General features: G+C 44.4%; 7 protein-coding genes and 1 long non-coding RNA gene across 18 annotated transcripts; 5 read left to right on the forward strand and 3 right to left on the reverse strand.

Annotated features, from left to right (window-relative positions):
- Window positions 1–8,206: 8,206 nt before the first annotated feature.
- Window positions 8,207–15,579, reverse strand: ERH (ERH mRNA splicing and mitosis factor). Its single transcript, XM_039553119.1, has 4 exons — window positions 15,473–15,579; window positions 12,373–12,460; window positions 11,199–11,319; window positions 8,207–8,696 (listed from the first exon to the last, which is right to left on the reverse strand). The coding sequence occupies exons 1-4, from the start codon at window positions 15,473–15,475 to the stop codon at window positions 8,594–8,596; spliced, it is 315 nt and encodes a 104-aa protein (XP_039409053.1). The 5' UTR covers window positions 15,476–15,579; the 3' UTR covers window positions 8,207–8,593.
- Window positions 15,580–15,773: 194 nt separating this feature from the next.
- On the forward strand, window positions 15,774–35,420 carry SLC39A9 (solute carrier family 39 member 9). Its single transcript, XM_010390575.4, has 7 exons — window positions 15,774–16,284; window positions 20,036–20,144; window positions 23,219–23,410; window positions 25,849–25,917; window positions 27,141–27,226; window positions 29,117–29,251; window positions 30,963–35,420. The coding sequence occupies exons 1-7, from the start codon at window positions 16,189–16,191 to the stop codon at window positions 31,191–31,193; spliced, it is 918 nt and encodes a 305-aa protein (XP_010388877.1). The 5' UTR covers window positions 15,774–16,188; the 3' UTR covers window positions 31,194–35,420.
- Window positions 35,421–35,505: 85 nt separating this feature from the next.
- On the forward strand, window positions 35,506–74,142 carry PLEKHD1 (pleckstrin homology and coiled-coil domain containing D1). Of its 4 annotated transcripts, XM_020584045.2 has the most exons (14): window positions 35,506–44,887; window positions 45,023–45,378; window positions 52,812–52,905; window positions 53,833–53,922; window positions 54,432–54,508; window positions 59,277–59,368; window positions 61,968–62,020; window positions 64,095–64,189; window positions 65,132–65,225; window positions 66,431–66,609; window positions 67,107–67,239; window positions 69,020–69,164; window positions 71,094–71,243; window positions 71,644–74,142. In XM_020584045.2, exons 2-14 carry the CDS (start codon window positions 45,230–45,232, stop codon window positions 71,802–71,804), a joined length of 1,512 nt encoding a protein of 503 aa, XP_020439634.2. In that variant the 5' UTR covers window positions 35,506–44,887; window positions 45,023–45,229; the 3' UTR covers window positions 71,805–74,142. The 4 variants fall into 4 exon arrangements, with proteins under 4 accessions (XP_020439634.2, XP_039407953.1, XP_020439636.2 ...); XM_039552019.1 differs by having other exon boundaries at window positions 35,506–45,378; XM_020584047.2 differs by lacking the exon at window positions 45,023–45,378.
- Window positions 74,143–90,233: 16,091 nt separating this feature from the next.
- On the reverse strand, window positions 90,234–96,911 carry CCDC177 (coiled-coil domain containing 177). The gene is given in 5 exon segments (XM_039552018.1): window positions 90,234–95,544; window positions 95,547–95,956; window positions 95,959–96,129; window positions 96,132–96,194; window positions 96,843–96,911. Coding segments are annotated over 4 exon segments (1,887 nt in total). The 5' UTR covers window positions 96,187–96,194; window positions 96,843–96,911; the 3' UTR covers window positions 90,234–94,293.
- SUSD6 (sushi domain containing 6) lies at window positions 96,094–189,275 on the forward strand. Of its 6 annotated transcripts, XM_039552022.1 has the most exons (11): window positions 96,094–96,218; window positions 97,975–98,119; window positions 106,895–107,007; window positions 116,866–116,958; window positions 122,804–122,872; window positions 144,323–144,511; window positions 148,998–149,027; window positions 181,530–181,727; window positions 184,099–184,237; window positions 185,359–185,780; window positions 186,787–189,275. In XM_039552022.1, the coding sequence occupies exons 6-11, from the start codon at window positions 144,391–144,393 to the stop codon at window positions 186,810–186,812; spliced, it is 936 nt and encodes a 311-aa protein (XP_039407956.1). In that variant the 5' UTR covers window positions 96,094–96,218; window positions 97,975–98,119; window positions 106,895–107,007; window positions 116,866–116,958; window positions 122,804–122,872; window positions 144,323–144,390; the 3' UTR covers window positions 186,813–189,275. The 6 variants fall into 6 exon arrangements, with proteins under 6 accessions (XP_039407956.1, XP_039407954.1, XP_039407955.1 ...); XM_039552020.1 differs by lacking the exon at window positions 122,804–122,872 and having other exon boundaries at window positions 96,116–96,218; XM_039552021.1 differs by lacking the exons at window positions 106,895–107,007; window positions 122,804–122,872 and having other exon boundaries at window positions 96,116–96,218.
- Window positions 189,276–205,370: 16,095 nt separating this feature from the next.
- SRSF5 (serine and arginine rich splicing factor 5) lies at window positions 205,371–209,895 on the forward strand. 3 transcript variants are annotated; one of them, XM_039552736.1, is made up of 8 exons: window positions 205,371–205,511; window positions 205,942–206,088; window positions 206,277–206,347; window positions 206,544–206,639; window positions 206,984–207,053; window positions 208,354–208,427; window positions 208,740–208,850; window positions 209,006–209,895. In XM_039552736.1, the coding sequence occupies exons 2-8, from the start codon at window positions 205,963–205,965 to the stop codon at window positions 209,250–209,252; spliced, it is 795 nt and encodes a 264-aa protein (XP_039408670.1). In that variant the 5' UTR covers window positions 205,371–205,511; window positions 205,942–205,962; the 3' UTR covers window positions 209,253–209,895. The 3 variants fall into 3 exon arrangements, with proteins under 3 accessions (XP_039408670.1, XP_039408668.1, XP_039408669.1); XM_039552734.1 differs by having other exon boundaries at window positions 205,372–205,511; window positions 209,003–209,895; XM_039552735.1 differs by having other exon boundaries at window positions 205,373–205,511; window positions 205,945–206,088; window positions 209,003–209,895.
- A 3,255-nt stretch (window positions 209,896–213,150) lies between these two features.
- Window positions 213,151–217,363, reverse strand: SLC10A1 (solute carrier family 10 member 1). The gene is given in 8 exon segments (XM_019283729.3): window positions 213,151–213,351; window positions 213,354–213,442; window positions 214,388–214,471; window positions 214,766–214,860; window positions 215,816–216,026; window positions 216,735–216,957; window positions 216,960–217,173; window positions 217,272–217,363. Coding segments are annotated over 7 exon segments (1,059 nt in total). The 5' UTR covers window positions 217,135–217,173; window positions 217,272–217,363; the 3' UTR covers window positions 213,151–213,169.
- On the forward strand, window positions 216,079–225,653 carry LOC120410064. Its single transcript, XR_005602015.1, has 5 exons — window positions 216,079–216,240; window positions 216,758–216,928; window positions 217,258–217,444; window positions 220,622–220,780; window positions 222,029–225,653. It is a non-coding gene; the product is annotated as an uncharacterized LOC120410064 (long non-coding RNA).
- Window positions 225,654–248,273: the final 22,620 nt, after the last annotated feature.

Genomic DNA, 248,273 nt, shown 5'->3' on the forward strand with positions numbered 1-248,273 from the left:
CTAAAGCTGTTCCACTTTGGACTTCTCATGATAGTAAAGCTTGATTTGAACAAAGGGTGTATAATTCTAACCCAGTGGTTGAAGAGCTTTCAGTCTCTAGAGCAAGACCTGAAGCCCGAGATCGCTTCAGGAATTAATTTGCATTTTTATGCAGCAACTATTTAATTTCAAGCTCATAAACAGTGCCTGAAATGCAAGACCTTCCTGTAAATACTCCAGCTGCTACTAGAAAATGATAATTACTTTCCCTCTGGTGCAGGTCATCCTCAGATATTCCATACCAAGGATTTTCAAAGAGCCTCATTATAAGACATTCAGTGTTTTGTCCTCTAATCCCTCTTGCCAGCCCCAGACAAGCCTATACGGCTTGGTTAAATAGAAAAAGCTGTGACTCTTGTCTTTCATTTATTTGCAATGGCTGTGTTTGGAGAAGCTTATCAAATCAAGCAATATGGAGGAACACTTTGTTTCTGGGTTCCCTTAGCACTTACTCATGCAGGTGGTCTAAACACAGCTGAGACTAGAGTGCTTCTGTGTGGGTGTTGAAGCGGATCCTGAATTGTGAAGGCTGAAATGTGCATATCTGAGGTGTATCCAGCTTTGGACAACAACTGAACAGAGACTTTTATAATTCCAAAAATCTAATGATCCAAACGATTCAAATCCCACCTACACCCTTTGGACATGGGTTTCTGGACACCATACATCATCTGGGGTACAGCCTGGAAAACAGCCTGAAATCATCTGACTTCGAGTAGTGTTTTGGCTAGGATGCCACACATCCCTCTTCATGCACACTTCTTAAACTTCTTATTCAAATGTCTCATTTGAATAATGTGTGCTTCATTACCACAGGGGTTCTTATCTTATAATATACTGCAAACAAGGCTGACGGTCTTGAGTGAGGGGAGTTCTCAGGACCCTTTCATGGGTGTGCTGTGCATGGTAATGCTGTCATCTGTGAACTCAGAGCCTCCAGACACCATGTTCATTAGTGAAAAGGATGATAAAATCTCAGAGGGTTTTTTTGGTGTTGCTCAGAGGAGAAGCAACACTGCTGTAGAAATTCCCTCTGAGTTAGTAATACAACCTGATTTAGAGGACTGTGAACATGTGTGAGAAGGGTTATTTGGAGGCTCTCCCTCATACCCCAGGGTCCCCACCAGCTGATCTGTTCAATCACATCTTAATCTGACCATAATCCTAGCAAGCAAGTGAAAGAGAACTAGCAGGAAAGGCCGAGTGCCTGCAGCAGTGATGAGTGACCAGGCAGATCCTGAAAGCTGTAAAAGGTTTTAAGGAGATCAATACTCCCTGTGCACTCATTTCTAATTGGGCTTTATTGCAGGTCTCTGATTCATGTAGTTCATTAAATGGACTCAGATGGAGTTTCTATAACTAAGTTTATACTCCTAGGGCATGGGATCAAAATAACAGCAGCAAGCAATTGCCAAGGCCTCAGAACTCATCTGGAGTAAAGTAATTGCAAGAGTGCTGAAGCATTAGACTTCAAAGAAATGCGGATGTGGCTAAATCAGTATTATTAATTACATTTAAGTTTACAAAAAAAAGTTATCTGCCATGTTAAGGGTTACTTTAAAAACCACCCAGTGCCATGAAGTACATATTTCAACTAATTTTTTGCACCACTTGCGTTCTGGGCAACTATTTTCTGAGTTTCCATGAAGCCCATGAGTAAACAGCTCCTAAACAGTATCAGTTAGAGTTACATTGTCTCCAGTTCTCTCATTCTCAGGACACCATGCCCAAAACATCAAATTTGTGGAAACAACGAGGAAAATATGTGGAAAATACATGGAAAACCCCACTATTTTTCTACCTTAGGTCTGCAAATACCCTTTCATCTTCCCTGCAAAATATCTGTGGGAGATGTTTGCCAAGTAAACAAAAAAGTCCAAGAAAACCCCCCAACAGTAGAGTTCCTCTGTGTATCTGATTAGATACAAGTGCCACAAAGCCCATTAGCCAGTTTCTGTCAATGACCTACACCGAGTGTCTAGGGAAAAGTGCAAGAACAGGGGATGGCACGGTGGTCCTCTCCCAAAACACTCTCAGGGCCCTCAGTTACTTCTGATGCACTGACTCCCTGAGCCAGGGCTGTCATCTGTGCATTTAACAGCCACCATGGATTTCTCTTTATAAGGTTTATCTAAGTAAATAGGAAGAGGGCGTTTCCATTCTCTGAGGATCCTCTGCATTCACTAATTAGCACTACTTCCAGCTAGTGAGGGTGAGTGTCATGTTTTTTTGTTTCGACAAAGGTAGAGCAGGAGGTATCAGTTAAGTGGATGCATGTGTGAGGAGGGAAAAGGGGGAACTGCACCGAAGCGCTCAGCATTAAGCTGCTTAGCTGGCATTGGGCTGGGACCTGCATTTTGCTCTTGGAGCTAAAGGAGAGTCTGGGCTAGACACACAGGTAAATTTTTCCATCTGAATTATGTGTTAAATATGTTGAGGATGGACCTCTATTCTCCCTGCAACTAGGTTGGAGTGATGTCTAACTTCTGAAGACAGTATGCCTGGAGGTAGCAATGAATTTTCTATAGAGATAGTTTAAACAGAGAAATCAGATTTATGAAGCTTAAAATGTGTTATTTGAGGTGTGTTTGGGGGCAGGTGAAGGCTGATAAAAATTCTGCTGGCTGCTATTCTCCCATAAGAGGCATGTGGACTCTAAGCGAGCTGTTTAGGTGTCCTCTACCCAAGGAGAAGGAGGTCTGAGGAGTGAGACAGGGAGTGAAGCCAGCACACTGAGTAGAGATCTGCCTAGGTTATGCAACATGCTACCAAAATGTTTAGTCCATTAATTACAAGATGGAGGGAGGTGCCTATTTTTCCTTGGACTTTTCAGAAGGGAAATACCTCCTGGAGCTATGGCTGACCTGATTTGGGTGCCTCTCTGCCAAGAAACAGAGCAACACAGTTAAATGTAGATCCTACTCTGCTTATTTCAGACAAGCTTTGAGTTCCCTGGAATATCTGAGGTGAGACCTCATTAAGATCAAATACTTGGTTATTCTTGTGTGTTTCTTTCTCAAGCTTTCTAGTTAAAGTTATTCAATTTTGTATGAATAATGAGTGCTTTTTAGAGATGATAGAGGCAAGGAATAGAGGGTGCACTGAGTGATCACTGAACAATTGTGTTGTAAACACGAAAAAACCCCATGCAATTTTAGAGGCCATTAAATGACCATTCCTGGTTAAGACTAAGGCAATATCATTACCCTAGTATGAAAGACTGGTAATCTTCATTGAGAGCTGCAGGTGCAGTTATTTCATTGAACTAGGTTCAAAGACAAACTTAGACATGGAGTCTAAGTCATAGGAAAGCATGCAGAAAACTGCTAGGATTAGCAGCAGATGACTCGGGTTTGTACAAAATTGGTAACAAAACCCTCGCTAATGCTCACCAGGCACATGCAGCATGCAAGTTTTACTTGTGTGTCATTGTAAACTCAGCACAAAGAGTTTGAATAGAACCTATGAACTGGAGCTATGCCCAAACTTCATCCAGATAAACTGTTCCCACAGACGTAGTTAGGATTACTGAAATGAGAAAACTAATTCCTAGAATCTACTGTTTTCCTGTAACAAATCAAGACAGGTTTTACTTTAATCATTTTCAGACATAGTGAGGAAGAAGCATGTATTAATGGGTGATAATAAGAGAGCTGCCTTGTACTGTGCAAAGCTGAGCATCTCCATTCACTGAGTTTCAGTGGCAGATTCATTTCCCTGCTGTTTCCATGAATGGTAGGTTGTATTTGGGCAACACTAAGTAATGTTATAGCAGACAATACACTTGGTGTAGAAAACCTGAGGGAATTGACTAGTATGACAGAGGTGCAAAATAATTTTCTATTTTAACAGATGTACTCTTGCCTATTATCTATAGCTAGTACAAATTATTTATCATTTTACCTTGACACAAATATTGAAGTCAAAACTTTCAGACTTCAAAGACAAGTGGGTACCTAATGTGAGTGGCTTAGATGCTCACTGAGGCCGAGAATCTCTAGCTTCACCCACAGCCCATCTTCTGCTGGAGAACTGCTAACTTAAACTCCCTGCCCCCCTCAGTGTATGATAATGGTAAAACAATTTCTTTCAATGCTCCCCAGGGTCTAGAAAACATCAGTTTCATAGCAATTGAAAAAATGGGAGGTTTTAATTACTTTGCACTTGTAACCCAGCTACCCTTGATGTTTCTGTTTATTAGCTTGTTTGATGGATTGACTTTTCAGCGTAGCAGAGTTCCAGTACAATCAGACCCTTACTCAGTGGGGATTGCAAATGTGTGTAACTGTTTATATACTCTAAAGTCAAGCAGCTGGAGCTTTCCCCTCTTCTCTCTGACAGCAAGTTTTCCTAAGAAGCATCCTTGCTTTCAGTGCATCATGAACCAGCACAAACTGCTTGGCATATGGTAATAAGAGCCCAACCAGCAACTTTGCAACTTAGCCTTTTCTAATGCAAGTGAAAAATCTGGTAGTTCTTTCAACCTTAAAAATACTGTGCGTAGTCACATCTCCTCTTGCTGTTAACAGGTTTGTTAGTTACTAAGGAAGATAACAAGGTGGTCTTGACTACTACTTGTTTTCTCCACTGTACGTTGACGGTGCTGATAAGCACAAGAACAGACTGATCTAGAAACGAGGCTACTTTCCTGCTGTTGTTCCTGCCCGTATGATGCATTCTGATGGATGTCAAGATTTCAGTCCATTTTAAAAGAACGTGATGATCGCAGTAACAGTAGACAAGTATTTTAACCACCTAGCTTATTTCACCCTCAGAGCAGGAATGCAAACTCAGTTTTGCTTTTCACCATTCTCCTTCAGCATACTGACAGAGGCTGCAGAGTGGGATTCCTGTAAGAGTGATCCTGTTATTACTGTGGTGTCAAACACAACTCAAATTCTAATCTTAGTAGGATTACTCCCTGACCCAGTGCATTACTGACTGGCAGGAGCTTGCAATGGTAGATAAATGGGTGCTTTATATGTACAGCCATTTATCTACCGTGCTTGTCCTTGTTCTCAAAATATCAGGTAGTTTTTGGTTTTTTAAGTGACCAGCTGCTCTGCTTGTTCGTGCTGGCTAGCAGTCCTGTTCTCCCCTTCCCCACAATACCCAGTATCTCTTTTGTACATTGTGTGAAGTAGCATTATGCCTTTCAACAGCAGGGAACTGTTGATCAGCTCAGCTGAACTGAGATCAGCTCAGCCATCTCACATAACTTCAGTCTACTATTCACTTAGTGAATAGCCATGCCAGGAAATGAGTTGTACCAGTCTGGTCATACCTCAGCTTGAAGTCCATGGCAGGCAGTCCAGAAACTGTGGGAGGACTTCCCAAGTCTGTGATTAGCAAAGAAGCAGCATGGCTTATGGCTCCACAAGGCAAGCCCAAGTCAGGCAAGCACCTCAGTTGCTCTGCAATCCTGGCAAATAGATGAGGGCTTATACAGCTCCTTGGTCTGAGGCTAGGCTTCCATATGGACTTGCCCTTCAAAAAATTAAGTATTTTCATGCACTTTGAAATACTAGGTCTCTGGATTCCATTCTTAATCCCTGTTTTAAAATACTGCAGCACTCTCCTGCAGAAGCAGCCAAAATAATTTCCTTTATCGTTTACTGCCACGCTGTAGCAGGCATGACCAGCACAGTTACTTGTACCGGTCATTATGTAAGAAGCACCAGACAATTTGCTGCAGGCAAAGCATGCATGGGATGACAGATTATTTTTTGACATGCTGTCTGTAATCATGCCATTTTTTTTATGGCTTTCCTTGCAAAATGCTGCTACTGAACCTCACTTTTGTAGTGGCTGAACTTGGGCAGTTATCAGTATCTTGCTATCAAAGTGCTGATGCTTCTGAGGACAAGTGCAACTGCAGAAGGTACTACATGCCCTGCTGTCATCCATTACTCAGTAGGAGCCAAGAAGCAAAGTGAGGAGTCACTTTTCATGGCCTGCTAGAGCAGACTGCATTGCTAGAGTGCCAGTCTTCTAGCACGCAATAAGTTTCCAAGCGCCCGTAACCCTCTTCACTAAATTTCTGAAGGCAGTGGTTAGTGGGAGACAACTTTCCATATTCTTCTTTCTAGCTTGTTGCACATCAGATACTGTAGAATTCTTTCTTCCTTTCAGTGTATTTGGTGAGCTGCTCAGCTAAGCAACAAATCTGTTGTTTTCTTAATAGTTAATCAAGTAATATGCACTGAAGGACTATGGAAAACAGCAGCTCAAGAACTACACACTAGAGTTTTAACCAGTAGCTTATTTCAGAAAAAAAGACTTGCAGCTGAGTGAAAAGGGGGAAAAAGAGATGATGCCCAAGTCCCTTCTCCTAAAGTGATCTATAGACCACACTTTTCTATCAGCAGAAGGTGAAATCTGGCTCCGGAGGTATGAAATGACCTTTTACTTGCATTTTCCAATTCTGTGAAAACTTCAATTACTGAAATGACCATAGCAGTTTGTATGCTTTAAAAAAAAAAGTGAACTGATGTTGAAGTTAAAGCTTGCAAGCCTTCTGCTTTCTAAAACACTAAAAAACATACCTTCACAAAGTCCCTTTCAAAAGGCAGAAAGGTTAATTACCACCTGCTTTAAAGTACCTTCTTCCTACTTTCTGCTCTAATGTAAGAAATTTGTATTTTATACTTGTTTACTAGTCTGAGTTTGCACAGTTATTATAGTAGAGCCAAAATCAAGGAAGATTTTTTACAATCAGACCAAACTTAAGGTACTTTTGAAGGAAGAGCTGTGCTGTGTTCCAATGCCTGATTACTAGAGATTCAGCATACTCCTTTGTGCTTTTCACAGTAAGGAAAGAGACCACATTGCTGGTTTTCCTTAAATTGAAAACACGTCCACAGAATGAGGTAAATGTTTATTTGGCTTCATTTAAAGACTGCAAAATTGCATCCATGAGAATATTAGAATTTTTACAAAAAAAAAAAAAAATTGAAGTTAACCTCAAACATGTTATTTTAGTATGTGCTATTCAGGAGGATAAACTAGAAAAGCTGTTTCAATAACGTATTGAATTGTATTAAATCTGAATGTTATTATAGGGGCAACTGTGAATTTTCTAAGTATTACTTACTGTGTCAAGCTGGATATAAAATTTACATGCCAAAGTATTTACAGATTTAATTAACCTTAAGGGGATTAATATACTTCTGACCTACTATGTTTTGAAAATCACTATTCATTATAAAGGAGGCATGTTTTGATGTTAGCAGATTGAATTTGTTCTTGGGCACTATAATTCTAGAGCTAGTAGGTCTAATGTCCAACCTCTATTTTTGCTGAGAAAAAGTTTAACACCCTCACCCAGTATCTTTCTAAGAATTTATATCCCTTCAGTAATTTGATTGCAAGTCTTCAGTAGCTATTACTTATCACCTAAGTATTTTCATTAAAGCTTTACGATAGACAGTCACTTTAACCTCAGATTCTTTTCAGCCAGTGCATTTGCTGTGAGGTCCATCAGAAACTATTGATGTGTATTAGGAAGTTAAGTGCACTGCAGAGAATTGCATTCCTCTGTCAATCCCAGAACTGCTCTTGGTTGAGCATATCTGTACAGTCTGTTCCTATAGCAGGCAAACTCTAAAGGCACAGAGTACCAACCAGCCTTTCTTTTATACCTGCTCTACTTTTTGGTCTGATGTGTCCTCCAACCCAAACCTTTTCAGTACAACAAAATTAAAAAATATCAGCATTCAAGACAGATGGGAGCAGATATAACTTAATAGTGTGTGCAAACAGTTAAGTCGTTATTTTTTGTAAAGAGAAAATGAAGTTTGGGGCAGACTCCCATGGGAACAATCTGCTTTGCCTGTTCCTTTCTTGGGGGGAAGTTGTAAGCAGACTAATCCATAGTGCTTGTGATTTGATACATTCAGCCTGCTGTTATCCACCACCAATCCCAGAGCAGACACACGTGAATACAAACGCCTTGTAGAGAGATCAGCTGTAGAGTGCAAGAGGGTTGCTGTGTTTCCCAAAGATGCCCAGGGAAAATAGTATCAAGACTAAGCCAGAATTTGAGCTGCTCTGCAATACAGGAAACAACTGTTGGTTCAGTCCACGTGACCTCTGAAGCCCTATCCCTTGGGTAACAAGAAAAAAGATTTGTATTTTTTGACAGGAACCACAAAATTGAGCACTCAAATTTAGCTAAAGGGTAGTTTTTTATTTCCCATTAAGACATCTCAAGGACATAACTGAATGTTGAAAAACCCACAGAGGGACACATACTGCAAATGTGGTGAAGTACAATGCGAACAGCCCCAGGGGTTCAAATAAGGTAGGACCATTAGCAAAAGGAGGAAAAAAACCCCAAAACTCTGCTGAAGATGTTGTACTTTCTTCTCCATTTACACTGAAAAAAAAGTAAAATCCAACAAAATCCTTGTATCTCTAAAAATACAATCAGTCCTGGCTAAGGAGTTTATCAAGATGGCAACAGGATGACTATAATACAAAACGTTCACTACTACACTCTGTACACACCTGTTGTCCAAACCCTCCCCAAACCCATGCCATGATGGTGCCCCCATTATTTGCTTGCTTGCTGGGCCTGCCTGCGGAGGAGGACGTAGATCTTCTCCTTTATCCAGTCTTTGTTGTATGGTTGGTATGTCTGAGTATCAGCACGGTAACTGCAGAGGAAACACGAAGCAATGTCAGTCTGCTCTGTAATATGTTTACCAGAAGAACTTCACAAACAATTAATTGTCCTCAAGTGTAAGAGGCAGAAAGTTGTGTACAGAAGACAGTATCAGAAGTAGGTGGGAATTGCCACTTATCAAATGGATTATCCTGTTCTCTCAAAAACAGTTGCCCAGCACATCAGCCTGAGCCTGAAACAAAACTAGATGCTCCAAGGACTACTGAGTGACTGGATCACAGTGTGTTCACATTTAAATTCATGCATTTAATTATTTAAGGGAGACAACAAATAGAGAATCTTAGTATTCTAAAGCTCAGAATGCAGAAGAATAGTTCCACCAGGAAACAATCTAATTTATCTTAATGAGTCAAATACTTCTTCAACATTACTTCAAGGATTTATTTAAGCTTTCAAGTGTTCAACTTCTGTCTGGAATTTTTTGAAAATTAATAAAATCAACTTTTTCCAGGAGCAAAGGTAGATGGATGACAAAGGATTCTTGCCAGTTGGCACGGAGGGCAAGCTTACGTCTAACAAGGGCACTTCATAAAAAGCCAACTGAAAACAAGAACGCACAGATGCATTTTCTTTGCTACTCAAGGATAGTTGACAAAAGCAGTTCATTAGCAAGGGCCAGAGAATTCAGTTACTCAGGGCATGATGAATTAAAACAGAATGAGACTGAAAAATGAAAGCAAACTGCATGAAGTTATCTGTGTAGGCTCATGCCCTCCTTTCTCCCTCAGTCATTAAAGCTAATATTTTGTTCATGAAGATGGTACTCTCAGTGAATGCTTCAAGAACTACTAGAATCCTGGTCAGTCTTTAAATCTTGGTATACCTGTTTCTGATCAGATAAGAAGGGTGAGATGGTCAGTGGTAAGAAGCTGAGTAAAAATCCCAAGTTAATTCACTCCAGAACAATTTATAGTTCTTACCTAAGGAAAAAACCATAAGCATGCTGTTTCTTAGAAAAGTCTTATTATTTAAACCCCAGCATGACTGGATCAAGGCCAAAGAGCTTCAGTATATATTCATGCAGCAGCAGTTCTAGTGTACTGTAAGAAATGTTCATTTCAGGAAAAGTTACTGATTTCTACCCTCCATCCCCAAATCCATTCGTACTGCTACACAGCAAAAGCAGATATCAAGTACTTCAGGAATTTCTGTGAACACAAGACATGTCTGATACACCTTATGCTATGTGTGCCATCTGGTGGAAAACTGTAAGCTGAAGTAGAATTTGGCACAACACTGATTTTACAAGCCTAATTAAGAAAGGCACAAAACTATCCTAGAAAACAGCTGCTACTTCCTAAAACAAGTGGCTAGTTTCAGTCTGTTAGATAAACTGTGTTTCTCAAATTTCATCAGTCCAGCACTACAACACCTGAAGATCAAACGCGTTAGAATATGTAGGGACAAGGTAAATCTGCAGAACTGTGAGCTCATTTTATTTGCTCTACTGAAAACTTTGGCAAATGGCATTTGTAGTAAGTCAGCACCAGTAACCAGAATACAAAGGAAAACAATCTGATGCTCAGGTTTTTTAAAATAATTTTGTGTTTTAAACTGGGAAAGTCTGTTCAATGGACAGCTACACAAGTACTTGCAGTGGGATTTTGGCTGCAGGAATGTCTACACCACAGTCTCACTTAAAAATTTTCTGGTATTTTGAAATTCAAAAGCCTAATACTATGTCTTTTGTTACTTGAATATGAGATTTGTATCCTTATTTCTACAGCATTTCTGCAAAGTTGATACCACTGTCATATCAAAACATCACCTTGAAATTTATTGTATGGAAAGTACTAAACCTAACATAAATTTTTTTCTGAACAGTGAAATCTAACACTCAATTGCACCGTGCAGTCAGAATGGGAAGTGCACAAGACCACCATTGCTTGCCCCCAGCTTTGACACACAAATGAGAACTGGAGATGTTTTCACAAGACCAAGTTAACAATTAGCTAGGGCTCTCCAGAGGATTCCTCTGTTCCTTAACCACGTAATCAGCATTTACAGAAACTTTCATCTTGCTATATCTTGATCAAAACAAACGTTTGGCTGCAATGGACTTCTGTAGCCTTCTACCCCACCACTAGTACTGCCTCAGCTGAAAAAAATTCTGTAACCATTCTGCCTCCTGAGGAACTGGACCAACAGCACAAAGGTAAATTTAAAACAGATTCTAGCAGTAATAAAATAGTCAGCTGTATTAAACAGTTGGATTTCAGTATCTGAAATGCTGTGAGCTTATATGTGAACAAAACCCAAGAACTGCTGGTTTCTAAGCCTTCTTTAGAGATACCTTATATTTGTGCAATTAATTGGATTGGGCAACTTGTTATGGCAGCTGCGCTACTGCTGCACTACAGTTACTGCAAAAACCACATAAACTAGCATTATGTTAAACTCACATGAAAGAGTTTAGAGGGAAGACTTCTGACTTTCCTAAGTCACTGAAATGGACTTGTACAACTGAACTTACACAAGACAGCTGAGGTCTGCCAAGTCATCAATGAAGTCAAACAACTGGCTGATATCATATGTAATGGATGGACTGTTGGGATTCATTCTCTTCAGATGCTCTTCATACATTTTACAGACTCCTACAGAGAAACAAGATTAACAACACAATATTAGAAAACTGCTGAAACTTTTTCAGCTCTTGGTCCGCAAATAAAGTTTAGAGACTATCACCATAAAACCAATCAGATTTCCTAGAGTTAAAATTCTTTTGTTCCTAGTGATTTGCATTGAAACATAATACCATAAGAGCAGGTAAGATGCATGGAAAGAAAAGTTTTCATCCTCTAGGGGAAAAAGTTGTAGTTCTGTCAAATATGTAACTTTCCATGCAGTAAGCTCCAATGGAGCTTAATTTTAAGACAGCAATTAGAACACGTATTTCTACTGCACAAACACCTGAGAAACAGAAGAACTCGTAAGAATGATCATTCTTGATCCAAGAGTCAAAGAGGGTACTGAGGTAAGAGTGACAGCACAAGCCTGTATACAGATTTAAAGCACTTTTTAAAATTTAAGCTAGCCTACTAATAATTCAGGTACATTTGAGAAAAATGTAATATTAAAGTGAGCACAGAGATTTACATGGTCTTTATTATACTTTTGTTTGCTTCACAAAACTTCCTGCAAGACTAATGTTAAGTGAACTACAGCTCTAATATTTCAATCTTCTTTTCATGCTCGTTATGTGTATCAATGTCTCACAGGATCTTTACTCTGGCACATGTGCCATGAGACTGCAAATTATGTATCAACTGCATACAATCCTTTATTTAATATATTATTTCCAGTAGCAATCTTTCCTTTACAGTGCTAAGAAAAGATATGAGAGTTAGGTGCTGATCCTGCAATGAAATCTGCATGGGCTCAGAAAGAATATTGTCTACTCTCCCAAACTGGATGTGGTTCCATCTAGTTAAATCAAAACCAGACATTTAATAGAAAAAGGAAGTTTTAGAAACAAATAATAACTAGGTTTTAGTTTGCTAGAACATTAGTAAACTAAAAGTATGAGGGGTTTTGTGAATTACCTTTGAAAAGCATGAAGAATAACTTATTTTCTTACTAAGTTTGTGAATATGTCAAAAATAGAGTTTTAGCAACAGTTTTTAACTACCCTGTCTGCATCCACCCACCTTCCATGCACTCATTCACCGATTCATAATCAGCATATGTTCTGCCTTCTGGCCTCTTGGTAGGCTGGACAAGTAGAATTGTGTGAGACTGGAAAAGAAAACAAACACCAAAAAAATGATTGAATGATTGCACTTTGAATGATTTTTGTCTGAATTAAGTTATTTATATGAAAGAAGAAGTAAAAATAAGTATAATACTAAAATATTAGACTAGCAATCAAGGACACAGACATTTTCCAAATAGCATTTACTATTTATATAAGCTGTGTTAATAAGTTTTGTTTCCAACAAGTCCTATCAATCCTTATGGAACTTTAAAATGTGTAAAATCACCAGTAAAGCAGCTATTGTGTTTAAAAAAATACCACAGAAATAGTTTCTATTTAGACAGACAAGCAAAGCAATAAAGTTGATGTATAAAAGCTGTGGCATTAGTGCATTTACTTATTTTGTTCCAAATGCAAGCTGTTAGTAAAATTTTCAATGCCCCAAATAAAGAGCAAGGAGGGGACCCAACTTAACCACATTGTCAGTCTCACCTTAAAGGTTTTAACAGAAATAGCTATTTTGAGTTACTCATTTACCTTCAAGGGAGCACAAACGATACGATAAATCTGCACTTAACATTCAAGATTATTTCCTGCAAAACAGATGTACTGGTTTTTCACACTTCAATGAGTTTACTTAAACAGTAATTATGGCACAGAAAACTGTTCCAAATGTTGGAGTCCACAAGCTTGTTCTTCTGCAGGGAAGACTTAGATGATTGTACACTCTGTGGCTTCCATTATTTCCATAACATTTTTCACTTGGCTACAGCAAGTAACTTGAGCAAAGAAGCAAGATTTTTGAAGTGTACACAATCTGTGATCTAATTAACAGGTTGCATAGCACAGAAAGTTTGCAAGCATGCTGCAAATGGCCGTTTCCAGTGCTGCTAATTGGATCCAACATTTTCAGTGCTAATATATGAGGTGAGCACACAACATAGAGGCAATGGCAGGGTAAGACATTATTTGGCTTAACCAGCTGCTGACAGAAAAATCCTGACCCATACTTTGGAAATCAGTGAAGACACCAGTTCAGTGCTCATCAAACGCAGTGACAGAAAAGAGAAATGTTAGGATTTACAGGAAAAAAAAACCAAAACAGAACAAATTCTTAACCCACAAGTGACAGTACTCCCATCCTTGGAATACAGTTTTCAGTTTTTAAAATTCTGTTTCAACATGGCAGTAGCAGATTCTGGGAAGTTCAGGAAAATGTTACACAGACAAAAAGAAGGACCAAGACTTTTCCTAATCAGAAGTGGAAAAAAAGGGGAATTCTGAGCTGCACACTGTAACAACAAAAGTCATACAAAGGAGAGTAGATCATTTAAATCCACTTTCATGTATGCCAGAGGATGATAGATTTGAAAGGAATTCCCCAAAGGGGGCTGGTATCTGGCTGTTCCAAAGTGCATTGTACTTGAACAGGCATGTCTTAGCAGGGAGTCCAAATGATTGCCAAACATTATTATAAAATAATTTTTCCAGCACCTCTAATTTTAATTAGCTGATCACTGAGGAGCGCCAAATGAATGTATAAATTCTGAAATTATCCAAATAATCAGATTATAGAAAAATAAGTGAGCCAGACATGTAAGCTTCACAGAACTTCACAGCAGAAATCATTTGGGCTTCTGACTTTAAGCCATTTGTGACTTCAGATACTATATAATATCCATTACCAGATACTGGCCCAGGAAAAATATTAAAATTGGTACCATTGGATCATGTGTATTGTAGAATTAATGCTTTTCAAACATTTCTTTGGGAACTTGACATTATTTTAATTTAAGGGAAAAAAATTGATTTGATAAAATTGCCGCTCCTGTCATACCATGTAGGTACAAAAGAATGACAAGTTCAGAAGCCTGAGGGAAGTCTCTTCCAACTATTATTACCTGCCCTGTGTGCCTAGGTGACACAAAACGAAAACAAGGGAAGATCCATAAACCTTTTGGCATTAGCACCAGGTTACCTGGAAAAGCCCAATACGGACCCTTATTATTATGATGCATAAGTTAGATTTCTTTGCATTTGCCTTAAAAGCACAGTTGTACTGGCTCCTTTTCAGCAGGACACGGAATGAGACACCACATGGTTTACATTATACCAATTTCGAACTTCTAGAGAGCACTTTGGAAATTGCTCCTGTTACTGAAGGCAGAACCCTGTAAAACTGGTTAAAGCAGTGCCAAGAGCTAAACCAGCAAGACTTAAAAGCTAGGCAGCATCTGCCCAAGGAGGCTTCCACCAATTGTAGTCTATTTGACAAGGAAGCGTTAAAAAAAAAAAAAAAAAAAAGCCCCAAAACAATAAAAGTGGAAGCTAAACACGCATTGTAAGGGTAAGACGTGCAGTGATGCAAATACCAGTAGCACACTGCACACACCTAAATGTCTTGCAGTTACCTCTGCCAGGCACTCTGGCCACCAGGCACAGGGCTTGTAGCTGCCCATCATGGCCGAAGCCAACTGCTTTGGAGCAAGTGCCAGGCAGATGTGGAACTTCGCTGCAAACCGACAAGCAGCTGCCCTCCCACCGCAGGGCACCAACTTCCTTCAACAGACCTTAATTTATTAGATGAACGCATGAAACCACGATGATAGGGAGGCCTTTGAGCTTCAGCGTGCCATTCCTACAGCCCACCAACGCAAGCTCCCGCCTTTCCCTCTTCCGAGCAGAGGGGAGGAGCAGGGAAAGCAGCATGGAAAGCGCAAATCAGCCATTTAAGGCAGGCTCGCTCAACGGGCGAGATTCGCGGGAAAGCGCTGCGCTTCCAGCAGCGCCCTGAGAAGGGGCAGAAGGTGCCGGGGAAGGGGGGCGGGAGTCTCCAGCGCGCCGCTCCCCGAGCGCCGCCGCCACCTTTGTGCCCCCGCCCCGTCCAGCCCTGCCCCGCCAAAACGTGCTGCCGCCTTCCCGGGCCCGCACCATCGGCCGCGGCCTTCCCGCCCGCAGTGACCCAGGGGGAAGGGAGGGGAGGGGAAGGGAAGGCTGCCCGTGCGGGCGCGGTGTGCACGGAGCCCGGCGGTCCCGTCCCGTCCCGTTCTCACCATGGCGGCTCGGCTCCTTCAGCACCGCCGGGCAGAAGTGGCGCGCGGCGATCCCCCACAGGCCCCCGCGCCCGCCGGAAGCGCCGCCGCGCCAACGGCCGCCACCATAGAGCCGCCCGCGCCAGAGCGCCGCTCGCGCGCGCGCGCACGCGCCCGCAGGGCCGGCGGCCAGGCTGGCGGGGCGGGGCGCGGCGCGCGGCCATCTTTGCTGAGGGAGCCGCTCTCGGCCCATCGCGGGCCGCCGCCCGCCCGCCATCTTGGAGCCGGGAAGCGCGCGGGGGCGGGGCGGGTCGCGGCCCGTCCCGGAAGGGGAAGCGCTGAGGTGCCACTTGGCCGCCGGGGCAGCGGCTGTGGGTGTGGGGTGGGACCGCTGGTGCCGTAGGGTCCTCTCGGCCTTGTCTGAGGCTGCCCCGCCGTGAGGAGCCGCCCGCTTGCTCGCTGTCTCCAACCCCTCCCTCCCGCGTGTCCTGGCAGCGGCGCGGTGCGGGTGAAAGTTCCCCCGCCTCAGGTGAGGGCCGCTCCTGCCCCCCGGCCGCCCCCGGGCTGGCCGAACACCCCCGGCTGGGGGTCGAGTCGGCCGCTGTCGCCAGGCGAGAGAGATGGCTGAAAGCCTCTCCTGGGAGCTCGGTGTCTGCACGGGTTGAGGCGTGCGGAGGGGCGAGGTGGAAAAGTTGCTGTTGGATTTCGCTTCAAGGGACCGGACAGAAAGCGGCGAAATGGATGACTTCCCCTCCATCTGCCTGCTGTCCCTGGCCATGCTGGTCGCCTGCTATGTGGCAGGGATTATACCCTTGGCGGTTAATTTTTCCGAGGTAAGACACCTCCGCCAAACTGCTCGTTGGTTGCTAACGGAGAAACCAGAGAGATCTCCCAGTAGGAGTTGGTGCCGTCCCTTTGCAATCCGGCAGCGCTGTTAAGGATGAAGCTGTAACTTAAAAAGTTATGAGTGCAGTATTAATTTTCATTTAAAACTGCTGTGTGAAATTATGTTTGTTTCACAGTGTGTACAGAAGCTATTTAAACTTGCCAGATTTGAGTCGAGTCTCTGTTACGAGTGAAGTCTCAGCATGTAGTATAAGGACATGAATAAGCATGGCTGTTCTTAGAAGCTTGTGTAAGAAATTGGTGAAGTCACAGATTATCTCTTATTATGTGCCTGTGGGCTACTCAAATTAAGGCTTTAAAAAAAAATTCCAAGAATATTCTCAGAAAACCTTGGTTCACAGCTTGCACTGTTGAAAATTAAACCTTAGCTTTTTGATTACTGTAGAACTTCAAGTTACTGCCACGTGAAAGTCAATTGGCATTCTTTTGGAAAAATACCTTGGATAACTAAGGTACTGTTAAAGGAGAGGGAGACTTTCCTAGATCGGGTAAGTTTCCAGACAGTACAGGAGTTCCTCATTAATCATATTTGGCTGCATCTAAGAAATGGTTGTTGAGGTGATGACGATTGTCACAGTCTCTGTAAGTTTCCTAATATCCTCTGATACCCGCGGGTTTTTTTCCGGTCTAAATGATGGTTACTGTATGGAGGTATGGTGTAGTGAGAGTTTAGTTGTTCTAAGGTAGTAAGAGCACTCTTATGAGGGGTGCCCATTTCTCTTGGAAGTAGTGCTACTTTTGGGAAGCAGGGCGCCGGAGGAGAAATGTGCCTTTGTCTTCCATCAAGTCAGAGGGCTGCTTGCACTTGTCCTTTGGTCCCATTATTAATAGGAGGCTTTGGGAGCTGTAGACCCTGAGCAGCATAGAAGGAAAGGCTGTTCATTTTAGGAAAAGTACAACTCAACTAAATGAATTTCAACCTAACAGTGTATTTGGGCATCTTCACATGAACATCAGCAGACTTCTGTTTTGCCAGTGCTTCATCTGAAGCTTTGGTGGACCTTGCCTTATGTGTCTTCAGTGTTCTTGCTTCCACTGCCTTGCTCTTCAAAACTCAATTCTGTCCTGAAGCCCACGAAGGGTTTTCTTGCACATTTGCTGAGGGTGCTGCCTCATGTGCTAATATTGTCTCTTTTTAAATTTAATTTTGCATTTAGTTATGTATGTACTTGATAGTCACCTGTTAACTCGTAATTTATATTCAGTCTTGTTTGGAGGTAAGGTTCTTGATCTGTCTTTGTGTTTTCTTTGTATAGTTGAATCAGTGGTCTCTTAAACCTTTCTAGGCTTCCAGCAGCTGCAGGAATACAGGTCTGTTGTGGATCCAAAACTGCCTAAGCAGTAATCACATCTTATTAGCCTTTTGTGTGTGTGGTATTTTACCATCAGTACACAAATGTGCAGTCAAGTTTATTGTGGTATCTTAAGCTCTCAGAAATTCTTGACTCGGTTTTACACTTGATTTAAGTCTTTTATTTAAGATATTTTAAGGGTTTGCATGCAATGCTGGTTTAAAAGAGCGAAATATCTCTGTCCGTGATGCACAAATCCCAGCTAATCCTGGAAGTGTCTAATTAGAAGTTATAATTGTTTCGTTTAAAATTATTGCTTAGGATTCTGCAACAAAGACAATTTCAAACTGAAATGAATGTTTGGACGGTCCATTCTATAGTTTGCAAAAAGTTTTGTGGATGGCCACAGTGAGTAAAAATGCCTCTTCCCGCTGGCTAATGTAATGATTGAGTTGAAAATAAAAGTGAATGCTATGCATAAGAGACCCCAGATACTAGAGAAAAATAAAATTATTCATTAGTGTTAATACATTCCTTCAGATTATTTTTTTTGCCATGGAATTTATTACTTGTGTTCTGATCTCATGCTGTGTTCTATTGTTTCTATTAGATTAGGGTATTTTTGAAAGTATAAAACTCCAGGAAAGGCAGGTATGACTAAACATGGGTGGTAAAAGGTACAAACTGAACAGAGATTTGCCTTAGTTCTGTGTGCAGAGGTACCCTTTCAGCTTAATCCTAATTTACAGGACTCAGTTGGTCTAATTTAGGGCTGGAAACAGCACTGTACCAGTTCTGAGGCTATCTCTTAAAGTGTAGTCTAAATGTAAAAAAACCTAAAAAACCCCCAGGAATTGGAGCAGTTTGAATGTTGTGGTGGTGTAACAGAGGCAGAAACTGAGGCCACTTCCTGCTGAAAGCAGGTGTGAGTTTTTGATAGGTCCGAGTAAGAGTTTCAATGTCAAATATTGAGCAGTGGAACAGTTTGCTAATTTGAGGAATTTGAGATTTTTTCCATGGAATTTTAGCACTTTTTACTGTGTTGCTTTTGTTTTTTAACATGCAAATGTATTTAACAGAAATGGATAAAACTATATTACTTTCGCCTATCTATGTAGGCTGTTGTTACTAAATTTCTGTATTCACTAACTATTTTGTACTGAAGAAGATGTGAAGACTTATCTTGTAATGATAACTTGTTAGTCTGTATTACTTTAATGGACCTTTAAAATTCACAGGTGCCCAACTGAAAGCAAGCTATACTCTGTATTTGCAGTTGTAATAAAGCAGTATTCCTTCTGACAATTTTCTCTGTGTTTGTGTATGTATGCAAAAGATATTATAGTTGCAGATAAAAATAATGGTTTTATCCTTGTAAGATACTATATTTTTGCAAAATTACTTTATGAACAGCAGATGTTGAAAATTTATCTTCTCATGTAGACTGCCACTGTATGACAATTTACTAAGTATAATCATTACATACATTAGTATGCAGTGCATGTTTGTGGCAACTTTACACTTTGCGTTTTCCCCAGTAGCGCTGCAGTTGTTCCCTTATGGTCACATTTGGCTTGCTTTCAGGAAGCTGATTGTGCATGTCCCTAGTGCCTCCTGCTTCTTCTATGCAAGTGTTGCACATTTCGGTGAGACAGAACAATTTGTCATTACCGTGCGTGAAGGAGAATGGATGGCATAATAATGATATGCAACAAGTGGCTTCCTGTTATTCAAATGCTGACCTCTGTCTCTAGGTCCTCGGTAGTTAACATGAGTATTTTGGTGGCACTCAGACTTCATTGAGCATGGAAGATGATGATGGTCCTGCCACAAAATGTTTGCTACACAGTTGTTAGGAGGATCTAAACTCCCATGGTTGCTGCATGTTACGTGATAGGGGTTCTTACAGAAATTATGAGTAATGGCCTTTGCAAACTGTCATATTTTAGACCCCATTATATGTTTATATATTTGGATTTTAGTACATGGCTTTGACTTTAGCCTGTCAGTGTAGTCACAAGGAAGTGAATTGGTGAATTTATTGGTAAAACAGAATGTAATTAGGTTGAGAGGAAGAGATGTCTAAGCTTTTTGCCCCAAACTAGAATATAACTAGGAAGATAACTCTAAGTAATAGCAGCAAGTACTGATAAACAATGTGTGTTTTCTATTTTTGTTACAGAAATTCTTCCAAAAATATTAACAAAACTATTATTCTTTACTATACTATAAAAACATTAAGTTTATGTGTTGTTGGTACGGTTTAATTGCAAATGCTCAATATTTATGTAACAAGTAACCCCCTTCCCCAGCCTCTCTTAATAAGGGAGAGTAAAGAAAGCATTTTCATTCTTAAAGATGATACTTGTTTTGTACTTTCTTGCAGGAGAGATTGAAGTTGGTGACTGTTCTGGGTGCTGGGCTGTTGTGTGGAACTGCCTTGGCTGTCATTGTGCCAGAAGGAGTACATGCACTTTACGAAGACATTTTGGAGGGTAAGAACCAAACCCAGATGGCCTCGTTCAAAATAACTTAGGTCGTGGCATTATGATATACCAAGGCTCCCTTTTACGGTTTTTAGCATGAGACTGGTGGAAGAGCTTCACAGCAGCATGACACAAAGCAGGCATGGAAATGCAAAACTACCGTAGGCATATTGCATGTTGAAGGATGTGATCAGACTGTAGATTGATGACTCTTCCTGACTTATTGAATCATTTGTGTGTCTGGATACTGTACTGTTCATGGAATAACAGCCTTTTATGATAGGTCATGTGTAGTGTTTCTTATTCTGGGGAGAGTGAAATTTTAACTGCTGCTGGAACTTCAAAGGAGGTGTAAGGATGCCTTTGGCAGAGAATAAAATTATGGAGTATTTGCTATTTCTTTTTGTAGTTTAGACAGCTTCTCATTAAAGCAATTGCAGGAGGTGTTTTACAGATCTGTATCCCTGCCCTAATAAGAATTTCCTCTGAAGCTGAAGAACATCTTGGAATTAATATGCTTAGCTGAAAATTATGGTTGTATAGGGCTAATTCACAGAGTAGCAGGCATTTCTTCTTGGGTGATGGTGTACATTACACCTCTAAATCTCTGTGTTCAAGCATCCAGTTCCGGTCTACTGTCACTGTCTTCACCACCTCATCATCTCTAATGAAGAGCTCAAAGTGAGCAGAGATTGTGTCTTGCGGGGATGTTTGTGTGGAGCATGTCTTACCGCCTTAATAGAGCTCAATTTGAGGTTATGACATTGTTTTAAATAGCCAGTGCTCATCACCTCTGTTTGGAGCACACTTTAAATTTTGCTTTTGCTTGGAGACTTGTGCTATTAGATGGCCATTGCATGTATGAGATTTTTCCAGTATTCTCAGAATCAAAAGTTTGAAGGTAAATGGCAATGGCTTGCTGATTGCAGGGGAAAGCACTATAAAGTTGAGGCTGTAAAGAACCTTGCAAACATCTGGTGTAGTGTTGTTGCTGATCTGGGATTGAGAGGTAACTGTAGTCCTTTGCTTTCCTTGTAGTACTGGGTTTCGTGTTTCTAAACTTTTATATTTCATTTTAGTAATACGCTTTAATGTATACTGTTTTAGCTTCCACTAAATTTATGTTGTTCTGCTTAGATTTAGAATAAATGGAAGATAATACATAAAATCATGCTTTATCAAGAAGTGAAAGAAGCTCTGATTATGGTTTTATACTGTACTATAATTTGTGCACTCTGATGTCGGATGTCTCTAATGAGCTGTAGTTGTGGGTTTGCTCTCTATTCAATTTTAATTCTGAGTAGACTAATTTTCTCTTGTAATAGTACAGCTAGCAATGAATACAATTGCTGTGAACATTTGTGGGTTTTAATACTTTTTCACTAAATGGGGCATACTGTTCATGTATGACTCGACAGCTTGTTGTGTAGAGCTGTACGGGCTATAACTTTGTTAGTGTATGGCAGAAAAAGACACTTTCCAGTACTGTAGTAGTAACAGCAGAAGTATTTACCTAGGAAAAAAGAGTTTGTCTGTGAATGGCTTCAGACTTGATGTCTGACTCACAGTATTGTCTAACAACAGTCTATCTGTAAAATTTTTTTTATAATTGCAAAGGGGCAGAATTAATGGGTATTACAGATTTAACTACAAAAAATATTTCTCATATTTTTCTTAGAAAAGTAGGATATTCAAAATCAAACTTAAGACCATGAGAACAGCTTTCTCTTTTTTTTTTTTTTTTTTCCAAGTTCATCTATTTACATAATTAAACGTAGAAAGGTGCAACTAAGGGAAACATTGAGGTATATTAATGTAAGTAGAAAAACAAAAAGAGAGCTTTGTTTTCCCTCTTTCAGGTGTAGCTTAACTGACTGGTTGCTTGCTATCAAGCACTTGAGTGCTTTTCATTGATATGGAAATAATTTACTATTACTTCCGTATTTACCCACAAACTATGGAATAAATAACTTCTAATTTTTGACCTTGTAGGCTGAGAGCAAACAGCATATCATGACTTGGATTATTCTTTGATCATAAACCTGTGTATGAGTGTAGTGAAATCTTGGTTTGGGTACTACCAGCAAATAAAATTCCTTTGCTGACTTCAGTCCTTTGTTTTAGCTGCTGAAACTGTATAACCACTGTCAGAAAGATTGCCCTGAGTTTTACACAGATTTATGGCTTGAAATGATCTGAAGTAAAGTCAGCTTCATAACATAGATGGCAAAAATCTTGTGTGGTCCAAAGTAAAGATATGTTTGAAATCTTTGCTACCAAGCCCATTCTGATGTGCTTTGATTGTAGTAATGGCATTGTGATGTTTTGTACAGTGGGATGAACATAAACTTGTCTCATCCAAGAAGATGTATGAATATTCCAGCAAGATGATGACTTGCTAGAGTAAGTCAAGTTGTTGGTATAAGTTTTTAAAGCTTCTGAAGAGTAGTTGCTGTCCAAAAGACCTTCTCAAAATGAAAAAAGCATGGGCAAGCTTTAATAGCTTGTGTAGGGAAAAGAAACAACCACATATCATTCATCCCTAGGACTTGGACTTTGGGTTTCTGGGATGGTACTGACGGTTGTAGGTCAGTGTGCTTGACTAAGCTATTGTTATAGTCTGTATCAATGGGGTGTATCAATACTAGCTTGTTTGTATCTCAGCATCAGTTAAAGATGGTATTAAATCTATTATTAAATGGAACCTATTTTATCTCCTCATCCTGTATTTTCTCACTTAAATGAAAATAACGAAGTAACTGCTTGACGGTATCTCTGAATATTGACAAAACTGGCAGCTTCAATTAAAAAAGGAATTATACAGCAATTTTTTGTGAATTAATTTGTATTTAAAATGCAGCTTGGCTTATGACATATTAATGCTTTCTTTGCTTTTCCATGCTGAAGATGTATGAGGAGAAACCAGCCAGGCTTTGCTAAGAACACTGTCTATGAAAGACCTTAGACAAGGACTTCTGTATATTGTCCAGGAAAGTGTGAGGGAGGCTTTTGCAGAGGAGGAAAGAAGTGACTATGCCATGTCTAGTCTCCTGTCTCCTAATCTGTTCACTTGCCTTTCACAGGAAAGCATCACCCAGCGAGCGAGAAGCAGCATGTGATTGAGTCTGAGATGGTAGTGAAAATCCCAGCTGTACATGAGCATGGCCACGACCATTCCAGGTTGCATGCCTACATTGGTGTGTCCCTTGTCCTCGGCTTTGTCTTCATGCTGTTGGTGGATCAGATAGGCAGCTCTCATGTACACTCTACAGATGGTAAGTAAAGGTTCACTTCAATTAGACTTGCTAATTAGTCTTAATTAACAAGTTGCAGTTTTTATTTTTGAATGCTACTGGGATTTAATTTGTCCAGTCATGTCCAGAGTTTCAGTAGGTGCTTTAAAAACATAAATGAAGGTTCATGTGAAATGTTTATGCTGGAAATCTATCTCAAAATGGACCATAATTTGAGAGCTTTCCTCAGTAAGATGAAATAACTGTATGAGCACGTATGGTGTGGGAGTGAAGGGTGACTTGACACTTGAGTTATTGTCTGTTTTACAATATCACTCATAGGGGATTTCTTTGGCTCTCTAAAAACCTTCAGGTTAGTCTTATATTTGTTTGTTTTTTCCTACTTGATTGTCATATATGTAGGTAAAATTTGCAAAGAGCAACAAGTTATCATAAGTAAGGTGGCAGAGATTATTAGATGTAAGCTCTGTAACTGCATAGGTGGGCCTCCCATACTAGTCTAGAGCCTCACTTACTTTGAAATACTTTCTGCTTTGTATAAAGATTTGTCAGTTTCTTGCAAGATTCTAAAATTGCCTATGGTTGCCTTTGTTTCCTGCCTGTGACTTCATGCTCAGAGAGTGTAGCTTGACATGCACCAAAGGTGTTCCGTCATTTGAAAAGGTATTTTATTGCCTTTGGCTGCTCATTTTCACCCACACAATGTCCTCTGATGCTGGAATTTGGCCCTGAAAAACGAAGGAATTGATCTGAAAGGAAAAGTAAAACACACACACGAAGGAGGGGGAATATGTTTTGGCTGGATTCTTGTCAGTTCACAGCGCAACTTGTGCGTATGGGGTGGTACAGATGAAAGGCCAGTGCAGGGCCTATGTCAGCTGTGTGCTCCTGAAGAAGTGTAAATGGAGCCACGGCCATGGGTAGCTGATTTTCAGAGCTGTTCTAAAGAAACAATGGCAGTGAGGATGTTAGGGAGATGCAGGTAAGCAAGGATTCTTTTTCTTCCAAAAGAATCCTTGGTTTGTGTAGGTTATGACCCTTTTCTATGTCTCTGGTCATAGCAAATACCAGGAAAAAACTGACTGTGATCTGTGTTAGAGATACACACTGTAAAATAGAATATTAAGTTTTATCTAGCCTGTACACATCACAGGAGATGTAGCAGTGTTTTGTAATGTCTTTTAAAGAGACTGAAGAAGAACACTTTTCTCTTGAACCAATGTCTTGTAGTTAATTATCTACCGAGTGACTAGAAGTTAGTCTAAACTAGAAAAATTCAGTAGGCCAGAGTGAAGGTATGAAGTCAAATGTGACTCTTTGTGTTTAGTAATGGTCAATCCAGAACAATTGTAAAGGAAATGTTTTTTGTGAGTATCTCCTCCCGTTTTTGACATGAGTAAACGATTGCTGTCATGCAAGTGCAGCTTATGCAATTAATTAGTCACATAGGCTTCCCTTCATTCAGAAGATCAAGCTGACCAAAGAGAATGCATTAGTTTTTAGCTAGCTTATTTCCCTGATCTGGCTCATTGGGAAACTACATGGGTGCCTGGGAATGAAGAGACTGGAGGGCGAGGGGACAGGCAGGAGGAAAGGACAGGACTGGAATTTCTGTTTTGGCATCACTGCAGACTTAGTGAAGCAGCTGTGTAGGTGTGGTTGCAGTTGTCTTACAGACCACTGGGATAATTCAGTCATGGCTGTTCAAACTGTCTGGAATTAAACAGTTGAATAATAAGATGTTTCTATACTTGTGTAGGGCTTACCCACCCTGCAGCGATTCTTTGTAACAGTTTCACCACTGATTGTGTAGTGGGGGATATTGATATTGCCCTGTTGTGCTGTGTAATGAGCTAACCTGTAAATGTTCAGGCAATTCTGGTCAAACACTGGATCGCAAGCAGCACTGGCTGCACTTCTCCTTTGTGGTGTATAATGTCAAAGGGAAATCTTTGCAGCTGGTGCTGTGACACATAGACTTTATTGTTTACTAGGAACTGCCAGAGAAACACTGCATCAAAAACTGACCCAGACTGTCACCTGAAGGAAACCACAAACATTGAGCTGTGTGGGGACAAATCATCCTTACTCTTGCAGCAGTTCTGGATTCTTGGGATCCAAAAATAGCTTTTCTTTCTCTTGGTGGCACCAACCTTTAACATTTCATTTTAGGAGGTTAAGAATAGTATCTGCTTCGGCCTATGAGAGAGATCCTGCAAATTGCAAAGAATTGTCTACGAATCTGTCACTTGTTTGTTGGCAGAACTTCAGGTGATTTGAAGGTGTTAAGTGTCAAACTATTTTACAGTAAGTCTAATGCAGAAATACAGAAGCTGGTAGTTTTGAGTACAACTGCCTAAGCAGCTGGGAGAGATATGTACAGTGATACTCACAATTATTTTTTCCAGCATAGTTTATTCATTTGATTTCTATCCTAACTGTTCTCATGACTGTTTCAGATCCAGAAGCTGCAAGATCAGGCAATTCCAAAATCACCACAACACTGGGACTAGTAGTGCATGCTGCAGGTAATGCAGTTAATTGTAATTAATTGTTAGTGCCTGTCAAGTACATGCATTGCTGTGTGGGTCATCTTCAGGTGTGATGGAGACACTTGGGTTTTGCTTTTGAAGGTGGCTTTTTATTAAAAAAAACCAAAAAAACAAACAAACAAAAAAAAAAAACAAAAAACCCCAGGCAAACAAACAAAACAAAAAAAAAAAAAAGGCAAGGAGACCTAAGGATCTTCCCCAGATTTAACTGGGAGCTCAGATGCTTCACAGAGTTTTATTTGGATACAGAATTTTCTCTTTTACTCTTTACTTTACTCTTTTATTTTCCCCATCTGAAAGGTTGTGTGATGCTCACTCTCTGCCTCTTCAATTCCTTTGCTAACTCCTTTAGCTGCTAAATTTGAAAACAGGCTAACGTATTTGATGAGTAGTGTGGAACACCTTTGGATTTGCTTGTTGGTTGATGGTTTTTTTAAAAAAATACTAATTTAAAAGAATGGTACCTTGCAGGGAAAAAAAAGACATTATAAGGTGGAGCACAAAGACTTCACTGAAACACGTTTAGGCTGACTTGCAGACTGATTGTTAGGTGTATGTTACAGTCAAGCCATGTTCACATTGTAGTTCTTCACTATATATGTGTAGTATAAATATGATGCATTTTCATGTCCTGCTGAAGGTTGTTGTCTAGATAAGTCAGAAGATGTTGATCAAAAAGATACTTCTTCACTAACCAAAGTGTTTATATATTAAGGAGTAGTGTAGTATCCATTTTCTATTTCATTTAGACAGTATATTTATTGTAAGTGATAAAAAATATTTCAATAGTATTTATATTTGAAAAATCATTTAAAGGGTAATAATTAAAATTCTTGCAATGCTTAGTATCTAAAACAGGTTTTTTAATTTAGACAGGAAGTCTCTTTTAGTACAGAAGACCAAAACAACCAAACTTGTTCCTTGTTACTTGAAGGAATGTGTCAACACTGAGTTGATTCCTGGTATGGTTTTTGTGGTTTTGGGAAATATGAGACAGCTCCTGTTGAGGGTTGTCTGATACTCTGAAATGTTATGGCTTAACAAACAAAGGCAAGTGAATCCTCCATTGGGTTGCTATTGTTAATGGCAGTTTTCAGTAACAGAGCTTCTTAAATCAACATGTTTTCTACTGTCAGCCTTTGAGGGGATGGGGAAGCTCATGTGGAGGAATAATCCATGAATCTGCACTCCTTTTTCAGCTGATGGTGTTGCATTGGGTGCAGCAGCTTCTACTTCTCAGACTAGTGTCCAGTTGATAGTGTTTGTTGCGATTATGTTGCACAAGGTGAGTTATCATCAAAAAAATCTTAATTGTTCTTCAAAAGACTGTTAACACTCACAGGAATTGCTAAAGATCTACAGTTTCATTAGTGAGGTAATACAGAAGTGTTTAGTGCCATTGAAATGAAGAGGTTAGTACAGTGTCAAGGACCAAAAAGCACAGGTATGAGGTATGATAGTAGAGCACATGATTGTTGCTAAGTCTGAGTGGAGTGCAAATGAGAGAGAATTCGGACTGCCTGCCGCCTCCCTTGGTTGCGGAAGCTGGGAAAAGTCTCCCAAAAATAGGAAGAGAAGAGTAGCTCATGAAGAAGTGTGTCAGCTTCACACTGACTTCTGAAGCTAGTGTGGTAGTGTTTATTTACCAAACAAGAAAACCCTAGATTACTACTGCTGCAAGAGACATATTCAGAGAAGTTCTAAAGGGTGAGGCACAGAACTATATGCTAGTGCATTCAAGGAGGGAAAGCAGTTTTATGCTGATTACAACAATCTCTTGGTTCCGTGATGTTCATCAGAAAATGGGGAGGATATTTGTTGTGAAGGGTTTTAGTGTTTAAAGGGTTAGTCTTTTGAAACCACTGAATATCAGAGTACTAAATTACAACTTCTGGTTACCTCTGTTGTAGTAGCTTCAACGTCACTCATACCATTTCTGTAGGAGAACAAATCTTTTGCTGATGGTGACAAGCAAACAGTGGCTCTTGAAGATGGGGGTGATCTTTGCTTAATACTTGTGTGAATGTACCTATTGGCTATATAGGCTCCAAACATACATGTGCAGATGAAATTTGCCTTATGGTAGCATATGCACAGATTACAGTGGTTAGTTGTAAATTTATCAGAAATCTTGCATAATTACATGTTCAAAATGTTAGGAAATGCATATCTATTATGTCTTTTCTTTGTTCATGCAAGAAATTGTGGTTTACATAACTTTTTTTGAGGGTGGCAATGTCACTGTCATCTCTTAGAGCTTAACTTATGGCTATTGTCAGGTGAAACTTGCTTTTTTTATTCTTAATGTTCAAATTAACTGACTTCTGAAATTGTACAATTTTAGAGGAGGAAAATTTCTCCTATGAATATTTGGTATTAGAAGAGAAAATTATTTCTTCTCTGCTATCTTTTTTCTGTTCTTCTGATCCTGATTGATGCTTTTTTCTTTCTCATCTTTTTTCACTTATGATTTCCTTCTAAGTTTAAAAAAAAAAAGGATTCTCTGTATAAAAATGCTTAATGTATTTTAGTTTTATGTGTTACCTCAGAAATGTCAGGGTGGATTGCTATTGTCTTTTTGCAAGAAAAAATATAGTGAATTCAGTGTGTGAGTAGTAGGACATCTATGCCTTTTGGATAAGAAAGTGGATGCCAGCAGAGGGAAAAGGAAGTATTTGTTTGCTTCCTGGTGAGAAGAGGAATGAACTAATCAAAAGAGCTCTTAAGTCTTTGTTAACATGGAGGCTGACTGTTACCTGTCTTTGGGCAATTGTTTCCCTCCCCATGTTAATTGTAGAATTTTTCTACTGCAGATGAAGAACCTGTCTATCTAATGTGTGATAGTAACAGGACGAAAAGAGAAATGACCTAAGTTGATGGAGTCTTAGGGATTATAGTGATGACTCTAGTCAAAATGAATATTTTGGTATTTATAATGACTACACAAGTACGTGTTTTCTCATAGCCAGAACATGAGTTTCCATTAGGTTCCGTTATTAAGATGGGGCAGTCTGCAGAATGCTCTAGATTTGGGTTAGCTGCAGCATGCTAGTGCCTGCCCTGAATGTCTTCCAGTTCAGTCCATTTCAATGTAGTAAGTCATATTTCAACTTTTTCTCATCTTTCTGGGGGTTTTAGAAGGTATTGTATTAGCAGTGAATATTGTTTTTTGCAGGCACCAGCTGCCTTTGGCCTGGTTTCCTTCCTGATGCACGCTGGGCTAGAACGGAATCGAATCAGAAAACACTTGCTGGTCTTTGCGTTAGCAGCACCTGTTATGTCGATGGTGACATACTTAGGGCTAAGCAAGGTAGGTCCGTGGTTTTGTTCTGCCCAAAATCTAGCTTAGTGGTGAAGTTTGGGGAAAGGACTGTGATATGAGTTGCACATTACATAATTCCAAACTGCTTGAAAAATTCAGCAGAACGAAGATTTAAGAAAAGTTGATGAAAAGGTAGCAATATAAATGCACAAAAGAGACAATAATCCATGTTTTTCCATCAGAGTCAGTGATGTAACTCCTTTATAGAGTTTGGTATAGCTTTTTTTTTTTAGAAGTCTGATTTCTGTGTTTTATCCTTTCTGCTGCTCCCCACTGAGAACAATTTATTCATATACCAGGTTTTAGCTGATGCCTATTTAAGTAAGTAATTTTCAGCATTGTGGCATGCATTCTTCTTTTAATATGCAGGTAGGAAATAATCTCCTCTGGTTTCCCCCACCATCCCAGAAGTGGTCCTTTATATTCAAAGTCTGTGTCAGAAGTTGAGTCCTCAGCTAGAACAGTCTTTTTGCCTTATTCCATAAAGCATCGTTGTGTTTTGGGTCTGTGCAACAAATGGCCTGTGAAATGGAACACTGCACATGAGTTTATCATCTTTGTCCAAATTAAATGTTTCTGCTTCTCATAGCATATCCTGGGATGCTCCTCTGTTTCTGAACTGCGGTGTGTCATGCTGGTGACGTGCTATGGTGGCGTGTTGTAAAGGATATAACATGTGATCTCACAAAACTCAAGGCATGGGAGGAAAGATTAAATAAATCATCTGGGATAATCCTTTACTTTAGCTGGATAGGATTTATATTTGACATTACAGTACAAGAGACAGCAGAAAAAAAGGTTGCGTTTGTAAATAGAAAAGAGAATTCTCTTTGAGCACTCTTTTGAAGTGTTCTCATCAAGGGTTGGGTTTACATTTTGCCCTTCAGAAAGAACAGAGAATTGATAAGGCATCAGGGCTGTCACTGTGGTTTTATAGGTCCAGCTGATGTATCTTTCTCTGGAAAAATGACCTGAGAAATAAACACAAGAACTAAGATTACACCTGAGTTGGAGAGCATTCAGGAAGCATTTGAATCTGATATGTGGGTTTGCATTTCACTGCATTTACTGATGTGCAGCATATCTTAATCCTATTATGGAGGTGAAGGGGTGCTCAGTTTTGATGCAGAAGACACGTTTCTTCATGCAGTTTGCATGGAAATCCTGGAAGAGTTCTGGGTGTTTACGTCTACATACAAATAAAATATTGAATGAGTGATGTTTTGGGACTTGGTTCTGAAGAGCAGTGGAGCAGATATTTAAAGGCTAACATCTTATTTGAACCCCTTGTTTAAAGTCAATCTTGAGCATCCTCCCTAAAATTTGTGGCTTTGCAATATGAAATTTATTTTTTTTTCAAAACCTGTTTGGTATGTTGGCTGTGACATGGTCAAATAAGATGCTTCAGCAGACTGTGACTTTCTTGCTTTTCTGAGGGTTCTTTTGTAAGGGTTTTTTCTTTTGTAAGTCCAAAGTGAAGTGACTAGGAGGAGGGGTGTCTTTCTGCTCCCCCACAACTTTAGAGTGCCAGTTACTACATGGAAGGTGCAAAACACTAAAGTCATGCTAAGCCATTGTCATTGTGAGACAGGGAGAGTTGATAGAAATCCTTCTGTGCTTGGATACTGAGAGAAATTTTTTTTATTACTGATTGAAGAACTTCTGCTTATTCTCACTTTTTTTGCTGTTTGTGTTTCAGAGCAGCAAAGAAGCCCTTTCAGAAGTCAATGCCACTGGAGTTGCTATGCTGTTTTCTGCTGGGACTTTCCTTTATGTTGCCACAGTTCATGTTCTCCCAGAAGTAGGAGGAATTGCTCATAGCCACAAACCTGAATCAACTGGAGGAAAAGGACTCAGTCGTCTGGAGGTGGCAGCCCTAGTATTAGGATGCCTTATTCCTCTAGTTTTGTCCATTGGACACCATCACTAAACGCTCAAATTTCACTGTTCTTCTCCTCTATAAGACATGAGCAGTAAATGTCTGCTGCTCCCTTTATCATTCTTTTACCCATCATTCATCCCATCTACTTTATGGAGTTCAGAGGGAATCTTGATTGCAAAATGAGGAATACTGGGAAAGTTTTTAGTGTAGCAAAATGTACTTTGGCAGCCGGACGCAAATTCTATGTAACTTTCTTTTCTGAAGACACTTGCTATTTTAATTGTTACTTCTGGCCCTATTCTCAGGGAAGATGGAACTTGGAGTTTAAGAAAGGTGAGCAGGGAAGAACATAGCGACTCATCATGAAATTGCAATCACCAAAGTATTCTGCAGTTCAGCTTTTGCAGCTGAGAGCAAAACCCAAGGATGGCTGCGTTGTGAGAGGTTGAAGTCTCACTAATGAAGAAGGGGGTTCTCCCCCATTGGTTCTACATTGTCCTGGCAACGCGATTGGCCCTTGTGATGCTTGTCACTAATTGTATTGCAGAAATGGCCTACACTGGGAACTCTGGATAACACTGCTATTGTCACAGAAGTGTCACTTGATAGGAAAGAAATTATGTAGACAATGTGTAGGATTAGAGTAAGAAATCAGCTGGTTAAGAAAGTGCAAATGAGTTTTGCAGTGTATTCCATTGTTTGACGAAGGATAGAAGCAAGGAGAATAGTGTTTTGATTGTTTATTCAATTGTTAATAAATTCTAAAAAGGCATTGTTTCTTGGGAGATAGTCTTCTGCCAAGTCAGTCAAGTGTTAAGCACCAAAAATGTCAGCAGGAATTACATATTGGCTACTGTGATACACTACTGCTTCTGTTGAGAGAGATACCCATAGTGCTGCTTGAAATAGAGCTGCTCTGGGCTCTGAGGGGTGGAAATCTGATGGAGACAGCTGTTGAGGGACCAGAGAACTTTACTAGCTCATTTTCAAAAATCTGAGCTGCTGAAATCAGTAGGGGGCTGTGTGGGTTTTTCACTAAATAAAGGTATTATGGCTAACAAAACAAGATGTTTAGTTAAATATTAATGCTGCAGATAGAATACAAAGTGTTTCTAAAGCAGTTCTGAACAAAAAAATCCCACAAACCCACAAACAAAAAACCCAACTGGTGGATTCCCAGTGAACCTGTTAGACATTTTGCTTTTGCTTTGGGAATTGTTCATTTTCCTCTTACTGATAAGCATTAGTTTTGGTGAATCTGCTGGACAACTTTCTGCCAATTGCTGATGTCTCTCACTGCAGAAGAGTGGTAAAAGATCCCTCCATTTCCAAGGCACAGCTTTGTCTTATCAGGCACCATTTCCCTTATGCAAAACATGTTATACTCTAATAACTGTAGTGCATTGAAAAGTCGGGAATGCTTGACATGCACAGAATCAGCATAAAATTCTTTCTTTAGGGGAAAACTTTTTAATGCTGTACCCCTTTTAAGCTATACTTTGTCTGCACTTTTGAAGATAACATTGCCAAATATATTTTTCTTTTTTCTTTTTGGTTTTTTTAAAATGAATTTTGAAGTCTTGATATATCTTCTCAACTGAAGTGCTTCTTGTTTCTATTTGAATGAGTGTGACTGTTTTTCATGCCATTTGTTAGTTAAACTGCACAGCCCATTGTGCCTCATAACTTCTTTATGTTTTTGTTATCGTCCTGTTTGTCTGTTAGTTCAGAGGGTAATGGGTATATGGCCTGGCTCTTGGACTAGTGGTGGCTTTGTCTGTTGGCTCTGTAACAATATGGATGTATCCCAGGATTGAACCTAGTATTGATTCCCAGGAGTGCTTGTTCATTTGTGTGTTTTACTATATAAGATCAATGCAAAATTACTAGAAGTCATATTTTCCCATAAGACAGTATTTTCAGATAGAATTAGTGCTTCGGGCCTAAACAAGCATTTTTTAATATGAGACCTTAATATTGTGTTCTGAAAAGCCACTGCAAAATTAGTGATGTGGATGGGATCCTCTTCTGTGTGTTTTTCAATGGTGTTGTGTGTTTGTTTTGGTTTGGGGATTTTTACAGCATACATAATGCAACTGGTAAGTGACTGGTTTAAAAAGTTCAGCAGGACAGGTTCCTAACACATGCAAATGATACACGGGGCTGTTTACTCCAGAGTTCTGTTCTTCCTGATTTCTCCCTAATTACCTTCTTCCTTGATAATCTCACTATTTTACCACGTTTAATCTTTCCACATAACCGTTTCCAAAAGCTGGAGGGTTTGCAAGAGCAGGAGATAGCTTACTGCAGCACTAGGTACTTGCATTTCGTAAAGCAGTAAGTTTTTATTCTTTAAACTTTGTCCTATCACTTGCATGTGCACCCCACCCTGGGAGTTGACATCCTGAGTGCATTCCCCTTCAGCCTCACTTTGTGTATAACAATAGCAATGGTTTATGGAGGTAAGGTCCCATTTCATGGTTTCATGCCTTTTTGTTCCCGGCTGAAGCATGTGGGTAGTACCTTTTTACATGGACCAGTGTGTATTGGTGAGGATGTGGCAGCCAGGCTTTTCACTGCTGACATAACCTCTGGCACATTAATCATAGGTGCCACTGCTGAGAGGTCTCGTCATCTTTCCATTTTCCTGTCCTTCCCATCATGTTTCCAGTTTCTGGGGCAGCCATCAGAAATAGTAATACTCAGTTTAATGATTCATGAAGTATAGAGGCCAAGTTATAGCAGCAGGTGAGGGAATTTGAATTAAAACATTGGCAACTTAAAATTGGCACAAAAATTCTGAAAACATACTTTTCATGTTGGCATTTGGTTGAGTGATGGAAGACTTAGTGATTTTTATTTTTTCTTCTACCCATTTAGAAGTATCAACAGCATTTTGTTTTGGCTGCCTGTTATCTCTGTTGAATTATTATTTTCAATTCTGTAAGTGAAACTGCAGTGACTAAAGAAGCTTTTGGTTATGTTGATATGGAGAATGTAAAATTTTATATTATCAAACCTTTCCAAATTTTTAGTACCAAATGGAGGATTATTTTCTTGAAGCAGAGTATTTTAATGAGTTAAATTAAATGGTCCATTTTATTATAGCCCTTTCTTTCTACCTATCTCCCCATCTGTCACAGTAAATCCAAGCATTGCGTGTAGTCAGGGCCAGCTGGTATCATTTTCTACTTCTCAGGAGACCTTGGTGCAAACAAATTCCTCTTACTCTCTCTGTAATAGCCCTCTCTGCCTGGTTTTTTTTCTGTGAGGTAGGTGGCAGTAGGTGTAGCAGGTAAATGCTTAAACCGAGTGCCAGCCATGTCCCCCTTTCCTTCTGTAGGTCCCTCTAGGAAATCCATAATCTCATCACCTGTTTCTTTTCAGTTAATGGTTTCTTAATTGGCAATAGGAATTGGACTAAAGCTGTCTCTGTTGATCCTGATGTCTTTAGGTACTTTCCCTACTGTTCTAATGCTTTTATTGTTCCTTATATAAAGAAGGGAAGTATTTCTTTTTCAGTACTCAATGGCAGATGCAGAAGCTGCACTGACATTAATTTAAGTAAGGATGGCAGAGCTGTCACACCAAGACAGGATTTTTTTATTGTTGTGGCTTGTCAGATGGCTGAGTGTTAGACACAGAAAACCCACTGTTGACTAAGAACCATTTCCAGGTGGATTATATAGAAGGCTAATCTTACCCGAGAGGCCCAGGAAAACCACCGTGTTTATTCAGGAACTAGTTCAGAGCCTTCAAAGAGCTTTTGACAGTAGCAGATGTGTCCATGTGGTATCAGCTGATTGCAGAAAAGAGAAGGATGATGTGGAATAAATGTTCCTGCTGCTGCCTTCACGTTCTGTGCTGGGACTTGGGGAAAAGAAAAGAGAAGTATACTTGTATTCTTTTGAGGGTGGAAGGAGGAGGAGTGATTGCAGTATGGTGGGAAAATTTATGATGAATATCAGATTCTTTATCACAAATTTCAGACTCCTGTTCACATCAAACTTCTTTTAAAAATATTTTTTTTTCCTTACTGTTCTTATATCTCCTAGCAGCCTTGGCTTTCCAGGGAAAAACATTATGTGGTCATTGCTGTTTACCTGACTCCATGTATGGAACTGTAACTTTAATGTCTTTTTTCCAAACAGTTTGTACACAAAATCATTCCATGAATGGCTGCCTTATAATTTTTCCACTTTAATTGTGAATGGTTAAAATAATATTGCCGTTTTCAATTTGTTTTATTATATTAAATTTTTACTAGGTGCAGTGCTTTGGAGTTGGCTTGTCATTTACTGCATGGGGTTTTGTGACAGCTGTGACAGAAAGAAATGACATTGTTAAATGGGGATGCAAGCGATGCAGACAGTACATTTTATTTTTGTGGGAAGGTGTTTGCTGCTTTTCTTCATGATGTCTGAGCACCTCCTGCAAACCTGGAATGTGAAACTGCATCTTGGGGGGCAGCGTAGCAGGTGGCTTTGGATATGGCTATTAATGTGTTCAGAGGTATTAATGCAGAGATGATGTGACAGCTCTGCTTGAGCGGGGCGTTTTGCAACTTGTGTCTCTCACAGAGTATTTAGGAGTTGGCATTGCCCTGAAGCTGTCTCCTCCTGCACCCCCAGGGAAATCTCTGGAGCTTCCAAAGCTGAGACCTCTTTGGAGGGCAACAAGATGATGGGTTTAAGGTTGCTCCAGGGCACTGTTAAAAGGCCTGAGGACCCTTTGAAGCTACAGGAAATTGTCTTTATTCCATCCAGTGCTCTCAGTCTTATCAGTCCCAAACCCAAAATGCACACACTAAGTCCCTCCATTCTTGGAGTCTTTGTGATGAAGTAGTCTTTCCTATACATGTATGGGCTTCAGTGAAATTTGAATGAAAAGTCAGCTTTAAACCCTAGCCTGTTTTTTGCTCTTGTCTTATGAGGGAAGAGTGCTGGTGAAATATTTCATGCCCCTGTTACGTGGTTTATTGGGTTTTTTTCCCCTCCTATCTTCTTGCTGTTATCAGGCACAGAGTCCCAGCTCAGCTTTCCTTGTGAGTGCCCAGTGATCCTACTGCTTACCTGTTGACAGCTCTTCAGTGTTGCTTTGCCTTCACTGCTGATGCAGTTTTACTGGAAGGCAGCTCACCTTCCTCCTGCAGCCTGTAATCACATGGAAGCCTGTTCAGCCATAGCTCTCCTGTGTTTTCTCTGATGCCATGGTGGTCATTATAACTGAGAAAGGATTGTGCTCTTGCTGTGGAGAAAACCTCCCTTCTCAGGCTCCTGAATTTCTCTGGGTTTAATTTTCCACCAACATAATTTTGAGTGGCAAAGAATAGTAGGATATTAAATTTTAGTAGTGGTCTCTGAAACAGGTGCTCAGGCAGGGGTTAGGAGTAGTGCTTGGACAATTAATTCTGTTTTATCAGAGCTAAAGCTTGCAGGGCAGTCAGGTTTTTTTCCTATAAGACACTTTAAGCCACATTTTTAGGGACTATAGGTTTTAATAAAAGATTTTTTTTTTAAATCCTGTAAATTGCACATTGTGTGCTGTGATTATAGAAGAGGCAGACTTTTAGAAAAAGAAATTCAGTGGATTTATATGGCAAGATGCAACTTTAAAGAATGACCACGCTTTGACTGAAAATGTTACTTTACCAGACTTGGCTGGGACTAGATTTAACATTTTAAAACACATGTAGGGGTCAAATACATAAATGGAGGAGCAAATGTAAAGGTGCTTGTGTCTTGCCAAAGTATCTGCCATTGTGTGTACAATATTAGGGGTTTGTAGAAGAAAGTTATTACCACTGCAGCATTCTTTTGCTACTGTCAGGATTTAGGGAAAGGATGAGAATCAGGGTTGGGATACTTGGAATAACTGGGAAGTTGACTGCCTGTCCCAAGGCAGTCCCTAAGGAAGCAGCTGCATAGGCTTTTCAGATCTTTAGGTAGATCTGTGCGGTTTGGGTTTTGCAAGCCAGTGGTCTGCAATTTTGTCTGACATTGTATGATAGAACTATCAGCTGGAGCAATGCAGGAAGGAATAAAGCAATCTGAGCAGCTTACACATGGACTGGCCTTACTCTAGTAAGGTGTGGGGATGGTACTTGGCAAGTTCCTTAGCATATTGTGGGAAGGCACTGATTGAATGTGGTCAAAAGCACTGATTGCAGAGTGATGGAGGCTGGAAGAGACCTCCAGAGGTCAAATAACACCTTGGCTCAAGCAGGGCCACCTAGAACCAGTTACCCAGGACCATGTGCAGATGGCTTTTGAGTATCCCCAAGGAGGGAGACTGCACAACCTCCCTGGACAACCTGCGCTGGTGCTCAGTAAAGCAGGAAAAAAGTGTTCAGAGGGAGTGCCCTGTATTTCAGTGTGTGCCCATTGCCTCATCCTGTAACTGGGCATCACTGAAAATAGTCTGGCTCCATGCCCTTTGCACCCTTCTCTCAAGTATTTGTATACATTGATGAGATTTCTCTTAGAGCTGCTGAGTTGACATAGTGTATAGATGTTCTCCATACTTTCCAGCTGCCCTGTAAGCAGGACTGGGTTTCAGACCTGCCTTTTCAGAAAAGAGAAAGGGGAATGTTGCTGTTACAGGATGAGTGATGTGTGCATTTGCCAACTTCATGCATCCATTTAAGAGATAGCACTTGATGGAGATGATTCATAAGCAATTCATTTAGAAAAAGGATTTTTGTTTTTCTGCTGCACTTGCTGTCTACAGACTTATCTAAGATCCTGTGAGACAGTGTTTTAGCTCTTTCACTCCAGTGATAAGCAATCCTCTCAGCTGGTTGCTTGCTTTTGATTTTTCTGGTAGCTCATAGGACCTGTGTCATTAAGAGAGAGTGTAATCTCTTTATACTGGCTTAACCACAAGAGAATTTGATTAATGTAAAGTCAGTATGAGAACTGAATCAAATGACAGAGGTGCTGTTAAAGCTGGTACAAGCAGATGTAAAGCACTAAGAAGGGAAAGCCAGTATTCTTCCCAGACAGTCTTGTTTTTTTGCAAGCAAAACTCAGTTTCAGTGGTAAAGCATTATGCAGTGTATTAGCATTCTTTTAGTGTATTTAGTAAATATGTCACCGCAGTAACTGGAGACTTAATTACTGTAGTCTGTGGTAAATCCTTTCGGAGATGTGAGGAAGTGCTTTGGGTATATTTATGTTACAAGAGTTACCACTACAAACTTAAATATTTAGGAGCTGTGGTGTTGCATGCTTCCTGATGATTGCTGTAGAGTGTTCCTTCATTTGTTAAGGAAATAAAAATGTACATCAGCATTTTTATGAGAGACTCGTTAGGGATGAGCACAGCAGCAAGATGATGAGCTGTCGTCTATTGTTCCAGCTGACAAATTAAGCCATTCTTCTACTGATATGTGCAAGCCTTATCCAAATATCCCTGCAGGCAGAATTGCACAACATTCCACCCTCCTTATCACCGCACTTCTCCCTCTCGTCTGTGATGTCGAGAGATTAACGAACGCTTGTGGTGGATGGGGGTTAAGGAAAAATGCCTCATTCAAAAAAACTTGTAGACCTAATAAAAATGAAGCTGTATCATGCTGACTGACACCAAAGCTATATAGTATTTGGAAAATCTAAAAGCAGATTGAAATTATTAGGGGGAAAATGCTGGTTCTGTATCTGTATGCCCAGTATCTGAAGTGGTAATTAACTTATGATATATGATTATAGTTATGTTGGAGTCTGTGGATGTTAATGGGATTCTGCTGTGTGAAGAAACACTTTCAATGAGATTGTCATGGTTATACAGGGGTGAAGAGGCCTGCTGAAAACCCTGCTTATGAGCCTTACTACTACTCTGAATGACTTTTACTGTTGTACTTTTACTCAAGCATTTCTTGTCCTCAGAGGGTGGTGCTATCAGTAGAATGAGTCGAGTTTTAGGACTGCAATGAATTTCCAATGTTCTCTTGTCTCTTTTTGACAAAGAAATTGAGAGGCGACTGATCTTGAACAAAACTTTGTACCCCTGATACCTGCTCTGTGTAGAGATGTCACGTGAAGGTGACAGGGTACAAGTGAATGACTAAGGCAGTGGGTCTGGGAGCTTTTCCATGTTTATCCCTACAATCTAAACTATGGCATTATGAGAGAAGCCTCATCTACAAAAGCTGTGTGGCAGCATGGCTCACAGGAGACTAAAAGGAGATGGCCCTCTTAGCCTGCTGTATGTTGCAGAGAGCAATGTCTTCAATGTCCTTCCTTGCCAGGCAGTTTTTCTTTCATCTGGCTGCTGGCTCTCCTCAACATTGCAGGGTTTAGAGTAGAGCTGTCATGGTCTGCTGCTATGATAGATGGCAGCAGTAGATCTTTGTGCTCTATACTTAGATAACCACTTGAGAATGTGGATAGGAAGGAGGCAAGAGGTGTCTTGTGCCTGCCCTGTGTATGTGCACAGCAGGAGCCCTGACCTTGCTGTGACTGGCTCGATGAGCAAGACCAGGAAGGAGAAACTTGAAGAGGAGGCTGCTCCAACTAGCTAACTAAGGGGCATTGCACAATGTATAGGGAAAGGGTGTGAAGAACACTGGTGGTGTGGTCCCCGCAGTTTTCACTCCTGAATGAAGTCCTAATTGCAGTGTCCTTGCTTTTTAAGGCCTTGCCTTCTGTGATCACAGCAATGGTAGGTGTAAAGGAAGCACTGAATGTGTATGCAAGAGCAATATTGGTCTCTGTGTGCGGGGCATTTTACGAACTTCAAATGAAATAAATATGTGGGTTGGCCAGTTCTGTTTTCCTGGATATGTATTTATTTTAAAAGTTAAGCTTATGAATTCTTTCCCTCTTGTGACCCAAGAGAACAAAGTGGGTAGAAATTGGGGGACCACAATCAATATTGAAACCTTTGCAGTTGAGAAATGCCTTGTGCATAGAAGTCCAGCACCTAACCTGGTTTTAGAAACTTGGAGAATTCAGATATACTGACTGGTGTTGGAACAGCTAAGGAGTGTCTTTCTCCAGAATGGGCAGCCCTGGATCTCATTTGCTTCTTGCTGGAATTTTTTGTCAGATCTGAAGCGTGCTGGTGGTTCTCTGGTTGTTTGCCTGTTTTAATATGTAGAGGTATTACATTTTCCCCCTCCATTATTCTGCCAAAGAAATGCTAACAAATCCTTCTCTTTTGCAGGACATTTTGGCTGCCCATGGTACCCAAACTACTGTCCTGGTATATGTATTCTTGTGATGTTCTGGATTTAGTACCAGTGTTACACGTGAGGAGCACTGGGAAGTCAAGTTACCTGCTTAGATTCATAGAATATCCTGAGTTGGAAGAGACCCACAATGGTCATCAAAGTCCAGCTCCTGGCCCTGCACAGGACAACCTCAGTCAGATAAGGACATTGCCAGGTCTGGAAGCTAAGCCCTGGGATACTGAATGGTGCTTCCATGCCCTCGTTGCAAAGGCAGCACTTTTTCTATGCTCAAAATTAACGGGACTGAGTAAGCAATTGAACTTCCCCCAGAAGAACTGCTCTGAACCTTGTCTCTGATCTCTTTGGTGGATCTCTTGAGTGTCTGGGCACTACGGGGTGCAAAGGGCAAAAAAGTCTTTACAAGGTTTTGAGCTGTCCTTTACATATCCCATGCTACTCACCTGGCAACTGTACCATGGGTAGTCCTCGACTTTGATACTTTCTATGCAGAAAGCTTCCAGCAGCACTGGCCTAAGCCATTGCTGCTCAGCTGTGTCACCTGCTCAAGCCACGTCCTTGGTAACTGCTGTTGCTGTTGTCACATTTGGGATTGAGTAGAATTATGTTCATTTACAAGCAGGTAAGATGTAGCTAAAAGGAGATGCACTTGGAAAGGTAAATAGAAATGGAGGTGGTGTCTGTTCCAAGCAGCAAGTCCACCAGCTCTGAATGCTGTTACAAAACCTTGGGGAAAGGTTTGTTCTTTCCTGTCCCTCTGTTTGGAGGTTCAGCCACTCCTCCTGCTGTGGGAAGTAGCACTCCCATGGCTGCTGCACTCTCCCACATCCTCAGAGATGGGACTGGGATCTGACTGGCTGGGGCTGCTGGAGCAGCGTGGCTTGCAGGCATGCAGCACTGCCCTTCCCCAGGGAGGAAGGGAGTGTGTGGCAGTGGATTCATAGTCTATGGAAAGAAAGAAAACAAGTAGAGCTGTATTTATTCTCTGCTGTTGGACAAGTTGCTGGTTGGAAGCAGCCTATTTAACTACTGAAGCTCCAAACATTTTCTGTTTGTCAGCCATGTGATCACTTTGTATTTAGGCTTGATGGGGGGAAAAACTGGTGCCTCGCAGGAAGCCTGTGGGCTGTCTTCTAGAGGAAGCTTTCAAATGTGGCTGACCACTCTGATGTATTCTGAAAAATGGCTTTTTAGCAGAAATCTTTGTTTAACAAAATACTAGAGTAAATGAGTTTTCTTCCAGAAGAGATCTCTTAGTAGAATTAAAAAAAAAAAAAAAATTATCCCCTTTTCATGCTGAGAAAAACGGTCATTGACTATGGTGTCAGTTCCTGAGAAAACTGCCTCCCAAAAGCCAAGTTATTGGGCTGGCTGATTGCTGTCAAATCCCTTTGCTTCAGTAAACTGATACCTTATTTTCTGTCTTCCTCTAAGTCTCCTGAAGTTGTGCTACATCCACAGCAAATGGTTGGGTTAATATGACTCCTGGGCCATCCACCATGAATCTGAGTGGTTTTGAAGGGCTGGGACTGGTGAAGGGCTTTAGCTGGAAGAGGTCACTGAGACCACGTAATTCTTACCAAGGGATGATGTCAAATGGGGTTATACATCTGTAAGGGTGATGTCAGATGGGGTTGCAAATCTACAGAGGCATTTGACTTTAATGCCATTTGCTGAGCAACTTTTTTTTGAGTTCTGCAGAACAGCTCTGACTTTCCATCTGACACTGAAAATTTAATCATGTGCAAAAGAAACATGCTCTGTCAGTGTATCTCACTAGAGGTGGGTTGATGTTAGTTGTGATGGTAGTTGCTTTTGCTCTATTTGAAATAGCATCTGCACACAACTGTGCACCTAGGAAGCTGGAGCATCACTTTGAGGGGTACATGTGACATTTTCTCTTTGCAAGAATGATGTATCATAAATGAAAGTGGAGCTGGACTTCTCCACATTGTTCAGGTACTTGCTAATACCTCCCATAATTGCTAATGTTTCTCAGGGTTAAAAATGGCTATCAGAACCTATCAGAAGCTGTAAAAGGAAAGGGAATCTATCTTACTGGAAGGTAAGATCTGAATCTCTCCAACTCTGCAGCAGGTCTGATCCATGTCAACTTACTGGCCCCAGCCCAAGAAGCAGTTTGTTCTTTTCTGCATAACACAGTATTGAAAGGCTGCCCAGAGCATGAAGGTATAACTTTTCACTTTAAAAAAAATTTAAAAATACAAGCCTCCTCAGCAGCTGAAGTTAGCCACTATGTGTCTTCTTAAACTGAAAGGGAGCATCTTTGGACTGGAGTGTGGCCTGTGGTGAAGGCACATGGTGTAATTCTTGAGCATGTCCTGTGCAGGGCTAAGAGTCGGAGGTGATCCTTGTAGGTCCCTTCCGACTCAGGATATTCTGTGAAGAAGTGTTATTTCTGTATAGCTTGCGCTGCTGTCTGCTTCAAATGTTTTATTTTTAGTAAAATTTTATTGGCTTGATGTGTAGGAAAAATAAAGACAACTTATTAGCAAAATAATTGCCATACCAGTGCAGCCTTTTGCTCCACAGAAAGGTTTTCTTATTAAAGCTCCAGTGCTTTCTCTCAAGGATGTACAACTGTGTTTCCCCTTCATTAGATTAGTACACACATAAAGGAAATGTTAAAAGAGCCACTTTTACTACAGATTACTGTGTCCTGACACCAGCAGTTAGAAAATTCACCTTGCTGCTCTCTACTGCCCTAGCATTACTGGCCTGTCACTTGACAAAAGCAAGTTGCTCTTTTCCCTGGACTGTTGACTTTAAAGAATTTGCTGTAAATAGTCAGTGCCTTGCTTGTCTTAGAGGCCTGCAGAGGAAAAAAAAAAAATCTCACTTTTTGATGTTCAAAGCCAGAAACCTCTTTACTCCCTTGGTCTGTATAAGGTAAAAATAAGTAAAGAATGAAAAATAAGTAAAGGATGAAAATCTATTTCTCCTCACCTCAGGTCACTGCTGTCAGATCTTTGCATTGTTGGTGCAGTACAATGGCAGGGGCATTAGATCATCTATCTTTACGTGGGAGCTCTGTGGCTTTTCACTGCACATTTATAGAGTAAAGTGAGGCCATAGGGCCCAGAATAATTTTTACCCTTTGTGCAACATAATTTGAGAGAAAATTTTCCCTCTCCTGATTATGAGTAGTATTTCCTTCTTAGTGCTGTGTATGGAATGGTGTCTATAGCATTAATGCTTCTCTTCTGCAGTGCAGTGTTATATTCAAGAGTTAGAGCTCAGGTGAGATGGAGGCAGTATCTGCTGCTCTCTTCTCCACCCTCTGCCTCAATAGCACTCTGAGATGGGACATGTCCCATGTCTGGGACCAAAAAGGTTGGTCAAAACCAGGGTGAGAGAAAGTAACAAATTGTGGAGTTTGCTGACTCCCTCATCTTTTGATCAACTGTGACTTTTATCAGGGACCTGCATCTCTAATTTCTCTAATACTGAATGCAGTCTGTGAACCTGAGGCAGGCTGTCTGCATCTCCTCTCTTTAAGATGCTTTGCAAGTGCCTCTGACTGAATAAAGCTAAGTGAGCCCATGTCCTGTGGTGTGACCTGGCCTATAGCACATCCCAGGTTTCTGATTGGGAATGGGAAAGGACCATGTGTCTGCACTGTGTCTCTTCTGAGCAACTGCATTGGGAAGGGCTGACATGCAGCAATTATGGCATCCAAATGGATTCACATAGGATGGCACAGGTTAAATCGGGAGCAGACACCTCAGCATCTATGGCATACACGCCATACAGCGTGTACGCATCTGTACTGGTTATATGATATCCCAAAACCTCAGATGCTTTAGCAGCTAGGATTTTCCCTAAATTCTAATCCTGGAGGGGAGGGAGGACACAGTAAAGAACAATATAATGCTAATCTGCTTTCCTGTGGGCATTACAAAAGATAGGTTCTTTTGGCGAACGGTGTTCGTATCTGTGCAGGGAGAAAGGGTTTCAAGAGCGGAACAAGGACTTAGGGAACCAGATTAAAAAGCTTGCTGTGGGAGTACTAAGCAGGAGATGAACATGGACTTACCTGAGCTGTGTGATATATTCCTATGTGTCCATGTTGAGGCCAAGAAAGAGCTGGTACCTAAGAGGCAGGGCAGAGGCTGTTCTTGCCACATCTCCAAGATGCAGCAAGGCATGAAGGCAGGCAGAATTTTATGCTCTAACTTTGATCAGCAATGGCCCTTTAAGGCAGAGCAAGGCGTGCAGTATGGACACTGCCCAGTCCAAACCCAGCAGCCACGTGAACTCTCCCCAGGTGGGCAGTGCCAGGCTGGCACAGCAAGGGCCCCCCTCTGCCCCTGCCTGCGATGACAGAGGGAGTCCGATTGAACTTGCTGGCTCCCACTCGCTCTGCCCTAATTTTCCTCAGGACAAATCAGAAGAACCTGTCTCCGAGCGCAAGATTTTGGGAATATGTGTCAGAGATGCCTGTCAGTAAAACATCCGTCTTGCCCTAATTTCTGCATGGAGTGCTGCAATGTCGACTGAAATAACCTTCCAAGCTGGCTCTGGTGCAGAGGTATTTTGGCTTATGTTATTGCTAAGAGCTTTCTTTCTGAGGAGCTCTTTCTGGCTCTCTGTGTTTCTGATGTCTGACTCTCTTCACTCTTCTTTTTCCCTTGGGCTGGGATGTGTGCTGTTTTCAATGCATCAGGAAGTAATACGCAATGAGAAAACTCTCATCATCTGTGCATCAGGGAGAGAATTACTGACTGTGTGCTGAGCAGTCAAGTTATTGATTCAAACCAAAGCCCAGTCTCTCTGTCTGCTGGGCTGGTTACGTCCTGCTGGTTCATTGCATTTAATCGGATTCCCTGAGCTGCCACGCAGAGGGGGAGAGTTAGAACCAGATCCATCTATAATGTTCGCTTCAAAATCCAGTTCTGTATCCCCTTCTCCATCCATGGAACAGACGGATTCAGATGCTCTGGACATCAGCACCAAAGTGCAGCTGTACGGTGTGCTCTGGAAGAGACCCTTTGGGAGGCAGTCGGCCAAATGGTCCAGGAGGTAAGCCCGGTTGCTGAGGGATGCTCGGATGAAATACAAAGCCTAAGGGTTCTGGGATAAGTTAAGAGCCTGAGTGCTTGACTCTTCAAGTGCAGCCAGGCAGAGGCTGGGGTAAAACTTGGGGCATAGCTTCCCTGCTGTTCTGAGTCTGCTTTACACATGTGGCACCCCATTGTGCTCTCTTCTTTATCTGTCCAGACCTTGTGCTATGTGCACTTCAGGGTGGGAATAGAGACTAACTGCCTCCTCTGAATAATTATCTTATGAAAGAGGAAGAGTCAGCTCGTGTGTTTTGCCCCTAAACTGCCTTTGTTCTTTTAGCACTCAAAGCTCTTTGAGTCCTTTGGGTGCCAGAGGCAAGGGCTGAGCTGACTGCATGTGGGTCTGTATGTGTGTGTGGTCTGCAGGGGTCTGTGGACCAGCTCCAGTACTGCTGTGCTGCCTGACAGTGACAGCATGCTTGGAACAGCACATGCAGACTCTTCCCTGGGGAGAAGGTGGCTCTGAATTCTCTCCCATCTGGAGATGTAAGGGAGTTGTAAGCTGCTGTGTGTTGTCTATCAGCAGCCAGGAAGTTTGGAGCTGGAAAGCATTTGCCATAACCTTTAACCAAGGACAGAAGTAAGTTCTATAATACTGAAATGGTGGATCAGTTTAGAGTTGGTGTAGTTTCTTTATGGAAATCACTGGATCTCTGGCACTTACCTTTTGTGGGTAAGTACCTCTTTGCTGTAGTCTGCAGTATAGATACAAACCATTTCTAAATCCAGCTTTCCCAGCTTTGCTCTCTGTAGTAACCATAGTGCTGCCTAGTCTGTGAAGATGGCATAGCCTGACAAAAACATTACTTGGGAAGCAGTTTTGTTTTTGTAGCAGTCTTTGGCCTGTGTGTGGGTTTTATTCCCTCCCCTGCCAAGAACAGCCTATTTTCACCCAGAAAAGAATTTGTGCTGATGCTCCCTACTCAGCTCCCAAATATTGATAAATAAATGAATTACGTCTGGAAACTAATGTGACTGTGTTATGGAAAAGAAGTGGACAGAATAACAGAGGGGAAGGTAATTTGCCATGGAGGAGACTTTCTTAAAAGGCTCTCCCTAATAAAAATTTCTTGCAGGCAAATGGCCCATCTCTGCTCCCTCTGTCATTATTTATTTAGTGCTGTTCTATTCCTAGAAGTCACCCCCATCTTCAGCAAGTGGTAAATATTTTAGTGATAGCAGCTAGGAACAGAAGGGGAGGTGACTGTGGGTCAGGGATGATATGGAAGATTAGTTGCAAGCACAGCAGCTGAGGGTCCTGGGGGACCAGACACAGGTCAATGAGAGTTGAACACAGGGAATCTGTAGGGTTTGGAAGGAAGTGGGTACTGGAGTAAAAAGACTTGAAGAGAGGAGCAATGTGTTGTTGGTTGGTTTGTTTGTTTTATCATGGGATAGACTTGCTTTAAAGTAAAATAACCTTGCATGTTATTATAACAAATCGTTATGGGGAGATGAGCAATTCATTCATTTCCCCTTCTTTCCCCCCAGGCCCAGCAACACATAGCTGGTCAAGTGCATTTTTTTATGAAAAGGAGAAGAGATGTTTCCCACTCCAGATAAATTAAGAAAAAAAATTGACTATTGCTTGATGTCATTTGGGATCTGATCTCTGATAAACGTAGGTTTTGTCCTGAAATCTTGGACAACAGTACTACTCCCAGTCCCAAGGAAAGTCTTTCCAAGATATGGGAGATAAAACAGTGTGTAAGGGGAGGATTGGTCTCATCAGGCCGTGAGCCATGAACATAGGTCTGTGTGGGAGATACATGATATTTACTGGCTTGATCGCATTCACTTGGCTGTAGCAGCAATGTTTCTGGAGAAATTGAGAAGAAAAGCAACTGTTTAAGGGAAGGATGGAATCGGATTAGATAATAGATCAAGGAAAAAGTGTCCAGGCATGGTGTCCAGTACTTTGGTGATGGAAATCCCAGGTTTTGGAATTTCACATTGTCCCAGCAGAGGTTATGCAGGGAGCAGGGAGGGATAGCAGAGCTTTATTTTAGTCGGGGCTAGATCTGATGGCACCTGTGGGGACAGCTGGACTTGACTAGAGGCAGCTGTTTGAAGCATTTTCAGTCCTTCCTTTTGCCCATGCAGTGGTCTACTCTGAAGCCCAAATATTTGTGTGCTGCCTCAGGTACTGTCCAAGAGTGGGCTGGATGCTTCTGGCACTGGACCAGTGTGGCTGTGTTTATCTGCAGGGCTGACATCTGAGCATGCTGCCTTTCAGAGCTTGATTTTTGAAATGCCATTAGCAGCACCCTGATGCCTATCTCTTAAAGAAAAGAAGTTCTATTCCTAATGTGAATTTTCTTTCCTTGTAAAGAAATATCTTTCCAACAGAGAAGCAACTGTCTTCTGAGTTTACTGGTACTTTTGACCAGTCTAAGACTGGGTCACTGCTGGAGCGGCTTTGGAAAATCATATTCTTGGTCCCTGACTTACGATCTTTCTCTTCCTAACAAACTGCACCCCATTCTTCCTTCTAATGAATAATAAGCAATTTAGTCTCTCCTGCTACAAAAGTTTTACTGGTAATGGCATCAGCCTGGCACGGAGGCTGGAGTGAAATGCATAATGTGCATACCTGCCCTGGATATGGCATGAATAGGGTGCAGTAGCTTTCCAGGATGGAAGTGACACCTTCTTTACTATGAATAATCCCAGTCCCATATAGGAGTGTCATGCTCTAAACTGTCTGTTACCATCTATGTCTGAGACTTTGGGGTTCAGTAGGACAGTGCCAGGAGGGGCATTTGCTTGGTGGACAACTGAGTGTCAGAAAAGCAAGGTGGAGCATGAGAAGTTGAAAACAGGAGAGAACAAAGCACAAAATATGCTTATATCTCTCAGTAAATCCATCAGAGATGACAAGCTGGAAGGAGGGAAACAGCACAGTTAAGAGAGAATTTTTTTTCTTGAACTGTCTGTGGCAAAGCATGCACGTAACCTTGTTTACCACAGTGGCTACTGACAGTGGTCACAGGACAGATGGAAAAGATAATTATTTAGGACTGCTTTCTGCTCAGAAACCCCCTGGGAATCACACAGCTGCAGAGCAGTGTGTGTGTGGAGCACAGGGCAGCAGGGGCTGCTGAGACATCGGGGCTGCGAGAGCATGTGCTTCTCTCTCGTCCTTGTATGTAAACGTCCCACTTGCTGCTGGCTGCCAGGAAGCATCCCCCTCTTCCTGCCGGGCACCAGGGCAGGAGGCAGGCAGGGAAGCCTGCCAGGTGAGGAAGAGTGAGGGGCAGGTACTGTGGACTCTGACCTGACATGCTGATAAAGATCATTTGCTCATCAGTTTCCTGAGCTGTCCCCAGGGATAGAGAGCTGGGCTGATCTCATAGCTGGGATTCGCTGCTTGTGCTCCTGGACCGGTGCCCAGAGAATCACCTCTGGAAGAAAGGACCAGGGAGACTGCTGCAGTTTTATAGTGTAACTACTTCATCTGGGCCATTGTCATGTCAAAAACTTGTACAAAGATTAGCTAATTAATTTAATTAGCCCTCTCTGATACAAAGAGAGCACTTTCCCCTCAGAGATCAGGTATCTCAACTTGTCCTGTAGAGCTGTTGTTTCTGCTCTCAGTGACTCAGTGACATCTGAGTCACTCAAATTGTTACTGTTCCTCTGCTATTCCAGTTTAATTACACTGTGGTTTCAGCGGTTTCATAGTGCAGGATCCAGCAGCAGGGATGGGTGACCAGAGCAGCTGACCACATGAATGGCTCTTGTATTACCTGTGCTGCCTGTGGAGTGTGGCTGTGCCAGCCTGTCTCACCTCTCACACCTTTGCTGCTGCTGCTCTCCAAGGTTTTGAACTCTGCTCTATTTTTAAATTGCTTCTTTTTTGCGTTCTTGTTTGTATTCAAAATCTTCCCCTGCCTTTATAACACTCCCTTTTCTTCTGCTGCCACATCTGTGCCTAATTCAGATACATGTTCAGTGTCTCCAGTCCTCCAATCACAGTCCTAACTGGGTGTCTCCCCCCTTTCTCCCTTGGCCATCCTTTCCCTTTCTGCTCTTGCTCACCTTGCTGCTGCTTTACTCTTCAACCTGCTCTTGAGTCTTGTAACTCTCTCCTCTATTCCTTTACTTGATGCCTCTTTTCACTATGCTGTGTCAATTGTCCCTGGGTTGTTGTATGGAGACTTTGTCCTGAAGGTCATTTAAAGTGACAATCTTGGTTGCTCAGGTGTTGCTTTCCAGGTAAGGATAGATGAGGGAACATGATCTGAACATAAATACATTATGCCCACAAGCTAACCAGATTTTTGATGGTTTTCCTTCATTACTTGCAGTGGGATTTTGTTATTATTATTTTTTAAGCTCTTATTTTGTATATTTTCATTCCAAATCCCCATATTTTCTCTCCACATCTGTGAGGTCAGGGATCTAAAAGTTCATTTATCTGTGAGAGACACATCAATTTTCAGAGATTTGTGCTATATTTTGTTCTTATTTTTGCTTTGATTTTGGTTTCCATTGGAGCATAATCTATAATACGAGGATTATCAGCATTGAGCAACAAACAGTACGTAACAAACTAAAGCCTGGCTTTAAAATCACACAGAGTTAAAGATCAATATCTTTACCTGTCTGGAAAATGTTTCTTGAGATCATTCAGACTGAAAAGTGTCAAACAGGTTGAGTAGACTTTCTCCATGTCATGTGTGGTGTTGACTTTTGGCATCTCTAGATTCATACTTGTGCCCACAGTATCTGGTTCCCTCTGACTCACTGGACCAGGCACAGGCCATTGGGCAGGCAGGTTTGTTCTTTTAAGATGTTATTTCTGTATGTATTGTGCAGATAAGGCAACATTTCCCTCTAAAAAAGGAAGTCCTCCTTGAACTAAGCATTAGAGGCATAACGTGAAGATGCAGCTACTCAAAGGAAAACTTTCTTATAGAGCTAATGACCAGAGGTGGGAGGAAAAATTAATCAGGAAGGCACAAGGCTTCTGTTCACAGAAGAAATGTGGACAGGAGGAACCAGGAACAAGCCTTGTCTGCTCTCTGGAGGTCTCTGATACCTGCCTTGGCCCGTGTCAGCTCTGGGCCTGCTGCAGGGGTCATGGCTGCCTTTGCCATTAATGCAAATATCTGAAATATCTGAAAATGCCAGTCCTTGTTTCACCCAAGGGTGAGACATCAATTAATCTACTCCATCAGTAATGCATCCCCCAGAGATGTGCCCAGTGCCTCTGCTAAATGGGCAGGTGTCTTGTAGTTGAGCAATTCAAGTATGGGACAGCCACCATGGGCAGGGTCACCCCTTGCTTTCCCAGCTGAGGGAATGTTAAATGCAGCTCCTCTGGGAGGTGCACAGGAGCAGGAGTCTGGGCTGGAATGGTGGTGGTCCCCTGGGTGGAAGGTGAATAGCAATTGCTCCTACTCTGACGGCTTGCTTGACAGGCTGCACTGTGAATGAGCACCTTTTCAGTCCTCTACCTACTAAATAAGCTCAGCACAGAGGAGTGGTTTTTGCACTGAGTTGTGCTGTTCTGCTTAGAGAGATTTTGTCAGGCTGTGGTCAGGAGCAAGAGGTGAGGTTGGGCAGTCAACCACGATGTCCTCAGGGTATCAAATGTGTCCTGCTGAGGAAACAAAGTGCCTGCTTCTCCCCACCTTTGATTTGAGCATAAACAGGTATAGATGAGAAGATGAGGAGAAGAAAAAAATTGGGGAACAATAACTGCTGCTGGTGGTTGTATGTTCTGAAGACTTCTGGATATAAATATGCACGTGTTCAATGACTGTCACTTTTAAACACTTTGGAGAAGGTACAAAGTAGGTCCAGAGCTTGAGTTTGCTGCAGACTTTCAGAAGTTTAACTTTGTTCTGCATTTTTTTATTGCCCCAAGAGCCCACGGTCTCTGTTTCCATGGCATTTGGCAATTTCATCTGTGTTGCCAGAGCCACGGCAGAAGAGCAAGAGACAGAAGCTGATGGAAGCAGTAAAGCTTTCACCCAAGAAAAATAATTATAATAATTATTATTAATAATTATAGATATAATTTTATTATTCTGGTGATAATTCTCTGCCAGATTCAACATCTTTCTTTAGTTTTTGGAACTAAACTGGCACTGCCTGTGGAGGTCTCCTCTTGTTCCCTCCCAGAAACAAGAAGGTTTCCTGGGAATGTTCTTGTTATTCACAGAAATGCCTTATCCTTTCCAATTTCTTCATGATCTCTTGTCCTTGGGACCACATGAAAGTGATTTACACAGATGTGTTTTGTGAAGTGTAACAAGGCATTTAAAAATAATTTTCACCTTCTTGCTTTTCACTTTCTTCCCAAATCCCTTTCTCATGTCAGAAAATATGTACAAAACAGTACAACACATTTTCTTTGTAATTTACTCTTTTGAAACCTCCCTACTAAAGTTGTCCCCATTTTTCTTTTCAGCTGCTCTTCATAATTTTTGAATGCTGCAGAGATTTAGACCAAATTTAAACTAAGTGAGGTATCTCTCGCCTGCAGAGTGCATGCAACCTCAATTTTTGAAGAGAGGAGGGACTCTCCCAGGAGCATTTCAAAAATCCAAATAAGTTAAAGGTGGCACTCCTTTAATCATTATTTTGAGGACACACTCCAGTAAGTTAGAAGCTCGGCTTAAAGAAGCTGTGATATTTTGTGGCTGCTGCACAATGATCATCAGAGCATACCTGAGGCTAAGTGAGCAGAACAAGGCATATTTTAATGTTACAGATATGAGAAAAAAAAAATTCTATTTCCTTTGTAGTTGTGAAGGTCAGGGAGACTTTGCCAGGTGCTCTGCTTAAAAATATCTCTCAAATTTATTTCTGCTCCTGAGTGCTTTGGTGGCCAGTTTTTTGCCTCAGGAGTCACTTGGGGATGCTAGGCTGCAATTCTGTGTTAGAGTGGAAACACTTCCCTTCTGGCTTATGCTGAGATGGGAGGGAAGAGGGTGGCAGGCAGCAGATTGCCAAATGAGCATTTAGTTGCTCTTAACCCATGCGAGAGACCCTTGAATAAAAGAGCAGCTCTCTCCAACAGGTTGAATTCAACACACGAGCTAGAGAGAGCACACATGTAGAGATGGCAAAAGCCTGTGGTCCTGCCTGGGGCACAGAGCGCTGTCCCTGTGCCCTGTGAGCACACGGTGCCATGGTTTGCCCACAGCTCTGGTGTGTGCGTGCTGGGGTAAGCTGCAAACACAAAGTGCTTGAACTTGGCACTTGCTGTTAAGCACCAGCTCTTGGCTGTGAGCAGAAGTGAGGCACCTCGCCTCAGACTTAGGTGGGAGTAGTAAACTCTTCTGCTCAGAAAGCAGCTTTAGTTAGGTGGAGATTTCCTTGTGCTGTGAACCACAACCTCCATTTCACCAGAATGTATTTCCCTTCTCTGTCTTGAAGGTTCTTCATCATTAAGGAAAGTTTCCTGCTGTACTATGCTGAGAGTGAGAAGAAGAGTTTTGAAAGCAATAAATACTTCAATATCCATCCCAAGGTGAGCAGTGTTTGCTTGCACAAGGAGGGAGTAATTCTGTTTCTAGCTCCCCCTCCCCCTTCCTCCATGGGCCCAGCAAGTGAAGAAGAGATAAGTCCCAGTAAGTCACAAAGATCTCACAGGTCCAGGGAAGCCTCAAAAGAGAAAGAATCGCATTGGTACCTTTCCAGGATATTTAATGATTTAGCAGGCATATGACTTCTATTTTTTTTACCTGATAGTAGATATATTCCCTTGTTTTCATGATCTAATCAACTAATCTTGTGGCTATAAAAATAGTGCTGGCAAAGCCAGTGGTGGGGTTAAGAGCTCCATTTGCCTCTTGTTTCTAACCTGTACTTGCACTCATTAGGAGCTGGTAACCCACATGTCCTCAGTTCTGAGGAGTGGCCTCTGTAGCTCTGCTGCCTGGAGCTCCACAGGGTGACCCTGTGCTCTGAGCCTGCTTTTGTCCTCTGTAGTCACTGGAAGCTGATGTAGCACGTGAGCTTCCAAAGGAGCTGATTTCACCCATCCTGGTTGGGGGCAGCCAGCTGCCTGCGTGCCCCCATGCAGCACATGGGGGTTTTGACTGCTGTCAGTGACTCTAATGAATGCACAGCCTCTGTCATGATACCACACTGAATCAATTGGGAGATCCCTTCCTCCCTGATGAAAGAGTTCCTGTTTCCATGTTCTAGCTAACAGCTTTCCCTCCATGGTGAAGGCAGGACTGCCATCTTTACCCCCTTTCAGATGCTGGCTGGGAGTATCCTGGTGGTGATGAGAGTCCCTCTGCTTTTCAGGAACTGTGTATATTGCCCCTCCTGGGGTAGCCAAGGCAGGGCAGTGGCCCACAAGTGACTGAGGGTGAAAGTTCAGCTCCTGATTAGTTGATAGTTATATTTGATTTTTCTGACTGATTAGAGTGCCCTGGTTTATCTCCAGGGTGTCATACCCTTGGGAGGCTGCATCGTGGAGCCCAAAGAAGAGGCCAACATGCCTTATGCCATAAAGATCTCTCATGAAGACTTCCATGTAAGTATATTTCTTTTCTTCTCAAAAGCTCCAAACCCCACAGAACAGGTTAATGCTGATGAGCAGAGCTGTATTGGCAGTCTTTTCCCTCCCTGCCAAGGTGTGCCTACCCTCCCTGGACAGACTATCCTGAGAGCAAGGGTGACTTAACATCCCAAGTCCCCTCAAGGTTTTGCTGCTGCTTTGACAACCAACAAGGAAACTTGCACTTTCTGACACCAGGTTTTATGATACTAGCAGACCAGTAGACACATTCTTAGGAGCCCTAGAGCTCGTGTTGCCCTATCAGTATTATTTTTACTGTGACTGTTTGCCTTGTGCACACTTCCCAATGTGTGGTAGGCCTAGGTCATATTTGCTCCTGTGTGATCCTACTTCCCGTGTGGAAGACTGTGGTGGGCTCTCTTCCCACCACAGCTGTGTCCAGTTCATGCCATGAGTGCACAGAGGTACATAAGGCACCAGCATCTCTAATCTGGGTTTTTTTCCCCTCCCCTCCCCTCTTCCAGGGTAACATTGTTCTAGCAGCCGAATCAGAGTTTGAGCAGGCTCAGTGGCTGGAGATGCTACAGGAGTCTGGAAAAGTGTAAGCTTCTTTCTATTCCTTACTTGCTTTGTACTGCTCTGTAGATGTGTAAAGGATAAAGAGGAAGAAGCCTGACTAGAAGGGCTATGGGGAGTCAGACAAGCTCCTCAAAAACAGTGAGAGCTTCACTTCCCTTCTGGACCTGTCCTTTCTCTAAACAGGAATGCTCGAAAACTGATGCAAAGCTTCCCACCTTGGTGTGCAGTGTGTGTGCAGTATGGCTCTCTGCTCACCCCCCCAGGCTGTCATCTGCCAAATGCTGATACACTCAGTTCACCTGCCATCCCTCTCTTGTGCCTCAGAGAGGTGGGACCTGAGTCTGAATGGGAGCCCTCCTGGTCCATTTTGTGTGGGAAGCGAGGTTTGCCGGCTTGATAAAAGTGGGGGTCAGACAACTCCTCCATATGAATTTGGGGTGAAGTAAGAGCAGAACAGGCAAGGCACAAAGATAGCGTGCAGCTGCCCAGATGGCTCTATGTCCTGCTACGAGCAGGGACCTCACCAGCACAGTACTGACTAATAACCGTAATTGTGATGCAGTTCTGTGTCTGCAGGGTGTGCATTCCTTCTGCCCAGATCTGAGGGTGCTCAGACCATGCAGCAGCAGGATTTGGCCTCTCAAAACAGTTTAATTGTGAAATGCAGAGGCAGCCTAAATCCCAGGAGAGGCAGTGTTAGCAAAGCATTTCCAGCCCACCTGCAGGGGTGAGAGGGTTGCATTGCTGTGTGCATTCAGCACTGGTTCACACTCTGCTGAGAATGCTGGACAGAGATTTGCAGTTTGTTGGCCTGCAACACTGCAATCCCCAGCACCCAGGAGCCTGACAGTGCAATGAGCAGCTGTCCTGCAAAACCAGAGCAGGCTCTTTCTAAATCTCAGCAGATGCAGGAAGAGATAACACTTAAACAGGGATTTCACTTTCCCAAATGAGATATAGAAACTTCCTGAGTCTGTAGGGCAGAGCCTGCCATTCAGCTATGAGGCTTAAAGCAATGATGCTTTGCTCTGCCCTTCCTGGCTGCATTACAACCTGGGTGGTCTCTTGTCACTGTAGGGACAAAAGCTGTTTAACTTGTAATACCAGTGTGTGCATGTATGTGTACATGCTAAGGCAGTATCTCAGTTAATTGCAATGTTGTGAGGCTCAAAATTTTGGTTTGTAATAAATGGGGAACCCAGTGTTATGGTGGATCATCCCAAGCCAAGCTCTGTGCTGCTGCAGTGTGCTTGGCTTTGGTGCTGGGGGAAGCTGTTACCTCCCTGGTAGTGTATGAACTGCAACACAAGGCTGTCCATTGAAATTTCATGGGAGCAGGAGTCCCATGGGACACAAGACCCAAGGCAGAGGTCTGCCACCCCCTTGGCATGAGCAGCCTTGGCCACTACAGAGGAAAAGTGACAGAGTTAGTTAGCCCTTGAGCAGTTTGGAGATTTTTATTGAATAGCACAGGTCTGCACTTGCGTCCACCAATGTTAAGCTCAACTATTGCCAAGGGCAATAATTTGGGACCAAGTTCATCCTTCAGGTGTGTGTGGGAGGGAAGGAGGAAGGCAGCACAACTCGGGAGAGGTACTCACAAGTAAGCCCTGCACTGCTGCATTTGTCACAGAGCCAGCCTTTTCTCTAGTCCATGCTTCAATATTCCAGCAGTAGCATTTAGAACAGAAGTAGAGAGGGGCTGCTATCATACAGCAGACCACCTGCACCTAGCTGAAAATCTGCCTGAGACACCTTCCCTCCCCTCTCTGCTTCTGTTCCTGCATCAGAGAGTGGTGCAGCTCCAGTGCCAGTCTCATCAATGCTGATGGTAGCCTGCATGTGAGGAAAAGCACAGATTATGTGATTTAACGGGGTCAGGTTGGGAGCTAAACAGCAGTCAGAAAGGCCAGCATGGGCCAATAAATTCATCTGCAGTGAATAGAAAAGCTAAAAGAACACAGTTGAATTATTCTAGGCAACCTGTTATAATCCTTTTGTTCCTAGATGGACATTGTACTGCCAGTGGTACCGCAGCACTTAGTTGTGATCATCCTGCTGTTTTTATCGTTATTTAGAGCTGACCAAAAAAACTACCCCAAAAAACCAAAAACCCACAAACAAATAACCTCAAAAAACCCCAACCAAAAAAAACCCACAAATCCAACAACTACAAAAAAATCCAAACCAAAAAAACCCAGTCCCAGAACAAACTCCATAGACTGAGATATGGAAATAGGCAAAAGAGGAAAAACAAACCTAGGCTGGGAAGTATCCTCTGTCCTTTGTTTCAATTTTGTCCACTGCCTCTTTACATCTGGGGTGGGTCATGTCTATGTGCCTGCACAACTGGTTATTGCCTCCACCATCACAGTCTGCTCGGTGATCCCTTCAGTTCTTCCCTCCTTTCCAAGTTTCCTGCCCTGATAGGGAATTCACTGTGGAGGGGAACTGATGGTCTCCCCACGATTCTAATGTGTTGTGGCTTGGACTTACCACACTTGCCAGATCGTGAAAGCTTTTTGGAAATGCACGAAGGCCTGACTCCCAGACTGCCAGGCTCTCCTTCCACCCAGAAAGGCTTTGCTGCTGGTAGTGGGGGACAGGGGCACACATACACTCTCTCTGTCCACATCAGCCTTCCCTGAACTGGTAAAAAGTAAAGTTGGTGGGCAATGTGGGAGAAAAAAAATAACATGGTACTTATGTCCTGCGGACTATAACATGCAAAGTGTCTCCAAAAATTGGCTGTGGGTGCTCCCAAGAAAGGTAAAATGCAGCCAAAGCTAAAGAGATATTCCCAGTGCTGCAAAAGGACTGGAACAGACAGTGATTGAGATATATATGTGATGGAGGTTCTCTACAGCTTTGGGTTTGGTTTTTTTGTCAGGCAGGGGCTTCCTACTTGTCCCATGAGCCTTCCTGGCCCTGTGCTTTCTGATACTTTAAGCAGTGTAGCTTTTTCTGATGGAAACTCACTTGGCAAGAAATACAGACTAAAGAAAGCTGTTGCTTGCCCCTCAGCTGAAGTCACAGCCTGTACCTCCCTGTAGCTGTGGTTACACTGGCACTGGTGCCAGCAGATGAAGGAATAAACGCTTAAATGCTACACAGTGATATGAGTGCATTTTCTAAGTCACACAGCAGTGGGTGTAGTAACCTTTGAGTAACAGGGAAATGTCTTGTTAGTCTGGGGAAGGAAGGGAGCACTGAGAAGGTGAATCTGTAAACAGACACCTTAGAGGCTCTAGCTGTTTTGAAGCTCTCCATGTAATCATACGATAAACTCTGTCGTTCCCCCCACTCCCATCTTGACCTGTTTGCTGTTGGCTTCTCTGGGATCAGATTCATCCTTTAACAAGGATTGTTAGTGAAAAAACACATTCACACCTACGTGTTCTCACTCAAGATGAAGATGTTTACCTGTGGGCAAAACAGCACCTTTTAAATTAGTGTTTTAGTTTCCTCTCTACTTTAGAAATATCCTCATTAGCTGACAAGAAACACATCTATATGCAAAGAGCTTGGGCTGCTGGAGCTGTGAGCTGCCTGGTCCCTGGGGTGGTGTGTGTTTAATTTATTCGCCTGGCTTTTGTAAGAGACAAAGTACAGGTTGCCTTGAAATAAGAGATTGCCAAATTAACACTTTCCAAAAAGCTACAATTTCAAATGTTTCACAAAGAGGCCCAGTACAGGAAGCTTTGCAGATATTTAATATTAATAAGATCCCTTAGGAGTTAACAAAGATGGCAGAATTTCTGGGCAACAATTGCTGTCCCTGTATGCACATCTATATAAACAGATTGAAATAAATTTTATGTATGTTTTAATGTTATGCATTTTATATGTGTAGATATTTTTTCTAATGAAACATGAATAGAAGTGAGCAGCAAACTCCATTTCTGGTTCTGTTTTTGGTTTGTGTGTCCTTGCCCTTGGTGTTTAATATCTGTATTAAAGCCTATCCTGTCTGTCAACTCAATCAGTAATGGGCATCTGCTCCACAGGCACTTTTTGTAGCTTGGCTTCATAAAGTGTTTAAGAGATGTTGAGATACTCTGGTCCTACAATAACATAAGGTGCTCTTTGAATATGCCTGCTTCCTTTAACATTCCCTACTTGCCAGCATCTTGTCTGGCTTTTATCTCTGGTTCTTCATTGTCGGGAAAAAGCACTTGACTCACAGTGTAGGGCCAGACACCAAGTCCTAGCGGCTTACAGCTTTAGCAGAGGAAGGATTGATTGTTCCAGGATGGATGATGGATACCAGAAAGCCTGAAGGTAGAAGGCCATAAGAAGGATTCAATAAATGGGTGAAGTCTGAAGGGGAAGAGTGACTCTAACAGCAAAATATTGGAAAAGCTGCAGAAGACAATATCACTGACAGTGGGAAGTTATTAGAGTTAAAAGCTGCAATCAGGTTCTAAAGCCTGTCATTTAAAGGCTTCCACTTACATCCTGTTGCAGTTGGAGGCTGTGGATATGCTGGATTGGTCTGGAGAGCCCTTAAAATTAAGCTCAGTGTAGAAATCTCCAAAACACTGAAAGAACCATTTGAATAGCTGTGAGGTGTTGACATACAGTTCATGTATTAAAAAAAAAAAAATTACTGAATGCCAGGGAAATTTCTCTAATTCATTTTTGGAGAAAAAATTTAGGGAATTGCTGTCCCAACTGATAAGAGTCTGCATGTTTGAATTCCTTGGTAGTTTGCTGGGCTGAATCCCCTGTCCTAGCCTGAGGGACCCTTAGCTCTCTTACATTGCCTGCTTTCTGTCTGCTCTCCCTAGGACCTGGAAGAATGCCCAGCTGGGAGAAGCCATGATCGAGAGCCTGGAAGCTCAAGGACTACAGCTGGCCAAGGAGAAACAGGAATATTTAGGTAGGAAACTCTTGCTTTGAAAAGCCATAAAAGCCAAAATAGTAATTTTGCTTTTCCTGGAGTTGTCAGTGTGGTCAAGACAAGCAGCTACAGGTTTTCACTGGATGAAGCTTTTGAGTAGTCAGCAGCTGAAATTCAGGTCTGAAGGGAGTCAAAACATGCAAAAGTTAAGGTGGGATCTGGACATGTGTGTGGAGCGTGAAGGAGGAATGTGCTTTGGCCAACATGCTGCAGTCCTGCATGGCTCATCTGTACAAATATCTGCCACCCCTGAGATGTTTGGATGTGCTGGTTTCAGCTGCTCACAGGGAAACAGACAATACCTTTGTCTCCCAGAATCAGACAGCACTGATACTTCTGAGGCTGGTCACAGCTTTTCATGCATGAGTTTTCTTCACCTAGCTGGTGGGTTTTTTGGTCTTACTCTACTTCAGCTCTGTGTTTACTCACACTGCTCACATTGGAAGTGGGAGCATTTACATGGGTTTGTTTGAGGTATCTAATGGCAGTGGCTAATTTGTCAGTGCTCTCTCTGTAGACAGTGGAGAAAGAACAATTGCTCCAGATGAATGTAAAATAATTTAGGTATGAAGAGAGGTAGGTTATGTTGTCAAATCCCCTATTTAGGAACCAGCCTCTGCATGGCCTGGTATCTTGGACGCTCTGACTGCCTTGGGAGGTCCGGTTATCTCTTCCCCACATTGCCTGTAGCAAGAGCCAAGGGGAGAGTAGCTGTTTTAACCCAGATGCCCTCTAAGAGCATTACCCAGGTCTAATAGACCTTCTGACCTAGGGGCTGCTGGTCAGAAGTGTGGGCCCAGTGACTTGTCTGGAGAGTTACCTTCTTTAAACAATATAGCAGGAATTTGGGTGCTTCAGGTTGGTGATGCCTTGAGCAGGAGCTAATGGTATCTACTCCTAATAATCAAGCCACTGGAGGAGTCTTGAGGAGCTTTTTGCATTTCTGCATCCACACTGATCAGGGCTGATCTCACTATATGGTCTCACATGTAACAGTGATCATAACTCAAGTATGAAGGCATATTCACTCTGTCTATCTGAGCACCATTCACACATGTGAGGTGATGGATGGGCTTGTACATGAGGCAGGCAGGGAGAAGTGTTTCCACACCTGACAAAGGAAAAACAGGGGATCCCGAGAGGAGGACCTGAAGGAACAGAAACAGGAGGAAAATTAGAAACAGGAAAGTTTCATCAAAACATTATTTTGCAACCACCAGCACAAACTAAAGGGCTTAAAAGACTAAAGAGGTCTTTAGTACAATGAAAAAAAAGGTGATGAAGGAATAGAGGAATACACATTCTGTGGCAAACAGGAGATATTTGGAATATAAAATATATTTTTCACTGGATTCTTTGGTCCATGACAAGAACATTCAGAACTGGTCAATTGTCATAGTTGTCTACTTTCTTTTGACAGGATCTGTCTACTTCTATATAAGAACTATCACTTCTGCCTCATTAGCCTTACCTTCAATGATCTGTGTCCATCCTGCAGTCAAGCTTTGAGGTCAGGCACTGTTGCTGGCAGCTGGTCAAGGTTCTCTGGAGGAACACTGCTCTGGGGAATTTCTTGAATCCACACTGATTTACCTTCCACCCAGATGGGATCCAGGTTTCACAGCAGACATGGACTTTACAGAAGCCCATCAAGTCCAGGGCTTGCATTCCTGCTAGCAGTAGTAATCCTGCCAGCAGCAGTAACTTTGTCAGGTTCTCAGGGAAACCAGTAGCATCCCACTTGCCTGACATGAGGAAGATAAAAGTGCTGTGGTGAATCTGCCCCTGCTCCTGTGGCAGCCAGGTGGCAGAGCTGAGAGCTAAACCCGAGGCTTGGCCATGAGGAGCGTTTCTGTCTGGGTTCCTGTAAGCGTGGCTGGAAGCTGCCCAAGGCAGAGCCTCTGAGCTTGGAGCCTAGCACAGCACAGGTGCATCAGGCTGCAGGGTGAGGGCCAGAGCACAGCCTCTGCTGGGCGTGTGTGTCTTCAGTGCACCAGAGCAACTGATGCTGAGGGGAACTGCTCCGTACAGCAGCAGTTTTGTGGCCAAGTTAGGGATTGATTTCTGGGCTTGGCTGGGACACCCCAAGGTGACAATAGGGAGTTGGCAGTGCTGCCCAGAGGGTTAAGGAGGGGATGATGTGCTAGGCAGGTGAGGATGGGACACGGAGCTGCAGGAAAACTGACTGCTGCTACATGTTGTGTGACCCTCTGCACTCACTTGACCTTTCTATGCCTTGTTCCTTATCTGTGAAGCAGAGATAAGAATATTTTCCTGACTCAGCTAGAGGATGGTGAAGGTTGGTTCACTAATGTTCTTTAAGAACATTGAGAGGAAACCTTAGAAGGAGTACAAAGCAATATGGTTGTTTAGTTTATTAAGTTATTTGGCAGGAGGGAAGTTACAGAACGTCCCATTAGTGCCATCTCAGTCTTTGGAACCTCCCAGACAGATACATACAAAGGAATAGGGAATGCTGCATTTTCAATCTTCAAAAAGTCAGCATTTCTTGTTTGTAAATATCCCGAGGATATAAAATGTTTTTCTCTGTGCTTGGACTTCTTTTGTGTGTTTGCAGATAAACTAATGGAAGAAACAGAAGAGCTATGTCTGCAGAGGGAGCAAAAAGAGGTGAGTTCATCACAATCCAATTTCCTTCAACTGCCGTGTGGCAGGGCTGAGAGGTTGGGAGTTGTTGGTTTGAAGGCAAGTTCAGGGAGAGAGGCTTGTGGAGGCACAAGAGTCTCCAGGCAACCTCTGGGCCCTGTGGATGAAGAGAGGAATAAGATCTGTGTCATGAGATGGGTTGTGGAGGTGTATCCCTGCTCCCTTTCCCTGTTACTTTCCATGCAGTGGGTTTGTGATTATGTCTCCAGGGGGACCAGGGAGGAAGATCAATCAAATGAAATTCATACTCACTGGATTGAATAACACAATTGTTACTTGACAGATTCAAGCAGATGGTGGCAATTAAGACCCATCTCCACAGTTAGAAAGCAAGTAAACAGATACTGTTCTAGCATAGGGATACTGTTGTGAGAAACAAGGAGCACAAAAAACCAGTGTGGTTTGTTCTTTGGACACAACAGAGATGGGAAGAATAAGAAATGTTGCACTAGGGAAAAATCAAGAGAGCACTCCCCTAGATGTGACTATTATACCTTAATTTACCTTAGAATAGAATGGTTTGGGTTGGAAGGGACTTTAAAGATCATCTCGTTCCAACCCCCCTGCCATGGGCAGGGAGAGACATCTTCTGCTAGGCCAGGTTGCTTTATCAAGTTTATAATTGTTTTTCAAACTATTCCTAGCTTATAATTCCTTAATATAATAAAAGTAGCACATCCTCATGTTTACACCAAATCTCTACTGATTCTTAGAGCACCATGATAAAGTCACAGCAAGACAGCTGTGCAAGTGGATCATCCCGTTATGCTGTAGGCAAGTCTGCATGGATATAGACCACCATGTTACAACCTCGCAAAGTGCCTCGTGCTCTTCTCCAGCTAATCCAAAATGACTGTTGCTTCTCCTTAGGAAAAGATGGCAATGCTGACCTAGGCTTCTTAGGCCTATTTTTTCTTGCATACATTTCTGGAGAGCTAAAATCCAAAAGTGGCTTGGACACTTGCTTAGGGCTAAGCAACTTCTGCCTTTGCAGAGAGACATCTCCCTCTGGTGGGGTAGCCTGCTGCACAGCCACAGGGAGGGAAATGAGCTTATCTGAAGATCCTGGAACAAATCTCTGCCCTTCCAAAGGCATGCACAGTAACTCCATTGCCCACGAAGAGCAGATGGCACTGGGCTCATTTGAAGGAGTTTGATGTTGTGAAGGACTGAATGTAGAGCTCACTGAACTGTGGTTTCACCCTCTTGGGAGCCTGAAGGCTTCAGAGTAGTATGTTGGGAAAGCAGCTTGAACCATGTACCTGCACTATGGAGCAAGGGTCTTACCATGAATTTATCCAGTGCCAGCACTGTTTTGTGACTGGCATGGGCCTGTTGCAGGAGTTCTGCACAGCAGCTCTGGCTGCAAGGGGACCTGACAGGAGAGGGACCCTTGCTGAATTTTGGTCCTGTCTTTCTCCATCTGCAGTAGGTCTCAGTAGAACTGCTTTCTCTAGACTAGGGGAGGAGACTGTTTCACTGCGTGAAGGACAGCTTGTGGTATTTGGTGCTCTCTCAGCATGGTTTTATCAGCACAAAGATAGTGATGGGCTGATTAAACTGTGCAAAGCTTTAACTGAATGGTTTGTTTTCCTGCCCCAGTGGGGAGTGGGAAGAAAGGCTGAGCTGGCAAATGTACCACACTTCAGGCACAGCAGTTCTGGGGCTGCCGCATTCTGGGGCTGTTTGGCTTTTCTATACCTGCACATGTGGGTGCCTGAAAATGGTACATACAAGTGAGTCCAGCATTCGCAGGGAGTTTTGGACCTTCCATCTATATGTGGCTGAGCTGACCTGTGCTGGGAGCATGTCTGGGACTTCCAGGTGCTTGGTAACCTGGCTGAGACTTCTGGATGTCTGAAAATCCTCAGCCAACCTCAAATCCTTCTAATCGACCCAGACAAAAGTGTGGTGAAATCAGACACCCTGTAGCTCTACAGAGCTTGGGTTAAATGCCATGTTAAAAGTCCCAGGCATTGTTAACAGCCTCTCCTAACTGTGTTGGCTGAGCACATTCCTGTCTTCTCTTTTGGAGCAGGAACTTGAGCGTCTGAACCAGATCCTGGAAGCAGAGAAGCAGCGTTTTGAAGAGGTGGTTCGGGAGCTGCGGCTGGAGCAGGAGGAGATCAGACGGTACAGCAGCAGGGCAGGAAAAGGACACAAACAAACACACCGGGCAAAAGTGCTGCTGTGGTGGTGAAGCAAAACAGTCTGTAAAATCCACCTATTTTGTGCATGTAGGAAGGAGATGGTACATTGACCTAAACAGGAATGGTTGTGGGCTCTTTACCTGCATTTGCTATTGCTTGTGTGACCAATAGAATACAGCTTAGTTTCATTTTGCACTCAGGCCTCCAGCAATTTAATTTCAAAGGGCTGGGACACAAGCAACACCCAGATTAGTTGGGGTAGCATGGCAATGGACAGGTGCAAGATAGGATTTCAGAGAGGCAATTAGCTCAATTGACTGAGCAGCCATGTGCGGTCCAGACACCTGGATCTGAATTTCCACCATCAGCTGAATCACAATGGGTGTATGATATTGCCTCACCAAGACTAGTTTTGTCATTTTAAACGTTAACTATGAAAAATATGAGCAGCAAATGTATTTAGAAAGAGAAGGATCCAAGTGCTTTGCCCTGAGTGTTGAAAGGGCATTTTTTGCTATGGTCCTCGGTTTTTTCCCCCTTTTTTCTCCCTAAATAACATCTCAGAAAAGCCAGTGTGATTTTGCAAACCATTTTTGTTCTCATAGGCTCTGCTTAGATGTGGCTGCCCTGTCTGAGCTCTTTCAGTTGCAACCATGGCTCTGCCCTTGCTGGAGAAGCACAGTAACTGTTGGGGTGGGTTTGATGATCAGGAGGCACAATGAAGTTCCTGGACACCTGTAGTGTGTCCAAGGCAGGATGTGATGCTTCCAGGCAAACTCCTGGCTCTCCAGGACTGGCTGTACCAACTGATGGTTGCAGGTCCTGCACCAGAGACCCACAGCCTGCATGGCCTGGGCGCGGTCTGGGCACGGTCTGTGGGGCGATTGTTCCCCTGCAATAGCTGTCACCCTTTTTGCTTCTTTAGGGAGCTGGAGCTCACAGCCCGCTCCCTTAAAGGAGTGGAGGAAGAAAAGAAAGAGTTGCGAAGCCTGACACAGTCCTTACAGAACACCCTAGAGGTGAGTGACCACTCCTCCCCTCTGAGTGACAGCATTTTGGTCTGAAAGCAATGCTATCCCATGGAATGAATCCAACATCTGCTAATGCCAGAGTTGAAGTGCTGTACAGATGAACAGGCTCATTTGGTAGCTGATATGAACACCAAAATCCCCTGCAGAAAAGGATGAGAAATGACACAGAGCACAGCTGAATCAAAATTTTCTCAGCAGTACCAAGTGATATGGTGGTAGGACAATAACCATAATAAGTTGCAGTTTGGGAAGCTTAGGTGGAACACTAGGGAGAGAATTTTCACCAGATGGGCAGGCAGGCAGTAGGAGAGGCTGAGGAATCTTCATCGTGGACTGTTTTCAGACTGTAGACAGCCACAGCTGCCCATATCCTGCTGTGCTGACAGACTGGCTCTGGACAGCAGGCTGGACAAGAGCCTACTGGACCTCCTGACTGTCTGGTAGAATTTGAAGCAGCAGAGGGGCATTCTTTGTTCACAGAAGGGAGCATGATTCCCGAGGAAATAATGTACTACATGGAAATCTAGGAAACAGTGTCTTGAGGTATTAAAATCTTTCCTTACTGGTGGATTTGTGGAAAGTGTCTTTTCTAAATGTATATTTGTGAAATTTCCACACAGTTGGCATTCTGAAGCTGCAAGGTCATCCTTAATGTTTGTGTCAGATCCTGCAAGTTTGTCCAAAAATCTGTTCCTTTGGGCTCTTCTCATTGCCTGCAGTTATGGGTATGAAGAAAAGAACTGGAAAGCTATGGAAGTACCATTCCTGCCCTAGCTGCACACTGAACACTTCACAGGCAAACAGCATGCTGTGTCCTATTGCCTGCAGTTAGAAGTACCACAGAGGGGGTGCCTCCAGTTCCCACTAAGGAGCAAGCCGAGCAGGGAAGGCAGGGAAGCTGCATCTGTGATGCAGCAGGGAAGCACAAGGTTCCAGTCCCTGAGCTGTGTCCTTACTAGCATAACACATCAAAGGAGCCTGCTGGTTCACCCCTTCGTAGCGAAGGCTATGGTGGAGGCTTGCTCCCCATGAAGCAGGTATGAAATGAAACCCAAATTTTATTATTCCTGTGTTTAACCTGAGTGAGGCATGTGGATGTAAGGACGGAGGGACTCAGTAAGGAAGAGCCAGGCAGGAACAGGAGCAGAAATGTTAGACTTGGCTGATACTCACAATCTCTGTCCTTCTTCAAGGAGCTCTCCCTGGAAAAACAACAAATGCTGGAGATGCTGGAAGAAAATGAGAGCCAGGTCCCGCCTCCAACCAGCCCCAGCAAGGAGCAAAGTCCCATCTGGGGACTGCACTGCAGCCTGCGACAGATTGAAGAGAAGATGCAGCAACTTCTGCAGGAGAAACTCCTGGCAGAGAAAAGGTGAAGTGGGGAAAGAGGGCACTTCTGCTCAGGCTTAGTGGTGCCAAATGACGTGACTGTCTGCTGACTTGCTTTTTGGTTGCCAGCACCAGACAAGTTCGGAAGCTTGTCTGGTTCCTGTGGCAGGAGTTCAGGTTACAAATGCTTCAAAGGAGACAGAGTGAGGCAGGGCAGCTGAACTTGCTCCCAGTTGGGCCTGCTCCTTTGAAACCAGGACCTGGGCATGTGAAGGTGTTCGTGGCCTGTCCATAAGGAGTGTTTGGTGCTCCTGGGCCTCATCTGGGAGCTGAGAATGTTCCATTCAAGAACTGTGCACCTGGCTTTCTCCAGCAATGTCTGTGTTGTTGGAGTGGAGCACACAGCACTGCTGTTAGCATCTCTCTGCTCTGGGCAGTAAGGTAGTTAAACATGCCCCACCACGATACTGATCTCCTTTCCTTCCTGTGAGCTGTGTTGGGGTGGGAATGGTCATCTTTCTTTGCTGTGCCATGCACCAGGATGAAGGAGAATGAGGAGCGGTCCCGAGCACTGGAGGAGGAGCGGGAGTTTTACTCTTCCCAGTCGCAAGCGCTGCAGAACTCACTCTCGGAGCTGACTGCAGAGAAACAGCAGGCAGAGAGAGACCTCAAGGTATCCCCAGCATATGTTGCATATTGATGTCCCTGGGCCCAGAGCACTCCCATTTTCCCTTTCACTTCATTCCCTATCAAGCCAAACTCTTGGTTTTATTTAGTTTTCACATTGTGGTCACAAAGCCTCATTAGCTGTGCTTCATATTGCCAACCGTATCTTGGGTTGCATCCAGAGCAGCGTGGGCAGCAGGGTGAGGGAGGGGATTCTGCCCCTCTGCTCTGCTCTGGTGAGACCCCACCTGCAGTGCTGCATCCAGCTCTGGAGGGACATCGACCTGTTGGAGTGAGCCCAGAGGAGGACCACCAAGGTGCTTGGAGGGCTGGAGCACCTCTCCTGTGAAGACAGGCTGAGAGACTCAGGGCTGTTTGGCCTAGAGAAGAGAAGGCTCTGAGAAGGAAACCTTCTAGCACTTCCAGTGCCTAAAGGTGTCGACGAGAGCTGGAGAGGGAATTTTTACAAGGGCATGTAGTGATAAGGCAGGTGAGATTGGCTTCAAACTGAAAGAGGAGAGGTTTAGATTAGGTATTAGAAAGAAATTCTTTACTGTGAGGGTGGTGAGGCATTGAAACAAGTTGCTCAGAGAAGTTGTGAGTATTCTGTCCCTGGAAGTGTTCAGGACTGGGTTGGATGGAGCTCTGAGCAACCTGGTCTAGTGAAAATTATCCCTGCCCATGGCCGAGGGGTTGGAATGAGATGATCTTTAAGGTCCCTTTCTACCCAAAGCACTATGATATCATGGTAGCACATGAAATTGCCATCTTATATCTATGTAGCACTACTATTTATTTTTGTATTCTGAAGCCTGATTAATCCATTCAGTACAAGTCTTTTATTTGCTACTGTGAAAGCATAATCTATAGATGGAGGGAATAAAAAAAAAGTAAAAGAGGAAAGTAGACACAATAAAGAATAAAGATGATTTCAAAGAAGTGCTAATGTGGACATTGCAGAACTGAGCAGACATCTTCCCTTCTCACTTGTGCTCAGAAAACCAACCTTAAGACTTTTTGATCTTCAGTAACCTCTGCAGGAAGTTGGGTTCAAAAGCGGAGGAATTCAGCTGAGGGACCAGCCCTCCTTCGTAACAGACAATACATTAATCTATGCAAAGGTAACTGGACAAAGTATGATATTTTATTTAAATCGAAATAATGTAAAGGTTATGTTAATAATTGGCTGTTTGACACTCAACCTCCTTATACAAATATTTTGTCCAAAAAAACCTCCTGCGTGATTCTTTTTCCTGCACCTCCAATATTTTCTTATCCTGTAACCTTCTACTTGGCCAAAGTAAAGCTAAGTTGACCTAAGCTGTGTAGTCTTTCTCCTTTGCTAAACTAGTACTGTATTTCTAACTTCTCTTGTATTTTGTTTCTGAAACTAAGCACTGTACACCCATTTGTGGGAATTGACTGCCTTTATCTCAAGTCTGTCTCAGCTGGAATGGTGTCCTTCTGTTCCTGCTCAGCTGCAAGTACTTGCATTAGCACAAATTCATGTGTTAAAATACCATCTCTGATTCCATATGGTTTATATAATGGGAGGAAAACTGTGAAAAATGAAGTCAGAGTAAAGGAGAATTACTAAAATAGTCTGGACTTCAGATGCTGTCTGAAGACATGAGGAACAACTTTTATGTTGCCTTGCAATATTTCTAGGATTTCCATCACTGTTGTCCTTTCATTTTCATCCATGGCAAGTCCCTCACAGACCTTGTGAGTTACCAGGATGATTACTGAGAAACAAGCTGGTTTTCAGTTCTTATTTTCTTCCTCAGGCTGAGGTGAAGGTACGCATGGATCTGGAGAAGAGACTGAGAGAAGCTGAGGAAGCATTGCAGAGCTTGGAGCAAGGCCTAAATTCTCTGGATTGCAACAAGGAGAAAGAGAAGAAGATGAAAGCAGATGTCAGTAATTTGAGAAGTAAGTTAGTCATCCGTCCTCTCTACTGATGAGCAAATTCAAGAGAGGAAATACTTCTACCCATTTTCCCAGACACTAAAAGAAGATTCCAAATTAGCAAAGTTGCACACAGTGTGGTCTCCCAACTTCCTGTGCCTCCACCACACCTCCCCTTTGAGGAGCCATAATGTGCTATGCAGGTAATTGGTGTTTTGCCCTCAAAGGAGGTTGAAATTATTCCAGCCTTCTCTGTTGGGTGGAAGACAAACCTAGAGATGAGCAAATACTTCCCAAAATGTCAAACAGGGAAGGTGAGGCAAACAGCTTCAGGGAAACTGACTACTGACTAGGTCTGAGTTATAAGGAGTCCTCTGATTCCCCTTAAGGCTTTATTTTCTCAGCCTTGATTACAAAAATATTACCAGTTTGAGGCCCATGGTTGCTGTAGCAATGTGCTGATAGGTGAACCAGAAGGTGAAGTTTGGATCTTTAGTCAGAGCTGAATCACAGCATCAGCCCAGCACTGCAGTCCATGGGTCAGGTGTAAGAGTCATGTTCCTCACAGGTTATCCCTGTTTCTTTGCCTTTTTTTGTTTGTTTGTTTGGGTTGAGTCTTTTTGGGTTCTCTTGGGGGACATTAGCCTGGCATTTGGCTTGAGTCAGGCTTAGGAACTGACATTAGCAGCTTCAGTTGAGTGAAGTCTGGCTTGTTTTCCATGCTCAAAATAGTACAGGGAATACAGGGAGAGTACAGGGAGAGTGGTTATGAAGATGCTGTGTCTGTACAGTTAAGGCTTCATTTTCAGTGAAGGCTGGATGTACTGGGCCAATACAGAGAAGTCAAAAAGTCCTGTGGTATTCTGAGTACTCTTAGGTAAATAGGGATAAATACATGTATAAATGGTTTTATATCTATTCACATACTTATAATTTATATATATTTAAATAAAACAAGTATTATTTGGTAGTTTCTACATAGGATTTCTAAACTGAGAAAAACAGGCATCATTCTGAACTTCATCCCACTGGCTCAGAGCCATGGTAAGAAAACAGAGTTAAGTGGATATGCTGAGCTCAGCATTCAAGTAGATTTTCACAGGGCATAAGTGAGTAACTGGTACTGAATGTCTTCTGCTATTTCCAGCCTTGGATTTTGGGGGATGTTTTCTTCAAAAGAGTAAAAATGTACTGATGAGCAGAGTACTAGAGAAAATAAGGGACCAGCAATGTTTCCCTTAACATTAGTCCCAGTACAGATTGCCTCAGTCCTTCCAAGTGGTTCCTGCAGCTCTGCTCTGCCCTTTATAGAAGAGTTTGGGCACATTAGCACATGATGAGCAAGGGACCAGCAACAGGCAGGAGAACAGCAAGACTGGAATGGCAGAATAGATGCTGGTCAGACCACAAGAGGGGAAATGGCCCAGGAAAAGCAGTTTGTGTGGCAGATCAGGGCAGAATAACGTCAGAGTTTGAACATGGGGCTTTTCTTGGAGCCTGTAACATACATAACTATGTGCTAGTATTTGCTATGCTATTAAGAAATCCCTTACGATGTATGGCCTGGACATGTGTGCCTGTGCTGGTGTTGCCAACACCTTCCCTTCCAAGTTAGGCTTGACTGGTTTTAGAAGTCCTTCAAAGAAAGTATGATGAGCAAGGCTTCAGAGTCGAAAAGTTCATCACATTTTGGCAGTTGAATCATGAGCACTTGTGGGAATTACTGATGTGGAATAGATGGCTGCAGTTCCTTCTAAAATTTGAGGATACATTTGTTGGGAACTGGAGGTTTTTGTCACTTAGAAAATGTTCATTCTGATGATATTCTGGAGCTTGTTGTTCATGAAGGTCGTCATTACCTGGCTCAGCCCATCAACGAGTGCAGTCCCTTGTGACTGGTTCATTGCATGGAGTGTCTGTCCCATCACTCTCACGGTGGTGTTCTCTCCCCAGAGTTCTTTGAAGAGTGCATCCGCAACGCTGAGCTGGAGGCCAAGATGCCTGTGATCATGAAGAACTCCGTGTACATCCACAAGGCTGCCACTCGCCGCATAAAGAGCTGCCGCTTCCGCTGCCGGAGAACCAGCGCTTCATGGAACGACAGTAGGTATTGGGCAGCCTTCTGCTTTATATCCTGCAGGAGCAGGTATGTGCAGATGGGGCTGACAGAGCAGTAAAGCCTGCAAATGTTGTTTGTATTTCATGTTCCTTAGTAGCAGAATGGAGCTACAGCACTACTTGGAGCTTCCTTTCTCAGAGAGCAGGCACTGAGCCTGTGTAATTGTTGCCCATTTCTTTATATATGTTGAAAGCTAAACTTCTGTGATGGTCCTGGGCCGTTAAAAAAAACATACTTAAATATGACTTCATCAGAATGCCTAATCACAGACTGAGTTAGGCTCAGTCATGTTGGTCACATGGCTCGTGAACTCTAGTGAGGCTTTATCTTCAGTATGCGTCCCTGATGGAGAGTGCTGACCTTTCTGTGCTGTTCTTGTTTCAGTGAAACAGTCCCAGTCCTTCATCTTCTCGCATGCAGAAGCTGAAAACATTGAGGAGCTGAAAGAAGCAGCCAAAAGACTGAGCCGAGACCAGCGCTTTAGGAAAACTATCTATCAAATCATGAGGTCGCAAAAGGATTCTGCTTCAGGGGACAAAAAGTGACTCTTCTTGGGAGGGGGCTTCTGAGATCAACTTGCCATTCAGCTCCACAAAAGTTACAGCCTTGGGCACTAGGCTCAGAAGGGAGGTTTGGCATTTGGTGGGGAAGGTGGAGGAGAGCTGTGTGTAGGCAATCCCTTCAGTTATTGGCTTTGCTTTAGTTTGAGTGCTCCCTGTACTTGGCAGACCTTCTCTGCTGATCACTCCAGACCCGTTTGCTTCAGCTGCTTACATTAAGCCACATTTTGCCAAGATGCCACAGTCAGTGTTAGAGTGAACCAGAGACCGTAGTTTAGGAAGTGCCTCTTCTTTCCTTGCCTGTCTAGTCTGTCTGCCAAACACCAAGTGCTTCTGAGGAAGCCTTTAGCAGCCTATGTTCCAGCTAGTGTAATCTCCTCAGCTGAACAGAGCTCACCCTGCTCTGCCTGATCCTCTCTAGGAGATGGCTCGCTGCACACCCTCAGTCCTTCAGCACTTTGGAGGGGCACATTTCCTGAAGACTGCACCAGTCCCAGCCTCCCAAGCACAGGTTAAAGTATCAAACACAAGGGCAAACTTTTTGTCTTGATGCTACATCATTTCAAGCCAACAGCAGCAACACAAGGTGAAGACAACAGGAGGATGCTGTGGATTTGGGTCCAAGGAGGATCATGTACAGAGAAGAGCTTATAGGTAACACAGTGGCATAGATGCAAGCTGGAGGGGGGGTTGTGTTGTGTTGACAGAACATTCCGGGGCCACCTTTGCACATTTTTTGCACATCTAGCTGTGTCAGAACAGGGGAATATGTCCTAGGGAAGGTGTTATCTGCTGGCTATTTATTCATCAGCGTGAAGAAGCCTGTGACTCAATTCTGATGCCTTCCTCAACACCTCTGTAAAACAAGTTAGAGGGCAGGAGGGTGAGGACTGTCCAGCAACAAAACCCGCGACCACTTATAGAATTAAACAACGTCAGCAGCAAGCTGTCAGGGCTGTGGAAGTGGAGGAAGTCATCTCTGTATGTGCTGCAGTGAATAGCCTGTCACTGAGGCTTTGTACTGCTCTCTACCAGTCCTCTTAATTGCAATCCAGGCTGTCTTGGTCAAACTGGGACCTCTGTCAAGTCAAAGCTGGATTGGGAGCAGTGCTGTGAACAGCCTGTTAGAGGAGAGCTTTTCACCAGCCTCTGAGCCCTCCCAATTGCTCACCACGTGCTTATCAAATGGGAGAATTTGCCCTGCATGTGGTCATCTTGTGTGGTACAGGAGAGGAGTCACTTTGTTGTGGAACCCCTTGCAGCCTCTCCCACCTATTTAAGTGAGCAGCTGGCTAACAATTACCCATGCACTGCCTGGTGCTTACAGAGCACAGGATAAGCACACTCAGAGTAACGCCCTGTTTTCTCCTGTGTATTAATTGGGAAATAAAGAAATAGACAATACAAAGGTGAATAAAGTTAGCAGCAGAAGTACAGTTAGAGGGTCTTAAAGTGCAGATTTACTGTACCTTTCATGGCATCAGGACTCCTGGGTATTGTGCATGTCCAGTGACACACGGGTAGTTGCTTGCTACTGTCCCATTTGGATTGTGACAGTGTCCACTCACAGCCTTTGGCTTCTGGTCACCTACATAATTCCCTACCACTTTAGTGTTGTTCCTAGGGAGAAGTCTAGGATGAGGCTGGGAAGCAAGCCCTGGCTTACCAGCCAGCACAAGGGATTGGTGCTGGGTGGAGGAGCATCCTGTGACGGTGTGATGCTCCTGGATGGAATCACTCCGGTGTGACCAGAGGAAAAGCTTTGAAAGCACAGACGGTACTTCCCATTTCAATCAGTTACTGACTAATAACCTTCTGCCAGACATTGGGAGGTTTCATCCAATCAGGGGATCCAGTTGTGGAGGGTGATGTTTTTGTGATAACAGGCGATAAGCTAGGAGAAGATTATTTCCATCCTTCCTTAGCATACCTGATCCTTCTGTGGTTTATCTACTTGTGTTTATACACTAGAAAGCTGCAAATGAATTCTTGCTCCTACAAGGCTGAAGGGCTGTGATAAAGCAATACAGAAATGGTTTTTCCCTTTTTGCTGTTCCCAAACAATCTCTAGCTATTTTCCAGTTACAAGGTCTATATTATGTGATGCTGGAATGGATGGAATAAAGGATAGCTAGGGAATGTATCTGTAATTCAGGCAGTTAGGAGAATCACCCTGTGGCCTGCAAATACAGCATTTTTGTTCTATTATCATCACAGCCACAATATCAGACTCTTCAGAAGTATTGTATGCAGGAGGTAGCCACATCAGGTCTTCCTTTACTGTGCATATTGACAGCAATAAATAAAAGTTATGCTGACACAAGAATGAATTCCCGTGTGTTCTTGATACACTGTCACCAAAATGACATTAAATTGTCTCTGCAGGAGTTCAATTGTGACACTCTCATTTACTTCCAGCGCAGTTCCTCCGCTTCACTGAGTTGTGTTACGTGCTAAACATCACCTCTCAGAAGGACTGGCTGTATGTAAAAAGCTGTCAGCCTTGCTACCCACTTCCACTTTTACATTGTGTATAAAATTAAAGCAGAATCTCAAGAAAGCTCCCACTTGCTTACCTGAAGACAGTGAACAACTCTGTGGGTAACCAGCAAGATGTGCTCCGGGCCACCTGTGAGGAGGTGCTTTCCTTCAGTCATTCCCTGCTGCATAGGAATCTACTGCCCTGTAATTTCCCTGGCAGAGTCAGCATGGAGCTATGTCTGTGCACCACAGCATCCTCATTAAGTGACTGTCTCCTTTCAAAGGACACAGAAATTACTGATTTCAATGTTCTCTGTGTATTTTTAACGCAATGCAGTACCAGGAAGATGGCTTAAGGGAGCAACTCACCTCTGTTCAAATAACCTCCACCAGTAATCCTAGATTGTTTTCTCCTGCTGGGAAAACTAGGAACGAGGTAATAACTTCCTCCACGGAGGAGAGTTCTCTAACTTGTTCTCTTGTGTCTGAGGATAGAAGAAAATGTAGGATGGTTTGCACCTTTAAGGTTTCACTTCAGGAGTTGCAGAACAGCTAGACTGGCTCTGAAAAGCCCGTGGCCATTCTTCCACCACCTCCACCTTCTGGGTAATAGCTGGGAACTTCTTTGCCCTCTGAAGACTTTCCCTGTTGTTCCTGTCAGAGACACTGCCAAATGTAAAGCCCGCTGATTCTCCTCTGCATTGTCTTGGCTACTTTCACAATGTGAAGGATGGCTCCTGTTAAAGGTTCAATTAACTGGTTTAAGGGTTAACATCATTCTCCATGCAAGATGCACGGATGTTTCAGTCCCTAGTGAAGAAGCGTGGTTCCTGCTGAAGGACAGGGGTTTCGCAGCTCCCCTGGTGCCCACTGCCCCAAGGCTTTGCTCTTGCACAGAAGTAAATGGCAGAGAAAGGAAGGCAGCCCTAGCCCTGCTGCCCTCAATCTGTGCTGCCTCTAAAGCAGAGGAAGTGGATAAGAAATGGAAATTGCCCTTGGGGTCAGAAGTCAATAATAAAGGGTAAATGGTTGCTGGTGTGTGTTGTGCGTTGCTGTGCATGGCACACAAGTGACACAGGCTGGTAGCAGTTTTCAGCTACAAAGTATGGCTTTTTTTTTTAGCTCCAGATAGTAGGTAGGCTTTCTGCTTAGGACTTAGTGTAATATTAGTGTATCTCTATGGAAATAAAATGAGAGATTTCCATGGGAACAGCCTGTTTTGAATAGTTTTCAGTGCAGTCACTTTTTGTGGTTCTTAGAGGGACAGAAGCTGGCTCATGTTGTATCTAAGGAGGAGTTTGCACCCAGGAAAGTGACCATGCTCTAAAAGTCTTGTCCAAGGCAGGGGCTTTGCCTGGACACTTGGTGCTCCTTGGTGCTGGTGTGCCTCTGAAGGACACATTAATTCTGGCATCTTCTTCCTCATGCACAAGGACAACTCTGCAGTTTTTCACCTAGTCCGTGTACCATTTTTTACCCACCTAGTCTGAGCATGGCTTTGAAAGGGTGAAACGACCAAGCCAGAGGAATTGTGTAGTGAGTCACCTGAGAGCTGGGTCTGAGGTGGCCTGTTGGGGTGATGGTCACTGTGAGTTCAGCCACTGCATATGGTTTGTTGAACAACCTGCAGTGTCTTTCTGTGCATTAACATCCCTTTTTCTGTATTAAGTAACACTTACTTCTTACTGCAAGCTTAACCCCATAGCCAAAACGCAGAAAGATCCAATGGAATACTCACTCAGGTCTGTGAGTCCTTCCTGCTCTGCAGGATACACTGTAGTGCTTGAACCAGCATACAGATTTTGGAGTTTTTTCAGTGTTGGCAGATCTGGCACTTCAGAGGAAGAAAAATGATAAAGGCTGTTTTGTGGGGGTAACAAAGGCACCTTTTGCTAACTCAGAGGTGTTGTAATAAATAGCAAGGTCATGTGCTCTTATTTTGCTGTTTCCTGAAAAGTGCAAACTTTGCATTCCTTAAAATACTAAGTGAACTCTGCTTACCCTTGAGTTCTTCTTGACTGCACCCCTGCCTCAAACCTCTCTGTGGAAACCACCCAAGAGTGGAGGAATATGTCCTCTCCTAGAGCTGCTCTTCTCATTGGTTTCTTCATCATTAATTCTGGGGTGGGAGAAAGCTCCTGTTTTCCTGTTCCTCCACACATCAGTGGCTGCCCACAGGAGATGCAGCCCCTGCCTCTCCGACATGAGGAAAACAGGTTCTGTTTTTTGTTGCGGGGTTTTTTTTCTAAGTTCTGCAAAACAGGAATTAATATTTTTGGCATTTCTGTGTTAATAAGGAGGCTCAAAAACAAGCTGTTTTGGTGGGTGTGAGAAAACTGACTTCCTGCAGTGGAATTAGGCCCTGCTCAAAAGAGGTGTTGGATCTCAGCCTTGATGGCATATGGCTGGAGGCTTGTGTCAGTCACTGCTGAAAGCACGGCCACGACCAGGGCAACAGCATGTTTGGCAGAACTCTGTCTTTGGGACAGTTCACAAAGCATTCAAGGTCCCTGGGTAGCAGAGATGGGCTGTGCTTTTAGGTGCACTAATGTTACCAGCAATAAAAATGACAGAGCAAGAAGGTGGGAATGCTGTGGCTTTTGTAGCAAAGTAGAGGAGCAGGCTTTTAATGCAAAGATTGCCAGAGATTGATGGGATTGTAACTTGCCTGGGAGTAGCCACTGTTTTAATTTCTCCTTTTCTTTCCTGATCCTGCCAAAGGCTCACCACATATGCTTGTTGCAGGTGACGGGAAGGTGAGGAGGCTTCAAGAGGAATGAGATTGAAAGCAGGTGTGACTAAAAGCTGGAGTACTGCCGACCTTCAGTGGGTGTGTTTCAAAAACAAAGTGTGTGGTATGGCAAGCGCATTTCCATGACCTAAAGACAGCTGTTCGATTTCCTGGTAAGCAAAAAGCTTACTGAGTCCGAGCAAGGGGTCCAGCCCCAGGTGCTCAGAGAAAAGGGGTCTGCAGCTAAGGCCTCTTCTCTCTCCCCAGTTTAGATGAGGCATGCCCTGTGCTGCAGGAATATGATCCCTGTGATGCAGGGACATGGCCTACAGTTATTCTTTGTGGGTAGCTGTGTTTATGCAGAGGCTGCTCAGGGGAGCAGAAGTCAATCTTTTGGTGCTGGAAAGGTTTTGGGTATCTAAACACGGACTGGAAGAGATTGGAAATTCCTGCAACTCTCAAGGGATTTGGATGTTCAGAAACTCTTCTAGCCTGGAGCAGCAGCCCTCTAGATCCCTCTCTGATCAAGTGTGTGGTATTTCAGAGAGATGCTGCAATTCATGGAGGGATGTGAGGAATGGCAGTGAAGGCAGAAAATGTTTTTCTTTCTGCTTCTGCTCCTTCTCCTTAATTTCTCTTGCAATGGTTTCCTCCCTTACACAAATACAGATCAAGTGTGGTTCACTGTGGAACTTATTTTAGATTAAAAGAAACCTCTGCCTGCACATTCTATCTTTCCTGCCTGTGTAGGGGGAACGTGGGCTTCAAAACGAGGACAGAAAATTCTCAGCCATTCAGAGGTATCACAGATGGGTAAAATAAGTGTGCTTATCACATATATCAAGCTTGGATAAGGGGGAGTAGCGGGATACACTGTATTTGAAGCTTGAAGCCAGCTTGCAGTACGGGAAAATGAATTTGTTTGAGGAGATGTTTTAGTCCCTTGCCCCGGCTGATGCTGAAGGAGCTAGAAGAGAGTGTGCTCACTAAGTCCACTTTTAGCATATGGCTGGCTCCTGGTGCTGGCACAGAATTAGTTTTGATGGCTGCTCACCACACAGAAAATGCCCCCAGCTGTGACCAACTGCTGCTGAGTTACAGCCTTGTTCAGAAACAGTGGTGGTGGCTGTGGCTCCAGGGAGCACCCTCAGACCTGGATACCCCAAAGGATGTTGTGCATGACACCCTTCCCGACACACTCACAGCGTCTCCACATCATGGGAGACTTTGGCTTCGCCTTGCAAGTGGGCACGGGCTCAGCTTGCAGCTCTGCTGCCACCCAGGAGCAGAGAGCCCCGTGCCCACAGCTGGAGCTGCTGCCGCCGCCTCAGGCCTGTTGGATTCCAGCATACTGGGGCACACCCTGCCCCCAAGCTTTTAGCAGCAGAATGGATGGAAGCAAATTAGTGAGCCGGCCTTAGGAAAGGTTACTGGGAACAGGGGTGGGAGCTATTCCATTCCCTTCCTAAAGGGAGAAGAGCGTCTCCTGACCCCGGCCCCCACAGTGCTCTGCTATAAGCACCTGGTTCAGCTCCGAAGTGCAGAGAGGATTCAGAGCCTAGCTGCCAGGGGAGCTGTGTGTGGGCTCTGCTTCATTCCCAGACCAGGGGAGCAGAGAAGGGCAAGACAGAACAGTTGCTTTCCAGGTGAATGGGAAAGAAAGAACAGGCCTAGTAGGGAAGCAAAGAATAGCTGCTGTGGATAGAACCCTTGCAACAGAATGAAGTGTCCTGAAGACAGGAGGAGACAGACCTGAAATATGCTTCTGGGTCTTGGTTCTGGTGCACTGCTCACACCAGGAGTTTCCATCCTGTCTGTACTTGAAGAGGGTCACAAAGCTAGCAAACAAATACTGCTTTACACTGTGAGTGTATACCCCTTCCTGTCTATCCAGCTCTCCCTAGCTTTGAGCAGGATTGCAAGCTGGCTTTCCCTCACCTTCCCCTCCAGGCTGCTCCCTCAGCCTTCTGTTTATTCCTCTTTGGCTAGCTAGGACTGTCTCCCCAAGGTGGAAGTTAGCTTAGCCCCAGTGTGCTTTGTGGCACCTAGAAACAGTGGGAGGACAGTTCTGCCATGGTGGAGATGGGGGAGCAGCTCTCCTTGGAGTGCAAAGGAGGTGACACACGCCCTCATAGCTGCTCATGCTTTTTTTGTAACACTGCCTTCCTGTCTAGAAATATTATTCATCCTGCTCCGAAGTCCTTCCGACTTGAGCGTTTCATGCAGAAAATGCACAGTGATGGGCAGCGAACACCCCGGGCTCTTAACCAGGCACCTTCTGTCCCTTCTTCACAGCCCACCTCACATGGGGCTGTGGGCCACGTGTGGGTACAGAGCTGGGCAGGGTGGTGCCAGGTGTCCCCTCGCCTCAGACATGCAGCGTGAGCCATTTCAGAGTCTGTGTGCCAGATCCTGTCCCAGTGTGTTTCACAGGGGTGAGAGGCAGGCAGAGGAACCCATCCCCTCCACTGGACCTTCACTCAGAGGAGTTCGACATCTATCCAAAGGAATACTTCATAATCGGGTTTTTCATTTTTATTTTTATTGTTTTCCCTGAAAATAATTTGTCTAAAAGTAATTTCCGATTTTTCCTCACAGGCAGAGAGCAGACCGGAAAGTTTTGCCTTCAGATGAAGCCTGGTGAGCTCTGTGACTGAAGGTGGCCCTGGAGGCTCTCTCTCTCTACTGTAGCTGCACTGCCAGACCCACAGAGAAAGCCATGCATGGGCAAACAGCCCTGGCAAGGACAACAGCCTGTTAATCCTGCATTAGGGACATGTCTGTACCTCCACTCTGCAGCTGCAAGGTCAACTGTGGCCTCAGCTTTTCCAAGTCTTTCAGCAACGTGCTCAAGACAGGCAGCTGAGCATCTTTGCAGCTGCCCTGGATGAGGGTCGGTGGTGGCAGTGTCTGTGATCACAGCTGGGAATGCAGCTCCCAGGCTGGGGAAGGGGGCAGGCAGCCAGTCCCAGAGCAGGGGCTGGTGCACGAGGCTCGATGCTAACGTAGTTTTTCTGAAGCTAAGCACATCGAAAGCCTGATGTGCCCTTTTCCTTGCTGCTGCCTTTCCCTGGATAAACAGCCTCAAATCACAAGGGCCATAAAACTAGTGCATTTCCTAGCTCTAGCATCATGTAAATAAGTCAGGTCAGACAGCTGGTGTGCCAGAAATTTCCTCAACACTTTCCTATCCACATGATTTAACAGACTGAGCTATATCCTAAGAGCCCTGGAAAGACATCCCTCTAACATGCATTGGGGATGTTTTAAGTATCTCTGAATGTCAGTAAAAAGAAAACAAGAAACTGTTTCCTTGGAGGAGATGGTATGTGTGTCCCAGACAGTGGGCTCATGGGGAAAATGGAGGGATGGAGCTGCTGAGTTCTTGCAGCTGCAGTGCAGCAAGGGAGAGGTGGTGTTATAAAGAAAGATTTCCTGGTTTAAGGCTCTGAATTAATTTGAATTGTTTTGCAGAATAATGGGCTTGCGCTTACTACTGCTGTAATGGGATAGCCAGAGAATCAGAAGCTGTGGCTGCTTCTGCAGCAGGAGACATCAATTATGGAAGAAGGAGGCTGTGCTGTATAAGGTCAGAAGACAGTAGGACAGACGGGAGTATATTCATCTTTTTCTCTGCGCCACGGCAGGGTGTTAGTCCCCAAGGTAACATGAAATTAATCCTGTCTCCTTTCTAAGGAGAAATGGTTCAGTATTTGCCATCCCCACAGCCCTGATACCACAGCCTGCCATGTTATGGATGCTAGTTACAGTAGTAAAGCCATGACTTCAGCTCACTTTCTGGAGGCTGTGTGTGGAGAAATGTGAATTGTACAGAAGTGGGATGTCGGTACTCATCTTTAGATGGACAGCTGTGCCAAAGACAAATCAGATTTTACTTTATGGAATCTCCTTTCTCCTTAATCTTCAGAGATTTATTGAAAACAAGCTCTAATCTCTTCTGCTTGCCACAGACAAGTACGTTTCACCTACTTACCACAGGGTGAAATTTAGTGCCATTCTTAATCTATGGTGAAAAAGGCTTGGGGACAGGATCTGCAGCATGTCATCTCTGGCATACACTGGGGATTTCCCCCCCTGCATTAACTGCTGCCTGGACCAACACATTCCTACACACACCCAGCACAGATCCTCCAGGAGGTATTCAGGAGCAGCAGCTGGCTGTGGAGCACCTGGGCTAGCAGGCTTCCATGGCTTGGCTGCGCACTGAGAGCCAGAAGGCAGAGGAGTTCCCAAGGGAAACCTGGCAAACCCAGCTGGCAGTGCCTGAGCAAGGGGAAGCAGAGGAACTGGGGTGCTTGGTGGGAGGGAGCCCATCTCCCACAGCAGGCAGGATCTGATACAACTCATGGGAAGAAGAAGGAAAGCAGTTGCTGTCCCAGGCCCTTAAGACTTACTACTGGAGGGGCTATATTTAATTACATACATTTTCCAAGAACTATTTTTATCTAAATGTATATGGACCATTTTTGGGGGAAGGTGAATTGTTATCCGGGCTAGTTGCTATAATCTTTGGAGGCTGAAGGTTGGTGAATCCTCTGGAAGAGATGGTCCTGTTCTTGGTGGCCATGCTCTCATCTGGAGCATGGTAGAAATGTAGAGAAGTCATGAGTAAAGTCTACTTGTAGGGAGGAGGTGAAACTCAATGAAATGGAAAAACTAGTAAGTAGAGGTGCCAGGCTGGAGCTCCATGGGAGGAGAAAGCAGCTCATGCCATTCCCCAGCTGACCCGGTGAACCTGCGTAGCCATTTCCCTTTCTGGGGGCACTTTGTTGCTTGGTCAGAACAAGCCCTGGGTTGCGTACCCAGCCACATCCTTGTGGAAAGAAGCACACACATGGCAGGTACTTGATTTCCACATGGTTAAAAGGGGTCCTTTCCTTTACATGCTCTAGAAAAGAGATGTGGTTTTTCTGAAGGGGTTGTGCAGCCTTCTGCTATGGACAAAGTAATACTGAGGCTCGGACTGTGCTTTCTGCAGATCCTGGGGCTGCAGGGACAGTGGCCATGGGAGAGACACTGAGAAGGCCCCTGGCAGACTGTAAGGCAGATAGCTCTCAATGCATGTCCCTGTCTCTACTCTTGAGAGTCACTTAATGGAAGGGGACTCTTTTTTTTCCTAGTTAAGAACAATATAGAAGAATACGTAATGTCAGATTTCCCCAAAGGCACAGAGAAATGCAGGTGGGAAAGTGAGGGGAGCCAAGGAGCAGCAGTTGAGTGAAAAATCTAAAGCTTTATTAGTGCTCTGTTTTCCACATAGAGCACTGTGGGGTGTTGTCTCCTTTGCCTGAGATAAGAGATGGGGAAAAAGGACCTTTATTTGCAGCTAGCTCATCCAGGCCCCTTGCAGGGCAGGCAGGTTACTTACTCTGCCTGTGTCTCTGCTTGCCTCAGCTGTTAGGTTGGAGGTGGGTGTATGGCAAGGGCTCTGATGTCTGTGCCCTGCCCCAGGAGGATGAACAGCATGCATACAACCTCTGTGAGCTCTCTGGAGGATCCACCAAAATTAATAGAGACAGACATCTCAGAGGCAATCAGACCCTTCATGTTTTGAGCTAAAGTAATAAGAAACGTTTTTATTTTTGATTTGTAGCTGAAGAAGAGTGAAATTTGCTAACCTGTGTTATTCTTGTGCTTTAAGGTGGGAGCTGTTTCTCTCACATTCCACACCAGTGCTGCAGGAAGCATCTCCTGGTGGGAAGACGGAGAAGAGCAGCGCCTCTGGCTGCAGTGTGGCCCTTGCTGTTCACAGGTAAGGCACACGGACTTGGCAGGGTGTGAATGTTTCACAGACAAATGGTAACAACCGGGGCCTTCAGGGAGCAGCTGGGCTGCAAAAGGCAAGATGTGCTGAGAGAGGTGAGAAGATTTTGTTTGATTGCTTAGCTGCTTTTGAAAGGCTCAACAAGAAAGATTTAGCACTTGTGTAATTTCAATCAGGGTCTTTGGGACCTAGACTCTTGTAGAGATGTGGATTCCTCCTCTGGAATTCCTGTCATATATGTGACCATGAAGGAGTCACCTGGAGAGCTGCAAGCTATTTGTATTACCCAGCTTTGGGTAGAGAGCCTCACCTTGTCAGCCTTTTTCTGTAATCTCAGTTTACACCTTCCCCTTCCATGAAAAGGTGCTGCTCTTGGCAGCCACCAGGCAGGAGACCGTGGCTCATCCTCCCTGGCTCTGTGCAGAGGCTCCTGAGGCACTCAGAGCAATGCTGTGGGAGCTGATGCCCTGTGCTAGTGCCTAGTAACAAGCTCGCTTTGTAACTCTCTGTGTCAGGATTTTTCCTCACTCTTTTATGGTGGCAGCAGACCTGGGCTCTCTAAATCTCAAAGGAAGAACTTTTCCCTCCATTGGTGTGAGTTGCCCTATTGCAGCCCATTGCCGTGCAGTGCCATTGCCTGCCAGCCCTGCAGCTCTGCCCCAACAGGCCAGCTTACACAGGAATAAGACTTCCCACCTTCTGCTGAAACTGATGTGTAGAACCTATGCCATCTGAAACTGCATTTCTAGATACATTATGTTTCTCCCAAGGTCACTTCTCTTCTGGCCCAGTCGTAGTGTTCAGTTAGTTCTTCAGTCTCTTTAGTACATGGTGCCAAAAACATCCAACCATCAGAACCTTTTGCTCGCAGAGGGACAGGTTTGGAATAAGGGGTGTTTAAGAGAGGAGGATGTATGTACCCAAAACTGAATACCATTTTTGCTGTGTTTATCTTCCCCGGACACCAAAAGACATTTTGGGGCAGGTGGGAAGAGTCACGCTGCACTTTCATAGCATCTTAGCAGCATTACTTCCCCAGAAACAGCAATAATGCTGTGGCCTGTGGACTTGCAATGACAGTTCAGCTCCTCATTTTGTTCCAAGCCTTGGCTGCGTTATCTGTCAGGAAGATAATTCCCTGACCTTGTGGTCAGGGGATGAGTGCTTTGCTTAGTGATTAAGCCACTGCAGTAGATAACATGCCGTGTTTAATCCCTTTGGTAGCTGCTCCTGGAGTGGGGGCAGAAGGGGCTGCAAAAATACAGTGGCTTCCAATAGGTCTGGAGACCTCAGAAATGGTGGCAACAATGCAGAAACTGTGGCTGTGTGTGCCCATCCTCCTAAGTTAATTTGGTGGCAGACTGGAAAACAACCAGCCTATCTAGGGCACTATTTTGTCAAGTGATAGAGCCATATGGTGCAAAAACCCCACAGTCGTCTGAGGGCTTAGGCATGTCAGAAATCAGGGAGTCCCTTTGCGTACTGATCCTGTCTGCTAGCTGGCATACATAGAAAGAAGGTTTATAATTATTTTGCCTTCACTCTGTCGATGGGGGAAGGGACTCCTGAATAAACAACTAATCCTGCTGATTTGAACTGGGAAAGAATGAGCTACAACCTTTCCCGCTGCTTCAAAGCTGTGGCTGGGAGATGGCTGTAAAGCATGCAGCTGGCATGCTGGAAAGCCCCACCAGCCTGCCTTATATCCAAGCAAGTGCAGCAAATGCATCAGAGCATGGGTGCATGACCAGGTTTCAGGTTGTACAAACTGAGGGTTGAAGCTCACTCTTCTAGTGGTATTTAGGGTTCTGTCTGCAAGTGAATTCGGGGCGAGCTTTGACTGACAGGGTCTCACCTAGGAGGTTTCATCCCCACAGCCAGACTTCTGTCCCCTGCTTTTTGCTGTAATTCTGTTTCTTGCTCCTGCCAGAGAAGGAGAAGATGGACACATGAGCCCACATCCAGCTTGCCAGCAGTGAGGCACCACCATTCTAGTGGGAAGACCCTTGGGGTTTTTGAGCAATCCTCTCTTCCCAGGCTGTCACTGCATAGTTAAGGATTATGATTCCCCTTTAATCTGGCTTTTCCCTTTCAGAAGGTCCCTGCTCTCTCTGGAAACAGCCCCAGCCTCATTTTACCTCTGGCTGTGGCGCCACCTCTGTTGGACACAGGAATGTGCTAGTTGCCACCATGCGCTTGCCCTTGGGCAATTGACATTAGCAGGCAGGAACTGATCCCGGGTCTGGTGACTAAATCGAAATGGTTGCTTACAAATAAAGGCGGGGATGAATCTGGTCTTTGGGAAACACTGGCAGCCAGCAATCCAGTTCCCTAATGAGAACTGGACTATGGGCATGCTGTGGGTCTCTGGCAAACTCTGGCAGTTCGACATTAAATTTGGTCTTTAAGGAAGAAAAAATGGAACAACTTTAAAAGAAAAAGAAAACAAACAGAACAAAACCAACCAAAAAACCCAACCAAAAAAACCCCAATTCAGCCCCCCCTCCAAAAAAAGCAGAATTAAAACAGTGTGCTTCTTCATCCTGTGGTCTTGAGATACATACCTCTTCTTAGCTCATCCTCCTGATCCTACCACTGACACACGGTAAAATCCTTTCACTGCCAGCCCAGATTCAAATACTAAAAGAAGTGCTCCTCATCACCCTCTGCTTCACAGGAGAACCCTGGTCACGCTTGGCTGCTGCCCTAGAGCCCAAAGGGTGGTGGTTAAGCTCAGGCTCCTTCCTTACATTGTGGGCTGCTGCCTGACAGATGCCTGGGGCAGCACCCATGCAGGCCTGCAGTAGAGGAAGCCACTAGGTTGGGGTGCTCCAGAAGGCATTTCTCTGCTACTGTAATGGAGGAGCCTTCAACAGGTAGGAGACCTAAAAAAATTCACAATTCATCATACATTTGTTTAAGTCCTCTATGTGCTTACCCCAGGCTTCTCTTTTCCATCCTTACTCCCACCATGCATTCAGGACTAGTTTCTTTGCTGTAGTGGTATGAGAGCCATCAAAGTTGGAGATGTCTAGAACAGTTTTTCTACAATTTTCCACTCTGGCCAACCCCAACCCTTGCTGGAAAACGTAATTCCTTTCTTACCTGAGGTTTTAAGTACTTTCCACCATTCTTCATTCCCTGGGGGTATCTAAAATGTGTGAAACTGCTTGGCCATGTAAATCTGTTGCATGAGACATATAAACCATGTCTCCTATGATTTTAAGGATATATGAATAACTCATTTTGTTATTTCTTTCTTCTTCACACATTCTTTCATTTCCTCTGGGGAGAAATTTTCTCCCTTTGCATTTGTGCCTCAAATTTCCCCACAGAAAAAAACCTACGCTAAAATTATTCTCAATACATCTGATACATTGAGTCCCTGGCCAACCTTGCCTGCTTGCAGGATGCCTCCCTGTATCTGAGGACACTGCAGTGCGTTGCCATGGAGAGGACTCAGACAGCATTACTGGGTCAGCAGGTACTGTACAGCATGGGAGTTGATACAGCACCGGCGTCAGAATGCGCGGAAGGGGCCCTGCGGATTCCAGGAGACTCTGCAGAAACTCCCCTGGTAGCTTACAGCAAATTTTCTGTGCATCTGGGGACTCGCAGGCTGTGACTGAATCATGTGGCATCTACATTATAGTACAGTGTCTTTGCAGGGAGGGATCTGCAGTTTCCCAGAGATGGCAGGAGCTGCAGGAAATCTCTTGGAGTAGCACAGTGCAGTCTGATCAGAGATACTTAGAGAGGACAGTAGCTCTGGGTGTGAACATCATTGCCTTCAGGAATCTCTACTTCTACAATTTTTTTGATGGAACTGTAAGTAAAATGCATTGAAATACCCGATTCTGCAAACAGATTGTGCAGGTTCTTTGAAATATTGTAGGAATTGCAGAAAACTTCTGTTACAAGACAGAGTGCCTTCTGCCTGGAAAATATTAGGACTCACAGCACCCAAGAGATGTAAGTTGGAGTGACAGCTACCATGAAAAGTGATATGGAGTTATTTACAGCTAACCTAAGATGTCAGGTGCTCTAGCATTGTATAAAGCCCTGAAGCCCTCAGCTTGCCTAGCATTTTCTGAGAGCAGGCGTGTCACCTCTGGTTTACTGAAACAATCCTCCCTGGCTTTACTTCCTCCTGAGCAGCAGTAGGTAAAACTGATAAGAGAAAAAGCAACATCATGACTTACAGCTGTTACAACATATCTAAAATTCCTGTCATGACAGGTCATGCTGACCTACATGAGCTAGACATGAATTTACTGGCAGGTCATAAGGAGAAGCTTGTGACAGTGGTGATAGGATAGATGAATCTTAGGATGCCAGCCTGTCCCCAGAGCACCTGTGCATGACGTGATGATGACTGCAGAAAGGAAAGCCTCCCTCTTGGGCAAGAAGAGACACTGCTTCCCATGCCAAGCACTGGTGTAAGCAGGGAGGGCAACAGCTAACAACTTCCTCTGGGGCTGTTAATGCTTGCCCCATTCATGGTACTGTCTGGGAAAGCAATGCAAGGGAAGCAAATTAGCAGCAGTGTTGATAACTAAAAATAAAACAGTAGCATCCCTTTGCTATGCCACAACATCACAGTTCTTCTGTAGGTTTTCAATCTACGCCACCCAAAGCCCAGATTCAGACAGTTCCTGTAGTTGCTTGTGTACAGATGTCCCAGTTTAAGGAAGAGCAGGGCAAATTAGTTTTCTTAAAGCCTCTGCAGACAAGTGGAGACTTGGCTGCACCCTGTGGTCAGCTCCCCAGGTACCTAGCTGCAGGCAATGGGAGCAGGAGCCTCAGAATCAAACTAGGAAACAAGGACAGCTTGACAGCTTCAGGTGGGAGCTGAAAATGGTGCAGAGGCTCCTACAATGTCTGGATGAGGGCTGCTGAAATTCCTTGATGAGAACACAGTACCACTCTTCCATCAGGGTTCATTTCAGATGTGGACCCCCCGCATGGCTGTGTAGTGGTCCCTCTACAGTGAAAATAGTGCCTGCTCATGGATCTCACCTTCTCCTTGAAATCTGAAGAAATAGCTGTTGCTGGGAGGTAAACATGAAGCCTGCCTTGTCAGCATGTACAGGAGACAGGTGTGTAAGTAGAAAAGCTTGTGAACAGAGTGGTCCCCTCCTACGGTCTAAGAAATTGCATGCAACGGGGCACTTAAAAAAACTCTCACCTGCTGGCTTCTTTCAGGAGGGAAAGGAAAATGGCTTCCAGCTTTACCTACACATCTGTGTTTTGTACTCCCTTCCTCATTTATTTTCCAGTCTCTTACAAATCTTTAAATAATTGCCAAAAATAGCACAGCTTACTTTGGAGGTGATTAAAAAAGAGACTAAATTATCACATCACCCTCCTACAAACCAAAACATTCCCAGTAGCACCCAACAGACAAAGAGCCAAATCTCTTACTCCCCACTGTTTAGCTTGCTGTCTGACAAGGTACTTCTGTGCCAGCTGCTCTTCCTCTCAGCTGCACTGAGCTGCTTAAGCAGATGCTGCTTTGTAAACATCCAGGAACACAGTGTCCAGCACCAGGGTATTGACAAATTTGTCACCCAGTCTAAAAATATCAACTGATATGTGACCCTCCCATCCCACTGCCTGGGTACTGCTCAGGCAGGAGGAAATTTCCACCAAGCTCTTGAAAGCATAAGCTCTGCCAAGCCACTGTGATTTACATAAATAATGAAAAGTTTAATATATCTAGGCTGTATTCACTCCTGTAATAACTCTGCTGCCCTAGAGAGGAAACTAATGGGATGAACTGGGCCCCAAAACTTTAATGTGCTGAAAGAAAGTGTTACTGTATGCTGTCATGCATAGAGATCTAAGTGATTCTAGCTATCCAGGATGGTATAAGGATGCTCAGTCCATGTTTACTCACTCATTTAGCATTTCCATCTGTAGCTCCTGCCCATTTCTGCCAATGCACCTTCCTCTCACTCTGCCCCTGTCCTGGGCTCCCAGTGCAGCCTTATCTAACCTTCAGGCCCCCCATTTAAAAGTGTTTCAGGGTTTGGGGGCAATGTCCAGAAGTCATGGCTTAAAACCTCTATCCTCAATGAAGTATCAGCTGCAGATCAGGAGTCAGGGGAGCTGCCACAGCAGGGGCTCAGGGAAATATCCCTCCACTGGAACCAGGAGAGGTTAATTAGAGGAGTGCTCGGGGCTTAGGGAGAACATGAGTGAGAGCTCCAGCTAGATCAGGGAGGCCAACATGGCCTGGGGCAAATCACATCAGTTCTTTCTGCTTCAGTTTGCTTGTACTTAGGCTGGGGGCGATAACTAGTTTACCTCACAGCCAGGTCCTGAGATTAGATGCAGGGAGCTGTGTAAAGCACGTAAGAACAAAATAGCACTGGCAGTTCAGTTTTGTAATACAGGATGATTCTTACTGCCAGAGTGGTTTTGTAATGCAGAGGATTCCTTGCTGAATGGCAGAGATGCAGGAGGCAAGGGCAAAGTTACCAGAGAAAGACTTGGGTCCTTTCAGACTAGAATCTTACAAAAACAAGGTAATGTTTCACAGTAAAGATGCATGCTCAAAGAACGGGCTAAGGACAAAGAAGTCAGACCTAGAACTGTATTTTTTTCATGTCTGTCCTAAGATGCATGTGGGATGTGGGGCATATTCCATTATGAAGGCTCTGAAGGCTGGGATCCCCAGAGCGCTGGATGCTCTCTATGGATGAATTTATGAATGGAGAATTTGTTTCCAGGTGTCTTGTGTGCAAGAGCTTTGTAATTTTTCTCTTCTTCCCAGTGTTTTCTCTTCAAAACATCACCTAGTAGTATCTCACCAAAAAGGAGGCAAGAGCTGCTGCCTGCCTAGAAGCCAGAAGCATTATGATTTTCTTACTGAGCCTCCATACTGGCTCTTTACAGTGGGTGCTACTTGCTTGCCAAGAACTGGTGGGGCTGCACTCCCACAAGCAGTTGTATTAGGGCTCCGTCAGCTCACACCATAACATCCCTGAGCTGTGCTGCAAAGCAGCTGTCTCGGGGCTGATTTCCAGAAGGGCTAAGCCAGTGTCTTCCTCTTCTTTGCCTACGACAGCCTTCTTTTACAACTATGAAGGCTAAGTCCAATCCTAACAAACTAAATTCCCTGGGAGCTTGACTCAGCAAAGCATTAGAGCTTACATTTGATTGCTTTGAAGGAAGGCTGTGTGATGTGAGAACAGATCACAGAGCACTTCCCAGAGCACCCCTGCTCTCCTGGATGTAGTGGCTGCTCTACTAAGCATCAGCACAGTCCCAGGCCCACAGAGCAGAACTATGTGTGAAGACACAGTTACCATTCATAATAAACTGCATCTAACTAGCTTTGTATCTCATCCTTACATTTCCCTGCATCTTCTTTAAAACAAAACCCCAACCAAAAAAAGCCCAAACCAAAAAACCATGTTCAAAATGGCATTTCAACTATTACATTTTTGTCTTTGCCAGCAGGAGAAGAACGCCCACAGCTGAACGCAAGTCTTTCTTGGATGCAACAACTGAAGCAATGAGAAGCCATCCTCGGGTAGGATATGATAAGCCTGGCTGACTATGTATTGCAAATTCTGTATTTCCCACATCTCCCTGTCCAGCCTTGGCTTAATAAAGACATGCACATCAAACTAAGTCCCCTCTCAAACCTGTGAGCACTGCATATTCAGCGTTTGTTTAGTGAACAGAATTTCCCTGGTATTGAAGAAATTTTAGCACAGAGTTATCCCAGAGCTCCATAAGCATCCTAAGAGAAAAACAGTAGGTAACCAAGGCGAGAAATCTAATCCTCGCATCCCTCTTATTCATGTGATGAAAGAATTTATATAAACTGGCTTCAAATTTACCTTGTAAAATATTAACTAGTGGTGTTGTAGCTGTTCCTCCTAATAGCTTTTCAACATATCTGCCAAATTCAACCTTGACAGAGAGATTTGTGTTTTAGTGATTAATTTTGTGTGAAGAGGAAGCATGCAGATAAGATTGGTGGCACTCTATCTGGCACTGAAGGGCTCCAGTTTCAGCCTAGCTGCAGTTAAAAACTAGACAATCCACATAAACAAGACAGATTCTGAACATGCAAAATGTGTTCCATTGTGTTCCAAAATTCCTCCAGAGCTCGGCCAAAAGAAACTGCTCCTTAGTCTTCTAAGTGCTTCTCCTCCATGTTGCTTGCTTTGATTTTTAGTTCTCCCTAGCCTGCAGCTCAACAGCAAAAACACCAAATAAGCCCTATCTAAAAGGGCCATACTTTTGATGTGTGACCCAGGGTTTAATTTCTGTTCCTACAGAAATCCAGCAGCAGAATTCCTTCTCAAAAAAACAGAAGCATAAGCAGACCCAAGAAATACCTCTCACCCAAATTGCTGACTTAAATTTTCCATGCTGCAATTTTAAACTCATAAACTCAACTGAATTTCACAGAATTTGGACTTAAACTACAAGAGAAATAAAAAATATCCATACACAGATTAATGTCTTTTGAAAAAAAAAATATTTTTTCTCAGATTGCACATTCAAAACTTCAGCTGTACACTGCACAGTATAGGAACACTAGTTTGCCAGTCCAATTACCATCATGTAGGTTTGTGTTGATTAGGTCAGCTGTAGCCCCAAGCTGTCAAACTCAGTAAGCAGCAAGAGATGGACCCCAGGTGTAATTACAGTCAGTGGCCAAGATGTGTCTCCTGGGCTGCAGAATGTTCTCAGTCTGGGAATGCCCTTGTCAGAGGGAGGTTTGGATGGTCTTCAGGTAGATTGCAGTAGAGCTTATGGGTAAAAATACTGCTCCAGTTAGAGGCTGCCTGCTCATTCACCCAGCACTCTTTGCCTTCTTTCTGCTGTTTCCCAGCTCTCCCCATTTTCCCCTCTGCTAAATGAACCCAGCAGTGAATTTCAACCACAGTGCAATGACACAGGAAGCAAAAGCCCTCATATCCATGCTGGCAGGCTTTCTCTGCAGCCCCAAAGGCTACAAACCAGATCAAACATTGGCTATGCTGGAGTCACCGCAGGTTTTATCCCAACTCTAGTACAGAGAGCAAGGGCAGTTTTGCACTGGTTGGATTTGGGCGACCGGCCATCTCTTTTCTAGGTCTTTGCCGCTACAAGGGCACACATAGATCACTGCGGCATGGACAACATGTGGAGAAGTCTGTGTGTTTTCAAGGACCTTGTCCAGTGTTACAGCAGGATTTGTTTCATTGTTCTAATTGCTGCTTTGAGGACGAGGGTGAGGGGACAGCCCCCTTGCTGGAAACAGTAATGCAGCTGTCCTTTCCACAGCTACCAGATTTTGGTGTTAATTAATGCTTTTCACCAAGGGATGTTTTACTTTGATAACCACTCAAATAAATAAATAAATAAATAAATAAATAAATATTACTTTGTGCTTTGTAAGCAACATTTGTTCAAAGTCTTTGAAGTGCTTTGCCAAGCCAAGTCTTACTAATTCCTGTGAGTCCCAGCAACCCCAAGAGCCGAACTCCGCTTCTGTTTAAATCAATAGGAGCAAGTCCAGCCTCTGGGGACTTGCCTGGCATTACACAGTGAGCCAATGGCTGACAGAGCAAACATTGCTCAGGTGCCCTAATTCCTACTTTCATGCTGCCTGCCCTTAACACCACCAATTGTACCATTACTCAAAGAAGAGCAAGTTCTATAAAAATAAAAAAAATACCTACTTCTTCATTTTCAACACTGTTTGTGTAATGTCTCTAGCCTTGCAGGGCACCAAGGTGTATTTGGTCTATTGTTGCCATTACTGTTCGTTTAACACCTTCTTTAAAGCCTTCTAGGAGGGTTTTGACCTGCTGTTACCTCCTGGGAAATTCTGGTAATTTCTACCAGAAATCTACGCATGCGAGACTGCATGTCTGTGCCATATGTCAACCTTCTTCTGGTTTTCTCTTCTACTGTGTTGTACGTCAGAGACATCTGCAAAGAAACAAGATCCTGTCTGTTCTTGCTGCTTCTCCTCCATGCTCCAGATCTGACTGCTATCACCAGAGCAATCCAATATGGCGTCACGGATGGTGGAACAGAGAGCTGATGCTGCCCAGAGCCAGAAAAAGAAAAGCAAAGTGACTGCTTTGGATGTGTGCTTGCAACTCCAACTCAACAAAGAGTAAATGTGGAAACCTGGAGCAGAACACTGTTGTACTTGAATGCTGTGCACAGGGCACAGGTAGGCTTTTCACATTTCTGGTGTACTTAATTGCAGAAGGACTCAGTTCCCTCTAAACAGTTTTGAGTTAACTCTTATAAAAAAGACATGATCCTCACCTAAGAGAATCTGTAATGTACCTTATTTTGTGCATCTACTCTTTCTTGTGCTCTGTATAAGAATACAACTCTTAGCACCAGTGGACAGAGAAATGCTGCCCTGATCAGTAGACAATGATAAGAGCTGGGTGGATGTCTCATTGTATGCAGCTCAGGAGAACTGTAAGGTTGGAAGGGAACTCTGGAGGATATCTGGTCCAACCTCCTGCTCAAGATAGGGCAAATTGGATAGGGTGGCCGAGGGTCTTCTTGAGTTCTGAGAATTCCTGAGGGTGGTGATTTCCACTCACAAGTGACCTCCCTATTTTCCCCCAAAATCCAGACTCCACAGGTTCCTCCATTTTTTTAACTTAATGAACAAGTAGCTTGTGTGGGTGCTTGTCAGTTTGTGGACTGTCCACTAATTTCTCTCCTTTTCTCCCTCCTCCAAAAGAAAAGAAGGAATTCTACAGATGTTTGTAAGAGAAACTTGGAACGGAGATGGAGTGATGAAGATACCTGGGAGGGGTAAGAGTTACAAACAGCAAAAACAAAATTGTGTTTGTGAGCACTTTCAGACAGCTTCTTCCCAGCTCTGATCATGATGTCTGCTTACATGGCCTTCATCTGCGCTTTCCCTAGCTCGGTACCAGCGGCAGCCAAGGGGCACGCAGTGCATATGGCATTCTGTACTCCAGCCTTCCTCACCTTCAGAATGGGAGTGGAGCAGCTTTGAAAATGCAGTCCCGTAACTTTAACCCATCACTCCAGGCAGAATCAGCTTGGGGGGTTTTAGTTCTTATTCAGCAGGCTCTAGTAGTCAGAAACCTCTGTTTGCATTTCCAGATGGAAAGTGCAGCTGTAGTCATCTCTGGTGTAAACAATCAGTAACTCAGAGGCTTCAAGCAGATTTTGCAGCCCTCTCTGAGAAAATGCATGTGCTTGTGGGTTGGAGGACACAAAAACTTGCTTCCTCTCTATAAAGATGACTGAGGTCAGTCTTTAAAACACACCCAGAACGAAAAATCTATTTAAAACAGTATGTGAAATAGCTGCCACATTTTTGTGCGGTACCCTGCTCCCCCAAAATAAGAAATTAGGGTGGGTGTTGATTTTCATTGTTTTTTAAATGTTCATGCCGAGGAGCTTTCTGTCACATTAAGATGGACAAGCAGTGGTGGATCCTCACTCATCCATGGCAAGATCTTTCATTTCTTACTAAGGTGAGCATGCAGTTCTGCTTCGAAGGCCATCTTGTCAAAGGTACGCACATTTGTCTCCTCCCGCACCTTTTCCCGGACATGGAATGATGCTCGAGCAACAGACCTGGCATTTTCTAAGACAGTCTTCTTCTCCTTGAAGATCTGCTCACTTCTCTCCAGCTTCCTCTCTATAGAGAGGAGAATTTCCCTGCGCCGTAAGTCCTCATACTGTTCCACCTTTTGCTTGTTCATTTTCTGCACTTTTTCCTTTTCCAGACGGCTCAAGACCACTTTGCGAGCTTTTTCTTGAACAGCCTCTTCAGCCACCTGGGCAGCATGCTGGAGCTTTCTCTCTGTCTCTCTAGCCAGTGCTTCCAAGTGCTCCTTCTGCTCTCTTTCCTTCTTCTCTGCTGCCAGTTTAGCTCTCTGGATCTGCATGTCCTCACGCCTGGCCTTTTCCCTCAGCTCCTGGTTTCTCTTCTCCACAAGCTGCTCATAGTTCTCCTGAGCCTTTGTCAAACTCATCTTCAGGGATGCCTTCAGCATTTCCTTCTCTTCTGCCTCTTGCTTGGCCAGTTCCTTGAGCAAGGCCTCGTGCTTCAGCTTCTCTGCTTGGTTGAACAGTCTCTTCTCCTTCTGCAACTGCACCTCCTTCCTCAGCCTCTTCTGTGCAGCTGTGGACAGCTTCTCTTGCAGGAGCTGCTCCTCTCGCTCCTGGTGCTCCTTCTTGACCTCCTCCTTTGCCTTCAGGCTGAGCTCTTGATGGAGCTTTTTCTGCTTGTCCTCCTTGATGGCCCTCTCCAGCTTCTCCCTCCGCAGCCGCTCCTGCTTCTCTGCTTGCTCCCGCCACCTCTCCTCACACACCAGGAGCTGCCTCTGCTTCAGCAGGGCGGCTTCCTCCTGCTCCTGGTTCAGTCTCCCTCGCCGCTTCTCCACCTGGCTCTCCCACATCCGCTGACCCTGCAGGAGAGCCCTCTGCTTCTCCTTCTCCTCCTGCTCCTTCCGCTGCTCAGCCAGGCGCCGCTGGCTGTCCCACTGCAGATGGGCTGCCTGCCGCTGCTCCCGCAGGAGGTTGGCCTCCTGGTGCTTGGCAATCATCAGCGCTGCGATCTTCTTGTCTCTCTCAGGCACCTCTGAGAGGCCCTTCTTCCTCTTCACCTCCCTGACGATCCTCTCGACTCTCTGGGCAGTCTGTGGTGAGTGGCTGAGGTCGCCCAGGCTGAAGCTGCGCCCCATCAGGGCCCCGTTGGCGACGGCTACCCCCCGACCCGGCCGCCCACCTTGCCCCCGCGCTCCCGCAGGCTCTCCCCGCTGTAGGACGACGAAGCGCCCGACTCCGAAGAGGTCTTGCCCCAACTACCCTCGCGGCGCTTCTGCAGCGAGTCCAGGGAGTGGCTCTTGCCCTTGGCACCCCTCGATGCCCTGGCCTTCCCCCCGCCATAGGTCCGGGGCCCGCCCGCAGCTGCGGCCGCAGCCCGGGAGGAGACGCGGGCGGCGGGGGAAGGCGGCAGGCTGCCGAGGGGCGCGAGGATCCGCCTCTTCTCCTCTCGGATAATCCTCTCCCGCTCCTCCCGGCACTGCTGCAGCTTGCGGCGCCGCTCCCGCTCGTAGGCCTCGTAGAGGCCGGCGGCCACCCGCATGGAGCGGCCGGGCGCCTCTCTCAGCAGGTCCCCAGCGCCCGCGGCAGCAGCTCCACGGGCCGCACGGCGCAGCGGGCGCAGGCCTCCAGCGACCGCGGGCTGGTCAGCACGTACCGGCTGCCCTCCGCCGCCGCGCAGTCGAAGTTGTACAGGTCCAGGTGCAGCAGCGGCGACTGCTCTCCAGGACGGGCCGGCTCTCCCCCTGCCCCCCGGGCGCCGGGCAGGGCTGCGGGGGAGGCTCGGCCGGCGGCTCCACCATGGCTCGGCCTGCGGGGCAGAGAGCGGCGGCGGGTGAGCGGGCGGACAGCGGGCGCACAGACCCCTTTGTGTCCCCGGGCAGGGGCGAGGAGCGGCTGGGAAGGGGCGGCGGGGTCTGCACCGGGGGTGCCTGGGCTTGGGCTGTGGTTGTGCAGGAATGGGGCAGGTTGCGGGAGGTGTTGGGCGCGGAGGGACAGTGTCCAGGGCGGGGGTGCCCGGGGCGGGGAGCTGTGTTTGGGCGGTCGGGCACAGGGGCGGGGTGGGGGAGGCTTTAGGACGAGCGGATTGTGCCCTGTGGTGCGTGCGGGGGCGTTCGGGGTGATGGGGGTGCTCGGGGTGACGTGGGGGCGCTCAGAGTCCTCCGGCAGGTTTGGGCAGTGGGCGCAGAATCGTTCGGCAAGGAACGGGGGAGCTGGGGGTGCACGGCGTGTGTCTGGGCCGGGAGGGCAGTCTGGGCTCAGGGTGGCCGGGCTTGAGGATGCTTTAGGTGCGCCGGGCTTGGCGGAGTGGCGGACGAGGGTGTCCGCGCTTGAATGGTGAAAGGGGTGCTCAGGCGTGTCAGGCAGGGCTAGCAGCGGGACCGAGACCTACCCCCGGGACGCCGCCCGCAGCGCAAGACGGAGCCCCCCGCCCGTCCCGGTCCCCCGCGGCACTCACCGGGCGGGCGCGGCCGCAGCCCCGCTCTTTGTCTCGGTGCCGGCGGCCTCGGGGATCAGGCGGGCGGCGGTGGCGGCTCCTCCATGGCACCCCGGGCCCCACGCGGCGCCCTCTCGTGCGGGGCGGCGGCGGCGGGCACGGCGGCCGCCCGCAGGCTGCGGCGCCCCGCGCTGCCCGCTGCAGCCCCGCGCGGGGGGCGGGCGGAGGCGGGCGCGGGGGGAGCCCGCCCCGCAGCCCCGCGGCGGCGCCGGGCCGGGCCGGGGGCAGCGCTGCGGCCGGGCGGGGGAGCCGCCCCCGCCTCCCCGCCGCGAGGGGCCGGGCCGGGCGCTGCTGCGGCGGGCGCGGTGCGGGGCTGGCTCGGGGCTGGCTCGGGTGGCGGGTAAGCGCCCGGCCCGCGAGGAGCGTGTCCCTCCCTGCAGGCACCCCCGCTCCCTGTGTGCGCATCCCTCCATCCGTGCGTCCTGCCCTGCGCCTGCCCCTCCGAGCTCACGTCTTTCCCTGCAGACCTTCCCCAAATGAGCGGCACTTTCACGGTCGTGCCCCCTGTTTTGCACTGTTCCTGCACACAAACAAGCCCATCTGTATTTAACGTTAATGTAGACAAAGATAAAAGGGGTGTAAGAAGGAGCAGGAGATGCTAACCCAGTTGTACAGATGGCAAACTGAACCCCAGGGAGATGAAGGTGCCTTGGGCCGCCTAGGGAATTCACGCCAGAGCTGGAAAGGAATGGTAAAGCTCTCAGATTTCAGTTCAATGCAGTTTCCAACCATGAAACCTTATTCCTTTTGTGCCAGTGTAAGTTACTGCTTGATGCAGAGATGTGTCAGGCAATACAGTACACCTTTTTGAGTACCCACTTTGAATATGGTGCTTGCAGTTACTTTGAAATATCCCTGGTTTCTACAGGGATCCTGGGCTCAACAGCCTCAATGCAGTCGAGAAATGCTTTGCTCTGGAAATACCATTCAGCCAAAAGAGGATCGCTGCTGCTTGTGGAGGTGCAGAGCATCTGTGCCACTTAGTGGAGCAACTCTGATTTTTTCAGGCAGAAGACAGGAGTAGTAAACGCACCATTAGTCACTGTGTTATGAAGTCAATGATTTTCAGCAATTTCTCATTTAACTTCTGCAGGTACAGCTTAATATGCTTTGCTTTAATACGGAAGGATATGATACTCACCAAAGGACTTTCCAGGATGGCCCAGGACAAGGATACAGAGCAACAGAAGGACCCAAAAAGGCCTGGGAGTTCTTAGCAGAAAGCTGAGGAGCTGCAGGTTGGTTGTCATTTCATATTGTACAGGCAAAGACTTTGAATTGTGCTCATCCCGGTGCTGATGAATGCACAGGGTAATGATGCATCCACAGCAAGTGAGCAAACTCCACCAATAAGCCATATTGACTAGTCTGATCTCATTCATTCATCGTCATGATGGTCTGCAGGGGACAGGTACAGAGTTTGTTTATTAGTCACGAGAAAAATCCTCAGGCCAGGGAACAGCTCTCTGCTGTCTGAAGAGCCCAGTCTTCTGGCTGATGGGGCTAACCATTACTACTTGCTGTAGCACTGTAGCTACAAGCCACAGCCGTGTTCCCTCCTCATGGGAAATATTAAGCTGGTAGGTGTATATTCCAGGTAGGGTGTAGGCTCCTCCAAGTTTTTGGCAGGTTGCTATTTCAGCCTTCATTGGGACTGTATTTGAGCCTTGATCTTTTCAGGTTTCCTTGTGGATCTTTGGGAGTCCTGTAAGTGGTCTCTCCCAAATGCAGTTAAAAAGGGATTTATCAGGAGATTTGTAGAAGCAGCTGGATGTGACTTTAGGAGACATTACCACACACTATCCAAACATGGAATCATATCCCTACCTTGTCAAGACTAAAGGAGATTTGGGATAGGGAAGGAGGAGATCACTGGAGGAGTTTAAGTGAATCGCTGCTAGTGAGTCATTTTCCCAGACACAATTATAAAGCCTAATTCTCTGTTGGCTAGATACGTCTAGAAATATGTGTGCTGAGGTGGAGCAATACTATAAGGTTACCTTTAATAAACATTTTCCTGTTTTGCCTCACTACTAATGATAGCAAGAGATGCAGGGCAGTGGAAAACTGGAACTACAGATTGAGTGGGTGGAAATTTTTGTATCACTTTGACAAATTCTTCCATATGCCTTCCATTGCTCATGTATTAAGTACTTTCTTCCCATCCAGCTTTAAAACTGCCCATACCTGAGTTCTTCTCTGCTCTCTTCATGAGAACTATTTCACAACCTACTACAGCTCATTGGTAAAAGCTTTTAAGTTACTTTCAGCTTTGGTTTTCCCTCTCTTTGTTTTGTCTTCTCTAAGTAATTTGCACTCCCTCCTGCTTGGGTGTATGCCTTACAAATGTTTGTAAACTGTTTCTATGTCCCCTCAGAGACACAGAACACATACTGTCATCACAAATCAATCTCCCATAGTTGCACAAGAAGCTGTCACCTGTCTCCTCCCAGTGTGTCAGACTCTCATGGTAGCCACAGCCCTGAACTTAGGAGTGGGCTCCTGCCCAGCACTGAGCTCTGTGCTGCCTGGCAGGGTAGCTGTGTGCTCATTCCTGGTGCTGGAGCGTTGCCTTCCTCCTCCCTAGCTAATTTCTTTGTGTCCCCTTCTCTAATTATCTAGCTCTCCTAAAGCTAGATCAACATAGTTTGACTTTCCAGAACTCTTCCTTCCTCTGTCAAGAGGAATGTTAGTTCGTGAATTATTTCCTCCTTGCTAAATAGCCTTTGTTTTCCAGGTTGAATCCTGTCTTCCTCTAGTTTGCAATTTCTACTCTCTGTCTCAGGCTGTTTATATCATTCTTGGGACGACCCTGACCTATTGTCAGCTCTCAGCCTGTTCCCTCTTGCTTAGACTCTTGCTGGTTTTGCACCAGAGTATTTCTGCACCTTCCTGAGCCCTGCGGATAAGGGGAAAGTGACAGCCTTGGGGAGAGGAGAGTAAGGAGCCCTCTGACACAATTTTTGCTGGTATCTTCCAGGCATATTGCCCTTCTTTTCCTAGTTGCTGCTGGGACACAGGCACCAAGCATCTGCCCAAATATGTCCCTTCCCTGCCCAGATGCAGCTCCTGCCCCTCTCCCAGGATACACCAGACCCTCTCCAGCTTTTTCTGTCAGCTGGATGGTTTAAGCATTATTTTAAAACTTTAATGAGGTACTTAGTCTAATGTCTTACTGATCCCCATCGCCGTGGTATCCCTGGTTCTTTCCCTCTGAACAGCCACTTGTCACATGCCATAATCCTTTGTTTACAGTCCTGCAGCTCATCCATCTGAATGATTTTGCAACCTGCTATGTGATAATGCTGAACATAAAGTCCCATTTGACTTTATACATTGGGCTTGCCTGATAGCCAAGGTCCAAAGCCCAGCATGCGACAATGTCAGTGTAACAACCTGACAAAAGCCAAAGTCCTCCGTGAGATTTCGGTGTTGGTTCCTTTTTTACATTTCACATGCTTTGCCTTTGGTTTTTGTCACTCTGTGCTTCTGCTTTGCCTGCAGTACTGGCACAGCCTGCCTTTCCCTTCCTCCATGGGTGGCAGGATGCTCCTGCTGCCGCAGACTGCCTGCTGGGGAGATGTGGGCAAGGCTTCCCTCCTCTGCAGCCCCCTGCCAGGCTGTTCTGGTGTGGTGAGTGCACAACATCCTGAGAGACTTCAAAGTAACCAGCCAAAGCTGAGGCACTGTTCCCACCGCTCACAGCCCAGAGGCTCTGCCTAATGTTGTCATCTGTGGCTGACCCTCACTGGAGTCTCTAGGCAAATGGAGCTTCTGGCTGGGGCAGATGCACAGAGCAGGGATGCAGAGAAGAGATGGGGTGTGAGGAGGTAGCTGGGAATGGTGACATATGGTGGGGGTGATGCAGAGGGCTACTGCCAGAAGCAAAATGTTTGGCAGCCACTGGGGACAGACTTGCACTGCAAATACTATATCTTTCACTCTAATATAAAGCTGGAGTCTAAGGCCAGTGTGCTGACAGTGAGTTGTTATTCGTGTTTATCTTGCTGGGTAACACCATGGGGTGTGCTGTTTGCTGTCTCACTGAAACCAGTTAGTCCTCAGTAACTAAAAGATTTTGTTGGTCCTTGGCTGAAAGGATCTGCAGAGAGTTGTCTCTCTCTGTATTAAGGACTGGCAGCAGTGTTGCTGCATGGATGCCTTCTTGGAGTCAAGCTGAACAGCTCTCTATTTGGCTTTGTGCAAGTTTGGCACATCTGCAATAGTTTTGTATTTGGGTAAACCTAGTCAGTTACCAGGGCTGTTTGAAAAAAATATGGTAGGCTGGCAGAGAAAATGAGGGGGAAAAACCTTGTCACTGCATATTTCCATGGAAACAATATAGATGTAAGAGTAGATTTTATTTGGGTTTTGGGATATTCTGTTGTCAGTGGTTATATCTGGAGCAATTAGAATGTTGGCATATATTGGCACAAACCAAACCCCAGATGTGGCTGTTGAACCTAAGGCACTCAGTTCTTTTGGTCAGGCCTTGCTTCTTTAGAGAACTTATGGATTGTGGGGGAGTTATGGAGCCTCTGCACACGGTGAATCATGGAGGATTTGGCCCCAAGATCATAGGGCAAACTTAAGATGAGGTAAAAAAATACCTGAAATTAGTATGAGGATGTTTTTGTTATGAGAGGTCTGAGTACACCACTGGAGTGAGCCATGCAGGACTACAAACTACATGTGTATGAGCTAGTATCCATATACAAATAGTGCAGTCACCCAGAATAGTCTCTAATAAGCAAGTGCCATTGAGTGTAAACTCAACAGGAAGGTTACATCCTAATGCTGCATGGTTACATTTTCAAGCTGAAGCCAAAATGCAATTACATCCCATTCATTTACTTGAAAACTGTTGGTTTTGAGCAAATGATCAGTCTTCCATGCTGCTTCAGTTTCCAAGCTGTGCTATTTATTCTAACACAGCCTGGAAATCACAACATGAAGCTACTGAAGAACAGTGGGAAGTATGACATTGCTGGTGATACTCTTCAAGGGAAGTAAAATGCAAAGTGGAATCAAACAGAACAAACTGTCAGATTAAGACTGGAGATTTTAAATTATTTTCATTTAAACTAATCTGAGGTGTGTATTAGCTGAATAGTAAGATTCTTTCTCTTTTTGTATGATTTCTACCTTCAGCACTGCTTGGATTTTATTGGTTAGGTATTTTTAGAACTGCAAAAATCTCACATCACTCCTCCTTTGCCTATCAGAAGCCATCAGAACATAGTATTCTAGGATATAGTATTTAATGTTCCAATTTAAATATGAGCTAGTTTTCCATTCCTAGATTGTACTTGGTCTTGCCTGATGGTACTGTGCCAAGGAGCTGGCAGACAGAAGGAAGAGATTTGCTGTCTGCTTCTGCTCTCATCTGGGAGTGATGCACATCAGGGAGCATGAGAGAGGTCAGGATTTGGAATCTGGACCTTTCTTTGTTTTGTTATCCATACACCCATGCTTATGGAGTGTAAAGGATGTATATGGGGCCTTTGCATTCAGCCTGCATTGGTGTCTAATATGGCCTGGGGAGAAAGGCAGAGATGTTAAACCCATGATGCCTGCTCTTGAATTCAGGAGAACTGGAGGACAAATATTCCACTCATGGAGGCAAAGTGAACACACATGGGCAGGGTTGCATCACTCACCGACATTAGGTCCACAGGAGGTTGCCCAGGCCTGAGTTGCCCCTGCTGTTTTAACACTGTTTAACAATGACCTGAGCCACCAACACTGCCATGACTTTGGCCAAAGCCCCTTATGAATAATTCTGCTTAATTACCGGTGAATGGCTGCAGCTGAAGTCTACTACCCATAATGATAGGATTACATTTAAATTCCTCAAGTTATACCTATAGCTATATGTTTAGACTTTGGAGGGGATAAACTCTATTATTCTTTTACAACATGAGCTGGGATTATGAATTCCTTAGGCATCAGAGAGCATCTGTCCAGAACCGCAGAGGCCATACCAGTTCCAGTGCAGTTCAGAACTCATCATCTGAATCCCATGTCAACAAAACCTCCCCAAGAGGGAAAACTGTTCTACCTGAAGAATGAGTAATTGCAACTGGAGACGGTGCCAAATGGATTTTTCTTTTCTATTGGGCTGATTTCTGGGAATAAAGCCAGCTGGAAGACTGCTAGAAGAAAATCTCCTAGCTCTGATCATATTTGCAATCACTTTTTATACCAGATGTTGCCTCACAAAATATGAAAGTCAGCAGACAGTAGTTTTAGTATGCAGCTTGAAAAGGACTGAGTTTTCTATAAAGAAAAGAAAATGAAGATTTGCTGCTTCCTTGAGGTGTACAGAGTCTGTGTATAGCCAAACAATGCAAAATTGTGTGGAAAGAACAGGTGGGAATCCAAGAAGTTAACGAATGTCCTGTGACAAAAACCTGCTGTGTAATAGAAAGACATCTACAGCTACCCTTAATTTTGAAGAAAAAGTCAAGAGATGCCTGACTTTCTTAATTTAATTTTCAGAGTTGACAGAGGAGAAGCTGAGAGTAAATTTGGCTGCTTTTTGGGAAATCATGGAACATGAAGTTGTTGGAAAGAAGGAAGGGTTGAGAACAATGGGTGTTAGATAGGAACAGGTTCAGTTCTTTGCTTGTCACTTTTTTACTGAGCAAGTGGTGTGAATTGGTATCTATGGTATCTGTACCGCCCTCTTCCATCTGTGAAGAAGAATAATAGCACCTTCCCTAAGCAGTGCATAGCCAATGTGATAATGAAGCCCTGTATTAAATATATTAGATAAACTTGGCAGTGAGAGGGTTTCAAATGTTTGGAAGGTAACTTAAATTGCTTACAGGATTTTATGGTGAAGGAGGTCTTGTCCTTTGTCCTCTTTGAAACAGAATCCCTCAGACAAGCAAGAGTGATCCCCTTTACCTCTTTACTGTAACACATAAGCAATGATGCAGCTACTGTATCATTGAACGTACTAAAGGGATGGATAGTTTCCCATAACAGTTTTGTAGAATTGGTGCTTCCTATGCATGTGTATATAGGTCAGATCCTGCAGTTTCTCTCCTTGAACTAACAGTCTCACTGGACTCAGTGATTTGGGTTTTGTTGTACAATTTTTTTCTTCCAACCCTCATGCTTTCAAGCACAGTGTAGGGATGAGATTCATGAGATGATGCTAGTAGAGGTCCATGGCACTGAAGAACACCACAGTGAGATACCTGTGCAGCATGGCTGCTGTACAGTGGCACTGTGTCCAGGCAAATTGTTCTGCTGGGATTTGAGTGCGATTCTCTGGGACATGGGGTAGGTGCTGATTGTACCCAAATGAAGCAAATGCTAAGAAGGCAAATGTGATCTTCTGGTTTATTGGGCAAAGTGTCTCTGATAGAGGTGAGGAGTACACCACTGGTTTGCAAGCTACTGAGGAGACCCTGTGCAGAACACTGTGGGTTATTCCAGTGTTGGGAAATCCTGCAGGCAAAACTCTGGTAAGATTAAATTGAGACAGCAGGGCTAGTTAGGATGATCAGTGAACCAGTAAGCTAGCCTTAGGACAGGGCACTAAAAGTGCTTCTATCCTGTGGAATGAAATTTGAGGCAAGATGTGGCAGACTTTTAAAAATATGCAAGGGACCAGGCAATTTGCTCCACCAGTGCCTTTCATGTATCCTGCATTTTGCTGTGCTAACCCAGGGGCATGTCACATACACCCTCAGAAATGCAGACTCTGAAGAAACCGCTCCTGTAAAAAACAGGGTGGTTTGGTTGTTGACTTCAACATTAGCAAGACCTACAGGAAACTCCCTTTTCCTTGCTTTGAACATTTAGCCCTTAAGTGAAGTGGAATTAATACCATTTTGCTGTGTGGCTTGAAACTAGCACAACTGGAGCAGAAGTCAATTTGCTGTATTTGAAAGAAAATTAATTAAGGCCTCATTTGTTTCCCTCAGAGAGAAAAGCTCTGGGTAGTTTCCAGGAGATGATTTTTTTTGAGCTTCTCTGGTACAGGCCTATATGTACAGAACAAATGTAGTGCAGCTTCGAGACCCAAATCCCTATAAAATCGAGGTTGTGAGCTGAGTCTTCTGGCTCCCATGACAGCATGAAAGCCCTGGTGACTGCTCCACAACTGCATGTTGCATTTCAAGTCACAGAAAGGAAAAATCTCTTAATGCAGTGCATGTTTGCAGTACTCCAGGAAGGGAAATGTCATGGCAAGGATGGTGCTCATAGCCAGGTTTAGCCTTACCTGTTCTTCATCAGCAGACTGTGAACTCAAGTGCCCTAGCAAGGCAGAAGGGTGGATGGTGTGCCAAGATTTCTCTTTTATTCTTGTTTTTCCCGTGTTGCTTTAATAGTCTTTCGGAGATGAGCTGCTCTATTTACATCTACTCTGAATAATGAATAATGCCTTGCTAAACACAAAAGAGGTGTGTGGGTTCCAGTGTATGATACTGGAAGTGTAACCAAGGGCTAGCAGAATGGGAGATGTGTGCAGAAGGAAGTGGGGAAAAAACAAAAGCAAACAAGAGATGTATAATCTACAGGAGGCTAATGGGCTGTGAGGATTTCAAAAGCACTTAAAAACTGATTTACTCCTGCACAAATCCTACTTCAAACAAGTTGCCCATGAATAGGTCACAGAGGTGTTACCAGCAAGAAGGCAAAGGAAGAAGTGTGTGCGTGGCTGTCATGTATGCCCAAGTGGGAGATGCTGTTTGCTAGAATGAGGCATGGCATGCTGGCAGCTCCAAGAAGCAAAAGGCATCTCTGATGTGATGCCAGCTACTTGCTTTCCCACTGGAATCTGGATGCGAGGGTTGATGGAAACAGAAAAAGGTGAGTAGCGCTCCTGCGTCATAGCGGTAAGAGTGCTCTCTGAGAAAAAAAGGCTTGTGAGAGAGTCCTCTGAAGCCAAAAAGTCTTTGATGACTGAGCTGGGAGCTCAAGGGTGTCTGTAACAGCCTTCCTTAGAGTGAAGCTGTCTTAGTCTTTTGGTTTGCTGGCTGGACAGCAATGTGGAGGAGAGAACAAATGGCATGGAGCAAGTACAGCACTCCCTCTTTGTCTGCAGGGGCACACAGCGCTGGGGAGAAGGAGGTCACATAGAATGGTAACATTACCAGGGCTCATGGCCAAGGATAGATTGTGAGATTGTGTGACAGCCTGAAGTAACATTATCTCTTAGACTATGTTTTTTCTTCACTTCTGATAGTGCTTAGGCTGTCATGAGACCTTTTCCAGCTCAGCACTACCATCAGAAATCATATTTTATCAGTGGCTTCCCTTAGAAGTGAAGTTACCTTGAAATTGGAGTCATGTTAGATAATGTGGCACCTGAACAGACTTCAGTAACTTTTGAAGTTGTATTGGGTTTGCATGGCCAAGCTTTGGTAGTCAGGGGGAGGGGTACAGGGGCAGCTTCTGTGAGAAGTGGCTAGAAGCTTCCTCCATGTCCAGCAGAGCCAATCCCTGGTGGCTCCACAGACGCATGTGCCTCATCAAGGCTGGGCCAGTTAGAAATGGTGGTAATGCCTGTCCTTAAAGGACTGCACCCCATGGAAGAGTGACCTACACTGCAGCAGTTTGAGCGGGACTGTTGCCTGTGGGATGGACTCACGTTGCAGCACTTTGCAGAGAGCTGTTGCTTGTGAGGTGGACTCAGGTTGGTGAAGTTAATGGAGAACTGTCTCGCGTGGGAGGAATCCATAGTGGGACAGGGGAAGGATTCCTCTCCCTGAGCAGCAGGAGAAGCCATGGGTGATGAACTGACCATAACCCCCATTCCCTGTCTTTCTGCACTGCTGGGGGTGGAAGTAGAGCTCAGGAAGGAGGGAGGGGTGGAGGAAAGGTGTTTCGAAGGTTTTATTTTACTTCTTATTATCCTGCTCTGATTTTTTTACTAATAAATTCAATTAATATCTCTAATTCAGCCTGGTTTTGCCCATGATGGTATTTAATGAGTGATTTCTCCTGGGCCTGAACTCATGAACCCTTTGTTGTATTTTCTCTCTCCTGTGCAGCTGCAGAGGGGAGCGATAGAGAGGTTTTGGTGGGTGCCTGGAATCCAGCCAGCATCAACCTACTACAGAAGTCCACCATGGGATGGAAGGAATGGTTAGGTGTGTGCAGGAGGGTAAGAAGTACCATTTGTTTTCACAAGGTTGTGAAGGGCTTTCGGCAGTTTGAATGACAGAATACAAATTTCATGTCTGGGATTAAAAATATGTTTCTTTTATCTGAATAATCCAGTGGCAGGTCTGGATCCAGAGGGCAGCAACTGTCCCTGTGGGGCCTATCAAGGCATGCAGAACAGTGTGCATTTGCATCACTACGAGAGATGTTTTATATTGCTGTAGAACATGTCCTCTCCAGCCCAGCTTCCACTGCCATCCCACTGCTGCAGGTTTGCCAAAGGAACCAGGGCAAGATGTGGTGTGGGGTGTCCCACTGCCCCCATGTATGGGCTGCCCTTTTCCCTAGCCCTGTGCCAGTGAGTCTGACCGAATCCCATCGGTGTCTTTGCCAGAAAGGAGTGTATTGATGGACTAAGACTTCTGTGATAGTAAAACTCCCCCTGTGGAGTAAAAGCAACATCCATAACCATTGGATAAGAAATTGTTTAATTAGATGGGGCTGCACAAAATAAGCATGCTTTGACCTTCCAGTGAAGTTTGGCAGCTTTTATGCTTTAAAATTTCTATTACCAAAAAATTGAAATGTTTTGATGAATTATTTATTTTCATTTCTATTCAAGCAACCTGAAAGCAAACGTCAGGAAAATCGTGCCAAAATACCTGGGTTGAGACCATAAGCTTTGTGCCTTGGGGGGAGGTGCTCTGTTGGTGGCAACTCCCGACCTTCCTTTGTTGACACATGTAATAAAGAGAAAATGTTTCTTCAGAACCTGGAGCCTGAAAAGATTGGAACCAGTCGGTCACAGGCACTGGGCTGGAAGAGGGCTGTAACTGTTTTGTGGGCAGTTGGTGGCATTTACTTCCTCTGAAGCATTGGCAGTTGGCTGTTGCTGGTAACAGGAGGTTGGATCAGACTGGCTGGTGGTCTGATGCAGTGTGGCAAATCCAATGTAAAAGGCATTAGTTAATGTCTGTGTGATACTTTGGACATATAAGATGGTCTGTAAATGCTGATTTCTGTGATTCCATAATAAACAAAAAGCCAAGCGCAGCCACATTAGTGTATCTGAGGCCTCAAAGGAAGAGCATAGTATTTTTTATTACGGCTTGATACAGTTATAAAGAGAAATATGTATGAATGAGAATTATGGAAACAAAGTATAGCAGAGAAATTAAAAGGATCTCTAAATGTTTAAAAAAGTTGAACTGGTTGAAGCCAAAAATGTGATGAATCAGTCCCTAGTGAGAGGTCATTTTAGTGAGAATTTGCCAGGACCTTTCTCTGTGCATTAATGCCATGAGCAGAGGGAGTACCATGGCAGCCTCCTCACAGCTCTGTTATTTCAGAGGTACAAAAGTTTCTGAACTTTTCCGTCAGGTCCAGGACAGTTGCACTAATTGATCAAACCACAGCAAAACACAGGCCAATATTTTAATTCTGTGCCTTCCACCTTTGCATCTGAGATTTCACAAAAAGCAGCTGTGTGAATCAGCAGGTTTGTGTGCAGCTCTAGCTCCCACTCTTCCTTCCTGCCTTTACGCATGTTTTCCGGATGATGATGTAGTTTTTTCCTGCTTTTTGGTGTTGAAGTGCTTACAAGGGGAGTATTTATAGGGAATGTTTTGTGATGTATAATATTCATGTCCTACATCAGATGAAGTGATAAGGCATTGGTAAGCTATAACCTGTTATGGGCTTTTACTATGAATGATCACCATACTATTGCAGAAGAACAGTTAAACTTCCCTTTACCTTTCTAGTAGAACTACATATGGTTCCTTCCCCATATGAGAGGAAGAACAGCTCACTCTCCACAGCAAAACATGAATAATGTAGCAGATCCATAGAAGTTAGGTGTTATTTCAAGCAATAGAAGGGAAAGCAAAGCAAGGAAGCCTCCTTGATTCCCTTGATTGGGAGAGGCTGTAAAAAGCAGATGAAGAGAGAGGAGGTGGCAAAAAGGTGTAAGCATCCCACTACGCCTGTATGCACTAAAACCCTGTGAGCCTGAGTGTGACCTCCTTCCAGCCAGCACTGTGGCTCTGCTGGTGCTGCACAGCAGGACGGACCCCTCTGTGGCTTGTGCTACCACAGGCCTGTCGCCAGCGGAGTGACGAAGGGTCTGCCAGCAGGTGAACTGGTGGGACAGGGCAAGGGCGGGCTGCAGGACTGTGCCTGCCGCAAGAGCATTGGCATGGCTTCTGTGCCACTGTGGCGAGTCCGCAGCAGCGTGCCCATGGCCGAGTCTCCGCTCTCACAGCCGCGGCTAAGGCAAGGGGCACCCTCACCGTGCGCTGCCCCCGCGGCCCCGGCGACAAGGGGCTGGCAGCGCAAGGAAGCGGCCCGGGCTACGCAGCACCGTTCTCCCCTGCTGCTGCAGAGCCGCTTCTGCCCTGGCAGAGAGCGGCAGAAGGCCGGAGAGGGCTTCAGCTCCGCTCACAGCCGCTGTTCCCCGGTGCCCGGCCGGGAGCGAGCGCCACGTGTCCGTGCAGCCCCACGCCGCCCCGCGGAGAGGGGAGAAGGCTCGCAGCATTCCCGCCCGCCTCCAACAGCGACCGTCGCTGGATGCGGGGGCACTTCCCGGCTCCGCTCCGTCCCTCAGCAGCGGCAGCGGGCGGCTGCCGGGCCCCGGAGCGCGCTCCGCCCCCGCGGGGCCGCGCCGCAGCGCCCCCCCTGAGGCCGCGCCCCTTCGGCGCGGCCCCTTTAAGGCCGCCCCGCCCCGCCCCGTCCCGTGAGCTGGGCCCGGCGGCGCGCGGGGCGGGGCGGGCGGGGCCTGGCGCGCGGCGGCGGCCGGGGCGTTGGGCGGGCGAGACGCCGGGGCGGCCGGGGCGCGCGGCCGCCGACCTGCAGCGCCAGCGGCACCGCCGCCCCCAGCCCGCCCGCCGAGCCCGCCCGCCCGCCCGGTGAGCACCGCCGCCGCGGGGGGAGGGCGCGCAGCCGAGGGGCCGCCGGGGCGCGGGGCGGGGGCAGCGGGCTGGTTGCGGCGGGGCGCGGAGCCGGGCCCGCGCCGGGGAGCGTGGAGCGTGTGCTGGGCGGCGGCCCGGGCGGCGGGGCCGGGAGCCGGAAGGTGTCGGCGGCGTTCCCCTGAGGGGAGCCCGGGGAGCACTGCCCGGCTACGGCCCCGCACGGAGCTGGCGGTGCTCGGGGCTGCGGCGAGAGCCCTTCCCCGCCCGGTTGCCCGGCCGCCTCCCTTACATAATGTCACCTGTGGTACCTGCGGCTCCCTCGTGTCACAGCGGCGGGTGGTCGGTGGTGACGGCAGAGCTGGGCTTTCTCTGAGGTCAGCGGTGTTAAAGTGTGTACTGGGGCGTGAGGATTCGCTTGGTGCGGGATGAACCTCTAGGATTTAAAGCCCCTAAAGTAATAGCGGATAAGCGTTCACCGCTGTCTTCTCTTTTTCCTTTCTTTTCGGTGCATAGGGAGACACAGGGTAAGTGGTGTCTGAGATGAGGGTGGTAGTGAACGCGCTGCTGCGGACAATTCAGCGTGAGAAACTTTGTGTCTGTTAGGATTTCATCTTTGCTTTCTTTATGGTGCCTTAACAGTGCCCAGAGGTCAGAGCTTCTCTAGCAGCTGCCTTTACACGTGTGCAGTGCTTAGGCTGAGCCTCTGCGTGTGTGCGTGTAGCAAATCTATGGTAAATCCCCAGTGGAAGACCTGGAACTCAAAAATAGCCACGCTAGGTTTCTCAGAACTGAAAAGCAGTAATTGTTCTAAGTATCCCTAAAATTGGGTAAAGGATGAAAATATACCATAATAAATTGTTCTTTTTTCTAATATACAAATGAAAATAGTATCTCAGGTTTTCATCTTTGTAGTGTTCTTTTAAACAGATGAATGCAAATACAGCAGTTTCAAGTGGGCGTATTCTCAAGGGAGTTATGTTATTGTGGGGAATGGACGTGATCTCAGTGTAGTTACAGTAACACAGATTTTGTTGAGTGGAAGGGAGTAAGAGGAAGTAAATATATAAATTTAAAATATCCTGAAGTAGTCTTTAGAATGGTCAAGAGCTAAACTGAGCTGATGGGCAGAAAGGATCTTGCACTTGTCTGTTTGCGCTTCCTAGTGGCTTTTTGTGCATGTTCCCATAAACGCTATTATGTAATGGTGCTTCTCTTGGCAGGAATCTATTGTCACCGTAATTCCTGAGGTTTCTGGAGCAATGCAGCTTGTTCAGAAGAGTCGTGGTCAGAGCAATGGGAAGAAAAGTCCTTAAGAGGAGGTTTTAACCTCTTTAATTTTTCATGCAGTAGGACTAAGCTCAAGACATCTGGATCTTTTCCAGAGTATCTTTACCATCCTCTGTTTTCAGCTTGTCTTTCTCTTCTCCTAGGCTGCACTGTAGCTGTCGGGCACCAGCTTGCTGCTTACGTCTACATCAGAGCTGGGAAAACATTGACTCTCTCCTTTAATAATATTTGTTATACTTCTCTTTCTAGTGTTTTTTTTTTCTTTTCCCCTCTGAACAGAAACAAAAGTGATAGAGCACTTAACTGTTGCTTAGACAAGAAAAAAAAATTGAGATAATGGAGAAAGGGAATTCTCCCAGTTCTCGTCTCTAGTTTGAACTTGTCTGTATACATCAAAGGGAGGCAAAATGCTTAAGCAGAGAAGGAATTTACATATTAAATGTCAGTGCTCTAAGGATCAGTGCTCTGTGTGGTGTCTATAGTTTATCGTTGATTTCATCCACCTCCTTTTCAGGTGTCTGCCATAAATCTCTTTGCAAGTCTGCCTCCTTTTCTTCTTTTTGTGACATGCTGTTTTTTGGGGTATATTTTGATGCAGAGAGGATAATTCTTTCTATTACTGTAATCTGGTGGCCAGTTGTGGCATTGGCAGCTTTACAGATCATACTTCTGTCTTTGTAAGTTTCATGTTGTTTCTGGTAGTAATTCTGTAAGCCAGACTTTGAGAAAAAACAACTTTTCTTTTTCTTGTTTTGAGTTTCATCTGCCCTCTTACATTGGCTTGTCCTGTTATTTAAATGAATGTTTTATGGACCACTAGAAAATACAGTATCATCTGAAAGTAGAAACGTATGTTTCTTCAAGGGCCACTGGGTGAAGGATGTGCTTGAAAGATCTGCAACCTAATCTAGCTAGATTTTAAAATTGAAGACCAATATAGAGCAGAGTGGCACATGATAAAGGAGTCATAACTTCCTCTTAGACAAGTCATTGTCGAAACTCAGGTGCCCCCATATTTCCTCTTTAAAGGCAGATGACTCTCTGAAGTATGGGTCTGGGAAAGTACTGATCTCGAGGCAGAAATTTCCCAGCCACAAGCGTAGCAGAGACTTTGGCTCTGTCCCCTTCTCTCTCTGCCTGTCATGCAAATTGACCACCTGTAGACTTTGAGGAGGACCCAACGTCCTTGAGTTGTGCAGTGCTCCACGTCTCTGCTGAAACAGTTTCCACGCAGTTATCAGCAGTTTATATTTAGTGCAGCATGTTGAAGGTGGACTGAAATGGCTGCTTGAGCACAGCTGCCTGGGGAGTCAGTAAGTAACTGAAATCACTAAATGTGTGTCCTGCCTGTAGTGTAGTGGTTTTGATGGAATTTGTTTTGTCTTGGGTCATGGTTGTTTTCAGCTACTTTGCTCCTGCCTGGAGAATTGTTACAACTCTCAGTAAGAGCAGCCTGCCATGATCTTAACCTCAGCTGTGCAACATTATAACTCTAGATTTGGGTTTCTGTGACTGTTCCTGTGCGTCACTTCTGCTTTTTATCGGCGTACGTGCTCACACCACAGCCGTCTACTGCTGTAACCTCCCAAATACGCCTCTTGCTTGTTCTGCTTTCGTGAGCAAACAGATGTAAGTTGCTGGCCTCTGTCAGTCCAGAAAGGTTGCATGCTGCACTTGTCTGTGTCAGGCCACTGCTGTTGAATTTTTTTTTCCCTTTTGAAAATTGCATTTCTTTTTGCTTGCCTGAGATACATCCAGAGAAGCCCTTTATCTATGAATAACTGCATGAAAGGTCAGTAGCTTGGAAGCCTTGCTTCAGAGTTTCCCGGACTGTGTCCTGTTGTGCACTCTGCTTGGCACAGGGACTCCCCACAGCTCTCCTGCCCTCTGAGCCACTTGTTGGCTGCTGTAACCAGCTGATCCCAGCTGATCAGGCTTAGCTGGGAGAGAGGCATCTTTAACTGGCAGGGTTGGTCCCACAACCTGCTTGCCTGAAAGACTGGGAGGGAGGGAGGGAGAAGAGCAGCCAGGATTGAATGCTGCTTTAGGAATATGTAAATAGAAACATGAAGGCATTTCCTAGAAGAGGGAAAGGGAAAAATTAACCCATGCATAGCATAGGTATTGTGGTATTAGTTACAGTAGTTTCCTTTTGCCGAAATACAGTAGTCTGTAATTACGTTTATCTAGTTGTCATGAGAAGTGTCATGTCCTTAGAATGCCACCTTACATATTTAATCTATTGTCATTAAGCTATTCTGGATACAAATGGAATGACTTCAGAAGTAACAATTTAACCTCCAGCATAGAGTGTAGTAGTGGGGAATAGCTAGATTACTTCAGTGAAGCACTCTCTGTCTTTTTAAGTCTATCTAATTCATCTGGCTTTGCTGTTCTGTAGTTATATGGACGGTATTTTCCTTGACTCTACTAGAAGTCTTGTTTATGCAGCTGCAAAAATTGATTTTAAGTTTAACCAGTAGAAATGCTTCCTATAAATGTCAGGAACTGAGCTTTTGTATGTACTAGAAAAGGTTTTCATCTGCGATTCGTATGCTGGCTGTTTTGTTACTGAGTAGTGGCAGCTCCTGCTCTCTCACAGGAAGCTTAGTGCTCTCATGTGGCTTACTACTATGATGCAGTCTGCAAAGTGTGTTTTCAGACTAAGCCTAGTGATGCTAATAAGAGACCAGTGAAAGCCTGGCCTGTTGTTTCCTTGCTTATTTATTTATTTAAAACTGATTATATTTGTGTATGGTAATTCAAGACATTTTTGAGGAAGCTCACATTGAAGAGCTGCCCTGCTTGTTTCCCACTGCCTCAGTTGTCCCCCTCAGCTTCTCTCTTTCCCTGTGTTTTGGACAGTGGGGAGGCTCCGAAAGTGGAGCGTACATGGAGAACTTTCTCTGCAGCACAAAGGATTGATGTGTCTCGTGTCACTCTGGTGATTCCCTGAGGGGAAGGGGGAACTGCTATCCTGGCAACCAGCCCACCAGCAGTAAATTGGTTTCCTGATATAAGTGAGTGTTGAGTGGAATGGGTTGGTCATCGCTGCCGCCATAACCTTGTAGACAAGGCAAAGTACAGCTTTTGGAGCTGGTTGAGCAGAGTCACAGGAAATTGGCCACTGGAATCACTTTTATGTGGCAAATGAAACACTGCATCGTATTTGTGCTATAGACTAGAATGGCTTTCATTCTCACAGTGTACACTTGCTATAGGAATAACTTCCTTGTAGGCAATTGAACTTTGCAGGGCTGAAATGTGCACTCTCTTAACCTCGTGCTCAGTAGTGAACCAGTTTCAATACTGTGCCTCTGTACACAGCTCCCTTAGCTTACACTTCAAAAGTGCCAGGACCATTTGGAAAATTTTAAAGCTGTTTATTTTCCTTACAGTTTATAATATTGCTGTGGTTTGCTGCTGTTCCTGTTTTTTCTTTGCATTGATTTAATGGGATTTTGCAATAAAATGAGTGGAAATTGAAAGTATCTCTGATCGAAATCAAGTTTGCTTGTTTGGGAATGAAGATAGAAAAGAATGTTGGTGTATTGGATCTCCTGCAGGATTTTTAGAGGTACATAAGTTTTAAGGGGGAAACCCTGCTGATAGGTTGGTCTTTAAAAAATAACCAAGCAAACCAAAACCAAACAATACCCTTCCCAAACTCCCAGTTTCAGTAAGTGAGCTTGAGGATGATGTTCTTATTCTATATAAAAATGCAGCTCTTTCAGACTATGCTAGACTTGTAACGTGATTTCTAACAGTAGCTGTTAAAGGCTGCTTGCTTTGAAATGAGCTGTAGTTTGTATGTGTAATGTTAAACCTATAGATTAGTGAAATGTTTGAATGTCTTTGACCTGTTTAGGTTGTTTGGATTTTCTTTTCTCTGTAAATAACTTCTTAAAAGTCTTCAAGGATGATATATTAGAGCAGCCCACACTTAACACAGTTTTATTAGGGGGATATGCCAGAATCCCCTGTGGATATTGGAGCCTATTTGTGCTGACCACTCCCAAAAGGCATTTTATTTGTTAGACCTAGTAAGGTGCTCTAATGTTAATTAAAACACTTCCCCACACTCCTCCTTTAAAGGAAAGGATGCATACTGGGTATGTGTTGCTCTCTAATGAGCCAAAAGCCAGCTGATGTGCAGTGAAGACATCAGTAATTTATCATTCTGTGCTGTGTATGGATTCATTCTGCCTGAAAGCTAAGACAGAAACTGCCTCTAAAGCACCCTGTGTAGGTTATCCTTTGGTGTTGGTATGCTAACTGAGCAGAATCTCTTTTGTGCCAAAACACCAGCCTGGAAGGGTGATTGACACGTCTGCTTTTCAAGAGAAGTGTCAAAATTGCAGAGCATTTCTCAGAGGGTATGAAAGCTTCACTTCTCCATCTGCTGCCGCATATGCCACTGGCGAGCCAGTGGCCATATGTGCAATCATCCTGAAAGCTTTAAAGCCAGCTTCTCTCTGAAGGCCCCTCACTCCTTTTCAAAGTCCAAAAAGGGCACGCTGCTTGCTTCAGGAAAGGGAGGGTCCTGTTTTCCCCTTAGGAGACTCGAGTACTATGTCTTTTTAAAGCTAAAGCACTATTGCAAAGAGCTGTGTGATCCTGAAATGCTGTGTACTTGTTCTGCGATGTGCAACAAAAGCGTGCTGGAGACTCATTGCAAGCTTTGCCCTGGTATATAAGTACAAAACCATACAAACTTACTAACAGAGATTAATTAAAAATCATTTCATGTGTATGGGGAGCAAGGTTGTAAGATCAGGGTTTGTCTTTTGGTAAGCATATGAGAGATGTGAAGAGCAGTTTGCTAGGTTTACTTTTCGTTTCATTAGCTGTGAGAACCTTCATCTCAATACTGTTTCTGGTTTCCTGTCTTGCAGGGCTTGCACACTTCTGAGACTTAAAAGGCTGACATTTAAATGTGACAATGAAATGTTTAGCAACAAAGGAGATCTTTAAGCAGGCTAGACAAAAATTCCTTTCAGCTGCATGGCTTTTACTCTCACTCGGATGACCAGTTTTCCCAGTTCTCAGTTTGCTGTTGTACTTTCCAATGGGGAGAAGGTTACCTTAGTAATAACCATATTTTTAAGTATTGGAATTTTTAGTAGTAATGTTGAATAAAAAGGGTGTATATGGTGATGAGACGATAAAACATACCTGTGAATTTTGGCACTGTAGAAATAAATTTCTCCTACTCTTATCTGGGAAGTATGCAGTATTTGCAATCACCAAAAGTGCATGTCTGATGGCTGGACTTGATGCAGTTTTAATATGGGTATGTCAGGTAACTTTTGGGAAGTTTTTGTCCCACTGAAAAAAAAACCCATCAACCAAGCTTGAGTGCTGCTGAAAAATATTTTTTGTAACACTCTGCTATGCTTGAAACTGTTCTCTTCTTATCCTTGAGATTTTTAAATTGAATGTGTGAGGATAGTTTGCATATTCTTTGATTTTGAGTAACTTGTGCAGTGTATCTCAGACTCAGATCTGAATTTTGTGGGTAATGTCTGTACCTGAAGCACAGCTGTGTGCCTGTGTCCTAAAAACATAATAGAGCTACTTCTACCCCTCAAACCTCCTGCTCTTTTATGTGACAGAGTGCCATTCTTAGTATTCACAGGGCTAATACCTACTTTTCTGTGCAGTTCTAGGTGTGTGAATCAACCTATCGTCACTGAATTGTCAGTTTAATCTTGCTAACTTGACAACTGTTGTATGCCAGCCTGTGTCAATACCAGGTAAGATGAAAGCTGATGCTGTTACTGTGTTTTTCCTGAGTTTTTGCTTTTAAAACCTGCATTTTGTCCAAATGCTATGACTCTTCCATGTTCTCCTCCTGCAGTGAGGCAGCGCCTTGTTTAGCATCTCCAGCTTTTGAAACAGGAAGCATTCTAAAATGTTCTTATGTTCTGACTCCTTTGTAGCCGTGCCTTACCGTTTTTCTTGACACCTCTGTTAACCTGGATTTTGTGATGTTCAGATACCACAGGCTGTGTTTTTCTTCCTTGTATTCTTCACTCCCTTACGACTCCCTGGTTTTGCTGTAGAAACTACTGAAGTCCTTCCTGCCTTCCAGAGTTGAGCATGCATGATAAGTCACCTGTACTATCTGACCTTTTCTCTTGAGCAGAAAATAGGTTTTGTTTTGATTTGATTTTTTTTTCCCCTACCTGCTCCCAAATGTTACCTTTGAAAACCTATCACAGAAGGATCTTGCTTGTGTATTGTATATTTGATGCTTTAGTTGTAAAAAGCTACCCAGATATGTCTTTCGGAGAATTAAACATAAAGCTGTTATTTGGACCTCATCCTTTTGTCCCCCTTTAGAGAAAGGGTGTAGATTTCAGGGGGGTGAAGTAGGGAGGAAATCCCTTTAATGCTTTCAACAAGGTTATTATCCAGTGCTCTAGGGGAGTCCTAGTGCAGACAAACTAATGTGAACCTTTGTTCTGATGCTAATCAAGATAGGGATAATTCTTCTGACTACGCCCTCTTCCCCTCAGAATCCTCTGGCATTCCTAAGGCGTTAAGCTCCTTTGCTACCTCACTTTTTGCTATGCCTGTCTGATGTCCTTGTTTTCTGTAACTGCTACCTTGAGTGCAAAGATTCGAGTTTTCAGAGGGCCTCATAAGGAATGCTTACTTAAATATTTTTAGATTTTTTGGGTGCTCCTGGGTGGTACTTGTATGCTTCAGTTTAATAGATATCTTGGTGGCTGTGCGTGTGTTTATTTTTTGTATCACTAAGTAAAAAACCCCAACTCTTTGTTGATGCAAGACACATTGGACTGAATACAGGGGCGTCTTCTGCTACATGTTGGGCCATGTAACTGGAACTTAGAAGGTATTTTTCATTCTGTCTCTTCTTGGCCAAAGTGAGCAAATGCTGTTTCTCAGATGCTTTTAAGGATTCCTTAAGAGACTAACTTCTGATCCCTAGTCCAAAGAGCTTTGTAAGTTTTCTAGTGTGTGCAGCCTAGATAATGTTTTGCTTTATGCCAGTAATCTGCTCTCAGTCTAAACATAATCTGCACAGCATCAGAGATAAGATTGAAGCCTAGGTATATAGCGAAATATGACTCTGCCGGTGATAGAACACAAAAAATAGTGCCTCTTCACCACATCTTATTTGTGACAGTGGGGCTAGGACGGTGGTGAAAATATGGTTATGTCTCATGTGAAATGCTTGCATCAGACAGAGCTGTTAAAAAATGTCACGCAGATCAAGAAGAGGAGGGAAGAAGTGTTTGGAGTTAGCCTCTTTAGCCTTTCCTTAGCAGTAAGAAGCTGATGAGAAGCTCATCCTTGTGCTCCTAAAAGCAGGTCTGCTAATAGGGCAGTGCCGTTAGTGATAGTGGGCTCTCTGAGGATCAATGGTGGCAATCCTCCATGGATAATCTGTCCTGGGTCTGGCTGGGCTGGCCTTCTGGTGAATTTGTAAGGGAGTTTGCTATCTTTCACTAGGGACTGTTCTCTCAATAGGGTGGTTTGAGACCCTTTTTGGTTTCAGTACAGAATAGAGGCATGGGAAGGACTTAGACAAGTTAAATATCTTCCCTAGAAGACAGAAACTGTGTATGTGTGTGCAGCTAGCATGAGCGTATTGGTGCAGTGCTCTCATGTTTCATTTTGGTGGAGTGCTTTTTCCTATTGCAGAATTGGAGACCTTCTGCAGTGATGATGTAAAAGTCTGACCTCTTTGCAAACTGCACAATTTTTGCCTGTGTAGACATACAATATCTAGATAAGCTGAGCCCAAAAATGTGTGCAAAAAGGTAATGGGGCAGAGGGAGAAAGGCTCCATCAGAAGATGCTCAACTGAGGAGACTGACTTGAAGTGCTTTCTGCCAGTGGCTATGCACAGATGCAGAGTACATTTCAAAGTAATCCAGCTTTGCTCCTTCATGCAAACCTGTATGGAAACATCAACTCTGGGAAGGGGTTTATCAGCACTTCTAAACAGTGTTGTTTTTTAAGGTTAATTCTGTTGACAATATCCTGAAGAGACATCACTACCAGACACAGTACATTTTATGTGGGCATAATTATGGGCTAAGTGTAACTGCCTTTGCCTAGTTCTATTAACCCAACAGTTGTTAAATCTCAGGAAATGCTCATTTTCAGAGTGATTGCTTTTACGACCTGAAAATAAAACCTGGAAGATGTATGTGGTGTTGGTTTTATCTTTTCTTTACCCTTGATTTGCATATGCAGGACATTTCCTGCAAATGGGTGCCCTGTACTTAGTTATTCATATTCTATCACTTTTCAACATCCTGCTCATCTTTTGTGATTTGAAACAAAGTAAGTTGATCCCTATTAGTCTGGTTGACTAATGTGTACCTCTGCCCAGTGTTTTCCATCTCCAGCTGTGCTTCTTGCAGAGTGATACACATCCTGCAGGCTCTCCAGGCATTTTTCCAGACAAGCCTTGCTGAATTTGAGATATGTGATAAGATTTATTTTTATTCTCTGATGTACTTGGTGTCAAGAAACTGTATTTGCTCAAGCAAGCTGGTATTTTATAGTCCTCCTGCATTGTGCATTTAATTGCTGCATAACTGATTCCTTCTGTATCAAGCATACATTGATTTGGGGGTCTTTATGCCAACATTGATTTGGGGGTTTTTTTGTACCATTTGTTTAACAGGCTCCCAGTACACAGGGGAATTCTGCAACCTCTTTCTACTTAAAGTAGTACTTGGAGTTGTTGAGAGGTATTATTCAACTTAGAAAACACAGGACTGTGTCTTAACAAGGGCTTGTGTGTTGAGCTTTTGATGGGATACTCTTCCTTTTCAGAGTAGGGTGAAAGAGCGGAGGAGGCTGCTGTCCTGCTAAGTTCTTTATTTCATAGTTCTATAGTTTTCTGAAGGCAGAGTTCGAGGGGGTCACATGATAAGGCCAAGCAGCAGCAGCAGGCAAACAGCAAGTAGCAAACAGCTGCTTCTTCTAATTCTAGTTCTAATTCTTTCTTACAGAAGTATAGATTGTATTTGTTAATTGACCAATAAGATTAACACATGATTCTAGTTTTCCTTTTCTTAACCTATCCTGGTCTAATTCTAACAGTCATAAGTCTTACACAACTGTTACATAGGTATTACACAAATTTGCGTATATAGTTTCTATCAGCTCTTATTATGTGAACACTCTATCTAAAAAATGTGAACAGTATAGTTCTATCTGTATTTTGTCTAAAGTAAAGAAATTCTGTGAAAAGGTAACACTGCTGCAGTAAAAACTGTGTTTAAGGTCTCTGCTGCAGCTTTTCAATCTTTAAGGCACTTAGCATATATTTCTACTAAAAGTTAAAAATCTTTATTTCTATTTCACTTTGGTGTGACTTCATGTATCTCAGCTTATCCAAAGGTTTTAATTCAGCCCCTGTGCTTTGGCTTTCCTCTGGGCCTGGGTCCAGAGGAGCTTTCACTCCAACACTCCTGTGTATCCTAAACTCTGAAGATACAGCCAGGCACTGTCAAGGTGCTCAGAGAAGTTAAAGGCAACACTTCCCTTTCAGCACCTCACACTGACTGTTCAATTTGTTTAATCCCCATAAATGGTGAATTTTATAGGATGGATACAATAACAGTGGTGGGGTTTTTTTTGTATTCCTTGCCACAAAGATCAATATTAAATGTAAAATCAGTAAATTTTATCTACATATTTTTTCCTCTAGGACTCACAATTACCTTAGTCTTTCTTGTCTTTGAGTTCTTCTCCTTCTTGGCTATGAAGCCAAAAGTGTTATATGTGATAATGATAGAATTCCCTCTTAAGTGTGTAAGGCAGCCTGTTTTTCAAATAGAAAAAAAATTTTTGAATGTAGGTAAGGTTCAGGAGGACAGTGAGATATTTTAAGGAGGCTTTTTGAAGCTGGCTTAATACTTTAGTATACTGGGATTATCCCATGAATTCAGTAGAGTTACTTCAGACTTGCACCATGAAGGTGATTGCTGTTACACCCTCCCCTGATGTTGGAAAGACTATCGCAGAGATCGTCTCCCCTTTTGGCCAAGGGAAGTAAAATAAGAGTATTGCACCCAGAGTGTGTGGAATGCCTTGAGGAGTGTGACGCTGTGCCCGCTGTCCAGGAGTTGGATGCTGAGAAAGGTATTTGACTTGCACTGCCTGTGAGAACAGAGACTGATGCCTCTGAAAGCTGAGGCTCTATTAGTCTCTCAGGAAAAATACCCGTGAGGTTAGGAAAGTTGATGAGTGTAGGCAGTACTAATGCAAGCTTTGTGTAGTGCCATGAATGTTGTGTAGCTGCTGCCTGGGCTTCTCTGCACGCTTCCTGCCTTTCAAAGCATCTGCAGGAAACAGTGCAGTAAATTAGATGGTCTTGTTTCGATCACTTGTGGATTTTTGCACACCTATATGTGTGCAGTTCTTGAGGCTAGATCAGTTTCCTTAGTATGTAGCTGTCTGTAATCAAGGTGTAATCTACAGTGTGCTAGGTAGTGCTCCCAGGTGAGAACACAAATCACAGTCAAAGGCCAGTAACATGCGATGGAGGAAGGTAAGGGGGGGAAAAAAAGGCATGTAAAAATGTAACTAACTAAAACTGAAATAGCCTGCTTCTTTTATGCGATTTTACTCTTAAGATGTTGGTGACATGAGTACATTTGGGAAGACAAACCTTGCAATAATCTACCAGTCTCCTGGTGTCCCGGAGCTAGTTCTTGGAATGCGATGATGTCACTTAGCTTCCTGTGAGGAAGAATTATCATTTGGCCATAGGTTTTTGCCTTTAGGCTGCATTTGGCAAAAGAAGTTTTAGGTAAATTTAATTCAGTTTGCTTTGTATTGGTATCAAAAACTTAACCCCCATTCATTCTATGATGAAGACATTGCTGGGGTGAGCCTTGCACGTGGATAACTTATGTTCTATAGGTAATTCTGTAACAAAGGGTGAGTTTACTTGATGTCTTCTGGAAGAAGAGTTAAAATAGCTGAAGTGCAGAAGCAAAAGATCATTGAGTAAAAATTATATGCTTCCATAATGAATGGCTGTTTCCAGTGTAATAGGGTGTAACGTGTGGCCGCTGCATGCCTTGTACTGCTGCATGCCGGTGTACGACTTCATTATGTTGTGGTTTTCCCAATGTGTAAGGCTGTAGGGTTGCCAAGCTTTCAGCTGCTGGTGTAGGGTTGTGCCAGCCACACCTGGCACACAGGGAGGTGGTGACCTTGTAGGTGTGCGGAACATGGGCAGCCGCAGGGAGGAAAAGCATTTAGGTGCTGCTGCTGCTGATGTCTTTCTGCAGTAGTGCTGAGCTAGACCTTACCTCCTTTTGCATCAAACAGAAGTGCTTCCTCACCAGACTTCACTGGTCAGGAAAGCTGAAATACTTGGTGTTCCAAAAACAAAAATCCTGTTGCTTTGGGGTTTCTCAGTGCCTCATGAACAGACTATTTAAAGGGACTGGGTCAACTGGAAATTGCTGTCTTTGAAAAAGTTTCTCTATATTTGTTCATGTAAGATTATGAGAAAGTTTGGAGGGTGAAATGTTACCTTTACGTTTCAGATCATAGTGTGCTCATTGACACAGGTGTGGTTGTTTTGATATCCCACAGAATACATCTGGTCCTTCCAAATTTGAAGGCTTGGTTATGCTTCTGCTTTTCTTCTGTATGCTACGTGAGGTAAGAAAACAAGCTGTCCCGTGTCTAAAGTTCAGACCTTGGCAGAGCACTGCTAATACCTGAAGCTTCTTTTAATTTGCAGAGAAAAAAATCCTTTAATTATTGGATAGATGACAAGAATGCAGATTGAAGTGAGACTTTTGAGGCAAAGCTTAGCTTTTAAGGTAGAAGCAATCATGGCTCTCCTAATGAAGTTTAATGTTGGCACTACAGAACTGAGGACAGACTTGGGGAAAGACAATGTAGAAGTCTTGTCTGTCCTGTGATATACTGGCCTTGCCCCCTTGATCTCCTTATCCTTGGCAGAGGGCAGGTGCCATGTGCAGAGTTACTTCAGCCACTGCCATTTTCTGCCGTCCTGTGTGCTTCTCTTGAGGTGACACACACAACTGCTGGTCTGCTCTGACCTTTTCTTCTTAGGCTTCCCCATGCAAGGGGATCACTGTCCAGCTCTGGTTTCAAGTGATCCTAAATAGATGGGCTATCCAAAGTTAAACACAGGAAAACAATGGGTTTTGTTTGTCTCCACAAAGTCCGCCTTGTCTGGAAACTGTAACGAGTCTGCTATGGTTTCACTGCTGTTAGCCACAAGCAGAGTGAATGATACTAGACAAAAAAAAGCCTAGAAGTATTTGTTATGGAAGTCCATATTTAATCTCTCCCTGTAGCCTTTGGCTTGCTTAAGGCTGTGTTACAACCTTGCTGATTTCCAAGACTACTGATTGCCCTGTGTCTGAAAATGCATTTAATTATGTGATGCTCTTATAGGCGGTAGGTCTTCCTTTTCACATGGAAGAAATGGAGACTACAGATCTTGCTGCAAATTGATTGTGAGTAACTTCTGGTGACATGGAAAAACTTAAATAACAATAACATAAACTGTGTGCAGAAGCCTGAGTTGCAGAAGGCTTCAGAGTCAGAAGCCTGTATCCAGCTTTCAGCTTCCATAGGTTTCTACACCACATGAGTGCACTGTTTCTGCTTCACTTTGGTGTGAAATGTATCCTTTTATAGTAGGATCATCAGTAAATGATGAAGGCAAAACATGTAAGAAAATGACACTTTGTTCTACAAACTTATCATCAAAAGCTGGCATTCATAAGCATAAAAGATGAAACTCTGGTCCTAAGATGAGACTTCTAGACAACTCCCTCTGTAAATATTTAGCCTAGCAATAACTAAAATTCTGATACTACATCTCCTTTTGCCTCTGGCACTTTGTGGCTGTGGGGCTGTTAGCCAGACACTTGCTGTCTGCGTCTCTTCTGTGCTGCATTGCTTTTTGCACCTGCTGCTTGGGAAGAGGCTGAAGAAGCCTTGCTGTCTCAGTAGTGAACTTGAACCCCACATGAGAGCTATACACCAGGTACCTGGGGCACTGCCTTTTTGTCCTCCTGTAAGCAAATGCTTGGCTCTGCTGAAGACACTTACGGATTACTCTGCATGTAAAAATGTTAATCTCTGGCTTTCTTGCCTGAACTCCCTTCCATAGGCGGAGAGCAAATACAAAGCGAGATGTATGGGTCAGGGCAATAATATACTTGGACTCAGACTGGAGTGTTTTAAAGGGGTGGAGAGGGGAGGCTGGACATGTTGCGACCCAAATAGATCTGGGAAATAATGCTGGCACTAGTTAATCTGGCCTGTCATTTTTCATTTTATTTACTCCTGGCACTTGATTGTCAGGCTAGGCTTTTATACTGTGTTCTCTTTGTGGCTTAGACTGCTCAGCACTGCTGCAAAATCCTTCTAATCCTTTTTGCTATCTGTCTCTTGGAACGAAAACTCAATTGACAGAGTGAGTACTTGAATTCCAGAGAGTAAGTGTGGATTCGGACTTGGGAAGAGTGAAGAACCATCATATATGACAAGACCTTGTTGAGAAGGAGGGGGTCTTGCAAAGGTGAATTAACCTATGTGCTATATCTTGGCAGCTGTTAAGGGCCTTTGCTAGTGTCAGGGGTCTTATCTGCTTTCACAACTAAATGGTACCCACCAACAGGTGTTCAAATAGAAAAAGACCTTATTGATCTGGTTTGGGGTTTTTTTAAGAGACAATGAGGATGCATTAAGATTGTCCCTCTTGCCTTGTAATTTTGCTGCATGGCAGATCCGTATGTGGGGTAGCACTGCAGAAGTAGAAGCCTTCTCAGCTGGCAGGCTTGTGTTCTGCAAGATGTTAGAAAACATTGCTGCCATGTGCCTGCCTTCACGTTTGTTGAAGAAAGACATGTTTCTGGGTGCTCTGATTGGAATCAACTGTGTTGGTTGCAATTCTGAGTAGTTCTTTCAAGAATTGAAGGTTGCTTCACGACTGTGGTTGAGATGTACTGTGCTAACTGTGCTTACTGCTGCCAAATGCTGCACAGTTCCAGAGTGTAACTGTAATCTGCTGGTGACAAAACTGGTCTTTCAGAGTTGCAGCTCTGACTTGGCTGTGGATAAATCAGGCTTATGTTAGGACTAAGCAAAACTCCTACATGAGCATTCTCATCCTCCTGTTTCTGGCATCTTGACATAAAAAGTGCCTTGAGCTTGACTGCCTGGGCCAGAATACTGACAATACCCGTTCCTTGGAAAGCCATATCTGGACTGGGAATGTTGTGTCTGTAACAGGGAAAGGGGAACAGGCATTTTTCCTCTTAACTTGGAAGGAATGACCTATTACTTTTGCTTTTAAATATGAATGAACTCATTCTCCTTACCTCAGATATTGGCCATATGGTATTCCTGGTAAAAGCAGCAGATGTTCTTCTTCTGCTGTGTTTTGCTTTGGTACACAAATTCTCTTTGTTTTCTTTCTGTCCTGTCTGCAGTGGGCTGTAATATTGCTCATCTTGAGTGGATCTGGTTACTGCCATGATTTTCTAAATGTGCATTTACAAATAAGGCACACAGTGCATGAAATGTTGCTTGTGGAGTGGATCTGATGTGTGTATGTGTCTAGGTGGTAACAACCCTGTGTTCTGGTTCAGTATGCTCAGCTCAACAGCTTTTCCCTCTGTTTTGCTGTTACTTACAGCCTCTGCACTTTGTTCTTCAACATAAAACCAGGTTGCACCCTGCCTTCTTTATGATAGTTTGGTTTGGTTTTGCTAGTGAAAGCAGTTTCTTTGCAAATCTGCATCACTTTGTATCCCAGTGCCTTGTTCTTCTAGTGAGAGAATAAGGATACTTTTGCATGGTGGTTGTTTTCTATGTTCTCCCTGCCAGTGTAGTTTGTCTTCTTGTGTACTCATGAGCTGCTGTTCCAGTTTACTAGGGAAGAGTAGGCATATGGAGGTGCACTGCAGTCTGAGTGCCATACAGACCGTGGCATTTAGCAGTTTGGATGCAGGAGTTTGAGAACTGCACCCGTAAAGAGTTGTTCTCTGTTGTGTCTTTTGTTTGCATGGATTATAAAGTCCTTGATGCATCCATCCTTGCTGGTGGAAGTAACTCAGATTTTCCTGTTTCATGCATTCTTAGGAATCCTCATGTGGAAAGGGGCACATTGCTTGCCACTGGAGTTCTGTTGCCCTAAAGCAGCGTCAGTGGCTGGCTGAGCGTGCACTGCCATGCTGACCTATGCGAAAACTCTTTCACGCATGCAGCTGGAACAGGCATAGTTACGAACCAAGCCCTTCTGTAGGCTTCTTGTCTGGGCATAGTTGAAGGCAGCTCCTTACTTCCCTTTCTCTATAAATCTAGCTGTGGTCAAAATTTATTTCTACTCCCTTTTCAGGAACCCTGCCTGCTGGTTTTCTTTGTAAAGATAAGCACATGTCAGTATGGACATATTTACTAAGAAGGGTGTCAAGCAACAGAGAATGTGGTGGTAGATTTTAAGATTTGTAGAATAAGAAGGAGGATTCGCTGTTGATATCAAGGAAGCTGCCATGATTTAACAAGAAAAAATTGTCCATTGTTCAGTAAGGTATATGGTGATGAGATTGCTTAATGTGAAACAATTGTTAGCTTTGTCTTTCATTTTTGAGAGAATGCAGATAGCAAATGTGGAACAATTTGAAGTGTGTGTGTGTGGTTGAGTGTGCTCTCTGGTTAACATGATACTGAGAGGGAGGCACTAGCACAGGTCTTGTGACCAGTCTGTTGATACTTTATCTCTTGCTTTATTTTGGAAGGCCTATAGCAGTGACATGGGGTGATTCCCCTTTGGAGAAAACATGTGTCTCTAGAGGACAGATTTTGTCTTTCTGGTGAAGGAGACAGAAGTGAGGAGGTGCTTCCCTCAGGGCTCAAGGGGTTTGCCTCAGATAGTGCACTGAAGAAACCTGTAGTATGGAGCTGCCCTTCCTGTCTGTGTTCAGAAACCACTAGTCCTTTTCGGAAGACTTGTGTCTGGGTGCTCTTGGGCCTGTTTTCTTTGATGCTGTAAGTTACCTGTGATGTTTTGTGCACTCTGCTTAGCATGTGAGGCCTTGTAGTTCTTACGTTCAGTGAGACAAGGTAGTCTTGTAGGCAGCTTGTACAGCAAAATACTGTCACTGGCAGGTACTTCTCGACTTCGTGTGGCCTGTTGGCAGAGCCAGTCAACAGACTGAACTCTTTTAAGCATCTGCTTGTGAAGGAGACTGAAACCTAGAGTGCTTTGTCTAAGGGGGAAAGAGTATGTTTGATGATGGTGGGATGAATGGTAAGAGTTATTCAGTTATGATAGATGGCTCTAAAATTTTAATGCTGCTCTTACTAGGAGACAAAACCACAAGAGGGAAACCTGCTGATAGCTGTGTTTGGGAACAGACTCAGGTTCCCTGAGAATCCCACTGGGCCCAGTTACAAGGATGCAATGAAGCAGTGTTTTCATCTTTGTCCATCTCAAAAGAGGAACAGCTGCTCTGGGGGTGATAAAATGCAAGGAAAGGCCAGATAAATTCTAAGACATTGAGAAGAGACAGATTTCTTTGTAATAGTCTCATGTGTATTTACAAGAGTTACTATAGCCTTTGAGGTGCTGCCACAATGTACACACTTTAAGCAAAAACAACAACAAAAAGTTGTTTAAACTGTGATGGACAAGACCAGTGTACAGAATGCTGGAGATGTTTTGTAGCAAACCTGTGTTCTCTGTCCCACTGCTCTCAGTTATTTGCCCCGCACTGCCATTGTAGCACCCCATGTTCCCTGCTGCAAGCATGCTTTGGCTTAGTATCAAGCTCTGAAAGGTGTGTTCAGCAGCAGCTCATGATCTCAGCCAAGGAGGGGGTGTATGCTTGTGTAGGTTCTGTCTCTTAAGGAGGCATGACTAAACTGGGAACGGTTAAAAAAAAATTACAAAATAAAACTCCCACAACCCCATTCCCATTTCTCCTCCACCACTCCCCCCGCAACAGCTCTCCCTACCACAAAACCTGCATGCTTTCTGAATGCTCATCTGGCATGGGAGAGGAGACAGTTTGCTCTTTTTCCTGGAGCAGGAGATTCCTGTGTTCCCATTTGTGGTTGTTTAGGGAAGCCTTTAGCAGGTATCTACAGGGTGGTGATAAGCCCTTGCATGACCGAACGTAGCCGTCACTGTCCGTGTGCAGCTTAGCCCTGCACTGAGCTCCGCAAAGCAGGGGCACTGCTCAGCCCTGCTGAGGGGGTGATGTGCCCGCACAAGCCTCCCTAGACTGCTGCTGCTGCTGCAGCCACACAGGACCTTGGCGAAATGCACAAAGTAACTGCCCTCAAAACCTTGCAAACTCATTCCTGTCTGCCCAGGGGCGATTTTTTTTCAGTCATGGGAAGTCCTGGAGACATTGCTAATGAGTTCAGCTGAGGAAATCACACAAGGAACTGTGGGAGAGGGAAGGTTCATGTGTGTGTGCAAAGCGTGAACTAGAACGTGTGCAAAGAGGGTAAGGAGGTGTGGTAGAAATCTTAAGAAGGAATGAAGGAAATGAAACAGAGGTGAGGCAGTGTTAAGACTTGAAAACGAAGGGAAAGAGCTGGAAACTGAAGAGGGTAGCCATTGGGAAAGAAAGTCTTAGTTTTTAGTCCTTTCATAAATCTGATTTTATAAATCAGTAAGTATCAAGCTCATGTCAGTGACTGTTGCTACAAAAATACAAAGGGGGTTAAATAATTTACCAATGAGAATTTGAGGGAAAACTTGTTTTCAAGTAGTTTTGCTCTTTGATTCTTGCTACTGAGTCAAATTTTTGGCGTGTTTGGGACAGAAATAACTCGTGTATCTGAGTGCCCTTTTAATTTCCTTTTCAGTCTTCTGAACTGCAGTGAGTAATGAACTGTAGTGCACAAAGAAAGCATTAAGAACAGGCGTGGTGCAGATTTTATTGCATGTTTGCAGTAGACCAAAGAGCTCTGTATTTCTCTGGGTGTGATATAGCAAGAACCTGCTGTGAGAGTAAGATCTCTGGGACCAGTGATGGTTCAGATTAAAGAGGTGGTTTCTCTCCACATGATGGTAGCTTACGATATCCCTGTAGCAGTGGTCTTTTTTTTGCTCAGTGTTTATACAGCACCTAGCACAGCATGGTCTGATCTGTGGGCTCCAGTTCATGCTTTTCTTTGAGCTGCAAGTGCTAATGAGACAAGGAGTGCTTGTGAAGGGCTTTTTTGCCTAGTCACATACCTGTCTGAAGCAAAAGTTTATCCTTTGGCATGTGCCCCAGGTTTCCTGTCTGCATCTCTTCCCTTGCAGGGACTTCTGCAGAGAATCACAACAACTAACTGTTTTGTAGGAAAAAGGATGTTAAAAAGTGTATGCTAAAGAGAAGGGATGAGAAATGACGTTTCAGCCAAGAGGCTTTCATTGTATGAGGGGGAGGAGCATGCAGCAGAGGGGGAAGCAGCATGAGATCAGTGGGCTTTTTATTGCACAGCTTGAAAAGATCCCACAACTAAAATCTGATCTAACCTTTGCTTCCTGTGTGTCTTACAAGAAATGTTTCCCATGTAAGGCAAGGAAAGCCTGCTGTAAGGAAGCATGTGGCTGTCATTTTTTTCAGAAAATGTGTCTCAGCATTCAATTGTAGAAAAACAGACCAAAGAGACCTGTGGTAGCTGCAGCCTTTATTGCCCACGTTTGTGCTATTTAAAGACTAGTCTTCTCCAGCTTGATTCTGGAGAAGTAGCAGGCTTGCCTAAAGTCTACTGACTACTTGTAGATGAGGGGATTTAGCCAGGCATTACTAGGGATAGGCCTGACATTTCTCAAGTCAATATAATTGGATTATTCAGCTGATGGTAAGCCTACACCTTTCCAGCAGGTTTCTAGAGCTCTGGTTTGACTCTTGGTAAACAATTTATTACAGAAGTCACCTATGCAAAGCCACCTACACTTCAGGTGTGGTTTTAAAAAGAACTGTTGATTATATTAATCACCCCTCTGAAGTTCTTTATGACTTTCATTTCTGATGCCCTTTTCCCCCCTTATACTTTTTCTTGACTTAAAATAGTGGAGGAAAAAAAATTCTGTCTCGGAAATGGGGATTTAATAATGTCTCGGCTAAAGAAGCCAAGGATTCCTTTATGCATCTTGAAATGAAGGTGCTTGCAGACCTTGGGTTAATCTTAATATCTAAAAAATAGTTTCAGCTCTCAACTTGAGCTAATTTCATGAACCAGACTCTCCCAGCACTGATGACATTAGGGCAGTAATGATCATGTCCCCTGTTTCAGTCTCCTCCTCAGCTTTTTTTAAGCTTCTGGAAAGTTTGAGAGTCCCATTGTAGATTGTGCATCTTTCTTTTGTTGCAATGTCTTTCACATTACTATCACTGGTCTTAACTCAAACCCTTTGCATTTTGTGTGTAGTCCTGGGTGAACACTTGTAGAAGGGAACCGGGATCCCTCTGCATGTTCTCATCTCTTGATTGGTTTGCACATGGGCTCTGTAGCCTGTTCTCAGGAATGTGCAGTGGGTGTTGAGCATTACTGTGCTCTGAGGTGACATGGTTCCCACAGGGCCAGCTCTTTCCTCTTTCTGCGTTTCTTCATTCCCATCAGATCAGGAGTCCTTCCTGCAGTTAGGAAGTCAAGATTAGTTTCCCAGAAAAGAAAGCGAGCAAAATTTTTGGGTTGGGCATCTTGGAACCGTTGATATTGCAGACCATCACCTGCTCTGCATTTTTTCTTGCTGGTGGAAGTACTTGCAGTGTTTGCACGGAATAGTGTTCCCTTGATGATGGTGATGTTGAGGTTGTACTGCAAATTCTACAAGGCCTCCCTCCTGAGAGCCTTTGTCTTTGGGAAAGAGTAACCCTTTATGTCGTGACTTCTGAAACTTGCTCTTGGTCTAGTGACAAAACCCAACAGGTTTTTTTGTCAGAAATAAAAATTTATCAGTGGGACTGCTTCTTCAAAGAACTTAAACTCCTGCCCAATTACACTTGTTTCATAGCAAATGTAGCCTAAATATAATTCGCTTTTTCAGATTTGATTTGTCTGCAAGGAGCTTGTGAAGACTGCTGATACCTTTGATGTAAATAAAGCATGGCTATTCTTGGCAGAGGTGATGAAACTTAGCCTTGGGCCCTCAGAAGTACATTGTTGAGTTCTGTCCTTACCAGCATGTGTTCCTACCTTTCTAAAGGGCTCACAGTAGCATTTCACTGGGATTTCTTTTCATTTGCAAGGGTGGTGTGGAGCAGCCTTTGCAGTGATTTCCAGCAGCTGTACTCAAGCACTTCTGAGGAGCAGGATTTGGAGTTAAGAGGCTGTGGCAGTGTTGCTAGAGACCAGGGAAGGGTATGTGAGTGTTGGAGAAAAGGCTTCTGATAGCTATTGTGCTCTGTAGTATGCTGTAAGAAGGGTGGTTTCCTCAAAATGTGCCTTGTAGTGTCCTGTGGAGCCTTAGTGGAGCTATTTATTTTCCACAATGCAGGCTTGTCTTTGTCCTCCCCCCCACTTCCCTCTGCGTGTAAAAGAGTGATTCTGCTTCATGAGGAGTGCAGATCCTGAAGTGCAAAAGGAGACAATGGAGATCGACTGTTGTCCAGAGCCAAGTGTTGCTTACACCTGTTAAATGCATTGTCCGGCTTATCCAGAAAAGCAGCTCTAGGTGAGTTAGAATGTGTATAAAAGCATGCAGAGACTAGTCTTTTCAACAAATGAAGCTTGCAAGTGGCTTTTCAAAAGATATCGATGGAAGTCCAGATAGCTGCAAGTAACAGACCACCAGCTCCTCTGGATACAGCTGCTGAGACATTCACAACATCAAGTCACCCCAAGTCACAGTCTCTCTGAACCTTATAGGTGGAGGTACAGATGACATTTGGTGTTTTGTTGGGGTTTTTTTACAGTTGTTTCTCTGCATTTAGTGAAGAGAAGCGAGGTTATTAAAAAAACACCAGCTCCCTCCCCCCCCCCATTCTTGGTCAATTCTTCTGCAGGGACCCTTTCTGAAAGCTCTGTGTAATGTATTTTTTTCTTATGGTTAAGAATGAGAAGCTCAGTTAACCTCTGCATGTGAGACCATTACCAGTGTGATGTTGATGTTTAGACCTTTCTGCAAGATTGAGGGATTTTTATTTGTAAAGCATTTACATAATTTAAATTTACATAATTTAAATTATGTATGTAAATACATACATAATTTAAATGGTTGCTCCGGTTTTTTTTTTAAATTGTTGCGCCAGTGTCATTACTTTCCTGTTACTCTTTCTTGTCTGTTCAAGCGATGCTAGGAAATCATTGAGCAGGTTTCTGATCCTGATGTCAAGCTGTTTGCATTCCTCTACATACATGTGGCATTTGTAGAAACTAACACTTATCTCCGTATGGGTTTTATTTAGAATGTTTGGCTTTAGAGGAAAAGGAAATTGGTAACACTGAAAGATGGTGTAAATGGATTTAACCAGTTGTTTTGCAGCAAATCCTTAAACTGCAGAGGCAAAAGGAAAACAGCTTTGTTGATGACAGCTTCTGACTCTCAAAAGACTAAATTGCGTACCAGATTTACAAAATGGGGAAAACAAATCCAATCTTAAGGGTACAGTATAAAAGGGTGCATACCCTTGAGAAACTCACTTCAAAATAGGTTAAATGAACATGAAAATCCTCTGCTGTTGAAAGTCATTTTAAATCACCTTCTCACTCTTTGGTGGGTCTTGCATATTAATTTTGTTGTGCTGTAAGCTCTCATGGCTGATCTCTTTATGCTGCTGCTTGGAGCACTGTGTTACAGGTAAAAACATGAAGAGGAGGACTTTTAAACAAGCTTGCTTTATACTAATTTTAATAACCTTTATTTAATCAATTCAGTCTGAGGGAAGCTTGTTTCCAGAGACAGGAAATTGCTTGAGGATTACTGGCTGTTGCAGGACCTTCATATTTATTTCAAAAATGTCGGGGAAAAAAAAATAATAGAATCAGTCTTCCTTTAAAGGCAGTTGAAACTGGAGTTGCTGTGCTTTTCCCATGAGGCTGAGTAGAGGTCACTGGGAATTCTGTGCTGGAGTGGTTTTTCTTGACAAATAGTTTCATGACTTCAGTGTACTCATGCAGGGTGCTTCGAGACACCTTAAAACCCCAAGCAAAGCAGGGAGTGATGTGTTTCTCAAGTGGATGTACTGTTCACTTAGCTGCTAGTGACTTGACATACTTATTCCTTACCTTCAAGATAGCAGAGAGTTAAATACGCCTGTCCTAAAATGCACTTTTTAGAGGGAATGGGGAAGGATCTTCCACTTTCCGGCTCTGTGTGTGCAAGAGGAGCAAGGCGTAGAGGTGTCTGGGACAGCATGTGTGGTATTTTTCATGATCATGTGCCCAGCCTATTGATATTTGAATATGCTGGACAGTTGAAAAAAATGCAGAAATCCAGTGAAGACTCTATCATCTGTCTTCTTGTTTGTGTTTCATGGATGCTTGCCTGGTAGCTGGCCCATTCGGGGGTGGAGGACTATGACTGGAGCCAGGAGGGAGGCAGCACCTGGGAGTGGTGTGCTTGGCTGAGGGACAGCAGGCAGGGAGGCAACTACCCAGGTCACTAGCAGGATGCTTTACCTCTACGTTCTGGTCCCAGTGGTGAAGAGGCATTGCCTTTGGCTTTATCCAGGGTTTGTCTTTGCACATTTTGAGTGTCAGGGGGAATCTGATCTTTGGAAGGGTTTTCTTTAGAGTTTTGAAGCTGACTGGATAAAGCCTAGCTGTGCTTTTGCAGTCCTAGGTGGTCTAGCAAAACAGCCAAAGTGTGAGGTAGAAGATTAAGTAACCTGTATGCTCTGACTCCTGGGCGTATCTCCTTCTGACCTAGCATGGCCGTGTGTGTGATTCTTGCCTGTGCGCAGCACCACTTTGTAGCCTTTCTCACTCTTGCACAAAACTCTAAGGTTTACTGCTGAGCTTTTTGCTGACTCTTGCTGTTCTGCTTTGTATAACTTTTTCCCCCTTTCTTTTTTTTTTTTTTTTTATTTCATTTGACTTTCTCTAACTAAGCAAGCCTGCATTACCTTTGGCTAATTTGGAGCACTCTGACTCAGCTTTCTGGCTTTTAATCTGCATGGAAACCACGATGCTGAAACCGTGATTTAGGGGAATGATTTAGATATAGAGCATCTTTATGCATAGTAAATGATTTTTTCCACAATTCAATGTGGATTGAAAATGGAGATGGTTTTAGGACCAAGAAGCCTGTACAACTTCTTGGCCCAGCATATTAGGCCGCTTGCTCGAGTCAGAGAGTGGTTTCACACACTTCAGGCCTTGGCAGCAAATCTGAGGTGGGAGCGTTTCCCCATCTGCTGCTTCCACTGGCCCCAGAGTTGTCCTGGTGCAAGGGCCCAGTTTCCCCAAGAAGGTCCTGAAAGTTTGTTGTTGTTGTGGAGGGGATGGTTGGGTGCGAGGTGGGTGTGGGAGCAGCAGCGTAGCGGTGTCTGGTCACCCAGGGGCAGGGAGATATCCTTCAGCCAAGGTAGCCTGAAAGTGCTTGGATGGTGGAGGGACGGGCCTCAACCCCAGCTGGCTCTGCAAAAGGGAGATGCTGCTTTACTGCAGGTCAGTAGAAGCTGAGGAACCATTGCTGCTGTATAAACAAGGTGCTGAGAGCTGCTAAATAAGCAGTTACCGTCAGGCAGTGCTCCTTGGCTGCCTCAACATCCTTTGCTTAACATTTTGTTGGAGTTTGTTTGGTAACAACTAGACAAAGGCCTCTCCTTGGGGAGTGGAGGAGTGGGGATCCCTTTGACACTTGCAGGGTGGTGCAGAAGACTGGTTGTGCTCCCTCTCCTGCTGCAAATCAGAGCACCCTGTGTCCCCCCTCTGGGCTACCCCAGTTCCAGCTAACAGTGATTTATTTTTTAAAGTATTTTTTTCCTCTAATAGCCATGCTTTGTAAAGTCTAAATGTCACTGAGTCAGGTGAGGGAGAAGTTGAAGCTTCAAACTGACCTTCTATTGAGATACAACAAACAGGTTTTATTCTGCAAACTCTTACTTCTCTACACTTCTTTCTGGCATGCTTCTCTCCCACCCCAATAATGGTGGAAATCTTTAACACAAAATCTAAATCTTTAACACACAGTCTTTGAATGATGGTTGTAGGTCTCAGATGATGGTTTGCTACTCTGCTGGTAAGGGATCTATCCTGAGGATTCTGCTTGGGGAACTTGGCATTCTCATGGTGTGTGTGTGTCACCTTGTGACATGTAATGAGCCACTATCGTTCTTGGAGTGTCTCTCTGGCTTGATTCTTCTAGCTTGTGCTGCTCAAATCAGAATGCAATTGCAACTGATCCCTTGTAAGAAAATCAAATTAAGCATAGCCTGTTGAGGGAAACCAGTTAGAGGAAAAAAGGTAGTGAGGGTCTTGTGCATAGCATTGTGTCTGCGAGTAATTCTGGTAATTGTGAGAGTGATTTAAAAGAAAGCAAGCTGTTTGGGCTCCTGTTCCCCACCCCTGCTTCTCCTGGCCCTGTTGACTTCTAAAATTAATTTATTTCACTTTGCCTGAAGTCTGAAATCCTCAGGTTGAGCATTGGGGTGGAGGCTGGTGTGCCTGCTGCTGGTGAGGGTGCCCCACTGGGGAACCTGCCGGGGACACCGGCAGCCGCCCTCAACCGCAACTCCGCGGGAGCAGGTCTGTGTGCAGGCAGTGTGCTAATTGTCCTGTGGTCTTAATTGTGAGGGTGTTGAATGGGGATACAACATGTTGCCTTCTTTCATTGCACACTGGCAAGAGTGATATGGCTCTGTGGAATAAAATGTGCCCAATGCCACTAGGATGGGTGTCTGTCGCAGTGAGTGTTTGTGGTAATACGTGTGCGTCTGTGCTGTTAGCACAGTGCATCCTAAGGAGGAAAAGCAGTAAGAAACATCTAGCAACTTTGCAGCTACTAAAAAACAAAAGTAAAGGGAAATAGTGGGCTAATGGACACAAAACTGAGCCATAGTGCTGAGACCTTTTGAAGGCCTGCCTTATTGAGATCTATTGAAGTCATTCTCTGCTGTGTTAGAATCCCAAATGCAGTCTTAAGGCCAAAACCAGAATTTAAAACTGTGCTTTTTAACTTTCTCGGTTTGGTCGATTATCTATCTTGTTGGAAGATTAAATTTTCAGAGGACTTAAGGGACAGTCTGATTTATCAGAGTTTTTATGTGTGTGTGTTTATCTTTGAAAAGACCTATGTGCTGACGGGCATTCAAACATTAAGGATTTGTTAGCCTGGAATGTTCTGATATTACAAAACATCTCTTGCTGAGAACTTTCTATATGAGGTAGGATACAAATAACAAGCACTGTATAACATTTGTCATCATTCCTTGAAAGTGTATAGTGGATATTTTTATATCTGGGAAATGTAATCATTTTAAACTTGAGTTGTGTCTCACAGCTGTGCTTTTAGGAGTAAATGTAAGAGTTTCTCCATCTCCTAATATCGTTCCTTGCTTAAATGTCAGACTGCTGAAGTTTAGATTTTGAGGGCTTTGATAGGAAAAAGACTTCTAAATGGATGTCCTCTCAAGTAGCTGAGCAGCCTGCTGGTATTGCAGCTGCATGTATAGATGGAGACTGATGCTTTTAGCCACATTAGTTGAAATGAAAGCACAAGAAATGGTAAGGATAGGGAAAAGCACGTTCTAGTAGTGAGGGATTATAAAATAAGCTGTTACTGTACATAGGCTTTGCGGTTCATTCTCTGAAACAGATTAACACAGCTGCATAAATGAGAATAGCATCCTGGATATACGAGTGACCTTACCCAATCCAGTGTTTCTTTGTCAACCCTGTTACTGAAAGTAACATTTCAAGCTTGGATGTGGTTACAAGAGGTTCTGCCTTTGCACGGCTTTTCTTTATTCTCCTTCCCTGAAGCCATTCCAGTTTACTGTGAGTTTTTTTCTTTTTTAGGACTTATTATTTTTGGAAGGCATTCTGGAACATTTTGTGCATATGGTCCTCTGTAAATGTGCTGTTGTACTGATTAAAGCTGAAAGTATGAAACCTAGCCTTTCTGATGCAGTGTGCCAGGGGGAAAATGCTGAAACAATAGTTGCTAAAGGGAATACTTTTCCAAATAAAGACTTTTTTAAAAAACCCACAACAAAAATTCACCCGAAAACAAAACTGGGAAAGATTGTGAGAGATGTATTCTCCACAGTCCCCCAGTCTCTAGTTCCTCCCATAGATTTCATAGATGACAGTATGTTTAAAAAAAAAAGTCCTTTAAAGCAGATCTAGCACTTTTTAAAAAAATAGCTGTTTGCTTTTAATTCACTGGTGACATGATCCCACTGCTATAAGCATTTTTGTAAGGGGGAAAATGCTGAAACAATAGTTGCTAAAGGGAATACTTTTCCAAATAAAGACTTTTTTAAAAAACCCACAACAAAAATTCACCCGAAAACAAAACTGGGAAAGATTGTGAGAGATGTATTCTCCACAGTCCCCCAGTCTCTAGTTCCTCCCATAGATTTCATAGATGACAGTATGTTTAAAAAAAAAAATCCTTTAAAGCAGATCTAGCACTTTTTAAAAAAATAGCTGTTTGCTTTTAATTCACTGGTGACATGATCCCACTGCTATAAGCATTTTTGTAATAGTGCAGAAATCTGCAGTGCATTGGAGTTGTGTGCATTAACCTAACTCTTCCCACTGCTCCTCCACAGCTCTGTTTTTCTTCTTACTGGTTCCTGGAAGTTCACAGCCTGCCTGTAACTAGCTTCTCCTTCCTTATTTGGAAGGACAGTTGGATTTTGATCTCTTATCTTCCTCTTCCCAAGTAAAACAGAAAAAATTCCAGTGAAATTCTGTGACTCTAAAGGAAACATCTTAAAATCTGGGGAGCTAATGATATTTAGGGCTTTCTCTTGGGCTTACCAAAAGAAGGCAAATTGGATTTTTATCTTTTTTTAAGTAATAAAATTCAAATCTTCTGTGAATGTGTCAGACCTGGCATGACAAGCACAGTATGTGGAAATGGAGAAGGATAATCACAAGATTGAGACTGTTACTAATGGTTTGTCTCTGATTCTGGTTCTAAAAGTTATGAGTGCTATTTGCAAGAATGAAAACTGAGCCCTGCTTTGCAGTTGTAAATCCACAGCTGACTTGAGCGTTTCCATCATGCATGGACAGTGGAAGATACTGAATACCAGTCCTTCTCCCCTTGGCAAACTGGCACACCTTGAAAAGCCTGTTCCTTCCTTGTTACTTACCTTTAAAAGGAATGTTGGAATTGAAGCTTGTTTGGTCCACTGAGGAATATCTTTGAGTCTGCTGTCCATTTCTCTGGGCTGCAGAAGGGGAGGAAGCTTGTATACAAAGGCTTGCACCCAACTGCCAGCACGGAAGTGGAATAGCTGGAGGAAGTGCTCCCTGCAATCAGCCCACAGAAAAATATGCTCAGCTAACCTAAGGATGACTTTTAGAGGAGCATCAAGTGAGATGAGGAGGCAAGCAAGGGAGGGGTGCAAAAGCATGATCTAGATACCAAAAAGACTTTAGACTGTGATAGAAAGGATAGAGAGGAGGAAGCTGGGGAGTAAGCTGTGCAAATTGGTGAATCTTGAAGGTTATTCACCTGAGTTAGGAATATTGGTGTGACTTTATCAGTTGTAAGGTACTAGTTGTCCAGTAGTGAAAAGTCCAGTTCCCTGGCTTAAAGCTTGGGTGTGCCTTAGTGAGTCTGTGGAGAGTTAGGCACATGCCATTTATCATAGATTAAAATGGAATTTCAGAGTTTAACCTGTCCAGCACGCTTCTTTCTGAGTGAACTCTAATGCTCCCTCTTGAAAATGGAAGTTGTGGATCACCAAAAATTGTTGGTTTAGCTTGTTGGGATTTTCTTTTTTTAAATTTAAAATTTTAAAATTTAAAAGAAGTGTTCTAGAATCCTTCATGGGAGGGAGTAGGTAAAAGCTAAACCAAAACAATTATATGAAAGAAACACCTGAATTTGAAGGTCATAGGCCAAACCCTTGGCACAGCTGGGGAACGAGGAAGGAAATCCAACCATTTGGATTCCACTTCAGCAATGGGGTCGTTTGCAGGAGGGTGTGTGCTGATTCCAATGTCCAGAATAAGCAGCTTGGTCTTTCCTAGTAATTCTTCTTTGTAGCAGGGAGTATGTGCAATTTGGCCGTCTGCTTTGTGCTGTGACTGTGCTGTGCAGAAATCTGCCTTTTTATAATTCAAATGTGAAGGTGTAAAATGAAGCTACCAAACACATTGTCTGGTTACTGGGCAGGAGATGGGGAGTGTTAAATGTTGTTTGGCTTTTCATATTTCCTCTTTTCCTCTTCCATCTCTTCCCATTATCGTGAATAATTGAGAGTTGGCTGTGCTGAAAAGTCAGCTGATTAAGATTTTTCTGAACTGCCTGCAGGTAACTTCAAAGGCTTTGGTTTTTTCCTTTGTGCCTAGTTTAAACTGAACAGTGTGACGGAATTGTGATGCTATCTCTAAATGTTAAAAATACAATTCTGTTTTTAAAAGCTTTCAACTAAACTGGTTTAACCACAGAAAATAAGTGGAATGAAGGATTTCTTCCCTCTGCTGTCACTTGGACTTGATTTTTCTGTTTTTTTTTTTTTAATTTAGCAGCCAAGAGGATGATTTTTTGCTTTAAAGCTTAACTGCTCTTTGAAAGCAGACAAAATAAGGATACAACAAAACCAGCAACTCAGGGTGAAGGTTAAATCCTCTGAACCACACTGCTTACATTAGATTCCTCTTGCAGCGTGACCATGAGGCAAGAACAATGCTTGTGCTTAGCTTTTCAAAAGCTATGCTGTGCACACCCATCACTCATGCCACTGCTAAGATATTTGCTGTGTGCATTCAAGAGTTAGCAAACACTGTCTGAGTATTATTCTGTGAGGGGGAAACCATGTGGATAAAATAGAGATTTCTGATGTGCATGAGGATAGCCAATGTTCTTTTGGTAAGTTTCAAGTATGGTATTTAAAAGCAAGCCGGTAGCATTCCAAACATTCTCAACACTTCCCTAAATAAACTTTGAAGAATTCAGGTTGAGGACCTGTTTTCCAGCAACAGTGACACAGGACATAACTGTGCCAGGAATTTTGAGCAACTAGAGAGCTTCAGACTGTCCAGTCTCTAGCTGTCTAGAGCATGTCCTGAGCATATGGCCTTCCAAAGAACGCTCTTCCATGTGGACCTAGGAGTCCTGCTGTGACAAAGTAAGAAAAATAAGAAAACTGAGTCATAATCCTGTGAAAATTTACACATGCTTATAAAGGGATATTGGATCAAGGAATATGATTTTGCAGCTTCTGAAGGTCTGGAAGAAAAATGGCAAAGGTCCCCAAAGAGCTTATCTTAAAGAGAGCTCCTGCCATATATGAGTGTGTCATCTTTGGAAAGGGCTGATTGTGGTTTAGGAGCAAGCAGGAAGTCTGGCCTGCGTGGTTTCAGTGGAAGCTGATGCCTGCTTGAGGACTTTATGTAGAAGCAAACTACTGCTCCTTGTGCAAACAGGGCTGGCCATGCAATAAGGGGGACTCTTGCTGGAGCATCACTGGGAAGCTTGCTTGATGCCAAGACTTGAAGAAAGATCTGGAGATGTCTGTAAGCTGGGAACAATGGGTACTTTTTTACTTGTTTGTAGCATTCCCTAAGAGGGTGTGTGGCTATTGACTTTGTGGATATAGAGGATGGTTTATTGTCTTATCCATATTTAGTAGGTGTTTTTCAAGGTTCACATTAAAAAGAAAGCAAAAAGCCCTTCACCTTTATTGACTGATATACTTTTAACAGAGAAAAATCTCCACTCCTTAATGTATTTATGGGCACTCTTGGCTGTACTAAGTATTATCTTTGAAAACGTCTTTGTTTAAACTTAATCCTTACATAACCCTTCAGTCTAGGCTGTGGCATGTGAAATGGGTCTGAAATGTCCTTGCTCTGCATACTTGTGCTACTGTCAGCTTCTGCCTCATTGTTCCTAGTATCCATTAAAGAAACCAGCCCATTCCTTAGTGCTTTGTGTACACTTTGATTCTCCCAAACCCCTGAATTGTTAAGCTGTGCCCCTGAGAGTATGTCTCTGACAAATGTGTGTGATCTACACTGCACTCCATCTAACTTCAGGCAGTGGAGGCCTGAAGAGGTGTTATGAAAGCTGCTTCCCCCTAAGCTGTAGGTTTAAGGAGTGTGCTAAAACAACAGTCAATTTTCAGAGAATTGAATGTCTGCCTAAATAGCCTCCAAATCAGCTCTCTTCTGGGAAAAAGGGATAGTTTCTTATCTAGTCAGAATCTCTCTCTTCTTCTGATTTCGCCAGGGAACAGTCAAGGCTAGGAACAAGTTTTGCAACTTGGCTGAAGCCCAAACGGAGGATCCTTGCAAGCCGTACCTGTACCCCGTGTCTTCTAATAATCCTGAGGGGTTTATCTATGCTGTTGCCCACTGAATGGGCTGGCTACCCTTGTGTCTCCTTCAAATTCACTGAATTAAATCAGCTTAGTGGGATGTTACTGAAGGCATAGCAGCATCAATTTACAGCATTCCTGGTGTGGCAGCCCCTGGCCTGTGAGAGACAGGATGCCTGGCAACCTGGGATTCAAGTGGCTTGGTAGCTGAAAAGAGATGTGGAAACCATACCCGATTTTAGAAGAAAGGAGAGAAACAGTGCTGTGCTTTGGAGCAATCTGTTAGTGAATCAAGAATAAGCAATAATTCATTCCCCCAGAAGATACTCTTGTTTTAGGTATTTCTAACTTGTTTGCTGTTCAGAGACCAGAACTGGACTGCTGACTTCTAGGTGCAGTCTTTGGGGGAGGAAGATGCCTCTGGGGAAGGGGAGCACACCTCAGGCAGCTCAGCAAATTTTGTGGTAATTGCATGCCCTCTTCCTACCTCTCCTGGCTGCTGTTATGTCACCTGACATGCATTGTTCCAAGGGCAGAGAGGGCCACCTTTAAAAGATACCTTGGCAATACTTTAAGAGGTTGTTATACTAATGAGGCTCCATTAAATTGGAATAGGAAGGACAGACCTTTCTTGATCTAATCAGAAGGGCATTTGTTGAAGATGGTGTATTGCTTTGTCAGAGCTGTAATTCTGTGTAGAGCAGTGACTTTTGGAGAAGAGCAGCCCTCTTCTGGCCTGGAGTTTAGGCCAGAGACTGGCCTCTTCCGACTGAATATGCACTTAGATGCCATGCAGGACGTCTGACTTGAGAGGAGGGGGCAGATGTACAGATTAACTGGCTTGGTGTTCTTCACATGGAGTGTTTTTTTCATTCCATGGTCTAATTGTTGCTGAAGGAATTCTAGCAGGTAAGTGAAAGTATCCTTATTCTGTTCTACATGGTGGGAGTTTGGTGAACAAAGCATTGGCTCCTTATCCATGGAATACATGAGAAATCTATAGGCTGTGCTATAGGCATAGTGGGATAGATTCTCTCCTCTCCCTCCCCCTCCAAATGAAGCAAGAAACAAAAGGGGTAGACAGAGTTTATTGTAGCAGCAGCTCCAGACTTGCCGCATGACACTTTAAATGTCATCTTGAAATGACATTTTGAGGCAGAGTGTATGCAGACAAAGAATTTTTCTAAAAAGAGACTAAAAAGAAAGATCCAAATTTTAAAGATAGCTCTTGAAAAGTGAAGTAAATATGAGCATAGCAGTGACATGGAGCTAAGGAAAAACCCTCTTTTCACTAGGATGGCTACCAGGTTTATTGACAAACACACATATTCCCTCCCATAATGCATCTACTGTTTTGCCTGAGTAATTGGAAATGTGAGTTGTGGCTGTTTAAATCGTGTGTTTCTCTAGACAGTGCGGGTGTATTGCTTTCATCTCAGAACTACTTAAGGATCTGAAGGTTCTGCCTTCCCCAGTAGTAGGAGTACTAAGCCAGGCGTCCTGTTTGTCCTCACAGGGTACAAATACAATATCTGCCTCTGCACTTCTCAGATCTCTTTGAGATTATCCAGCAGTTTCGAATTTCCTTGGGAAACCTGGCCTAACCCTAATCCCCCTTCAGTCTGAATATTCATTTAACTGAAGAGTCTGTGGCTGGATGGGGTTTTCCTCAAAATTAAAAGTATTCCTGTTGTCAGGTGTAAAAAAACATTAATTTCGGCAAATTTGTTTTCATTTGAGAGCTTCAGATGTGTAATGAATAGCAGGATACAAGTATTGAAATGTGTTTCCATATGGGGTTTTTTTGGTTGTTTTTATTTTATTGGTTGATTTGTTTTTTCCAGGGTGTTTTTTGGTTGGTTGGTTTTTTGTTTGTCAGTGTGTTTACTGTTGGAGTCCTTGCGGGTTAAAACCTGTAGGCTGGTGAAATATGTGTTCTGCTGGGTCTTCATTAAAAGTAAGGGTTCAGCTTTGTGCTTTCTCTGTTTCCCAGCTGTGCTTTGCGTGTTTTGTGTACAAGGCTGTTTTTGCTGTGACAGTGCCTTATAGGCTGTGGGTGAATCACTCAGTCCTCAGGTATGAGTAGTGTCACATCCTGCAATTTTAATTGCTGTGCTCTGTACTGTCAGATGATTATACCTGAGGTTTGCAAGTTGTTTTACATTCCTGCTCATAAGCGTGTGTTTGCCTGCTGGCTGGCTGTCAGGATTGCTGTGCCTCTCCAGGTGGCTGAAGAAGCATTTGATTAATTTATCGTAGCTGTCTAGTACAGTCTGCTTTGTCTTGCAGACCTTCTGAAAGGTGGTGGGGTGTAGGAAGACTGGCTCTCTTGAAGAATTTTTGAAACAAATCCTCCAGATGCTATGTGCTCTGGGGCTGTCTTGAAAGGAAAAGCTAAAATTAATTGTAAGCTAGGCAGTCTTCACATTTGAAACAGACAGTGAGTGAAAAGTTATGGTCTCTCTATAATACAGCTCCTTTTAGTCTTTGCTGTGTAGAAGATTGCTTTTTCTGCTCCTATTACTTTGAGTACTGTAAATACTTGGTAAGATTCCTAAGTGCTAGAACATGTAAAAGGTTTCTCTTTGTTTCTGACTTTCCCTTTTCCCTCTCCAGATGTTGTAGGTGTTTGGCTCAACACTTTTTCTTGCTTTGTCTTTGTGTTTTTTAGACCAAGGAGGTCCTGATCAACCAGATCCTTCAAGAATTTTTTTAAAAAGAAACTTTGGTGGGTAAAAGATGTGCCATGGAATGGTAGCACCAAAGAGCAACACAGGATCATCTCTTGCCTTGACTGGCCATGGGTTATTTCGTCTGCTAGTTATCTTTGGTACCTTTATCTTGGAAGCACAGTCCACAGGTAAGTAAAAACCTTTATATATGCTATAGGGAGGGGGGGATATGTATAAGTTTGGAAGTGGCTGTATCTTTTTAGGTGAAAACCGGTGATGGTTGATGTATATGTACACATCTTTCAGTACTCACAGGAAAAATTCCATCACAACTTGTTGAGCAGAGCATGAAGTGTCTGAACTGAATGAGTCTTGCATATTAGTAAATAAGTGCTTGTCCTTCGTCCTGTAGTTTTGATTCCTGTGGCTTTTTTCCCCCTCCATTCTCATCCCTTCACTGCAGCTGGGGACACTTGGAGCATCTCAAGAGCATGGACTGAGTTTTTGTTGAGTGAGATTCTCATGTAGACCATGTTATCTGTGTGCCCTTTAGCAACTGCTCATGTGAAGGGGTAGTAGCAGAGATTGTGTTCAGCTCTTTTGCACAACTGTTGAATCTGTTCAGTGTTTCCTTTTATGCTGTCTTCTGACACCTTAACACCTGCTACCTGCACTCCTCTATTGGATCCTCTTTTCAGCTTAAGTTTTCCATCTCCCATCATCTCTTGGTGTTTCTCAGATGGATAAGTGTTGTGAATAGTGTAAATAGCAGTGGAATGGGATGATACGAAAAATCTCATCAGAGATGAGAGATCTGCTTTTTAGAAATGAGTGAAAGAAGGAAATGTACTGGATACTCAGAAAGTAATACGTGATGTGAAGTACATGCTTGATTACCCAGTATACCCTGAAATATGTCTTTTTTTCTCAGACCAGCCATGATCTAGTTTTTGTCTGTAGAGAGATGCCTGGTCATAGGAGGCATGAGATGGAAGGAGGAGCTTTGTGTGCTCTTGCAAGAACTTTGAAGGAGTTAATCCCAAAAAGACATACAGATTTGACTTGAGCAGCTGTTGTAATGTAGAACATTAGCTTGCCTATGTAAAGAAAACCTCAGTTCTTGACATAACTCTAAAAAGTCCTATTTATTTGACATATCATGGCACCTGAGAATGTCATGTGACCAACATTCCTCAGCAGCAGTGTGGTAGAGCAGAATAAACAGTAGCTGCCAGATGCACTCAAAGTTGAGGTGATCCTGTATGGAAAAGTCTGCTGGTGCTGAAAACTTCTGGAGGAGGAGTTGATTTTCTTTTACTATTCCTGGCTCTTTGAGTTGGAAGGGAGAGACTGCTGAAATCAGATATCCCAGGCTTTTATGTCTTCCTGACCTGATTTTGGCCTTGTAGGTAATGAAGGGGTGGGGGGGACACCCTTGAGAGCATGGCTAATTGTCATGAATAGTTAGTGATAGTGGGAAAGGGACAAGATCTTCTTGGATCTGGTCTATCCATGTTTTTTTTTCCAGCCTTGCCGTTGTTGGTGATAGTGTCACTGCCTCATTTCAGATGTAGGCCTGTCAGATACGCCTCCCAGCCTGGGGCACCATCACCATCTGAAACTCCCATTAGGCACTGTAGCACCTTCAACTGAGACTGTAATCAGTATGCAAATGCCTTGTGCTGCACGGGCTGCTGGATGGGGAAAAGCTGCCACAGTACGGCAAGCCTTTTTAATGTAATTTTTGAGACATCCAATCACATAACAAAAGCACTAGTTAGGCATGCCAGAAGACCCGGGAGTGATTCTGCATTGTGTTTCCCTTTATGTATTCTTTTTGCTTCAGGGTGTGAAACAAGTTGTGGTGAACTGATTAAGGCAGATCATCAGCCTTATAATAAACAGGATTATAGTGGCTAGGCATGAACCATTTCCTGCAGGGGAAGTGAGAAAACAGAGGGGAGCCAGGATCACAGCAGAGGGCAAGAAACACAGGGGAAAAGGTCCTGGGGGAGGGCTCGCTGAGGGAGTGCTTCCATGTACGGTTTTTCTGAGACTGGGAGGTAGCAACCCAAATGCCAGTTGCTGGGAGGGATGGGGGTGCTCAGTTTTGCATCATGGGCCCAGGGAGCTGCACCTGCAGCAGTGTGCCAGCCATGAGTAACATTAATGAGCAAGTCAGCTGAGGAGCAGAGAGCCAGATGGAGAAACAAAGAGTACTGGTGAGGCGCTTGGAAAATCATCTTTCCCTCATCTTTGTCCCCCAACCACCTCACCATCCTCACTTCATTAGTTTGCATAGCAAAGTCATTCAGAGCAAGCAGAGCAAAACTGTGTTAACATGAAGCAAGAGATTGTATTAAATCTCTTGGTGGTAATGCTTATCTCGAATGTGGGGCTGATGTGACATGCTCACATTGCTACAAAAGCTGAAGAATGTTCTCATAAAAAGACAAGCATGGAGACAATGCCTGGCTCAGCCCTGAGTGAGAAAGCAGAGCTTGTGATTCATATGTATAAAACCATATGAGGTATATTGTATTGCAATCATTTTGCTGCTTAGAAATTCTATTGCTTAAGTTCCAGGAAGCTTAGAGATATATTCATGATCTGGGCAGGAAGATGTTCTCTTTGCCATGTGGTTAATGCAGAGAGCAGACTCATTTTCAATCAGCAAGCATCTTCTCTGTCCTCTGGTAATAAATCGATTTTATTTATGCATGGATTTTTAAGAAAAATCTCAGCACTTTGTCTCAAGCAATCTATCCAAATATCCTCGAGTGCCATGAGATGAATATAAGTTGCTTAGTCACTAAGCACACTGCAGAATTTGGGGAAACTGTTCCCTTTTCATGGGAAGATATCCATGAATATGAAAATAACCACTGCACATATTTTAACACAAAACAAATGCAGCGTTTGGTAGTGGGCAAGCAGTGAAGCTGTGGCAGAAGAGGAGGATTTATGGAAACTTGAGTGCTACTCAGAAATATTTTTTGAGCTTTATCACTGTTATAGCATTTTTCCTTGTCTGGCAAGTTCTCCAAGATCAGTTGCAGGAAATAATGAAGGAATGAGCAGGCAAGGAGACTTGGAAAGCTCCTCAGTAGTACTGAGGCTTAGTTCTTATCTGTCTCTTCTGTTTCTTTGAGGGTTCAACTGGAATGTAGCGAAAAGCCAGGAAGCTTAGTAAATAGAGGTGGGGAATTTTTGAAGCATTGGAGAAGAGCAGTGACAACCTTTTTATCTGCATTTCCACAGATAACGCTTCTCCGTTCTATTTTTGTTGCTATGACTTTTGTAATTTTTCCCCCTCTCCCTCCTATCTCTGTCCCTTAAAGCCTTGTGTTTATGTCTCATTCACAATAGTCCTCCTGCCTGGCCAGGCTATTTTTGGAAGAATGACAGTGGATCAGATTAAGTTGTTCATTAAATTTTAACATGTAGTGGGTAAAATACTCTGAAAGCTTCCTATGGTTTATGTTCCAAATGTGTAATCTCTCTTGGATTCATGACTGTCTCTGTCAGAAACCTATCAAAGCAGGTTGGGCCTTTCATTATTGATAATAGCATCACCTGATCCTGGGAAATGCAAGTAAATGTGTTGGTAAAAGTATTAAACATCCCAAATTAAGCAAATATCAATACCCATAAAGGAGAGTGTTTAAATATTAACCTTTAAAAATTAATAGTAATGCAGGCTCGGTGAATCTAAGTCCATTTAGGTTTAGACACAGTCTGATTTTTGTTGACTGCACATGTGAAATGCTATAAAGTTAGCTCTTTAATTTTTAGGATTGCCATTAAAGTGATGAATTGAGCTTGAATAAACTGAAACTACTTCATTCTTGTGTGTTGTCTCTGATGCAAATGCAGCCAATCTGCTGCTTGCTGTTCTAAGGTCTTTTCAGTGCCAAGGTTATTCTGCACAGAAGCTCTTGGATACCACTGGTATTTGTTTGCATTGCATAGAGCAGCTTGTTAGAGCGCACTCCACTCGTGGAGCAGATTCAGACTTGTTCCTATTCTTTGGGAATCTGCGTGAAGCAGAGTTTTCCTTTGTCTCTGATTATGCAGCTGAAAGGAAGGCGTTTACAGCTAGGGATGAATTCAATGGCCATGAAAACAAGGACACTATAGCATTGGATGGCCAGGCAGAAATGTGGAAGGTGTCATGCATGAACAGATGATCTTGATTCTGTATGCTTCATGTAAGTGTGGGTTTGGAGAAATTACAGCGTCAGCCCAAAGCAGTGTGGCAGCCTTCATAGAGAGAAGGGGGAGCATTTTCAGGAGCAATTCCTCTTTCCAGTCCCTTTGGAGAGCTTAATAAGAGCAGAGTGGTATGGAAGAGCATGGTGAGGAGCTGCAGAATAATGGCCAGGCTGCAATGGTGGCTAGGAAGCAGAAGCAGATGGGCTCAGAATTAGACTATTCGAATAATGATAATAATATTCACAATGCTGCACACAACTGGCCCAGGCAGTGTTATTTAAGTAAATGCCTTGAAGGGAGTAACAAGGATCTCAAGAAGCCACATAACTTGTTTAATTTTAATGAGTTTTAGTGGCTGAAGAATGAATTAAACCTTTGTGATGTTTAGCTAACTGCTGGCTTAAACCATGATAGCATAATAATAATAATAATCCTGAATTTTCCTTTTGTCTGTCCTAGGTTGGCTAAGCAAATCCAAAGGACCTGCATGTGAGTAAACTTACATTCACTGCTGTACTATGAGAAATGAGTGGGATATTTTACTGGTTAATATAAGTGTCTGTGAGCTAGGATTCCCATTATACTTTTTGTTGTGTTGGATAGGCTTGAAATTCATCTCTATGCCCCATTTTTGTTTTTGATCCTTGTATTTAGGAATGATGGCTGCCCTCTGAGAGAGGGAGATCAGCTTCATATCTTTCACTGTGCTTGAAGGGATCCTCGTGCCTTCTACAGCATTTAACTTCAAATGACTCAAGAAAACAACAAATTAGAATAAATATTTCATTAAATGCAGAGAGATGCTGCTTGTGAGAGTTTTGAGAGGCTGACAGAGTATTGAGAGGACAGGGAGGACAGGTTGAGGTAAAAAAAAATCTTTCATTTCCTTTAATCAAGAAATGTGAACATCTCAACATGATTCTTGATATATTCCATTGGATAATCCTGCTTTTTATTTCATGTACTCAGAAAAGGTCTAAAGTCTTCCCAGTGGCCATGTTATGTATATACACAACTTTGGAAGGAGTTGGGAGGCATATTTGGTTTCCTTATCTCTTCTAAATATATAAAATAACATTTTCTGTACATTTTTGTTAAACTCTGAAATATGATTTGTTTTGTCTGAACTTCCCCCCTCCTCTGGAAAAAAAAAAAAACCCAACCAAAAAAACCCCACAGGAACAAAATCTGAGGGGAATGGATTAATGAAGAAGAATTTAAAGGTGTGGGAGAGGAATTTTACCACCTACCAAATGTTGGTTTTCAGAAAGTGGGGGTTAAGAGAAGTGCTGATGGAATCATCTGGATCCTCTATTTTTATTCAATGTCTGAATATTACTCCTGGCAAGAAGAGTGGTATCACACACATAGTATTAAGGGACTTTCAATACTTGGCTATGGTTGCTGGCAGGAAAATAAGCTATTTTAGGGAAAACCTCAAGAGCTGTCTGGTCCAATTCATTGTAGCTTCTTGGGTTAGAATGAGAAAGATGAGAAAATGAGAAAGGAAACTGGTAGGAGTTTCATTGTAGAGCAAAGCAGGAGGGGTGCTGAATGTCATTTGTTCTTCAGGAGAAACTAGTTGTGAACTATGGTCCAGGTTCTGACTTATCACCATCCTAGTGTCCCTTTAGGACTGCTGCCCACTAGGTTGAAGATACAGATTTCTCTTTTTATTCCTATTTTCACTGAGTCCCTTCCTTTTTATTTGCTTGACTCAATCATTTGGGAACAGTTTGGGTTTTTCCCTAGTATTATGGGAAAAGTCCTGACAGTGGGATAGAAGAAAGTTTGCTTGTTTATTGCCTTGTCCCAATTCCTTTTCTGCTTCTGTCCCTTTTGAATCCTACACTGGTTCCCAGTGCAGCTGAAGCACTATTTTCTTAGAATATGTGGAATGTTTTTCATCTGTGCAACCCATGTCTGCCATTGTTTCTCCGGCCCTCATGTTTAACTGAGAAACCACAAGTCGTTACCGCTTCCTGTTCATGCTGCCAGCTGATGGTGATTCTGCAGTGGGGATGGCAGAGCAGGAAGTGCATTTGCTGTGGAACTGTGGCAAATTTCAGCCTGCAAATACTGCTGGAATAGCTGGTGTGTGTAAAGCTGTGGATATGACCTCAGCATGCTGGCAGGGGTGATAAGGAAGAAACAAGCAGTAGTTGGGCAAGGCGGGAAACTGGAGACTGTTGAGTCTTCAGCTTTTGTGGCTGAATGTGACAAGGCTCTGCTAAACCTGGTGATCTGTGTCTAGATGAGGACTGCTAAAACACTGCTGGTAACAAGGTGCCAATAGTCTGGAGTGAAGACAGGATACTAAAGGTATTTGAACAGCAAGCTCAGAAATGTTTGTACCTTTGTGAGAGTAATTGGAACAGGATTATAGCATTGTCACAAGAGGTTGTACCTGCTTATCTGTGTGTGCTGGTCTGCATATAAAAACACATTTTCCTTTTAATGAGCTAAAGCCTCTGGGGAGGCATCTTCCCCTGCAAACAGGAATTTCCGAGGCTCTGCTTCTGTAAAGTGTTGCATTGGAGTTAGAGGACTGCTTCCAGATGTTGTTAAAGGGATTTGAAGTAACCCCTTAGGTGTGGGGCTGCATAGATGAGTTACAGGATGGGCTAGATGCATTGGGCTGGAGGGGGCTTGTTGCTAAACTGCTGAAGAATAAAATGAGCTTTTGGCCCAGTCTAGTACAGTGATCCTTTTATTATGGAACAGGGATGGTAACTTCTGGATTTCCTGTACTGAGAAGACTGCCTAATCTCAAGAGGTTGTGGGGATGCTCCCTTATTGCTTGTGTACTTTGACATGGCTGGTGCTGGATGGATATGCCTCCTTTGCTCCTTCTCTATAGGTCCAATACTGTGAGTGCAAAAATAAGTGTGTTTATCCACCTGGCATAGTAAGAAGCATTTCAGTGGGAGCAGAAGCCAAAGAATTGAACAGTAGGGTAACAAAAGAACCATCATCCTATGGGCTCAGCATTTTAGGTCTAGCCAGTCATCTTAATTCAATTGGGAAAATAGTTCTTGTTCGAGAGCAGGAAAAAAAAAACATTGCTGCTGCTTTTGAGATACATCTTTACTTTGTCAGTAAAGGGAAAAATATGTCTTACTTGAAAAATGTTGCCTTGCTGTAGAGTGAGATAAGCACCTCTGGTGGATGTTGTCTTGAGTTTTCTGCCCACAGACAAAGGAAAAACATGGTAAGCTTTGACACATGCAGACTCAGAAAGTTGAAGGCTGCTGCTGCATTTCTGGCTAGAAAGAACATTTTCTATGTCCTGAGAAAAAGACTCTACCTGTCTGTAAGTGCTCTAACATCATGGATGGTGATTTGGGGGGTGAGAAATTGTGAAAGACCATATAGCAGTTTAGTGTAAAAGATGATGTAGGAAGGAATTTCAAGTGGAAGTTGCTGCCATGTTTAGAGTAGTATCTGACTTTCTCAAAGTTCTGCTTTTCTTAGTGTGTGTTCACTTTAGTAGTTAAAAGCTGCTTTGCACTTCCCCCTATCCTGCATTTGTTTGGCTGTCTCACCCCTGTAGAGGAACCCTTTTTGTAAAGAAGATAAACCTATTAAAGCTGCCTAACCCTGGATCCTTGTCAACACTCCTTGCCGATGATGATGCCTTCCAGGTGGGGTCTGTATGTCACTGTATGTATGGAATGAAATTATATTAGAGTGGGCAAGCGACTTCTGGTGCTGCCTTTATTCTGGACCACCAGCATGCTGGAGACTTACCTTCAGGAGATTTACCTGATGCTGCAGAGGCCTTTAGGAATGTGCTTCTGATGTGTCATACAAAGCCCTGATTTATCAGCTACTGATTTATCTCTGTCATGGAGGAAAGAAATGTGGATTTCTAAGAGTTTCCTTGCACCCATTCCACTTGTAACTTCAGAGCAGCTATCTTTGAAACTCAGAGCCCTGGGGATGCCCCTGCTGTGTAACCTGTCTCCAGTAGTTCAAGTTTTGGGCCTGCTGGTGTGCTTCTTGAAAAGGACCCGTACTGTAAGAGTTGTGCTGCAGCACATCTTCTCTTTTGCACAGACAAAGTGTGTAAAGTATCTGTAATGCTCTGTATTATCCTAAAGCTAGTACTTCCCTTCTGTCACTGGTTTTGCTTTCCCTAGCAAAACTAACAGTTGAATGCTCCTGGAGAACAACCTTCAGGTTTCATTGTAAACACTTTCTTTGGTGTAAATGACTTAGGTTGTAAGATACTAAGAAAAGGTTAAAGCTTTATCATTTGCCTGTTTAGGTTCAGCTGTCACTTTTCTCTCAAATGAGGAAATTATTAATTTTTCATATGTAAGCTGAAAAATCTGAACATAATCACAAGCTGCAATGAGTATGCCTTTAAGAGCAAGTCTTGGTGAAACCCACGAAGGTGGCAAGTTTGGTTTTTTACAATTTTATTGTTTTAGTCCTCCAGTTCTTTGCCTTTCCCAGCAAACTAGTCTTGCTGCAAATGTTACTGCCATTAGCCCAAAGCAGGGTTGACCTTTGAGCCTTCTCACTTTGAATTCTTTATTTGCATTTACTTCTCAAATATTTAAATGTTATCTTCAAGTTGACAGTTCGTGCTTTGATGGTAACTGTTTCCTCCATGGCATTTAGTAAGCTAGACTTCACTTTTGGGACAGTTGAGGGGAGATGTTCAGTGTTGGGAGAGCTGAGCTCTCTGTTGGTACAGGATCCTCATAAAGTTTTGTCACTGGAGCAGTAGTGAAACACATAGAGGCAGATGACAAGACTGGCAGTCAGGCCCTGTTAGTGCACTTGTGCTGTGGGGGAGAGGAGGTGTGTGCAGTGGTGACCAGATCGCTGTCTGCTAGCATAAGGCCATGCCTCTTGTGGGAAAAACCCACTGGAAGTGCAGTGTGGGGGCTGTGCTGAAAGAGGATAGCTCCTGTGAGAAGTTCTGCCTCCTCTTAGCACCCTGGAGAGCTGACTGCCTCTTGGCATGTGCCTCCACCTGTGGAGACTCCTCAGGCCTGGAGCACCTTTCCAGAGAACTGTGTTTTGTTTTGATGTGGTTTTTTTGGGTATATTTTTCTTGTCAGTTTTGCCTTGGTCATTTTTGGTCCCGCTTTAACCAGGTCTTTCCAGTCATGAGCTGATCCCATGTAGGAGTTGAGTCCTTGGGCAGGCAGTGGTATGACTGCATGGGGGAAAAGGGACATTACAGCCTGTCATCAGGTGCACAGGTAGGGCTGCTTTTAACATCTTTGATTCTTGCTATTGGTAAAAGGAAGAGGGACTGGTATAAGCTGCTAATTAGGGGTGTTGTGAAGAGATTCATTCTCTGACTACAGTCAAGGTGAGCAAATTCATAACTATTTTACTGCATACCTCTGGCCATTTGTCTGAGGCAGGTTAGGAGTATTTCATGCTTGACTGCATTGGCTGCCATGGAGGGATTTGAGAGGATGAAAATTAATGTCTGTTCTACATCCTCTGACAGCAGGGAAGCATCTTATCATTAAGTCTGTTTCTATCCACTGAACTCTTGACTTAATTAGTTGCTTCAGGTGGAGGAAATTTTTCTTCTGACTTTGGTTAGTTAGTAGCACCAAGGGAAGGGTGCCTGCAGAATCTGAGCTTTTGTCGTTTTATTTCTAAAAAGCTGCCACTGAACCCAGGGTTTCAAAGCTGCTTGCCAGTATGCACTGTGCACAAGTGAAACCAAACACATCTCTCTTTCCAGAGTGGTCTGTCACCTTTCTTCTTTCTGTGGCTGTAGAGGCTGGCCTCCTCATTAATTGAAGATACTTCTCTATAGGTAAGAGTTAAGACACCTAAGCAGGAGTGGGATGAGGGGCACTTATGTATTATTTCTGAGTTGGAAGGGATCCATCAGGATCATTATGTCCAACTCCTGGCCCTGGGCAGGACACCCCAAGAATCATACCATGTGCCTGAGAGCAATGTCCAAATACTTCTTGAACTCTGTCAGGCTTGGTGCTGTGACCACTACCCTGGAGAGCCTGTTCCAGTGCCCAGCCACCCTCTTGAAAAACTTTTTCCTGATATCTAACCTGAACCACCCCTGATGCAACTTCATGTCATTTTCTCAAGTCCTGTCACTGGTCACAAGAGTGAAGAGATTGGTGCCTGCAGGTCCGTTTCCCCTCATGAGGATGCTGAAGACCACAATGAGGTCTCCCCTCAGTCTCCTCCAGGCTGAATAGACCAAGTGACCTCAGCTGCTCCTCACATGGCTTCCCTTCCAGACCCTTCACCATCCTCATGGCCCTCCTTTGGACACTCTCTAATAGCTTAATGCCTTTTTTATATTGTGCTGCCCAAAACTGCATACAGGACTCGAGGTGAGGCCATACCAGTGAAGAGTAGAGAGGGATAATCACCAGCTTTGACCAGCTTTGACTGTGGGGTTAGGGTAGCTTTACCCACTGTCATGGTGAAGTGGGAATTGCTGTAAATGCAGCAGTGTTTGTGAACAGCAAATGTTCGGGTCTGTAGTTTGCTTTTCCAGTTAAGCTGTATTTCACTTGGTGTGAGACTTAGCTGGATTTACTTCTCAGGCATTGTGGTGATGATCTCTTTTTTCCTATAGTGGGAGCTTCTCTGGGAGATGGTAGGAAATGGTAAGTTGCAGGAAACACGTTTGTAGTAAATCCTGTAGTATTTACAATGGAATCATCACTTGAAGTTGGTTTTCCCTAACTGGTATCAGAGGCAATGAAAACTGAATTGAAAACAAAACTAGAAAGCCCTCTGGTAACCATCTGTCAATTGTTAAATATCACGTGATAGCAAGATGAAACTCATGGTGCCTGGTGTGGTCTCCAATCTCATCACAGCAAATAGGTCCAGTTGCTTTTGCCAGGGAAGTTAACTATGCTCTGCCCCCTTGGAGTAGCTTTTTCCATGGTAGGAATTTCTTCCCAAGGCCGAGCTGGTTCCCTGGGTGGTAAGGATAGATGTATTTATGTTGATTAGTTTCTTTGAGCCATGCTCTCCTACACTTACATGTGCTGTGCCGTTTAATGACCAGCTGTAATGATTTTTATTGTTGTGCAATTGTTTAGCAGTAGCAGGAGTGCAGTTGGGGACCTTTTGCTTTGTCTTGTTTCAAGTCTTCCCCGAGCCCATCTTTGTCCTGGCATGTGTATTCAGAGATCACAAGGCTGCAGCGCACGGCTGCTGTGCCCCCCGGCCCTCGCGTATGAATTCATCAGCTTGATCTTTGCACCCCTGCTCCTCGGGAGGGTCGGATGGCAGCTGCAGCTCCTGTCAAGCATGATGCCGGGCAGGGAGCTTTGGGGAGGAGAGTTACAAAAGGCTCAGTTTAAATCATCTGTGTAAGGGCACAGCAGAGCCTCTGTCACTCAGGCCCCATGCTTGTCTTCTGGTGCTGTGGTTGTAATGACATTAGCATTTCAAAAAGGGGATTACCACAACCCCCGGGTTCTGAGGGGAGAGTATTTTGGCTCTTACTTGAAAAGCTGCTTTCTGGTTACCTCTGTCAATTTTTCCCCCTCCTTCCCCCGTGGATCCTGATGGGTTGATGAAGGTGTCCATGCCATGTTAAAAGTGGGTTGTTGTTGCAAGGAAAGTGGTTGTTTATTGGCCTAAATGTGGGCTGGCAGATGTGAAGTTGTTTCTGATAACATTTTTTCTTGCTGATTTGGAGTGACTGCCTGAGAACTTCCTGATGGAAAAGTTAAAGGGTCTGTGTTGTGATCACAGCTGTATGCTAGAGAACTATCCTGTAGTCATGCTTACAGGAAGAAGTTATGTTATACTAGTTTTTCTTGTGTATTTCAGCCAAAGGAAATGGGCAGCACATGCATCATATTCATTGTCTGCCTTCCACTCATCCTGTGGTATGAAAAAACCTTTCTGTGCCCAGGCACAGGATTTCAGGGTGGTTCCTTGGGAAGTGATTGTATTTTTATAAGGTCTTGTTTAGTAACAAAAATTATTTTGTGAAACTTGACTCCTGACTCTTGCAATTCTGTTGCATTACCCTCACCTCTGATCAATATTCAGTTAATTGTTTTTCACTAAGTTCACTTTCCCTTTCTGATGTTACTTGTGCTGGAAACTTGCATTAAGGCTCTAAATATGCTGGACTCTAAATTTGCCCTTGGAAAATCCCTGTGGTTACTACTTTCTCTCCAGTTCCATAATCTATAGAAATGACAGGTCAGGCCAGGCAGTTTGGTTGACTGGTCCCTGGGGAAGAGAGAAAAGGAAAATGCCTTCTTTGCCTGCCAGAGAGAGGCAAGACTACTTTGTGCAATCTCTCCAACCATTTGGAGGTTTGTGGGCCCTAAAATTATTAGCTGGCCCACAGTGTCCAAAAAAGGAGCCCCTTGCCTTGACTGACTACAGTCGGAGGGCATGGAGCAGGACATGCTGGTGGTTGCCTGGAGCCTTGTCTGGAGCAATCCTGCTAGTGCTGTGTGTATTGCACTGTTGAATAGGCAGGGAAAGGTGTGTTTTGAAGAGACATTATTATATATGTAGGTTGAAGTGTTCACAGGCCTTAATCTTTTTGTGTGCCCCTAAGGACTTCTCTTGCATGTTCACACAGGACATAGTTCACCAAGTGGCTCTGCAAAGCAGTGCTGATGTGTCATGGGTGTCCCTTGCTCTGGGTGCTGCTGGGAGCAGGGTCTTCTCTGGTGATTCATGGCTCCTGCACAGCTTCCTGAGGGAGATGGCAGGCCTGAGGCATAGATAAGCTGTCCCTTGGGGCACCAGGGAGGAGTATTTGGTGTGCTGAGAAAAGGAGGCATTTAACTTATCTGTGTGAAAACAGGAACTGTGGAAGGCCTTCCAGTAGTGTGGTGGCTGCTGACAATGTGTGTGTATGCTTATTCAGTGTATTTTGAGCTCTGCCCATCTCCAGGCATGCCCTAATCTGCTTATTTCTGTGGAGGGCACTTCTGTCTATAAACTTCAACAAGGATGGAGTGTCTTAAACATTAGGTGTTCAATTGAACCTGCACAGAGGGAAGGTGGAGCTTCTGGGTATCCTGTGCTGGACAGAAAGCTGCAGTCATTGTGTCTTGTCCTCTCCTTTTTCCTGTTTCTGCAGATGCACCAGCACACACAGCCATGCAAACAATACCAGCTGTCTCCTTGGGAAGTTACAACCAGCTCTAGTTGTACAGGCTTTTGAACTTGCAGTTCAGTTTAGGTCCTGTGCATCTACATGTGTCTGGTCTTGGGATGTGTGAGCTTCTGCATTTTCTTTTTGAAATTCCTTTTCTGGTAGTGATGATAGAAATGAAATATTCAGTATCATGGTGGAAGTAGGCTGCAGAAAAAGTAAAACTGTAGATCTGAATACTGTGAGCTAAAAACCTAAGAACTAAAGAATTCAAGAAGCAACAAACAGCCTAGTTTCTGAGAGGCTGATGAAGTTTTAGGTTTACTGTGGGGGAAACCCTCTTATTCTTTCCAATTTCAGGGCAATTACTGTTTTACGGCTTGCAAAAGAAAGATAAGGACAGCAAAAACCAGAATTAATAAGCACTGGTCATAATATTTAGTGAGTTAAGAGCATTTATAATTATTATGGAGTAAGAGGAGGGGAAAAAGCATGAAGGAGAAAGTAGTTTTATTTCCCTTGCTCCCCATTTGGATTAATGAATTTAATTACTTGGAAATAGCTAGTAGCAAACTTGTGGCTTTTTTCAAATGTACTTCTTACAAGACTGCAAATTTTAAAAGAAGAGGCAATTCAGTAAAAATAATTGAAGACATAAGACCTTAACCGCTATATCCCTCATTGCAAGTGCTTTGTGTCAGATGTTGAGAACTGAATTAATTTGCCTCTGATGTATTGAGAGGGGAGAAACCAGGGCAATATATGATCCAATTCTAAATGCAGGGAAGCAAGTGAGATACTGATTTTTCTTTTGTTCTGTCAGCAAAAAATAGAGACAAATATGGAAAGGAAATGGCTATATGGAGTAATGGGATTCTGTGTAACAAGCAGCAAGAGTGCATGAGGTGGGAGGAAAGAGATGGGGCAGAGTGCCAGGAGAGGGTCTTAGTACAATAAATAAAGCATGTGTCAGAAATTTCTCATTTCTTGATGGGATAGTTTAGATTCCACTAAATTGTTTGTTCTTTTGTCAGCTTGAACAGGTCTTTTTAAAGTGATATGGCAGCTAAGCAAGTGAATAGCAAAGAAAAACAGCATTGCATCTTCTTTAAGTTAGGAAGATACCTGGTGGGATGGCTCTGATGTCAGGTACATTACCATCAAATGAAATTTTCCAAAGGGCTCATGTCCTGCTGGTAATCAATTAGGAGAGGATGTCTCAAATCATGCAAATGCTGCTGAAAACTCTGCCCAGTGTGTTTAACAATCTGAAAGAGTAATTTAGTGTTCTGCTGCTTAAATTTGTAGGCAATATATTACTGAAGTAGAGCTGCAAAATGCCCATGACAACTGAGTAACATGAGATTACTCTGAGCAACAGAGCAACTGAGTAATATTTGGAAATCCATGAACAGAAGCTGGCTTTCTCCAAAGGTTACTTGACCATAAGCAGAGTGAGGAAGCATTTGAAAGAAGGCTTAAATCCATTTCCTTAAACAATTTGCAGTGGTGGCAGTCTGTTCTGAGTTGTTTCAGGAAGGCAGTGTAGTACCATATGCCTTTTCCTCTTGGTGTGTATGTATCCCCAGACAATACTATCTGCACCTATTGCAAAACCATCCTCGCTGTTCCTCTCGGCCACTGCAGCCCTGGAGATCCCCTTGACTGCAGTATAGCCCTGTCTATGCAGGCACTTTGCACTTCTAGGCAGAAACTCACTACGGCCTTGTTGCTCAGGAGGATTTCCATGTTAAGTTCCCATTGCCATGAACCTTGCTTTTGACCATTTTTAGTGAGGAGAGCAAGTCACTTGATATGTCTAAATTTTTTATCTGCAGCCACATGACCTCCTCTTAGAATGGACTGTTACAGGAAAAACTGCTTGTCTGGGAGCTTTTTGCAGAGTCTAGACTGGAAATCTGTTGCCAGTAGATGTGCTAGACTGGGATTAGAAGTTTCCAAGCAGTGGTCTTTGGAACACATAACAATAGCCCATGTAGTTTTGCCTGCCACAGGATGACAGCTTCTTACTTTCAAACTGCTCTAATTGTGTTAAAATAAAGCTTTGAATGTTTGTTTGCTTTTCAGTGAAAGCAATTTCTGTAATTGGCAGAGGTATGTGCCCTTGAATAAAAAGGTATATGATCACAAACTGCCTCTGTAAGAGGGCAATGCTCTTGTTGGAGCGTGTTCTACACACTGGGGTGACTTTCCCTGTGATGAGGGGTTTAAAAAGACCAGTAAGTGATAACTTCAAAAAGCACAGCTATTAAGAGGAAAACACAGATGCAGTTGGAATCTAGGCCTGGCAGTGTGGTTGTTGCAGGGTAGTGTGGAATCAATGCCTTACCAGAGCAGTATAATAGATACTGTGATTTGGTTTCTGTTTATGCTGTGAGCTAAGAGTAAATGTCAACTGTCTGGTTGTCTCTTCTCCCCTGAGAATGAGTGACAGTGACAGCTTTGATGTGCAATAACTAGGCTGCTGTGATTTGTGTTTACGGCTTTAAGTTTGGATGCTTGTGAGGGCAGGGCTATGAAAGTAGAACATGGCATTTGATATACGCAGATACCTCCACCCTACTTTCTGATAAAGCCATACTGACTGGGAGGAAAAATGGGGGAGACAAAGGTCCAGTGTCATAATCCAGGACTTTTCCCCGTGCCAGGGAGACTTCTGCTTTCTTTGTCCTCAGGCAAGATACAAAAAAAAAAGCATACCAAAAAAGAAGAAAAGTGGGCCTATCTTTGGAGAAACACTCTAGTTTTCCAGACATTAAGTACTCTATTTCTTGGGAAACCACTTTGACTTCTCGTGGGAGTTGACACAGTATAATGGTGTTTAGCCATAAAATAGCCTTTACACAATTGCAACATTAGGTTAAGAACTGAGAATCTATTTTAAGGTTTGTTGTTGGGTGAGAGAATGAAAATCTGTATCTTGACAGTGCTAATTCTTGAACATGTATTTTAGAAATAGTAACTTGGAAATGCGTGAATCCTTGGTGAAAAGATCTATGTAATCCAGAGGTTTTGGAAAAGGGCTTTTCCTACATTGGTACTAATATATCCCTTGTGAGATTTTAGAAGGCTCTTGTGTGCATGCACAGAAGGAAGGTGATATTAGCTGGAGGATGTGTTGTCACACTCCAGTTGAGCATTCCAATCAGTAAGTAGTGATTTGGGAGGACACAAGAATTCATATGTTTAGATGAGATTATTAAGTATTTCATTAATACCCTGATGAAAGATACAGATTATTTATGAGGAAGTCCATTTGGGAAGTAGGTACTTTTAACACTTCTCCCTTCTTTCCCAAACTTGAGCTACTTTCAATAGAGGGTAAGCTGTCTCTTAAGGAGCATGTCATCTGCTCTCCATGTCAGCTGCCAGAATATAGCTGTTTTTGTGAGTAGCATCCTCAATACTAAGTGTGGCTAAAGTAGCCTTTTCTAAAAAGTTAATAGAAAAGGCAGGGGTGGACAAGGGGCAGAATAAAGGATGGTGCTGCAGGCTGTCTAATATGATGAACGCTGTGAAATTGAGCACAACAGTCTTCAGACAGTCTTCGACTATAATTGGCAAGAGGAAGAAAGTTCTGGCAGTGTCTGTGGGATGTATCTGGTAAGAAAGAGTAACTCCTGTGTGCTGAGGAAATTGTATGGGGGTGGAGGAGATTGGAAGAAAGGAAAATTACCAGAAGTTTGAAAGACGGGTCTGTGGCATTTTTATACTGCCTTTTGTCCTGGTAGCTCCCTGCTGCCTGCTGAACATTGTTCTGCAGTGTCTGTTGCCTTATTACGAAGACTACTACTACTACTAATCTTACTACTAAGGTTTTGTGTTATTTCCTTCCCCTAAAAACTTCAAATATAATTTTCCCCAATCATGTGGAGGAGATGGGGAAACAAATGAACAAAGGAAAGGTCTGGGTAAAGGGGATACTGTTCCTGTCTTTAGTATCAGAATGACTTTGTAATACCTGCTGATGGTCTGTAGGCTTCCTAGATGATAGGTGTTCAAGACACCATGTGTTCCTAGCAAAATTGGCCCAAGTGATCAGGTTTGGAGCTCTCAGATTTCTGTTTACATTGTTTTCCTGTAATACTTATTCTTGATTAAATGCATGTGCTGTTCTGTGAAATCTTCTATATTGGTATGAAAAAGAAATCAGTTACAGAACAGTAACTGATTTAGTAAATGGACTCCTGGTTTTTCACTGGAACTGTATTTTACATGCTGGATGTTAATTTATCAGCATCAAGTGACTTCCCTTCATGCTGTTTTTCCCACTAGTTCTCAGGCATAAGATGTTATTTAAGCATTCTCAATGAGTCTGCATACACACTTGGGAGACTTCCCAAGTGTGTCTCTCTCTGGGGGGCAGTGGTTTTGCTATTTTTAGCTTGATTTCTTCAAATCTTCCATTTCCTTTGTGTGAGAAACTTCACTAATTGTAAAGAGGTTGAACCATATAGTAAATGAACCTCAAAGTTGCATGGGAAGCTTTCACTCCACTACCGAGAAACCTATCAGCACTGTCTGGGCATTTTTGCCTAACCCTCTGATGGACTGAGCTACTCCGAGCAGCTGCAGACACATTAGGGTGTAGCCTGAGACAGAAGTTCTACAGCTCAGAAACAGTTTTTGTAGGGACGCTATCTGTGCACTGTTTATTTTCACTGTTTCTGGGGTCTTCATTTTTGTCTGCTGGTGAACTCCATCTGGCCATAACTCTTGGTGGTTTATTGCCTCTCTACTGAAGTACAATCCAGAAGGTGTGATGGGAGAAATTAAAACATCTGCTGCAGGGAGAAAGAAAAACTGCATTAACTAGTGAATATTTAAATGAGGAAGAAAGACTTCTTAGTTCAGGAATGTTGAACTAGCATGGGAAGTGTTCAGATGTAGACCTGGTGACTGAGAGTGATCTGAAGTCAGCGGCCTGCACGTCTGGCCTAAACTTCAGCTTCCTTTCTGGAAGGGTGGCCCTGTGCCTTGTCTGCCAGCCTTGTGTGGGTGTCTGGTGCCTCAGAACTAACTGAGCCTGAGTTGAACCCTCTCTCTGGGGAGTGCTGTGCAGGAAGGGCTTTCTTCAGCTCCCTGAAAAAGTGCCTTGGGAACATGCATGAGGATACGGGGTGGCGCCTATATGTGGAGAGATCTTGTGTTTTTCTTGAAAGTGTGAGATGATCTTCTTGTGAGCTGCCTCCTCACAGAAGTGGGGCTGGCTGAGTCAGTGCCCAGTCAGATGTCAGGATTGATTGGCAGAAGCCTGGTGAGGACTGGGAAGGTGTAAAGCAGGTTCAGGGACTGGTTCTTTAGAGGGAGTGAGCATAACCTCTGCCCTCCCCTGTTTGGGTTTTTTTTTTCCCTAGGTTAAGGGACTATTAGATGGGAGCATTGACAGTGGGGAAGAGCTGGGATTTGGATACTTGCTTCCTACCACAAATGTTCATGTGATAATGTGGGAGGCAGATCTGGGTCCAGCTGTGTGAGGGTGAGGACTCTCCAGGGTGTTCTCAGAATTCCACTGAGCTCTGGCCCCAGCTCTGAGGAAGATGGGAATGCTCATGAATTTTTCTCTTTTGTGCTCAGCAGAGCACTTCCTGTGGCATTCAGGCATGCTGCAACAGCTTCCTCTACTGCGTTCTTCCCTGGGAAGCATCTGAAATACGCTTTTCTTTTCTGTGTAGGAACTTGAAACTGCTTTGTTCTTGCATGATTTGGGAAAGATTATGTTGTTTTTAGCTGACAGGCTATAACTTCTCCTACTGTCTTGGTTGCTCTTGCTTACTGTTTCCCTTCCAAAGCCTGAGTCAGGTGGTGGTTGTGAAATCTGTCTGTTAGATCAGTGTCTGTACATATATGTGCTGTGTTGACCTAGGTAGTGGAACAGATTTTATGCTCTAGGGAACCGTGAACCTATAAATAAATCAATCCTTTAAGTAATTATTTTGTGGTATTTTGAATAATCTGGCTCTCCCACCTCATCCTCTTTTTCAGAGGATCACAGAATTAAGCTCTTATAATGACATCTTGCAGCGTAAAATCAGCATTTCATTCTGATAGGTCTCTCTGTGATAAGATGGTATTGCAGCTCTTGAAATCAAATTTGAAATGTCCTGCTGGATTTGACAATTTAGACAAAAAGGAACATGTAGCAATGTAGTGGGTACTGTTATTATCTACTAACATAGTAGACGTAATAACATTAAACATTGATGAAACATGCAAAAACTCTCCTTGCAGTTAAATGCTTAAAACCCTCCCCCCAAATCCTATGACTTAAAGTACCCAACCCAAAGAAAAATAAAACACACCTTGCAAACCCCAGCTAACCACACTGTTATCTCTTTTATGGAGCTAGGTGGTTGAAGCAGGAGTTAAAATTATTGTCTGATGTGAGGGAATGCTGGAGCTGAGCAGGAATTTTCTCATGCATGTTTGGTGGAAGACGGCTGTGAGGAGGAACAGTAAGATTTTGGAAAGGAGGAGAAAAAACTGTAAGAAGCTCAGGAGGGACTTAAAATTTCTCCAACTTGATGTTGTAAATGCTGTCTGGAATTACATAGGACAACAAGGAAAATGGTCTCATGTTGTTTTGGTTCTTGTGGTATTCAAGGAAACAGGGTTTGGAACAGCATCTGCAAATCAACTGAATTGTCTGGAAGAACCTGGCCTGCAACGGTCTCTTCTTTTCAATAAGACACTGTCCTAGACCTCAAGGTCTGGCTGACAGGAAATTATAATAGTATCAATCAGACTTGGCCTGTTGAAGTCAAGAATAATCCAGGTAAAATGTGGTCACTGAGGTGTGATTCTTGGTGCTTTATGTAACCAAAACTCAGTTGAACATTTTTACACTGTTATGCTGTTAAATGTACATTGCCCTGAGAAATACTCCTGCTGGTTCAGCAAGAACTGACATGACTGGTGATGGTGTATATATAAGATGTGGCTGAAGGAAGCCACTTGAGAGTGCTGAGCAAATAAGTGCCTCAGAACAAAAAATGAAATTCAATGAAATATCACAAATAATATTTAAAAAAACAGCCGGCATGCAAGAAGCAGAAGAAGACAGGGTAGCACTGCAAGATGGTAATATGCAGCATTTGCATCCTCAGCCATGTGATAGTCCCTGTTTGTGGCAATAAAGGTTGAAGTAAATTCCTGGCCAGAGAGACCTGTGTGGAAGAACTAGTGAACCATGACATCCTTCATCTGGGTTGGCTTTTTTGGTATAGAAAATGAACACATGAATATTAAAGCAGTCAAAATAACTTGTAAATCTTTGTTGTTGAAATTAATTACATTGCTGACAAGAACCCTTAAATCATCACATCAGATGCTCCAAACTAACTGAAACCATATACTCACAAAGGCAGACAGGAAAGCTCTCTGGAGGGGGAGGCTGAGGCAAGGAGGCAAAACCTCAGCACAGCTGTTAGTGGAGCATGTCTCTAGGCATGGGTCTCTTGTGCATGAGCTCCATCAAAAGCAGCATGGCCAGCAGTTCAGGGGAGGTGATTCTGCCCCTCTGCTCCACTCTTCTGAATACTACATCCAGCTCTACAGTCTCTAACATGAGAAGGACATGGACCTGCTCGGGAGGGTCCAGAGGACACTCAGAAGATGGTCAGGGGGCTGGAGCACCTCTCCTGTAAGACAGGCTGAGAGCTGGAGTTGTTTTGATGCCTGAAGAGGCCACCTAAAACAGAGACTAGACAAGAATAAGGGAATAAAGGTAGGTATTTATTTGAAGGGCCTTCAAAGGTACACCCTGGGGAGACAGAGGCTAATGCCAAGATGGACCCCAAGACGGATGACAGGTCATGAGTTCTTCACCCTTTTATAGGTTTCGTTCATTTGTGTATCAGTGTTAATTCTGCAATTAAAGCTTCAGTTAATGATGTAATTTCCCCTCAGCTTGCCCCCCTCTCAAAGGCTTTTGGTTTATACTTTTTGGGCCTAGGAACATCTGGGTGTCCTTGAAGACAAAGCCTGGAGAGGCTTTGTTATGTCTACCTAGCATGAGAGAGCAGAAGTTAACAGGCTACAAGAAACTTCAGAGTTACACACTAGGCAGTACAGGATATGGAAAATATGGAAGTTAAAACTTAAGGTATCAGTTTCACCTGGAGAAGAGAAGGCTCTGAGGAAACCTCATTGCAGCCTTATGGTATCTAAAAGGGACTACAAGAAATCTGGAGAGGGACTTTTTACAAGGCCATGTAATGATAGGACAAGGGGGATGGCTTTAAACTGGAAGAAAGTAGATTTAGACTAGGTATTAGGAAGAAATTCTTTACTGTGAGGCACTGGAACAGGTCACCCAGAGAAGCTGTGGATTCTCCATCCCTGGAAGCATTCAAGGCCAGGTTGGATGGAGCTCTGAGCAACCTGGTCTAGTGGAAAGTGTCCCTGCCCATGGGGGGGGGGTTTGGAACTAGGTGATCTTTAAGGTCTCTTTCAACCCAAACCTTTCTATGAAAAGCAACCCCATAGTAAAGCATTGTGAGAATCTTTGTTTTGGTTTGTGGCTTTAACTTGGCTTTTTAATTGTTACAGAACAAAGAACCTCTCTAGGTTACCAGGAAATATAAACAAGAAGCAAAGAATATGTACAGTCTTGTATTTCTTACTGCTTAAAAGCAGTGAATTGCAGAGAAACAAGATTGAAATTTAGTAGTCCTTGAGGAGACCTGATTTCTTTCCTGAAGATTTTGTTTTGAAAATGGTCATGTTGTAGGGTTGTGGGTTGTATGTTTTATAATTTCTTTTTATGTCAAATGGGCAGAATGGTATTACATCTTTTCCTATGTTTTTATCAGGCATCAAGGGCTACAAATGAGTTCTGTCTTGGCAGTTGCTACTTCTGACCTTTTTTTTTTTTTTTATTACATGCTTTTTAGCTCGATATTTTGACATGCCTGCGCTTTGATTCCAGTGGCTATAGTGAAAGTGTCAAAGGACAAATAGTATTTCAAAGGGTGAGAATTCCTTTTACACATCTTCTCTGAACACTTTTTTTGCCAGCTGTGGAAGGAGCTTGTTTTTTGAACAGTTTCCCAATCCTGGCTTGTTTCTGTTCAGCTATGTTTACCCTGTGGGTGTTGGGGATATGGAGCTACAAAGACAGAAAGGAAGAATTCACATTTGCTAGGTATGCTTTTGACAATTGCTGTTTCATATCCATTGATTTGCTTAGAGCTGTTGGTAGGGCAAATGGCGATGAAAAAAACAAACACTTGGAAATAAGTACATCTGTATAGCAAGACAGTCTTCTCAAAGAAAGTGGCTGAAAATCTGAATTTTCTATACGCTGCATTTGTATGCATAATACTAAGTTGCCATTTTCTTTCCATGTACCATTTGATCCCCAGCAAACTCTGAGTGGGTGGAATGTGTGGGACTTTGCCTGTTCTGCCAGAGCTGATCATGTCTTCTGTGACTGGTAAATCAAAGTAGCAGCAGCATCCCACCAGACCTTGATGTCTCTTGCTAGTCATGCTCCAGTCACAAAGCAAGCTTACTGATAGCTTCACTGGGTTTCCTCCCTTCTTGCAAAAAATACTCTCTAATTACATGTATTGCCAGTAAATAGAGATTACATACTGAGTAGGTGTTAAGTTTCAGTGCAGGTTATACAAGGCCTGACACCACCTTTCCTACTATCACCTCCCTAGCTCTTAAAATGCCCCAAACACTGTTAAAATGTTAGGCAGTTTAGAGAGGTCACAGCTAGCTTGTTTCAGTAGAAGAAACTTCTGACTTTTCTTTGAAGATGAGTTCTTCAGCTTCACTCTATCTTAGAGCTTTTGAATTACTAGAGTTTGGATTGAGTCTGTATCAGCTGATGCGTTCAAAAAAGTGAAGCTCAGACTGACTGAACTTGTAAAAGTGGGAGTCTGTAGGACTGGGATCTCTGGGAAAGGCAGATTTGCCATGTGCAGTACTTCTGTCACTGTGTAGTCTGACATGCCTCCCACTTTGAACAGGATGACTTGAGGAGTGTTCAAGTGGGTCTGGGGTTTTTCTTTATTCTGTCCTGCTAGACTCTGTAAAGAAGTGGTTTGTTGATGCTGAGCTTTTCTAAAGCTGGTAGGAAGGATGACTTAATACGTATGGCTAACCTAACCACATCTAGAGTGAAAATACGACGTGTGCTTAAGAGAGGCTTTCCAGCGAGACAAGGACAATAATAAGTCTTTGCAGTTCTGCCCAGTCAGTGGTAAATTATCGGAGTGCTTGTTTTCACAAGTCCCGTGATACAGATGAGTCATTCTTAAAAGATAAACAGATCTGCCCAGATACTACATTCTGTTATGTTCAGTGGTCCTGAGCAGAGCCAAAAGCCAGAAGAGAAGTATGGCAGAATGAAAAAGTACTCTCCTTTGTGTGTTGATGTATCAGATTGAGGTTTCAGGATCACTGTCCTTACCCACCTTCCCCTAGCAAAGCTTTCAGTAGATGAATTGCATAGGAAAACTTCAGTAACCCAGAACTCTGAGCTTCCCAGTTTGATTTCCACACAGATGAAGGTGGAACTACATTTAGCACACAGTGCTCTCCTGTGCGCAAGTCATTACTAGATCAGCCTTGGCCAAACTTCCAAATTAGTACTTTTTGGATAGGCTGAGTCAGAAGCAACAGCTGCTGCTGCTGCAAGGATGAAAAATGAATCAGCTGCAAAAGGTTCATTAGTGAACAAAGGAGGCCTACCAGGGCAGAGCTTTAAAGTGACTTGCCTAGTGTATCTAAACTCAAAAATTATTACTTCAGAGATTCCCATGTCCCCTTGGACTTTAGGACTGCCTCATGAACAGACTCATGACTGTGCAATGATCTTTGTCAAGTCTCAGAGTAAACCATAGCAGAACTGGGATTACAAGGTGGGCATGAACTGGCCTCTAGGGTAAGGAGAAGCCAGTTGTTGTGGTGGTTGGTGGTGTCTGCCTGAGTTCCACCTCATGGTGGAAGGGGAGCAATGGACTCCTACTGCTGTTGGTGTTACCAGGCAAGTGATACGTGTCATCCTGAGCTTGAGTGGCCATGCTGGACTCCACAACAGGATCGTATTTTGGGAAACTCTCAGAGCAAGAACTTCTAAGGCCTTACTGGAAAAAGAAACCTGATTGCTGTACTAGGCGGAAGTTTCAGGAGTGGAAGTTTTGTAGTCATATGGAAATCCAAAAGCAAGTTAAGCCTCCTGAGGCACTGCTAAATTGAAGGCCTCCTGTCACTTGCTGGTAGAGACAAGTTTTGCTCTGCTGTGCTGTTATGGTATGTTTCCCTGGTGTTCTCACCTAGTGTCAATAGAGGGACTGTATCCATTTCAGTCAGGTCAAAACCTGGTGTCCAAAATCAGCATGAACATCATATTATGCTGAACAGCATGGTTATGCTTTTCCCTGCACTGTCTCATTGTTCTTGCTGAAGTGTGAGATGGTTTTCATGACACCAGAGCCCCATAGTGGGTATCAGGCTTTTATCCTAAAAAACCACCTCAGGGTATTGCTATACCCAAACTGAAAAGCCATTTAGGAACAGACAAGGAAACAATGGGATATATGTGCAGGTTACCCCTGAACTGAGACCAATTTTTAGTTTTATAAGTTTTGAGAAACAGGTAAGCAGGGACAAGATGACAAATCAAAGCTGTATGAAGTAAGTTCGTGCACAGCTGTCTGTTTCTTTTTTGTAAGACCATCAAATTATTTTGACAATTCTTATTATTTTTTAAATAATCTGCTCTTTGTTGCACCATAAAATGAAATTTAGAACTGGAAGAGCTGTCAATGAGAAAAAGAGATGCCTGTGATGAGTGTTAGCTGCCTCTGCCCTGTGTGACAAACACTTTTGGCTTTATATTTCTTAATCATCAGAATTTCAAACAAAAACCCATATGCAACTTTCTTAGGGGGACCTTCTTAATCAAACTTTTGAAGGGGGAGGAACCCACTCACATGAGCCCACAAGGCTACTGGGGTTTGGGTTCAAAAGCTGAATCTGGAACCCTGCTGATTATACAAAGTGTTGTTACAGCACTTGCTTAATTTCCTTCTTGGAACATGTGGAAGTAATTATAGGGTGGCTGGAAGAAGGCACAGGGAGGCTGGATGTTACAGCGGGGATACTGCAACACGTGTATCAATCAACGAGGCCCGTGGAAAGGAAATATATATGGACGGATTCTTGGTAGATGTTTCAGAGATGTTTATTTCTCCAGCCGCAGGGCCGGGGCTCTGCCGAGGAACTGCTCAATCACGGGACCCGAGGGTCCCTGCCCACACAGGGGAACACAAAACCGATGGGGAACGAGGCTCGACCAGGCGGCAGGGAAATCCGTTGTCTGTCCAGGCCTCCCCCTCTGCCAGGGGCTACATGGCAGGGGGAGGACGACCCCAACAGCTGGAAGCAGCCTTAGAAAACAAAAGCAAATGAAATGTGGGCCACTTGTAAATCTGTATTGTGCCCATGGGTGGGAGCAGGTTTCTGTATTAAATTAGCTTTTTTGCATCCACTGTACTGCTGACTCTAACTGCAGCCCAGATGCAAATTGTTTACACTGTCCTGGCAGTATGGGATGCTGTAAAGTATTGGTTAGCTGGTCTTCGTCTTTACAGGACATGAGTAAGCTTCATGAGCTTCCACATACATCACCAATAGCTTTAATTTATGTGTGTGTGTGTGCAGCAATAAGATTACTTTATCAGAAGATCTTAAAAGTACTTCTGCAGTTGTTCCCGGTTTGCTTCCTCCTCCTTGTTAATGTTTCCGGAATTAATTTATCATCCTGGCTTTGTTTAGAAGCACCAGGCTTTTGTCTTACGATGTGGTGTTATCCTGATGTCCAGAGTGCCCGGCACAGATGAGAGCCCTGCTGCAGCCAGCCCTGTGCAAACATAAGGCAGAGCCAACTCTGAAAAACTTGGCAGTGTTAGTCTCGGAGCCTGTCAGGCTGAATCACTTGGGAATGTATCTGAGGGAAGCATGTTACAGGTGGGCCTATTACAGGGAAAATAATACAGTTGTCACAGTGAGTAGCACTCTTCTAGGGAGGCAGATGTGCTGCTGGAGTGCAGTTGTGTTTGGTTGCTGCTTTCCATCACAGAAATCTTCCTTTCACAGATGCGTTTTTTGTTAGACCTGGAATAGGTCTAACATAGCATACAGCAAAGGCTGTCCTGTTTTGGAGGGAGAAAGGAACTTGGAAGGTGTAACGTTTATTTTTCTGCTAAAATATCAGTGATACTGGGAATTCTTTACCTGAAGCAAGCCTTTTAAAGGGCAGAGAGAAGTATGTTTTATATCCAGACAATCTGTAGCACTGTAGAAGCACCAGTGGCAGCTTCCTATAGCCCAAACATTTTGACTCTGGTAGAGCATAAATATAATTTGCATTTTAGACTAAGCTTTGATGCTAATGGTTTTCTTTTTAAGAGATAGATAAACTACTGGGGGAAAAAAAAAATCATATTTCTAATAGAAAGGCAGACAAGACCCATAATTAATGTTGCACTAGCAGGCTTCCTCCATGGTTGGCTAATCACAGCTGAGTGTTAATAAGCACAGAGTTTTTTTAAATACTGTTGTAACATGTTAATTAAGATAATTCGTCTCTATGTGTCTCTTGAGTTACCAGATGGCGACTGCATTGGTGGAAGGCTGCAATTAGAGTCTTTTCTTTCTTGCTTTTTCTTCCCCTGCCCTAAGGGGGGAAAAAAAAAGAAGGAAAAGAAAAAAAATGCAGCTTTAGTGTGTATGGGATGGCTGTGAGGGGTGCCTGGTACTGTACACATTTTAAGTGTTTGTGTCTAATTATATAACTGCACAGCTATATGATTATATATACAAATCTCTTTGCTTTGGTTCTTCTCATTTACCCACATTATGACATTAAAAAATAATAAGCCTCCTCTTCAGAGTATGCCCTTGCTGGGGAAACTGTAATTTCCCTGTGAAGACTCCCGTCCTGCTCAGTTTGGTCTTCTGTCTTTGAATTCAGAATAAGCAGCATCTGGAGCCAGTAAAGACAGAGAGCTTATTTTTCAGTGGACTTTGGCCTCTGCTTAATACACAGAACCCAAAAGAGGGTTATGTTTTGCAGTGTGTTTTTAGGAAGGCTTAAAATATTTTAGGGGCAGGGTCAGTGAGAAGTGTGTGCACTCACAAGGGAGGCCTTTTATTGACTTCTGCCTCCTGTAAGTTAAATATAAAGAGGTCCTTTAGCCTCAGCTGTTGTGACTGGGCCCCAGCAGCAGCTGCTGTATCGGGTTTGTCCCTTTGGGAAATGGCCCATCTGCTCATGTGCTAGAGAAAGCCAGAGTGCCGAAAAGGAGCAGATTCAAAATCTGTTCTCCTGCTTCCAATCCTCATCTCCACCCCAGAAATTACAGACCAGTGGAAAACCTGGGCATCTGGTAATCTCTATTTTATGGAGTGAATCCCGTCTCTGGCTAGAAACACACCAAGTTGTCAACTGTTGCCAGCTGGCAGAGGATGGCTTCAGTCTGGGTCCCTTCTCACATGATCTGTCTGCAGCTACTGTGTTTGTACAGTTAAAGCACACAGGTTAGTCCACTGGTGGCCAGTAAGCAAAAAAACCCCAATAATACCTTGAGCTACCTGAAAGGGGAGCAAAGCATGCTTCACCTCCACCAGGAGGGATCCACTTGTCCTCTAGGGAAAAGGCTTTTTAATGACTGCAGCACACATTTGTGTTGGAATTTCATTGTGTGGGCTAAAAAATGCTCTGAAGATGGTGGAAAAGGGCAAAATCTCAAATATTATTCCCAGATCAGGTCCTTGTGCTTCTTGGAGCCAGCCTGCTAAGAGAAACCCGGGTCTAAAGCGTGTGGCTCTTTGTGTTCGGCACAAACCTGCTGTTACAAGCAGTGACATTTGTCCCTGAAATGCTTGATGAGCCACTTCCTAGCCTAATATTAATCCAGGCTCTCTGCCTGGGAAGGACAATGCAGGAGCAGAGGGTGCGTAGTGGGAAGCTGCTGTGCTGAAAGCTTTTGAATGCATCCAGGCAAACATGGTTAGACGGAAACCTGAAGGTATTTAGCACTCAGAAATGGAGCTGGCACTCTTGCTGGAAAATGTGGGTGGAGGTGACTGCTTTTCTATCTGCCACTAAAGCACATCCCCTTGTCATTGCTTTCTCAACAGGAAGGAAGGTGTGGGTGGGGAGCAGCAGGGCTGTTGATCAAAGCTTATCAAGGTGTTTTTTCTCTCCAGACCAACTGCCTCGGAAGTGTTTCTTTCTTTGGTAAAAGACGGTGTTTACTTGACCTATCTAGTCTGAAAAGGGGTATGAAATGGTAACAGACTTGCTTCTTACTAAAACTAAACTGCTGGTGAGGGAGGGGCTGCCAAAAGAGGCTTCTGCTGTTTATAGGCTGGTTTGTGTGTACAGGGGAAGAGAAGAAAAACAAGGATCTCTTCTCTCTGGATTTCACACTGAAAGTGAGGCTGGCTAGTCATCTTCCTCCATCATCTCCCTCTCTGCAGAAAACTTCTGGAGCCAAACACCAGTCCTGTCTCAGGCAGAAGGAAATCTTGTGTGTGACTGAACGCCCTGGTGTAAGAAGAAAAATTCCTGACTGAAAAAGAAGCTTGTGGAATTTTTTTGTTCTGCAGTCACCCTGTTTTCCCCCTGCTCCCCCAGAGAATGACACAGCAGGAGATTTGGGTTAGAAGGACATGACAAGTAGCTCTATGTTCTTTGAATAAAATAGGTGTCTATATATTTTTTAATCTTTTTTCTTCTCAAGGCAGGAAACCACCTTTAGCCTAGACTCGTCAGAGCATAGGGGATAAAGTTGTCATGAGAAAAGCAGCTAACTTGGACAGTGAATTTCCTGTCTGATAGTTCCAAAGGGTTTACAAAATAAGTGCTTGTTGTTGAAAATGGCACAAATGCCAGTTGCATGTGTTCCTTTGGTTTTGGTGCTACTTTTCAGGTTTTTTCCTCTCAGTAGGTGCATAGTGGAATTTGAGTTCATCATATGCTAGGTAAGGATCTGTCCTACCTTAACAAATGCGGAAGTGTTTGAGACAATGTCTTCTCTTCAAGGAAAAGCTATGCTGAAAAACAAAAAAAACCCACCCAAACCCAAACAAACATACCAAAACAAAACCAAAAAAGACCCAAACCAAACAAATTTAATTAAAGTTACTTGCAGTGTGTTCTCTTAAGTGTAACCTGGGGCACTGGAGTCTGTCTGCAGCACTGGGAGGCTGATGTGTTCCTCTAGTTGCTCAAGCAGCTGCTAAGTCAGCTCAGTGCTGTGGCTGACTACCCTGCTGCTGTGGCTAAGGACAGTACTGACGCTAATATCTGGCTGGATTACATTCATGCTTCTCTGAGTACTGGTGACAGAGGCTGGGAGTATATCCAAGTACTGGGCAAAGGGAGAAGTAAATTCTTTCCTTATTGGCTTACTGAACAACCAGGAGATTAGCGGAGAGGTTGAGTAGCACCCTGCTGGCAAGAACTGAAATTCTGCACTGAGAGAAAACAATGTCTCTTCTCCCATTAGCAAATATGGCCAGAGCTCTTGTTAGGAAGCAACTGAATGCATTTGCTAAAGCCAAACCCATGTTCAGTATCACCCCTGAGTGGGATCTGCAGGCAACACTCTGCTAGAATTGCCAGACCCTACAGAAGCTGAAGAGAGCATTCTTGCTGCTCCCTGGCTTGCTCTTCTAGGCTGCTGACTGCATCAGGCTGTCAAGTTTTTATTGTGAAAAAGCATTATGTAAAAAAAGATGAAGCCCTGTGTATGAATTTGCATGCAAATAGCAACTGATAAAAACCCCACTATTGCTACAGGCCCATTCAGGGCACTAACTGGAAAAGAACTGTGAATCTGGCTCTGTTGTATTCAGCATGGTGTTAACCTGAAAATGCACAGCATCTGCAGAAGGCTTCAGACGGAATTGGTATTTCAGACCACCCATTTAGCTGTGGCAAGACCCAGATTGAAGGTAGGAGTAGAGAGGGAGTGTTACTCCCCTAGAGTTTGGAAGGTCCTTGCCAGAAATTAGTAATAGCTTTTGCAGTTCCCTCAGCTATACTGAGGTGATGCATACATGAATTATCCAAGTTGAAAATGAAAGTTTCTGTAGCAGGGACAAGTAACTGGAAGATAGGGATATCTCATGTTTATTTTGAGTGCTTTTCTAGATACGCTGTTTGTAAGGCTGGTGACGAGTCCTGTCTGAGAGAATAAAGGTGACAGTGTTTTGGAGAACTGGAGACTTGGACAGAGAAGTTCTTGCCACTGTGGAATGTGCTGAAGCACAGCTTTTAAGAGAGTGAACAGGCAATGACTGTGACCAGGAGGAAACCTTCCTGTGTGATAGGAGATATGAGAAGAGACAAAAAGGTGGCAAGCCAACCTTTTCTGAGTGACTCCACAGAAATCCTACTATAGGGCAGTCAAAGTAGTACAAGAGAGCTAGGATGAGGCTTCAGAGAAAACAGCATGAAAGAAATGGCATGGCCTCTAGCACTGGAACAATTTAATTGGGTGCTTATGTGTTCTGCTTCACAAAGATGTTTGCTCACCAGGTAAGACCTGCTGACATGAGACATCATGACAAGTTTAACCAGACTAGCCAGGGGAATATTTGTCTTGATTACGAGGGTGGTTTTTGTTTGTAGGATGTTTTTCTTCTGAGAGTCTTGATAATATCTGTTAAATGGAGTAAAAGTTGTAGATGAAGACAGAGAAGTACTGAGCTTAGCATCTTCCATTTCCAGTTTTCACATCACACAAAAGTTGTGATAGGTCTAAAAGGCCAGGAGGTGTTAACAACATCCGAGCAGGGCACATGCTCAGGGTATACAGCAGAACAGTTGTTAACACAAATGGCTTCCAAAGTGCTTCAGCATAGACCTGTATGGCTCCTCTGACACTGCTCTGGGGACAGTCAAACCTGCTAGAGCACTTGTGTAGTCAGCCAGGGATTTATCTGAGGTTGAGTCCAGCTTCCTCTTGAAGTTGCTGGGATTTGGGCCTGACTCATGTAAAGAGGCACTTTAATTTGTCAAAACTGTTCCTGTCCCAGTTTTAGTGACCTTTGTGCCCTGCTGTGGAGAAGAAGAAATATTACTGGATGTTCAGTGCAAAACATCCTATTGTTAAGCTAAATGCAGTTGTCTGCCCAGGTAAGGGGAGCAGTGCCATGGCTTGTTTTCCCTCAGTTACAAACTTACAGTTAGGCACTCTGGCAGATCATGATTTGAAGGGGGTTTATGCTTGCTTGGTTGGTTGGGGGGTTTTTTTGTTTAGTTGTTTGTTTGGGTTTTGTTTGTTTTTCTCATAAGAATGCATTTTGTTAAGGAGGATTGGGTTTTCATCTCTGTGTAGTCAGACTAGCCAGTAAAACATGTTAGTGACTGAAAAACAGTTCAGGTGCTTGGTGCAGAAAGGAGGGGTGTAAGATCCTTTGTAGAGTCCACGAATCTTACTAGTTGAAAAAAATAAAAGAGACAGTGCCAAACAAATAAGACTGTAGCGAGGTCTTGGACTTCTGTGTGGTGGTGTGCCTGTGCAAAGAAGGTTAATACTGGGGAGCTTTTATAATTCTGTGGCAATTATCCAGTCAGATTGAAGTATGATTTAATCTTTCTTTGTATGTGTAAGTGGAGTGTATTGTTCTTCGTCCTTGCCATAACAGGCTCATCCTGCTTGAGCTTTGTAAATCTTCTGCTTATCTGTGAATTTCACTCTCAGTGATCAAGAATCAACTGTGCTCCTGTCGTTTATGTTCTGAGCACTTAAACCCCTCACTTTTGTGTCAGCACACAACAGACCACGTGCTTCCATCTGTGGCATTGTATATGACCGTGGCTCGGGTTTGTGTCTGTTACATTATGCTGGAAATACTTTTAGTTCTGCATCAGGTTGGCGTTGAGGACCACTGCTCAGCTTCAGTTCAGCCAGGACATGGAAGAACCATTTCATCCTTTGGTGATTAGTGTAATCAACTTGGCCAGCTGACATCTCTTACTGTCTCTAAAAGAAGCTGGATTCCAGCTCCTCACAGTTGTCTGTGAATCTGCTGGAAGAGGAAGCAAGTGTGGCTTGCTACTTGAAGCAGAGCCTTGGGAAAGGGAGCTGGTGAAGGTGCAATGTGATGTCACTGTTACTGCAACAAAAAAGAGGTTCCCTAGTGTTGTGGTGATTATTGTCAAGCTGGCAACAGCTATTCAAAGAACATCAGAGCAGTTAACTCTCCTTGAAGGAGGACAGTATTTTTTCAAGTGACCAAAACACAGAAAAATATGGTGCTTACAGGTGATTTGGTGGGAAGCTGGGTGGAAGTACATGCTGGCTTAGTATTTTTTTTCATTTGTATATTAAAAAATTGTCTGTATATTAAATACCTAGTGGTTTGGAATGGCATTTGCTGAAGCTCCAGTGCCTAACTTAATTTCTGCTTGTCAATCTGGAAATGACAATTTCTTTACCTCTGAATAGAGTTCAGTGATGTTCCCTTCCTGTTTTCCAGCAGTGTATGCTGGCAGAGAACCAGCACTCTCAGGAGATGTCATAAACTTCAGTACCTCCTAGAAACAGGGCCTTTGGGAGTATTTGCTCCCTTTGCACACAGTGGAGAAATGCTTAAAAGCTATTTCTGTGCATCCTCAAAGCTTGATGAATCAAGATCCTGGCAACAGCTTTGCAAGCCTAGAATGTCAGTAACCCCCTAGGAAGTTGGTAACTTCTGTAACTTGGCTCTCTTACTCTTCCCTGCCTGGCATGAACATTTGTTTTAAGATGTCTCACAAGCCCTGGGATACTTCCAAAAACATGTGTTTCAGGAATGGAGTTGATGAAATTCCTGCATGTATCTTTCTGTTCCCAGTACTGAACTATCCTTCCACAGCCATGCTCTGGAGTGTTCACACAGGCAGCTCTTCCCATCCACCTGCACCTTCTGGCTGCTAACCACAGCCAGGAGTGGGCTGCTCTGGGTGTGCATTCTGGTAGCAGTTGGTGCACACCTTTTTTCACCCCTGAAGTGTCAGTGGTTTATTCTGTGGACAGCAGTAAGTGGGATGCTCTGCGTGGTTTTGTATTGCTGTGAATATACCAGTGCTGCAAACTCAGGACGTAAGCTTTGCTGCTGGGGACATAAAGGGTTGTGCAGAATCAGACTTGGGCTTTTTCTTCGATTAGCCCCAGTTTAGAGTGCACACGTGGAGGCAGTTGAAGAAACTGAAAGCTCAGGGCAGTGAAAGCTTAGGGAATAGGTCACTGCATTGTCTGTCCCAGGCATTCTGGATGCCTCTGTTATGCTCGACTGGGCCCTGGTTTGCAGAGGTGCTGCATTCTGTCAGAGATGCCAGGGAGAGGGAGCCAGTCCAGGAGGGAGCCAGAGGTATTTGACTTTCTCAGTTTTTCAGGTACCACCAGTCCATCATCTTAGCCACCCAAGCCTTGCCTTCAGCAATTTTCAATGCCACCAACACTGTCTAGCAGACCTCCCCAAAGCTGCAGGCTCTGAGATGCTTTGTTCCCCTGAGGTTGCCTTGCAAAGGACAGTCCAGGATCAGCTTAATCTTGTTGAGGGTGGACAGTGTTGATGTTCTGGCTGCGTGATCCAGACCTTTTTTATCTATTTCCCAGCACACAGGCAGTGTTCTTCCATCACAGTGAAGGTGACATTTTAAAATAGTTGTGCACTCCTGGATGCTGTGATGACAAATGAAGGTTGGGGGTAGAGGGAAGGGGAGGTGGCTAATTCTGCAATCTCTTCCCTGTGAATAGGGCAAGTCAGGCACAACTGCCTGAACACACTTATCAGCTGCTTCTGTCCTTTCCTGTGCCAAGTGGTCTGTGGAGGTGAGGAGGAATCCAGTTTGCAGTTGCATGGCTGTGCATCTCCTGAAGACCTTGCCTGAAAAGGCCGAGTCAGGGTTCTGCAGGTGCTTGATGTGGTGGTATTTCCAAGCCTTTGAGAGCGCTATTCCAATGTAAATGAGCGCCTGTTTCTTGTTGGCTGGCTGATTTTTGTACATAACCGAGAAATCTCATCAGTGTAGGTGGCACTTTATGACAGAAGGGGAACCAAAAGTGAGCTGCTTCTGTGTGCAAAAGGGCTCCTAGTGCAGTGGCCAGGCTTACACATGGGCATAGCTCAGGAGGAAAGGGAACTGTGGGACTGAGCTCTTTGCTGCAATCAGCAGAACGATGTTGTGCATGACTCCCAAGTAATTCCAGGTACTTGTTGTGGTATGAAAAGGTGTAGGGAAGTTGTCCTGTCTGCTCTCGAGTTTTGGCAACTCCACCAGTGCCTAGAGAGAGGTACGTGTTAAGCGCTAAAAATATCTCTGGTGCTCAAATGGGTCCTTGCAATTTAGCAAAAAAACCTCTCCTGGACTGCAGATGAACCAGGGCATTTGTCTGTGTGCTTGAATATGAAATGTGCCATTAATCTGTTGCTTTGGCTGATCCCAGCTGCCCTGAGATGCTGCACAGGCTCACAGTGAAAGGAGGTTTAGACTCACAAGGTGCAGGATTAAAACACTGGTTACAAAATTATTGCAGAAAGAAAAGATAAAAAACATGGAAGAGGTAACAGTTAAAACTCAGAGGCACAGGACAGTGGCTTCTCTGAAGCTTATTTAAGAATAAATCCCCTCAAGAACAAAGTCTTCTTGAGAAGCTGCTGCTTAGACCCCTGTTAACCTTTTCTGAAGAAGTAAATTGAATTGCAGTTATAAAGCTGGCAGAACTCATACCAGAGCATTTTTGGCTTCAGTCAGCACTTCATGTCAGGGTTTATTGGTATTTACAAGCACTACCTGTGCTGCATTCTCACATGTGATTAGGTTCAACGGTCGCTTGCACTAAGGCAGCATGGCAAATTTTTCCACAGTGAACGAATCTCAAGTTTTCTTTTGCTTCTTAAATCTTGCTCAAAATCCAATTACTTGAACTTTGCCCAGCTGTTTGTTGCTGTTTGTCCCACAGTAAATGGGTCACTTAGAGGTAGAACATGACAATGTGTGCTCTGGGGTTTTAAGGACAGGCCTGGGTCACCATGCTCTGATGGAACACCCTGGGTGGGTTGACTGATTTTCCATGCCCCAAAATATCTCAAGAGGGATCTATGATGTATTTTCTTTTATGAACTCTGGGAAGCTGATGTGAATTTTAAGGGAAAAATCTGGATTTCTCCATCTTTCAGCCAGGCAGATACATGTTGTCAGCGGAAGTTATTGGGGCTGTTCTGCAGGGTCATTGTGACCAGCCAGAAGAGAGGAAGTTCTGAGCAAGACAAATATCCTGTTTTCAGTGCAGTTTCCTCAATTTTAGTTTGCTATTTTTATTTGAATGGCTGTTGAAAATTCTGCAAGAAAAGTTCTGGCATATGCTATGCCTATACCCACTAGTCAGGGTAATGGAGGTGCAAAAAGGAATGTGAAGCACCTTCAGCACTCCAGAGTTCCTATAGGTAAACAGAGGGGTTTTTTAGAAATGTTTTCATAATATACTGAATTCCTTTATAAAAGTAGACTAGAATACTGGTCTTAGGAGACGTCCTCTTGAGGTGATCAAGTCCAACCTTTGACAGAACACTATTAGAGCTGGTGGTGGGGTCCGAGGCTGTGACCCAGGAAGAGGTGACCGGTCCGGGGAGATGGTCCCGAAAGGAATCACCTGCCCGAGGTTCGGTGTCTTCCTCTCAGCTGCTGGCAGAGGAGCCCTTGCAGAAGCTGTCAGCTCTTTAGTGATTACCAGCTCGTGATTCCAGCTCAGCTCTGCAGGGCAGCCTCTAGGCCAAACCAGACCAGAGAGAGAGACGAGAGGACCCGTATGGCTGGTTCCGCACGAAGGTAGCTTTATTGTGGGTTCCCTCTGGCGAAGGGAAGGCCAGGGACGAGAGCTCTCCTCCCCACAGAGGCGAACTGGTCTTCTTTTATAGGGATACAGGGGATCAGCAAGGGGACCAATGGATTACAGAGGGTCTGGAATAGACCAATGGGTTACAGAACGATCTGCATAGGGTCTCCCAAAGGATTGTGGGTCTACTTTTCCTCACCATGACTCAAAAGTAGTCACCTTTCCAGGGAGTCCTGCTGGGTGATTGCGAAATGTCTTATCTCAGCAGACATCCCTCCAGGGCAGTGGCTGGGCATATCCCACAGAACACCACCATGTAACTAAACCATAGCACTAAGTGCCATGTCCAGTTGTTTCCTGAACACTGCCAGGGATGGTGACTTCACCACTTCCCTGTGCAGCCTGTTCCAACACCTGACCACCCTTTCAGTAAAGAAATTCCTCCTACTGCAGCAAAGCTCTGTTGCTTTGATAAAGCACCATCTTGTTGGTGGCATATCTATGTAAAATAGTGAAAATCTGTGTGCTTTTACAGGCTTCTAGGGTGCCTTATGATGGGGCAGGTCTGCACCTTGACACTGCGTACCCATAGTATAGAGGGGGTTTTGCATTCCTCATTTGTTTCAGTAGGTCTTGTGCTCTTCCCCTGCCAGACTAATAGGAAAGCCTGGTTGTTAGCTTCACCGCAGTCTCTAATGAAATAGCTATGGGGAAAAGATAGCACTAAGGATTTCCTGGGTCTCTCTCATGTGGAATCTCTGTTGCGTCACTGTTCAAAAATATCACCAGTTTGGTGCCTGCCAGCTGGACTGTACTACTGGGATAATTAGCAGTATTTAGCAATCACAGAAACTTATCAGAGGTGCTTTCTACCATTGTGTTAACAGCCTTTCTTCTCGGTTTTAGTAGTTTCTTAATTTAGTGGGTGTTTGTTGGTGGAAGTCTGCCTGTGTGTCATATATATTGTGTAACAGGTGTCTTCCTCTGAGATGTCCTTCATGCTGCTTTCTCTTTTACCAGATTGTCCCCAGCCACCACAACCTGAGAATGGAGGCTATAAATGCCACCCTAGCCCTTGCAACAACCCTCTGACTTCAGGCAGTGTCATAGAGTATCTGTGTGTTGAAGGCTACATGCTCAAAGGAGATTATAAATACTTGACCTGCAAGAATGGAGAATGGAACCCAGCCATGGAAGTCAGCTGCAGGCTCAGCCCAGGTGAGCACTCCCTGACTCTAGAATTGCCCTTGTTTTGACTTTTCAGATTATCTTTAAACACTTAGTGTGATGCTGGGGAAGTCCATATGGCTGTCTCTCATTGCTCCAGCAATTTCATAAATGCAGCTCACAATCATGACTCTTTCTTAAAAATGTCTCTTCAGTAGCAGCCCATCAGATGCAGACTTAGTCCCTAATACAAGGAGAAAAGCCATGGAAAGGAGTATAAAGTAGGCAACTTCTTACTTACGTGGAGCCTCTTACCTTGAGGCTCTCATCCCAGGAATGGGGGAAACACTAATGGAAGCATTTTCCCTGCTGTCTGGTTTTCCTTGATGGGTTTGACAGTACATCTCCCTCAGTGAGTCTGTCCACATGTGTGTGCATGTGTGTAGAATCAGTCTTCCTTGCAAACAGGTTAAGTAACTGTTGGCTTCCTGTGTCAAAAAGCTTGATGGTGCTGCTTTTCACTGTACTGGCAGGAAAGGACATTGCTGACAAATGATTTCTGCTTCTCTCCAAATAGAAGTGGACAGCTTTTGCTTTGTGTCTCTCCCAGCTGAACAGGAATTCCTCCATCAAAGCAGGGAAGTGAAAAGGTTTGCAGGAAAGTGTTCATCATACAGCTCTTAGTTTGCCTACTACTCTTCTGGTTTTAACAGTGGGTATATTGGATAAAGGGAGAACTCCCTCCCCTCTTCCAGGTGGGCTTGTTGATAGAATCTTACTACTCAAGTCATCCTGAGCCAGCAGGATGTACACTTTGGAATTAAGTCTCATAATATATAAAGCAAAATGTGTCGGCTTAACTGGAAGGAAACAGAAAAAAAAAAAAAAAGTACCTTCATCAAGCTCTTTATGAAGTTCACTGCATACCTGTGACCTCTGGAACATCCTGTCCTGTCCCAAAGACACTGTCTTTTCAGTGTCTCTGCCATTCCAATAGCCCCTTCCTATGATTTATGAGGAAGGATCTGGGAATTTACCTGGCAGCAAATAGATCCTGAAGAGGCTTTTCAAATTCAGCATAAGCTTCCTTTCCACAGTGATCCCCCTTCCCCTTGCTGCACACAGGCTGGAGAACAAAGCTGTGCTATTACACATAGTATTCCCTGAATGGCGTTCCTGCATGGTGGCACTTGGTCTAGCTGAAAGATTGTGTTGTGATGAGCAGAAATCCCTCAGATTTCTTTAGCATCTTGAAGATCAGTGGCATTATCAAAAATATGGTGTTTCAAAAGTCTGACCCAATGAAAAAGCTATTGCTTTCACAAGACAAGCTTTGAATCAACTGTTCAGGGTCAGAGATAGCTGAGTCTTAACTAGTGGGTCTCTTTCACAGGGCTAAAAGAAGGAGAAGGAGGTGGGAGACTCAAGGAAGGCAGTAGGTCTTAAAATGATTGGTAGGGGTAAGATCCTACCTGCTCCATATAGGATAAATTAAGTCCCTAGCAGTTATCACATGTTTTGTGCAGCTCTGAGCCTGTCATCCCCATAGCCTTTTGGCAGTTTATTGTATGAGTTAGTGACATATTTTTGGTGTATGAGATGGTAAATGTTCTGGAGTGCATCCTGGATAGTGAGCAGTTTGAGAGCATCATGTACTGATGCTGAAAATGGAGCATCTCTATTTGCCTACCCTTGTTCCTGTTAGTGCCCTGAGAAATGCTGAAAGTTAAAATCCTTACTCAACCCTATTTGTCACAGAGAAAAATCTGCCAGTCACTGTTGGTTTTTTTTTTTTTTTTTTCCTGGGGAGACATCAAGCTACTTCTAAAAGATTTCAAAGAAACAAATTCAAAACAACTAAACCAGTAGGTTTGACCCCAAGAGATGATGCAGAAAATTGCAAACTAGGTTTCCATCTTAAATACCTGTTTTGGGCATAGATTTCAGGCTGTAGGCTTAAAAAGAGTGATCATCTCAGCTGAGAAAAAATGTTTTTTGGAACTTTTTCTATTGTTTGGCCTAAAATATGCTGCTTATTGTGCTAGATAATTATTAGCCTTGCTGGTGATATCAGGACATTGTCTAGCTTTTGCTCAGGCAGATGTGTATGTAACATGACCCTTACCACCATCTGTCAGTTCCCATGGCCTGCTTGCACTGCTTTTCTGTTTGCTCTGTGTTTTTCCAAAGGACCCTTGTATGTGCCTGTTTCATGTTAGGTTCCCTTTACAGCTGATGGAGAGGTGTCAGCTTCAGCTGCGAGCTGAGATAGGTGGTGTGCCTTGACTGTGTGGGAAACTCGGGTTCCTTACACACACCCCCAGGTGTAAGTCCTGAGGAGCAGTGTGAACGTTTTTCCTTCTCTGTGGCAGTTACTTAAGGGAGTGGATCATTTTACCTTGTGTTCCCCTTGGTTTCGTAGAAAAGGACTCCCCTCCAACAATTGGAGTGCCCACGCTGTCCATAGTAGCCTCCACAGCGAGCTCCGTTGCCCTGATTCTGCTGTTAGTTGTGCTGTTTGTTCTGCTGCAGCCGAAGCTGAAGTCGTTCCATCACAGCAGGTAAGTGTAGCTGGGCTTTGGAGGGGCTTGAGGCACACTGTTTCTTTGCAGTAGGAACCCATTCAGGTAGTTGGGTTAGACCTTTGTTTTGGAGCAACTTAGTTCCTTGCTTCTCTGTTCCTCTCTTCATCGCCTCAGTGCCATCTCTGCCCCATGCTACTGATCCAGCATTTTTCTGAAATGGTGTTCTGTGATGCCCACGTGCAGTCCCCATTCTTATGTGCTACCCAAGGAGTGACTTCCTTGTGCTTTTGCCTTGGCTTTGAACAGAAGAAATTACGGTCCTTACTAGCCTGGCTATAGATCAATTTCCTGCCTCTTCTAGCCTTGGATAGCTACTGAAGTCTGTGTCTGGGTGTATATATGTGCATCTTCCCCAGACTGTGGGGTCCTGTGGACCTGAATTTAGGCAGTACTGCTCTTTAGATACATGTGCAAGTCTGCCATCCTTCTCTGCTGCAGGAGGAGAACCCTTGTGGCCTGGCTTTGTGGGTGAGAGGAGGGACCTAGCCAGAACACTGCTGCCAGCTGAGGCAGACACTCCAACAGTGGGGAGGTTGAGAGGTGGGGCCCTGGAGTCTGCCCTCTTCTGAAAAGGCCCAAACTACTAGAAAAGAAAAATTTACTCTCGGGCCTTATGAGGCCAGGTGATTCATGCTGTGCCAAGCTGTCTTCCCCACCCTGCCAGGGGCTATCTGGCCAGCAGCAGAGGCAGTGGAACAGACAGTGCTGAGTGTTGTGGAATGTAGCAGTGCACCAGGCTGGACTCAACAGTGCTCCTTGCTAAGAGCACAGAACTGAGTCATGATCTTTGTCAGATTTAGCTGTGGAGGTTAGTGGGGGGGAAGCACTGTAAGCTTTTCAGATCTTGCTGCTAAATCCATCGGGTGCCATGAATTACAGCCCCTGCTCATGTTTAATGGCAATTCACAGTAGGGCTGCAAGACTGCTTGCCTGACCTTGTTAAACCACCGTTCAAGTTTCTGTCTGTTCTCCCTTGATGGTGAGAATTAGAGTTCTGCTATGGGAGGTTACTGGAGTTGTTGGTAATATATATAATAAAATAAATACTCAACTTGATTTATTTTTTTTTCTCCCCCTCTTTCTTTCTTTTTTTTGAGGCGAGACCAAGGTGTGTCTGGAGATCAGGTCTCTATTATGGTGGATGGTGTCCAAGTGGCCTTGCCATCCTACGAAGAAGCAGTGTATGGCAGCACAGGGAATTGCATTCCACCCTCGGACTCCCGAGTGCAGATCGTGCTGTCAGAGGGAGCTGGACAGAATGGACCCAGAGAGATGCAGCAGCCGGACCAAGGGGCCCACAATAGCTTTGAAAGAGAAGATGAAGCCCCTGGACATTCTGGACTGTGTGAAGCCAGTGGTTCCCAGCGCTCTGAAACTGTTCTTGTGCATCAGGCTGCTACCTCTTCCTGGGTAGCTGGCATGGCTAGCAGTAGACCTGTACACAAAGAGGTCCAAGATTCAGAAAGCAGTGACATACAGAGCCTTTTATCACTCACTTCCTCTGAGGAATACACAGATGGTAAGTGACTTGTGCAAGGAGCACTAAATGATACCCTTTTAGGAGTACGTTCTGCAGTTGACTATCTGGGATGAAAACGGCAAGGGATGCCCCTATGTGTGTCTGCCACTAGACCAGCTTTTGAAAAGATCCAGTCTCCATAGCATGTTTCACCTCTTAAACATGTAAGAAGTATTTAATACTTTCTTCTGAAGAATTCAGTGTTCTCAGACTGGGAGCCTAGGGCAGTTTGAGCAAGATTGCCTACTGCTTACTCTTGTTTTAGCAAAGGATTTTCAGAGAAATCCAGTCTCCAGCATCATAGGGCAAGAGCAGTAAAGTAACTATGTTTGTGGAAGCTGAGTTGGTGGGAGCGGGAGGACATGCTTGGAATACAAACCCTTTGTGATGTCTGGGCTGCTTCATTTTTAGACTATTTTAGTCAGCAGCTTCCTGCCACAGAGCATTCAGTGCTGCAGCCATAGCCTGCAAGAAGACTTAAGAGGGATGTGCTTGAACGTACTGTAGAGGGCAGAGGGGCAAGTCTGTTGAACAGTCAAAGCATCTTTTATTCCTCACTTCTGTGCTGTCCTGAAGGAGTGGCTTTGCAATGCCAGAGCTGATGTGAAGGTGTAGCTTAAGGTTGCTTCTGCAGGGTCTGCTGTGTCTTAGGCAAGAAATGTAACTGGCTTGTAGATAGCTCAGGGCAGAACTCGCACTTTCCACGGTATTAAGAAATATTTTGTGCTAGGAGGGTCATGGAGGACCAGATAGACACCAGAGTGGTGATGGAGTCTCTGTCCTTGGGAGTTTTTCAAGGCTGGAGCTGGTGATGGTGCCACTCGCAGGGGCAGGTTGGAGCAGAGTCCTCCAGAGTTCCTTTCTGCTGGGATGTGATGAGAGGGAGACCACTGCATTGTTATGTTATGGAAGTGCGAGCCTGTCTTGCTTTCAATAGTAATTTCTCTGGTGTGTGTTGAACTGCAGAAATTTGACTACTTTTCCTTTTTTTCTCTCCACTATTCAGATATTCCCTTATTGAAGGAAGCATGAGGTCTGCTGTGTTTGTCCAGTCTTCTCCATCTTGGATTTCTTCCTCCTCCCCTCTCCCTGCCTTTGGGACAGAAGCACTCTGTGCAGTCTTCCCCATCCTCGCAAGCTGTACCCTGGATACCTCCAAGAAGAGATGCCCTCAGCTGAAGATCCAAAGGATGTCGCCAGGTTGCCTCCTGGACGCACCAGTGGAGTTGGTGCAGCGCTGGCTTCCCCATTCCATCAGCATCAGGGGCTCAAGGAACAGAGTGGATTTGAGCTCTCCTCTCCCCTTCCCCAGCCAGATGTTTGACAGCAGTCTCTGAAGAGCTGCTCTTTTCTTGTGCCTTTCTCCTCCTCACACCGGCTTGTTGCAGCTTATCAGCCTTTCTAGCCCTTCTGCTGCCCAGAGAGCAGGGGCTAAACCCGCTTGCTCGCTGGGTGCAGACACAGTTTAAATATACATATATATGTTATATAGGCTCTTCTTCCAGCATCCTCTTTGTGATAGGGCAGGACAAAACGCCTCACTGGGACTGAAACTGGGCTTGGGAGGGATCGCAGTTGAGGGGCAGCTTGTGGTGTCTAGAAGAGCCTCACATGAGGTGGGCTGTGTGACAGCTTAGCGGTGCACAAACAGTTCACTGAGAATTGCTTAAGCACTGAAGGCTGAGAAGTCCAACATGTAGGAATGCCCTCTGCCCCACCCCTGCAGGAGTCCATTCCTGAAAATCACTTTCTCTCCTCCTTCTTCCTGTACCAGTGCAGCCCACTGGAAGAGGTTCAGGTGTTTGAAAATATCAAGACAAAAAAATAGTGAATTCCTAGTGCCATTGGTGCAATCTCAAATTCCTTTTCCAGCCACAGTAGGTACTTGGATCCTGGGTAGCTGCCATCTCAGAGGCTGGTGTGTCTTCCTAGCTTTATACAGCAAAGGGTCTGCTGTTTTAACCTGGTGGGCTCCAATGGGCCCAGAGAGAAGGGCTCCTCCCTTGTGGCTGGGGGTAAGCAGCATTTGTAAAGCTTCTCCTAAACACAGTGCCAGCCTGTTGCTGTGAGGGAAGGTTGAGTACACTGACAGCAGTGCTAGAGAACACCACAGCTCAGCCTCAAAACTTGCTGAAGTTTCGAGGATTGTTTTCAGTTCTGGTAGTAGGGAAGAGAAAATTCAGAAATATGTGTACCTCTGCCTGCCACAGTTATCTACAGCAGGGCAGACTGTCCGTGTTGGGACTCCATATCTGCAGGAAGTCACATCTGTCTGGGGTAGGTGTCCAATCCAAGTGCTGTGGTGGTTGTAAGGTTCCTCACTGAGGTCTGGACACTGTTCCATGGGATTGGTTTCAGCACGAAGAGTTGGCTTCTTAGATGCATGTACCTTGTCATAACTGTCTTGAAATAACCAGGGAAGTGTTTGCCCTGTGAGAAGCTGCTAAATTTTTGAGTTGAAGGAGCAAAATGTCATGGCCTTACACATCACGTGGTAATGTAAACAGGGATGCTATTTTTGCTACTTTGCTTTTGATTTACAATCCTCACCATCCTCATCCTCATTGCTACAGTAAAAAATATTACAGCACTTGACAAAAGTGATACAACATCTTTACATATAAAATCACTGTGGCTTAGCTCCAGTTCTTTGAAATGGGGATTGGCCAGTATCCAGCTATGTATCTGCTATTCTTTTTCCTGAATAGCTGTTAAATCCAAGGACACATGGAAACAGTGTGTGCTTGTGGATGGAAGAATCCTTTTTTCCCTATCCTTGTTGTAGAGAGATGTTAATTTAAAAATACAGTGTTTTAAACATCCTTCCATCCTTGCTCACATTATCTTGCATTAACACAAGAATTTGATAAATCCCATTTGGATGGTTTAGGTATTTTTTGTTCAGTTTGGATGGTGAAAATCCTGTGTCATTTTACAGTGGGCTGTGGTGTCCAGCTTCAAGCACTGTAGAGGACAAATGCTGTTTCCACATCTGCTCTTGGAATTTTAAAAAATAAGCATGGGAATGATGTGTTTAGCTTTTTGACTGTTGGAAATGGTCTAAGCTTGAGTAAATTCTCCTCCGTTGGCTTGTCAGGGGTGATGGAGGGGTTGAGCAAGTGTAGTGGTAAGGGAGTGTGGAGGAAAGTCTGTGTGACTTCTTTCCTGCTGCCTAACCAGCTTGGAGCAGGAGTTGCTTTTTATGCATTTAAGGTCCTGTCTGCTCAAACTGACCCTCAGCAATTCAAGGTATAGAAGTTGGGAACGTGTTGCCTTCCTGTAAGGGGCAGTGCTAGTGCCGGGTTGGTGGGAGAAGGTGGAAGCTGATCCCAAAGCCTGACCTTGCTCTGGACAAGCACGTGCATCGCCAGCAGAAAACACATCCTCTGTGGCCTGGCTTCCTCTCTGCTGTTGTAAAACAAGCAGCTGCTAGCATGGGAGAGAAAATTCAATTTGGGTGGGGAAGAAAAGGAAGCAAGCTCTACAAAAAGGGAGTGTTTTAATTTCACAGAATCACACAGAATTAACTAGGCTGGGAAATACCTTTGAGATCATCAAGTCCAACCTATGACCGAACACCACCTTGTCAACTAGACCATGGCACTGAGTGCCACCTCCAGGGATGGTGACTCCACCACCTCCCTGGGCAGCCCATTCCAGTGCCCAATCACTGCTTCTGTGAAGAATTTCTTCCTAATGTCCAGCTTAAACTTCCCCTGGTACAGCTTAAGAGTGTGTCCTCTTGTCCTGTCACTGGTTCCCTGGGAGAAGAGGCTGAGCCCCACCTGGCTACAGCCTCTTTTCAGGGAGTTGTGGAGAGTGATAAGGTTTCCCCTGAACCTCCTCTTCCCCAGGCTGAACAACCCCGGCTTCCTCATAGGATTTGTGCTCCAGAGCCTTCACCAGCCTTGTTGCCCTTTATCTGGATGCATTTGAGCATCTCAATGTCCTTCTTAAATTGGGGGGCTCAGAACAGGACACAGCACTCAAGGTGCAGCCTCACCAGTGCCAAGTACAGGGGGACAATCACTGCCCTGGTCCTGCTGGCCACACTGCTCCTGATAAAGGCCAGGAGGCCTTTGGCCTTCTTGGCCATGTGGGCACAGCTGGCTCATGTTCAGTCTGCCATCAGTCAGTACCCCCAGGTCCTTTTCTGCCTGGCTGCTGTCCAGCCACTCTGTCCCCAGCCTGTAGCACTGCAGGGGATTGTTGCGGCCAAAGTGCAGGACCCAGTGCTTGGTCTTGTTAAACCTCATATTGTTGGATTCTATAAAAATTGTTGGAAATGGCTTTACTAACAAGTGGGGGAAATGCGGAGGTGGAGGAGGGAAATATGCAAGTGTAGCTATTGTAATCAAGCATAAAAAGGCAGCTTCTGTTGGCCTGTTGAGGGTAAGCCAGCAGCTTCCAGGCCAGTCTCTGTGCTGGCTGGTAATCCCATCTGATGATTCCAGATCCTGCAGAAAAGCTCTATTACCTGCAGCAAATCTTGTGGGAACAGGCCCCAAGGATCTGTGTGAGCCAGAACACGGAACACAGTTTGGGGGCATCACGTTGCTTGTCCACATCCTCAACTTTAGATAATTTTGATATAAAATTAAGTAAAACAGTGGGGGAGGAACCTAAAAGATGTCTGACAACTTTTTCAAGGGGGAGGGAGAGCAAGGCCTCACTTTACTGGTTATCAAGTGATTATTATTCATTCGTGTTTGTTTTAATTCTGCAGAGGCTGAAGGACTGAGAAGTCTTTGGGTAGAGATATAGGAAAACCTACTTTGTACAGTCCTGCCTTTACTTATGGGAGCAAAGGCCTGGAGCCTTAAGATCCCTCAGATGTGAGCTCTGCTCTGACTCAGGAGTGTTCACTATCTCTGAGCTAAGAGTGTGTTCTCTGTGGATTTTCCCATAAGTAGATGCAGCCTGGATCTCAGTATTGTGGATGGGAAGCACAGAGGCTCAGCCATGCAAGATGTAATACAGTAAATGGGTTTTTTCTCTTTTTTTTTTTCCCCTGATGGGGCCACAGTCTCCATACCTTTTCTTCCCCCACCTATGTCTGGCAAAAGATTTGAAAGGGAGGCATTTTTTCTTATTTAACACTCCCAACATAATCATCTCATGCTCTGTCATACATGCTGGATCCTGTGATATTCAAGAACATTAAAATTAGTTAATTATATTGAGAAAAATAAAAATAGCACTTACTTTAAAGTTTTCCATTATTTTTGGAGTGATAGTTAGGGGGGGAAAAAAGGGCATTTCAGAAATTCAGGATATTATGTGCAATAGAAAAACTTCCTTGCTCCTTTCCAGTTCCATAGTTTTTTTAAAAATAAATGCAACTTAGTGCAGTGTTTACAGCTCAAGCATTGTAGAACTGGACTAGCCTGAGAGAACCAGGAAGTGAAGTTGGCAGTGACCCATGGGGAAGTGGGCCAGTCTCCTGCCAGGGTCTGCATCATGAAGCTCACCTTAAATGAGGAGCCAGCTTGGACTGTGTCAGAGCCTCCTGCAGCCTTGAAGGGTGTCAGGAGCACTGGTGAGAGCGGGGTTTGTGTGTTCTGGTTTTAAATAGCTTGTGCCTCCCCAACATTAACTGCAGAAGAGGTAAAAATTAAGTCAGGAGAGATGCGCTGTAGCATGTGAGCCTGTGGAGTTGTTGCTGAGTTAAAATGTGAGTTTGGGAGGGAGAAGAGCCTGATGCATTTTTATCCTTAACCACCAGGGAAGTTGCTGGGTAGCAGAATGTATACTCAGCAAGAAGAATGTTTTTTTCACCCCTTGGACATCTCTGCTGAGGCTTCTCCTTGGCCTTTCAGCTCCGGTGTGGTGGACTGTTTACTGCATCTGGAACCTTAATTTGGTCTTTCAGTGTGTGGAGAACTCAGGTGTGTTAGGAAGAAATCTGTTCCACATGCTTTGGGAAGAAACATCCTAAGATGCTCCCAGAGGCGGATGACTTGGGTCAATACTGAGGAGTGGAGCTAAGAGAGCAACTGGGTCAGCCATTGGAAGTAATCTGGGATGGTTAAGTCATTTGCAGCACAGAAAAGGGAACACAAGGAGGAGTCTAAGGAAGAGCTGAAAACAGAGGTTTACTGCAGGCTAGTGAGCTAATGCAATCATGACCAGGTTGTAAGGAAGCTTATGCTTTGTTAGGTGATTTAGCGTACACCAGCAGGCTTGCTGTATAAAAAAAAAACAAATGTACAACTGGTTGGACACACTGAGCTGTCCTTGCTGACCTTTTTAGAACATACTTGCAAAATGTGGTTTTACTGTTCTGATAGCAATTAAAAAAAAAAATCTGCCTTGTTACTCTATCCAGATAACTATTTAAATAAATTTCACTTTGGTTTTTTGTATATAAATGCAATAAATCCCATTAATTTTGCACATCCTGCCTCACCCCGTCCTCACCTTTCAGTCCTTACCAGGGAACAGCAGATTGAATTTGCTCTATGTGAAAACCTTTGTTTGCAGAAGAACTTGATTAGAAAACAGTTTTTCTCTACAATACCCTTTGAAAGTGCAAAGAGGTTTCCTAGAGCAGGCTTCATTTTAAGGTGTATTTTTATACAAGAAATAAGCCTTTTTCCAGTCCTAGCACACTAGGACAGAACACACCACTTCCCACATTTCAGGGCTCTGTGTTCAGCACTGCTTTCAAACTCAACCCTCTGCAGGTGATGTTCAGATCTATGTACCCACCAGAACATGTGGTGTTGATGCTCTGCATATGCTTTCTGTAAGCTATGCTTTTGCTTCTGTCCTTGAGTGAGAACAGACAGAGGCAACTGAGTTGTGCCGGAAAATGTTTTAGTTCAGATTCTCAAAGTTGCTTCCTTCCAAAAGAAAACGAAGTGAAGTTGTCTGTGAAGCAGATGTCCTATGATGCAGTGGGTAGACTGCTGGTAGTTGCTGGTGCAAGGGGAGCTTGATTGCCTTTCTGCATTAATCTTTCCTTTCCTGTATGTGTTTTCTTTTTATCTGAATTGCACCACTATGGAATTATTTGCAGAATGGTACTCCATATATATATGTGGGATTTAAAACCATAACTGATGCTGTGCAGGATGTCACTCAATTGGTTTTATTTTGCTTTATTTTATATGTATTTTCTGGTATCCTGTACATTGCAGTGGGTGTGAAGATAGTATTTTAATATTTGTACAAAGTTTAATTTAATTGTTCTATGTATATAACTGCATTTCTAAATTAAAAAAAATTCTTTTGAAGTGAAGCTATAATTTCTTGTGGGTTTATTTTGTTTGTTTGTTTTTAAACTGCTTAAGCCTTGTGGCCTGGAAATCTAGCAATCATTAATGACTATGTTGCAGTTGTGAAAACCAGGATGAAGCTAAAGCTAGGGAAGCTCAAATGGCTTGGGGAAGAGGGGTTCAGAGTTGGTGCAGCCTTAGAAGGATCATCTGTTTCCAAGTTCAGAAGCAAAGGCTGCCCTTGGTGTGCTTGCATAGAATTCCATGAGGAATGAGGCCAGGCTGGGCAGGGAGGAAAGGTTTAAAGAGATCATGTATGGTATGAGTGGATTTCAGAGAGGAAGGCAGGGTAAATATAATAAACAGCTAATTAATCTTGGAGTCTGTATAAGAACAGTATGTATAGGAAGAGAGTGTTATTTTTAGAGGGAAGATAGCTCTCATTGGTGAAATAATAATCCAAAGTGGGTAGCAGGACAGTATAGGAGACATTAGAGACACCTTACAAATACGTGGATTAGTGCACCTGTGAGTGCAGAGGGGAGGCTGGGGCAGGCACTGCTCTTCCCTCTTGTGTAGTTGTGCTGCATTGGGAGGATGGGAGAAGCAGAAACTGCAGAGGAGCAGACACCCATTGTTCTTTAGTGCAATATACAGTCCATTACTATTTTTATTAATGCTTGTTTTGCTTCAAAAACCTAAGGTAACATTGCCTTTTCAGGCAAGTGTACTAATGAGTGTTCCTTTCTTTTAACAAGATCTATCAATAATGTAATAGGAAAGGGAAGAAGGGAGGAGATCCTTTTGGCCAGCTTGTTCAAAGCAAAGTCTTTTGTGTACTTATATAAAAATCATGTGTACATGATTTTTATTCTTTGTGAAGGAATAGCCAGCTTAAAGAGATGGGAAGGGGTGACAGCTACCTTTTTCCTACTTCCATTTGTTCCAAAAATTATTCCCACACAGCAGACACATCTTACTGTAATTTTACTACTGCAAAACTGGAGCTCTGTGGCCTGTGCATGCCTTCCTGGATCAGGCAGTTGGCATGTGGGAGTCACTGGCCTCCAGGAATTTTTTTTCATCACTGTTTTTCACTGGATGATGGTCTCCTGCCACAGCAGTTCTGGCAGCCAGGAATGTGCCCTTCTTGACACGTTGGAAATTATTTGTCATCTCTGGTTTGAAATGGCAATGAGAAATGACTGGGAGACAAGCCTGAGGGAAGCCAGCCTGAGGTGGGTGGTCTGGGCGATCTTCCTTGACAGTTGGCCCTTTGGCTTGAAGGGCAAAAAGGCCAGGGCACACAGGAACATCTCTGCTTCCAGAAAAGCAGCCTCGCCACAAAGACTGACCCCGCCACAAAGCCTCTTTGAGAAACTCGCTCAGGAAAGGGGATAGATGGGCTGCTGCCCTCAGCAGGCGTCCTGTCAACGGCGCACTGCACTGCTTGGCTCCCAGACAGGATGTTCTGTACACGTGGATTTTCCAGGAACACAAAGCGCGGAGCACGGCAGCCCCGGAGCAGCCACGTGCTTTAACCCTGTAGCGGACGCAGGACGGAGCGCCTCGGTCCCTGCTCCTTGCCGCGTCCGCAGCGCCACCATCGGAGAGCTTTGCCCTTCAGGTGCTGTAGCGCTGCCCGTGCCGGGACCCTCCCCTGCACTAACAGCTCCCCCAGCCGCCGACTTGTTTCTAAGGGTGTCGTGAAAACGCAGATTCCCCCTCCCGAAAGCAGAATGCCAGCAGACTGTGTGCCAACAAGCCCCGTGCTTCACAAAGCGTTTGCACACCCCTCCTCACCTGCCAGGGCCACGCAGAGGGACTCTTACGGTGCTGGCACCGGGGAGGAGAGCAGAGTCTGGCCGGGACACACTGCCAGCCCCCATTCCTCATCGGCTGTGATACTTGGCAAAACTGAATGGTCTCTCTTGGCACCAACGGGGGTGCAGGGGAAGGGATGGGAAAGCACACACAACGGACTTCCCAATTCTCTCTGTTCCGTTTTGCAGGACAATGATGTTTACCAGCAAACTCCTCGCCTGAACCTTCAGTGAGACACAGGCAGAGTTAAACAGCCCAGAGAGTACCCTGGTATAAGGTGATTGTTCTTTGACAGCTCTTTGTCACGTGGCCCATGCTGAGCCCATGGTGTGTCTGTGGGACATAGCTCAGGCTTTTCATGTTATATCCATGAGAAAAAACCAGAATTTCGGGCAAGAGGGCACAGACTGGAGCCAGTATTCAAGGCACAAACACCCTTGACTCCTTGTCCGGACATGCCCCTCTGATCTGGCAGCTCTTTTAGTGGTTCGTGTTTGAGATCACGCTGACTTTAGCAGCTCTGCATGACATGCAGGGTTCATCTCCCAGGCCCATGTATCCCAGTGAGGCTGGGGGTCACACTTCATGGGACAGACATGCTCTCCCTTGTTCCCATATGTGTCAAACCACAGCACCCAGCAGCTCGGGCAGCCAAGCATCACTGGGCACAGAGCTGATGCTCTCAGGGAAGGAGGGGGAAGCCATTGTGGGCTGGAGCATCCTCCAGATACCGGAGAGCACCAGGGAGACCTGTCCAGTTCATCGGGTTCAGTGGTAGGTGGGGGTGGGAGGACAGGTGGGAGAGCTGGCAGTGGCACAACCTTCCTGACAGGCCAGTGGCAACTGGGGATGCTCTTGGCTGGACTGGGCAGAGCTGCTGGCTGCTTTGCTGGATTTGCTTCTGCCCTGGCTCTGCCCATCAGGCAGATCCTCCACAAAGAAGGGCTAACATGCTACCCACAATTAGAAGGTATATAATGTTCATCTTTAAACTCATATTCAAAGTCTCGTCATGTTGAGAAGATCAGCGGCCAGATTTGGGAGCAGCAGAGTTTTCCTAGGGGGCCAGCTCCTGATGGGAGCCAGAAGTGGAAGCCTGGTACCCAAGGGTACAGATATGCTGGGTTTCCCATTTTGTGCTCTTCTCCCTGGGTGCTACGGGGCAGTGTAGGGCTTCCTGTGAGTGGCAGGACTCCAAACTTGCTCAAATAACTTTTCTCCATCTTCATGAGCTGCCTGCACAGGATGGCAGAAATGTCCCTGTAACAGCTATTTCCTAGAGATTTATTATCCTGGGTTCAGCTTTGCAAACAGAGTTGTTACCATCCTACAGTCTGTCTTTCCCCTCATAAATGTAACCTGGCTCTAAATAATTTCTTCCTCCAGGAAGCTTTAAAATAGTTGATTTGTTAGTGAAACTGTTCAGTATTTCTCTTATGCCTCCCTGTTGTTTTTTTCAACAGCTTTACAAATTATTGGGAATTTTTTTCTTTGAGGCATCTCCATGGGCGGGAAGGCCCACACTGTCCTTGTTGACGGAGGGGGGGAAAACAAAGCACAGAAAACTGAAGTAACCTTCTCCAGGTCATACCAGAGGCTGTATTGCAGGCAGGGAAACAAATGCTTTTAACGACACCTTCCCCATGTCTTCTTCCAGACCTCTCCTTTAGCTGTGAGCTCCTGTTTGTTCTGCACGTGGTGACAGAGGAACAGCCCCTTTATTCCAGCCAGGCTGTGCCCAAAGGGAATGACTCAAATGGTAATTCAGAGATATTGATTGTCCTCATCGTGGAAGCCAAATGCCAAGGGTAACACCTGCTATGTAATCACTTTCTTCTTACTCTGCCCTATGGCTAATGGGCTTGAGATCAACCAGTCAGGACCCTGCCCTGGGGTATCAAATGGAGGGCCTGCTGTTCCCAGCCTAAGAAAGGTCAGTGGGGACTCTGGCAGTCGTGCAGGGAGGTTGCCTTTCTTCTTTGCTGAATGTTGGCAGCAAAGTTAGGAATTTCAGAACAAAGTGGTAAAAATGCAAGGGAGTATGGGAAGGGTCTGGGTGCAGGGGCACGTGGTGCTGTTCCTCTGAGGCACTGGAATAAGGTTTTCTTGCTTACTAGTGCAACAGGGAACAAAGTGCATTGCTGTTTTGGTTGGTTTATCAGTTAATGGGCTGGTCCTGGTCCCAGTGAGTTGAGAAGCAAGGATTAATGCCTTGTAGCTTCCTCATGCAATTAGCAAAGACAATTATGAGAGATTCAGGGAGATTAAATCTTTCTTTCTTTGCTTCTCCCTCTGTTCTGCATTTGGATGAAGTCATCTTCACTTTACACCTGGGATTACTTTTTGTAGTTTTTGAAGATGCCAATCACCATTGCATTTTGATCCTTCCCCCAGGAGCACAAACCCACCAGCAGCATTTTATTGCTAACCTGAAGCCAATGGGGTAAGGAAGGGACGTAAATGGGGGAAGGGGAAGCACTCTTTCCAGTCTCTCTCCAGCAGTGTCAGGGGTGACACTGCAACCCAAATGTGATCTTTCAGGGCATAGGGAAGATGCTTCACCACCCAGGTTAATGACTGATTTAATAAATTCTCCAAACACAATGCCCTTCTGGGAAATTGATGCAGTTTCCTTTGAAATTTTCAAAAACACAAAGTACGATTTTTTTTGCTTTGTAAAGTCCAAAACATCTTTCTTATTTTATTGGGTTCCATGACCAAGAAAAAGAAGTTATTTATAACTTTTATGTGTCTCCTTTTTAGGCTGGTGAGGGAGCAGGGGAATATTACTGCTTGAGGGGGATTCCCACCCTCCCCTACTTCTCAAAGAAAGCCTGCCTTGTTTTAAGTGTTTTCCTTCTGCCTGTCTCCACAGAAAATATAAGGGATATGGGATCTGGTATTCATTATAAGCTCCCAACAGAGTAAGATCAATGAAACTTTAAATAAAGCAGCTGTGAGCCAGTATGTTATTTGCTGTTGAAGTTAAAAACATGCTTAACAAAAATGGAGCATAATCATTTGGTGAGGGTCTTTGTTCCCTCTTTCAGAAGCTTGTGTGATATTGTCTTGTGGCTGGTGCTTCATAGTCACCCAAGGCAGATCTTGCCTGAATTTTCATCTGTGTACCTACCTAGCTACTGGAGCATGGAGCCTAGATCATGAAGCAGCCAGCTATTACATAGCTGTGGCTACTTTTACCTTTGAAATCAGGGGTGTCAGTTTAAGCATAAAACCACCCTTTTCTTCCTTGGATCTGAAAAGGATTTGGTAAAACAAAAAAACTTTTAAATTGTCTTCTCTTTAAATAGGGAACGATTTTTTTAATGCTCTTATTTCTTTTTTTTCTTCCTCTTTTATTCTAGCTTTGGGGGAAAAAAACCAAACCAAAACAAAACAACCCAAAATAGGATTGAAGCCCCAGTGCAGCTGTCAGGAACACTTCAAGTTTCCCTGTGTACACAGTTTGGTCGCAGCGTTACACTTTGAGTGCAGAGCTCAGCAGTATTCTCCCTGAGTCACTCTTCTCCTCTGCCATGAAGCTGCCTGTCAGAGTCAGTGCTTTATGTCCCTATTTCTATCTCAGACAGTGGAGCTAGGGTCATGGAGAGCATTTTTCACCAGACAGGGAGTTCATTTTCCCTCCTCTCAGCAGCACAGCCCAGAGCAGCAAAGGCTGATCAGGCCAGCCTTGTAACATGAATTCAGCCCAGCCTGAAGAAAAGGCCTCTGAGCTTCCAGGACATACCCTTTCACCAACAGATGAGAAGGAGGTTGGAAGGCACCTGTGGGAGCAGCAACATATTTAAGCATCATGATATTTATCATTTTTATCAGTTGTCCTGCAGCTGAGTCTAAGACATGGGAAAAACAAAGCAAAGGTCACACAAGAGCAATGAAATGATCAGAGGCTGGAAGGACTTACAAGAAAAGATGAAAAGGGATGTGTATCTCAGCTGTGCAGGGACAGCTAAGGAGGGCTGTTATTACTATCCAAAGGGAACAGTCCCCAGGGAGAAAAAAGGAGTCTTTATCCTACTTCAAGGGCTTGTAACTCAATGTGACAGGAGAAATTCTGAAACATAAATATGGGTTAAACAGACAAAAAATAAAGTGCCTTGTAGTGTCATTTGTTAAACTGAAGTGACTTCCCACAGAGAGCAGCAGAAGCCCAGGCTCTTGCCTTGTCTGTACACTGCGGAGGGGATGTATTTTCCTGTGGAAAGGCAGGAGGCGGTGGTGAGGAGACAGGGCAAGTAATGAAGGAGGGACTGACCTGCCAGGCTCTTTGTCTTCCAGCTTTCTGCCTGTCCGAAATAACCTGTGCCTGTTGCTTCCCCTCCTTCCCATTCAATGCCTGAATTTGACGGCAGTCACAAAAGAGAACTTTTCTGCTTGTGTATATGCTGGGAACTAGCAAACTGGGGATGTCAGAATGTCACGTAGCACTATCAGACCCTTGGAAAAGCTGTTGTGCCATTATTTAACGCACTGTGCAGCTCAGGGGGCTGCATGAGAAAAGCCATGGCTGTTTTAGAGCTGCAGAAATGGTGCCAAATAGAAGAGAGATCTGCACAATCATGTCTTTTGTTTTGGGCAGACACATATTCAGAACACTGTGGTAGCCAAACACTTAACTCTAGAGCAATAGGTGGAATATGTGCTTGGGTTACTGTGCTTTGCAGCCTGGTGTGCACTGCAGCTCACTGCACACCAATGTCAGGGCTCAGAGATTAACTTGGTTCGAGCTGACCTTCATACCCTAATACTGGCCTTTAAAGTCTACCCAGAGTAGCATGCTTCAGACAAATCCCTATGCTTAACAAATAAGAGATGAACCACTATAGAAGTCTTCCCTGAGCCTTCCAGCTGCTGCACCCTGGGAACTGTCCCACATCACTTCTATATTTGCTGGTGCTGATCACTCCTTAATGCCTGCAGATGAGAGTGCTTTGTGGCACCAAACACCCCCTGCTCATAAGCCAAAATCTGCTGAATTTTCTCTTACATTTAGATGACTTTTCCAGCACTTGTGGCTGCAAGAGAAATATTCAGAGAATTAATTGTCTTCTTGAGGGCTTGGCTGGCTGGCATTATGGGTTTGGGGAAGGGTGAGTTCCAATGTCCTCACTAGTTATTCTAGCTCTGTGTTGTTATATTTGTCACATAGATCATGGGATGGTTTAAAGCTCAAGGGCCTGATGTTACATGGTGGCATGGTCCCCATCAGGGAAAAAGCTCTTCAGAGATAAATTCTCTGGTGTGGATATGGTGAGACGTGGATCTAGTTAGTACTCCTCTGATAGCAGAGCCCTGTCAAGGGGGAGGAGTGATAGTTCTGGTTCAAAAAACCAAAATAATTGTTATTAGAGTAGCCCTGAAAGTTGAATTGGTAAAATGGAAGGAGAGAGAACAGCAACCAGGAGAAGCTGGGAGCAGAAACCTCCAGAAACAGGTCTGTCACTATTTTGAATTGACTGTAGCATCAAATCACATCTATAGAAAGATCATGTATACCTGTATCTTTAGGCAATTTGAAAAGAAAGACGTCTGTACTGGTATGAGTCCTTTCAAAGAGTTATAATGCTTATGTATACACATCTTTTCAAAGTAACTACAGCGGCATAAAAATTCCATGGAAGTTATGCATAATTCCTGGATGGTTAAACAGTCACTGAAATTACAGTTTGCTTTCCAGCAATATCTGTCAGAAGTCTGGAGGAACCAGAATGTCATATATATATATGTAAGATTTGTCCTTTCTTCTTTGTGTTTTAATTTATGTAATGTGACATCTATTTTAAACAGTCTCTAGTGATTACAGCTTAGTGACAGTTTTCCTGGACTGTACAAGTATGTGGTAGAATGTTTTAATGTTGTTTTTCCTCAGTCTAACAGTTGCCTAAAAATAAGAAATCAACCCACCAATGATGGGGCATGTACTATCCTCCCCAGACTTGAAAAGCATGTGAAAAGAGGGTGAGATGAACACAAGACACTTACAGCATTGGTAACACTCCAGCCTTCCACAAAGGTTTGACCTCTATTCCTTAAAGATAGCACAAAGCTATATATACTGCTCTTCATGAACAGCGGGGCATTCTGTGGTGACGGAACTGAAGTTATTGTTAAATCTTACCTTACTCTCATTCTGCCATTCACTTCATAACTTGGCTCTTAAATATCACACCCTCTGTTCTTGTCTTCAATGTGTTTGAAACTCTTCTCAGCCTGATTCATCTGCATGTTTTAACACTGCATGCTCTAATCTGTTTAACAAATTATTAATGCAGGTGTTGAATGATCCCTAAGAAGAGAATGCTAAGAGTTCCCTGACTCCCCAAAGGAATTGTCCCTAGGTTTGTCAAGGAGCTATTTTGAGTGCAAACTCTGAAAAAGTTGTACTTTCAACCTACAATGAATTTTACTTTGCCATTTTCCTATTTGCTTAAAAAATGGACCAAAAGATGTGCCCTCTGCTGAGAACAAAAACTGTTGCCAATGTTAGTCCCTGGGTCTTTCTACACAAAGAAGGTGGTTTGTCAAAGAAGCAGTATGATTTAAGCTGTTGGAAAGGTAATGGCAGACCATGGCCATGACTGCAGCTATGTTTGAGGGTAGCTCTAACACAAAGTTAAATCAGAAATGGGCTTAGGTGGCTTTCAGAAAAGGTCTGAAAGGGCCAGACAAGGAAGGACACATGATGGTGCAGATGATCTCCTATAAATAGCTTTGACCCCATAAGGTGTTTTTGTGGCAGTCTGCAGCTCGCTCTCACAGTGTTGTGAGATTTCCTCAGGTGTTCACATTCAGTGTCTAAAAGTAAACACACTGAGCTGGTGTAAACTTGTTCTGATCATTCAAATATTAACCCCAGGAAAAAAAAATTCCTTTACACTTTGTACCTGTAATCTTCATGCTGGACCAGGTTCCAGCTGCCCATCTGCAGCTGGCATAAATTTGCACAAAAGCTAACCTAAACTTTGTTGCATTTAAAGATAATGTAAAAAATGTGATGGTGCATAATGCCTTGGCACTATTGAATTTCTACTGGGATATGATCTGATGTGATGGTGCACTATTCTGTTGTCAATCTGCCTTGACTGCTCACAGTGGCAAACTGCAGAGGCATAGGCAGAGCCTGCTCCATATCCTAGAGAAGAGGGAATGATCAGTTCCTGCCTCTTCTACTTTTTCCTCAGCTACAGCCATGGAAGACTCACAGAGTCACCTGAATTAAAAGGTAAAGTCTGCAACCTCAGTGATGAGCTACAGATCCCCCTATACATAAAGTACCTCCAGGACTACCTAAATACTGCTGCTGAGCTATAATTAATGGGATGTTAATTATTACATTTGGCTAGAAAAGATGAGTGTGAGGAACTGTTATCCATGGGGCTCTGGCAGGAGGCAGCTGAAACAAGGCTGGTTAGGCTGTGAGGACTGTGGAAGAGTAGCTCTCAGTCAGGCTTCCTGACTCTACTGACTGCTCAGTGATACAGCCCCAGGGCAGCACATTTCACACGGAATTACAGTCTGCCGAAAAAAGGGTTCTACTTGCTAAATATACTTCTGGGTGGTGGGCAAGGGCTCTCAGCCTGACACTAACATTTAAGAAATTTATATTTTTAGATCTGAGCAATTTGAAAAGCTTAGCTTTCCCGAAAAGTGGAAAAACAGAAAAAACCCAGTGACAAACTTATTTCTGAATGTGTTATTCTATTATTTTTAGGTCAATTTCCATTTTCTTTCTCCAAATATTTTGAAGAAAAGCAATTGGTGCTCAAAGATCAAATTCTCTATTCAGTTTTTGCCACCTGCTTGAGACTTCTGTAAAGCAGTTCTTGAACCCTCATTGCTGCTACTCCTAAGAGAGCTACACTTATCTAGCAGTAACAGACATATGTTAGTTAGTCATGGAGCTTTGGGAAAAAAAGAACAGAGACTGCATAGGTAACTAAGAGTACAGGAAAGGAAAAAATGAAGAACAGTAGAGGAGATCAATACAGATAACCATAATGGAAGAAGTAACAAATATATTCACCAGTAGCAGAAGAGGATGCAAGCTACATTTCTGCTTCCATTCAAGAAGTCTTGCAGAAGTGGGCAAGTGCTGAGTCTCTGGCTACATGGCTTATACAGCAGCTTCACTGTGCATCTGCGGGACAGCAGTTTTTGCAGAGGGTCTTCAGCAATGGTAGGCAGATGCTCTGAATTGGAGTCTCTCTTTTTTTCTCTGCTGCTCCATTATTTCCCCCGTTTCCTTCTCCTCCCTGGTTTAAAACTGTCTGTAGGGTGAGGCCATATAAACTTCTTGTATCCAGAGCATCCTGCAGCAAGTTATGCTAGAGGCCTGCTATCAGTTGGTGAAGAACCACCTCCTTTTGCATGTTTTGACTCAGACTTCATTAGTTTAATTTGATTACTTTTAATTTGGAAGAGACAGCAAAGAAGTAATCCCTATCAACTGTTTTCCACAAGCAGTACAAGACATTAATGGTATCTGGCTGAGACTGTGTTTCAGCTTTCATTTAATCTTCTGCTGTCTTCACTTCCAAATAGTAACTGTATTTACCTAGTTACCTTGATGAATAAACTACAAGGATTTTAGCCTGCTTGTGTGGCTCTCAATAACCAGAATTGCAGGAATGTAGGAGTGTGGACACTACTGGGCTAGCCAGCAGCAGTAATATTAACAAGTCCTAGGTGGTCTTCAGACAACCTCAAGCCAAAGGGAGAAATGGTCCTGCCTGTTTACATAAAGCTCTGAGAAACTGGGTAGGAAACAGACATGCTTGCTCATGACCCTCACGTGAGAAGTCTGTGTGAGTAAAAGAGAGTGTGACCTTTATGCTGGTAACAGACCTAGGTAACACAGGCCTGTTCTAAAGAGTGATTGTTGTCTCATGGCTCTCCTCCTGACTTTTGACGCCTTTCACCCAGTGTTCAGATAATGACATGCAGGGAGATTACTGCTTTGCAGTTACAAGGACAAGGCTTTTTAGGCTGCAGTTTAGCACTGCTAAAATGAGCAGCTCTTCCTTAAAGGGGCGCACCTGCCCCTTCCTCTCTTCTCTGTTCAGGGCTAACCCTTGTTTTTATCCCACTACAAGCTGGTATTCATGGAGTTAAACCTTCAGAAATCTGCTTGCTGCCTTTTCCAGTACTAGCTCTTGCTGGTTTAGCTTTGTGTACCTGCTCACTCTGCAGACAGGAGAGTCCTGGTGTTGACAGGAACAGAACTGCCTGTTCCCATGGCACCTGTTAAAGCGCTGTAACTCATTATGAAATTAGCACTGTTAAATGTTAGATGGTACATCTGAATGTATCTTCCTCAGCAGGCAAAGGATATGATCCGCAGGGATAATCACAAGCATTGTCTTTCCTTGCTCAAAGTCCCTGTAGTGCAGATTCTCCTGTCTGTGCATCATCCTGGCTTTTCTCGCAGACGCAGCCTCTGTGCAGGACATAAATGTGCATCTTTGGAACCCAAGAGAGAAGCAAGCAATACTGACAGTGCCCTTGTCAAACCTTTAGCTATGCTGTAGCTTTTCTCATCACGGCATGCAGCAGAAATAACTTTCCCATTTTTGGGACTCTGCATGCTGTTGCAGTTTGAGGAGTGAGTGCGGGGGCAGTCATGTAAAGCTATGATGTCAGCACCATCACGTGCTGTATTGTTCCTGGGAAATTTATGTCAGTGACTAAGCATGAAAAAGAGAAATTCATCCCATAAAGCTCATTCATAACAGACCCTGGGTGTAACAAAGATGGTCCACAAAGGGAAGGGGTAGGGGGTGGGACTCAGGCCAGTGTGGGACTCCAGGTGACAAATCAGGAAAATGCTATTAAAAGGATCATACTGTAATTATCAAAATGCATCAAAAGGGGCAGTCTGGTGCGGCTGTACCTGCTGGCTTTTTGTGTAAAGTCAACTGATCCAGCAGTGCACAAATCTGGCAAGGACGGTCACAGAGCTGCAGCCTGTTCTGTACTGGAAAACTAGTGGGTATTATCTTCCACTTTCAAATGTCTTCTGCATTTCAAACAGTCCTTGGGATAATCTGTTGACTTTAGTGCAACCACCTAGAAGCCAAACTGATAAATTCTGCAGAGTTATGTGAAATGGAAACGAAGCTCAGCTCTCTATCTTGTCCTTACACACTGGGTTCCAAAGGAGGACTTAAGCAGAGAAGGAGCTCCGTACATATTTTACTCCTCTCATTCTTTGTTCGTTAGGGCCCAGAAACGCCTGATGTGCATGCAAGCCCTTGCCCGCACACAAGAGCAGCACAGCTTTTAGCGTGTTGTATACTGGATGAGTAAAAGAGCCCCGATGGTTGTACTTCACCCCTCGGCACAGCTTTCCTGGCCTAGGCCCCCCGGAGACTCCGGCTGTTTATGCGCTGCTGCCGCCCCAACATGGCTCCCAGCTGAGGGGCGGCAGCGCGGCCCCCGCGCTGCCCTGGATTCCCCGGGGAGGGGCGCGGCCGCCGCCTCCGCCAATCGCCGCGCGGGGCGGTGCTGACGCGCGGGGCCGCCTCCATTTCGCGGCGCAGCGCCGGGGTTGCGCAGCAGTCGGAGTCGTCTGACGCCGGGGGAGGACGTCTCTGCCTGACCGCCGGCTGTCTGCCGCCTCGCACTGCGCGCCCACCCGGCTCAGCCTGCACCGAGACCCACAGCCCAGGTTCGTGAAAGCTCCGGGGCCTTCCCCGCAGAGCGCGGTGCCGGCGAAGCGCAGCGGAGCGTGTACGGCGCGGGGCCCTCCCGCTGTGCGCCCGGCCGGCCCGCGGACCCGCGGTCGGCGTTGTCGCCGCTCCGTTCCGCTCGGTGCGCGCCGCGGCGGGGTCGGTGCCGCAGCCGGGTGCGGCGCGGCCGCCATTTTGTGGCAGAGCGATGGCGTTTGCTTTTCTTCCTCGGCTCGGCGGGGGCGGGGCTGGGCTGGTGGGGCGGCAGCTGGGCGGGGCCGGAGGCGGAGCGCCGCGCTCCTATTGGCGCGGGCTGAGGCCGTGTCCGCCCGCCGCCTTCCCATTGGCGCGGGGCGGGGCCGGCTGGCGCAGTGCGGCAGCGGGCGGTGCTGAGTCACCGCGCGGGGCCTGACGCGCCTGTCCCCGCAGCAGCGCCGCGCACACACAGCCATGAGCGGCTGCCGCGTCTTCATCGGGAGGCTGAACCCGGCCGCCAGGGAGAAGGATGTGGAGAGATTCTTCAAGGGGTACGGCCGCATCCGCGACATCGACCTGAAGAGGGGCTTTGGATTCGTGGTGAGTGCGCCCCCTCCAGCCCCCTCCCGCCCCACCCCCCCCCCTAGTGCTCACTCGTGTTTGAGGTTTATGAAGCTGCTGCTGAAGAAAATCCATTAACGTCCCCATCAAGGCACACTGCATGACAAATAAGTATCTGCTCGTTCATTGGAACGTAATTGTTTGTTTTTGTTGTCTTGGTTTTGCAGGAATTTGAGGATCCAAGGGATGCAGATGATGCAGTTTATGAATTGGATGGAAAAGAGCTTTGCAGTGAGAGGTGAGGTGTCCTATTTCATGGCTATACGAGCTTGGGTATCTAAAATAAGAATTAGTTTAAACTTGAGTTATGTTACTGGTATCGTTCAGACTATTTTGTGTTCGTTCGGTTCTTTTTTTTATTCCTTGCAAACTACAAGCATATATAAAAGAAGAAAAACTTGAAAACGTGTGGGTTTTTGTTTTTCTCTTCCCAGGGTGACAATTGAGCATGCCAGAGCACGCTCAAGGGGCAGAGGCAGAGGGAGGTACTCTGACCGGTTCAGTAGCCGCCGCCCGCGCAGTGACAGGAGGTATGTGCAGCTCCGAACCAGAGCAGTTTAAAAAAATGAGCTTTGGGCTCATCCCAAAGAACATGAGCTAGAATGAGCTATTAAAAGGTGTTACTTGCGTTTTGTCATTTTATGTGGCAGTAGGATAGTGAGGATGACAGAACTTCTTAGATATGTCTGTCATCCTTACACTCCCTCCTGCAAGTACTTAATGCCTGCCCTAGGTTGTTCGGGGTGTTACGTAGCTCAGGTTGTAGTACTAATGACGATATGCTGATAACAGCTCTTTAGATAGTCTTTGTTAATATTTAACGTGGTTATACTTTATTTACTAATACAAGTCTGAATTATTTATTTCAAAACAGAAACGCCCCACCTCTAAGAACAGAAAATCGCCTCATAGTGGAAAATTTGTCTTCCCGAGTCAGCTGGCAGGTTTGTTGAAACACGATTAACTATTTTGACTTCATTTAATGGGTATGTAATGTAATTATTTTGTAAAATAATTAATTAAATTAAAAGCTAATTTGTTAAAATGTTTATGTAATTAATATGATTTTTAGTAATGTAACTTAAATATTTTGAATGAAAGCTAGTTAACGTTAATTCATAATAATAATAAATTTATATGTTTGAGGATATATATTTTTTTTTTCTTGTTTTTAAAATCCATTTTAACCACATATTAAACCCTTTATTTGCCAGCCTATCTGTGTCGTTGGCCTTATGACGAGGAGTGCCTGTGGGTTATCCTAATCGTTCTGTCTTGGTCACTCTTGGTCGGGCCTGGTTGACTTTCCAGTCAGCTCCTACAATGTCACTTGGCCACCTCTAGATCTGTGTTTGCCGGTCTAGACGTAATCGATGCACTCCTTAAAGTGCCACATTGCAGCGGTCCCAGAGCGTTAACGAGATCTGATTCCTAAGTTGAGAGCTGTTCTTCCTGTAACGCTTCCGAATAACGAGGTCCTGGTCGAAAAGAGTTGAAAGATTGGAAATTAGGTGGTCGTTGGAATCCTGATCGCAGTAAAGTGGTCCTTGGTGACATCAAGCATAGAGAATGTCTGGATCCATCCATAGTCTCCTGATAGGGAGGGCAGTGCGATTAATGGCTTCCATCGACTGGGTAGTGTTCGGCAAGTGGGTGGCGAAGAGCCAGTCGGGCATATGTCATGACGGTATCTCCGGTCGCTTAATGCAGTTTGCTGCTTGGCTAGCCTAGGGAAATGTTAATAAAGGTAAAGTAAACTATATTTTTAATGACATATGGGGCACAAAATAATTGGTGTTATGTAAATGTAATTCTCTATTCGTATAAGACTTGTAATGTAAATGGAGACTGAAATAGTCCAAAAATATATGGGTAGTATTTCAAAGTCAATCCAGTATATATAAAAATGTGCTTTTTTATTTCTTTTTCTCTCTCTCTTTCTTTCTCTTTGTTATTTAATCTATAAAATCATTGTAGACTAATATTTACCTTAATGTTAAGACACTTTTATTAGCATTTTGCTTAAAGCAATATGCTTTTGTCATTTATTTCGTGCCCTGATACAGATCATGATACAGATAATGCAATTTTGATAGAATACAAGTATGGCAGTTGCCATGTTTGTGATTAATCTAACAATTTCTCTTCCAGTAGTCATAAGTTTCTTTTGTTTGCTTTAAACTGTTTTTGTATAGATAAGTGTCAGTTTCACTTCTTTGCATAACATAAGTGGTCTTGTGTTAGGATCTCAAAGACTTCATGAGACAAGCCGGGGAAGTAACCTTTGCAGATGCACACAGACCTAAGTTAAATGAAGGGTAAGCCTATCAAGTGACCTCTTGAAAGCTGTGGAGTAACCTGCATGTGTAATACTTGGGGAGGGAAGCTGGCTACTTTCAGTGTCAGCAGCTGCTCATGGCTTAATTTAGCTACCCTTTGAAAATGCATGTGGGAGATGTTTGGGGAGGGGAATTTTTCATGCTTCAGTGATAACAAGGGATAATTACCCTGAGCATCGTAGGGTTTGGGGGGGTGGGTTGGTTGGTTTTTTTCCAGTGTAAATTTCACTTGTATTGGTAACTACAATTTGTAATAATTTTATGTTTGGGGATTTTTTTTTTTTTCCATAGGGTTGTTGAATTTGCCTCTTACAGTGATTTAAAGAATGCTATCGAAAAGCTTTCTGGTAAAGAAATTAATGGAAGGAAAATCAAACTAATTGAAGGCAGCAAAAGGCACAGGTATGGATTTCTACTCTTACATAATGCTGAAGCATTTACTGAGAGACTTTGAAGTCAGGGACCAGGCAGCCGAGCTGGAGAGCGGGGATTGCCTGGTCACACCAAGGCCCGTGAGGTTGCGTAGCTGACCCTGGTGCTCTCTGTGCCCTCAGTAGGTCCAGGAGCAGGTCGCGGTCGCGCAGCAGGAGCTCTTCCGGGTCTCGCAGCCGCTCTCGTTCCCGCAGCCGCAAGTCCTACAGCAGGTCACGGAGCAGGAGCCATAGCAAGTCTCGATCAGTTAGTAGATCTCCACTGCCAAACAAGAGCCAGAAACGTGGTTCTTCCAGCAGATCCAAATCTCCATCATCCGTGGATCGGCAGAGGTCTAGATCAAGGTCCAGATCTGTTGACAGTGGCAACTGAACTATAAATAACTTGCCTTGGGGGCCCTTTTTTAAACCATACTTGCTAAAACTTGTGGTAAGTATGTGACTTTCTGTGGGGAAGGGTTTGGATGGGGAGGGGGGAGGGAAGGGGAAACTTTGTAGATGTGGACCATGGTGGGAAGGGTTATTGACTAATTGTATTACATGTTTTTTGATAACCCTTTTCTTGCTCACATTTTTTGTGAATGTCTGAAGTGTATAGTTTGTGTATATTGGCAGAGCTCTTTATAACTAAAGCAGACAAATTTTTTTGTACTCTGCAGTCATCTGGACACTTAATTCTCAGTATATGCAACTGTGAATAGCAACTCAAAAACATTAGTTTAATATCTCAGACTAATAGCTTTAGGCATCTAAGAGCTCTATATGTGCTTGTACATAAAGCTTTATTTCAGAGGGTATTTTTTTGTGCTTTTGAGACACTGTTTCAGCTATAGGTCAGCAGATTAAGTGCTGGTCGGTACTGGTAATAAAACTTTATTTTAAAATATTTTCATTTAATATGACTTGCACTACACTAAGAAAATGCCCATTTCACTGCCCTGTGGTAATAATATTCTATAAAGCACTCTTATTTCTTGATACCTAAGAATGAAATAAATAAAGTATAAAGAAACATTTCTGCTTCTAGTTTGTTTCTTAGTGTTAATAAAGTGGTGGTGACTGTGTTAAAATCTTTCTTGAAGATGGAGCTGTGGCAAAGTGATAACTCTTTTGGGCAGGGGGGAGAAGTAGCATCCTTTAAAATACATCGTGTGATGTCCTTGGATGTCTCTGTGTTCTGAAATAAGAACATTGATAATCAGGCTGACATAGTTCGTAGCAAAAAGGGGGAGTGGATGAGTCATTTAGCTTTTAATCACTTGGGATAAGAAGTGTGGAATGTTAAAGACATGTAGTCAGCATACTTCATCAGTGTGTTTGTGCACATGCATATGAGAACACTGAGGTCCAGACAAACCATTTTTGTAGGCTGTAGTCCTGGTTCTGGGGGTAGGGTGATAAGTTGGGTGGGAGTACTGCAGCAGGGGTTCTCAGAGGTTCTGTGTTTCAGTGTTTGTGCCTTCCAGTGGCAGCAGTCCTCTGCAATCCCTCTATTTTTCAAGGCATCACCCACAAGAGAACTTCAGAATTTATTTCTAAAAACAATGTGTTTTCATATAAAGTGCTTTACAAAGCTATTCTGGTAATTGTTGAAACCTTTTAAAAGATCTTCATACCCTAGGCTAGAATTTGGATAGATTGTAGGAGGCGCAAGGTGGTTTCTCTGAGAGCGAGGTCTTGGCCTTGTGGGAGGTCAGGAGATTGGTCTCTGCAGCCCTGCTGCCCTCTCCCTGCTGCTGCAGAGTTCCTGGGTGCCAAGCTAAGGAGGGAGGAGGAGCTTTTGTGTCTGGAGGTGGCAGTGTATAGGCCTGCCAGGCGCTCCCAGGAGCAGGCATTGAGAGGGGGTAGGATCCACAGTTAACTGGATTGTTAACAGCTTTGGGGCGTGGGAGGCTTCATTATCAGAGCCGTAGTGGTGCAGATGCGGGACCTCATCCCAAGAGGTGTGGAACAAGGAGGCTTTAACTTCCAGGGTTAAAGGTAGCATTCACGCCCACCAGGGTGGAAGGTCAGCCATGTTGAGATCTCAAGTCAGTTGATCCTTCTTACTTGGATGATGATGGGCATCTGTGTCCAGGTGGGACTTGGCTTCAACTGGAATCCAGGTAGCTGAAGGTACTTGGTGTGATGAAAGGCATCATAGACTTCTCTCTCTCAGGCTAAATGTGAAGTATTACGTGGTCTATAGGTAGTTACTCTGAATTCTGTTTCTAGACTGCACTACTTACTTGCCTTGCAAGCAGCATGAGTAGGTGTCTGCATTTTCCCAGGGGAGCTTCTTGTAATGATGAGCTTCCTGTTAAAAACAGACTCCAGGCTTTGCAGTATGGAGACTTACGTTGATTTCTGGCCAGAAATTACTCTGTGTTTATTAAGTGTAGGTTCTTGATGTGAACCTGTTTATTCTTAGTTGAGATGAACTACAATAGTTTGGACATTGGACATGTCGATTCCAGCCTTTCCTGGTAGAGTGTGTGTAGTGTGACCGTACCTAGGTGGTGTCTAGAGCAGGTGTGTTGAGTTCACTGACTGCTACAAAGGAAAGCGCATTCAAGGTTCATCTGGCTTTGGAGGTACAGCTTGCTGGGCCCAAACTCAACACACAAAAGCAGTTTGTGTGGCTGTGATCATGGTTTGTGTGGACTCTGCTGTGTGGGATCACTGGTACCACAGTATCCATTGGAAGATGGGAGCGACCAACAGCCCGTGGGCTGCTTGGCTGTGCATTGAGTCTCGCTGGCGTCTGCACAGAGAAACTTCCAGAGGTCATCTGGGTCTGTTAGAGAAATTGCATTAATCTGCAGTGGTATCGTGAGGATATGCTTCCATCATGTGCCAGCAGGACAGTTACAGGTAAGTGAAATTAAGAAAGGGACCTGATGTCAGCAGTGACTTTCTTACAGGCAAAACTGGGACAGTCACTTGGCAGCATGTTCTTCAGCTGTCCCAAAGGGTTGTCACAGTGGCTTTGAAGTCACTGAAAGTCTCCTTTCTGGGCTGACAGAGCCAGGCTTAGTCAGGAGCAAGGTCTTTGGAGAATAACTGTGGGTGCAGATGGCTCCGTGGCTGGTGTGTAATGAGCATGTAGATAAGTCTGACATAATGGCTGGAGACCTATGAGCTGGCTGCAGAAGGTGGAGCTTGGAGGGTTGGGAGAGTAGCTGCTGCAGAATCCATATATTGTTTTCCACTGTTTCTGCAATGTCTTGACACTGATTTTGTATCTTGAGCACTAATTGTGTCCACACCTGCACAGATCACTTTTGCTGCTTCTGAAGAAAGAGAAAAATGTGAGAATAGGCAGTTCTGAAACTAGGTTAGGGAAAGGTGGTGACAGCTACAACTGGGATTACTGTGTGATTTAAAATGAGAGGAAGGAACTTGGGAGCCTTGCCAGAAGACTGAAGCCATTTTCTTTCCAGTCATTTATGACTTGGAGGCTGGAAAACAACCCTTTTGTTACAGTAGTCTTGCCAGCACTTCCATGGCTGTTTCCAGTATCAACGGCTTTGCACTGAACACACACCCGAGGATCCAAATTAGTGTGTTTTTTCCCCCCATTAAGTTATCCTTCAGCATAGTTATAAGATGTAGTAAAGTGATCCTGAAGCAGCTCTGTAGCAGCTACTCTGCTGCATCTCTGTCTCAAGGCACTGGAGAAAGCTGGACTGGCAGCATCAGAGGGGTGACAGGTGGAGGATCTCATTTAGCAGTGCCTCCTTCAGCTATCTGTGCAGTTAGTCAGCTGAGCTTTGGCATTACGGACCTGCTGGAGTTGGAGAGTCTACTTCACATCTATACCAATATTGTATATATTTTTAAATTAAGTTCAATCTTTTTACATACTTCTCTAGAAAAAGATCCAAATGTTTCCTTCCTTTGGCTGCAGTACTTGGTAGTTCTGTCCTCTTCTCCCTCACCCCACTTCAAAAGCGACGCCCTTCAGGGAATCACTTAGCAGCTTGAAGCAAAGCTGGGATTTGTTGCATTGAAGAATATGTAATGTTTTTGTGTAGTTTTAGCCACACGCAAACACCCCTGTTCTTTGCTCAGTGCAAGTCATGACTTTTGCAGGGTGTCCAGTGTAGCACCGGACTGTGAAAACCTGAGCCCTGATAGTTTTGATAGTATGTAACTGTATGAAACATTCTGCTGGTGCAAGAAGTCCATGAAATTTCTAAGGTCTTCAGTTACCTCTGAATTTTTGACTCTGATTTAAATTTAATGTACTGGGTATGTAATCCCGAGTTAAAGAGCGACTGGATTCTGACTTCATTTTAAAGCAGTGATTCATTGGTAGTTATATTGTAAGCATGTGTGGCTTAGCTTGGAAAGCATAAGAAAGAAAGGAGCAAAGCTGTACCTGCCATTGACTTGCTTTATTCTGTCATGGGTTCGAAAGACCAGGATGAGCAGAAATCCCTCTCCAAGCTGGAGCAGCAAGTAGAGTAGTGGGAAGAAGTACAGGGGCTGATGATCTCTGGGGCAAAGGCGACCTTGAGGATAGCTGAGCAAAGCTGTGCGTTCTGGCAGCCAGTTTCCATGCACACTGTCTGCCTGCAACTGAAGGAGAAAAAAATAGATTACAGATTAAAATTGCTTCAGACAACTGAAAAAGAACCCTGCCCACCTTGCTGGTGTATCTGCCTGTGCCTAAAAGCTGCTCTGTCTGGAAAAATACTGCAATCCCTAGAAGGTTTTGCCTCCTGCTCCCCTTGCAATGGGCAGAGACAGATGATGTTACAAATGTGAACTTTGTTCATAATGGTATTGGAAGCCTTGTGTCCTGCTCTGGACTCTGCATCTTCTTGCAGGGAAGGAACCTCCTTCTGAGGTCATAAGAGTCCAACATACGAAGGTATAAAATAGGACTAGGAGGATTCCTACCTGGTTTAGGTAGGATGAGGAAAAGAAGGAGGAGCAGGTTTTGTATGCCAGGTTTTCATTCTAAATTCCTGGGGCTGTATCTGAATGCACTGACTGGTTTGGGGTAGCAATCAGCTGGGGAATAATTGTGTCACTTGGGGTTTGAGCTCTGTTGGTACTTCTCAGTTCTTTGGATTTGGGGTTTTTTGGGTTTGGAGTTTCTTTTGGTGCTAATAATTCTCCCAGCTTCATTACTGAGACCAGAGGTTGGAAATATGTTTAGCAGGTCACTAGTGACCTTAAGACAAAACAATCCATCTGCTTGTTCAGTGAACCTTCCATGGTGATCAGGTGCCTGTGTCAAAAAAAACCTGCTTAGCTATTCCTCCCTCATCAGATAAGCCAAGCAGAGGTTAAAGTAATTTCTCTTCCCACTCAAAGTATGGGAGTCAATGGCTTGGGACCAGCTTGTACTGTGTCTGGTTGTATTCCTAGGTCCTATTTTGGGTGACTGGGGTCAGTGTTCTACAGAAGTATATCCCTAAAATCCATGTTTTCACCATTGCTCCACGAAGCAGAGCTGCCATACTTCTCTGTTCCTGACGAGAGAGAGAGAGGGGAGGTAGGTGTGGAAGAACATACCAGTCATCGAGCTTGAAGGCTGCAGAGACAGCATAGCCCAGCAGGAATCCAGTGAGAGGCATTAAGGCAGAAGATCCCAGGAGGTGTTGCAGTGGGGATTCTGTAACACACGTATCAAACAAGGAGTCCCGTGGAAAAGAAATATATACGGACCTATTCTTGGTAGATGTTTCAGAGATGTTTATTTCTCCAGCCGCAGGGCCGGGGCTCTGCTGAGGAACTGCTCAATCACGGGACCCAAGGGTCCCTGCCCACACAGGGGAACACAAAGCAACCGATGGGGAACGAGGCTGACCAGGGGCAGGGAAATCCCGTGTCCCGAGCAGGGGCCCCTCTGCCAGGGCTACATGGCAGGGGGAGGAGACCCCGACAAGGAGGGATGGTGAGAAGACGACCATGATACAGCTTCCCATGTTGGCCACAGACAGAACAATTATAGCAGCAGATGACAGTAGAAGCATAACCATCCCTGCCTAAAATAGAAGTGATTGAGATGAGGACAAGAGAGAAATCCCCAGCAAAATCGGGCTCAGCTGTTAGAAGCAGCTGTACCCAGTTCCCCGTCCATCACGTGTGAAGTACACAGAGGGCATAAGTGACTTTCATGGACGTAAATGTTATCAGTAATCAACAAGAGACCATCACGGGCTGTTACCGAGAGAGACCTTAAATAACCAAATACCTTTCTGGTCTGTATGTGAAATGACTGGTCTTGCTGCACAAGCTGCTTGCTTCTCAGGCATTGCTACATGTCTCTGTCCAGGTCCCTTTGTGACTCTAGTCCACCCCAAGCAGGTGCCAAGGAAACCACTTTACTCACAGGTAGAGCCTAGTGGAGTTCTTGAGTTAGACAATAGTGTTTGTGGTTGTCTGGATTTCTGTTTTGCTGTTTAAATGCCTGATGTATAAAGGAGGCAGGGACATGATTCCAGGCATGAGTGGACACTTGGTGATCTAGTGGCTTCTGTTGGATAGGTATCTCAATGACTTCAGCAGCAACATTGTGATTTGGTTTTTGCCTAGTGCTAGATGTCTGAGAACAGTGGGGTGGGTTTCATTTGTTTTGGGATGGTTATTGTGTGTTTGGTTTTTATCTGGGTTCTGCTTTGGTTACAGCAGTAGTTGAGGGTGGTGCCTATGAGGTTCATTAGTGCTGATATAGCAAAAAACCCCCAAAGTTAAAACTGAAGCCAAGGAGAGCAATGTAGGAAGTTGGCTACAAAATGTCTGCCTGGAAAATATGGAGAACTTCTCCTTGGGCAAATATCGTAATCACTGAAGTGGTGAAGTGGATGTCTTGAGCTCAGTCCTCAACCCTGTCATTGATTTGTGTCATGTCTTAAAGAAGTTAATATGTCTGTGATTCTATGTTTGAAAACTTCCTCAAGGCCCTTGACTGAAAGGCCACTAGCACAGGATAGTTCTTACCTTGGTGACAAAGCCAGTGTACTGTGGTTTCTTCTCATTCAAGATGATGCCAATGGCACAGGGGATTAACATCAGCACCATGGAGGTGATTATTCCTTTGTAAGGTACCTTGCCCTCCAAATCACCCTCATAGAGTCCTCCTGAGTAAAGGTACAGAAGCAGTGGCAGTAATCCAATTGCCAGGACCATTGAGCATGCGGTCATAGCAGCACTGAGATGAAGAAAGGACCCCTCAGTAGAAGAACAACACTTTTTAAAAATGGAATATGCTCATCTGATTACTTGCCTGGACAGATGATTTTAATGTAAGACTTTACCTTGCTTTTTCCCAGCTTGTCACTGAGATCTCCCCAACATCACTGACAGGTTGTAGAAGGATGTGATATGAATGGAGAAGTGAGAAGATGACTCAAGTTTCACACAAGGTGAGAAAGGACCCTTGTCATGGGTACAGTTCACATTTCAGAAATTCACAACTGAGAGAAAAAGTAATACTTTGCATTTTCATGCTGGATCTTGCTTTATTGCTAGGGTTTGTTGGAGAGCGGTGTTCTGCTAGTTCAACGTTTCTCCCTGATGCAGCCTCTTCAGGCAGCGTGACCAGTTTACACAGAACTCCACGGATACATACAGCATATATATATGCTCTATGTACTGCTACATGGAGCTGAAAAAGTGTTCCTGCACCCATGTCATCAAGAGCAGCATGCCAATGCTTCAGAGAAAGGAACAAAGTCCCGTTGTAAACAGGGACAAATTAACTTACCGAGCAATATGGGTGCTTTAAAAATGTTTTGGACTTAGCATTTCAGTCTTTGTCCAGCTTCTTGCGGCCTCCTTATATTGATTAAATTAGTTTCGGAACCAGTCGTATGACTAGATTGGCCTGGACAATCAAGGGGTATGTAGCTTTCCTTACCTGAGGTTCATGTCCCCTCTCAGTGCCAGGCTAAAGATGTTGGAGAGGTTTCCCCCTGGGCAGCAGCCACAGATGAAGATGGCCAGGGATTCTGAGGTGCCCAACTGGAAGAGCTTGCCCAATAAGAATGCTGTCAAGGGCATGATGCTGTACTGAGCCATTACGGCTATTGCCACATCTTTAGGTCTCCTGAGGTGAGTTGTGATCTTGGCTATCTCCATTGTCCCAGAGACATCATGTTGATGAGGAGGACCACGATAAGGATTACATTCAGGGCTGTGTCTGTAGCCTGCTGTCCAAATGCAAAGGGTGGTGCCACACTGGTCAGAGAGGTGCTGCTCTGCGTGCAACCTGGGCTCCACAGTTCTGGGCTATCAAAAGCTCCCTTGGTCTTGTTCATCTTGCTGAGGGGTTAGGAGGCCCCTACTACTGTAAGTGGCTGGGAAGGTGAGGGAAGGATTGATTCAGAAGTCCAATAACATAACATTAAATTAATGCAAGCAAAACATGAGCTCTCTTTCAGGACACCACTCTTACCCTTCAGCAGCTGTTGAAACAGAAATCTGTGTTTAGAGCGATCAGCTGTGAACCCCATTCACTTTGGAAATACCCTGTGCAGTTTGTGTAGCTTCTGCTCTGGTCCTCCACCTCCTCCAGCATCCACCCTCACAGTGAGACAGCTGCTGAGAGCAAGACAGAGACAGTTCAAGGTGGGTAGAGACGACAGGTAAAGACGGGCACTTCATACAAAGGAAAATGAACCAGAGCTCCTCTCATCCACATGATACTGCTGAGGCCAATGCTTGAAAACATGATGCATCCAGGGTACTTTATTTTTAATGAGATTATAAAATACTTATTCTTCTGGACATAAATAAATCTTTTGATAGCAAGGTCTAGGAAGAAATTACTCTGTGGGTGAGTAATTTCTCTAGTAAACTCTTAGGGGCCTTCATGTCTCTTTTCCTGATGTGTTGTCTGACACTGTCTAGAAATTTTTTGGTTGCATATAGGAAATAATTCTCCGAGTCTTACCAACATTGAAAATATTATTCCCTCCTTAGCGCTGAGGGAAGGTTCTGCATGGTAGGAACCTCAACTGACCTCTGCAGTGCAAGGCTGGGCTCGATGGGCATCCAGGCCATCCAGGACCTGGGGTGTTCTGCACTGAGATCCAGCTGGGGCTGCAGACATGACACAAACTCTCCAGGCAAAGGCAAACAGGCAGCTGTCCCCCCACCCCCAGACTGGTCCCTGTGTGTGCTTTCAGTACAAGGCTGCACGGCGTGACACACTCAGTGCTCTGGTGTGCAGGGAAGCAGGGCCTGAGCAGCTGCTGCTGGGGTGGGAAGAGGGACTGGAAAGGTGGTTGATCCTCCAGCTTCTGCAAGGGTGTCTGCTGCTCATCCTGTCACTGCTCCCTGTCCCTGGCTTCCCTACACCTGCCGTGCTGGGGAATGGCACGTTGCCTGCCTTGCCCTCAGGTGTCATGCTTCCTGAACCCTCGGCAGGTTTTGCCTTCATTTAAGGCATTTATTGCCTTCAGATTCACCTGAGCCATCCCCTAGCTCAAGGGAGGGACTCTAGAAACAGACAGAGCCAAGCGCATTAAACTAGAGCAAAATGTTACCTTAGTGCCAGTGGATGCAGCTGTGGGAAGCTTTGGCAGATCACCCGCTGCTCCATCCTTTCCTGGCTGAGCTTGGTGAGCAATAGTACTCTTCAGTCCTTCTGCTTCAAGAAAATCCCCCTGGTAAGACCCTGTCCTCTGCTTGCAGGATCTAAAGCCTGGGTCTAAAAGAAGCCTCACAGATAGGGAAGTTGTTGTTAAATGATAGTTGTACTAACAGGACTGGGGAAGGGATTTTAACTGGGGAGGTTTGCGGCACTGTGGCTGAGCTCTAATTCCTTTGCTGGAGGGCATTATGATGCTGCAGTAGCATGTCCATTGCTTCTATTCATCTGGGAGCTCAGCAGGCTCAGCCTCTGCAGCCCTATTGCTCTGGAAACACTGCTGGAGGCAGGCAGGAATGTCAGAGCTGTTCTCCGTGTTCCTCCCCACTTGCTCTTGCTTTGGTTGGGAACTTTGTTTTCCAGGCAGGCAGCCAGGCCGGAAAAGCACCACCAACAGCTCAGGAGGCTAGCACAGGCATCCCTCATCGGGGGAAAGGAGCAGTGCCTGCGGCTCCCAGTGGCTCTGCACATCCATGCCCCTGGCTTCTCCCTTCTTTGTGAGCACCACACTGCCATTCCTGGGGACAAGGGTGCCTTCAGCAAGTCACAGATGGTGCCTTGAGCCCCCTGTGTCACTGTGGTGGCAGAGTAGTGCCTGGGCTCATTGCTGGGCCCTGACTGAGCAGGTGGGGTGAGGTGGCCTGCAGCACTGCGTGCATTTCGATTTTCTGCGGGCATCTGCAAGACTGCCAGGCACAAGCAGGGGCTGCCCAAGCAGCACACAGGCAAGTTCCATAAGAATCGAGAGAAAGTGCAGGAGCAAAGCTCACAGCAATTCCTTATCTCTTTCTATCCCTCTCTTCAGGATTTTTTTCCCCTGTGAATCCCTAGCCTTCCTAAAGAGATGCTTGTTTTTCACTGTGTTTGCCTTTCAGCTGTGTGCTGAATTTTGTAAGAAATGCAAAAAAAGTCAAGACAAGCAATTAAGTGGTTATAAATTGTCACTGCCTTGGCAGCACCTCCTCTTCCCCTAAACTCAGTGTAGCTCAGGTTTTTAAAATGACAGTGTTCTGACACTCTCATCCTTTGTCTTTGCAGGGCTGTAGAAGAATGTTTCAATGACTCTAATAATTAAAAAAATGCCTGCTAGTTGTTCATTGTTCAAGCATTCCTGCTGGTTCCCTGTAGTTAATGGAGAAAACACCACAGGAGCCAAGGAAGAGACTGGTTGAGGAAAGCAGAATAAATTAGGGTCGTTATTTCACACTGGTTTATGCTTGGACATCCAGTTATTTGACATGGGCACCAGAGCTGGGAGTTTGCATTCAAGAGCCAAAGAGCTGCATCTCGGCTCTAAAGCTGCTGCTCCCTGCGGTGGGACCTGGGAAAGGGGATGGCTGAAGGGATGGTTGGAGGAAGGAGCATGCTCTCATGCCGGAGGGCAGCGGGCCCGGGTGTTGAATGGGATCGCTGCTGATCTCGTGCCCAAGTCATCTGCCTCGGTTCAGAGGATGCTTTTGCCTTGCAGAAGCTGTCTCTTTAATCCTGGGGAAAGCGTGCCTTTTCCTTCCTTCCTTCGGCCACTTCCCGGAAGGGCTGAGTTCCTAAAAGGCAAACTTGCAGCTGCTCCTGCAGCGTTGTCCGCCTTTCCCCCGGGAGCGGAGCGGCGCTGCCCGGCCTGGCCCCGGCTCGCAGGGCTCTCCTGCGCGGCTGCTGCCGCTGGAGGGCACTGGTCGCATGCCCAGCGCCTCGGTGCTCGCCCAGGAGAGCACACCGCCCAAAACACACCGCAGACTGCTTAGATCGCCTTGGCGAAGTAAGATGTTCCCAAATTCAGAGGTACGGTCTAATGCAGTAGGCATCAAGGGATGCTTACCAAGCCGGAGGCATTGAAGGAAGTATTTAAAAAAAGAATAAGAAAATGTATACAATTTTGCAGACTTCCTGTTGGAGCTCAAAATGAGCTGTGTTGTGCTTTTTGTTTGTTTGTTTTGGTTTGGGTTTTTTTTGGTTTTTTTTTTGTTTTTTTGTTTGTTTTTGTTGGTTGGTTTGTTTGTTTTGGAAGGAGTTAGTGCTTCATGCTTTCATAATGTAGGTTCATAAATTCATCTGATAAATACAAAATGGCTTATGTGCCCCTTTCAGTGGTGGGGAGCTGAAGTCCAATTTCTTAGTTTGCAGCTGGGATCATCATCTCTTCTGTGTTTTTACAGAATTTAACATAACCTGAGCTCAGTCCAGTGGTTGTCCAAAGGCCCTGTTTCAGCAGATGTGCCCGACAGGAGCAGTGGTGCTCAATTATGTCAGATTTCACACTCTTGGCCCACAATACAAGACATGACTTTGACCTCTGGTGCCCACATCTTGCTCAGGTAAGGTTTGTTAAAACAGTGAGAACTGTACAGTTCTGTGCTTGGCTAATGAATTTGCTCATTTCTGTGTGATTTTGAGGCAATTTGCCCACCACAGCCCTGCCCACATGCAGGCACTATGCTGGAGTGGGGATGGAACAAGGAGAGCTTCTGCAGAGATAATCGTGATTTGTTATGACCTGTTCCAGCGGTGGCTGAGGGCTTCGTCCCAGCTGGAGACCCAGGCTGGACACCCAGGCTGGACTCAGCAATGTCAGCTAGAGCATGTGCCAGTTGGTCAGCAGTGAAAAAGAAGCTTGCTCTGATGCCTCCTCTCTGTTAGGGAGGTTATTTTAAATTTGAGTTTGCTGGGCAGGTAGGCACTGTTTATACCTTGAGCAGTGTAGGAAACTCTGTAGAAACAAATGCTGCTCCTGAGAGTGTGAGGTGCTTCAGCCATTTAGACAAACATTTCTATGATATCAGTACACGGAATCTTCCTCTGAATTTCTAGAGTGAGGATTTCCACCAGCACTGGGAAGTACCTGAAGGCCTTGGTGGGTGGGAAGGGCCCTACCCCATCCTTTCAGTGGTGTTACTACCCTAAGGGATTTTAAATTACTCCAGACAGAGAGCTCTGGAGAAGGGTGATGTTTATAGTCGGCAAGCCCAGGTTGCCATGGATTTCTGGCTGCTGTGCTAGATTCTCTCTTTCCCTAAGGAACCTGTAGCAGTGGGCAATGAGATGATACGTGGGAAAGATTCGTTTTCACTTGGTGGGAAGCAAGCTGCAGGTTTGGGGCAGAAACCCCCCTGCTGAGGGGGTTGAGGGAAGCACTGGGGGCAACCCATGTTCCCAGATACAAAGGGTGTTCCTGGTTTTTCCTACCTCTGCCTGCAGGAAGTATGTCAGTGTGGTGTTGAAGCAGGGCAGATTTTTTGTGAAAACCTCTACAGAAGGAAGAGTGCTCATGTCTGTGATGGTTATTTTTCTCTGTAGGAAGAGATATTTTTATTGTACAATGTAGTTAGTTATTTACTATGTAATTAGTGGGTCTAGTTAATCTTAAATATTTAATTTCTTTAGGGACCAGATGTCAAAGACATCTTCAGAAAAATTTGACAGCTTAAGTTTTCTTGCAACTTTGATAAAATGCTGTCAGCAGGACATTCCCTAAACGTGTCTCCAATCTGTATAGCCTTGACTATTGCTCTTAGCTTCTCAGGAGAAATGAACCACCTTGTCTACTGTTCGTTTGACCTTTGCAGGGTGATAACTATACAGAAAATCCTGTGTTCTCTCTGGGTCACGTGAGAAGCCTCTCTCTCTTGTCAGAGCTGCTCCAGGCAGCAGAAGGTTGCCCAGTCACTTGCCTAACTTCCAGCTGTGGATGCCGTACACCTACAAAGGGCAATTGCACCTTGGGCTGAGGCAAGTGTGTTCTTTTGTATCAAAGGTTATATTTTAAATTATTTCATTTGGTAGATTGTGCTCAAGTTCTAATGTCATAGCTTTAAACTGCTTCATTAGTGACATGAACTAGTCCTCCTTCCTATGTATTGAAGATTTAATACAGGAGATGGTTAGGAAAGTGGAAAGTAAGAAATAAGGTGTTCAAGAATAGCCAAGGATTAATGAAAAAGTCCGAGACCCTTATGCAAGCCCCTGGGGAGAACCAGGAAGTCTATGACAAGGTAGACTCATCACCCATTTTTTCCCCTCCTGCTACTGCCCAAACTCCCCTATGAAGAGCAGCCAAATTAACTTCATAAGTGAGAGAAATTTCCACATTAAGGAGAATGCATGGAAACTACCACCAGAATTACTCTTAGAAATAAGTGCCCAGGTGGCTGTGTGGGAGACCTCTAAAATCACGAGGAAAAACACTCTTTTTTTTGGAGAAAGAAGTAACATGTTAAGTAATGCAAGTGCAAAATAGAACTATGTTTAAAAGCATACCTGACCTTGTAAGACCAAGCTGACCTTTTGGAGTTACAGGGCTAATAAGGAGGAAAATGGTGCTGCTACTGTGGAGGCTGTGGCTTTGCTTGGTTCTTGCCTGTCCCTTCAGGCATCCTGGCATCATTGACTGCCGTGCCTAGAAATGACCTTGTCTCTCTTCTCTCCTACACTTGTGGTTACTCATGGACTTTGCAGGGAAGCTGTAGACTGTGTGTATTAGGAGGTCAGACTTCTCTCTCTCTCTCCCAAAGGTGTTAGGATGTTCAAGAAGATGACATGTCAGTTTCCTTAGCAGCAAAGGACTCCTTGAGAGGTAGAAATGGCTGCAGCAGCCACACTGCGCATTTTTGTGAGGCTCAGGAATGAAATGCCATTGACAGGATGGTTGGAGTCGCTCTAGATCTTGCTCCCTGCTCTGTTGCTGTCATCTGTGTGGGAAAAGCAGTGGGGAAAGCTTCCAAAGTGATTTGAGCTTAATAAGAGAGAAGCACAGCACATTCTTGGTACATAAGCATTTTCTTCTAAGCCTTCTTCTGTTTGCATGCACTAAAAGGCTGGTGTAAAAGGCTCCCACAGGACACTCACGGGGGCATCCTGAGTGTTCCAGCCCAAGGGAGCACCCCAAGTGGACATGGAGGACAGCAGGGATTCACAAAGTAGCACCATAGCTGAGGTGGGGCACCTGAAACCACATCCCAAGGGATGTTTGAAGCCTGGGTAGTCCTGGACTGCTGGCCAAGCTCGTGTGATCCACAATCCATCAGTGGAGAAATCCTAAATAAGTATCTGTGTGTTCAGCAGCACTTGGATATGGTGACCTGTTTGTTTACAGAGTAAGCCCTGTGAGTGCTCACTGCTGTGGTTCTGCCAACGTTTTTTAGTTTGGATTTGTGTGCTCCATTTACTTTGTTCCCTTTTTCTTCAACCTGTACTTGTTGTGACTGGACCCTGATTCAGTCTGAAGAGAGAGGATGTGCAGAGTTCATGGTCTTCACTTGCAGGGGAAGAGAGCTAGACCTATTTCCTTGCTTAGCGTCCTGCTGTGGGATGCAGGCAAGCCAATTTCTGCCTCTCTTCCACCATCCTGCTAAAGCCCTGTTACCTCTTCCTGGACTGAGCTATTGGCCTTTCTGCATGGTGCAGATGTGCCACAAAAATTTCAAGAGGACTGTCGAAAAAACTTTTCTTATTTGTGTACTTTACCCATCTGCCATCTTTGGAAGCTCCTTGGGCCCACATGGGCTGAGGTCTGTCTAGAACAGCAGCCTCTGGGTGGCTGGATCCCAGTTTGGGTGCCAAACATACTCCCGGTCCTCATGAATATTTTGCTGAGTTTCTGGGCTGGTGGAAATCTCGCATATTAGGCACTGCTGTGTTATTGGTATTCCTGTGGTCAGCCCCTGTGCTTGGGGCTTGTCCAGGCACCCAGGCAATGGCAAGCCAAACCCAGCAGTGCAGTGCAGTGCTTTTGTCTTGCTTTAATTAATTAGAGTAGGACACAGCTATTAGCAGCATGGTTTTGTTTCCATTTGTTCATTCTGACAGCAACTGAAGGAAGCCATTATCTCTACAAGAGGATGTTTCAGCAAGCGTTAGTGTAAATAAAGCTAACAGGATCAGTGCAAAGGAGAGGATCACGTTCTCTTAAGGACAGCAATCGATAATCAGGATGTTACATGCCAAATCTCTTCAAGAGGCATTGATAGCGGGTTCACACTCAGATCAGCCTTTAATCTTGGAGGATCACTGACCTCTTTACTGGCTGATACATTTCCCACAGTCTACCTGCCCTGTAACACAAGTCTCCCTGTAAGACGTGTAGCAGATCGTTCAGTGCCTTCAGACACAAAGAAAAGAAGTTGATGGCACCCACCTGCCTCTTTTGGCCAAGACATTTCTGTATGCATCAGGCTAAAGATGGGAGGTCAGGTGTGGGCTTGACACTGGATAATATTTCACAATCTTCCCCACTCCATGAGCAGCAGCAACATTGAGCACACCATAGGGTCCTAAAAACTGTGTGCTCCTCTGGCCCCTAAGCCAGGGACAGCAGCCTTAGTTTTAACTTTCCTGCAGCACTTGGCTGCAAGCAACATTTTTATTGGAAGCAAAATGACACTGAAGACCTGTTCTTCTTGCTGACAAATAAAATACTTAAGCACTGTGATGTTGGTTAAAAAATCTTCTTAAAATTTTTTGTGCATGCCTGGAGGAAAATGACGAGATATATACTGCAGGGTGTTCATTCTTGAGATCTCCAGTGTTTCCTATACCCCTCATTTCAGTGTAAGTCTTCTGATCTTTGCTGTTTGGCCCAAAGCTCTGGGCATTAGGTGAGCTACTCAATTTTATTTTACAAAAAAAAAGTTTGTAACCCTCAGGGATTTGCAGAAAAGTTTGAAAATGTGATCATAAACTTCAGGAAACCAGAGTGCAAGTAGGAAAAGCTCAAATGTTTGTAATTTTCTTTAAAAAACAGAACAAAATGCCTCACAATTTTAAAGCTGTGATTCTCTGGAGCCTGATGCATAATTTTTGAGTATGTGGGGTTGGCAGTGCCGGAAAGGATGCTTTTCGCTGCCCAGATCATAGTTTTCTGCTGGGAATTTTAATTACCAGCTTTAACTGTTTCTGCACCTTTTTCTTGGCTGGCCTCTCCTGCAGCTGAGGAGCCTCTCCCACCTCTGGGGGCTTGGAAGGGCAGCCAGAGGTGGTGGCAGTGGCCAGGATCACCCCAGTGGCAGAGGCTGGGCTGTTCTGCCTGGTTGTGTCTGGCCACATCCTTCAGACCTGCTGGGCAGCAAAGCTTCTCCAAGGTCTTGCAGCCCGCTGTCCAGGTGGGGAAGGTCCAGGGACCTCACCAGGGGCAGCAGCACCCCTTGTCCCCCACTCAGTTGCAGAGAGGGGGTGTGAACAGCTTGGCTTGGAGGATTGTCTCCCACCTGCAAAGCTTGCTGTAGGGATGTGATCTTCCCTGAGGGCTCACGAAGGGCAGAGGCTCTTTCCTCCAGGGGCTTGTTTGCACGGCTGGTGACTCCTGGGAGTGGGGCCGCAGCGTGACCCTGCACTCGGCAGGGCACAGAAAGGCACGGTGCCTTCCCAGAAATCCTGCAGGGATACAGCAACACTGCTGGGCTCTTCCTCCTCTGCTTCTCCCTTCCCAAGCCACCTCCCTTGGGTACTGCTCTTTCATATTTTTAGAAAGCACAGTTGATGTTTTTCAGCACTGGCTTTGCACATCAGTAGCCATTGCACAACGAGCTCTCGGGCCATTTATTTCGCAAGCAAGGGCTGAACCCTGCGACAGTGTTTTCCGCCACCTCGTCAGGAGCACTCTGGGCTCTAGCTGCTTCAAAATGGCAGCTATTGTTCTGTGTCTCTGCCCTGCTTGAAACCAGGCCTCCCCCAGACGTGTTTTAATAGCTCTTCTCTGTGATCTATTTATCCCCACGTGCCTTCAGGGGGAGTGGGGAAGGGCTCATTCCTATTTTAGGCACCAATGCACCAACATGCTGCAAGCAGCCCCTTTCTCTGCCTCCCAGCTTTCTGAGGGAGTCCTAATTTAATCTAGCATGAGTGCCTTGCAGAGCTGGAGGGTCTGGAGGCTGGCCATGCTCACTACACCAGGGTCTGTGCTGCATGGGCACGGGCCAGCCCATCCTTTACAGAATGATGCCTGCAATAGGGAAGTTATGATGCGGCCTGCTCAATCAAAGATTTGAATTTATAAAAAACAAAATATTAGCCCTCGGGATAAAGGAAGGCAACAATGAGCAGCGGCTTTGTTTTACAGCTAGAGGATGACCATGGAGATTAGTGGAGCCACTTATTACTTTTGGTAAGAGAATTGGCAAGACAAGTAGAAAACTTCAGAGGCTACAGGCTGGCTGGGCAAAGTTCAGTTGTCCTTCCTCCCTGGCTGGGCTTGGGGACTCAGTATGTTAATAAGGTGCACCCATATTAACATTTTATATCCATCATTTCCCACAAAAATATCTTATTACAGAGAGCTTGTTTCTCCACCCCCCTATAGTAAGCAACTGTGGGTCGTGTGGGTCCTGTGAAACCACCCTTAGCTAACCCGTGCCTATGTCCAACTAATCTTTCAGGGTTCTGACTGTTTTCACATTTTCTCAGCTGGGCTGAGCGCCCTTCCAAATTGACAGCCTGATGCCAGCCACACTGATTTATGTTCCCTGAGAAATACAATTGTAACTATTTCAATTACAAGAGTCCTCGGAATCCTAAATGTCTCCAAAGTTGTGAAGAATGCCCCAGTCTGGGACCACAACAATCCTACCTCTATAAATTTTTTCCCACTATATTTTCCTGAATTTGCCTGCATCCGGTACTTCAGTGGGAATGATGTATTCCATTCCAGATGTACTTCCAGCATGTGCACATCTGCATGGCACACTATCTGCTTCCTCTGACATGATGCCCACACTTCCAGACTATACCAGGACTCCTTTCTCTCACTAAGGCTTCTCCCTAGGAAAACACCTTTTGGTTTGTCCTGCTCCTCCCTGTATTTGCTCATCCACTTTGAAAATAAGCTCTCCATAACCCAGGATATTATTTGTGTTTGTTTTGGGCTTGTTCAGGGTTTTGCTAGCAAAAAGGGCACAATTCTGGCAGGTTCTTAGGACAATGTGCTTTATTTCAGGCACAGGCAAACCCGTTGCACTTAGCATGTGTGCAAGTGGCTGTGCAGTGCTGCATTCACCTACAGAGGTATATAAAGGGTAATGATAATGTTGCCCAGAAGGCTAACACATCAAAGGCCAAGGAGCAGTTAAAATGTATTATGAGCTGTTGGCAGTGATTGTGGGGGGTATTCGTGTGTTGCTGATTTGGACGGCCAGAGTAAATGAAAACCCTCTGGATTAATTGGTACACCAAAGAGATTTGGAGGAAAATGGAGGCTGATGGAAAATGACAAACAAGGGAAAACATAGATAGCTGTGTGTGCTGACCTGCTGTGGGGCGCTGCTGATTAACTTGCAGCTCCCTACTGTGCCCTGGGAAGCCAGGCAAGAGCTGGGGGTGCCCCACCAGCAGCTCATCCAGCACTTTGGTGGGAACAGACTGAGCCCCACAGTGCATCTGCAGCACCGCTATTTCAGCACAGCCAAGTGGGTAGTTAGAGGTGAGACTTACCAGGTGTCTTGTGACACCTGGACACTACGGGACAAGAGTTTAATTACTTTTAATGATGTGGGGTGCTGGGGGAGGGAGAGGAGGCCGTGTGGTGCCTGGTGTCACAGAGCAACCGAAGCTGGGAACTTCAAAATGGATTTGCACAGAGGCTGCTGGCTGAATCAGATGACAACCAGAATTGAATGATACGGTCCCATCTTTAACTAGGATACCCACATTGCAACTACTGTTTTATGGTTTATTATTAATGCTTCAATTTCACATAAATGGCATCCAACCTAAGTGTTACACTGGCAGCCATACAAACTCCAATTGTACCAGCTCACTGACATGCTAATTGAGCAGCTGGAGCAGGAGCACTAAACACAGCACCAGGTAAGTCATGCCCTTGCAGACCACCTTCCTGGTGTTTGGGGCAGGGTACTCATGCTGAGGATAGTGGGCAACTGGGGCTGACCTGGGGGTCTTTCATATGTCCACACTGGGGCTGCGAAAGAGGGTCCTTGTCTTCTTTCTGATTAGCAGCTGTGTTCACCAATGGGTTTCTAGAGAATTGTGCCAAAGCCAACCTGCCATAACTTGTGCTGGTATCAGTGATCTCTCATCTGGACATCACATGGTTCCTCCTGCCTATTACTTCCTCTGTCTTGCCATGGTCTGACCTACTCATCACTGACTCTGGTAGAGACACTTTTTTACTGCTAGTCTTGACTAGACACCTCCAGTTTGGGTGGTTTTCTGTTCTGTTCCACCAGTTCCTCCTGCAGCTCAGAAGTTTGTTTCATTCCTGTCCTGAACTCCACGCTTTGCATGTTTCTCTCTTGCAGACTTGAGGAATCCTTGTCATGGGAAGAAAAGCACAGAACGTGATGTGCTTCTGGTCATCTGGTGATTTACAAGGTCTCTTTCTTCTCTCATTGTCATTTCAGTGCATGGAAGAGGGGAAGAAAGAGGCTGCTCTAACTGGCAGGTTCTCCCAACCACATGTCCTTTTGGCAACTATGTGGGTGTGATGGGGATTGAAGGTAAAACAACACAATTCTAGAGGGTCTTCTCTGTCCTTTTCCTGAATATAGTTTTACAAGAAATAGTCGAGTAAAGCTGGCAGAAAGACAGAGAAGGAAGGCGTGTTACTGTATGCACAGGTAGGATTGCTCCTCTCCCCAAGACCTTGACCCAAGTCTGTTGGGCTCCCATCTTGTCTCCCAGCTCATGGTCACAGATTATTTAAAGCATGGCCCAGCTCTGCAGCCTCTGTCACTACCCATCCCACTGTCCTTCTGCTGGCAGTCTCCTCTTCTGTGGGTGTCACAGGAAAAATCTTGCCTTCTGCTTGTGTCTGGGGGCACTGTAGCAGGGTGGGAGAAGCAGCAGTCTTCTCTACATTTTTATTATAGTGAGGCCATGAGAATGAGAATCACCAACTTATTTCTGACATGATTCTGAAGAATTCCTTGCTTCTCCCATAAATCCGAGACATATATAAAGAATTTGTTTTCACTCTTGAACCTGAAGACAAGCATAAATTTTAAAATCTATTTTTAAAGTAAATAGCATTGTAATTTATAATGTTATAATGTTAAACAGAAGTTTTTGAAGTGCTCTCATCCTTGGAAAAAAGAGAACACTTCGTTTTTTGGTGACTAATGATGAAGTGTTTTCTAAAGGTGACTGAGCATAGCACAAAGAGTCCTAAATATATTTATTAGCTTATTAAACATAATTAATTGAATCTGGTTGCTAATGGCTATGACTTTGCAAGTGAAAAGCACTTTTGGTTAGCTAGACAGTTTTTTATTAAAGCACAAACATCCAACATTAAAACATATGCAGCTTACTGAATAATCATGTTATTTGTCAGACAAGCAGAAGTATCATCACTGAAGTGCTCCCAAAGAGCCAAATTGGGTAATATACATAATTAGGCCCCGTTTGATTAGATATGTGCCCATGGTAACAGCCACACTCAAGATCCACATATTAGTACAGTCTTGAAATAATCTTCAAGGGGGATGATGGCAACATCTGAAGCTTCACTGAGGAGACTTTTGGAACATAACCTACACACCAATTTTCTCTCTTCCTGTGGTTTTTCTTTATCTTATTATCTTCTATTTTTAAAACAATGCACGCCTTGGTTCTCAAAGGTGATATACTGCTTCCACAAAGTGTCACTACACTTTTACCCCTACAAGGAAGATCTCTTACTCATCTGCATTGCATTTTAAAGCCTAAAACCTTCATATATTTAAGGATGGAACCCAACAATTGGCAAGGCTGCTGCAAGCTGTTTCTAGGAGGTGGCAACAATTATCACCTGGAAGGCAGCCCGGGACAGCCCTGTGATGGATAAAGTCTTCTGCATGTTCTTTTAGGCTTTTGCAGAAGCCTCATGAAGAAACTGCAAGGTCTCAGCAAGAAACTGATTTTGCATAAGATACAAGCCTTAGAGAGCCCATAAGCCCTGAGCTACTGCCAACCCACAGGGAACGAGTCCAGAGGGTACTGTTTGGGCGACAGTGGAACCCAAGAGAGTGTTTAGCTGTAGATGCAATAGGAATTATTCCTGCAGTTTATTTTTACATGCTTAGAGGTTGAATGAGTTTGGAAGTGTTGGAGAGGATCTGAGAATTAGCAAAATGTATTATTAGTATGCATTTCTTATAGAAAAGGAGAGAAATTTAAATCCTGGTGAAACACTATGTCCAGCGTTGGTAAGGGGTGCTGCTTTTGCAGAAATGCTGGCTGGGAAATATTTAAAAGCAGCTTTTTTTCCCTCAGTAAGGAAAAGACACAGAAAATTCCCCCAGGTGAAGGTATCAGGGAAAGACTGGTCTATAGCAGGGAAACCTAGGCAATGGGTGCTGAGAGTCTGGCAGGAGAGGAGCATGGGAGTCTCAGTCCTGGCCAGTTTGGTCTAGAGGGCTAAGGTGTGGCTAATCTGGTCATGTCAGCTATCCCACCAGCGCAAGAGAGCCACAGCATACCCCTAACAGTGTCCTCACCTTATAGGAGCAAGACAGGACCTGGCCTCAGGGGACTCTATCTGAAGATATGTCATGGAGAGGAAGTCAGCACGGAAGGACCGTGAAACAAGTGTATGAAGATATTTTAGAATGTCTTTTAGCTTTTTGGAAGAAGAAGGCTATCCTAAGTAAATGGGAAACTGAACAGCTAAAAAGCTTTGCTGGGCAGAGAGGGAGCACAGGGGAAGATTTTATTCCCTGGGTTAGCTGTTACTTGGCACAGAGAACGGGAGCACTTTCTCTAAGGGGCCAGTGGCACAGCCAGCCATACATGTAGCCCTCAGCTGGACAGCAAGAACACTGTGTCCGTACAAAGTTGTCAAGCTGTTGTTGGGTGCAATGTTAGGATTATACTTACTGAGGTGAAAGTAGATACATGGATCCACCTGGGGCAGCAGGAGCATATAATCTTTCTCCATATTAGCATGTTCTTAACTATGCTCAGGGGAGAGGATCCTCAGCAGTATAAATTAACATCACAGGTCAAGTTATACTGAAGTTGTGAAATTCCTACACCCTTCCCTCTTTTCTTTAAGTACGTGCTGTTTTTAACACTGGTTCCCAAAACAGGAGATTATTCAAAGCAGTTTCTTGTTATTCACATCAGCACCAAACTATGAGGTCTGAAATTAGTCAGACCAAGCCCTGGGTCCGCCCTGGATGAGAGCAGGAGGACTGTAAACTGGGTTGTGTGTGAGCCCTGTGGTGATGGTAGTGATGACTGTGCCAACCCTAAACACTCTGTTTTTAAGGTATCTTGTGGACAGCCCCCCCCCGTGTTTGACAGCACACTTGTACTGGATATTCCCAGGCACATGGGACCTCCTACAGACTGAAGGGCATTCTCTGGTGATGGGGCTGGAGGCCTGGCAGCTCTGTGGTGGTGAAACTAGCCCTGGGAGAGTCTTGGGGGTGCCACTGGAAGGCACAGTGGATGTGCTGTGTGTGGGAGTGAGAGTGCTCACACACATGCAGTGTTGGTCCCTCCTGTGATAAATGGCTCTAAGTAGAGCTTTGTGAAATTCTGAATTTCTGTTTTTCAGAACAGAACAAACTGGGGCAAAAAATAGGAAAAATTGTTTCCTGGAATTATAACCGTCATGTTCAGAAATGTTTCCATGTTCTGTTTTGACATTTTTTTGGATCAAAGTGAAGCATTTTGACATTTCTGAGGTAGGAATGTTTTGTTTCAATTTGTTGAGCTGACATGAAATGTTTAGTTTCGAGTCTGCTTAACATTAAAGTAGGCAGTGCCTTTCCTTGGGTTTGGGTCCCATTCTCTCCTCTGGGCTGTGCTCCCTGGGAGCTCTGCCCAGCTCCCATAAAGCTTGGGCAAGGTCCACGTTGTTCTCAGTGAGTGCTCAGCCACAAGCCCCATGCACAGGAAAAAAGAGAGGCCTTTTCGGGAAAGTTCCTTTCCATGCTGAACTCAACTGAAAAGAAAAGATTTGTGTCAGTTGAAGCAAAGTGCTCTGTTCCAGTTCACCGCCACAAAACATCATTTCTTGTCAGCAGCATCCCTGTCTTCCCATAGGCACTTTTTGTGTTGCAGAAACTGTTTTCCGATTTAAAAAGATGTCCCAGTGAGTGCCCACATAGGTGTTGATGTGATCTACACCAGTAAGCTCCAGGAGGTCTGCAGGCTGGACCCCTGGACTTAGTGGAGGAGCTGCCCTTTGGTGTTGGTTGAGCAGATTTCCCAACGAGCTAAAGACCCTAAAGACCCCCATTTGCCTGGTTGGGGGCTGGCTGGAGCTGGGGCAGCCTCTGGCTCAGCTGTCCCCAAGGGAGATGAGGGGGCTGCAATAGGGACCAGGAGTGTGTCCTGCGAAATCAGCAGACTCTGCTCTTTTCTGCAGGTGGCTCTGCAGGCTTCCTGGGATTTCTGATGAAATTTACGCAAAAGTCAATTCAGAAGTTGCTTTGGTTCATTCTCAACAGCTCTGTATAGGACCAGGCGGGTCCTGCTACTCACTGTGAGGGATAATTGAACTCCTTGCCCTCCCCCTTTCCTGGGCAACAGCTTCAAAAGATCTCCGATTTTGCTCACCAATCAAGCAATCTCATTTGCAAAACAACTGCAAGGGCCCTGAAAAAGCAGAAGGGCAGCTCCTTTGTTAAATAGTGCCTTTTGGTGACACAAAGGAATCATAAAGGTGATGGAGCTGCAGCCTGGACAGCCACTTTTCCTGGACTGTGCAGGCTGGCTTCCCCCCCCACCCCGCTGTAATCTCAGACCCCGAGTCTAAGGATTATGCAAGGCTCGAGCCCAGGGAGAACAAGGTGCACTGCAACTATTCTTAGCTCCAAAAATTATTCCTGGCTTTGCTTTGAAATCTGAACCAGGGTTAATTTCTCTCCCCCTTCCCCCCCGTCTGTTTCCTCTCCTCTTTCATGTACCTATTTGCATAGACTGTCATCGTAAGAATTTCCATTAAAATTGAAAGCCTCCTTCCTGCATGTCACCTCTTGCAGCCCCCTTCCGCTTGCCCTGTGTGACTTTTGGAGGGCTGGAGAGCAAAGGTCCTGTGCTAGCATCACCTCCCGAGCCCTGCGTTCCCCCTGCCCTCAGTCCTGCTCCTCCGTTGCTATAGGAACATCCATCAACTTAGGAGTGCCAGAGAAAAAGAACAGAGAGTTATCTTAATTATTTAATGATTGATTAATATATGTTTATAGAGCACTTCAAAACAGTGCATAATTTTGTGAATTGTTTATTAACTGGGCAAGCAGTATAGTTTGCTGAACATCCTCCACTCTCATTGTTTCAATGGGAGGAAAGGGTGGTAGGCAGTTTGCAGATTTTGTAATAGTTATATTACTAAGAGTACTAGTAGTTCTGCTTCAGGAAAAAATCTAACAAGAGCCTTTGCTTCAAGTTTTCATAGGCAGGGCTGTTCTCAACACCTGCCACTAAGGTTACTCAAACACCTCCATTATAAAGACCTATGCTCAGCTGTTCTTTGGCAACTTTCACCCACCTGGAAAGAAGAAATGAACTTACTTCTCCTTAAGGCTGAATAAAAAGAGGAGGCAGAGAGTGCTTGCAGCTGGTGGTGAAACATGGCTGGCTGGTAGGGGAGCCTCAGCTGCACCACTCTGCTGGTGTTTTTGTCAGGAGGCCACGGAGGCCTTTTGATAAAACTTGTGTGCTCTGTGCCTGTAGTATCAGTTTGGAAGGACTGTGTAAGCAGGCTCTGTCAGCTGGTGAGGAAGGATGGGATGAGGAGCATGGTGCTGGTGTTGTGGTGTACTGCCATGTTCCCACATCCAGTTGAGGATGCCAGCTAGACCGATACCTGTTGCCTGTGCTGGTTGTAAATCCTGGGATCTACCCAGCCTGACCCAGGTAACCTGCTGAAGCCAGCCTGCCTCTGCTCCCTCCAGCCCCCAGGGCATTCTTCGGGTCTGGATTTCCCTGATGCCTGACTGCTCTCTGGCTTCCTCCCTCTCCCGTTAATGAGCTGTGACTATTGCACAGCGGGATGCAAGGTAAATGTAGACTGGCCACCTGAAGAGCTCTGTGTCACTAAGCATGGGAGTGTCTGGGACATACAACAAACACTGCCTTGTATGCTTGAGAAAAACCGTGCTGACTGCAAGTCTTCTTGGTGTGAGCTGTCATGCACCTTGGAGACCTGTAGGGCTGGTATGCCCTCGGTGTCAGGCCTGATGGTCCCTATAGGTGCAGGAGGTGAGACAGAATGATGCAATAGAATACGGGCAGCTGATGAAAGCTGCTGGTCCCTGCCTGACTCAGCCAGGCTCCTTACCTGAGTGAGGCCTGCGAGACCACAGCTGCTGTGGTGGAGGATGACTGGGAGGGTAACAATTATAGCTGGTGCTCTTGGAGGGGCTGTTTTGCCCCTTTGTTTGTGCTTAGTATGAAGCACTACAGACCTGTGCTGCCATGGGATATGCGTTGATCAGGTGTGTGATGTGTACAGCCCCCTAGTTTTTAAGAGGAAGTACAGAATGAATACAGAGGCTTGCTAAATGAAAAAAAATAGTTCTGGATTTGCATTGGTATTTAGGAGGTATCAAAACCTTGTTAATTTTAAGGATTCTTGGACTTCTCAGCCCCTGTGAATCCATCTTCTGTAGGGCAATCATCTCGTAAGGATGCCTTCACACGTAGCAGCTACCCTTCAGGTTTTTTTATGGGGTTTAATTATGGATTGCTGCAAAAAAGTCTCTGCTTCACCTGAAGAAAGCAGTAGCAGTATTAGGTTGTTATTCTGTAGTAGTTCAGCACTAGAGGGGGATGTAGCATGTGCTTTACATCCAGCAGGTTTCCTATGTGCATGCAACAATATTTTACAGTGGTGTTTATGAGGAGGCTGTTTCTTTAATTGCCAACATAAAGATTTTTGTCTTGCAGGGGCAATTTTCTTGCATAGGATAAAAATCAGGCTGCTATTTGCCAAGCCTTAAAAGACTGTGCTTGTAGTCAATTAATTTTGTTGTGTTTCGTGTGTGTCTTGGATATTGGGGCCTCAGAACTTCAGGCGATTCTCGTGTCCTTTTTTTTTTGGTTTTGGTGTACGGCTGACATGGGCAAACAGGCTGCTCTTTAGTTTGACTGTAGCTCTAATCCAGGCCGTTGGCTGGAAGGGTCTGAGTTCTGCCCTTCTTACCAAGGGGACACTTCATGTGCTGTGCTGTGGGGCTGCAGTCTGCTGTGGTAGTGAGTCCTGCAAGTAGCTGAACAAAGTTGTAAAGCCAAACTCATCCAGCTCCACTTGCTTGGAAAGCTGCACGTTTCTGTTTTCAGCAAAAATGGCTCTTTGACTTTGAAGATGTCCCAGTAATAAAAACCAGTTGTCCACTTCATGCATGAGCAAAATACTTGGCAAAAAAAGCTGCTGCCTTGAGGTTTTGCAGAAGCTGGTCAAATTCCTGTCCTCTTGTTTTCCTTCCCATCTCCAGTGAGCAATTCTTATTCCATGTTTTATGCAAGAGTGCAGGAGTGTGCCAGTGTGAGGAGGTGACTTGCTGGCCTGTTAGCCAGGGAATTTCTCCGTGTGCCTTTGGCTATGATACTTTGTGAGAAGAGCAGCCAGGCTGGTGTAGGCCATGTATATGCGCAAACATGGCTGCAGTAAAAGGTGAGAATGTCAACTGCTGAAGAAAACCTGTATTCAGGCCAGTGGCTAAGGACTCTCACAGATCCAAATTTTGGCAGTTTGCTCTATGGGAGATTGTCATGTGTGCCCCCATGCCTTCCTCTCCTTTCTGCTGCTTGTACCCCGGAATTGCATGCGGCTGTGGTTCCCACCTCGCACTGAGAGAAATGCCAGCTAGCCAGAAAAGATGTCCCCATTCACATTTCCACACAGAAACTTTTCTTTCCCTACTTTTAGTGCCTGTAATTACTTCTTTACTCCAGTGCCAGCAATCTTCCATCAGGCATCATTATTAATGGAGAGAAAAGAGAAGGGAAGGGAGGGAGAGAGAGAGAGTGCCACAAAACTTAATTTAATCACAGCACCCCATGCTCAATTTAACAGACACAACAGCTCAGAATGGGGTCCCTGTGCAACGGGAGGGCAGGCAGTGGAGCGTCCCTGGAAAGAATTAATTGTGGATGACAATGTGTAAACAGTGCAGATGAATAGGGCATGCAGGTGTGAGGCACCGGGGCCATCCCCGGGACTTTTTCACACGAATTTCAGCTCCTTCACTGCTGACCTGCTCCCAAAAACGTGATTAGTGTCGGCGTTGGGAAACCATTCAGGGTGTCAGGATTTGGCACATATTAACTAGCCCTGGGGATGAGGGGAGGGAGTGCATGGGGGCTATGAAAGGAGGAAGTCTGGTGGACAAGGGGATTGTTAAAGGGCCAGAAAACCCTCATTGCTCTGAGGTGCCCTTGCTGCTTGGGAGAAAATGGAAAGGAGCCAAAGCAGGACTCCAAGGCACTCTAGCCCTTACTGAGCTATGTGGAAAACAAGATAATGCATTGTGGAATACTTTTCTTTGAGTGTCTGTCATAAATATTAGTGATGTTCATATTAATGACTTTTCTCGGCTGTAGCTTTCCCAGTTCTAGACACTTCAGCTTGAGAGACAAACAGTCAAAACAAGCAAGAACGTTAATGACACAACAGTGCTGAGAACAGGAAATATCTCCTGGGTTTCATATGGAGGTTATTCAGCAGGCAAAAATCCTGCTTCATCAATATGTACCCTATATGTACACTGATACAGACAGGGGGTTGTGTAAGGGGCCCAATTTACCAAGCATGAGGTTAGACGCTCTTAAATTATGTTCCTTGTGCCAGCCTGGCCTTCTGCATCCAAGCAGGGTAGTTACATGCAGAGAGTAGACAAGGTTACTGATATTTTTTCCCACTCATAAGAATGATGCAAAGGGAAGGACAGAACTTGATGAGGACTACTGTGAATACCAGTGCCTCTGATGGACTCTGTTCTGTTCTTTCTTCCTTGCTGGAAATCCTTTCCCTGCCTGTCTTGTGACTTGGGCAGCATGGCAGGAGTGCTGTGTAGGTGCCTTCTGAGATTCACAGCTTTGTGCTCCCTCGACCACTGCAGCCCAAAGGCTTGGACTCCACATAATACAAAAAAAAATAAAAGTTATTCTAATTGCAAACATACCTGTGGATGTGAAGGTGAGGTTGGATCCTTGCTGGCCTGGTGATGAAAAAGGGTATTGCCATTCGTGCTGGTTTGGCAGCATATCTATGTGGGAGGCAAAGTGGATCAGCCCCTTCCTAGGCTGTTTTGGCTTGCAGATGGAATACGTGGTGAGGGGGGAACATGAAATATCGTCACAGAAACCATGAAGGCAAATGTATGCAATAGAAATCCCACCTCAAATTCAAAATTGCACTTAGTCGCTGTGGAAAATTACCTACTTATTTTGCTTAGTAACTCACAATTATATGACAGACTAGTTCAGCATCCTTTTGAGAAAAGTCTGGTGCTGGCTATTTCTGCCTTCAAGGCTTATTGTGGGGCTGAGGGAACACGAAACTTCTGTGCTTGGGTAATGGAAGTTATGCCTTTGGTCCTGATTGTGGCAATTGTAGATGATTTCTCTGGTAAATCTCTGGAAAATAGCAATGGCAATGTGGGAAAGGTACTCCTTAAGCACTAAAGTAACTTGGCAATGCTTGTATGCTCAGTTAAATTGTTGGAAGAAGGGCAAAACTTGTTTGCTGTTAAGCCCAGTGATATCTAGATTCATAAGGAACAAGAAATAATGGCACAGGCTTTATGCAGTGCAAGCCTACAGCTTTGAGATGAGACCCTCCCTGCCTAAAAAGCTTCCAAAGAGCTGGATACCCCACTGAAGCCATTCACCTCAGTTCTCTGGGACTCCAGAGGGTGCAGCACCTCACTTATTTACAAGCCATCAACAGGAATGAACAACACTTGTTTCATTGCAATCTGCTTGACTGACTTCTGTTTCCAGAAATGGTGATCAGTGCTATTAGAATGTCTTCCCCTGGTCTGCCTCCCAACCAAGTATTCTTGCCTCCTGGCACCCAGATATCAGCCCTCTCAGAGTGCAGCTGGGAAACCCTATGCTGAAAGGACTTTCTTCCTATGAGCTGTACAAGATAGTTCTTTTAAAAATCATCAGAACTACGGTAATTATGTACTGGCTGTTCTTGCCAAGGTGAATGTGATGGTTTTTAGCCTTGTTGCCCCAGACGAATTCCAAGATACTGGCTTTCTGCGTCATTCAGGACAGGGAGCTGCATCTGCTGCAATATGGCTGTTTCTCAGGGCCAACTGCTGCTCATCCTTTTAAGTGCTTTTTTTGTTCGTTTGTTTTTGGGTTTTTTTAATCATTATTTTGAGAGACATTTGCTCATCTCTCTAATTCTGCTTTTCATTGAGGAAGAATGATGTGCTAGAAATCTCACCAGTAACACAGCTGGTAATTTACCCTCTGGGAGGGAGAGGGTTGTAGGAGCTAAAGAGATCAGCTCCACAGACACCTGACCTAGGGGCTATTGCAGGGCTGTCTCCAGGCAAACTCTCTGTATCCTACACTATGAGCTAACTGGAGCCTAACCCATACACCAACAGAGACTGGTTTCTCAGGTTGTGATATTTCATCAGTTAGAGAATCCATCAAATGTTCTTCATTTGTACTTACAGCTGGATCTGTAGACCTTCACTTGTACTATATTTAAGCCACCAGCTGCCACAGAACGAAGAAAGGTGATGTTGAGTTGTGTTAGTTGAGGTGTGGAGGAGATGGGGCTACAGGAAGGTCAGTTATTTGCAAGGCAGTGAAAATGGGACAGCTGAAGAAAGTGAGGATGTGGGTCCCCAATCAGTAGTGTTAAGACCATAGCTCTAGCTCAAAATTTTACAGAATCCTCACACCAGCTGTTTAACATGGTGCTGCATGTGAAATATGCTCCTGTGGAAACAAATTACCCTTTCTTTTAAGGATCTCCAATTAGTGCAGAGGTTCTCAGGCTTCATGAGAAATCAGAGCAAGGAGAGAAGTGCAGAAGTCATCCAGGGATGTACGCCTTCTCCAGGCAGTCCTATTGTTGTCTGTGGTACCAAGCATGGGGCCTGGGCCTGGCCAGGGTGGTGGCTGGGCTCCTGGGTACTGTGATCTTTGCAAAGGTGCTGGTCGCGTTGTGGTGCAGGTGGGAGGATCTGCTTCCCTTCCAGGCTGCAGAAACCCTTGAATACAAGCTCGTTGTGATGGTGAGTTGAGTGATGGATTTACCCACAAAAATTTGAACTGTTTACATTAGAATTCCTGATGGTATTCCCAAGTTATTGTGCAGTATGTTGCTCTTTTTCTTAGTGCTTTTTCCTCACATCAGCTGCCCTTTTTCAGGCCTATCAGCTTGTTGATCAAGCCTAGACCCCCAAGCATCCTGAGCCATGTCTTCTGATCCATCGCACTGGTTAACCAGGTGAAGAGCTCTGATCTAAAAGCAGATATAGCTGAAAAGCAACTTGGTTCCCTGACTTTTCTTTTTAATGTGTGTATGTACATTTAATGAATGTAGCTTGATGTGACAAAAGGAAAAATGTACCGTTCTCCCAAACCAAGGCATTAATATTGAAAAATCCCCATAACAGTGGGAAAAAAATCTCTGAGGCAGCAAAAGGGACGTTGCTTAAAATTAAATAAAAAGGCAACTGGGTAAACAGTTCAAATTATGTAGAATTCTTAATGGTGGTTCATTTAGCTCTGCTAAAGGTCCCCAGCTTTCTCTTGCTTTCTCACAAACACTTCTGCAGTTGATATTGGTTATCGTATCTGATTAATTTTGTGATATACTGAGTCCAGCCTTGCACGTGGTTTTGTGCTGTGAGAGAGCATTCAGTAAAAAACTTGGCTGCTTTCAGCCCCCTACCAGTGTCTTGGCAACACTGGAGTTTTCCAAATTGCTCTTAGATACAGAACCTGAGTAACTTATTTTCCTAGTAGCAAGGCTGGAGCAAAAGATGCCTTCAGAAGAGGTTACAGCAGAAGGCAAGGAATTGGGAGCTCTAAAGCGAGATGAAGCAGTCTGCCCTAGGAAAGAAGACCTGAAGCTCTGGGTGCATAGGGATACTGGCACCCAGGCTAGGACAAATCCTGGATCTGCCAGGAGAAGGAGACCTGGGAACATCGAGAAAGGCTGCGAAGTTAAATTCACTGCTCAGTATTCAGTCCAATGAGAGATGTCTCACAGCTTAGTCTCCACAGGGTCATTCATCACCTTTTCTTAGCTGGTCTGCTTGCAGGTAGTGCTGGTCTGGCTGCAGCACAGAAATGCAGTGGTATGGCAACACTGATACAGAGAAATTATGAAAAGCACAGCCTCTGCTGGTTCATGGGTGATATACAATGAAATGTTGTAAAACTTAAAGACAAGATATATTTCTCTCGAGTTGGAGATGGGTTGACTAATTTCAGTAAAATAAGTCTGTATCAAGCCTTCAGCCAATGCTCCGATGAAGTACATTCTGAGTTACAGGATTTGGTTCATTGCTGGCTCCAGCTGCAGTGGTCAAACACAGGGCTGCTTGACAAATGCCCCCAGATCCATGAATCATGTATCTTATTATCCATTTCTGTGTTTCTTGGACTCTTTCTTTACCACCTCTGCATCTCCATTTCCATTCCTCAATCGAGAGAGACAACTTTCACCTAACTAGTTTTTCCTCGTAGTCCTGGTTTTGCCATATATCCATTTCTGAGTTTGCTATTTCTGATGCTGCTAACCAGGTTATCTCAGGCTTATGTGCTATTACGGGTATGGTTACCAGGCATGCTGGCCTGGCAAGGCTCTATTTCCCAGAATGTCCCCAGTGCTCCTCTCCAGCTCTCTGTGTGGTTCGGCTGTTGCTCACACACGTTCCCCATAACCACATGAGGGGAAGAGCCAGCCCTCACAGCACCACCTGTACCTTTTGCCAGCTTCTCACAATATTCCCTCTCACATTCAACTTTCCACATCACATCCGCTCTCTTGCCCGTTATCTTCCAGACTCTTTCCAGCTAGCTCAGCCTCAGGCCATGGCCCTGCTGGCAGCTTGGTGCCTACGGTGTTAGCCCCAATTGCCCACCTGTGGAGTTATTTGCTTGTAAACGATCCATATGAAGACTATTAATGTATTTATTTGAAGACATAAATCAACTTGTTACTGAAAGGCTTGCCTTTTTGAGGATATATGACAAGGCAAAGGTTCTGTCTGAGCAGTTGTATGTTCTTCTTTCCAGCTAATGCCAAAACCCAGGACTGTTTAATAACAAAGCTGGCTCAAAGAAGGTGGTCATGAAATGTTTGTGGATGTCCTTTCGTGTTCCTTGGCAAGTCTATGGTATCACTTCTAGTACCCTGAGGGTGGTGAAACGATTCAGCTTGGTTGTTTCTTTCACACCTTCAAGAATGTGTGAGGTGTCATTTTGGATCTGCTAAGCAATGCTGGATGCCTGCCCAAACAAAATTGCTGGCCATGGGAACAGTTGAAGTCCTTATGAGAGGCTTGGGGGAGAGGGCACGAAAGCAGCCAATGGCAAAAGCACCCATGAGGTGTTTGTCTGTGTCTCTGCCCTTCCTTCAGCACTCCAATTTTGCACCTCTGCTGAGCCCCAGTGGAACCAGCTCCTCCTGCCCAGCCAAGGGCAGCAGAAAGCTTTCTCCATTCGGGGTGCTGGGTGAGCTGAAGCACCTGCAGCCACACTGCTTGCTCCCAAGAGGGACAACTGCTGCAGCTCTGCTCTCACCCTCCTGCCATCCACCTGCTCACCTCCAGCTCCTGCTGCAGCAGTGCCAGACGGCTGGCACTGCTGGGCTCTTTATGCCCTGGAGGTTGGCACACCTGGGGAAAGATCCTTTACAAGGCAGACTCTCATGAATCTTGGGCACGATTTGTAAAAAGGTAATTTATAATAAGGTAAAGAACTTGTTGTGAGGCCACAAATGAGAAGGTAGCCCACACCTGAGAGAAATGGGTCTACCTTAGTTTTCTGCCTTGAAAGCTAAGTGAGATTATCCTAGTTATGAGTGCCCATTAGATTTGTATCCATCCATAGGCTTCAAATGGATTGCAGCAGCATCACTGCTTAAATCTTCACATTGCAGACTAAATTCCTACTAGATTAAGCCTATTAGAGAATATGAGCTCTTTATGCACAGTCTGTTTGACTTCTGTTTGCATGGCAAGATTTTGGCCTGTAATTATTTCTCAAATATGTTGGGCTACTGTGTATCCTAGGTAATAATAATGTAATTTATATTACCTACTTTAAAAAGCCAGAGAAATTGGAATTTTTTTAAGAGAAGGTAATGTTTAGAGAGAGACTGAGATGCTGAAAGATCTGAAAATACCTCCTAATAGAAATGCACAGAAAGCTCTGTTTAACCACACCAAAGAGTCTCATTTTCTCCATATTTTGGGCACCTTTGTCTTCCTTTGGATATACAAAAGGTGAAGTATTTGGCTAGTTCCCAGCCAAGATTGCACACCCAGGATTCCACCCAGCTTCTCCGCTCCAGTCATGCACACAGTTTTACCTGTTTTGCCAATGAAGGCACTGGTGGGCTCTGCAGCCTTGGCTGGTGCCAATGCTCAGCCTCAAAAATTTGAGTGGTTAGGTGTCGGTGGCCACACTCTGGGATGGCTGCAGAAAGTTTGGCTGAAAATGTTTTCTGAAAAATGTATGAGGATCAGTCCTCTGACAGCATACACATTTCTGCTTTGCCAACTAATCTCAACTTACTGAAGAATCAATCTTCTCTTTGATGCATGGTGCCTGGCAATGTATTTCCATCTTTGGGTCACATTCAGGAGACATTATTACTGCAGGCAATGAGAGAGGACATTTTACAGCAGGCCTGATGGCTTGCATAGGTATTCAGGGGCCAGATCAAAGATCAGTGCCAGTATCTGACTCAGCTGGTACCGCCAGACCTGAGACAGTCCCATGGGTGCCCCTAGCAGTGATGCCCTATCTGGGGTTTTTGGAGCCCAGAAGGGACTTCTAGGCTGATTCAGGTATCAAAGGGTCAACTCGCCATTAGTAAAAACGGATGTGTTGCACGTGTAAGTGGGGAATGGCTGTCTCTCTGGGGAAGGGCAGCTGGCACGTGAACAAACTCCTTTTGTACCTCAAAGGTGAAGAGAGGCCTGTGGTTCTAATATAAAACCTTGTTTTAGTAAATGGAGATCACTCGGAAAGCTTTGTTGTAGGCCTGAGGCAAAAATAGCACATGCTTAGGGGAGGACATGCACAGTCCAGAAGCAATGGAGGTTCTTCACAAGAGTGGGGCAGGTCCTGTGCTGCCAGTGAGTCCCTGTACCCACATGGATATTGTCACTATCACCTACATGCCTCTCCCCCAACAAGTAGCTTTGTGGAAGAGAAGTCTCTTTGGCTGTGCTGAAATGACATGGGAGTGTATTCCTCCTGTGAGCCAGGAGCATTTCTGAAGAGCTTCATGGACTGTGTGGATCAGACTCTGTAATGAGCACAGTTCAGGAGATTTGCAAGTTCTGAGGAGACCATAGGTGTGCCCCCCAAGAGTTCTACTCTTTAAGTCAAGTGGCACATTCTATGAGGACTCTTGTTTTCTAAGGAGCACCCTTTGGCAGAGGTGCCATATGCATGGGGCTCTGGCATCCACCTGCTGTGCTGCTAAAGCAGGTGTGTGTATTTGGGAGGCATTTCTACACACACAGGAGGGGTGCTTGTACATAAATATATATCTCTGTCTCTTATGTGGCTGTGTTCCTTTGAACTGATCCAGTATTCCACTGAAGTGAATGGGAGGTGGGTAAAGCCTACAAGCCTACTCATGGGAGTACCAATTTGCATGAACACATCCTTGTTTTGAAGCAGGCTACTGTTCTCAGCAGACTGCAGCCTTTTCCCCTTCTCCTTTTGTACTTTTCAGTATGAAAACACTGCATATACTTTGCCTCTCCGAGGTGCTCCTTGCGATACAAGAAACACATCTCTGTCAGTGCTTTATGTAGCCTTAGCACCTGAGGAAGCAAATGGCAAGCACTGGGGACTGATGGTGCTCAGCACACTCCTGGGAAGTCCCCTTGATCAGCCCCATAAGCTGTGTTCTCTCTTCCTGCTCTCCACTTTATCCCCAGTGTGCATTACACTTGCCCCAGCTTTGCAGAGATAATTTGCACTCTCCTAGCTCATTAGCTGCTATCCCCTCCTGTCCATGGGCAAAAAAAAGCCCTTACTGTTCAAAAGAACACATGCAGCAATCATTAATGCTGACCCTAATTGTGCCAATTCAAACCACTCAATAGCTCTAATTAAAACCTCTCTTGTGCAGGGCACTGAACAGTAACAAAACTGTCACCCCGAACAATCAAATCATGGAGCTAAGAAAATTTTTTCCCCTGTTGTTCAAATGTTGTTGCTGCTGTCAGAAGGGTCATCTGAAAGGATTAAGTATGGGGCTTTTGTAGCCTGCAAAGTTGGCAGGAGCAGGGGGGGGATATCTAAACCCAACCAATATCTTTTGGTCACAGTTTGAAATCAGAAGACCCCAACTTTTTTCCAGGTCTCCTTTCATCCACTTTACCCACCCCCACGCAGCAAGCAACACCTGCAAAGTAGACAGGCTGTTGGTTATGAGACACATGGACACCACAAGTCAACTTAAACATCTGCAAAGGAGGGGGTGAGGGGGAAACCCAGGCGTTCCTATCCCTACAACCTTGTTTCTCAGGGTCCCTGACTACACTTTCCTGTGCGCCATAAATAACTCTGCAATTACATTAATTGGTTGCATATTTGTTGACACAGGGGTGGACAGGGGTAGGTTATGGTGGGAGGATTTTTGCTTTCAGTGCAATTTTATACTAGTTTCTTCAGATGTCCTTTAATCCCCACTCTCCCTCCCCCCGTTATTTATAATTCTCATGTCTTTCAGAATAACTTTATAAGCCTGTGGGTGGGAGGGGGGAGCAGGAAAAAAAGAGTGTTAAAATTAATTTGATGGCACCCATGCACACACATCTGTTCTGCTGTGTTTCCCTAGCTAAGTCTATCAATCAAATGGAAAAGGTTGATATGTATCACAGTGGGGTATTTCAAAAAGCTGGATGCAAACAATTGTGTGCCAGAAGGTTTTATTCTGCACTGAGTTTCTGACAGGAATCGAAAGATCAAAATGGTGTAGATGTATACCTATATTTTATTTTACATTTCCCATTTTTTTAAGAAGGTAGTGAAATTAATAGCAATATAGTTAACTACTAGAATTCCAGTCTCGGTATCTTTTGTTCTATTTATTGTTGTACGTGTCCTGAAGCCCAAACCTGGGACAAAATGTAAGAGCCTGACACTGCTGCAAGCACTTTTGTATCTGTGCTGCTATTTTAGATCATTACAGGAACAACATGCTAGCCACCCTATGTGGTTCTGGGTTCAAACCACCATGTCAGAGTATTTGCTATGGGGTACTTAACTGAGTCTCTCCTTCCAGTACCTCCTTGACTTGCTTTCTTTTGCTAGTAGTAATCAGAGTTACAGTGGGAAAGTTCATGGCATGTGTGTTTCATCTTTCCTTTTTTCTTCTCTCCTTAGCTGCTGTCCCAGCTGAGAAGTAGGGAATAGGATGACACAGCAGTGCGCTGGCAGTCTGCCTCCTCAAACACCCTGAGCACTTTCTGTTAGAAACCAACTTCATTGTTTCTTGTTCTGACTGCTGGGCTGTGCCATGTGCTGTTACAACATTGCCTTGTCTCAGCAGTGAAGCCGTTTCATTTAGTGATGGATAAAATAGCCCATAGAGTACAGCTTGACTCAGCCTTTAAGTATTCAGCATTGGTTAGTGACGAAGCACAAAATCTTGATGTATAAACACACATTCTTTATGTATAGAAGCAACAGGACAAAACCTAAGAATGTTTTCATAACATTTTGAGGTGAACAGTCTCTTCTTGTGCAAAACTCCTTGCAAACCTGGCCATACAAACAGATATGTTCAGGATATGGTCTATTTTCACCAGTTTGCCTCAGATCCTGTGAGTACTAGCTAGGGGTCAGCAGGGGGACCACAGTCTTTTCTAAAAATGGAGGTGTTGCGCTGTGATGTGTGATGGTGCTGACCCACTTCTGCCTTTGTGCCACCATTGAGTGGTAAAGCAGCACTCTCTCGTTTTCAATGGCAATATGCTCTTACAAAGGGATGAAGAGAAATAGGTGACACTACTTTATGGCATTCAAATGAGTGCATTTCAGAGCAAGGTCCCTTCTTCATCAGCAGCATTGGAAAAAAGTACCAGAGCTCTTTGACAGTTTTGTTGTCTGTTGGGGGCAGTGGGACATAGCAAAACATGTCTTATACTTCTTGTCACTTGCTTAAGAAGGGGAAATAAGGCACAGACAGGGTTTTTGACCAGCTCTAGGTGCTTTCAGCTAAGCTGAGAACAAACCCTGGGATCCTAGCATCTTGTCTAGCTTCTGGAAAGCAGCAGCTCTTTTTCTGAGCTGATTCTTGCCTGTCTTCATATAGGAAGCTCTGTGTGTCTCTGTTGATCTGTTGAGCCGAGGGTAGGGGATTTCTGTAAAATACACTCCAGTGTAGATTCCCATCGCTTTCTGTATGGATCTCCCACGGTCCTGTCTGCCCTTCTGTCTCATTCCTTGCCCCCATTTTCTAGGCAGCAATGCTGGAGTCTATCCTCTTGACTAAGCTGTTGCACTTTAATTTTCAACAGGCCCCTATTGCTCTTGCACCTTGTGTGTGGTCTTTGAACGTTATGTGGCTCGGCAGCTGGGAATAGTGAGTGGGTGGGCAATTTAAAACAGAAAGACTCTGTATCAGCACAGGGCTGAGGTTTGAACTCTGCTCAGCTTTGGATACATGTAGCTGGTTCTCAGGGCTGTGATTTAAGTGCCGTTTTGCTGGTGTCAGTGTGAAACTTAAATCAGTGCTAAGAAACTGGTAGGGAAGAAAAAACAAACTTTGCCTGTCCGATAACGAGTGTTACTCTTGGCCCTGATGAAAAACTGCGGGATCAAGACATCTTAGAGTGTATTCTGCTGTTTTGTCACCATTTTGCCTCCACAACTGAGAAGACAAAAAGTGTCTAATTTGATGTCAGGGTTTCTTTGCTGGAGTACATTTCTGAGCTGTTTCATGCTATTTAGAACGCAAATCTGATTCTGAGTTTCCTGAAGATATGGACTGCTAACAGAGAGAGGCAGATGAGGGGGGTGCCAACCCGTGGGACAAAATACTTTATTGCATTCATCTGAGCATCCCTCTGAGACAAAGTAAATGTGCTCAAGCAACAAAATACAGTCCCAATGTCATGACCTGTTGAGGTCACAGGGCCTGGTCCTCAGTCTCTTCCTCCTTTTTGTTGTCTGTGCTGGTGGAGGATCACATGCAGGGGAGGTCAGACAAGAGACCTTGCCTTCCATGTGCCCTGGCATGATTCCCACACACACACACACAGTTCTTTTTGCACTTTTGATGGTGAGCCCACTCTGCATGGGCAGAGAGTTCTTATGTATGGGGGATTCACCACTTGCTCTCCTTTGCATTTGCAGCCCAGAGTACCAAGTCCTCAAAATTTCAGTGCAGAGGTAGTTCTTCCCCCACCCACTTTCCGTCTATCCCACCCAGGTAGACAGGATGAGCAGAAAGAATCCTTGCCTTGATAAGATTGATAAATGAGGTTGGAACAGAGCTCTTCTTTTCTGGAGTCCATATGGAGTCCAACCCAACTTCAAACTCATAGCTGACAAAATAAAAAAAAAAAAATTGGCAAGTCCCTAAGTACTTTTAAGGATTCTAAAGGTGAAAGATACGGTCGATTGGCATTCTTTTTAGAGCCTGGAGTGATGTTACATTTGCTTCACAGAATTCAAAGGAGTGCACAATTAACA

This window comes from Corvus cornix, chromosome 5, assembly GCF_000738735.6.
Source record: "Corvus cornix cornix isolate S_Up_H32 chromosome 5, ASM73873v5, whole genome shotgun sequence".
In the NCBI taxonomy this organism is placed as follows: Eukaryota; Metazoa; Chordata; class Aves; order Passeriformes; family Corvidae; genus Corvus; species Corvus cornix.

Excerpts from the sequence above, each read along its gene's own strand:
- ERH (XM_039553119.1), bottom strand. Across the intron at positions 11,320-12,372 it reads GGTGAATGAGTGCATGGAAG|GAGTCTGTAAAATGTATGAA; the intron begins GTGGGTGGATGC and ends GTTTCTCTGTAG. Across the intron at positions 8,697-11,198 it reads GCAGACCTCAGCTGTCTTGT|TTACCGTGCTGATACTCAGA; the intron begins GTAAGTTCAGTT and ends TTTCCTCTGCAG.
- SLC39A9 (XM_010390575.4), top strand. The coding sequence starts at position 16,189 with ATGGATGACTTCCCCTCCATCTGCCTGCTGTCCCTGGCCATGCTGGTC. Across the intron at positions 16,285-20,035 it reads TGGCGGTTAATTTTTCCGAG|GAGAGATTGAAGTTGGTGAC; the intron begins GTAAGACACCTC and ends ACTTTCTTGCAG. Across the intron at positions 20,145-23,218 it reads TTACGAAGACATTTTGGAGG|GAAAGCATCACCCAGCGAGC; the intron begins GTAAGAACCAAA and ends TGCCTTTCACAG.
- PLEKHD1 (XM_039552019.1), top strand. The coding sequence starts at position 45,230 with ATGTTCGCTTCAAAATCCAGTTCTGTATCCCCTTCTCCATCCATGGAA. Across the intron at positions 66,610-67,106 it reads AAACTCCTGGCAGAGAAAAG|GATGAAGGAGAATGAGGAGC; the intron begins GTGAAGTGGGGA and ends GCCATGCACCAG. Across the intron at positions 71,244-71,643 it reads CAGCGCTTCATGGAACGACA|TGAAACAGTCCCAGTCCTTC; the intron begins GTAGGTATTGGG and ends TTCTTGTTTCAG.
- SUSD6 (XM_039552022.1), top strand. The coding sequence starts at position 144,391 with ATGTGCCATGGAATGGTAGCACCAAAGAGCAACACAGGATCATCTCTT. Across the intron at positions 144,512-148,997 it reads CTTGGAAGCACAGTCCACAG|GTTGGCTAAGCAAATCCAAA; the intron begins GTAAGTAAAAAC and ends TGTCTGTCCTAG. Across the intron at positions 181,728-184,098 it reads CAGCTGCAGGCTCAGCCCAG|AAAAGGACTCCCCTCCAACA; the intron begins GTGAGCACTCCC and ends TTGGTTTCGTAG.
- SRSF5 (XM_039552734.1), top strand. The coding sequence starts at position 205,963 with ATGAGCGGCTGCCGCGTCTTCATCGGGAGGCTGAACCCGGCCGCCAGG. Across the intron at positions 206,089-206,276 it reads AGAGGGGCTTTGGATTCGTG|GAATTTGAGGATCCAAGGGA; the intron begins GTGAGTGCGCCC and ends TTGGTTTTGCAG. Across the intron at positions 206,348-206,543 it reads AAAGAGCTTTGCAGTGAGAG|GGTGACAATTGAGCATGCCA; the intron begins GTGAGGTGTCCT and ends TTCTCTTCCCAG.